This window comes from Trachypithecus francoisi, unplaced genomic scaffold, assembly GCF_009764315.1.
Source record: "Trachypithecus francoisi isolate TF-2019V2 unplaced genomic scaffold, Tfra_2.0 Lachesis_group16, whole genome shotgun sequence".
In the NCBI taxonomy this organism is placed as follows: domain Eukaryota; kingdom Metazoa; phylum Chordata; class Mammalia; order Primates; family Cercopithecidae; genus Trachypithecus; species Trachypithecus francoisi.
The window spans coordinates 84,934,971-85,223,328 of NW_022681461.1; the positions used below are offsets into that span (position 1 = coordinate 84,934,971).

At 39.0% G+C, this 288,358-nt stretch overlaps 1 protein-coding gene across 1 annotated transcript; it reads right to left on the minus strand.

Annotated features, from left to right (window-relative positions):
- Positions 1-26,906: 26,906 nt before the first annotated feature.
- PLPPR1 (phospholipid phosphatase related 1) lies at positions 26,907-181,388 on the minus strand. Its single transcript, XM_033237957.1, has 7 exons — positions 181,279-181,388; positions 81,591-81,779; positions 59,653-59,785; positions 42,315-42,565; positions 38,790-38,966; positions 33,930-34,061; positions 26,907-28,007 (listed from the first exon to the last, which is right to left on the minus strand). The coding sequence occupies exons 1-7, from the start codon at positions 181,339-181,341 to the stop codon at positions 27,975-27,977; spliced, it is 978 nt and encodes a 325-aa protein (XP_033093848.1). The 5' UTR covers positions 181,342-181,388; the 3' UTR covers positions 26,907-27,974.
- Positions 181,389-288,358: the final 106,970 nt, after the last annotated feature.

Below are 288,358 nucleotides of genomic sequence, written 5' to 3' on the forward strand. Positions count from 1 at the left end.
AGAAGCTGTAGAAATAGCTTCCATCTTCTTAGAGATTACCTAAGTGGTTGTGATCAAAATGTTGGTATTATTGAAATACAGATGGTAAAGGCCATTCTGATGAAATCTCAGAAGGAAATGAAGGACATGTTATTGGCAACTGAAGATGAGATGATCTCTGTTACAAAGGGGCAAATAACATGGCCAAATTATGTTCATGTTCTAGAAGAAATCTCTAAGCAAAATGTTGAGGATTTTGACTACTTATAATAAAATGTGGAAGCAGAACTTAAAGATTTGGAAAATTCTCAGCCTGGTCGTACAGTATAGAATGGAAAGGTGTATTCAAGAGAGAACACCAAAGGTGTGGCTAAGTAACCATTTGATAAGGAGATTAGTACGGTGAGGCAGAAATCAGGTGCTATTTATCACGATAATGAAAGAATGACCCCAAAGGCCTTTCAGTGTTTATTTGTGCTGTCCTTCCTAACATAGGCACAGAGTGCCAAGGCTGGGGGCAGCATATCTATATCAAAAGAGGAAGCTTGGGCACCTGTAGGACCTTGGCGCCAGGTGGCCTCAGATCTCCACTTCCTACATTCTGATGCAATGCTCCTCAGCTGCCCCAGGTATGGTTCAAGCAGGGCCATGTGCAGTTTTGGCCACTCTCTGGAAGGCAATATAGTAAATCTTGGTGGTGTCTGTGCAGTACTATCTCTACCAAAGTGCAGACTGCATAACTTGTGAGGGCATGCCTGCCTCCACTTAGATTTCAAAGGATGCCCCAGAAAGCCTCAGAGCCCAGAGAACTGTCACAGGAGCAGGAACACCACAGAGCCCCCAGTATGGCAATGCCCAGTGAAACCGTGGGAGCAGAGCCACCCCCAAGACCCCAGACTGCCAGAGCCACCAGTGTGCAATTCCAGCCTGGGAGAGCCATAGGCATGTGACTCCAATATGTGAGAAATGCTGTATGGGTTGTGCCTAGCAAAGCCATGGAGACAGGACTACCCCCCACCCTCCAAGGGTTTAGAAGGTAAAACGTCAAGTCGAAGATTATTCTTGAGCCTTAATATTTGCCCTGTTGGGTTTTGGAGTTAGTCAGGATTTATTATCTTTTTCTTCTTTCCTACTTCTCCCTTTTGGAAAGGAAATGTCTGCCCTGTACCTACCTCACCATAGTATTTTCAAAGCATGTAACTTGTTTGATTTCAGAGGCTCACAGCTGAAGGAGAATTTGCCTCAGGATGAGTCACACCTTTGAGTCTCAGTCATATTTGATTTAAATGAGACTGTGGACTTCAGACTTTTGAATTGGTGATGGAACAAGTTAAGGCCTGGGGAGCTATTGGGATGGAATGAATACATTCTGCATGTGAGAAGAACATACGTTTTGGACGGCCAGAAGCAGAACTCTGTGGTCTGAATATTGGTGTATCCCCCAGATTTATATGTTGAAACCTAACCCCCAAAGTAATGGTATTAAGAAGTGGAACCTTTTGGGAAGTGATTAAATCACAGAGGCTCTACTCTCGTGAATGGGATCAGCTTTAAAAAGGTTGAAGGGAGCTGTTTTGCTCCTTCTGCCATGTGAGGATGCAGCAACAAGGTGCCATCTGTGGAGAAGACAGCACGCCCTCATCAGACACTAAACTGGCCAGTGCCTTGATCTTGAATTTCTCAGCATTCAGAATTGTGAGAAATTTCTATTACTTACAAATTACTGACTCTGTGTTATTTCCTTATAAATAAAGTGTCCAAGACAGTTATGTGATCCCAGATCACCCATGGCCATAATGTTTTCAGGTGAGACTTCCTGGTGTTCAACTCTCAGCTGCCTTCCAAGCCCATCACTATGAGAATATGGAAACTCCCAAAAAACTTTGACAGAACAGGAGAGCAAAAAGAGACTTGTGTATGCTATATTTGAATCTCCATTTGTCTAACACACAATGTCCCATTTTACTGTGTTTTCCAGAACTCCAAACAGGAAACAGAACAAAAGTTTCCTCTGGGATTTTCGGTTTTTCATAATCCACTCCCACCTTTGGTCAAGGCCTCGACCTTTCTAGGCAGGGTTGCCTTCCTCCCGAGCACAGTAAGCCCCAGGGCTTTGCCTTAATGTAATAAAACTTCAGAGGAACAATAAAATGATTACTGAGAATTGTAAATGCATTGAGAGATATTATTAAATATTATTCTTGCCTTAAAAGTAACAGGTCAGGGAGTACCCAGATATGGCAAAAATTATAAAGATGCTACTACAGTGAATTCTTATAATTTTATATTGCCTTTATATGCATGTATACTCAAATGTATCCATTTTGAGTATAAGTTGGACCTACTTATCCCACAAGCAGGACTTAGTCACCCTTAACAACAATTTCTAGTTCTCTGCCTCTTCCAACTTCCTCAGTGTGGCTGATCAGGATATCTGCTTATACAACTGCCTTCTTGTGACTGCCTCCCTAGGGGACAGTTAGATACAACTTACTTCACTTGCCCACTGACCCCCACACCTCATACGAACTGTGCAGATATGCTCAGCAACCACCTCTCAGTTGCCTGTGACCTCTTGGAACTATTGCCTGCTTATTCTAAACCCATCAATTCAAACTTCCCTTGGGAAACCTGCTTGGGTAACACCCTGAACCCCAATAAAGGTGTTGGCCCAAAGGTCCCTCTCTCTCTCTTGCTCCCCACATGCTGGTTGAGTGCATATCCTGGACGGCTCTCCCCTTCCCGTTGGCGCTCTTTCCCTCTCTTCTATAATCTGTGAGTAATATGCTCTTCTGTTATTTCATGTGTTTTGCTGAGTTGCTCTTCTGTGTCTCACCTGACCAACACACCAAAACCTACCTTCTTTCTCCATCAGGGCTCTCCTAGAGAGGGGCTGTCTTGGTAGGAATAAACTGGACACAGGTCAGACAAGAGCCCCAAAGGCGTCTTCCAGTATAAACAAGTTTTCTGTGAGAGGAACACCCTGTCATGGGTTGGACACCCAGGCATTAGGCTGTCTGCTGGGATAAAGAAGTGTCCCATGAAAGACACACTATAAACATTCATGACCAAATCCCTAGAGCCCTGCAGGGCAGGGGAAGAGTTTTTACCTATGCTCCTGAGAGAGACCTCAAGACCAAATTAGAGGAAAATACAATAGCTACCTAATGAGTAACTTTTTTTTTTTTTTTTTTTTTTTTGAGACGGAGTCTTGCTCTGTCGCCCAGGCTGGAGTGCAGTGGCCGGATCTCAGCTCACTGCAAGCTCCTCCTCCCGGGTTCACGCCATTCTCCTGCCTCAGCCTCCCGGAGTAGCTGGGACTACAGGCGCCCGCTACCTCGCCCGGCTAGCTTTTGTATTTTTTAGTAGAGACGGGGTTTCACCGTGTTAGCCAGGATGGTCTCGATCTCCTGACCTCGTGATCCGCCCGTCTCGGCCTCCCAAAGTGCTGGGATTACAGGCTTGAGCCACCACGCCCGGCATGAGTAACTTTTTTGAAGACTGTTTAGAGCCAGTCTTCTCATTATATAGATAAATAATACAACCTAGAATTTTTTTTTTTTTTTTTTTTTTTTGCAATTAATTTAATGGCAGGACTGGGATTAGAATTCAGGGACTTATCCCTATATTTTCTCCATTCCATTATATTGAGATTTTCTCCCATAGGCTGTTAAACTCTATTCTCTGGAAATTTGAAATAAATTTTGGTCATACGCTATCACTGTTTTTATCTCAGGACAGCTAGAAACACTTCAATTTCTATGTTTACCTTTCTTATGGAGAACATTTTTTAGGGTCTAATAATGACTAGGAACATTCTTGGGTCTCTCACAAAAAGAGTCATAGTTTCCATTGATTGTGTTGTAGATTTGTGGGAACTTCATGGAATCCCTAAGTATACCTGGTGACTTTAAACCATTAGAATAGTCTTCATTGTGGCCGGGCGCGGTGGCTCACGCCTGTAATCCCAGCACTTTGAGGGGCCGAGGCAGTCAGATCACGAGGTCAGGAGATGGAGACCATCCTGGCTAACACGGTGAAACCCCGTCTCTATTAAACATACAAAAAATTAGCCGGGTGTGGTGGCGGGCACCTGTAGTCCCAGCTACTTGGGAGGCTGAGGCAGGAGAATGGTGTGAACCAGGGAGGTGGAGCTTGCAGTGAGCCGAGATTGTGCCACTGCACTCCAGCCTGGGCAACAGAGCAAGACTCCGTCTCAATAAAAAAAAAAAAAAGAATAGTATTCATTGCAAAATCATTTATTTCATTTTTGCTACCATTTCCCCTCTCCTTGTCCATGATTTCAGATGTTCCTAAATCAGATGTTCCTAAATTTTAACCTTTTTGTCAGTAATTCTAGATTTTTAAAAAACATACTTTTAAAGATTATAATGGGCACAATAATATACTTCCAAGATTGCAATCTACAAAGTAAAATTTCCATGATAAAAGGTGTTACATGACACATGGTATAAATTAATTTGATACTAAAATTTATATTAAGAAAAAGAAGACCTTTTTGCTAAGCATGGTAGATAGGAGTAGTTCAGTGTGGTATGTTATAACAAGGGTCCTGAAATAATTCCTGGGATTCAAGAATGAAAAATAATATTCTAGGATAACTGTAAGATTAATTTTAGTTATGAAAAATCATTGATAAGTGTTATTGAAGACCAATATACACTGTAACCAAAGGAGGGTAAAACACAGAGCTTACTTATGCCTTAGCCAGAAATCATTTTTTCCTTCACTGTACCATTGAAATCTCTCATTTAAAGTAGTATTTTCATACTGACATATTTAAAACTAGCCAGTTATTTCCCCCATGAGCATGCTATTCATAACATTTCTCAGGTTTATCAATAAGCCATTGGCAAATGAGGTAAGATAGGGACAATGTTTTATTATTTCATTCTAATTAAAATTGTTGGCTCTAAACCCCCTAGTCATGGCTACCGCATCCAAGTAAATTAAGAAGATAATGCATTAGTGGATACAGGCTTGAGTTAAAAATAAATGTCATTTCAAAAACTTTCCCCATTCCACAGATTTGGGCACTAGTCTCGAAGCACATTCCAAAGAGAAAATTCATAAATTTCCCAGTCTGCATTAACCCCTTCCCAACTCAATCTCTAAAATCCCTCAAGTAATAATCATTGGGTTTGGAGGCCAGAATCCAGCAGTAATCATCATCTCAGGTGGTTCATTGCTCTGAAATACAGATTTTTATCAGATGCATCAACCTAACTAAGAGATTGTTGGGTGACTATTTTGGAGGCAACATGCACAACTGGGCTACCAGAGTAGTAAGGGTCCAGCTAATATGAATTTATAGAGATGGTTTCTTGACTTTCAAAACACTTTTCTCTGGGATTTAGTGCATGGGAGTAGGGGGAGGTGAGCTGGGGGCGATATTTCTACCTGGACTGAGAGATGAAGTGCCAACGATGACAAAAGCAACAGACTCCTAAAGAGAATAAGAGTTTTGTTTCTCGATTAGTAACTTTAATCTGCATTGGTGATCTTCCGTTCTTTTATTCCTTGTTTTTTTGCCTCCTCTTTTTGGTGCCCTATCAGATTTTCACTTCTCTTTCTTCTAATAAGCCACTGTCTCCCAGTGATACAGACCTGATTCCTTTCACTGTGGTCAGGGACCTACAGACTCCATAACATTGCTTTCATGTTCAGCCTCCAATAAGGCTGTCTCCATATTGCTAAAGGCTCCCTCCCCAACCACTCCAAGGTGAATCCTGCGGGAGGCAGCAAGATTAATGCTGCTTGTTCTCCACTGCTTTGTATCCTCTGTTTCCTGGATACCCTGCACTGTGGGGAGTCCTGGCTTCCAGTGCAAAAGAGTGGGGAAGCTGGGAAAATATATTCAACTGCATCTTGAAGCATCTCCCACTTTCAGAAGTAGACTATAAACAGTCAAGTTGGCTTCTATTCTTTCTTATTCATTGTCTCTCAGAAATTTCTCTCAATTTTTTTCTTTCATGCATATCATTTATTCTTTCATATATTCATCAAATATTTATTAAGCAGCCACTTGCTTAGTAAATATGTGTCAGGCCCTATTCTAAGAACCGACGAACATAGTGTTGAACAAGGTGTAATTTCTGCCCTTGAGGAATTTACAATCTGGAATAATGCTATCCAATAGAATATTCTCTAATGGCAGAAATGTTCCGTATCTACATTGTTCAATATAGTAGCCACTAGTTACACGTGGCTATTGAGGAATTAAATTGTGGTTAGTGTGGCTGAGGAACTAGATTTCTGTTTTATTTATTTTTAATTAATTACATTTAATTAGCTATATATGGCTAGTGACTACTGTATTTGTATAGAGCAGAAAATGGATAGTCAGATAAAGAAGCAGACTTTCACAATATCGTATGTTAAGTTTGTAATGAGATAGTTGTTTAGACTAGTAAATAGATCAGGGTTAAATGCTTTGATTGAATCAGATTATGAAGGGTGCCAAACACAAAGGATCATCCAAGTCTAACACTTACAGATTCAGTTGGTAAAGAAATAATGAACTAATTTTAGATTCAGCCAGATTATTACTTATATATATATAGTGAAGACAAGAGAAGCTAATGATGTGAGTCCTTATCTCACACACCAAAAGGATGGCACTGAAACAGAAGGGTCAGATGGCTTCAACAAGAGTTGTGATATACCCTATTGCTGGCCAGTCAATTCCAGACTGCAGCTAAATGGCTATAGAGCTGCAGTTCTGCCCTATGGAAGTGTAGGGGTTAAGTTGGAAAGTCTCATGTTCCTCTGGAACCTGGGAGATATATCAGAAAACCGCCTCATGGCAGCATCCCACAAGATAAAGGCAGATGAGAAAATAACCTCGTGAAACCTTCTCTGAAGATTTCCTCCCTTGCCATGTTAGGAGGATCACAGGGCATTCCACCCAGATTTAGGTCACATGGCAATCCAAGCATTGCCTGTGCATCCCATGTAGACACATGTAGAGTCTCTAAGGCTCCATGGTAGAGCCACTCCCTTGGAAATGGTCTTAAGTGCTATGCCAAAGGATTTAGATTCTACCCTTAAATGAATCTGGGAGTCACTGGAAGTTTAAAGTAGAAGAGTAATTTGGCTTTTGAGTTTTGCAGAGATCAGTCTAACAATATTGTAGAGACTAGAAAAAAAAAACTGTAAAAAGGGAGAAAGATTTGGGAAAAGGACAAGGTTTGTGGGAATGAAGAAGAGTGTAAAGTTAAAATCATTTATGAACACATGGAATGTGAAGGGCTCTATATACAGTAATAGTGACGAATAAATCAAACAGAATTCTGCCTTCAAGAAAATTATAAGGCTCAATATATTAAGTGCTTTGACAGGCATGCTGGAGGGCCCAGAGGAAGGAGAGACCTCTTCAGATGGGTGTCCCTTATATAGTAGGTAGTTTATTGATGATTGTGACAATGCAGTGTTGGACAGGAGAAGCCTTAAGGATCTTATAAATTAACACTCTGGAACCTATGAGGAGCTAGCTCTGAGAAGCAATAAGCCTTATCAACTAACAAGGGTATGAATCCATGTATATGGATTAGTTGTGATCCAAATGAGAATAAGGTAATACAAATGTAACAGAATAAAAGTAGGAAAAAGTCATATAGATTAAGCATGGGGAGAGGTGGCAAGAAGAAGGTTTTGAAGGCTTTGCATTTTGAGGCTAGTGTCAACTTGTTCTTTTTTTTTTTTTTTTGAGACAGCATCTTGCTCTGTCGCCCAGGCTAGAGTATAGTGGCATGATCTTGGTTCACTGCAACCTCCACCTCCTGGGTTTAAGTGATTCTTCTGCCTCAGCCTCCTGAGTAGCTGGGACTACAGGCACATGCCACCACAGCTAATTTTTGTATTTTTAGAAGAGATGAGGTTTCACCATATTGGGCAGGCTGCTCTCGAACTCCTGACCTTGTGATCCACCTGCCTCAGCCTTCTCAAAGTGCTGGGATTACAGGCATGAGCCACCATGCCCAGCTCAACTTGTTCTTTATCACCGAACATATTAACAAATGGGTTCTTGCTTTCCACTTCTCATCCCCTCATTTTGGCATTTCCACTTTACTTTGTCATCCTTCTTCTACCTAAAGGAGACAAGTTGATATCCATTGCCTTAAAAAAAGGTAGCACATCAGAAAGGGGGGAAAAATCTTTTGATTTCTGAGTTACAAAAAAACCTACTGGCTGATATGCACTCCAGAAGTCATAAATGAGTATGTTTTGTTTGGTTCACATCCGTTTTGTTGCACACTGAATACCTTTAGACTGGGCTAAAGACTGGGTTGTCTTTAGTTCTTTACAGTTCTATATCTCATTTATTGCTGGCCCTTATCTATAAATTCATATTACCTGCTTGGTCCCCAGGGGTATCTGAATTTGGAGCCTCTGGCACACATTGTACAGCAGGTTCAGAAGAATGCACAATAATGTATAAGCTTCCCGAGTCTTTCAGCATTATAGAAGTCACAGAAAACTTACTTGGATTCCAACTAATTTCTATTTTGAGTCTTTGTTCCTCCAGGTGGCAGAGATGTAATCTTAGAACAAAGACTTAAAATAGAATTTACTTGGAATCTAGAAAAATAGAAAAAAATACATTTTGTGCACACATGAGTTTGTGGGCTATAATTCTACTATTTCACTATCTATCCTGCCAAAGTATGCACCAGGGTGTATACTTAACTAAAAGGTTCAGAGTCAGGAAAAAGAAAGATGAAATTAAAAATAAAAAGTATTAGGAAAGAAAAAAAGGAGGGGTAGGTTAAGAGAAGAGTGAGTTTTCATATTTCTACTCTCATTTGGGGAAAATAGTTAAAGTTTAGATATTGGGTCACCTGATATGAGTTAAGATTCTTGCTTCATCATTGACTACACAGGCAAACTTGGCTAAACCATTTAACTCCCTGAGCTCTATTTCCTAATTTGTAATGTAAGGATGGTAAGATGTTTTTATTCCTACAGCGTTGTTGTTCCCACAGGGAATAATGACCTTGAAAGAACCTTGAAAAATGAAAAAGCTTTACCATGGGAATTAATATTATCCAGAATTAATACTTGCCCAGTCTCAAGTATGTCTTTATCAGTAACGTGAGAACAGACTAATACAGTCTTGTATGTCTCATGGCTGTTTAATATGCACGCTCGGAGTCCTAAAGACAGTCACTGTCCGGACATACAATTCTACAAGTGATTCAAGGACACAAATATGATGGAATCATTGTGTTTTGTACAGACTGAAAATCAGGTGTCTACAAACAAATACCCCAGCTTTAAGGAGAATTGACAGTAGTGGGCTGAGAATAAAAAAGTACCCACACTCATGGGAAAAGACTGATTTTTTCTGTAGCTAAACTAATAAATCCTACAACTGATCTCCTTAGTTTACAGTGTGCTGATGCTATCAGTTCACCAGAAATGAATCTATACATGAAAATGTATAATATGTCTTTTCAGTTTATGATAACAAAATCATTTTTCCAGGTTAAATATATTTGTGCTGGTAAAGGTTAAGTGGGATTATATTGAAATATATCTTTTTGGGACTAGGGGCCTCAAAATCTGGAGATTTCTGTACCTCATCATTAGTAGCCTTCACTAATACAGAGTAGCAGAGACAACAGAGAGAGGTGGTGAGTGATGTGGGATACCAGGCCTTCATATAACAGGGTGAGACTGATTCTATCACACAGTCTAGGGGCACAGCTAACCTGGTTTTAGAAAGCAGTTTGATGCTGGGATTTTCTCTGTTGGTGGACTCTCAGATATGACCAAAAGGGTCAAATAGCTGCGAAAATACAAGGTGAGCAAAATTAATTACACACACACACACACACACACACACACACACACACTAGCATAACAGTTTTAAAACTTTATGGGAAATACTGGTTCTCTAATAATTTGATACAATTTGTTGTTTTTATTTCCATTATGATGTGTCCTGGGGACACAGCCAAACCTCAACTTGAATTGTATTTCCCAGAATTCCCAGAGTCAAAGAATTTATGAGACATACTTCCCATGAATGTGTGCCCGGTCCTTTGATTTTTGTCTGACCTCCTTCCAGTTGATTCAAGATGACTGTGAATCTAGTGGACCCAGGAGAGCCCCCTCTCCCCATTGCGTTCTTGCCTTATCCTCCTTATGCTCCCACCCGCACTCCAGCCTCTGTTCACCCCATCATCACTCAGCCTTTGCTCAGAGTTTGCTTCTGGTCTTAATGAGGTGTTGCCTGAAGAATTTCTGGATCTCCCCTCAAGGCGTGCTCCTGGGCTGCTGTATGAGCAGCAGGGTCTCCTCCCCAGAGCAAGGGCCTGGAAATGCCCAGGTTCCAGGACGCAAAGCACAGGGGAGCATAGGGCGATTCTAGGAGGTGGCCTTCCCCGGGGTACACCAGCATCCTCCCGCTGCTTCTGCCATGGCTCTGCAGCTGGTCCACGGCCTGCTCAGCGCACGCTTTGCTGTACAGGCATTCGTCACTCTCTCCGATGATGAAAAGAATCCATCCCCTAGCCTTTTCAACAGGAAGCACATTCTACGGATGGAGCTCATCTCGGGGGTCTCCCTTACAGGGGCGGAAGCGCACAGCTTCAGAGACGTGGACCTGCAGGCGCTCCTGAGCTGAGCTGAGCTGAGCTGATGGGTGTCACAATCAGATCCTCGTATCTGAGTGGAACTTCAAAGCTGGTGCTGGGCCCGTTAATGCAGACGGTAGCCACCACCTGCTTCAGGTAGCAGGCCACAGCCAAGCCAATCTCGGCACCTTTGCACACGGAGATCACTCCAATTCCTGGCCTTTGGAACTGAAGCACAAAACAAAAGAAATCTATTACAGGTCATAAGCTGAGAAAGAGATGTCCCGGGCATGCCAATAAACAAGTATGATGGAAGAATCAAAGAAGGTCGAGTCTTGGCACTCAGATGTACCAGCTCCTGGGACTGAGAATGTTACCCACTTACCCTCACTAACCTTTATTGTCTTGTAGGGATGATACTATTACTGACCTTGCGAGGTTGTTATGAGGATAAAGTGAACCAATAGAAATAAACACTCTTCATCAATGATAAAGTTTTGTAAAGGCAAAAAGAGTCTAACACACCAGCGATGCTTGGCATTACAAGAATAGAGCCAGGTAAGCTTTCTGAAGAATAAAATTCTTGTCTCTAGTCAGAAAAAAAAAAAAAAGGCATTTTTCAGGTTCTCTCAAATATTATGTAAGTGGAATTCACATTTAAATAGCATTTTACAGCTACAAAGATTTTGCCCATATATTACCTCCATATTCAAGGGCTACTCCTGAAAGCAATGAGAGTATAAAGACAAAAGGCTTGGATTCAATAAATAATTGACTTGTAGTAACAATAGGAAATTAGTCCTATTAATAGGAAAATATGAGTCCTACTAATAGGAAAAGGTAGTAGCTCATAGAGGAGGATCATTAATTCTCTGGTAGAGTGAGGGAGCTGAGGGGACATGAAAGGTCTGAAAGATGAGGGGGGAAAGGAAAGGCACTCTGGACAGACAACGACAAGTACATGAAGACCTAGTTTGCTTATTTTGCTCACAATTGTACCCCCAGCACTTCCTGTCATCAGAATCATCTGATTTTTATTTTAATTTGAGCTTCCTGAAACTCAATTTTTCCAGTGTCTGTTCCCATAGGTATGAGTGGGCCCAAGAACCTGATACTGTAAAATGTCCCCCAAGGAAATTGAGAAACATCTGTATGATTAATGAATGAGGGAGTGAAGGAAGATGGCTGTAACTGGAAGTAGGAAACTGATAAGTATGCTAAAACACTCTAAAGGAGGATGAAGAAGGTGTGATGTATTGAGAAAGACAGGAGTAGAACCTAAAACACTTTGTGATTGGTTGAAGACTTGGGGAGAGAGGGAAGAAAATAGATGGGCAAAGATAACAAAGTGGATTTTTTCAGAGTTTATGCTAACTGCTATACACACATTATCTCAGTTGGTCCTTCTAATAGCCAAACTGGATTCAAGAAACTTAGAAGATTTGCTTAAGGCCACAACATTATCAAGGGGCAGAGGTGGAAATTGAAGCTTATCCCCTGAATCTAAATCTAAATTGAATATTTGCAGTTGACTTTTCTTCCTCAGACTAATTTCACAAATAGTTAAATCTGAAATGGAAAAAAAATTGAAAACTTTTTTTTTTTTATTATACTTTAAGTTCTAGGGTACATGTGCATAACGTTATATCATGTATAACTCCCCATGCAATCCCTCCCTCCTCCCCCCTCCCCCTGATAGGCCCCAGTGTGTGATGTTCCCCTTCCCGAGTCAAGTGATCTCATTGTTCAGTTCCCACCTATGAGTGAGAACATGCGGTGTTTGGTTTTCTCTTCTTGTGATAGTTTGCTAAGAATGATGGTTTCCAGCTGCATCCATGTCCCTACAAAGGACGCAAACTCATCCTTTTTGATGGCTGCATAGTATTCCATGGTGTATATGTGCCACATTTTCTTAATCCAGTCTGTCACAGATGGACATTTGGGTTGATTCCAAGTCTTTGCTATTGTGAATAGTGCTGCAATAAACATACGTGTGCATGTGTCTTTGTAGTAGAGTAATTTATAATCCTTTGGGTATATACCCAGTAGTGGGATGGCTGGGTCATATGGTACATCTAGTTCTAGATCCTTGAGGAATCGCCATACTGTTTTCCATAATGGTTGAACTAGTTTACAATCCCACCAACAGTGTAAAAGTGTTCCTATTTCTCCACATCCTCTCCAACATCTATTGTTTCCTGACTTCTTAATGATTGCCATTCTAACTGGTGTGAGATGGTATCTCATTGTGGTTTTGATTTGCATTTCTCTGATGGCGAGTGATGACGAGCATTTTTTCATGTGTCTGTTGGCTGTATGGATGTCTTCTTTTGAGAAATGTCTGTTCATATCCTTTCCCCACTTTTTGATGGGGTTGTTTGTTTTTTGTGTGTTTTTTGGATACAAAATTAATGTGCAAAAATCCCAAGCATTCTTATACACCAGTAACAGACAAGCAGAGAGCCAAATCAGGAATCAACTTCCATTCACAATTGCTTCAAAGAGAATAAAATACCTAGGAATCCAGCTTACAAGACATGTAAAGGACCTCTTCAAGGAGAACTACAAACCACTGCTCAGTGAAATCAAAGAGGACACAAACAAATGGAAGAACATACCATGCTCATGGATAGGAAGAATCAATATCGTGAAAATGGCCATACTGCCCAAGGTTATTTATAGATTCAATGCCATCCCCATCAAGCTACCAATGACTTTCTTCACAGAATTGGAAAAAACTGCTTTAAAGTTCATATGGAACCAAAAAAGAGCCCGCATTGCCAAGACAATCCTAGGTCAAAAGGACAAAGCTGGAGGCGTCACGCTACCTGACTTCAAACTATACTACAAGGCTACAGTAACCAAAACAGCATGGTACTGGTACCACAACAGAGAAATAGACCAATGGAACAGAACAGAGTCCTCAGAAATAATACCACACATCTACAGCCATCTGATCTTTGACAACCTGACAAAAACAAGAAATGGGGAAAGGATTCCCTATTTAATAAATGGTGCTGGGAAAATTGGCTAGCCATAAGTAGAAAGCTGAAACTGGATCCTTTCTTACCCCTTATACGAAAATTAATTCAAGATGGATTAGAGACTTAAATCTTAGACCTAATACCATAAAAACCCTAGAAGAAAATCTAGGTAGTACCATTCAGGACTAGGCATGGGCAAGGACTTCATGTCTAAAACACCAAAAGCAACGGCAGCAAAAGCCAAAATTGACAAATGGGATCTCATTAAACTAAAGAGCTTCTGCACAGCAAAAGAAACTACCATCAGAGTGAACAGGCAACCTACAGAATGGGAGAAAATTTTTGCAACCTACTCATCTGACAAAGGGCTAATATCCAGAATCTACAAAGAACTCAAACAAATTTACAAGAAAACATTTTAATTGGGATGTAATTCTTGTTAGGCAATCTTTTAAAAAGACCCATATAAGCTTAGAAAAATTACACATGTTTTCTCAACGCTAAAGATGAAGATGTTGATAATGCCGCAATAGGAAACATATCCTATCTCTCCTTGAGAAGAGTCAAGGCTCTCCAGGGTTGGGGTGGAAGAGAATAAAACATTTGAGGAAGTCAAAGATAATTTAATGGTTTGGAACAAGGACATTATCAGATTGTATCTGTCACTTACTGCCTATGTCGTTTTGACACATTACTTTAAATATGCTTTCTCATCTGGGAGGTTGTTGTTGATAGTACTTCATAAGGCTATTGTGAATGTTACATGAGACTGCATATAAAATGTTTAGCATAGAGTCTAACAAATAGTCACTCAACAAATGTAAGCCAGTATTGTTTTACCATTATTAAGTTGATCCATAAGAAATGGCTGATATTTGAACATTTTGATCTGCAAAACAATAAGTTAAACTTAGTAGAATACCAACCCTGATACTTGATATTGTGATATCTATTTCTGGGTTTCTTTTTTTTTTTTTTTTTCTGGAGACAGAGTCTCGCTTTGTCACCCAGACTGGGGTGCAGTGGCCTGATCTCAGCTCACTGTAACCTCTGCCTCCCAGGTTCAAGCATTTCTCCTGCCTCAGCCTCCTGAGTAGCTGGGACTACTGGTGTCTGCCACCACGCCTGGCTAATTTTTGTATTTTTAGTAGAGATGGGGTTTCACCATATTGGCCAGGCTGGTCTCGAACTCCTGACCTTGTGATCCGCCCACCTCAGCCTCCCAAAGTGCTGGGATTACAGGCGTGAGCCACTGAGCCTGGCCTCTCTTCTTAATCATTAGCACAAATATCAGTACTTTGGAACTCCTCAAGAGAATAGATCCTAGTTCAACTAATATTTACCTCTTAGAAGAAGCTAGGTTAATGTTACTATTCCAGTCCTTCTCAATCATTAATGTGCATGAGAATCACCTGAGGATCTTGTTAATATGCAGTTTGCTGTTTCAGGGATGGAAAATGAGATGCTGCATTTCTAAAGGCTTCCAGGTGATGCTGTGGCCACTGGTCCAGAACTACGTTTGCAATAGTAGAAGGACACACTTGATGAAGAGTGCTAAAATGACCCTTCCTTTTCACATTCCTTTCTCTAGCCTGGCTCTCGGTATTGGACACTTACTCTATGCTTCACTCTGCCCCAGCTCTGAAACTAACTAAAAAGCTAATTCAGCTAGTCAGACAATGCAGTCAAGTCAGTTTTGCCGATACTCCGACCTGATCTTGTACCTTTGTCCTGATCTTAGTTTCAGGACTCTTCAGTGGACTCTTCAGTGTGACTTACTACACAGCATTATGTCCCTGCAGAGATAATCACTGAAGTTTGAAAACATGTCAAATCAGAGAATTCATGATTTGAGATGAGTGGCAGTAAAGCATTGAAGAGAACCTTATGAATAAGTTACAAACACTTCAAATGAAAGACATCTTGGTTTTTTTCCACTAAAAAATAATCATATTATGTCTACCATCTATTTATTGTCTTCTATGTGCCAATAAGCACAAAACTAATCACAAATCAATTCAACAATCTTACAAGGCAGCTATTACCATCCCCATTTAACTGTCAGCTGTGCTGACAAGTTGGTAAAACAGAGCAGACATTGGTGATTTTGTTTTTTTGTAGTTGTTCAAGGTAAAATGCAAAGTATTTTAAATACCTTGGGATGAGCTAGTAGCAAGTTGGCAGCTTCCTCAAAATATTTTTATTTTTTATTTTTTTGGAGACAGAGTCTCACTCTGTCACCCAGGCTGGAGTTCAGTGGCCGGATCTCGGCTCACTGCAAGCTCTACCTCCCGAGTTTACGCCATTCTCCTGCCTCAGCCTCCCGAGTGGCTGGTAATACAGGCGCCTGCCACCTCGCCCGGCTAGTTCTTCTGTTTTGTATTTTTTTAGTAGAGACGGGGTTTCACCGTGTTAGCCAGGATGGTCTCGATCTCCTGATCTCGTGATCTGCCCGCCTTGGCCTCCCAAAGTGCTGGGTTTACAGGCATGAGCCACCGCGTCCAGCCCAATGGACTCATTTTTTCTTAGGTTCTACTCCTGTCTTTCTCAATACATCACACCTTCTTCATCCTCCTTTAGAGTGTTTTAGCCTACTAATCAGTTTCCTACTTCCAGTTACAGCCATCTTCCTTCACTCCCTCATTCATTAATCACACAGATGTTTCTCAATTTCCTTGGGGGACGTTTTACAGTATCAGGTTCTTGGGCCCACTCATACCTATGGGAACAGACACTGGAAAAATTGAGTTTCAGGAAGCTCAAATTAAAATAAAAATCAGATGATTCTGATGACAGGAAGTGCTGGGGGTACAATTGTGAGCAAAATAAGCAAACTAGGTCTTCATGTACTTGTCGTTGTCTGTCCAGAGTGCCTTTCCTTTCCCCCCTCATCTTTCAGACCTTTCATGTCCCCTCAGCTCCCTCACTCTACCAGAGAATTAATGATCCTCCTCTATGAGCTACTACCTTTTCCTATTAGTAGGACTCATATTTTCCTATTAATAGGACTAATTCCTATTGTTACTACAAGTCAATTATTTATTGAATCCAAGCCTTTTGTCTTTATACTCTCATTGCTTTCAGGAGTAGCCCTTGAATATGGAGGTAATATATGGGCAAAATCTTTGTAGCTATAAATGCTATTTAAATGTGAATTCCACTTACATAATATTTGAGAGAACCTGAAAAATGCCTTTTTTTTTTTTTTTTTCTGACTAGAGACAAGAATTTTATTCTTCAGAAAGCTTACCTGGCTCTATTCTTGTAATGCCAAGCATCGCTGGTGTGTTAGACTCTTTTTGCCTTTACAAAACTTTATCATTGATGAAGAGTGTTTATTTCCATTGTTTCACTTTATCCTCATAACAACCTCGCAAGGTCAGTAATAGTATCATCCCTACAAGACAATAAAGGTTAGTGAGGGTAAGTGGGTAACATTCTCAGTCCCAGGAGCTGGTACATCTGAGTGCCAAGACTCGACCTTCTTTGATTCTTTCCATCATACTTGTTTATTGGCATGCCCGGGACATCTCTTTCTCAGCTTATGACCTGTAATAGATTTCCTTTTGTTTTGTGCTTCAGTTCCAAAGGCCAGGAATTGGAGTGATCTCCGTGTGCAAAGGTGCCGAGATTGGCTTGGCTGTGGCCTGCTACCTGAAGCAGGTGGTGGCTACCGTCTGCATTAACGGGCCCAGCACCAGCTTTGAAGTTCCACTCAGATACGAGGATCTGATTGTGACACCCATCAGCTCAGCTCAGCTCAGCTCAGGAGCGCCTGCAGGTCCACGTCTCTGAAGCTGTGCGCTTCCGCCCCTGTAAGGGAGACCCCCGAGATGAGCTCCATCCGTAGAATGTGCTTCCTGTTGAAAAGGCTAGGGGATGGATTCTTTTCATCATCGGAGAGAGTGACGAATGCCTGTACAGCAAAGCGTGCGCTGAGCAGGCCGTGGACCAGCTGCAGAGCCATGGCAGAAGCAGCGGGAGGATGCTGGTGTACCCCGGGGAAGGCCACCTCCTAGAATCGCCCTATGCTCCCCTGTGCTTTGCGTCCTGGAACCTGGGCATTTCCAGGCCCTTGCTCTGGGGAGGAGACCCTGCTGCTCATGCAGCAGCCCAGGAGCACGCCTTGGGGGGAGATCCAGAAATTCTTCAGGCAACACCTCATTAAGACCAGAAGCAAACTCTGAGCAAAGGCTGAGTGATGATGGGGTGAACAGAGGCTGGAGTGCGGGTGGGAGCATAAGGAGGATAAGGCAAGAACGCAATGGGGAGAGGGGGCTCTCCTGGGTCCACTAGATTCACAGTCATCTTGAATCAACTGGAAGGAGGTCAGACAAAAATCAAAGGACCGGGCACACATTCATGGGAAGTATGTCTCATAAATTGTTACGTTTCAAATTTTTGCAAATTGAATCCTAGTTTATATGAACTAAGGCACATTATTATTTCAAAATGGTGATACCCTTGCAAATTGTTTTATTGTTTGTTTTTGTTGCTGAGACAGAGTCACGTTCATTCACCCAGGCTGGAGTGCAGTGGCAGGATCACGGCTTATTGTAGCCACCAACTCCCAGGCTCAAGCTATCTTTCCACCTCAGCCTCCTGAGTCACTGGGACTGCAGGTGTGTATCACCAAGCTAATTTTTTTTTTTTGGGTGGGGGGAGAGATAGGATCCAGTTAGGCTGGCCTCAAGTCATCTTCTTGCCTCTGCCTCCCGAAGTTCTGAGATTAAAGGCGTAAGCCACTACACCTGGCCCCTTGCAAACTGAATAATCTTTTATACCCCAGTCAGCACTACCTTGGGCCCAGGCATTGCCAATCTAGATAAATTCCCCAGAACTTCCAAGTTACTGACAGAAATATTTGCTGTTTAAACGATTTTGAATTGTGTTTCTGACACTTGATATGAAAAGTTCTAAAATCACCATTAGGTATGATGCTTGCTATAGATTTCCAGTAGAGTCTTAATTTTTTTAGAATAGTGATGCTTCTCTTTATTCCTAAAATGTATATTTGCCATTGTAATAAAATTGAATTTTATCAAATGCCTTTGTGACATTTATTAAAATTAAATGAGTTAATATTTTTAAAGCTCTTAGAACAGTGGCTGGCACACAGCAATTACTATTCTAGAGTTTACCATTATTATTTTCATAAAGATTTCCTTCTCCAGTCTGTGAGGTGAATTACATTCATTTATTAATGGACTCATTTTTCTTTTCTTTTCTTTTTTTTTTTTTTGAGTTGGAATCTAGGTCTGTTGCCCAGGCTGGAATGCAGTGGCACGATCTCGGCTCACTGAAAGCTCCGCCTCCTGGGTTCATGCCATTCTCCTGCCTCAACCTCCCGAGTAGCTGGGACTACAGGCGCCCACCACCATGCCCGGCTCATTTTGTTTGTTTGTTTGTTTTTTGTGTTTTTAGTAGAGACAGGGTTTCATCGTGTTAGCCAGGATGGTCTCGATCTCCTGATCTCGTGATCTGCCCGCCTTGGCCTCCCAAAGTGCTGGGTTTACAGGCATGAGCCACCGCGTCCAGCCCAATGGACTCATTTTTTCTTATGTGTCTAATTTTAATAGATGAATTTCTTATATTGATTAATGTGGATTTTAAAATTTGTTTTAGGGCCAATCTGGTCATTTATATTTTCTCAGACTTTCATCCATGTTTTCTAGAGCACATTTTTCTCTTTACAATTTTTGACATGGCCCCTGTTGTTTATATGCATGTTTTATTTTTCTTCTCAGCCTGATTTGCCAAATATTTCTCTTTTATTTATCTTTTCCAGGGACAGGTTTTGGTTTATTTATTGGTCAAATTGTTTTTTTACTGATTCATTGATCTCTGATTTTTAGAATTAAGTTATTTTCTGCTGCCACCTTTGTATTTTTTTCTGGCTTTGTGATATGCAGTGCTCTCATTTCATGAATTTCTAAAAAAGTTCTGATTTACTTTTTGTTCTGTTTAAACCCAAGAGTAATTGTGCAAAAGCACAATGTACTATCCTGTAAATAACTTGCCATTACTAGGAGGAATGTGACTTTGCAATGAAGGAATCAAATTATCACCATCTGAACTCACCACTTAAATTTAGCATCTGTAAAAGGGGTCAGTGATATATGCTTCATGATGGGATGTAAGGTGGAGGACCCAGCACTGCTTAGAACTACTAAAGACAGTTTCAGGAGTAGTGAAACTAATCAAGCCTTTAATAATTAATTAATAATTACTATGGTATTTGGAGAACAAGGTAAATGGCCCTACAAGTTAACAAATCCAGATTATGGGTCATTGTATGGGACAACTGCCTTGTTTCTTCAACAAGTTAATTGTGTGAAAAAAAGAAAGGCTAGAGTGGGCTGGGGCAATTCACTTCAGAACTAAAGGAGACTTGAGACATATCAACAAAATGAGATGTGTGGTCCTGGTTTGAATAAAGTAACTGTAACTGTAAAAAGACATTTTGGGGATAATTTGAGAAATTTGAATATGGACTGGATATTAAATGATACTAAGGAATTGTTATTATCTTGTTAGGTGTAATAATACTATTGTGGTTATGTAAAAAGTCACTAGAGATGTGTGCTGACATATTTAGCATAATAGAGTCATGATATCTGGTAATTTAAAGTAGTATGGTAATATGGCAAAATGTGAATAATTATTAAGTTTAGATGATGGGTGTAGTCGAGTTTGTTATATTATCTCTATTTTTATGTGTGCCTGCAATTTTTTGTAATAAAAAGTTAAAAGAGATATAATCAAGATATTTACCTTTCTGTCCCAAAAGACAAGAATATTAGTATGTACTACCTCTTTTTCTCCATGGCATTCCCCATTAATTTCAGATTTTTTAAAACAATTAATAATAACTATGCTTTAATAATTTACTTGCTCTTTCTTTTTATATACACAGCAATAACCTTGGCATCCTTGCTCTTTCTCACAATTCATTTTTAAGAAATTCTTGGCTTTACTTTTATTTTGCCGTTTGTTCAAAGTATAAACTCACATAATTCCCTAAAAGATTCATATTCATTTGAATCTCAGTACATCTGAAAATGACTATATTTTGCTCTGACATGTTAATGATAATTTTTATAGATGAAGATTTTGATGTTAACAATTATTTTCCTTCAGCACTTTGGGGTTTTTTTTGTTTGGTCACAATTTTTGCCAATGAGAAGTCTGATTCTTGTTACTTCATGGGATTGTTTTCTCTCTCTCGAAGCTTTTTACAATTTTCTCTTTGTTCTGAAATTTCATCAAGATATGACTAAGGGTAGGTTTATTAGTCCTGTTTAAATTTATCTTGACTGGCACTATATGGCCTATTTAAAACTCAAAACTTGTTTCTCTGTTACAGTTTGAATGTATGGCGCCCCTCCCAATTTCAGGTGTTGAAACTTAATGTAACGTAATGTAATGTAATACACATTAAGTTTCAACACCTGAAATTGGGAGGGGCGACATACAACGTAATCGTATTAACAGCTGAGTCCTTTAAGAAGTGATTAGGCCATGAGCCTTCCTCCCTTGTGGCGGAGATTAGAGTTCTTATAAAAGGAGGCTTCATGGGGCTTTTGGGCTTTTTGCTTTCTGCCACATAAGGACATGGTGTTCCTTCCGTTGAGGACTCAGAAACAAGGCCCCCATCTTGGAACCAGAGCAGCCCTCACCAGACAACTGAACCTGCTGGCACCTTGATTTTGGACTCTCATCTTCTAGAACTGTGAGAAATACTTTTCTCTGTTTTATCAAACACCCAGTCGCATGTATTCTGTTATAGCGGCACGAATGGACTAAAACAATCTGTCTTCAGCTTTAGGACATTTTCTTCTGTTAATTATTTGACCACTTCACCTTTTCCATTTTTTCTGCTCCTTCCTTGGAACTTCTATTAAGAGGATTTTGGAGCTTCTGGATTCATTCTCCATGAATATTAAAATTTTCTCTTACTTTTCTACTTTCTCCTCCTGCATTCTTGGAGAATTTTACAATTTAACTGTTCAACCCACTAACTTGTTCTTAAGTTGTGTTTAATCTATTTGGCTAGTCTCTTGGGTTTTATTTTGATGATCATTTTTGATTTTCATGTTCTATAATTGGATTTGATTCTTAAAATCTGTTCTTGTTTTATAGATGTGCCATCCTATCTTATTCCTCCTTTTACCCATGGCTTTCATGAATACATCCAGGTTCTATTTGGGGTATTGTCATTATACTTCAAATCAAAATGAACTGGAGTCCCCTCGTTGGGATCAGCACCACCCAGGTCTTACTTTTCAGGGATCTGATTTCAGCAAAATAAAATGTGTTTTTTTCAGCTTTCTTCTTTGCAAGGCTCTACTGGGATCTTGGCTTCCGGGTCTGCCTTGTAAGCTTGACTTAATTTTACCAAATGTACAGAAATTAGTTTGAAGTTTGTCACGCTTAACTTAAATCCCTCAAATGATGAATTAATTCCACAGGTGGTGACTGGTTAGTCAGTTATCCCTAGTTATGGACCTCATTGGGCCCAGGCCCTGAACCAGGGAAACCTTCACCAGACAACGGGCAGCTGTGGTGGAGCTGCACCTGCTCGTCCACACACTTAAACCTCATTGATGCTGAAGGACAAAAATTGCCGAGATGAGAAAACACCTGACTACACAATCCCTACAAAGACAGAAAGAAACTTTTGGCTGACAAGAGGGGTAATAAAAAGGGGGCATATTTTGTATAGAAATACATAAAAGAAGTCTGTGTACTTCAGTAAGTCTGGATTTATACAATCCTGAAATACTAAAGAACATCACCTGACGTTGAAAAAAACTTTTGTCCTTATAGGACAATTCAATAGAGAAATTACTTTGTATAACAACATTAAACATCATCCCAAAGGAAGAGTTGTTCTCTGTTCCAAAGAACTTGAAGTAAATTGATAGATGGACGTTCCATCAAGGTTAGTAGGGAGATATAAGCACATCTTTCTTTGAAAGAGAATGCTTTTGAGGAAAGGAGCTTTACCCTCACCCTCCCCTCCACTGATCACATGGGTTTACTTGGCTTCATAGGAAAGCCACAAAATGTAACTTTTTGTTGATGCTGACACACAGGATACCAAAATGATAAGCCAGGATGAGGACAGGCACCAGTTTGGGGAGGTGCAACAGTTAATTTTCCTGGCAGAGTCATTTCTAGTGTTAGAAGTGTATGTGGTGTTACCTGGGTTTCCATGAGAAGTAAAACTATTAAGAGTCAATGGGCTAGAGAGTAAATCCAAATTCAATTTATTTTCCTTTCCAGCTTTTCATCTATCACTGGTCTTCAGTGAGTTGGGGGAATGAGATTTGGGAAAGTGTTCTCTAGGAAGAAAGTGTTTGTTGAAAGCTATGATCCCACCACACACAATTAGGTCTCAAACTCTGTTGAGTCTGCCTCCTAGATATTTTTCATACCAATCCATGTTCTCTTTATCATTACTGCCACTACCCTACATCGATCATAATCATGTTTAGTCCAACACAATACCCTCTTAATTGATCATGTCACTTCTCTTGATTGCCTCCAACCCATTCTACACACAGATGTAGCCCCGAGGGACCCTTTAAAAATACAAATCTATGCCATTCTCCTGTTTACTGAGGGCCTCTTATAATTTTAGGATAAATTCAAAGTCCATAACAAGTCCTCCAAGATCTCTGATCTTCAGTATCATTAATGTCTCTTTCCCATTCACTCACCAGCTGGCTTCAGTTCTTCACATGTATAAAGCTCTTTCCTGCCCCAGGGCTTTTGTATGTGCTGTTACCTTGGTCTGATATGCCTTTCCTTAGGGCTTCTGTCTGATTACCTCCTTATTTTAAATAGCCCAACATATATGTCACTTCTGTAGAGAAGCCGTACCTGACAACCCTATCTTCCCTATCTAAATAAGGAGTCCCTTAAAAACATTTATATATTAATTATTTTGTGTTGGTTCTCCTTTTCTCCCACTCTAAGCTTTGTAAGGGCAAGAAATAGATCTGCTTATTTTGTCGTGTATCTCCAGTTCTTCACATGATCTTAGCACATAATAGATGCTCATTAAGTACTTATTGAATAAGTGAACGCATCTATCAATCCTGGAACAATCTGGATCAAGAATGAGGATGTGAGCAAGGGATTTGGTATTTATTTTAAAATCCCTATAGTAGTATGGGGGATGATAGTAAATGACATGCTAGTTCTAGTACATGTCTTGAATTCAACAGAGCATGTTGTGGGAAGCCAGGGACCCCAAATGGAGGGACCGGCTGGAGCCACGACAGAGGGATATAAATTGTGACGATTTCATGGACATTCATCAGTTCCCAAATAATACTTTTATAATTTCTTATGCCTGTAATCTCTTAATCCTGTTATCTTTGTAAGCTGAGAATATATGTCACCTCAGGACCACTGTGATAATTGTGTTAACTGTACAAATTGATTGTAAAACATGTGTGAATAATATGAAATCAGTGCACCTTGAAAAAGAACAGAATAACAGTAATTTTCAGGGAACAAGGGAAGACAACCATAAGGTCTGACTGCCTGGGGGGTCGAGTAAAAAGAGCCGCATTTTTCTTCTTGCAGAGAGTCTATAAATGGACGTGCAAGTAGAGATATCGCTAAATTCTTTTCCTAGCAAGGAATATTAATACTAATACCCTGGGAAAAGGATGCATTCCTGAGGGGAGGTCTATAAATGGCTGCTCTGTGAATGTCTGTCTTATGCAATTGAGATAAGAACTGAGATACTTCCTGGTCGCCTGCAGTACTCTCAGGCTTACTAGGGTGGGGAAAAACTCCGCCCTGGTAAATCTGTGGTCAGACCAGTTCTCTGCTCTCAAACCCTGTTTTCTGTTATTTAAGTTGTTTATCAAGACAATACGTGCATCTTATCAGTAGTTCTGCTTTTGCCCTTTGTCCTGTTCCCTCAGAAGCATGTGATCTTTGTTAGACCCTTATTAGTAGTTCTGCTTTTTGCCCTTTGAAGCATGTGATCTTTATACCTACTCCCTGTTCTTACACCTCTCCTTTTGAAACCCTTAATAAAAACTTGCTGGTTTTGAGGCTTGGGTGGGCATCATGGTCCTACTGTTATGTGATGTCACCCCTGGCAGCCCAGCTGTAAAATTGCTCTTTTTATACTGTCTCTTTATTTCTCAGCCACCCAACACTTATGGAAAATAGAACCTATGTTGAAATAGGGGGCGGGTTCTCCTGATAAAAGCAGGAATGTATAATGACCATAATGTAACCTACTCCTTAAAATAGACTTGAGCAATCTGGTATTTGATGTGTTTACCTCTAAGCCACTGAACACATTTGAGAGGTTCTGGCAGTTGCATGTAATAGGGAGTCTAATCAGTTTTTTGAAACAAAAATGCCACTCGTGGTTCTTTCACTCTACATCATCCCAGTGATCCCTACTCTCTTGCATCTTGAGGATAGAATTTTGCTGCTTGCATTCTCTGATTCAGTACAGAATACATATTCTCTCTTAAAGGGCTATATATTCAGCTACATATAGCCCATCTGTCTATCACAGCCTAACAGGGAGAGCTTTAGAGCTTACCAAAAGGGGCACCCACATGTTTAGCTGGTAAGTGCAGTTTCCTCACCATTGTTAGTCCTGCATCTAAATGCATTCATCTTTCAGCTAACTTCAGGCGCCACTAAAATCCTCTTTATTTCCAAATAAGTCATAGTCTCCCTTCAGCCAAAGTAGGAGGAAGTCTATTCATGTATTACAGAAATTTTAAGTGATTTTTCTCTGTGTCAGGTGATGTTCTTGGCACAGAATAATGAAAAAAAAAAAGACATCATAGATAAACACAAGGGCTAACAACCTCATGAGGTTGCTTATGTTAATGCACCTGGCTAGCCTCTTGGTTTCACTCTCTTCCCCTACTTCCCTCTTCCAATGAGTCATGCACCTGTGAGCTTTCCTTAGAGAGAAGTTTACTGCCTAATTCATTCTCTGAGGCAACAGTCACCACTTGTCCTATTTGGACAGAGGGCTTTTTCCTTGGCAGAAGACCCACAGGGAAAAGTCTCTAGCCTGAGGAATTTCAAATGACAGACTTGACAGATCAGTCTGAGGCCTGTGAAGTGTCTTGGGGCTAAATAGGAGGCAACACTAAAGTTGCCATGCTGCAGTGGTAAGGAATCAGACTCAGGGATTCCAGGGGTAGGAATCCAGAGATACCCCAGAGTGTACCAGGGTGCTGTCTTGTCATGGCTCAGTCATGCACCAACATCTCCCGGGTCCAAGGCCAGGACAATGGAGTCTGTGGCCAAAGCTCCTAGAATACTACAGCTAGGTCCCTTTAAAATCAGAACTAGAACGAAGAGTGGAAGGATAACATGACTCACTCTACCAACTTACGTTCTTAGAAATGCTATCAGATAGCCAGATACATTGTGACAAGAAATGGGTAATGTAAAAGCAATTTAGACTGCCAGCATTTTTTTTAGCATGTCTTATGATGAACAATAAAATAAAATGAATCCCTCATTGTTTCTTTTTTAAAAATCCTAAAATATGTTTAGAAAAAGAAAAATCATTCTGAAATTGTGTGACATTACATGTACGTAGCTTATACAGGATTGGAGAGCTCAGAGCTTACAAATTATTCCTTCTCACTGTTTCCTTTTCTTCCAGTAGTATCCCTTAAACCAGATAAGTAGGTATATTACACTGAAAACCCATGAAAAGATGTGGATTTGGTTCAAAGGCATATCTTGATGTAGTGGAAAGAATGAAACTTGGAGTCGGACAGACCTGGGTTTTAATATTACTACTGACATATATAGTACTCCTTTGGATTTGTCACAGCCGCACTGGGCTCAGTGTTTTGGGAACAGAGAGATTATGTTTGTGAAAGTTCTTTGGTTCCTTGCCCCTCTCCCAACTGTAGTCAAATATCACCCAGAAGATGTGTGTGACATTGTATGTGCGTCGGTAAGCTTAGGCCAGAAGGAGATTGGGATTATGAAAAATTTTAGCAGAGGTAACTTTTGTTCTTAAAAACTACTGTCTAACTTTTTATTGACAACTCAGAAGTATCTATGGGTAGGCTGAAGGTAGAGGGAGCATGCTAGGGATCCAGAATATTTCTGAGTATCTTAATAATTTAGAGCATTTTATTTGCCTAAACGCTCACATATTCTCACACACACCTGTGAAATTATCCCTCAGTCATGCCCCTATTAGAATTTATTTCAGCAGACGTGGAACTGAACAGTGTAAACACTTGAGTTCACTTCATCATGACTCTTCAAATACCTTTGTCCTGTGGATAAGGCTTAAGACAAAAGACAGGAGCCAGAATACATTTTGTGATAACTTTTTCTTCTCTTTAGAAAAAAAAATATGTACAAAAAAAGCTAAGAAGAGCCAATATGGAAGTGTCAAGAAAACATTCTGATAGGTACAGACAAAAGAGCTCCTTCAATCAAAGGAGTTACAGATTAGTTATCACCATGCTAGAAAAATGAGATGCAGTTAAAATTCTAGAATAATTAAAAGCCACAAAGTGAAACTGTTGTTCTGGGGCCCTATGGTGTAGGTTCTCTGAATCCTTTTCTGTAAAATAATACTGTGCAAACTGTAAAATATTCATTTTCATATAAAGTCCATATAATATGATATAGAAAACTGTTGAGTTGACAGGGGAGGCTGATGTTGGCTGCTTTTTTGGAGAAAAGGTGGCAGTGACACCTGCCTGCCAAAAGACATTCCAGAAGAATCTTGAGTTCTTTAGTAGAGGCCATTATCTAAGAAAGAATCATATAACCCCAATACCCTCCAAATTCAGAATTCTCTGATAATTGTGTAACTTGGTGATTTTGTTAATATATTACTTTAAACTTTGAATGGAACAATTTGTTAAGAGATCAGAGTGCAACATTCTTTTTGAAGACAATCTTATTCCTGCAATTGACTTTGAGATTTATTATTAACCAACATTGTCCTTCCTGTAGCTCAAAAGTTTGCCTTTTATTAAAATTCAAAAATTCTGGAGGAGGCAGCAACTGTGGTAATAAAAGTTTAAAATGAGTTGTTATATTTCTGTGTTTATAAAACTGAAAAGAAAATTTGTGTACAAATATCACAAAACAACGTCAACCATTGAATAAATGTGGTTCTTCAATGCACGCTTGAACAAGAAAATTTTGTTGGTTTTAAAATTCTGGCATAAATATATTAAAGCTGACCAAGAAAAAAAAAAAAAGGGCAAGCTACATCACTTCCTCATACAAAAAATGTACAAAACATTAGCTTCTAACTAGATAAACATGATATTTGTCATCACAGTTTGACATTGAGCAACTGTGTGTTTTGAAGTATAGAATTGGAAGGTGATTTTTAAAAACAGCTTGTGACACATCAGTCATCTCAGGTAACTTCGGTCATGGACGCGGAGTGATTCTGTGGAGAAAACACAAGCAGATAAAATCTGAGATAGGGTTGCCTGACACGTGCACACTCACTTGTCCCTACATATTCCCTTGTTTTGTCTCCTCAAGGGTGCACAGGCTGTTCTCTCTTGTAATATGCTGCTCCAAGGCCACTCAATGTCCCTTACCTCTTTTTTTTTTTTTTTTTTGAGATGGAGTTTCACAATTTTTGCCCAAGCCAGAGTGCTATGGCGTGATCTCGGCTCACTGCAACCTCTGCCTCCTGGGTTCAAGTGATTCTGTTGCCTCAGTCTCCCGAGTAGCTGAGATTACAGGCGCCCGCCACCATGCCTGGCTAATTTTTGTATTTTTAGTAGAGATGGGGTTTCACCATGTTGGACAGGCTGGTCTTGAACTCCTGACCTTCGGTGATCCACCCGCCTCGGCCTCCCAAAGTGCTGGGATTACAGGCGTGAGCCACCATGCCTGACCCCTGATTTCTGTTGTTAGGACACTGGGGGTTTACATTATATTCTTTAGAGCTCAGATACACATGTTTAGAAACTGAGTATTTTGTATTTTTCAAGGTAGTTTTGTCTGAAATCTTGGTGAAAACTGAGGTTTTGGTGCATTTCTTTCCTAAGGCAAAAATAACTTTACCTTTTATTCTTTTACTTCTACAATATGCTTTCTATTTGAATTTTTTTGGGTCAACACTTTGATCATTTATATGATTCCATGTAAGAGTAAATGGTGAAAAGCCATTCAAATCCTGAGATAACTAGGTAGGTGACTTGAGGCAGATTTATTTAACTCTCCCTCCAAGTCTTTTCTTTTTTTTTTTTCTATTGATAATACGAAGTCTATAATATCACCAGTTCTGAATCAAGGGACCATCAGAATTCTCTAGGAGTACCTCCTTCATTTTTTTTGTTTTAAAACTCCACACCTGCTGAATCAGAATATCCTGGGGTGAGGGTCCACGTATCTGCAGTCAGTACAGATAGAATTCTTTTTTTGTGTCTAAAACATATATAAAAAATATATATAATATATAAATTTAATACATAATATAGTGATAACATATAATTATGCATTAAAAAATTAAGTTAAAATTAAATATAGAATTATATGTTAATAAATAATATATATTAACAATATAAATTTAATAAATTTGTAAATATAAAATATATATTAAATATGTATAAGTATCTTTTAACTATATATGTATACATATATAAGTATACATACATAGATGAAGAAAGTAAGGCACCAGGTTTAACTAATATGCCCCAAATTAAATGATACGTATGTATATATACATACACACATACTTACATATGTATATATCTTAGTGTATATATGTATCTATATTTAATATATAGTTTATATATATTTTTTTTTCCCCATGTGGAAGACATCGGGAGACTCTATACCACATCCAGAGTGAGTTAACACAGTTGCTTCATTTCTAATTTACTTTTTGTTACTAGAAAATGTTGACAAGAATGCAACTGAACAACACTCAGCTGATTGCTCATGTACATTGTGAGCAGGGGGGTGTAGAACATGGATAATTAAGAATTGGTTCCAGGCCGGGCGCGGTGGCTCAAGCCTGTAATCCCAGCACTTTGGGAGGCCGAGACGGGCGGATCACGAGGTCAGGAGATCGAGACCATCCTGGCTAACACGGTGAAACCCCGTCTCTACTAAAAATACAAAAACTAGCCAGGCGAGGTGGCGGGCGCCTGTAGTCCCAGCTACTCGGGAGGCTGAGGCAGGAGAATGGCGTAAACCCGGGAGGCGGAGCTTGCAGTGAGCTGAGATCTGGCCACTGCACTCCAGCCTGGGCGGCAGAGCGAGACTCTGTCTCAAAAAAAAAAAAAAAAAAAAAAAAAAAAAAAAAAAACTCCGTCTCAAAAAAAAAAAAAAAAAAGAATTGGTTCCTTTGGGATCCCAACAACTTCGTAGAATCATAAAATAATGCTTTGAAAAACTTGACTAGTTTTGAATTGTTTACTTTTTGGTTTCTCTACGGTATTTGGGAAAGATTTTAGGAAATGCACCATCTCAATCAACTATACTAAGGGGAATCATGGAAGGCAGATATTCGAATCTGAGGTAATGTTTTAGAGAGGACCAGAGCACTGTGGCTCTGAGGGCTACATGTGGCAAAGGGGAAAGAATGTCTTGGGAGAAAGGGAAACAAAGGTGACTGGTGCCCTCCCCATTCAGTCTTCTCCTTAGGGGATTTTGAATAGTGGGATGGATGTCATGTGTATGAATGTGTGCTCTGAAGAGAGGTTCTAATCTCTGATCTTAAAAGATCCACATGCTGCGAAGATGATTCTGTTCCAAAAATTACAAAGATGCTATTTCTAACAGAAACCATGGCTGTTGGAGTTGCAAGGGAAGTTCTTGCCCACAGGGGATATTAATTTTGGAAAAACTGTAGCTCAGGTTCAATATACCAGCCCCCTGTAGCATGTTTTCATATTCAATGCTAGCAGTTGTGGATTTCAAAAAAGAATTTTCATTGAATGAAATCTCAGGCTGTGTGGTGTAGGAGAAGTAGCAGGGCCTTTAGAATTGGATGGGTCTTAGTTTAATTTTAACTGGGTGACCTTGGGCGTATTACTTAAACCTAGTCCCTTACTTTCATCTGTAAAATAGGATATAACAAAACCAATGCAGTATCATGAATATTAAATGAGACGACTCTCAATAAATGCTAGTTCTCTTTTCTTGACCAACAAATAAAGGGTCTATCTAACTATCCATGTGGAAACATTTAATACTAAAAGCAGATGCTTGGTGATTTGAATTTTTCACAATTGGTATGGATAGCATAATGTGAGAGGCAATACTTCTCTTTAGCTTTCTGTGGCTTCATTCTGGCTAGCCTGCAGAAGTCCTTCTCATCGTTTCTCATGAATCTCTACTTTCCGTGGATGTTCAAATAGTGATTATGGTCAAATTTGAGGTTCTTGGTTTTGGCTAAAGTGTCTAGTTTAGGTTTTGGGACAAGTTTGTATTCATTCATCAACATTTATTTCACATCTAGTGGATGCCAGGATATACAGTGAATAAGACATGGTTTATAGGGTCCTGATCCTCAAAACGTCCCAAGTCTTTGAAGGAAGCAGACATGAAGGAACACTTGGCTTTAATTATGAGTGACAGTCACAGGAGAGGGGCCTGGAGGGTCCTTTGGCCCGAGCCTGGTATTCAGGCAAGGCCTCAAATTGTATCCATATGAAGTGACATCCGTAATCACAAAGATCTATTGACAGGTTTGAGAGAAGTTCAACTACTACCTGTAAACAATGAATTCATATCTATTTTGAGAATCTTTTATCTATCTTTTGAATAGCATTTTTTGAAACCCTGTTTAGCACTTCATTTTTCAATTTAAGTAGAATCCTCCAAAACAGAGTCTGGACACCTCTAGACCTGATCAACCATCAATGGCCCTGAGAATTAAGAGAGAAAGAAGGCTGGGGAAGGCATTAGACAGAGATCATGCTTGAGCAGTGCTGGGCGGAATGATGAGGTGTGCAAAAGGGGTGTTCTTATATCCCCCAGGATATTTGGGGGATAGCATTTACAAGGACACAGAGACTGGTATGTCTATGGAACTCAGCAAATATTTTGTTTCTTTTTAAAATTCACTTGTTTTCATTTTACCCCCAAAATAGAGACCCTCTCTGACTTCACTAAACACAGGATTGTAATTAGGGAAGAAAAATTAGATTCTATTTCACTATTTCGTTACAAGGTGTAGCTATTTAGCTAATTTGATATTTAACCTGTAGCAACAGGCTGTTTATAAACCAGAAATAGTTTTGTTAACATTTTATTTCTAGACCAAGTTAAAATGTTAGCCTTAATACAAATTAAGGGAAAACAAACAAAACAACAATACTTGGTACTATATTAATGGAGAACCTTAAATATTTTTCCCAAAATGGAGATACGGAGGTAGCTTTCTTTTTCCAACTCCCCCCGCCCAACCTCGTTCATTAATAATATTAGATTTAATTAAAGGTAAAAAGGCGTAGGGTATTGAGACCAGCCTGGCCAACATGGTGAAAAACTGTCTCTACTAATAATACAAAAAAATAGCTGGGCTTGGTGGCACATGCCTGTAGTCCCATCTACTTGGGAGGCTGAGGCGAGAGAATCGCTTGAACCCCTGAGGCAGAGGCTGCAGTGAGCCGAGATCATGCCACTGCACTCCAGCCTGGGTGACAGAGTGAGACTCCGTCCCCGGGGGGGGGAGCGGAAAAAGAACATAGGGGTAGTTTGTCTTAGAGAGATGTGATAGTTAATAATCTTTAAATAGTGAAAATATTATTTTATATTGCACTGATATGAAGTACATAATAATTCCAAAGGGAACAAAAGGGAAGTGATTTGCTTTTCTCTTACATCTTCTATAAAAATGCCTGAGTAGGAAAATGCCAAATACAAACAAGATTTCAAAACAGACTATTACAAAAAATGAACACTTTAGCTGGGCTCAGCTACCTGAAAAAGATGACATGCTAATGAAACCACATTATTAGTTGTCCCCTATCTGCTTAAAGAACTCCTGCTCATCCAGCTTTCTCACTTGCTACCTATACGGCCTTGGGCAAGTACCTAATATCACTGTCTTCAGTGTTTTTTTTTGTTGTTGTTGAGACATGGTCTCACTCTGTCACCCAGGCTAGAGTGCAGTGGCACGATCACAGCATGCTGTAGTCTTAATCTCCCAGGCTCAAACACTCCTCCCACCTCAGCCTCTGGAGTAGCTGGGACTACAGGCATGCGCTACCATGTCAGGCTAATTTTTGTATTTTTTTTAGTAGAGACGGAGTTTTGCCATGTTGCCCAGTCTGGTCTCAAACTCCTGGGCTCAAGCAATCCACCTGCCTTGACCTCGCAATGTGCTGGGATTACAAGCATGAGCCACCACGCTCAGCCTGTCTTCCTGATTCTTATCTTTACCTGTGAAATAGGAATTACAGTATCTATTCAATAGGGTGGTTGTTCAAGTAATAATGTATTTGTAAAGCACCTAGCAATTGTGCCGGCAAAATTAAGTGCTTCATATCATCTGTCCAGGCTCCTTTCAGTTGGCAAGTCCTGGCCTTCCCTGTCTTCTCAGACAGTAGATTTTTTCCCCTTCATTTGTAGTCAGAGAGCACTTTGTGCACCTCTGATTCAGCATGTCATATTACGACTACCTATTTAGAGCCACCTTTCCTGATCATCTGTGATTTATTTATTCATTTATTTATTTAGCAGGTATGGGGACTTGTTACATTGACCAGGTTGGTCTCCAACTCTTGGCTTCAAGCAATCCTCCCACCTTGGCATCTAAAAGTACTGAGATTATAGGTGTGAGCCACCATGGCTGCCCCTCATTTGTGAGTTATTTGAGGGCAGGGACTGTATTCAATTATTTTTTTGTATCCCTGGCATGATGCAAGGTTCTGTTGTAGAGTAATAGATCAGGAGGTGCTGTTGCATTGAATTTTTGTCACAAAAACAGGTCCAAAGGGACATTTAGTAGCCTTCTAAAATGTGCCTCCAGCTTACATCACTCCCTGTACAGAAGCTTTTTCTTTCCAAATACTGTCCTAGTTATTAAGTCAAATTGGTTTTTCCATATTAGTCCAAATTTCATAAATGTGATATTATGTTGTCAGTCAAAGTATCCTGAAACAGCTAAGGTTTAAGTTAGACATTACTAAGAGCTCTCTGAAGATTCATGATTGCCAACCCCCAGAATAAATATAGGAATAACTGAGGGGAAAAAGTGAAGACTGTCTTTTGTGAGCGCCTTTACAATAAATGAATCAGATTCTCATTGATGCTGGGTAAATTAGTGGTATTCATGGATTGATACTGACCTCCCAAAGTGTTCAGCCTGTGGGTTTGGTTTGCTAAAACTGCTTTACCATACCTGTGCACTTAAGGTTTCCAGAGGGCTTTCTATCCTTGGGAAAGCCATTAGGGGTACTCCACGGGGATCCTCAGGCTTGGGTTTGGAAGGAGATCCTTGCGTTCCTTTAAAGTTATGAACCACACACATTCCCTGCAGGATGAGGGGGAAAAAGGAATGGGGTCAGACTGCAGCCATCAATGCCTGGCATCCGTGAGGGTGGCAAGCCTTTCCCCTTGAGCATCATCACCAGAGTGACCTTTTTCCTTTGAGAGAGGGGAAAGGGACTATGGGAAGTACTGTGGAAGCATCTGTTTAATCACCAGATGACCAGTAACAATCGCTCCCCACCCCATTGGACCTGTTTTCTCACCTGTAAAATAAGAATAGTAATACCCACTTCACAGATTTGTAATTATTAAAGACACAGTGAATGCAAATCACCTCATAATACGAGCTAAAATTTATTGAGGGCCACTATGCGTCTGGCACGATGCTCAGGATTTTATCCAATTTCACTTAACCCACCCAACAATTTCATAAGGGAGATACTATTATCTCCAGTCTAGATAGGGGGACACAGGGAAGTTAGATAACTTGCCCAAGGTCACACAGAGATTGAAACTCCAGAGCCCCTAAATCATACCCCTATACTATTTTGCCCCTTAAAAAGTGCCAAACGCATAGCAAGTATTCAGTCCATGTTAGCTGGTCTTTAACTCTTACCTTAGATCGTCATCCTCAAATTATGACTATTTGCTTGAGATTAGATAACTCCTGAGTTTTCTTTCATTGCTTCCATTTAAAAACTTTCCCTGTAAGTCACTGTCCACTTTTCTGTTTCCTGCTGAGGTCTTTTCATAACTGACTGTTTCTACCATCTTCCCTGCTTTTTTTTTTTTTGACCCCCCCCCCCAAAAAAAACCCTCCTTTTCCCTGCCTCTTTCCATACTTGCTTTGCTTCTTCATCCAGCATCTTCGAATCTTTCCTACTACTCTTCAAACCCTGTAGCACATTGGCATGCATCCTCTCTACCTGGCTCATCTCCATCTCACGCTTACACTCGGCTTTTTTTATTTTTTCTTTTTTGAGATGGCGTCTCGCTCTGTCGCCCAAGCTGGAGTGCAGTGGTGCGATCTCGGCTCACTGCAAGCTGCGCCTCCAGGGTTCACGCCATTCTCCTGCCTCAGCCTCCCGAGTAGCTGGGACTACAGGTGCCCGCTACCATACACGGCTAACTTCTTGTATTTTTAGTAGAGACAGGGTTTCACCGCGTTAGCCAGGATGGTCTCAATCTCCTGACCTCGTGATCCACCCACCTTGGCCTCCCAAAGTGCTGGGATTACAGGCGTGAGCCACGGCGCTGGCCCCTGCACTGTGCTTTAACTCAGCTCATCAGAAAATGGGAGGAGGGGAACGTGTAGAAACTTTCCCTGGGAGAAACTTTCCATGGGAGTGGGGGCACCCAGGTCCCTCTGCTGGTTATTGGTTGGGTGGCTATTGGGCAAGTTACTTATCTTTGAGCCTCATTTTCCTCATCTATAAAATGAGGATAGGAATATTGTTAGAGTTGCCCTGGGGGCACTTGATTAGATGTCTATAAAGCAGACAGCATGTAGTACTTGTTCAGCTACTAACTTCCTTTCCCTTCCTCCCACATTCCACCTCATGGGAAACACAAACATAAAGCACTATTGAACATTTACAGTAAGATATCCTGCCATTCTCAGTGTTTGCTCTTCTCTCTTTTTCTGTCTCCTCTCCAAGTCTTTGCTGTGGAATGACTCCAGGCTCCTCCAGGACATCCTTCCCCTCCCATTTCCCAGCTTTGTGTATGTCCGTGAGGTGTGTTCACATGCATGTGCCGACAGGGTGGTCTCCCTCATGCCAGAGCAATTCAACCACAGATCTGGGTCTTACATAAAGGCCATTTGTGGGAAAACAAATTTTGACATCAATTGGGAAGTCCCTTGAAAGCACTAGCAGACCAAGTAGTTGAGAAACAGGGCTACATGTTATGGAGAGAAAACAAGTTTAATGTTGAAGCAGAATTTGTGTATGGGGCTTCAGCAAACCCCAATATCATCCCACAAAGACCCTACAAATTGTTTGGGACAGTCAGAATGGCTCCTCTTCTCTAACTGGGCATGGCTGGCTTCAGAACTGATGGACAGCAACATTGATTGTCTTGTCTTGAGCCAAAGTCTTTATTTATACACCATTGATCTCCCTTTGAAACCCTTCTCTTCCCTTCAAGTCATCTGTTTTCTTTCCATGTGAAAAAAAAAATTCCTCAGGAACGGTAGTAGGGGGTAGGGGGAAGAGGAGTTGGTTAATCAGTACAAAAATATAGTCAGATGGAAAAAATGATATCTGCTCACTGTAACAGTAGAGTGACAATAATTAACAATAACTTACTGTATATTTCAAAATAAATGGAAGAATAGATTTGGAATGTTCCTAACACAAAGTAACAGTATTTGAGGTGATAGATATCCCAGTTACCCAGATTTGATCATTATACATTGTATGCTTATATCAAAACATCACACATACTCCCGAAAAGTGTGTAACTTCTATGTATCCATAAAATATTGTTTTTAAAAGGCATTCCTCAGGAAAGTTCCTAATGAGATATCAACATTTCATGATTACTTCAGCACTACTTTTCCTGCAACTTCATCCAGAGTATTTGCATTTTAGTTTTTCATCTTTCACTATAGAAAGAATGCCTGGATCCATTCAAAATACTGGCACGTTCTTGTTGTATTTCACCTCACCTTATTGCATGTTGCAGATATTGTTTTTTAAAAATTGAAGCTTTTTGACAACACTGTGTCCAGCAAGTCTATTGGCACCAGTTTTTCAATAGCATGTGCTCACTTTGTGTCTGTGTCAACACTTTTTTAAAGATATAAAGTGCTTTTAAATTAAGGTAAATACATTTTTTTTTTAAAGACATAATGCTATTGCACACCTAATAGACTACAGAAAAATGTAAATATTTTATATGCACTGGAAAACCAAAAAATTTTGTGCCTATCTTTATTGTGATATTCATTGTTGCTGTGGTCTGGAACCAAACCCGCAATATCTCCGAGATATGCCTGTCATTTTGAATTAGAAAGAAGCTTCCCAATCAGTGTTCTGAATATGAGCATTGTCTGTATTTTAGCAGATTTTTTTTTTTTTTTTTTTTTTTTTTTTTTGAGACGGAGTCTCGCTCTGTCACCCAGGCTGGAGTGCAGTGGCCAGATCTCAGCTCACTGTAAGCTCCGCCTCCCGGGTTTACGCCATTCTCCTGCCTCAGCCTCCCGAGTAGCTGGGATTACAGGCGCCGCCACCTCGCCCGGCTAGTTTTTTGTATTTTTAGTAGAGACGGGGTTTCACCGTGTTAGCCAGGATGGTCTCGATCTCCTGACCTCGTGATCCGCCCGTCTCGGCCTCCCAAAGTGCGGGGATTACAGGCTTGAGCCACCGCGCCGGGCCGTAGCAGATTTTTTACAAGTCGGAAAGAGCGGCTGGGAGAGGCATGTGTGTATTTTGCATACTGGGAAGGGAAGGAAGAGGGGCTAGGAAAAGGAAGTGTTAAGTCATATGACTGAAGTTGATCTATGTGTGATGCTAATCCTAATGGATCTTGGACCAGAGAAGGCAGAATAGGAGGAGGGAGATCCTTCAAGACTGTGATGGCTTCTTTCTCCTTGGGGAGACTTCCTGAACATTGTTAGGGAATGCATTTCACGCACAATATGGGAGTCTCCAGGTCTGATGATTCATCGTAAATTTTTTCTGGGCCTGTTTTAAGTCCTTGAAGATAATAAAAATCTGCATCTCTGAGGTGTGACCATGCTGTGAATACTACACAGCAATAAAAAGGAACTATTGATACATTCTACAACATAGATGAATCTCAAAATAATTATGCTAGGTGAAAGATACCAGAAAAAAGACATTATGATTCAATTAATATGAAATTGTAGAAAAGGCAAACTAATATAGAATGACAGAAGATCACCAGTTGCCTGGGAATAAGGGAAAAGGAAGGGTGGGAGAGAAAGTTGTATGCCAAAATTGATCAAATTGTACACTTGATGTGTCATTTATTGTATACCTATTATACTTCAATAAAACTGTGAAAGCCAAGACAAAAAGAAGACAAATTAACCTCTTTTTATCAAATCCAACTGAATTTAAGAGATTTCCTAGGTGAGCAGGTGGCCAGACCTCCATCTCTTTGGGGGAACCAAAACATCAGAGATACAAGAAAAATGTATTAACCAAAATTCTTCTCCAGGAAGATAGGTGGTTGAGAAGGAAATAAGATTCCCAAGAGGCATGTTCCAACAGAGTCCCACGAAAAAGGGTGGGTGTGATAATCTGCAGGATTTTTAAAATTTCTGAGTAGGAGATGCAACTTTGGAGCTAGAGCTGAGTTTCTTGGGATGCTGGAGAAGAGGCTGCTTGCTTCTACCAGTGCTCTTCATTCTCTATTCTTCCCTCAAGCAACACTTAGCTTTTGCCCCCAATATGCTGAGAACAAATTCTTAAAGAAGATTGGTTTGAAGGTATGCCAATTTATCATTAGTCTGCTTGGCTCCAGTCCCAAGCCCAGTGTTGAAAGAGGTAGAGCCAGCTGTCCTTCTAGGGGCAATTCTCTCCCTACCACCCAGAAGGAATATGGCCAGTCCTGTTTCTGAAAGAAAAGGGTGTTTTGAAATCATTTTTGTAGCAAAATCATGCATAATACTTGGAGAATAATTGTAATTCACAAGGTTGGGACAAAAGGAACACAGATGGTGAAGTCTGGGAAACCTGACTCAGTTTTTCAGAGAGCAGAAGAGGAGGGGAAAAGGTAAAAAGAGGGGAAGTCAACCTACCAGAAACAGGGCCACTGCAGTGCCCAGGATGAAGCCAGCAATCACGTCCGAGCAGTGGTTCCGATACTCAGAGACTCGGTTGAGGCCTGTCAGGAAAGCTGTGCAGAGAGTTCCGAGGCACAGCACTGGCTTGGCCAGTCGACTGCTCTTCGTCTTGATTGTGCTTGTAATATACATCTGGAATAGGACAGAGGCCAGAGAGTGACCAAGCAGCCTCCTTGTACTGTGCGTACACATGCAAGCAAGCAGGTACATACACCAGCACACACAAGCAGGGGCTCGTGTCAAAGCAACCACGCTAACTAGTATTCCTTGAACAACTCCACTAAGCTATTTAGTAAAATATTTAGGTAGGAAATCAGTGCAGCAAGAACAATGAACAGATGTATATTAATCAGTCTTTTGTAACCTAGTGGACATGTGAACAGAAGTTATTAGTGGCACAAAGAACGCATTAATGATTAGATTCAGAACATACAGATTTTATGTGACAAATTTAAATATCATTTGGGGTATAAGAAATCCATATGAGAGTCTGAGATACCAAATAAACCTTCTATGGGAATGAAGCTTTTGGTGGAGAAGACCGGGTAGGTGAGTGACTGTAAGTGACGGTACATTTTATTTTTTATGTCCCCAAAAGTTCCTAGTTGCTTCGTCATACCTTCAGGCAATTAATACCAAAGTGTTGACTGATGAGTTAGTTGATAGGCTGAATTAGAACCTCCCAACAACTGCATCACATAAATAGATCTCAGCTGTGCTAGTAAATTGACTCCTACATTCCTTAGGACAGCTGTGATCAGCTTTATTCATTTATTCCAGTTTCTTAAAATATTAAACTTTTCTGTGTGTCCCACAAGATTCAGGTCGAGAAGACCTGAACTGAGTAAAGATATAGGCAGCTGTTACTAGTTTGTTGTGAGGAGCTGGGTAAGACCCTGACGTTTTATAGACTCAGGTAGCAAATGTGTCCCTGGTGGTCTAGAGTTAGGAAGCCTTTTTCAAATAAGTAAACACTTTTAGCTAACCTTTGGTAGTGGTTACAAAACACCACTAGAGGGCACCATTGGTCTATCATTTCTTAACAAACGTGTTATGTGAGCTTAGCAATTCTAAAAAATAAGATGCTGATACTTAGAGTCTATATAGTATGTTTATATGGCCTAAGCACATATAAGTTAAAATAGATGCATTTTACAGTATTACAATATAAATTCTTAATATCCTAGAATGATGCCTCAACACTGGTAAGAATACGAGAAGATAGGAATCTCTTCTATGTAACAGATTCCCTATAAAACTGGTTACATCAAAGTTACATAAATTACAGCCTATTATACTATTTTCAGACTCTGTGGTAAATGTTACTTAAAATCTATACTGTATATATTTAGTTGTTTATGCTATTATGTTTTCCAATTATACCTGTCATAAATCTTTCCTATAAGATTACAAACTATTAAAAGCAGGAGTCTATGGTTAGTTGATGTTCTTCATGGTATTAACTAGTACTTAGGAAATCCTTGTTGAGTAATTTCTGAAAGCACTTGTCATGTAATAGAGGCTCAGAAGATTTATGCAACTGGAATCTCATATCAGGGTTTATCTGACTATAGCCTGTGAGGCATGATTTGAATTGGATAACATCTGAATCCTTGAGAACATGCTATAGCAGCATTTATTCTGTGTGAGCTGATGATATTTACTTCTTTCGTGCCCAAAGAACTTCATGTCTCATTTGTTGAGACGGTAGTTTATTGTAAGTAACAGAATAATTTATAATGGCACTATAAAAATTAATTTCACACAGCAATGACTTGAGCCTAATAAAAAATACAGGAAAAGGCACAAGAATACATTGTTTAGGTTCTAGATAATTAGGACAAATCAACATTCTGAAAATTAGAAAATATGTTGAATACCTCAGAGGGCTTTGTTTAAAAAAAAATACCTGCATTGAGGTTTTTTGGCTTTGTTTTGTTTTTGGTAAAGCAAAGACATTTAACCAAGCTATAATCTGTTTTGTAAATTGAGGCTTCTGTGTTATTTGCATCTATGTTTCTTTAATATGGGGACAGCTGAGGTCATTTTTGTCACATATTCATTAAAGAGTAGAGCCAAAAAAAATAAGTAGAAAGACTTATATTTGGTAGTTGGTGGTTGACAAACCCTATCGATGTGATCCCGTAAATGGGACACAAAGGTACTATCTGCTCCTGGTTGTTTTAAATAAATAGACCAGACCCGTAGTCACAAAGAATGACTGTGTATTAATGATTAGATTCAGAACATGCAGTTTTTATGTGACAAATTAAAGAATCATTTGGGGTATAAGAAACTCATATGAGTTTTTGCCTTTTCTCCACCCTAGGGGTGATGGCACAGACCTGTTCGCTTCCCCCAGAGGCAGAACCTGCCTTCTGCAATTACACTCTGTGACAGGGAGGGTAGCATCTCCCTGGGGGGTGGGTTGAAGGCACACTCAGAAAGTTTGAAAAGAATGGACAGTTTGAAAGGAGTCTTCCCTCTGTCTTTTCCCTTCCCCCACTTTCCACTGAGAATCACCAGACTAGTCATATTCTGAATATAGAATAAGTTGAAGTAAGGAAAGGGGGTGTTTTTGGCCAACAGTTGCTCTGCCACTGGTAAATGCACCTGATGTCCACCAGCAATATCATATCAGCCTGTGGAGCCTTTGAGCTGATCCTTGCATGTCTATATTCTTGGTCCTAAGAATGCATAAGCCAGACAAGAGTGAAATGAGGTTATTTCCAAAATGAATGCAGTTAAAAAGTTAGAAAATAAGAGAGACACCATTGTTCTTTCAGATGTGGGACATACTTTGGTTTTTCTGTTACTAAAACAAAAAGAAAAAAAAAGAGAAAGTTATACCCCAGTGGGGCAGTCAATGGCTGTGCGATCTGGGAGACAATGAGAAACATACTTTGGGGTGTTGAGGTTCTTCTAGGATCATCCCTGTCTCCTAGCAAAGTCATGGAGAAGAGTGTCAGAGCAAAGGAAAGCTGTGTATTTATCCTGGGTCTGTATATTGTTGGGGCAGCCATTCATATGAGACCCATGCTTGCAAATTTCTAGGCAAGTGTGAGAAGGTGTGCTGTTCTAAAACCAACCAAAACGTTGACAAAGAGTACTGTCGTGGGAGGTAAGAAAATCTCAGACACAGTACCAGGAGTCTGGGTCTCTGCTCTGGTTGTATGATCTTAGCTATATTATGGGCCCCAGCTTTCACATCTGTAAATGGGAGGATGTAATTAGGTGATTATCAAAACATTCCAGAACTAATATCCTCTGGCAGATCAGGAGATTGAAAGTGGGGTAGAAGTGTGTGTGTGTGTGTTGGGGGGGAGGGCGGGCTAGTATATCAATGGCATAATATAGAGAAATATGCCACATGTAACTTTAAGAGTCACTATAGGTGACAATGAAAGAATGTAGACAGGACAGGGAGACACACATCCTATCAAAAACTGGACTTAGGAGAGACAAGACTTGCACACTCACCGTGGCATATAAGGCGGAGTAAATGCTCAGAGCAGCATGTTTGGAGGGAAAGGATCTCCGAGCCTTTTCTATCACTTCCAGGTCCCCAGTACAAATGTTCCCATTGTTTATAAACTGGTGGTGCGCTTGGCAGTCTGTACTGGTGTAGTTCGGCTTGCACACAGTCAGGAAGTATGGCGTTAAGTGCCCAGTGACCACTTGTCCGGCGTTTACAAAAATATCAGTAGCAAAAAGTCCAAATGCAAACACCCCTATAAGAAGATTAAAATCATTAGGAATGGTAACATATTCCATCGATGGCATTTTTCTCCTAAGAGAAAACAGCGGTGAGAGTCCATGATGACCTATCAAAATGATTCTAAGTACTCCGCGGATTATCTTTCCAGGAGTGGTACCTGCTTCCCAAATCACCATTTCTTCCAAATTGATGCAGACATTCTACGGTTAGCATTTTATGGTTTTGTATCAGTAGTTTAGAAAAAGCACAGTCTAACGAAAAGAATTTGAATTTTGGAGTCATATAGACCCGGGTTCCGGTCTCATCACTGGTGACTGGTTCACAGTATAAGTAATTTATCTTCTTTGAACCTTGGTTACCTTAGCTGCAAAATGGAGAAGGGGGGTAGTTTAGGGAAAATGGAATAATATATGTGCAAAATACCCGCTATGGTGTCTATGTAATTAATCAACATCAGTTCTCTCTCATTCTATAAAGAATACGTTCTCCCTGATTCTACCTGGAAATGCAAATCATCTTGGGAGCAGTGACAACATCATGGCAGGTGACAGTAAAGGAGGATCTTATGGAATTGTCTTTTAAAAAATTATTCTAGAAACTTTGAATTGGAGTTTCATTTGATGTTGGAAACAGAAAATCAGAATAAAGGAAAAGTGTTATAAAAAAAATATTGTTGGCCGGGCGCGGTGGCTCAAGCCTGTAATCCCAGCACTTTGGGAGGCCGAGGCGGGCGGATCACCAGGTCAGGAGATCGAGACCATCCTGGCTAACACGGTGAAACCCCGTCTCTACTAAAATTACAAGAAAATTAGCTGGGCGTGGTGGCGGGCGCCTGTAGTCCCAGCTACTCGGGAGGCTGAGGTAGGAGAATGGCGTGAACCCGGGGAGCGCAGCTTGCAGTGAGCGAGATCGCGCCACTGCACTCCAGCCTGGGGCACAGAGCGAGACTCCGTCTCAAAAAAAAAAAAAAAAGTTGTTGACCATTAGTTTCCTATCACTGCTACAACAAATTACCACAAACTGAGGGGCTTACAGCACAAATGTATCCCCGTCAGACTTCTGTATTCTGGAATTCAGAAGCCTACAACAGGTTCCACTAAGCTTAACTCAAAGCATTGGCAGGGCTGTGTTCCTTCTGAGTGCTCAGGGTATAATCCACACCTTTCCTTTTCCGTATGTTCTAGAAGTTGCCTTTATTCCTTATCTTATGGCCTCTTTCCAGGACTTCACATCATTCCAACTTCTGCCTTCACTGTCATATCTCCTCTGACTCTGACTCTCCTGCCTGTCTCTTATAAGGACCCTTGCGATTATATCTGGATAATCCAGGATAGTCTCCCTATCACAACTTTAACCACACCTGCATTCCTTTTTGCCATGTAAGGTAACAGTTTCCAGGGACATGACCATCTTTGGGTGGGGAAGGGTGCATTCTGATTTTGCTGTTGGTCTGAAAACCCTGTGAGTAGGCTATACTTCTTGGATTTTATCTGTTCTTTGGTAAATTCCATAAGATTTTCAAGCCCCAACAAGCTTGAACATACAGAGGTTTCCTTCTAGAAAGCTTTGTGAATTATTTCAAGGGCTGTATATTACATCTATGCACTGAGAAAGGCTGTGTAGAGCTATAAGCGGGTTGAAGAGATGAAGATGTCTTATATGCAATTGAAGGTAGAAGTTGACAAGTGTGAGAGGCAGCATTAACCTTTCTAAATGTCAAGGGTCTGCGATAGTTTCAACTAAATGTCTACCCAATTTTGACTCCCATATTCAATGTTCTGAATCTGCAAATTGTGCTGACTTCACCCAAAAATTAATCCATTATAGCAGAAGCAAAGACTAGTTTGGCTGAAACCTTCATCTGCTTTTCATTTTTATCTGTATTGATTGCTATAATCTTTCTTTTTGTGGCTTTGCCAGTATGTGCTTTATCATAATGAGAACTAGCTCTTTTAATAGCTTCTGCTGGCTCATACTCATTGGGTCTGACCTCTGAGAGCAGGCATTCATTGATCATCGAAGGCAGTTTTCACCCCCAGGTGCTGGAAGTCTACATGGGTGGAGATTTTCTACATCTTCAAGCAAGATTCTCAAAGACCAGGTTTCTGGGTCTTTCAAGGGGCAATAAGTCTGTCCAGACATAACTTTTCCAGGAAACTAGGGTAATTTATGATCTGAAAAAGGAAAAGTGGCAGGATCTCCCTTTGGCATTTTGTCAGAAGTGTTTCCAATTAGGGTGGGTTTTATTCTTTCTGTGGCAGAGGATTTCTAGGTTCCTTGGGTCAGTGTCAGCTCTGTGGTCACAGTGATTGTATGATGGCCAGCTCTCCACGCCACTGTCCTGTATGCCAAGGCTGAAAGTGGCTTTCTCTTCTTCTCTTTGCCTTCTGTGGATTGTGTCTGTTTCTTCTGCTGGCTTCAGGAGCATCTGCTGTCCAAACACTTGATTCTGGTGCATTTGATCCAGCTTTAGAAGGTACCGCATCAGCCTGGGAAGCCTATCTGCCCCGTGCAGGCCACAGCAACAAAGCATGGTGGAACCTGCACTGGTGACTCACAGACCATGTCAGATCATACAGGGCTTTTCTAAAGGAACTCAGGCCATCTTTCTGTTACTTAACCCTGAGCTCCTTGTGTGTATTTTTACAAGCCTCAGAAGCTAAAAACAGCTACTCTTGCCCTTAGAGTCAGATGAAACACCACTTAGTCTCCAGTATTGCAAGGCATGATTTGAAGATGTTTTAAAAATGTCTCTGTATCTTGGTTTGGCGTCTAAAATTCTTCAGGTGAGATCATATTTTTTAATAGATAATTTTCATTTCCATAACCCAGCAACCCCTCGTTTGGTTCTATTTATCTTAAGGCTCTGCTCCATCTGTGATATCTCTTCCTTCAGAGAAGCCGATTATATTTTTGAATGGATTTTCCAATTTACAACAGACACAAAAGTCCAAAAGTAAAGCACTTTTGATTTGCCAGAGCTATGTGCTTGTTGTGATTGCTGTGGCTGTGTTCAGAATTCTGAATATACTTGGTTTGGAAGATCAAGAGCTATAACCCGGAGGGCAAGCCAGTCTTATGGAGTTTCTGAAATCAGCTGCAGAGTAGGGGAGGAAGCAGCTGTGGGCGTCACAGGAGGAGCTGGAGTCCTGCCTGGTCTGATTACAGGAGTAAAGAGGTACTTTCAGGCTCCCTGCCTCAGGCTGGTGTCAAGCCTTAGGGTCTGGGAAATGTAAATCTCCAGAAGGGTTTTTTGGAAATGTGGACAAAGGGCATTGTATTCCTGCTGGAGTGTAGATTGGGAACCCTACAAACCTCTTAAGAGAACTTTCACATCCAGCTTGGCACCACAGCACAGGGTAACTGCATTAGCGATGGCCAAGGAAGGGTCAAATTAGTTAAGAGGCTTGGAAGAAAGACAAAAAACTTGGGGTCTGCTGCTGATGGCCATGATCAGGTCCCAGTAACATGGATTGTCTAAGAAAACCTGAGCTCCTTGTGGCCTAAAAGAATATAACGGATGCACACTGGGCTAAACAAAGGATGAAGAAAGAGAATGATGAAAGTGTTAAAGTCTCTCACTTTTTTTCTCAGGGTTTTACCTGGACCCCATCTGATCTCATATAGGATGTCTTTGGACAAGTTAGGATCTTTGATCCCTAGTGGTTTAGGACATGGAGTGAAATTCTGTGACCCTATTCCTGCTGTGGACTCAGCGCAGGACTCCAGCCCTTGACTCCAGCAAGAATGTAGTAAAAACAGTGACAGAACCAGGAAACATGCATGATGGGGATCGTCAAAACCACCAATAATTGGCCTACTGACAAACAATAATAGGGCTCATTCCAGGATCCCTTCAGAACTGGGAAAAGTACAGAACCAGACTGCTCCATGCTGTCCACACAGCAGACCTTCATTAGGAAGTCTAGATGCATGGAACAGAGTAACAATTAGCAGGGGTTGGTGGGGTGAGCAAAGGAAGGACCATGTTCCTTTTAAGCCCCGGAAGTCTGGGACCTTGGGTAGATCCTCAAAACTGAAGGCCAAATGTTGTATACTAAATGATAAATGTGTAATTCTCCAGTCAAAAAGGCACTTTGCTGACAGCCTCTGATGGATCATCTCTCAATTGTCCACTAAAATCATACATGACGACAGTGAAAAAAGATGGAAACTTTGCCAACAACTGACGCCAAACTGAAGGGAGGATGAGTGAAAGGAGTCCACTGTCGATAACCTTCATATGGAGTATGTTTAATATCTCTCTCGTCACACACACACACACACACACACACACACACACAGAGTTACCTCATGGAAAACTCAAGCTTCTCTTCAGAAGACAGTGACTACAGAGACTGCAGGAGAAAACCTGGGGAAAGGTTTTCTATCTCTCGTACTATCGGGCCCCTGACTCTGAGATCCAGGATTTAGATTCCCCAGAAAACAAGGCTTCTGTCTCCCCACTGGATGAGTTCGCTCTGAATTTGCCTAAGACTCTCCTCTCTTATCTATTTTTTTCTAACTGTATTTAGAGAGACACTCCTGGACAAGAACTCGGCAGGAGGCGGCAGGGGCACAGGCACTGGCATTTCGCATTCTGAGAGGACCAGATTCACGTCTTCTGGAGAGCATGGCTGCTGCTGGCTACAGCAGCTTTGTGCTCTATAGAGCACCAATGAGCCACACGGTGAGGACAGCAGATACTAGTTCCTTGGAGCTGAGGAGCTCTAGTAGGAAGCCTGCTAACTAGGGATTTGACTTCGGTCTGCGTACATCTGCTTTCAGGAAGAAGCTCTGAAAAGTTGGCCATCACACTTCTGTCGATGAACAGAGCGTGCATAGGTCTAGCCCCATTTAAGAGTAAATAGGGAGAAATAATCATAGATCACATGGGACCTTGGAAAAATCTCCTGTTTTGTACTAGTATGGTACCATTATTCTCTTCTTTCATATTTGTTTCAGTAGGAACTTTATACTTGCATAGATTATTCAATAATTTCCATCTGTCACATTAGAATTGTTGAATATGCAGGCTTTATTACATACAGCCAGGAACACATTTGTTTTTGCTCATCATTGTATTCCCAGCACCTAGCATCAAACTTGGCACATAGTAAACATTTAACAGATAATTGCGGGATCAATGAATGAACTGCTGAAGGAACTTTAGAAAGTAACAGAAGAAGATAAAAGAGCATAGAAATTTGTCCATATTTTCTAATTCATGTTGGTGCCTTACATCCCTGATTTCAGAGAACACAGTTGACAGCAAACCATTTAGCATGTAAGTTATAGGGATCATATCTCCTTTTTATAAATTTCACAAAGTCGGGCATAGTGCTAGACAACTAGAACATAAGTGATCATTAAAAACTGGGACTTCATAAGTGTCTCATGAATTGGAAAACTGTAAATCCTAATTCACAAATGAAAGCATTCTCTATTCTAATGCAGTGAGAATAAAAAAAAAACCTTAGAGTATGGAGATCTATGTCATACACAACAAATACTTTTTATTGGGGATGTTTGTGAAGCACAGGAAACTGAAGTCATGATGAACTTGGGAAGTGTACTGATGGGTAGTTTTATTGAGATATGCATATCTTAGAAATGTCCCTATTTCTGATTCTGAGAAATTACAATGGTTGTCAGTTTCAGCATTAACACGTGGGCACATAAAAACTCCTCTATATTTTCATGTGGGGAAACTAACACATGGAACTTTAAAAAAGAATAGTGAAAAAGACACAAAAACAATTTATCTGGATTAAGTTGCCAACAATACTCTACACCTATGTTGAAAAGCTACTCTGTGGGCAGTTGCTTAGTCTGAATTGCAGCTTGTGCCACCTCTCCCTACTTTCCTTAACATTCATTGTCAATCTCTTATCAAAAATTGTTGGCCAGGCACGGTGGCTCATGCCTGTAATCCCAGCACTTTGGGAGGCCGAGGCAGGTGAGTCACCTGAGCTCAGGAGTTCAAGACCAGCCTGACCAATAGGGTGAAACCCAGTCTCTACTAAAAATACTAAATTAGCCGGGTGTGGTGACACATGCCTGTAATCCCAGCTACTCAGGGGGCTGAGACAGGAGAATCGCTTGAAGCTGGGAGGCAGAGGTTGCAGTGAGCTGAGATAGTGCCACTGCACTCCAGCCTGGGCAAAAAGAGTAAAACTCTTTCTCAAACAACACCACCACCAAAAAACAAAAACAAAACCTGTGGTCACAGTGGCTTGTCCCTGTAATCCCAGCACTTTGGGAGGCAGAGGTGGGTAGATCACTTAAGGCCAGGAGTTCGAGACCAGCCTGGCCAACATGGTGAAACCCCATTTTTACTAAAAATACAAAAATGAGCCAGTGGTGCTAGGCACCTGTAATCCCAGCTACTCAGGAGGCTGAAGCAGGAGAATCAATTGAACTTTGGAGGTGGAGGTTGCAGTGAGCCAAGATTGTGCAACTGCACTCCAGCCTGGGCAATGGAGCGAGACTGTCTCAAAAGCCAAAAACAAAAAAACAAAAAACTGTTAAAAGAGGTCTGTTCTTTTGTTTCTCTATGGTAAAATGATGTCATGAAAGATAGTGAAAGTAGTAGCATGTTGTGTGATGTTGAGGATATTTGAACATTTTCTCTTTTTCAAAATCTAACCAGCTTTGTGCATCTCTTTGTGGTAGCTTTTTTACCATGATGTCCACAAAATGAGAAAACATGGCCTCCCATCAGCTTCTAGCCTCTGTTTTGGTAGAAAAAAATGATGAAAAATCTTATCCCACACAGACAAGTACAAGCAAATGGCAGGGGTCTACCAGTGCCATTTCGACACTGTAAGAGGAATACCTAGGGAATTCTTACACTGTTTCCCCAACCACATTCTGATGCAACCACCAGCTCTTAGTCTAGATCCCATCTTTCATCAAAACACCATTGGAAATGGAACACAAGATTAAAGAAACACATACAGTTCACTTTTGCTTTTTCTTTTCCACATCAGGATCCCCAGTAGAAAATCTTAATCTAGTTCCATTTTGCCAAGGTACCCCAATTCAACTATTGAAGACTATTCCTTCAGGAAACCACAGTTTCTTTCGGAAAAGGAAAAGTGGTAAAATGCTTTCTCATTAACATGCTTTATTCAAACTGGAAGTTTCCTGTAAAGATAATTTATCTGAGGTTACCATGTTCACCCCATTTCCTTATAAAGGTGTACTGACCTGATGAGATCTTTAACTATGACTGCCATGGATACCAGGTAAAAATAATAACAATAATAGCTAATATGCTGTGCTTAGTACATACAAGGTATTGTTCTAAGTGCTTTGCAATATTAGATCACCTAATGCTCACCACGTCTTTGAGGTAGATGCTATCATCTTTACATTTTACAGATGAGGAAATTGAGATACAGAGAAGTCAATTAACTTGACCAAGCTCACACAGCTAGTAAGTAGAGGAGCTTGGGTTAGAAACCAAACAGTAAGGCTCCAGAGTCTATACTCTTAATCATAATTCTCTCAGCTTATTTATACATGTATTAACATACATATGGATAAGCATCCAACCATGAAGATATTTTAGCTTATGCTTGGGAGCACACACACAGCATTGAGAAGAGGCAAGGACTTCATAGCATGTCTCTTGTGAAATGTATTGCACTTGCCACAACAGAGTAAGAGTTCTTCAATTTTGTAGTCAATTCTCCAAAAAGAAGATGATTGAATATGTATGATATGTCATTTGAATAAGGCACTTTTCTCATCACTTTAGCAACGAATCTGACTTTTTTTCTAGCATGACACAAACACAGTTGGTGCAAATTGATCCATATGCCTTATATATTGTGCTTCAAAAATAAGTTTGACAAAATCAAATACATCAGTTCCTTGGATGGTAAATTTCAGGTGTTTACAGGGCAATGCTGAGGTCTTTCTCTCCTATAGATACCGCACAAACACCAAAGGCTGACAACAGCCTGCTTGTCTTGATTGGATGGTTGAAATCACAAGAATAGATTTTATTTAAGTCAATTAATCTGAACCTAGTTACTTTATCTGTTAAAATGAACCATAAGTAGCCCTTATATCACAGGGTGATTATTGAAATCATAAACAGTTGTAAAAACACTTTGTAAATTGTGAGCCCCTTATTGATATTGCTGTTATGACTGAGAGAAGCAGATGTAACTAAGGGAAGGGGTTATAAATTGATTATAAAATTATTTTTTAAATGCAGGAAAGAGATAAGAAACCTACAGTTGTGACAATCTGAAACAAACATTTGACTCAGTTATTCATCCTTTGCATTAATAAAGCACCTTTTACAATGCAATAAGCTGGTGGTTTAAAAAAAAAAACCCTGTATTTGTCATTGTAATTACTCATGATAAGTGAAGATGAAGGATAATTACTTAATAAAGATGATGAGTAATCAACTAGAAAGCCCACTAAATATTTCTATAAACAAAAAGAACGAACAAATACATTTTTACTTCTTCAAAGCATAAAATTACTCGACTTCTTAACAGGATTTTATCTCAAGAATGTCCTCTTTACTCCTTTGACAGGACAATTCCCCAGTGCTTTATCTCACAAATATAAGCCTTCTCTCCCGCCACCTAGTCTCTAAATATCTTCTTGGTCCCTCTAGGCAGTATAATTCCAAATGCTGCTTAACTGAGAGGAAAACAAAAGTTTGCCAGAGGCCATGGTAACTTTCAAGTGGAATGGAACATGTGGATGCAAGTAAGTCTAGAAAATATGCCCTGGATACAAACTAAATGTGGAGGAAAAAATGTAGCTACCAAGAGATATTGAAATACAGGAATATCGAGGCCTGGATTTTTAGAGGGCTTCAAATTTGGCTTTTGTGATTCCATGTTTATGTTTCTAAAGCTGAAGCTGATGATCTGAATCTACTTCCATTCCTACCACAAGATCAGCATCAAACCCCCCATGGGCAGCTGCCAGCCCTGTGTGTGATTTACAGACACTGAGATCTGGTGCTGTTGCCCTCCGCTTGATGCATTTCCTAAACACTTTGATTATGTCCTAATGTAATAACTTAAATTGTTTCTGCTCACACCTATAATATCAATACCCTGGAAGGCTGAGGTTGGAGGATCCCTTAAGCCCAGGAGTTTGACACAACCTCAGCAACATAGGGAGACCCTGTCTCTACAAATAATAATTTAAAATTAGCTGGGCAAGGCAGTGTGTGCCTGTGCTCCCGTCGACTCGGGAGGCTGAGGTGGGAGGATTGCTTAAGTCTGGGAGGTCAAGGCTGCAATGAGTTGTGATCATGCTACTGCACACTAGACTGGGTGACAGAGTAAGACCCTGTCTCAGAAAATAAAAATAAGTAAGTTGCTTCCAAACTACACACTACTTTAAAAAAATTATTATAGAAAGCTTTGAAACTACTCTTTACTAACTGTTGAGTCATCAGTTAGTGCCTAATTTTATTATATGAATATTTTTGTTATGCAAGATATTATACAACTTCTTAAAAGTTTTTGAAATATACTTAAAAAGCTTTATAAAAGTAGTTGTCAGCTGAGGGTGACCCCACACCAGGGAACTTTTGTAATGTTTGGAGACATTTTTGATTGATTCCCACTAGTGGAGGAGTGAGTGCTATTGGCATTTGGTGAATAGGGGCCAGAGGTACTACTAAACATCATATTAATACAATGCACACAAGTCAGTATTCTACTTCTACACAAAGAATTATCTGGCAGAGAATGTCAATAGTGCAGAGGGTAAGAAACACTGTTTTACAGCAATTGAGTTCACTGTAGTGTCATGAATTTGCATTGTCTAACCTGCAAAGTGCTAGAGAAAGCAGTTTTCTGCTCAGTCCTTTACTGGAGTCCAGCCTCTAAACACTAACGCTAAGGAGGACCCTCAAAAAAGAATCACTAGAGTCTCATATGACTCAATAACTTTCCTCTTGATGATTAGGGTAATCTATGGAGTTCTAGGGTAGGAGTTTTGTTCAGATCTGTAATATTCTGGCTCACCAAGGATGACATTCAAAGGGGAATAGATTCAGTCCCTGCACTGAGCAGAGGAAGCAAAAGCAACCTCATCACAATTTCTTGAGACCCAAGCAAAGGTTGCTCCCTGGCTACACCTTCTAGGCCAGTCATGGTACCAGCTTCAGCATCCTTCTTCCCCTGCGTCCTTGAATCCCACTCACAAGCCCAATCCTGATCCCCAGTAGGAAGTAGCAAACATCTTAGTCTCTAAGTCTAGTGGCTTTGCTGCTTATGTGGTCCAGAAACAGGAGTTCCATTTTTTTCCCTTAACATTCTTCCTGGCTCTTTCCTCTTGACCTGTGTACCCGAGCTTCAACTATGGTTCCTGTTGCTGAGTTCTAGAAATTATCTCCATCTACTTATAGGCCCATGTCCTGCCTTGCTCTTGACATTTTTCTTTTATGGTCTAGCTCATGGCTCAGAAAGGAAGTTGGGTGCCTGGGCACTGTCACTTATCTTGAGACTACCTGGGCAGCTTGAACTTCCTTGTTCAGCACATGGAGCTGGCCTGGTTCCCTGGGCATCTGGTTCCCTGGGATCATCTCTGTCTTGATTGGTCTGTCCTGCTATGGATTCACTGCCAACTCAACAATTCTCATGGTATGACAGCCTCCCCTTTCCATTTAAAGTTACATATCTGCCACCACAAACTCCCTATTTCCTTTCCCTAGTTATTTTTCTCTGTACTACTTATCTTCTAACACTATAATTTATTTTGTTTAGTGTCTGGCTTTTTCTATCAGACTATAAACTGAATGAGGGCACATTTGCATTTGGTTCACTCATATATTCTCAACATCTTAATCTGTACCTAACATCTCATAGGTGCTCAATGAGTATTTCATTGAAGGTTGAAAGAACATGACCAGCGCTCCCAGCTGTATTTTAACTATAAATACTGAATGCAAACAGAAAGAGACTAATCAAATCAAATAAAGTCTTTTTTCTGATACAGTACATTTAAATGACTTTCAAAATCGAGGACTTTCTAGTTCTCAAAAAGGCTGACATTAAGCTTGTCCCAGGGTATCAATTCTTACAACCATAAAACGCCATGACCTTTGAAACTGCATTTAAAATATTCATGCTTTCACTTAGACTACACTTGATTTATGGAAATTAATTAGCATTACATGAATTAGCTGTTTACCATGGCACTTTTTAGTCTGTCCAGTGCTACCTAATCCTCAGACCTGACCTGAATGGCAGAAGACTTGGTTGGTATTTAATTTTTATTAGAAGTAATAATGGATCAACTGTGTGACCCCAAATGAAAAGACTATAATGAATAGCTCTGGATGACAAGCTATTTTAGGTGCGAATAGTCAAATGTTGGCATATTTAGATCAGTTTTTTAATTAACTCAAAGCAGCTATTCAGGAAGGGAAAGTTAATTTAGTTTTCCTTCTATATGGTAAACAAACCAAAAACCCTCTTCAAATTCTAATGCTGCCTATTCATTACTTTTCAATATTAAACATTTACTATTTAATAATTGATATTTACAAAAATATTTACACAAGTATATTTGTGAACAGAATTGAACTGAACTTCATTTTTTTTTTTGGAAAATGTAACTTCCTTATTTAGTCATTGCCACTGAAAAAGAAATGTGGACGTTTAACTCTCTCGAGAACATAAATCTGTATTGCTGTTACTATGCAATGTAATGTAGTAGCAAAGGAAATGGTATAAAGTAAAAGAAATGAAGAGGGAAAAAATGAGACAGAGGAGTCTTCATACATGTTACTAATTTGATTACATTTGTTTTTATAAAGTATAGGTAAAATCTGTTAGCTCAGCCAGTTCCTGTCCTCCCTTGCCACATTATATAAATATAACTTGAGAAATTATACAATGGTTTAGAAGGAAGTGGATAGAGAAATTTAGCTATCATGTTTTATGCTTAAAAACTGGGAGGACAGGCAGCCTTCTTAAAATGAGAACCTTGGGGAAAAAATTTATTGTTGGATTTGTGAATCAAAGGAATTTAATACTCTCTGTCAAAGTCAACACCATTAGCATTTGCTAAAGGAGGAGGTGGTTGAATTTGAATGTTTTCTCTTTGACTTCACTATTCTTGCCATTGTCTCATTTAAAACTTAATTTGGATCTGTGAGGTGAAGCAGAAACCTAACCTTCAAATCCATGCCACACAGAGACAAAGATTTAGAGAAGCAAGTTGACATTTTTGCTCTTCTATCCACACTGCAGACTATGTTAGAGAACTTGGCCATCCTTCTGGATGGCCTTTATTTTGACCTCACTCTTTAAAAAAATTATCTTTAGTTCTTTTTCTGATTTCTAAAAGTACACATATTCATGATAAAAAATTAAAATTACAGAACATTAGAAAGCCAAAAATCATTTGCCCAATTTGTTCATTATCCTACAATTCAGAAGTGACAACAGCTAATTTTTAGTGTATTTCCCTTCAGTCTCTTTGCTATGGATAACACACACACAAATACACATATACACTTACATAATGTTGTATTCTTTTTATTTAAAAACAATTATGGATTCATAGTGTTTTGACTTCACATATCATGAATATTCTACATGAAAAATTCTTAATACCATTTTCTGAGGTTGCAACTTAAAATGGCAGCATTATTTCTTTTCAAAAATTAGAGATATCTAACTTATGAAATAATTTTAGTCCACAAAAATTAATCTACATTTCCGATTGTTTCATTAGGGTTAAAAGACCATTATTTGTAAGGTTATTGAAATACACTGTCAAATTGCAATGCAGAAAGGGTTAAATATCAATTTACTTTTACCAGAATTGTATTAGAATCCCAAGTTTTTTCATCTTTTACAGCATAAAGCCTTGTTTTCTTAAAAATTAATTCATTGGCCTTTTTTTGCAATGTGAAGTTGATATTTTTTGGAAAATACTATTTGTAGTGGATTGTGGAATAATTACATAAACTGCAAGAGAAAAGTCATGCCATTTCAGGTTCGTTAGAATGGTTAGCTGAAACCGTTGTCATTTTCCAATGTCAATTGCGTAGTATGTATTTTGGTAGCTTTGGGGCTAGAAAAAAGACTAAGCTCTTCAAAATAAGTTTTTCTAGTATATTTTGATTACTCCCTTATTTTACTCTAATTTTTTCCAAAGAAAACATTTTCATTTAAACAGTCTTTATTCTAAGTAGTACCCTTTCTTGTGAAAAAAATTCACATATACTCAGAGGAAGTTACCCTTCTCAAGATAAACAGACCCATTCCTTCACCCTTCCTACATGAAAAGTCAGAACAGACTTCTCTTTCTCTTAGAAATTACCTTATTTATGCACTTTAATTTCCTAGGACTAAGCTGAAAGTGGTAATAAAGTTAATTAAACAGAAAGCAAATGAATACTTAAGAATCAGCATTTATGAAACTAGTTCTAGGCAAATCTGTGATTTAGCAAAGTTTATATTTGCTTTTCATTCACCCTAATAAAGACATACCCAAGGCTGGGCAATTTACAAAGGAAAGAGGTTTAATGAAGAACTTACAGTTCATGTGGCTGGGGAAGCCTCGCAATCATGACAGAAGGCAAGGAGGAGCAAGTCACATCTTACATAGATGGCAGTGGGCAAAGAGAGAAAATGAGGAAGACGCAAAAGCAGAAACCCCTGATAAAACCATCAGATGTTTTGACACTTATTCACTACCATGAGAACAGTATGGGGGAAACCACCCCCATGATTCAAGTTATCTCCTACCAGATCCCTCTCACAACATGTGGGAATTATGGGAGTACAATTCAAGATGAGATTTGGGTGAGGACACAAAACCAAACCATATCACCTCTCAAAAATCATTTTTTGGCAACGTAGGTGCCAGGTACTTTGAAGTATGCTGTTGATACGGAGTGCAAAAGATACAACTTCTGCTTTCCAAGGGATCACAAATTAATAGGGTAACAGATTTAAGTAACTATAGTAATATGAGAAATGCCTATAACAGATATAGGTGCAAGGCTCAGTGGAGGCCTAGAAGACAAGGCAACTAGTTGATGGGATTGGTAAACAGGTAATGTCTAAACAGCACTCTGAAGATGAGTAGGGTTTGGCCAGCTTCTAAAGTGAAAGGGTGGCAATAGAATATTCTAGGCTAAAGGAGCAGCACATGTACAGGTGCCGAGGCAAGGCATCACACTTTCCTTTGGAGGGCATGTGAAGCTGTTTAGCATGATGGGAGAGGGTCTCACGAGGGAGTGGCTCTGGATGAGGCTGGAGACATGCGAGGACCTCAGATTGTGAAAGGTGATGAGGCTGGAGACATGTGAGGACCTCAGATTGTGAAGGGCTCTGTAGGCTATGTTAAGAACACTAGAAATCTATTGAAAGGCTTTAAGCAGAGAATTAACTTTCTCATACTTTTGCTTCAAAAAGGTCAATAGCTACAAAATGGTTAACAGATGGTAGCTTTGTGGGGCTGGGGTGAATGCAATGATATTGCAAAACAAGATTTAGGGAGACAAGAACTTTTAATCACCTAAACCAGTGGTTCTCAAACTTTCTATGCATCAGAATCACCTGGATGACTTGTGAAAACACAAATAATCAGACTTAATCCCCACATTTTCTGATTTAGCAGGTATAGAATGAGGCCTAAGAATTTCTAACAAGTTCCCAGATGGCGTAAGGTGTCTCTCAGGTTTTTTACTTGAGTAACTGGGTGGATCCTAGAGTCATAAAAAACAAAAGAGGGAAAGCATGAAGCAAGTGCTTTTTTTTTTTTCTAAACCCAGCAATCCCCCTAAACTTTCAACGCTGTTTCCTCTAATTCTCCAAAGTTTAAATGTTACCTTTTGGCTATCTCTCTGCTCTAGCATCTTTAGAAGCAGAATCTCATGATGCTGAACTCTAACTCACCTTATTTCAATGTCTCTGGCTTATCCTTCCAAGGTCCAGATCTCTATTAGCTTATAACAGATCCAAATGGATTGATGTGTCATTGATTATAAGTGGGAACTTGATGCTCCTCCAGGGTGACAAATTTCTACTTTAACAGTGGTCTTCCTGAACCATGCCTCACTACAACGTGGTGTCTCAAGTGGGAGTTTTAGATACCACAACAGACAATCTAGAGGACTGGTTCCTGGATGGTAGGGATCTTCTGGCTTCCCTCAATGAACAGAGACTTGTGCTACCATTGCATAGAGGTCTATATAAATGACAAGTGCCAATCAAAATTTCTATTCCTTGGATCCTGCTCCAGGTGTGTGGGTCACAAAAGGTGTAATTTATCTTTGCCAAGGGAAATAGCAGTGACTTTTAAAGATATTCCAATTTAATTGTAACAAATCTGTTTTAAATAACTTGCTATAATTACATGTATAGGAAGCAGGTTGGACAGTGGTCATAAAATCTTCCCTGAATCAAATTATGTACGTGTGTGTGCATGCGTTACTCCTTGGGAAAAGTTACTTTACCCCATTTCCTGTCAAGATTCTTCATATGTACAACTAGGACTATAAAATACGTTACAGGGGCTGGGCATGGTGGCTCATGTCTGTAATCCCAACACTTTGGGAGCCTGAGGCAGGTGGATCACCTGAAGTCAGGAGTTCAAGACCAGCCTGACCAAGATGGTGAAACCCCTCTCTACTAAAAATACAAAAATTATCCACCATTAGGAACAGGCACCTGTAATCCCATCTACTCAGGAGGCCGAGACAGGAGAATCGCTTGAATCTGGCAGACGGAGGTTGCAGTGAGCCGAGATCGCGCCACTGCACTTCAGCCGGGGGAGACAGCAAGACTCTGTCTAAAAAATAAAATAAAATACCGTACAGGGTTTTGGGTAGATTAAATGAAATAATGTATGTAAAATGTCTAGTTCAGTGTTCTGTATAATAAATATTCTCTCCTCATTTCCCTTTGATCTCTTATCTTGCCCCTCTGGGAAGTGATCAAACTCTGGACATCTTTGGAACAAACCATTGTTTGGAATGAGTGAACTAGACAGTAGTGGCATCACATTGACCAGGGTATACCCGTAAGCCAATTGCAAACTTCCATTGTCTGCAAAAATTTTATTCTGCAAATAACATCAAATGCCTGAGACTATCTTAATGCTAAGGGTTACTTCTTTTAAATCAGATTTTCTTAGGTTTCCCACTGCACTATTTCTTTCATTTCCACTCCAACCAGACAAGTTATTACATATTTGATTTTGATGTGGTATTTGCTTATTACTTGAAGAAATTCAATCCTTTCCTACAACAGGAAAAAAAAAAAAAAGATTAAGGATTACCAAAAGGCTTGTTGAGAGCATGACCCTCACTTTCTCAGTTGTCAGTTCTCTTGTTCTAAATGGTATCATGGCTCCCTTAAACATCTGGTCAGTAGGCATTTGTAGGATCTCATTAGAATACTGTAATAGTTATCATTTATAGAGTACTTAATGTGTAGGAACTTTGTAAGATCTCCATTCCTACCTGTACCCATACACATTTATTCCCATATCTGTAATTATTAATCACTAGTACCTCACTTTTCATAAAATTCCTAGAAGGAGGGATGTAGAATATGCCTTCATTATTCTCTATCATGAACACTAATAAAAGCATTTGTTTTCCAACTTTGAAAAGGCATTATTTTCAAGAACCCGATGGTTGACATTTCACACTCTTTGTTAAATTCCCTGCATAACAAAATTACTGGATGGGAAATCTCTGTCAGGAAATTTGATTATTTCTAAATTTATTTTACTGGTGTCCCCTGATGCTCCCTCACCCCAACCCCTTGCCTGACTCTGCCAAAAGGTGTATAGCAGTATCCAGTCAATATTAAAACATACGTCCAGGGGAAACTCAGGTAACTACTGTGTGGGGGGAAAATCAGTTGAAATCATTCATAAGACAATTTAAGAAGTACCACTTCAAGGGTCAAAAATTTGATGTTGGCAGTAGGATCAGGCTCAATTTCTGCACTTCTTAGAAAATTCCCAAAACAGCCTTGCTTTTAATGTTGATACTTCCATAGCTTATTTTATCTAGTGACTGCCTTTAGTAATTTTACTTTTATGTGAGAGCTTAGTTCAGCACCATCTTGTACTCACCTGTGAATCTTATGATCCTTCGAAGTAAGGGGTTCAGGTAACAGCATTCTCCGGTCAGAATTGTTTTCTCCTGAGCAATCAGGGATTCTCTTGTTGATTTTATGAAATACATGGATATCTCACCAATAAAAATCTAGGGAAGGAATGTTTAAGAAATGTCAAGTTGGAGATCTGTTTGATAAGACAGGCCCAAGACTTTAAAAACAAAACAAAACTGTTGAGGACCCACAATCCTTTTAAAAGGTGTTGGGGAGAGATGTTGAATTAGACAGTAATTTGCATTTAACACTTCAAAAGAATTAGAGAAAGTGATAATTGATCATTTCAGGTAGAGTTTCAGCCTATTATATTAAATTCTAAGGTCACATGGAAACAAATTGAAATAAATTGTAGGCCGGGCGCGGTGGCTCAAGCCTGTAATCCCAGCACTTTGGGAGGCCGAGACGGGTGGATCACGAGGTCAGGAGATCGAGACTATCCTGGCTAACACGGTGAAACCCCGTCTCTACTAAAAAATAAAAAAAACTAGCCGGGCGTGTTGGCGGGCGCCTGTAGTCCCAGCTACTCGGGAGGCTGAGGCAGGAGAATGGCCGGAAACTGGGAGGCGGAGCTTGCAGTAAGCTGAAGTGAGCTGAGATCCGGCCACTGCACTCCAGCCCAGGCGGCAGAGCGAGACTCCATCTCAAAAAAAAAAAAAAAGAGAGATAAATTGTAATAGAATTTATGACAAGGTTCATGCTGGGATTGAATTCTTTTATATTTCTGTGTGAGTTGCAATGATGAGGAATGATTCAGACTGCCGATGTGCCCAAGGAGGCATTATATACACACATTACAAGAGGTTACAGTAAGACCTCACCTTATACCAGTAGGTTTTTGAAGACTGGAACTTTAAGTGAAATGCCATACTTTATGCTGTAAGAATTTAACTCTTGTTTATATCAATTAGTCTATGGTAAAATTAGTTTTGTTATATAGCACATTGTTTTGCTTAAACGTGCAGTTTCCAAAAACCTATCCACAATATTAAGTGAGGACTTTACTTAACTGCATTACTTTATTATGTGCCATTATGATTATTTACATTCTGAATTCTTATTTGATCATATTTGCCTCAGATATATTTCTCCTACCCTGAACTGGTTGACTCTCCCTTCTTTATTATAGGCATCTCTCTCTTGTTAAAACTAATAAATATATGTATTACCCTTTAAATCATAACACCCTTATGTAGATTGGAAGCTCCCTAATAGCAGGGACTATATCTTAATAATTCTTTAGTATCCTTATAGCACCCAGCACAGTGTATTCCCCTTTAAAACAAGGAATTGTCAGGAGACAAGTTTTCACGAATAACGACACTGCCGTAACTGAAGATTGAGACTCATCAAAGAAGAGTAAAACGTTAATTACCATCATCTATTAAATACCGGGTGTTAGGCACTTCAGCATAGTATTTTCATGCTCACAAGATCCCTCCTGTAGGCCTAATTATCCTTGCTTTACTGTTGAGGAGTGAAAGTTCAGCATGTTTAGGTAATTTGCCCTCCAAAGCATATGGATGGTGCATGGGGGCACAGGAATTAGTTTACACGTCAATTGGATTCCAAAGTCCACACTTCCCACTATTCATATGCCATTTTGATTTTTCCTCATCCCAATTTTAACATTTCCCCAGAAGAATGTGACCTCATAGATGATCTTCTTTGCTGTACATAGACCCGTGATTTTAGAGAAAATTATTAATGTTTTAATTCCTATACCTTATATTTCTCCTATCATGCTGGAATATCTGTTTAGATGGTGGATAAAGATGATGACATAATGAAAGGCACATGGGTAACAGCAATTAAACATAAAATTTCAAAACTGGAATCATTTATAAAGTTGTTCTTCTCCCTTTATGGGTTTCAGGAACTCACACACACACAGTCAGATAGCATCAGAAGCATCTCTAGAATGTGGCCTATAGTTCTATTTCCACTACACTGTTCTACCTCAAACTTTCACAGCATATGTCTTTAGCATTTAAAACATGCTGAATTTAACCTGTTTTGTTTTCTCTGTTTTCAATATGAAGTAAATTTAAGAAATATTTAGAAATATTTTTATTAAGTCATTACCATGGACAAGTGTAGTGGTTAAGAGGGAGAACTCTGAAGTCAGGGTTTCTTGGCTTCAAAGCTGGGGTTTGTGATTTATTAGTTCTGATGACCTTGGACTAATTAACCTTTCTATGCCTCAGTTATCTGTATAAACATGATAACAGTGTCTGTCTATAGATTTAATAAATATACACACTCATATATGCATATGCATGAACTGGTTAGAATATCACCATAATATGTACTATATTATATAAGAGGGTGAAGTTGTTATGAAATCAATTACAACTGCATTAACATTGTCATCATTATTACTACTATTATTACAAAGCACTTTGTAATATCACTGAGGAGGCAGATTCCAAGATGATAAAAGACTTATAACCTCCATGAGTATATAATCTACTGAGGAACACATACAAAGATCTTATAAAATCAGTTTAGGTCTTATACATGTTACAAGGACAAAGTGCTAAGAAGCCAAGGCTCCTGGGTAGAAGGGGATTTCTCTCCTCCAGGAAAGTCAGTTTTCATCCCTAATGCCAAATGGATCCCATGGCTAGGAGACTCTGCTGCTTGTTAGATATGTAAAAGATGCCTTTTGTATTTACAGGAGGGCCTTTTGCTTCCTCTGCCAAGAGTACTTGATCCAGACATCTATTACGGTTCTTACCCCATGACATGGAAAATCTCAGTCCATCCTAAAGACACTGAGTTCCTCCAGTTGAGGGCCACTAACATTTGTAATTTTGCTCCTACCCCTGCCTGGAATCTGAAATGTGATTGGTTCCTTCTCTTTCTAATTTTAATTTTAATTTTATTTAAAAGGAAAGAAAGTAGACTGAACATTTTCTGTGGCTTAAAAGATTCTTGCTCTTATAAGCAACAAGGCCCTTGGCATCTCTGTAGATCAGCAAGGCTTTTGGAGTTCTCCTTAATTCATGACCAACTTCCCTTGAATTGTCCTAAATCTGGATGATGTTACCTTGAAATGGACAGTGCTGGTTCAAATTGACATTAGAGAGAAAATGGGGAAGGGAGAAAAAAACAGAAAAACCACTGAAAAATAGAAAAGTCATTCAATGTACAGGCTAAGATGATTATAATAGTCGTAAGCTACTTTAATTATTTTGATAGAATGCTGTTTTAAAAACTTTAGTAATATTTAGTCTTAGCCATACATTTATTATGACTACATCTTGGCCAGATGTTTTTTAACTAAACAAAATGGTCCTTAGATTTTAGATCTGAAGATCTTACTTTACAGCTCTGTCACACTCTAAAAGTAACAAGACTTCCTTGGGGTTCAGTTCAGCATCAGCCTCAGCAGAAATAGAGCAGATGTGTGGAATTAACACATGGTACCATGGTGTTATTGGTTGAATCAGAGAAATCCGCAAGGAAGGGCCAGTGAGGTACAAGACAGAAGCAAGGCATATGTGGGTTGCAGGTGGGATAGTGGCGTGGCACTGGCACAGAGGGAGCCAAGCAAGTAAGAACTGGGGTGGAAAGTAGGCAGGAAAAATAGAATTCGGAGTCAAACAGGCAAACAATGACCCAGCATGGATCACCTTGGCAGGAGATGCCTGTGCCTATGGTTGTGCAGAGTTAGAAATATTCTGTGCTTAATATCCCTAGGAATTAACAATGAATTGATGCTTTACTATATAAAAGTATTTGAATAGTTTCTGGAACTCAGCCCTCTCTCTTTTCGCATAAGACCTATCTCTGCCAAAATAAAGTGCCAAGGGGCTTTGTTTGTCCCTAATATATATATGATGGCACTACACTACTGTTTTTCATCTCAGTGAACAGCTGGGGATAAATTCACACATGATTGGGTAAATGAAGTAGTATTTCCTTGAGGGAAATTTCCCTGCTCTTGCAGACTAGATTAGGTATTTTAATTATACATGAATCTCTTACCTTATGTTTCTTGTTTCTAGCTCTTATCACAAATAATTACATAATATTGTTTTTCTTAGTTATGGGATGTCCCGCTTGTCTTATTCTTGGTTGCATCCTGAGCCCAGACCAGTGTAAAGTTACACAGTAGTTGGTCAGCGTTGAATGAAAATAAGCATATAAAGTTAAAGAAGGTCCTTGAGAATATAGGTTTAATGAAGCAGACTTAAAAGAAGAAACAGTGATTTCCATTACTTTTCAGACCTAATGAAAATGTGACCACCTTAGTGGGGAAGACTTTGTCAGGCTCTGTAGGAAAATTAAGAGGCTGTCCTGTCACTGCCATAGTGCACTATACAGATCTCTAGCCCGACATCTACCCAATGAATGGGATTATTGTTTGTATGTCCCTCTCCATTTGTCTGTGATGTCTTCAAGGGCAGAACTTTTGTCCTTCCTTGTACAATGCCTAGAACAGAACCTGGTATACAGTAGGGGCAATATCTGTTTTTGTTGTTTTCTACAGCCTAATCTTGGAAGTGAAATATTTGTTGGAATAAATATGACATTGAATCCTTAAAGGATTTACTTTTTGATAGAACACTCCAACTTTAATTGCCCTGAAGATGAACACTTGAGGAAGACTGCACTATGTGCCAGAAATCCCAGAATTCTGGCTGTATTGCTTAAGAATAAATAACAATCAGAGAATAAACTGTCCCTTTTATACTAAATTTACTTATTTATTCATGTAGTTCTCAACAATTTGGGGGAGGGGAACACCTACTCTGTGCCTGGCTTTGTACCAGCACTGGAGACACAGAAGTGGACACATACCTAGTAGGGAAATACAAACAAATCATAATGTGATATGACATAAGATGTATATACATATAGGTTTCTGTCCCCAGTTCCTGAAACAGAGCTCTTAAGGCCTTTGTAATTCCCTATGTGATTGATTGGATCATCTTTTGTTCTAATGAGACAACTTGGTGAGCTCTGGGTACCCTAAGGGTAGGGGTTGGTTGCCAGGGGAACCAACCATGTGCTTAGAGGGTTGGAACTTTCAGCCCCACTCTCAATTCTGGGGAGAAAAAAGGGGGCTGAAGGCTGAGTCAATAACCAGTAGCCAGTGATTTAATCAATTGTGTTTACAAAATGAGGCCTCCATTAAAACGCCAAATGGACTGGGTTCAGGGAAGTTCTGCATTAATGAACATAGGGAGGTACCCACAGGGTGGTGAGTCCTGAGAGAGGATAGATGCTTTGTGCCCCTTCTCACATACCTTGCTCTATCCATCTCTTCCATCTGGCTGTTCATCTGTGTCCTTTGTAATATCCTTTATAATAAATGGGTAAAATATTAGCAAAGGGTTTCCCTGAGTTCTGTGAGTTGTTTTGCAAATTAATGGAACCAGTGGAGGGGGTTGTGGGAACCTCAGTTTATAGTTGGTTGGTCAGAAGTATAGGTGACAGATTATTACTTGCAAGTGGTGTTAGAAATAGAGGCAGTCTTGTAAGATCAAGCCCTCAATCTATAGCATCCAACACCAATCCTGGGTAGACAGTGTCAGAATAGAGATGAATTAAAGGGCGCCAGTTGGAGAACTGGTTTGCATTTGAGAGAAATATATCCACATCTGGGTTAGAAATGTTGTGTTGACTGTGTAAAAGAGTAGGAAAGACTTTTTTCCCCCCTTTGGAAATGTCATGAAATCACACATGATTACAAAATAAACCAAGGAGGTGGGAGAGTGACAAACACATGAGATAATAAGAAAAAAGAAGCATTGCTTGTCTCAGTGATTTCCGAAGCCCACTTCCTACTCTACAGAAAATACAAATTCTAGAAATTCTCCATTCAGTGAGGCTTTTCAATACTTACACAAGGGGATAAAAAAACAAGATAGTGACAAAATTTACACACAACCTATCTTCATTAAAACATACGAGTGTGTACACACATAGATCTAAACAAAAGCACACCAAAGTATAACAGGCTAAAGAGAACTTATGCAACAGAGCTGGGACTCAAATTCATAAGTAAAATGTCCTAATACTCTCATGTCAAAAGTGATAAGTGGTATAAGGATTATTACTGTCAGCCAACAACAATCAAAGAGCAAATGAGATATGGAGCATAAAAGAAAAATCAGAGCAAGGGTATATACTAATCTGTCTAGTTATTGGCATAAGGCCTGGATTATATTAAGTGATAATGTTTGTATAAGAAATACAGGAAGTGAAGAAGTGGGTCATTTTATAATTAAAATGTAATGAGATATTCCTGGCTTTCAGCTAAAAATGTGATGAACATAAAATATGCTTATGAAACAATCCAGCTCTCATGCAAATGAGTAGGCTTCAGAGATGTTCATTTTCCTGTATTTTGCTGACACATAGGATGGTCCATTCACTATGTCCCATAATCTCATATAGAGCCCAATTCTGCTTGAAGAGAGAGAAAGAAGCCAGGAAGGTAAGGGGTCTTTCTTCTTTATGCCAAGCCTTTAGCCCACATTGGATGTTGTTTTGCTCACTACGGCAGACTTGTGATTCTGGTTTTGGCAATGGCGGGGGTCCTCCATCTGTACCTTTGCCACCTCACTTTGCCTCAATCTATTACTCTGCTGAGAGAGCATCTGGGTCATGTGGGACTCTCCATATGTTCAGACCTGGTTGCCTTGCCTAATTTTGGTCTTTCTGATTGTTGGATAACAAACACCATAACACCCATGGCAAATGAGTGTATTCTCCAGTGAGCAATGGTCAAGGCCAAACAAGATCTGGCAGTGAATGAACTGCAAATGGATACCATTGGTCCATTTCTCATCCCCCAACTTACCCCAGCTATAATCCCAACTGACACATGACCTTCAGATGATAGTGACTATACTTTAAGTAATTAAGATAACTGTTCTATGTTGATAAAGTTATCTTTTGAATATGAAAACCAAAATGTAAACCAAATAACCCTGAAACACAGTGCATCATTTTGGCATGTTATCTTTTAGGTTGTGTTCCTTCATAAATTTTATTTTTTAAAACTCAACAGATAAAATTGTAGGTATTTATTGAGTACAACTTGATGCATTAAAGGGTATGTACACTGTGATGTTAATAAATCTAGCTAATTAACATATGCATTATCTTACATAGTGCAAACACTTAATATTCACTCAGCATTTCTCAATAATATATTTTATTAATTATAGGTACAGTATTGTGTAATAGATCTCTTGAACTTATTCCTCTCATGAGATCAACTTTTGTAGATTCCACATATAAGTGAGATCATGCAGTATTTGTCTGTCTGTGCTTGGATTATTTCACTTAATGTCCTCCAGTTTTATCCATCTTGTCACAAATGACAGAATTTCCTTTTTAATGGCATATATATCACATCTTTTTAAATCCAGACACTGAGGCAGATTCCATATCTTGGCTATTGGGAATAATGCTGCAATAATATGGCAGTGCAGATATCTCTTTGATATACTTATTTCATTTCCTTTGTGTATAAACCCAGTAGTGGTATATAGACTGTTACTAGATCATATGGCAATTCTATTTTTAATTTTTTGAGGAACCTCCATATGGATTCCTATAATGGCTGTACTAATTTACATTTCCACCAGCAATATGCAAGGGTTACCTTTTCTCCATATTCTCACCAATACTTATCTTTCATCTTTTGATAATAGCCATTCTAACAGGTATAAGATTATATCTCAATGTGGTTTTAATTTGCATGTCCCCGATGATTAGTGATATTGAGCATTTTTTTCATATGTTTGTTGGACATTTGTCTTTTAATTTTTGTCTATTTAGGCCTTTTCTTCATTTTTAAATTGGGTTGTCTTGCTATTGAGTTGTTTGATTTCCTTATATTTTAGATATTAACCCTTATTAGACATATGGTTTACAAATACATTTTCCCATTCTGTAGGTTGTCTCTTCACTTTGTTGCTTGTTTTCTTCACTGTGCAGAAGCATTTTAGTTTGATGTAATCCCATTTGTCTATTTTTGCTTTTGTTGCCTGTGCTTTTGGGTTCATATCCAGAAAATCATTGCCCAGACATATGTCATGAAGCTTTTCTTCTATGTAAGACCTCATTGTTTTAGGTATTACAATTAAGTATTTAATCCATTTTGAGTTGATTTTTGTGTATGTTGTGAGATAAAGGTTTAATTTTACTCTTCTGCATATGGATAGCCAGTTTTCCTAACACAATTTTTTAATGGACCTTTTCCCCTTGTGTGTGCTTGACACCTTTGTTGAAAATCAGTTGGCTATAAACTGTGGATTTGTTTCTGGGTTATCTTCTATTCCATTGGTCTTTCTTTATATGCCAGTACCATGTTATTTTGGTTACTAATAGCTTTGTAGTATATTTTGAAGTCAGGTAGTGTGATGTCTCCAGATTTGTTCTTTTTGCTCAGGATTGCTTTGGCTATTCTAGGTCTTTTTTGATTGATGAATTTTAGGATTGTTTTTTCTATCCTGTGAAAAATATCATTGATAGTTGGGTGTGGCTCATGGCTGTGATCCTAGCACTTTGGAAGGCTGAGATGGGAGAATTGCTTGAGGCCAGGAGTTCAAGACTAGCCTGGTCAACATAGTGAGATCCCATCACTATAAAAAAATATGTCATTGATATTTTGGTAGCAATTGAGTTGAATCTATAGATTGCTTCAGGTAGTAGTAAATATTTTAACAGTATTCTTCCAATCCATGAACATAGGATATCTTTACATTCTTTTGCATCCTCTTCAATTTCCCTTATCAGTATTTTATAGTTTTCATTGTAGATACTTTTCATCTCTTTGGTTAAGTTTATTCCTATTTTTGTAGCTATTATAAATAGGATTATTATTTAATTTTTTTCAGATAGCTTGCAGTTAATATATAGAAATGCTACTGATTTTTGTATTTTGTTTTTTATCCCGCACATTTACTGAACTAGTTTATTCTAACAGTTTTTCAGTAGAGTCTTCAGGGTTTTCTATATATAAGATATCATATGCAACCAAGGACAATTTAATGTTTTTGCTTCCAATTTGAATGTCTTGTCTTTCTTTCTCTTGCCAAATTGCTGTGGCTAGGACTTTTAGTACTATGTTGAATAGAAGTGGTGAGAGTTATCCTTGTCTTACTCCTCATCTTACAGAAAAACCTTTCAACTTGTCTTCATTGAATATGAATTTAGCTGTGGGTTTACCACATATGGCCTTTATTGTATTGAGTTACATTTCTTTATACCTAATTTGTTGAGGGTTTTTTAAATCATAAAAGGATAGTGAATTTTGTAAAATCTTTTTTTGCATTTATTGAAATACTCATATAGGTTTTGTTCCTCATCTTTTAAAGTGATGTACTACATTTATTGATTTGTGTATGTTGAACCATCCTTGCCCCCCTGGGATGAATCCCACATGATCATGGTAAGTGGTCTTTTAAAATGTCTGTTAAGTTTGATTTGTTAGGTTTTTTGAGGATCTTTGTATCTATGTTCATCAGGAATGTTGACCAGTATTGTTGTTGTGTCCTTCTCTGGCTTTGGTATTAGGGTAATGCTGACCTTATAAAATGAATTTGGAAGTAGTCCCTCCCTTCCAATATTTCTGGGAGAGAGCTGGAAAAGGTTTTATATCAGTTTTACTTTAAATGTTTTGTAGAATTCAGCAGCAAAGCTGTCGGCTCCTGGGCTTTTCTTTGCTGGGAGACTGTATATTATTGATTCAATCTCCTAACTTGTTATTAGTTTGGAATTTCTATTTCTTCATGATTTAATCTTGGGGGTGTGTATGCATCCAGAAACTTTTCTGTTTCTTCTAGGTTATCCAATTTGTTGGTGTATCATTGCTCATAATAGTCTAATATTATCCTTTGTATTTCTGCAGTATCAGTTGTAATGTTTCCTTTCTCATCTCTAATTTTGAGTCTTCTCTTTTTTCTTAGCCTAAAGTTTTGTAAATTTAGTCTATCTTTTCAAAAAAGCAACTCTTCATTTTGTTCTTCTCTATTGTTTTTCTAGTCTCTATTTCTTCTTATTTTATTAATTTCTGGGTTCTCTATTCTGTTCCATTGGTTTATGTGTCTGTTTTCATGGCAGCACCATGTTGTATTGGTTACTATAGCTCTGTAGTATAATTTTAAGTCAGGTAATATGGTTCCTCCAGTTTTGTTATTTTTGCTCAAGATAGCTTTGGCTATTCGGGGTCTTTTGTGATGTCATATAAATGTCAGAATTATTTCTTTTCTATTTTTTTGAAGAACATCATTGGTATTTTTATAGGAATTGCACTGAATCTGTGGATCACTTTGGGTAGTGTGGGCATTTTAACAATGTTCTTCTAACCCACAAATATGAAATATCTTTCCATTTGTGTCCTCAATTTTTTGCATCAGTGTTTTAGAGTTTCACTGTAGAGCTCTTTCACTTATTTGATTAAGTTTATTCCTAGATATTTTATTTGTAGCTATTGTAAATAGGATTATTTTCTCGATTTCTTTTTCAGATTGTTCATTGTTGGCATATAGAAATGCTACCATTTTTGGTTGGTTCATTTTGTATCTTGCAATTTTATTGAATTCATTTATCAGTTCTAATAGTTTTTTTTTTGGTGGAGTCTTTAGGTTTTTCCAAATATAAGATCATATAGTCTTCAAGGAAGGATAATTTGACTTCCTGTCCAATTTGGATGCTATTTCTTTCTTTTATCTGATTGATCTACCTAGCACTTCCAGTCCTATATTGAATAACAGTGGTGAAAGTGGGATTCCTTATCATGGTCCAGATCTTAGAGGAAAGGTTTTCAGCTTTTGCCCATTCAGTACGGTATTAGCTGTCTGTTTCATATGGCTTTTATTGTGTTGAGGTATGTTCCTTCTATACTCAATTTTATGAGGTTTTTATTATGAAAGGATGCTGAATTTTATCAAATACTTTTTTCAGCATTAATGGAAATGATCATTTTTTTCTTCATTCTGATGATATGATGTATCACATTGATTTGAATATGTTGAACAATCCTTGCATCCTTGGGATAAATCCCACTTGGCCATGATAAATGATCTTTTTAATATGTTGTTGAATTCTGTTTGCTAGTATTCTGTTGAAGATTTTTACACTCTTGTTCATTAGGGATATTGGCCTGTACTTTTCCTTTTTTTGATGTGTCTTTGTCTGGTTTTGGTATAAGGGCAATAGTGGCCTCATAGAGTAAGTTTAGAAATATTCTTTGCTCCTCTATTTTGCAGAACAGTTTGAGTAGAATTTTTTTTTTTTGAGACGGAGTCTAGCTCTGTCACCCAGGCTGGAGTGCGGTGGCCGGATCTCGGCTCACGGCAAGCTCCGCCTCCCGGGTTTATGCCATTCTCCTGCCTCAGCCTCCTGAGTTGCTGGGACTAAGGCGCCCGCCACCTCGCCTGGCTAGTTTTTTTGTATTTTTTTAGTAGAGACGGAGTTTCACCGTGTTAGCCAGGATGGTCTCAATCTCCTGACCTCGTGATCTGCCCGTCTCGGCCTCCCAAAGTGCTGGGATTACAGGCTTGAGCCACCGCGCCCGGCCCAGTAGAATTGTTATTAGTTCTTCTTTAAATGTTTGGTAAAATTCAATAGTGAAACCATCAGGTCCTGGGTTTTTCCTTTGCTGAAAAACTTTCTATTATGACTTTGATCTTATTACTTGTTATTGATCTATTCAAGTTTTGGATTTCTTCATGGTTCAATCTTGGTAAGTTTCATATGTCTAGAGTTTATCCATATTCTCTAGGTTTTGCAATTTATTGGCCTATAGCTGCTCATAGTAGTCTCTAAGCATCTTTCTAATTTCTGTGGTATCAATTGCAATGTCTTCTTTTTCATCTCTGATTTTATTTGAGTCATCTGTTTTCGTCTGGTCTGGCTAAATGTTTATCAATTATCTTTTGAAAAAAACCATTTCATTTCATCGATCTTTTGTATTGTTTTATATATTTCATTTATTTCTGCTCCAATCTTTATTATTTCTTCTCATAATTTTGGGTTTGGTTTGCCCTTGTTTTTCTAGTTCTTTCAGATGTATCATTTGATCGTTTGATGTTTTTCTACCTTTTTGCTATAGGGGTTTATTGCTATAAAATTCCCTCCTAGTACTGCTTTTGCTCGATTCCATACATTGTGGTATGTTGTGTTTCTATTTTCATTTGATTCATGATATTTCTTAACTTTCTTCTTATTCATTGATCCACTGGTCATTCAGGAGCATATTGTTTAATTTCCATGTGTTTGTATAGTTTCCAACATTTCTCTTATTATTGATTTCTAGTTTTATTCCATTGTGGTCGAGAATATACTTGATATGATTTCAATTTTTTTGAATTTAAGACTTTTTAATGTCCTAAGATATTACCTGTCCTTGAGAATAACCTATGTGCTAAGGAAGAGAATGTGTATTGTGTAGCCATTGGGTGAAATGTTTTGCAAATATCAAGTCCATTTGGTCTATAGTGCATATTGAAATCAATGTTCCTTTATTGATTTTCTGTCTGGACTATCTGTCCAATGCTGAAAGTGGGGTGGTGAAATCTCCAGTTACTTTTGCATTGAGGTCTATCTCTCTGGCTCTAACAATTTTTTGCTTTGCATATTTGCATGCTCCAGTACTGGGTACATATGTATTTACAATTGTTATATTCTCTTACTGAATTAACCCCTTTATAATTATATAATGCTAAATGTAATGTTCAATATAATGTTAAATTTCTCATTCTGTTCACTTATTGTTTTCCTCATTTACTTGCATTGTTCTTCTGTATTTTCTTGAAGTTCACTGAACTTGCTTAAAAAAGTTATTCTGAATTCCTTGTCAGCGAGTTCAAACATCTCTATTTCTTTAGAGTCAGCAGTATTTTATTTTGTCCCTTTGATGATGTCATGTTATACTGATTGTTCTTGGGGCTGTGTACTGATATATACACATTTGTAGAAGTAGGTACTTATTCCAGTCTTTGCAAATTGGCTTTGTCTGGAAAAGCTCTTTGACAGCCCATTCAGAGAGTTTGGGCAGGCCATTGAGCTTGGTTCTGAATCCCAGGGTCACTACAGGGGTGGGGTGTGCCCAAAGCCTGGGGCTGCTTAGGCCTGTCCAGATCCTATAGACACTGAAGTAAAGCCAGTGGTAGTTCAATTCAGAGATCAAATCTGCCTCACAGGATTGAAGTCTGGGACTGCATGGTCCCACCCAGCACTGGGACTCAGTTTGTGGGTACTACTCTGGAGTCAGGCTGTGGGTGCCTGCTAGCCTGCCTGATGCTGGATTTTACTGTGGTGGGCCCAGGGTTGGGGTCCAAGGCAAAGTCCTGTTCTCACACTCTTCTCTTTACCCCAAGTGGATGGTGTCTCTCTCAGTGTTGTGATGGTTGGGGGAGGGGTGGTGCAGGTAATATAAAACTCTCCTTTCTACCATTTTCAATGCAACTTTTATTATTGTTGTGCTTCAACCAGTTACTCTGATCTCTCACCTGGTTTCCTTAGCTCTTGTGAAGGCATTAATATTTTAGTGCATGAATAGTTGTTCAAGTTGATATTTCAGTTGGAGGGGGTATGATTACTGGATAGTACTATTCCATCATCTCGCTCCATCCCTCTTCTTCACAAATATTTTTAAAAACATGTGGTATGCAATAAATAACTGATATAAATACAAAAAGTTTAGAGGAAGTTTTTAGACTTCAGAATATAAACAGTCTGTGGAAAAAACTAGTCATTGAAAGATACATTATAATTTTATATTGTAAGGAAATTTCACTGCATGTTATATGTAGTTGCAATTTAAAAGGGCATTTAGAATTCCCGGAATACATATTTTGAGGTCATACATATGCTAGTTGTAGCTCTAGTACTGGGCAATATCGACGTTTTTGCTGTTTCCTGAATGCGGGCTTTGGAGTTGAAATCTCAGCTCTTTCATTTATTGATGTGTGACTTTGGGTAAGTAATGGAAATTTTTTGAGGTTCAGTTTTTGTTTTTCTAATGATTTGAATATGAACATAGTGACTATATTACATAGTTGTTGAGATAATTAAAAAGTGAATGTAAAAGCAATATATACATATCCTGTTTTCTGTTTATACTTGCTCATCTACCCAGGCAAGAATGTGTGTTGAAACAAGAGAAAGAAATCATTGTGCCTAGTCCTGGAGTAAGGAAATACAGTGTAACTCTAGCTCGGCTCTGCCCTAACCAGGCGTTTAATTTTGGACTAGTTGCTTGACCTGTTTGGGTGTCAGTTTCTCATCTGTAAAATGAAGAAGTTTTACTACAGGATCCCTAAGGCGCTTTTTTTACTTCCAACATCTTTGCCATTATGATAGGAGCTAAAAAGAGAGGGCTTGTTAAGGGAAACTGAATTCACATAACTGGGTTTCAATCTCAGTTCAGTCAGTTAAGCTCTCCAAGGCAAGCATGATTTCTTGAACTGCTTCTTCCTTCAGCCATAATTTCCTTCTACAATCCCATGGGCCTTTACCCTCACACCAAGTTACCTTCCCTGAAAGCAAAGTAGACACAGCCCACCCCAGAGTCATCACATTTCCTGATATCTCTGTCACTTTGGGTTCTTAAATGACAGCAGAGGCTGGTGATCAAATTTTGACCACACCCTGGATATTCTAACATTCTGAGGAAGAGGAGAGAGTTCTTTACATACTCCCCAATATTAATCTCTAAGTAGTTTCAGGGCTCTCAGTCTTACGGATTTTTAGAGACTTCTAATATTCTCCCTGAGAGGCTTCAATAGTAATAAGCATCTCCAAAGAAGGCAGAAATTGTTTTTGTTTTAAATTTTGTTTAAAAGTCATCCAGGAGATTTTCAACCTATAGACCCTGCTGCTAGTCCTAACTGCCAATGTCTCCATGCTCTGCTTTAATCTTTCCTGATGAGTGCTGTCACATTGATAACCCCAGATCTGCAGAGAGCTTCCTGTCCCCTTTCTTGCTGAGCTTAGGCTAGTTCAAGAGCTCTTGACTTCTGCTTTATTACACATTGATGCAATTCAGCTCTAGACACTTCCTATGCATTTCAAAGCTCAAGGCTTAAATGGAACTGAGGCTGTTTGGATGATTCTGAAAATAGTTCAGTAAATGGGATAATAAGTGTTCTTGTAAACTGAAGCATCTCTACTGGTCTTACTCTAGAGGCCACATCCACCCATTCAGAAGGTGTCTTTAGTTGACACTTGATATAAAATACAGCACCAAGGTTGTATCATATATTTCCAAAGCACGGTGTTCTCTTGTATCTTTTTTTTTCTGAACAGTGAATACAAGAAAAATGGGAATTTAAAATGAGTTAGCTAAAATACTGCTTTCAGTAAAAAGTAAAATGCATTGAAAATCACATATTTTTAGGCAAACAATATTCTTTCCAAGGAACAAATTGTCAAGTTGCTTAACATAATCATCTAGTCGTCAATTATTAGGAGGGGTATATTGAAGATGGAAAGCATATCTCTTGGTGGAATGATGTCAGGGGAAAAACAATCTCTAAAGGAGATTTGGAGCAGTCATCTGCATATGGAGAGAAAGTGGATTTAAGTTTTTAAAAAATCCACAATAATTAATGGGCATATCTAGAAATCTTTTCTAGAAAAATGTAAATTATAAACACTGAATATATTAGCAACAAAGAAAATGTAGTCATGGAGAAATTTTGTTTTTTTTTTTTTCAAAAAAGGAAGTCATGTGATAAGGTACAAAAGGGAAAAAGATGTGAATTATAAAATGTTATAAAGAGTTTCAACAGATGAGGTTGTTCAGAGCCTGGAAAAGGCAGATTATGAGGAAGTACAAGACCCTACAATGTCTCCTTTGCTTCGGCAGCTGCACCCCTCGTCAGCCAGCCAACAGGCTTGCATTATTGAGAGCCCACTTTGTGATCTGCACTGTGCTCTGGGTTTTTACATTTGCTGGAAGAGCTTACAGCCCAGAAACCCCCAAATGAAGATTCACAATTTCCTCCAAATTGTGCCTTTCTATCAAGTTGTGTTTGTCTCTTCCTTTCCTAGGAAATTCTAGATGAGTCTTGTAATGCATGCGTGCACACTTGCATACAAAATGTGAGCTATTTCAATCCTCGGGCTGGAAGTCAAATGTTCTGCTGCTTCAATACTAAATACTCCCCTGTCACTTCGTTGTGAGGCCAAGAAAAAAGGTTTAATAGCCATTTTTTTCATGCCTTGTGCTGCTGGGGCTGAGATAAAATGAGGGTAAATCAGATTCTCTGCTGAGTAAATCCTCTTATCCAAACAGGCTCTCTTCCTTTGACTCTGAGTGTATGAGTTTATTCAGAAGGCCCGAGGCAGTAGTTAGCTAGGGTTTCCAGGTGGTCAGAACATACCCTGCAGATTTCTTTCAAGCATAGGTTGTCACTTTGGGCTAAACGGGGACACAGTCAATCCCCCATGCTCTAACCTTTCCTGAAGATCTGGGACAGCAGTGGCCTTGGCCTTTTGCAGTTAATCCCATGTGGCCGTGTCTCAATATGATGCTGATCTTTTCTGACAGCAAAGCACAAAAGGAGAAATAGGAAATGACAGGTTGAAAATACAGCAGAGTCTTTCCCCTCAAGCATTTCTTGTGCACCCCTGCAGTGGTGAATGGGGGTCATTAATGCCCATCTGCAGACACGCAGCACTGTAGGGTGCTAGGTTCTTCCATGGTTAATGTGCTTGAGGGTGCACAGAAAACCAAGGACAGACAAGTCCACATTGAGCTACATTTTTGAGATTTGATATTAGTGTCTCACAGATCATCTGAGAGGAGTTACGACTTCATTATACTCCATAGAGAACAGGAAATGGTTTTAAGAAGGAATAAACAACTGTGCAGTTCTGTGAAATACTTAATCCAGCACAGAGGTGCAAAATCAAACTCCAGAAAGAAACTTGGGAACTTGGAAGGCTCCAAATGTTAGCTTCCGATCAGAATGTTCCTTTTGCAGTTTTCATGGAATCCGGGAACTGGTAGGTTCTTAGAGATCATTTAGCCTAACCCTTTCTTTTAGGTATAGATGAGGAAACTGAACCCACAGAGGGAACATGATTTATCAGAGGTCACATAGTTACTGGGGGCAGAGCTGTGAAATGAGACCTGCCTCTCTAGTCTTATCAAACCTGGGAAAAGATGACTACATTGTGAGGAGAGTAGAGGATGCATACTCAGAAGCAGGGGTGTGTGCTGAGGTATGCACTTGGGAGCTGCAAGAGGTCATATCTCACCAAGATGGGACAGGAGAAGTGAATGCAGCTCCTTGTTCCCAGGAAACTGTTCCCACGAAACTTCCCTATCTTGCTGATGTTCATGTATTTTTAGGTCTTGAGGGAAAATCAAGCACCATTAGCAGGGTAGGAAGGCCATGCTGCTTTTTGCCATTGACCTGTGAGCTGCAATCAGCCCTGGTTCCTAGCAATGCCACTCATTTGCGAGGAAAATAAGTGGAACCAAATGAGTGGCTGTCTAATCATGTACAGAACTAGGTGGAACCTTCAGCAAATCATCTAACCAACTTGAGTCTCAACAGTCTCAACTCAAAATGAAAGAAATTGGACGACACACTTTCTCTATGTTTTTTGGCAGTTCTGAGGATAAATTAGGTCATCCCTGCACAATATAAGTATATTAAAAGATGTTATTCTTGTGCACATCACTGATGGAATATATTTTGGGGTTTGTCAGTATTATCAGTCGTATTTGTCACCCAGAGAAGCAAAGGAATGAAAAACCGAATCAGGGTTTCCTAACTGAGAACTAGAGTAGAAGTGTAGGTGCTTAATGCTGTGTCCACAGACCATGTCACCTTGACTTCCATGGGAGCAGTTGTTCTACATTTCAATAAATGAATTAATGGAAGAGATAATATCAAAAGCTGTAGCCTGGAGAAGAGCTTCTGCTGAAAATCTTAACATGAAAGAAGATCTATCACTTGATAGGTGAAGAGAAAATTCTTTGGTCATGTGCGTTTTTATTAGAATTGCCATTTTCAAGGCTTATTAAAGGTTGGTCATTTTGTAATTATTGCCAAAATAAGTGGACTATAAAATTTGTTTTAGAGGTATGTCTTTGGTTTAAAAATATGCATTCATGTAGAATTTGGAAAGAAATATATAAAAGTATAAATGAAGAAAAACTAACATTACCATTCAGAAATAATAGTTGAAAATGTTTAGTTTCTATTCCTTTTATAATTATAAATTTGGGATTATACTTGCATTATTTACAATGTATCTTTTTAGGATCTATTAAATATTCAGACCCACAGACTACATTTGGTGCTGGTCCACTTGGAAGAAACCACAACTTGCCAGCAGGGTAGCATTACCTATTTATCTTTAGTACATGTCCTTGCAGTGGTCCAGCAGGGCAATACAGCTCAGGTGCATGGAGGCTACATACATTTCAGAGGATGCAGGAGTTATCCTGGCTGAAAAGCCGCATGCCCTATAGGAGTCAATATATGATGTAACAACTCCATAGGCACAGTTTCCAGGGTCCCACAATAGATACGCCAAGTTACCAGAGTCACTGTTATTGGAAGTCATAGCAGAAGCAGTCTCTCAGGTTATGACAATTTTCTGAGAATAGATGCAATTCACCAAGAAGGGCTCAATTCTACCTAGTGATATAATTGATACATATTATCTTTTTCTAGGGAAACAGAGGCAGAAAATTATGAGGTCAGATTATCTTATGGAAGAGAAAAAGATCTTACCCACAATACTGTATATAATTTTTTGGCCTTAAAAATCCTAATACTAAATTACAGACATGTTCCATCACTACTTAAGGTGTTTCAAAAACATGGCTGGCACATAATGTATTAAACCAATCTTCTGGGATTGCGTATTTAGCTAGTTCCAAGTTTCTCATTATTAAAACTGTTACTGACATGAACATCCCTATATACAAATCTTTGTATTTTTATAAATCTAGAAAATGTAATCAATGACTGGGTCTGGTCTGAAGTTTATTATGCTCTTAATACATCTTTAACAACCTACTCTTCAGAAAGAAAATATTAGTTTATGCTTTGACTAGTATTACAGGAAAGTCTCTACATTCATCAACATAGACTAAGTTCCTTGAAAACATTTGCCAATTTTATATGAGAAAAATGCTGTATCCTTTAAAAAATGATCCTACTGATGAGTTTGGAAATATTTAGCTGCACATAGTCTATTGATTGCTGGTTGTTAGTTGTCTCTTCTTGTCCTCTCTCATTTTGATTTTGGGAAGCTCATCTTTTTTAGTATTAAGGGTATTTACATTTGAGTCTCCTATGTGGCAAACTTTTTTGCAGTCTTTACTTCTGATAGAAATTTTTATTCTTTTTTTATTATTATTTTATTATTATTATACTTTAAGTTCTAGGGTACATGTGCATAACATGCAGGTGTGTTACATATGTACACTTGTGCCATGTTGCTGTGCTGCACCCATATTTTTATTCTGATGTAGGCAAATCTACCAGTTTGTTTCTATATGCTTGCATCAATACTGCTAAGTGAGATTATTTTTACTATTTGGGTTGCTTTTGTGGGTATTTATGTGGACTCACTTTCCAAGTTCTTGACATCCATTATTTTTCTTGTTTGTAATATGCATGGAAAAGTTTTTCATTTATGAAGAGGCCTTGAAACATTTTATATAGTTTGAGATTTTTTTATTCCTCAAATGTTTGAGGAAAACTGTTCCACAGCTATGTGTCCTGAGTACTATTTTTCTATGTGTCCTGAGTACTATTTTTTGAGATAAATTTTAGCATGTTTAAAATTTTATTCTGTTGGCATTCATATATTCAGCTTTGCTACATGTTTTTAAAAATATTTTGATATAAGGCATTGCTATTATTGAGATATAAGCATTTATTGGCACAGAATTGTACATACAACTTAAATCTTAAGTTTATATTTTTATTTATTTTTGCTTTTAAGTATATTTTTTTTAACTGTATTTGTATTTGTATGTCTGCCTTTCTATGAATAGACTAGCCAGGCAGATGTACATTTAATTTATTAATTATATTTTCTGATTCTAACTTGCTGCTCACAATTTTTATTAATCCATTTCCTTTGTTTTTCCTACATTTTAAAAAATGTAAAACAATCTCTATAATTATAAAAAGTAAAGGAGAACCTAGGGAATGATAAATGAAATTTCCTGGGACTGGGAAGAAGAGAGGAAATATGTTAGTAAGTCAATGGATCACTCAAGGCTGCCTGTCTGAATACACAGGAAGAAACCAGGACCCAATTCTAGACTGAGTCCGTGGCCTCCAGGTAGAGCCACCATGAAACCATACCAGACAGAACCCAGTCTGGCATCCTAGTTTTACATGGGGTGTGGAGTGTGTCACATTGTGAGGTACGTGGAAAAATGTCTTCTGTGCTTTCTCTTATTCTGTAGGCTAGTAAGAGGCGTACAGACATCAGCCTTCCTCTGGGGAATGGGCATATCTCCCTTCACTGTAGAACTGCAGAGAAGAGGTCTTAATGAGGGTTCTCAGTGGAATTTCATTCCTTTCAGAAGTAGGAAGTTGGTTTGTGATTCCAAAGAGGGCAAAGAGCAGTTCCAGCCAGGATTTTGGTTTCCCAATTCCTGACCACTTCATAAATGCCAGGCACTGTGCTAAGTCATTTCTAAGCCCTACAACAACGCATGAGGTAAGCATTCAGTTGTCCTTATTTGACATGGGAGAGAACAGCGAGGTGACTTGCCCAAAGCCAGGATGTGAATCCAGGTATGCTGGGCAGCAACGCTTGTGTTTCTTAGCCCCTCTGATATATCATGTTGTGGCTCATCAATGCTGATCTTAGTCCTTACAGCAGTCTTATCATTTAAGGGAGAGCTTTGTAGAGCCTGGGATCAATGAGCCAAAAGAATTTACTATGCCCATATTATCTATCTTCAAAATTCGATATCATTTCTCATCCGAAAGGAAGCAAAACATTGACACAGAAAAACAATATTTGAACTGAGTATCTGAGCAATTGCTGTATTCCTCAGCATGCCAGTCAGTATTTTTATTACTGCCGAGTAGAGGGCAGGTAGGGGAGGAGGGAGAGTTGGGGGAGTCAGCTGTCAGAACAGAAGGAGCGGAATGGGAACTAAGATCACATCCTGACTAATCTGACCTTATGGCATATTTAGGCAGAAACACTTAATTTAAAACTCCCCCAATATCATTTTTAAAATAAAAATTAAAATGTCTAAGTGTTAAATCACTTGACCAGGTAACACAGATCTGCAAACTTTATGCTGTTAAGCAATCTCCCTAGAGGACTGTGTGGCCAACTTTTTGCTTCATGGAAGAGAAAATGAAATAAATGAAGGTAACGTTGCAACTTAATTTAATGTGATATAATGTGAACAGAGCCAGAGCCATCAAGGATGAATCATAGCAAACTTCAGGTTAAGCAATTTATCTCATCTCCGGCCTCTCTGGAAGTTCAATGAGAACAGCAGGAGATACCGGCTTGAGGGATTCTATTCTACTCTAATTCCAGTCGTTATATCACTGCCAGCACTTACATTCAGAATCTCTTTTGAATACATGCAACTCATAGCATATTTTTTCAAGAGGACAATAGCTGTTCTTAACACATTACAGTCATACCTGTTGATTTATAACATTCTCACATGCTTTTAAAAAAAACTGTCATTTTAAAATTCAGATACTGAAAAACCAAAGCCACTTATATAAGACAAGACCCATTTTAATGAGTTTTTCTGCAGAGCTCCATTCACTCCGTTTTGGCTGAAATAGGATGCCACTGATAAAGCTGCTGCTGAATGCTGAGGAAGAGAAGAAAGAGGAGGAAAAGCAGACAGGAAATATTCTTGGGTATCTGACAATAAAGAGGAAAGTCTATTTCTGTACTTACAATAGCAGTTGGGGTGGCAGCCAGCACACAATAGAGCACCAGAGGGGTGATGAAGCTTTCTTCTTCTGTCCCTGGGTAAGGCTTCATTAAGTCTCCGTCCTGACAGAAGAATCCTTGGATATGCACCTGAAAAGTGTCAGTGCATTCGAAGTAGTAGGCAAGCAGCACTGTCCCAGCCATGATGACAAGCTGAAAATACAGCATGGCCACACAGAGACATTAGCAGGGCTTCGGAGCAGCCCTTGCCCCTCAGAGCACACTCCCTCCATCACCCCAGCAGCGGCTCTCCTGATATTGGCGAGTGTGTGCGTGCCTGGCGCAGCGTGCTCTGGGAGTGTGTGCTTGCTTGTCTGCCTTGTAACATCTGTTCTATAAACCTTGCAGCAAATAATGAGCAGCTCCCATCTGAAAGGCAGATCCCAGCCAGGCTTGTAGAGAGCTTCAGCCTCTGCTGCCACCCTCTCAGAGTCTCAGAGTATGCATGGGAACCAAGGCACTATAGCCATTTAGGACAGAGGTGAAAAGTCAAAAGGCAGTGGCAAGAGAGTTGTCAAGACATAGATGTGAGAACTGTTCATGAGCAATTTCATACAATATTACAGGTAGACTCACCTTATGAAATATGAAAGGTAAGTAAATCATGAGTAAATGAAGGAATGGACAAATGAAGAAATTAGCAGGAAAGCTAAATCCTAGATGGGTTAAGGGAAATTTCGATACCCTAAGTTATTGGCAGGTATCCTACATCAGTCATAACTTTTATGTTTTTCCAAAATGGTTTCTGCCAGTAAGTCAAGGACTTTGCTGATGATCGTATCTTATTATAGAAATATACCCTTTGTAGGATTTAGACATTGAAAAAAAAGACACAGTTATCCTTTTTTGACTCAGATGTCCTAGATACTCACCGAAGTTTATAGTTTTTAGCAGGTATGTGCAATTGAGGGGATGTGGAAAGGTAACATTTTTTCCCATTCATATTTGGAAATCACCAATGCCAAGATGGTGATAAAGTCAGATAGAAAATACATCTGAGGTCACAAAATTATAGAAACTTAAGCTGGGGGAGATCTTAGAGTTCTTCCTATCTGACACCTTTATTTCATAGATGAGGAAAGTGGAACTGACCACTGCCTGATTATCCAAAAATTAAACTAAACATGTGCTTAGATTGAGCATTAACAAAACAGGGAAACTAAAATGAAGAAAATATATTTTTAAATGTTGATTTGTTTAAAGGTATCAAAGTTATGCAAAAAACATTAGAACTTGGTAGGACATCTTTAGATACCTATGGCTTAAAGTTGTTTGTATTTTGAAGTACATATAAGGCAGTGAAGGGAAATCATAATCTTTTCAGGGCTTAAGAAGCCTGAAGTTCTTATTTCAGCCCTGGAATGACTAATCCAAGGCCACACAGCTGGTTAGTGTTAAAACCAGGACTAGAAACTCACATTTCCTGATCTGTAGGAAAAAAGCAAAAGCTGAGTTGTATCAGGATCTAAAACTGCATCTTATACAAAAAGGTGGAGAGTGATGGGGGAGGCAAAGTAGCTAAACTCCAGCACAGAGAGGCATTTTTGGCATTCTCATCCATTTTCCTATCCATTGCTTTAGCCACAACATTGAAGCACAGCCTTTACCCTCTGCCCCACTGTAAACCATTCTCTGGAACCAGCACAGCCTCTACTTCTGGGATAGTAATTCTGCAACTCTTCCCTACAGTAGCAGATAGCATCATTTATCTTTAAGGGTCATTTGAATTAAGAATCTTCCCTGTCCTTCTAATTTCTCCTCTTTTGATGCCTTTCCTCTTTGGTATCTCTGTTATAATGTGTCTCAAGTACAAACTTCTGTTTTGTTTTGTTTTTGAGACAGAGTCTCGCTCTGTTGCACAGGCTGAAGTACAGTGGCACGATCTCGGCTCATTGCAACCTCCGCCTCCTGGGTTCAAGTGATTCTCCTGCCTTGGCCTCCTGAGTAGCCGGGATTACAGGTGTACACCACCACGCCTGACTAATTTTTGTATTTTTAGTAGAGATGGGGTTTCAACATGTTGTTCAGGCTGGTTTTGAACTCCTGACCTCAGGTGATCTACCCACCTCGGACTTATACAGGCATGAGCCACTGTGCCCAGCTTCAAGTACAAATTTCTAACCATCTGATCTAAAGGTGTTTACCTTTTGGCTACATCCATTGCCACCTTTCCTTTTATTCCAGTTAGGTCACAAACCATCTCTCCATTCACTAGCCCTTATACATGACTTGTTTCCGGCTGTTTATGGATTACATTCTTCTAGTATCTAGCATTTTCTGCTCCCAGAGATGTGGATCTCCAATCATAACTTTGGACTGTCCAGTAATCTCTGGACACTTCCATGTGTTTTCCCATGCGTGGAGTTGTTTATTGGGGCCACATGTAAATCACCAACCTTTATGCCAGCCTTCTCTGCTGTTTGAAGTAATTGGTTTATTTTCCTTATAGCAACAGAGAAGATTTCCTATAAGATTGAGAAAGATACTCCAAAGCTACCCCTGCTAATAGGTGCTCTTGATTGCAGCTAGTTTTTAAAATCAAAGCTATAAAGTTTGTTTATTTTATGCTTGACTGGTTAAGTGAGTTGACCTGATGGAAAGGAACCTAGCCAGTTGACTTGATGTTCTGAAGATGAAATAACACCATGCTTCTAACAGTTTTAAGGCTCTGCCTCTGGAGTTCTGTCTGTGCCCCTGTACAGGGCTGATCTGGGATTTTTGTGTGTCTCATTCATGTGGCTGGAAACAGTTTTCTCTCTCTTGGCTTCATCAGCTCTTGGGAGATATCTACTTGGGAATAGGCAAGATCTATGGGGGTTTCTGGACAAAAAAATAAAAACCAAAATGACATCTACCTTCCTCTTTTGTGGGAAGAGGATTGTATTTTATGGGTAGTTTTGTGCTACCACTTCCTTTTTCTAAAAAAGGTGAAAATGATGTAAAGGAAAGCAAAAACTTATATATAGGAAAAGAACTCAAGACAAACACAGGGAATGGAAACTCTGAAAATGGAACTATCTTAACACCAAATACACTGAAATCAATGAAGATCCAACAACAAAGCATAACGTGCCTAAATTTGAGATCTATCGAACAAATCTTGAATAGTTGCCTAGTTGATTTAATCCTGGAAGCAGCATTCAGAGAGAACTGAATAAATTAAAAGTTGATAAAAATTTGCAGGACATAAAGTAAAGAACCTTGGAGACCCAAAGGGTAGTAGTGGTAGGTGGGAGCTTCAGCAGCTTATGTGACAGAACTGACCCACCAGCATGACTTAGCTTGCCTTGGCTCTTCCCTCGAGCAGCCAGAAACTCTTCCCTGTCATTTTTCTTTTTCTTTCTTGAGACAGGGTCTCATTCTGTCTTCCACTGCTGGAGTGCAGTGACAGGATCTCGGCTCACTGCCACCTCCGCCTCCCCAGTAGCTGGGATTACAGGTTCATGCCATCACGCCCGGCTAATTTTTTGTATATTTAGTAGAGACAAGGGTTCATCATGTTGACCAGGCTGGTCTCAAACTCTTGACCTCAAGTGATCCACCCATCTCAGCCTCCCAAAGTGCTGGGATTACAGGCGTGAGCCATCGGTGCCTGGCCTTCCCTGTGATTTTCAAGCAACCCTCAAACTCCCTGGAAAGTCCCCCAATAATGCTATTTAGAGATGCACAGATGCAAAAATAGAACAACTCAGATTTTGATTTCTAGTTGATTTTCTGTTGAACATTCTCCTGAGACCATATTTTTAAAGGAAACTGATGCACATACTGCAGGAACAAACAATATGCATTGATTGTCTCCATGAGTGGAGAGATCCATCTCACTGCACTGATGATGACACACAATTAGCCATCCACATACTCCCTTCTTCCTCCCTGTCCTGAGACATGATTTATCACTGTCTATGTTTGTGTCACTGGTGCCAGCTGGCACACTTGCCATCTCTGTTGCCTTCCTCAGCTCCATTTAGGAATGCATGGAGGGAGGCCATAATGTTAGTGTCACATGAGCAGATGGTGAGGCCATGCTGGGTGCAAGTACTGGTGGAAGGGTTGAAGATGTCAGTGTGAAAGAAGCAATTATGACTGTGGGAGTATAACAAGGTGTAAGGAGCTCATGTACCAGAGACTTTCCTCAGCTGTTGCTTTCCACAAATGACAATCCAATACAATAGCAAAAAATGCATTAAGTGCTGATCATTCTATGAGGCTTCAGAAGGCAGAAGCCAGCAATATCTGAAATTCAGCTTCCTGTGATTGAAAGTACGTGTGTCTACCGAGGCCCTTTGCTGGTTAAAGAAAAGTAAAAATGTCAAGAAGAGCAATAATTGTGAAGGTCACAAAACTGAGAGAAGAGGATGAGAACCTTTTCCAACAGGCTGTTAAGTCTGGAGGAACTGTGGACCAATAATTTATATATCCTGATACAAGCTGGGGAAACAGGGAATCAGATAATGATGGTGTGACTCATGTAAGCCTGTGTGTCCAAGGCAGTAGGACAGAGGCAAGAGTTTGGAACGAGAGTATTCATGAAGCATCTTGTCTCAAGTGTAAAGGGCATATTTCAAACTGGGGAATCCTAGTGGTAGGTGACCAACTATCCAGTTTGTTGAGGGCTGATGGACTTCCTGGGGCACAGGACGTTCAGGACTAAAACTAGAATGGCCCTGAGCAATCTGGGGTGACTAAACACAATGAACCAGGCACAGACAAACCAGAGACAATGAATATTTTCCTCCCCAAAGAAGTTTCTCACTCTGGTTCGGCCATGAGCTATCAAAGCTAGCCAATCAGCAACTCCTCTTGTGAGCTGCCTACAAACTCAGTCTCACTCTAAGTGCTGTGAAGATGAGGAATTCTCAGACATGCTCTCCAACCCCAAGTAATTTGTAATCTACCTGGGGTGTGCCCACCAACACAGGGAACAACAAGTCTTCTGTAGGAGGTTGTCTGCTGATCCCAAGTGGGAGTCATACATGGCTGCAGGTGCCTGGTGAACCGGTTGGGAGAGGAGGTTGATGGAAGGAGAACAATGGAAGGGGGGATATTGCATAAGGGAGAAGAGGATGCATGTGGAGGGAGAGGGATGTGTGGTGTCTGCTTAGGGTATTGGTTTTGGTCCAGCCCCATGAATATAGATGTTCAATTCCATAGAGTGCAGGGATAAAGGAAACATTGGGCAGAAGGAGTATGACATCAGAGCTTAGGTGGAAAGAACTGGCATGGTTGTGACATGAAAGCAATGTCTTAGCCAGGACACCAGGGAATAGCACACTTTAAGGATTTGGATGTTTTTTGGTATTGGAAAAAAGCATCCCAGTCACAAATGTCAATGGTTGCACATAAGGCTGGGGTGGGAAACCCTCAAGTAGCATTGACGGAACTGGAAACCAATGTAGTAGGCTGGAGGGGAAGCACATAAATTGATAGAGCCCCTGTGAGACCTCACTGGGGAGCCTTAGAAATAAGTATGACCCCCTGAGAGGGGCTGGAGATCCTCCATATACAACAGAGGCAAGAGCTAAGGAGGTGGAGGAAGGAGAGAGAAGGAAGAGAGGGAGGAATAAAAGGAGAAGGAGGCAGAGATGGTAATGCTATACTGTGCATGTCCCAGGAACTGTTTTAAACACCTTACGTAAATTAACTCTTCATCTGCCCAACCATCGTGGTGGCAAGTATATTATTATTTCCATTTTACAGATGAGGAAACAGGCACAGACAGATTGCATGAGGTCACACGGCTCACAGGGGTAAACCTTGGATGATTACTATAAATATATCTCTCCACTCAAATTTGTGTAGCCTAGCGGAAAGTCAGGTCACAAACATAAGTCAGCAGAATATTAAGAACTAAACTATGTTACATACTTGGATACTTTATTTAAATGTTTCCAAGTGTCAGTTTTCTCATCTGTATGAAGGTTAATAACCATCTCACAAAAATGCAATGAGGTGTGTTTATATATTCCTATTTTGTTCCAGAAATCAACTTTCACCAAATAAAGTAAGCTAGCATCAGCAAGAAGTTGGAATGGAAGCAGGAAGGAAATAAATATGGTGATATAAAATAGAGGCAGGAATTACATGCTTCATTGTAAATTGTCTAACAAACAGTCAATGCAATAAGGAAATGGTGGTCAATATTTGTAAGATCAAAACCAAACCAATGGTTAAAGGATAAGCAGAATACTTCTGATATAGTGACCAGACAGGAGTTCTTCCTTTGGGTTCTCATGAACAAGGTAACAGGATAAACAGTGATTCAGTGGTGAGTATGATGGTGCTGTTCTTTTTTAAAATTTTCTTTTTTTAAAATTATACTTTAAGTTCTGGGATACATGTGCAGAATGTCCAGGTTTGTTACATAGGTATACACGTGCCATGGTGGTTTGCTGCACCCATCAACCCGTCATGTATATTAGGTATTTCTCCTAATGCGATCCCACCCCAATAGGCCCTGGTGTGTGAAGGTCCCCTCCCTGTGTCCAGATGTTCTCATTGTTCAACTCCCATTTATGAGTGAGAATATGCATCATTTGGTTTTCTGGTCTTGTGTTAGTTTGCTGACAATGATGGTTTCCTGCACCATCCATGTCCTTGCAAAGGACATGAACTCATCCTTTTTTATGGCTGCATAGTATTTCATGGTGTACTTGTGCCGCATTTTCTTTATCCAGTCTATCATTGATGGGCATTTGGGTTGGTTCCAAGTCTTTGCTATTGTGAACAGTGCTGCAGTAAACATACATGTGCATGTGTCTTTATAGTAGAATGATTTATAATCTTTTGGGCATATACCTAGTAATGGGATTGCTGGGTCAAATGGTATTTCTGGTTCTAGATCCTTGAGGAATTGCCACACTGTCTTCCACAATGGTTGGACTAATTTACATTCCCACCAACAGTGTAAAAGCATTCCTATTTCTCCACATCCTCTCTAATGTCTATTGTTTCCTGATGGTGCTGTTCTTAATATGAGACCTCATATCAACTTAATATTGGTTTCATATAAGCAAAACTCACAAAAACAGGATTCTGAAATAGAATGGAGGAGGTAGGCATTATGATTTAGTTGCAGTTGAACTTGAGAGAGACAGCATAATGAAAGGTTAAGAGTACAGGACAGACTGCCTAGGTTGGAAACCAGCTGTGCTGCCTACTAGGTGTGTAATCGAAATTTTTGTGCCTCCATTTGAAAAATTGGGTTAATAATACCATAGTACCTAATGCTTCAGATTATGAAGATTAAATGATTATGTAACAAGTTCTTAGAGCAGTATCTGACTCATAACAAAAATCATTTCCTAGAAGAGTACACAGACTGTGTATCTTTCAAGACTCCTTCCATGGTAAAGTTTTTCTCAGTTTAGTTTTTAAAAACTAATGGGAAGCAGTGAATTAGAGACTATTTTTCTAGCAAGTCTCCAGTTAGTTAAATACAGACCTATATCTTTGTATTTTTCTTTAAGTTCAGGTCTACATGTGCAGGATGTACAGGTGTTTCATAGGTACATGTGTGTCATGGGAGTTTGTTGTACAGATTCTTTCATCATGCAGGTATAAACTCTAGTATCCATTCGTTATTTTTCCTGATCCTCTGCCCTCCGGTAGGTTCCACTATGCATTGTTCCCCTCTATGTGTCCATGTGTTATCATTTATCTCCCACTTACAAGTCAGAACATGCAGTATTTCATTTTCTGTGTCTGCGTTAATTTGCTAAGGATAATGGCCTCCAGCTCCATCTGTGTTCCGGCAAAGGACGTGATCTCATTCTTTTTAATGGATGCATATTATTCCATGGTTTATATGTACCACAGTTTATCTAGTCTATCATTGTTGAGCATTTAGGTTGGTTCCATGACAGACCTATATCTTTTAATTAAGGCAATTAAACTGTGGTTAAGAATGACATCCTCTTGTGAAAACTGAGGGACTTCAAATGTACCAGTGTGTATATGAGAATTCATCCCTTCTTCTTTGACTAAAGAGGTGCCCACAGGCAATGATATGTAGATGGAATGCGATCATCCAGTCATTCAACTAATATTGCCTGTCTACTATACACAGACATCAATAATACTTAGTTAAAATAACCATGGTCTTTGGACTCATGGGGTTTTCTGTCGGGGAAGACAGATATTATAAAAGTAAGCCCAAAGAAATAATGACTCTTACTGATAGCCCATGTAATCAACTATGTAACTTTAAATATATTATCTTATATGATACTTACACTACTCTGTGAGGTATAATGAGCTACCTTAATCTTAAAAAGAGGAAACTTATCCAAGTTGACAGAGCTAGTGAATGGTAGAGTTTGGATCCGAACCTCTGGAGCCATTTAACTGTTCTTTTTACATGTAAAACCTGCAATTAACACAATGACATGATGTACAATGCCTGGCACTTGATAAGTACTCAGCTCTTTTTCTTGCTTTAAAATTTCTATTTGCTCTTCCTTTTCAGTGCTTTTTTACTTTAGGGTGATAGTAGAGGTTGACTGAGGTCTCTTCCTCCATTCAACTATCTAAAAACACTATTCCTTTAATTTTTCCTTTTCTTCAGCCTGGTCCATAAGTGGTGGTGTCCACCCAGGATCTATCTTTAACCCCTTTGTCATTTTCTTTCTACGTTCTCTTCTAGGGAGATCTCATCTCTTTTTGTAGCTTCCATTCTTATATTGATTTAGTTCTGGGTTTTCTCCTGACCACCAACTTGGTGTGTTCCATAGGTACTCCAAATGCCACAAGTCTAAACTGGAACTCAGTGTTTCTCCTCTCCCCAGGCTACAGCTTCTCTTGAGTTCCCTATCCTGGTAAATCCAACCACTATTCTCCTTCCCCCAGGTTTCTCTTCATGCCATACCTGGTCAGTTGCCAAAGTCTTACTGCAGGATCTCCTTACATTTATCCCATTTATGAAAACTGCCACTGCCACCTTCAGGCTTCCGCATTCTCTCACCTACACTATTGAAATCTTGTCCGACCTGCTTCTGCTGCCTTTGGGATCTCAACCTCTCCATGCCATCATTTACGCTGCTGCTAAAGAGTTACCATCCTAAGGCATAGCTGTGATTATATCTATATAAATCTTCAGTGATTACTTTCTATGGACTGAATTTTTGTGTTCTCCCCAAATTCATATTTCAAAGCCTAAATCCCCAATGTGATGGTATTTGGAGGTGGGATCCCAGACTCATGAATAGGATTAGTGTTCTTAGGAGACATGAGAGAGCTGATCTCTCTCTTGGCCTCAGTGAGGTTATAGTAAGAAGGCAGTATGAAACTAAAATCAATCTTGGGACCCCAAAATCACTAAGCCAAAGGGAAAAGTCAAGCTGGGAACTGCTTAGGGAAAACCTGTCTCCCATTCTATTTCTAAAAAATGAGTAAAAAGCTACATGCCTCCTGCACAAGGAATTGCCTTGAGGACAAAGGACAGACAGAATTCAGTCATCCCTCTGCTCACTGAGATAAATGCATATCCGATTGCTTCCTTTGGAAAGGCTAATCAGAAACTCAAAAGAATGCAACTGTTTGTCTGTCATCTACCTGTGACCTGGAAGCCCCTTCCATGCTTCAAGTTGTCCCGCCTTTCTGGACCGAACCAATGCATATCTTACATATATTGATTGATGTCTCATGTCTTCTAAAATGTATAAAACCAAGCTGTGTCCTGACCACCTAGGGCACATGTCATCAGGACCTCCTCAGGTATGTCTCTTTAACCTTGGATAAACTTTCTAAATTCAGACCTGTCTCAGATATTTGGGGTTCACAGCAGCTACCTGCAAATCAGCAAGAGGATCCTCACTAGGCAGTGAATCTGCTGGCTCCTTGATCTCAGCTTACCAGTTTTCAAAACAGTGAGCTTATATGGTTGTTTATGCTACCTAGTGTATTATAATTTGCTATTGCAGCCCAGATTAACACACAGTTCTTCTAGGTAAATTCAGCAATTTTCTCTGCATTGAACACATTGGCCTTTGTCCTGCCCATATTTTTTGGTAACGGATAGAAGAAGCCTGCCATTTTTATCAAGTCCAAGCCAGCAAATCCCATCAGACATGGCCCCTTAATCAGTGGAGAATACATAGGTCTACCTCTCTTCTTGGGTTGACTTCACCTTCTTACTTGGCCACTCCTTAAAGAATAAATGCAAATACTACATCCTTGTCTTCATTTAGTACTTCCTTCCTCCAGTGTCTCAGTGGTTGTTTATAGGTAGATGATATGGAGAAATGTAGAGCATATAATAATATTACTAAGTAGATTTACAACTACATCAAAGAAGGGATAAATATTGGGTATAACAAACTAATTTGGGCTACAAAATTTTCTCTTTGATCTTTTGCTGCTAGGGATTTTTTAATTCAGTGACATGGATGAATACACAGAAGAAATGTTAAATGTGTATAGTGATGCAAAACTGGCAGGCAAAGCTAATATCAGAGAAAGCAAGATTAAAAATTCAAAATGATTTTGACATTTGGGATAAACATAAAATCCTACAGCAAGGTTCTGATAGTCAATAATTGCAGGGATCAGTAGAGCAAAAGGCATAGAACTTGAGCCTGAGAGGCTCAAGAGCTCTGTCCTTTCCCAGGGCTGCCTCAGAAAAGAGAAAGGGCAGAGCTGAATACACATGATGTGCATGAGAAAGTGACAGTGGTGAGAAGATAAGCCAAGAGAATTTTGTGAATAGAAGGTCATGGAAGACTTGTGCATTTTACTTATTTATTCACTTCTTTAAGGCAGGTAAGGGAGGGGCAGGGGATAGACGCAATCCATCAAGGATCTCTATGGTCTAAAATTTTACAGTTCTGCTGTATCTTTTGTTAAACTAAGCTGATTTTGGTGCTAACTTGAGGTCTCTCTGGTGAAGCAACAGAAGCCAGCAAACTCCTGCTACACACCAACCAAGTGCCAAGCCCCTCAGAGGGATGAGAGAAATATAACACAATTGGTTATACCTTAACAGATAGATAGATGAGTGGCTGAGAAAGATGGAAGGAAGGATGGACAGACACCACAATGACATCAACAAGTAAATATTGACTCTGAGAGACAGAGAAGTGTTGTGGCAGCAGTGACATTTGAGCTGATTGTCATGGTATAATGGAAATGTATGGCCTTTGGAGTTTTAAGACCTGGATGCAGTACTAGAGGGACCATTAACTACTTGTGCTTTAGGCATTGTACAAAAATGAGTACTGAACTGACTTTGGGAAGACTGCTTTAACTTTCTGCCTAACGTGTGGCTTTTTTTTTTTTTTTTTTTTGAGACGGAGTCTCGCTCTGTGGCCCAGGCTGGAGTGCAGTGGCGCGATCTCGGCTCACTGCAAGCTCCGCCTCCCGGGTTTACGCCATTCTCCTGCCTCAGCCTCCCGAGTAGCTGGGACTACAGGTGCCCGCCAACTCGCCCGGCTAGTTTTTTTTTTTGTATTTTTTAGTAGAGACGGGGTTTCACCGTGTAGACCAGGATGGTCTCGATCTCCTGACCTCGTGATCCACCCGTCTCCGCCTCCCAAAGTGCTGGGATTACAGGCTTGAGCCACCGCGCCCGGCCACGTGTGGCTTTTTAACCTTTCCCTTGTTCTAACAATCATTTTGAGTCTTACACCTAGACAGAAAAGAAAACATTTTATAATTAATTCTGTTGTCCTGTTCATGCCACAATAATATCCACATTAAAACCTTAAAGTGTGATGTTGTAAGTGCAAAGTAAAGATAAGTTACTTAAGGATTTAAAAATAGATTAATCCACTTAATTAAAAAAAAAAAAGGATTTTAGCCCAACAAAAGAAGGTTGTCTAGTCATGGATGGGCTACAGTGGGATTAAGTTGTATGGGATTTTGTGGTATATTTGATGCTATACTTTTCATTATTTGAGGATGGGAGGCATGTAATGTGTTTTCTATCACTAGAATATTCCAGTACAGAACACTAGTTGTTGAATTATAAAGAAGAACCCAGAAGTGGATGGATATTGACTTAGATGAACACAAAAGCTCCTGAAATTGCTCGGAAGTCTTCACAGCATAATGCGATGGCTCACTCCTGTGCTCCTATACAGTTCCTGTGCATACCTGTCAGGAACTCTGCCCTTCTGGCATCAGGTGACGACTATCCCAATCCCTCCACAACCAAGCTGTGAGGCCCTAAGGGAAAGGATCCTTCAAATCTGTAGCCACATTTTAGCACAAACACATAATAAAATATTGGTTGAATAAGTGGGTGAAAGTCTGTAGTTTGTGATATGATATGAAACCATTTAGGACATATTATTACATTGGTTAAAACTAAACTATTGGTTTAATATAAAAGTGTTCTGAGTGGTGTTCTCCAATACACAAGATAGTAATAAGTGCTTTGGGAAAGAAGAGGGAGTGTGGGGACATGAGACAGAGAGATAAGTATCTGTGGCCAGGAGAATTTGTGAAATCCTGGGTTAAACTCAATTTGACAGATTTTGTTCCTGGAAGATTCTCAGGGCCTTCTGGTATTGTGGAATTCCCAGAAGTGCATTTTAGCGTACAGTCATTTAGACTCATTCGAACACAGAACTTCCCCTGCTTTCTGCCCCTGGTGTGCTAAATTATCAATATAAAGAATGTTCCTGAAACTGAATTTGGGAAATGCAGGCACAGTGTCTGTCCGAACTGGAAAGAAGAAGGGAGGGGGAGAAAGAGTATGACTGTTTATTTGTACTGGGGGTGTTAGAAGCAACCCGTTTACAGGCATCACATTTTTAAAAAGCCTTTTGTATTGCTACAATCTTTATTTCTATCAGGATAAATATAGTATCTGTTCTTGATCAGTGAACCATTGACCTCAATTGTGGTTACAAAATAGGACCATTTTGCTTGGACCATTTTGAGGAACTCAGAGACAAATGCCATCTCATAGTTCAGGCATAGGGACCCCCAAATCAGGTTCTTTGCTACACTACTCACTATTATGCACGTGTCATAGCAAGCTAAGAAAGGAGAATGAAAGAATGTAGTAAACAATAACAGCAGCAACAACGTACTTCACAATGAGCACCACCCCTGGAATTTCTGCGATTACAGAGATCCCTTTTGGATCTCTGGGTTGCTTAGGAGCAATTCTGGTGAAGCTGTCAGCAGTGGCAGTCTGCTCACCCCCTCAACCCTCAAAAAATATGACTTGGAGCTCCTGAACTCCTCACAAGATAGTTCTTCTTGTTCAACCCAGTCAGGCTCAGCATCACTATCACCATCTATATCTCTAAAAGACTTAGGAATATTTCTTCAAGGCTTGTCTGGGTGTAGTTTTATGTGATCACACCATTCTATGAACATATAAGCAAACACCTACATAATATTTTAAAAATTAAACTCGAAGAGAAAACCAAACACCGCATGTTCTCACTCATAGGTGGGAACTGAACAATGAGATCACTTGGACTCGGGAAGGGGAACATCACACACTGGGGCCTATCATGGGGAGGGGGGAGGAGGGAGGGATTGCATTGGGGAGTTATACATGATATAAATGATGACTTGATGGGTGCTAACGAGTTGATGGGTGCAGCACACCAACATGGCATAAGTATACATATGTAACAAACCTGCACGTTATGCACATGTACCCTAGAACTTAAAGTATAATAAAAAATATGAAAAAAAAAAAAGAAAACACGTTTAGAAAAATCATAGTCAGTGTATATAAGGTTGTTTTCTTATTAAATAGAAGATAATTTGAAACAATTGTCAATTCCCTACGTAACTAGATGCTCCCTTTCTCTTTAATAAAAGCATCAGATAATTCAAAAAAAAATTAAACTCGAGTTTGTATCAATTATTATGTAAAACACATATATCCGATTTTAAAGCTTATAAGCTACATGGAGAAAGTTTCAAAAGAGAAGATGCAGTTCAAACAGTTGGGTTGGAGGAGAATAATGCAAGAATTGCTGTTGCTGTTTTTAAAGGAAGCACAGGGAGGAGCAGGAGCAGAAACTAAGACGAGGAGCAGCAAATGTGTATGGCCGGAGAAATGGGTTAGCAATGGAACACTGGACTTGGCTCCACCACTGCTGTAAGGTCATCTCAAGTTCTGTTATCTTTGGACAACTTTCTCAAAGCAGACAAGATGAAATTCCCAAGACACTAGGATAGGATGCTTTGTGAAGTTATCAGGAGTCATTACTTTACCTCTCCTAGCTCGTGCATTTCAGACCTTTAATCATTCACTCAGATGCACTATTGGGGAAACTTGCTTTGCTTTGCAAAGGCACATCTAAATATTTGCAAATGTAGCAACAATAAGCACATTCTATATTGTATTGCCATGACTCAGTTGCATGTTGTTTTCTTGCCCCTAAACTGCAAGCTCCTCAGGAACTCATCTTTAAATCCCAGACAGCAAGAATGAGACCGGGTGTTTGATAAACACATTTGGACTGAGATGCATTTCTTAAATAAGACCCCTAAAGCAAAAGGTCAAAGGAAAAAAATGGAAACAATTGATTACCTCAAACTTCAAGGCATTCTGTTCAGTAAACTAACTCTTCAATAAAGTTAACAAAAGGGTTAACTCTTGCAGAGTGGGAGAAATTATTTGCAATCTTTGAAACATAGGTGTAATTAACATCATATATATAAGACAGAATCCTGTAAGTCCAGAAGGGAAAGACAGGAAATCAAATATTTACATTGGGAAAAGTTATGAATAAGCAATTTCTAGAGGGGACAATCCAATGGTGTCCTGGAGCTGTGCTGTGCCATCTTATGAGAGCCTATTATGAAATATCATGAGCTAGTTGCTAAAGGGTAGCTTGAAACTGGCCATGCTGCAGTATTTGTACCATGGAAATTGACAAACTGCTCAACAAATCAGCCTCCCTTCTATTTCGTCATCCCCTAAAGCCAGGAGTTAAACATTTACCAGCCAAATGTTAGAGAAATCCAAATGACTAACTTTCATATACATGAACTCACTAATAGAGAAATGCAAATCAAAACAATAGTGACATGCTATTTTTATGTGTAATCAAATTAGCGAAAATTTGAAAGTTAGATAATAAGTATTGATGAAAATATAGGCAAATGGAAACACCACGCACAGCCAAGAGATTTTAAGTTGGCACAGACTTTTTGGAGTACAACCTGGCACTGCCTGGAGAAAGGGAGTGTGCATATGCCCTATAACCCAGTAGTCTCACTCATTGGTATATATTCCATAGGTTTGTGCAAGGAAAGACATAAGGATGTCAATACAGTGTCTTTTTTGGTTAAAAAGTTGGAGGGAACAGGAAAATAAGTAAAATGAGGTACTGCCTATGATGGAATATAATTGTTAAAAATAATGTATTAAATTTTCATAAAGTAATAAACACATAAGTGACTCTTATTAAATGTCTAATACTTTTCTAAGCCTAAGTTCTTTGCACACATTCATTCAGTCCTTGCATTTTTACAAAGTGGATATTAGTAACTATTTTACAAGTAAGGAACATGAGGATCAGAAAGTTTAAGTTATTAGCGTAAGGTCACACAGCATGGAAGAGTCAGCATTCACCCTATATAGTATAATCTAGATCAGAGGTTCATAACCCTTCCGGTCTGTGGCCTGATAGGAACTGGGCCACTCAGCAGGAGGTGAGTGGCAGGCAGGTGAGCAAAGCTTCATCTGTATTTACAGCTGCTCCCCATTGCTCACACTACCACCTGAGCTCTGCCTCCTGTCAAATCAGCAGTGACATGAGATTCTCATAGGAGCATGAACCCTATTGTGAACTGCACATGTGAGGGATCTAGGTTGCATGTCCCTTATGAGAATCTAATGCCTGATGATCTGTCACTGTTTCCTATCACCCCCCAGATGGACTGTCTAGTTGCAGGAAAACAAGCTAAGGGCTCCCACTGATTCTACTTATGGTGAGTTGTATAATTACTTCATTTTATATTTTAATAATGAAATAAAGTACACAATAAATGTAATGTGCTTAAATCATCCTAAAACCATCCCTAGCCACTGGTCTGTAGAAAAATTGTCCTCCACAAAATTGGTTTCTGGTGCCAAAAAGGTTGGGGACCACTGGTCTTGATTTTTCACTCTTAATCATTATGTTCCACTGACTAAAAAGCTTAAAAAACAAAGCTTAAAAGCTTAAAAGCATTAACAGAAAAGAAGCAGAAGAAGACCTGTAGTCAACGATTTTTATCTAAACTAAAAACATGTACTAAAAACACTACATACTTTTCAGGATATACACATATTTAAGGGCATATAATAAATACATTAGAGTCAGGATAGGGGATGGTGAGGACAAATCATCAAATGACTGTACCACATGCTGGGCAGTATAATTAATTTAGTTTGGTAGACCCAAAGACCAAATAGAGCCAATGAATGAATATTTAGCATCCTATAGACTTAGAAGGTGTTATGTTGAATAAAAGACAGCATTTGATAATTGACTCAAAGTACTCTCTTTCTGAATTTGTGGTTGTAATAAATCTGACTTGTTGAAAAATAAACAGAATGAATAGAAAATAAGAATCATGCTGCATGCTAATACATTCTTTTTATTTTTGGAGACTGAGTCTCACTCTGTTGCCCAGGCTGGAGAGCAGTGATGCAATCTTGGCTCACTGCAGCCTCCATCACCACCTCCTGGGTTCAAGCGATTCTCATGCCTCAGCCTCCCAAGTAGCTGAAATTACAGGTGTACTCCACCACACCCGGCTCATTTTGTATTTTTGGTAGAGATGAGGTTTCACCATGTTGGCCAGATTGGTCTTGAACTCCTGACCTCAAATGATCCACCTGCCTCGGCCTTTCACAGTACTGGGATTACAGGCATGAACCACCATGCCTGGCCACTAATGCATTCCTAATCTTTTATTTAAAAAAAAAAAAAAAAAGACACCTGATTGCTGTTGACTCTTGTACAAAAGTCCACAACCATGAAATGTTGTGGAACCCTCCACTGTGATTCATTACAGGTATCAGTGTAATAATTTAGCTCTAAAAAATGAATATTTTCATGAACCTACTGTTTCATAGTTTTCAAAGGAGATCAGAGATATAATAGAGTTCTATTTAAATATTAAAATCCCACCTATCTCAAATCTTTTTAAAAGAGTTTTGGTTATAATAGGAATTATTTTCTCATCATGAGTTTTTAAATTAGGGACTTAGGTACTGAAAAATGATTTTATGACTCCACATTAGAATGAAAACATAAAACGAACACCGAATTTTCAGCATGCCATGTCAAACAAATGTTAAACATTCCAATTAAAAAAAACAAAACAACTTAGGAAACATGGGAAGAGTTTCCTGTTTGCTTTCAAACAGGTGTTTTTTTTTTTTTTTTAAATGGAGTCTCGCTCTGTCCTACAGGCTGGAGTGCAGTGGTATAATCTCCACTCACTGCAAGCTCTGCCTCCTGGGTTCACACCTTTCTCCTGCCTCACCCTCCCAAGTAGCTGGGACTACAGGCGCCCGCCAACACGCCCAGCTAATTTTTTGTATTTTTAGTAGAGGCGGGGGTTTCACCGTGTTAGCCAGGCTGGTCTCGGTCTCCTGACCTCGTGATCCGTCTGCCTCGGCCTCCCAAAGTGCTGGGATTACAGGCGTGAGCCACTGCACCCGGCCTGCTTGCAAACAGTTTTAAACAGAAGTACTTATGGTACCGTTTTAATTTCCTTGCCAGAAAGGAACATGATTCTTCTTTCTCCATAAGCATGACCAAGTTACTTGGGAATTAGGCAAATAAGATGAAAAGGAAAAACATTCTCTCAAGACAAACTGTTTGTTTTTCTAATTAAAACAGGTAAATCTCAATGTTGCAAGGAGACTCAGATGTTCTCATATTCTTTTAAAAATTACTGGGTAAGGATTTTTCTTATTTCCCTTTGAAATTACTCAATAGGTTGCCTCTAAGATAATGTCTTCCCCAAACACATTTAAGGATCCTGCATAAATGAACAGATTGGGACTTCGGTCAAACTCCTGGTGGCTGTCAGATCACAAGTGTTCAGACCTGCACCTGCTTCCCTCTGGCTGCATCTAAATGAAGCCAATTATACTAGAGAAAGCAATCAAGTGAACATCTAGTTCATCTAGCTTGACAGGTGTTTCACATTGTAGGCGTAACACTGTGCATTTATGGAAATGGTCTATACCTGTGCACTCAATGTGGCAGCCACTAGCTATAGGTGGCTCTTGAGCATTTGAAATGTGGCTAATGCAGCTGACAGATGGAATTTTTTAATTTCACTTTTAAATTTAAGTGACCATACATAGTTACTGGCTCCGTATTGAATGGCATATGATGGCATTGCATTAGCAGGGTGATACCGTGAACGAAGCATAAGTTGAAACCTTTTCTATAGAATATTCTAATATATAAATATGTAAATTGGAAAATATATCAGGATTTTTTACTCACTAAAGCTTAATCATTACTAACATTTGGTGTATATTTATTCTTCCAGACTTTTTTTTCCTCCTCAGGCATATAAACACACTCAACCATAGGTAGATTTAAAAATATATAACATTAGAATCACAGTATACATGCTGTTCTACAGCTTGCTTTTCTCTCAACAATACATTGTGACCAACCACCTTTCTATATCAGTACAGAGACATATTTACAGCTACATGAGCCAGTATGTTCTATCTCATTTCTGTCATTTCCAGCCAAGAAGTCCTGATGAACACGAGAGACCAGAGTCATCTTCAGGGTTATGATGTGGCTTGTATCAAGGGCCCTATCTCAGAATGAAGATGGAGAAGTAATAGGTGGTAACTCAAAAAAGGAGACCTTTGGATGCCATGTGGAGGAAGTTAAATTTCTTTATATACCCCAAAGCATTTTGAGCAAGGTAGTGGCATGGTCAAATCTGTCATTGAAGAGGGTGACCCTGGTGGTAAATCTATGCAAGACTGGAGCAGAAGATGGTAGGCAGAAAAATCAGATTTGGTATAAAGGTTTGTTTACACATCAGTTACTAAGTACTCAGAATACCTCTAACACTGCTGTGCTATTGCATATCCAGAGCAAGCTCACAACATTCTGCCTAGCTTACTCACACGATAAAGCAAAAGTGAAATACCCTGCTTTACAACAGTTTAAACTATTATTGTGAAAGTAAAAAATGATTCATTCACTAAACTTTTACTGAGCACCTACTATATCCAGGAGGTACAGAAAAAACTGCACAAAAATGAAGTCTTGGTTCACATGGGAGAGGCTGGAAAAGGAAAAAATTTGGGGGCTATGGGATTAAAATTAAATAAGTTTAATTTTGAACATATTTTGATATGCCTATTAGACATCCAAGTGAGATATGAAGGAGGCAGCTGAATATGAATTGAAGAAAGTTCTTGGTTAGAGACACATTTGCGGGGGTCATCAGAGTACATGATCAGGTAGTTAGTGAACCCATACAATAAAGAAGAGTCCAGGAGATGAGACTGAAAAAGGTGATGACAAGAATAGAGCTTGAGAGAAAGCAACAGTGAACCATGGACTAGGACCAGAATCTCCAAAGAATAGGGGAGGTGCTGCGGTTTCAGTGAGGATGGCTATCTCTTGCCACAGGTAAGTCCCCAAATCTGTCACCTAATAGTGTTGGCATATCATGAAGTTTGGTGTGGAATTTGGTGTAATCATGTTGATTCTACCTAACTCACAGCATTGAATGCGGCAAAGATTTCTTTCATTTTTTTTTAACAACTATGTATAACTGCACCAAAGAGGCAGGGTTAGCAGCATTGACTGATGGTATGAGTTTCCAGGTGGATTAATGTTAAGGAGGAGAGCAGGACATTAGTCTGGAAGAAGCAATGAGGAGCAAAAACAACACCTAGCCTGTCACCAAGTCCATTAGTACAAGAGGTATGGGAAATAAGAGATGGCCACTTGGGAGGGCTCTAGGGAAGGAATATAATTAAGGAGAGCCAAATTTCCAGTAGGAAAGGGAAGGTACTATTCAGACAAGATTAAGATTATAACGGATTTTGCTGATTGCGGGTGAGTTTCGGAGTTCATAGAGCAACTCATACTTTGAATAAGCATAAGAAGGTGCTCTTTGAAAAGGTGGAGGATGGAATCAGTTCGAGGTGCACAGAGCTGTGTGGGCCCAAGAGACCACAGCGTGAGAGAGGACCCAGAGTCCTTATTTTCTAAGTGTGCTTAATACAGATAGGAACAAAGGGCATGACAGAATTAGTCCCAATGTTCTTTGAGGCAGAATGGTGGGGCTGTATTGAGGAGGGAGGAAGAGCTGGCTCTTCTGTTTTGTGCTCTTCCATGTTGTGCTATACACTGGAAAAAAGCCTTTGGTACTAATGTAGAAATGCAATCACTTAAACATTTTTATTGTGTAATGTGTTTCCTAAATGGTGACAATCTAGCACTAGGCAGCACGGATTTAATTCTTACTGCAAAAAATATCGGTGAACCCCTACTATTGTACTGGATGTGAACGACAATGTAGAGAAAGGAAAGCAGTCATCTCCAGAAAACATAAGCCCTCAAATACAGCTGTGCCCATTGTCCAGAAAGTGAAGAGAAGAGATGTGCCAGTTGCAAAACCTTTTCTTGCTCTCTGGGATTTTAGGAGTTGCATCTTCTCTATCTCCAGAGCAAAGACCAGCTGTCTACTTCTAGTATTCCTACGTTGGGTATTTGTAGTTGAGAAAAACCTGTACCATTTTATAACACTCACCTAACTAAATGATCAGACAATGACACACACATTAGACCATCTTCATTGTTCAAAATGTGGAGGATCTAAGCCCTTTTCCACACCCAACCAGGCTTCCATTTCCTCTCTGTGTTTAATGAAGTGAGAAAATGTGAGGAAAAAAATAGTAGAGAGTCAACAGAACTAGAAATGACAAAAAACATGCTGTATGTGCCACCTCGTCCATCCATGATTATGACAGATGTGCTAATAATTTTTGGGACTCTTTCCTGTTGATCTTTCCTACATGGCACAGTCATTACCAATCGTTTATAATTGGGCCACCCTTGATAACACAAGTGGTACCACCTTTTTAGATAGTAGGTTCTAAAATGGGATAGAATATCATGGGGTTTTAAATACATGCTTGAATGATTTCTAAGCTCACTTAAAGTACCCACAAGGTCCTGAGATGAGAAAACTCTGGTTTCAAAAATCTTCTCCAGAAGAGAGGCACACAAGAGGCAATCTAGCATGAAGTACTGCTAGACATTTGCTCACCGATGGTTTAATTTTGTAGGAAGCCAAATGGCTTCAGTGAGGATGGCTATCTTTTGCCACAGATAAATCCCCAAATCTATCACCTAATAGTGTTGGCATTTCATGAAGTATGGCGTGGAATTTGGTATAATCATGGTGGTTCTACCTAACTCACAGCATTGAATGCAGGAAAGATTTGTTTAGGTTTTTAACCTCTAATCTTAGATTAAGTTGTTCCCAGATGTATTTTGTTAGGAGGATGTTATTATACTCCCCTAACAATCTTAGGACCACTTTGAGTTTTGGCCTCAGAAAGGCTTTCTTCACCTTTTTATATTTAGAAGGAATGCCTAACGTATTTGGTCAACCACTTACGCTCAGAGCTTGGAGTAATTTAAAGTTTCACTTGGAGAAGCAGACACGGAGCAGATACAGCATTTTTGTTGTTCTCTCTAAATTGAAATAGATAAGAACAGGCATTAAGCTGCTTAGAGATTTGAATTAGGGAAAAAATTATCCTAATACACATGACAGGGGAAAGGATCTCAGAGTTCATAATCTCCTGATTCGTATGAAAAACTGTCACTCTGTGGATGTCCATGCTTGACTGGAGGTTCTGAAAAGTAACCTAAGCCTCCTTTTCTCACTTTTATCCTCTCCGATTGATTTCTGGTTCTTTTGAAAATGATTGTTCCTCTTTAAAACTTTCTGAACATAGCACAATGCATAATCTGTATCATTTGGCACTCTAACTACTCTGCTATTATACTAGGATTCTTATGCCTGAGCATGCCTTTTCGCTATTTGCAGTTGAAATTTATGCAATGAAATGTGAAAGTACTTTGTAAGATACATTTAGAGTATTTGACTTAGGCCAAGCACGCTGAGCTAAAAAGGTTCAGGAAGTTATATTCTTAGATAGTTAATATTGTTCATGACAGGGTACCTTTTCATTTTTGACTGCCTGCTTTTTGACCTCTTGCAATGGCCACCAGAGGGTAGGGAATTCAGTGTGTGAAAGATCATTTCAATGGTGTCTTCACATTTTTGACATCTTTGATGTCAGAACTGCTATAACTAGGGTGAGTAGTCAGGGAGCTGGTCTGAGCTTCATCACCTGACACCTTATACCTCACCCTCTACTGTCTCCAGAAGTAGAACCTTAAAACTATTAGTATTGCTATATGAGCTCACACAGTCTTAGGCCACCCTTTTCCTGAACACCCTTTTCTTTATTTTTCTGTGAAGGAGAATAAGAACTCTATTCCCTGAGAATCAGAAAAAAAAAAAACAAACTTAGCTGGATATACTTAAGAGGTGGTTATACTCACTCAGCATGTTCAGAGACTGAGGAACCTTAGGAAACAGAACATCAATAATCAGGCTGCTTTAATTCCTACAAATATTTCAAGGAGTACCCTGGACCTGAAAGACACATCCCTCTACCTGGGAGCCAGTGAAAAATCAGTGCTTCAGACTAAGAGATCCCCAGTGATTGCAAACAGCACAGCTCATGTGTTTCCAGAGTCTGGTACGTGGTAACGGCTCTGTGTGCTTGTTTAGTAAATGTGTGAAAGGCAAGATTCAGACATGAGCAGCTGGATGGGTGCCCATACCCAGACTACTGCACACCCACATTCCCTCAAGTGCCTAAAGACAGCTGCCAACCAGATATGCTCTGTAGATTGACATGTGGTAACTGTCAACCCCATTAGAAATTGAAAACACTTTTCCTCATAAATCTCTCTGTAGGCCCCCTTCCTTTTTCTACTGTGGCTGTGCAAATTCTCCTCTAAGATGCTAAGTGGTTGATGTAAGTATCCACTGTGGTCATCTAGAAGCCTCAGGAAGGCTGTTGGAGTTGCCTTTGTGTTGCTGTTTCTGTTTTTTTTTCTCTCTCATTGAAAAATCTTCTGTAGAGACCACGTTTCTGAATCCAGTTGTCTTAAAGCTTGGATCCAAATGACACGTTGTTGGGCCTCCCTCCTTCCAGGAGCTGCTGCTCATGGCTTCAGGAAGGAGTCTTGTCATTGCTGCAGAAGCTGCTTTGGACACCTCTTAGTGTGGCTTTTATGGTAAATTAATGCATTAGAGACCTCAGTTCTTCTATGAGACCTCCCATATGCACATGCCATTTTCCTTGTAGTTTCTCTCACTAAACAGAAAAGAGTGACTTATTTCAGCCAGTAGAGATGTGTGCTGATGTGATGACAAGCAGAGGCATTTGACAGTTCATAACTGCTCTTGCACCTCTGTCAGGAGAATACGACTGGGTTAGCTAGCTGGAAGGATGTGGAGAGCTGAGTTATGCAGGTGACAGCAAAGTAACTCCCAGATGTATGCATCACAGACAATAGCTGGTTAACTCTGAGACCTAGGAGTGTGCTCAGACAAGACCAGGAAAACGGCGCAGTATAATCTAGACAACCAACCTAGAAACTCATAAGCTAAATAAATGCCTACTGCTGTATGTCACCTGAGTTTTGGAGTGCTTTGTTACACAGTGTTATTACGGCAGTGGACACCAGATATAGCTACTTTCTTTTGCTGTTGACGGATAGTATAAATCTGTGATTAAGGCACCAGACTCTAGAAGCAATTAGATTGGTTTACATCTTGCCTCTGCCACTCACTAACTGTAGAGAATCACTTAAATTCTCTATACCTCAGTTCCTTCATCTGTAAAATGGAAACAATAGTATCTACCAATAAGCTAATTATCTGAAGAGCTCACAACTCTCTCTGGCATATAGTATGCACTATACATGTGCTATTATCATTTGCTAGTACGTTGATTAGCATTGGTGAAAAGTCAGCCAAGTGGTTTGAGCCCATGTGTTCCAGAGTCTGCCCCGTCCTCTTAATTAGGGAATGTTAATAGGGTTTTTCTAAGGAGTTTTGTTTTTTATTTCGTGTGCTACTACTGCTTTCTTAGGGTGGGCAAGAAGTTTGTTAAGTTGGCCTCAGGGTCTTCTCTCTTCCTATGAGTCAATCTGTGTCATATCTGGAGTTATTGAGACTTTTGTCATTTAAATGTCATTTTCCCTAGATTTCAGTGCTTATACAAATATATATATATACACAATTTATATACAATTATATATATGCAATTTGTATATATATAATTGTGTATATATACTCATATAGATACACAATTTATATACAATTATATATATGCAATTTGTATATAATTGTGTATATATACTCATATATATATACTCATATATACACAATTATATACAATTATATATAAAATTGAATATATATATATTTAATTTTGAAAGATATATGTGAGATTATGGTCAGGTAGCCCTTTGACCCAGAGTTAAAACAATATAGTTTCAAATAACCAAATACAACCTTATTTGTCTTTCCTTATTTGGATTTTCCACGTATTTAGAATAACCTGGCAGAGTAATATCTTTGTCCCTTTACCGTATTTGACACTACTTGGGGAAGTTCCCTGACTTACAGACCATGTTAGTTCTTTGGCTCATGGGACTAAAGATTCTCGGAGCTGGAAAGCACTTTAGAGATTACTCAGTCTTTTCAGTTACAGATGAGGGAACCAAAGATCAGACAAGTAACTTTTTTGTGGTTTTCTTGTGGTTCCAGAGAAAGTTAGCAAAAGAACCTGGGTAAGAATACAGAGCTCTCCCAAGACCAGTGGATTCTTACTCTTCTAGTGTTTAATACTTGATATGCACTAGAAAAAATATATAGTGTAAGTTGGACACATAATAAAATACCTATATCACCAAATTTTTGAAGTAGGACATCATCAATGACATAGACTTCTTGTATATACAGCTCTAATCTTAGCCTACTGTATCTTGTTGCAACCCTAACCTGATACGATCCCTAAAGAGGTCACCATTTCATTGCACATTGTATGTTTACCTAAATTACATATTTAAATAAAAATGGCATATCAGTCTTGATTTTCCACTGTACATTATATTCCAATATTTATCCACATTCTTGCATGTAGCTGAAGTTCATTTATTTTCATTGTTTAAATTGACCTTTTTTTTTTTTTGCTCTAAGGTAAAAGTGCTATGAATTATCTTGATCATGTCTAATGAGATGTGTATAAAGTTTATTTAGGGCAAGTGATTACAAGTGGAGTTTCTGGAACAGAGGTTAATATACATGCTCAACTTTGTAAGATAATATCAAATTGTGTTTAAAGTGGTTTTTCTTTTCCATGCTCAGCAGCAGGGTTTTAGAATTCTTAACTACTCACAGGATCAATTCTGGGTGTAGTCTTTCAACTAGTAAATATAGTACTAGTAGGTATATTGTATTCTTAACTTGCACTTCTCCAATGACTAATAAGGTTGGCCATCTTCTCATATATGTATTTACCCTTTGTGTTTCCTCTTTAATAAAATGCCTATTTTTGTGTTTTTTGCATTCTATTTTTTTTAGTTGACTTGTAGTTATTAATAAATTCTGGACTCTAATCTTCTATCAGATACATATGTAACACATTTTCCCAGGTATTTATTGGCTTAACTTTTTATTTTATGGCATATTTTAATGAATAAAAATTCTAGGTTTTAACATTGTCTTCAGTATGATTTTCACTACATCGAAGATGTATTTTATTGTATGTCAACCTAGAAAAACAATTATCTCCAAATTATAACCTACTATCTTAGTCAACACTCTATCTGAAATGAGAGAATGATTTTTTTAAATCATACAGATAAAAAATGGAACCCCCTAACACTTTGTTCTAAAAGAATTTGCTCAGATATTGGGTGATGATGATGAGACAGCATAGATGTAACTTAACAGAAATACCACAAATAAATTATTCATTCTCAGCTGTCAACTAATTTAGCTTTCTTGTAACCCTATTAATTATTTTTTGTCCTTCTGAATCTTGAATCTCTTCATCTTCACTACTTCTGAACATATCTCAACATTTAAAACAAAACAAAAAATAAAGACATGCTTTGATTTTTTTTCTTTTAAGTTTTTACTGCCTTTACTCAATCTGTTTACATTCCTACACTGCAATGGTGCATGGGGGTTAACTTCATTGACTTCCTCCACTCTTCTCAAATCATCTCATTAAAGTCATCAATAACCTCCTAATTGAAAAATTCATTAGGCACTTTTCAGTCCTAACATTATTTGATGTCTCTGCAGCATTTGACACTCCTGTTCACTCCATTTTTTCTTGAATATATCTCTGCCTTTGCCTCCCTTTTTTGTGGTTATTTTCCTAGCTCTCAGAATTCCATCTCAAGGCCGGGCGCGGTGGCTTAAGCCTGTAATGCCAGCACTTTGGGAGGCCAAGACAGGCGGATCACGAGGTCAGGAGATCGAGACCACCCTGGCTAACACGGTGAAACCCCGTCTCTACTAAAAAATACAAAAAAAAACTAACTGGGCAAGGTGGCGGGCACCTGTAGTCCCAGCTACTAGGGAGGCTGAGGCAGGAGAATGGCTTAAACCCGGGAGGTGGAGCTTGCAGTGAGCTGAGATCCAGCCACTGCACTCCAGCCTGAGGGACAGAGCAAGATTCCGTCTCCAAAAAAAAGAATTCCATCTCAGGTCTCTTTCATCAATTCACCTCCTGTGCACACCTCAAATGGTGATGTTTTCCAGGGTTCTACCATCAACTCTGTATTCTTTCCCTACTGTGCTGGAAGGAATGTCATATACTGCCAGGGTTTCAGCTATCTCTTGTATGTTGAAATATTCATTTATCATGTAAACCCCTTTCCTAAGTTCTTAGACCTTACTTTCTACTGAGCTTCTCCAGTGGCTTCTACTACCACCTATACTTTGATGATTCACAGATCTACAGTGCCAGCCCAAAACACTCTCTTGAGCTCTAGACCCTTTTTTCTTAATCCACACTTAACATCTCCTACTAGAAGTTTCTTAGGCATCTTATATTCAAGATTTTTCGAGTCTGAACCATAACATCCCCTCCCTCCACCTCCTGAAGCCTCCTCTTACAGTACTTCCTTCTCTGAAAATTAGACAACTGTCTATACAGTTATTCAAGACAGAAAATGGAGAGTCATTCATGAGTCCTCCTTTCTTTTCTCCATTCCATATTGAGCCAGACTGTAAATCTGATCAATTTATTCTCCTTACTATGACTCAAAACTGTTCCTCTTCCTATCTGCTGCTCTTTAATTCAGGCCCTCATCACTTCTTTCCAGCACAAAGCTCTTAGCTAGATTCCCAACTTTGGGTCTTGCTCTGGTCCAGAAGAGTCTATTTGCTGTACTTCCACTAACATTTTTTTTCTAAAATGTTCATTGATGTCCTTTTTCTGGAGGATAAAAATCTCAACTCCCTATTATGAAATTTAAGATTCTGGGTCCTCTCTACCTTTCCAACCTCATCTCACAGCTGTCACCTCCAAGTATCCAATTGATGAATCATACATTTCTACTTCAGATAAGGTTACCTACATGTGTCTCACTTTGTTATACCTCCGTGCCTATTCATATGCTTTTCCTTCTGTTACAATTATTCTTTCTTTCATTTCTTTGCCTAATGAATTTCTTTGAGGCATAATAAGTATTCACAGGCACTGCGAAGTCTCTATTTTTTCTAGGAAGCATTAGAAATTTTCTCCTCTGTGTTCACTTAGAGCCTTATTTTCCTGTTATAGTACATGACAGAGAACAATAATTACTTGTTTGCATGACAATCTTCACCATTAAACTGTGAACTCCTCAAGGAAAGTTGCCAAGTTCCAGTTATCATTGTAGCCTCAGTACTTGTAGTTCCCAGTACACAGTCAGCACTTAATTAATGTTTGTGGAAAAGATTAACTCAATGTGCATGAATATTGTGGCATCACTTCCACAAAAGTTTCTGTCTCCCATGACTCCATTAGCAGTTCTAGAACATACAGGCAGTGATAGTTCTGCTTTTCTGTAGGGTGATCAGTCTACATTTAGAATACTTGGTGTAATGCTGCTCTTAGATTAAGGCACATATAAACTGAAAAACATTAAGAAGAGAGCAATCAGGAACCCAACATCATGTCAAAGGAGCAATGGTTGGAGAAATGGAAATTATTTTGGTGAGGCATCACAGATAAAAAAGAATTTTAACAACATCTATTGTAACAGAATTGAGAGTAAGCACTCTTTTTCTAATAAAACACAAAGATGGAAGATCAAAGTTGACAACAAATTCTTTGCTGCTTCTCCCACTGAGAGATTGAAACTAATTCTCCTCTCCTTGAAGGTGGTTTGCTTGACCAATAGCATGGGATTAAAAGGGTATGGCAAGATTTCCAAGACTATATCAGAGAAAAAAAAAAGAATTCCAGCTTCTCCTTGGTATCTTGGAATGTCTCTTTTTGAAGTGTCCACACTCCAAACTCACTCACTCATTTTCATATTGTGAGAAGTCCAAGGCTCATGAAGAGGACACATGTTGGTGCTGTGCCAGCAAACGCCTAGCTAACAGGCAGCTTCAACTGCCAATGACTTGTGAACCATTTTGGATTCCCAGTTTAGTAGATAATTTAGATAACTGCAGCCACATGAAAAGTGTAAGCCAGACCCAATCAGCCAGATTCTTTCTGAATTCCTGATACACAAACTTCTGTGCAAAATAAAATGTATTTTAAAAAATAAATTACTACATTTGGGGCTTTTAACTACTAAAATGAGGTGGTTTGTTACCTAGAAACAGACAGCTAAAGCAACCACTACAAATGTTGATTGATTGATTTGGTAACCATAAACCGTTGTGACAAAAATTGACTTGTACCACTCACATCTTTCTTCAGGAAAGGTTTTGCTGGCCAGTTATAAGGAATATGATTATCTGGCACCCTCCAGCTGTTAGCTCCTTCAGGATCTACCTCATATCTGAGCTGTGAGCTTGCTCTTTTCAGATAAGGCCCCAGCCAATGACTGAGTAGCCACTGCCATAAGGCAATGGTAGCCAATGCCACATTCTTAAGTGTCCCCAGTCAATGGCGAACCAAAATGGGGTGTGAAGGTCTATCTCAAGCTTGTCCAGCCAGCAGCCCGTAGGCTGCATTCGGTTCGGGATGGCTTTGAATGTGGCCCAACACAAATTCATGGATTTTCTTAAAACGTGAGATTTTGTTGTGATTTTTTTCAAAGGTCATCTGCTACTGGTAGTGTTAGTATATTTCATGTGTGGCCCAAGACAATTCTTCTTCTCCCAATATGGCTCAGGGAAGCCAAAAGACTGGACACCCCTTGTCTAGCCATTTCTGTACAACTGAGAACTCCTTGAATGATCAATCTTTGCTCTAGAACACCTCTCTTAGCCTGGTGGAGACTTCATCTGTCTGCATCATGAGTGATGTCTCCACTTGCCCAGTACTGCTGCCTCTCTCTTCACATGTATATTCCCCAATAAACCTTTCATGCACCTATTTCATCTCAATATCTGCTTTGGAAAGAACACAAGACATACAACAATCTTGCATTATTTTAAGAACATTATAATAGCAAAGAGCAACTTTGAAGACATGGTAGCAAAACAAGCCCATGAACACTTGTGTGGCTATTGGTCCCAGTTATTAATGGCTTCAGGTCATTGCTTGTTTTACTGTGTTGAAGCAGATTATGGCAATGCCTTCATTACTGGCTACCTATACACTTAGCAAATAGAACTGCAAATAAAAGGAGGGAATGAGACTTACACAGAAAGCACCAGGATCTTGATTCTGCATCTGCCTGAAGTGGCAGGACACTCAGTAGAATGATAAGCATTTAACAAAGATCCAGTTGGCCTTGTAAGACATTGGCTGATTTTCCTAAACTTTAATCCAACTTCAGTAATTCCCCAACTTTATTGGAAATCCTCATCAGACACTGCTTGCTTAAAAATATGTGGGCTAAGAAGGCAGGTCTGATAACAATTTCAAGGCATTTATGAAGGAACCTTGAGACTGAATCTTTTGAAGAACATTCAAGTCACATTTTCATAGAAGTTGAAATTGTCTCTTTTTTACTAAGTTCAAAGACAGTAATTTTTTCATGTCATCCTCAGAATAATTGATTTTTTTTTTGTGAGCAACATGGCTGTTTATTTCACCTGGGTACAGGCAGGCTGAGTCCCAAAAAAGAATCAGCAAACGGAGATGAGGGTGGGGCCGTTTTATAGAATTTGGGTAGGTAAAGGAAAATTACAGTCAAAGGGGGTTTGTTCTCTGGCGGGCAGCAGTGGGGGGTCACAAGGTGCTCAGTGGGGGAGCTTTTTGAGACAAGATGAGCCAGGAAAAGGAATTTCACAAGATAATATCATCGCTTAAGGCAAGGACCGGCCATTTTCACTTCTTTTGTGATGGAATGTCATCAGTTAAAGCCAGGCAGCGTATTTGCACTTCTTTTGTCATTCATCAGTTACTTCAGGCCATCTGGGCATATATGTGCAAGTCACAGGGGATGTGATGGCTTGGGCTCAGAGGCCTGACATTCCTGCCCGATTTAAAATTGGTGAGATGTTCCTTGGGCTGGTTGGTCTGAGGACTAGAGATCGTAGGTGGATCTTTCTCACAGAGCAAAGAGCAGGAGGACAGGGGATTGATCTCCCAAGGGAGGTCCCCTGATTCGAGTCACTGCACCAAAATGTCAAGCGCGTGCGTGTGAAGAGACCACCAAACAGGCTTTGTGTGAGCAGCATGGCTGTTTATTTCACCTAGGTACAGGCGGGCTGAGTCCGAAAAGAGAGTCAGCCTAACTGATATTGTTAAGATGACTGTGCTACCCAAAGCAATCCACAGATGTCATGAAATCCCAAATCAAAATGCCAATGATATTCTTCAGAGAAAGAGAAAAAAAAATTCTAAAATTTGTATGGAACCACAAAAGACCCCGAATAGCCAAGGCAGTACTTAGCGACAATAACAAAGCTGGAGACATCACACTACCTGACTTCAAAATATACTGCAAAGGGGGGCGGAGCAAGATGGCCAAATAGGAACAGCTCCAGTCTCCAGCTCCCAGCGCCAGCGACACAGAAGACGGGTGATTTCTGCATTTTCAACTGAGGTACCGGGTTCATCTCACTAGGGAATGCCAGACAATTGGTGCTGGTCAGCTGCTGCAGCCCGACCAGTGAGAGCTGAAGCAGGGCGAGGCATCTCCTCACCTGGGAAGCACAAGGGGGAAGGGAATCCCTTTTCCAAGCCAGGGGAACTGAGACACACAACACCTGGAAAATCGGGTAACTCCCACCCCAATACTGCGCTTTACCAAGGGTCTTAGCAAATGGCACACCAGGAGATTATATCCCACACCTGGCCGGGAGGGTCCCACGCCCACGGACCCTCCCTCATTGCTAGCACAGCAGTCTGTGATCTAACAGCAAGTCAGCAACGAGGCTGGGGGAGGGGCGCCCACCATTGCTGAGGCTTAAGTAGGTAAACAAAGCCACTGGGAAGCTCCAACTGGGTGGAGCTCACAGCAGCTCAAGGAAACCTGCCTGTCTCTGTAGACTCCACCTCTGGGGACAGGGCATAGCTAAACAAACAAACAAAAAAAGCCGCAGAAACCTCTGCAGACGCCAACAACCCTGTCTGACAGCTTTGAAGAGAGCAGTGGATCTCCCAACATAGAGGTTGAGATATGAGAACGGACAGACTGCCTGCTCAAGTGGGTCCCTGACCCCTGAGTAGCCTAACTGGGAGACATCCCCCACTAGGGGCAGTCTGACACCCCACATCTCATATGGTGGGATACACCCCTGAGACGAAGCTTCCAAAGCAAGAATCAGACAGGTACACGCGCTGTTCAGCAATATTCTATCTTCTGCAGCCTCTGCTGCTGATACACAGGCAAACAGGGTCTGGAGTGGACCTCAAGCAATCTCCAACAGACCTACAGCTGAGGGTCCTGACTGTTAGAAGGAAAACTAACAAACAGGAAGGACACCCATACCAAAACCCCATCAGTACGTCACCATTATCAAAGACCAAAGGCAGATAAAACCACAAAGAAGGGGAAAAAGCAGGGCAGAAAAGCTGGAAATTCAAAAAATAAGAGCACATCTCCCTCTGCAAAGGAACGCAGCACACTGCCAGCAATGGATCAAAGCTGGACAGAGAATAACTTTGACGAGTTGAGAGAAGAAGGCTTCAGTCCATCAAACTTCTCAGAGCTAAAGGAAGAATTACGTACCCAGCGCAAAGAAACTAAAAATCTTGGAAAAAGAATGGAAGAATGGATAACTAGAATAATCAATGCAGAGAAGGCCATAAACGAACTGACAGAGATAAAAACCATGACACGAGAAATACATTACAAATGCACAAGCTTCAGTAACCAACTGGATCAACTGGAAGAGAGAGTATCAGGGATTGAGGATCAAATGAATGAAATAACGCGAGAAGAGAAGTCTAAAGAAAAAAGAGGAAAAAGAAATGAACAAAGCCTTCCAGAAGTATGGGATTATGTGAAAAGACCAAATCTACGTCTGATTGGGGTGCCTGAAAGTGAGGGGAAAAATGGAACCAAGTTGGAAAACACTCTTCAGGATATCATCCAGGAGAACTTCCCCAACCTAGTAAGGCAGGCCAACATTCAAATTCAGGAAATACAGAGAACACCACAAAGATACTCCTCGAGAAGAGCAACTCCAAGATACATAATTGTCAGATTCACCAAAGTTGAAGGAAAAACTGTTAAGGGCAGCCAGAGAGAAAGGTCAGGTTACTCACAAAGTGAAGCCCATCAGACTAAAGCAGATCTCTCGGCAGAAACTCTACAAGCCAGAAGAGAGTGGGGGCCAATATTCAACATTCTTAAAGAAAAGAATTTTTAACCCAGAATTTCATATCCAGCCAAACTAAGCTTCATAAGTGAAGGAGAAATAAAATTCTTTATAGATAAGCAAATGCTTAGACATTTTGTCACCACCAGGCCTGCCTTACAAGAGACCCTGAAGGAAGCACTAAACATGGAAAGGAACAACTGGTACCAGCCATTGCAAAAACATGCCAAAATGTAAAGACCATCGATGCTAGGAAGAAACTGCATCAACTAACAAGCAAAATAACCAGTTAATATCATAATGACAGAATCAAGTTCACACATAACAATATTAACCTTAAATGTAAATGGACTAAATGCTCCAATTAAAAGACACAGACTGGCAAACTGGATAAAGAGTCAAGACCCATCAGTCTGTTGTATTCAGGAGACCCATCTCACATGCAGGGACACACACAGGCTCAAAATAAAGGGATGGAGGAAGACCTACCAAAAAAATGGAGAACAAAGAAAAGCAAGGGTTGCAATCCTAGTCTCTGATGAAACAGACTTTAAACCATCAAAGATCAAAAGAGACAAGGCCATTACATAATGGTAAAGGGATCAATTCAACAGGAAGAGCTAACTCTCCTAAATATATATGCACCCAATATAGGAGCACCCAGATTCATAAAGCAAGTCCTTAGAGACTTAGACTCCCATACAATAATAATGGGAGACTTCAACATTCCACTGTCAACATTAGACAGATCAATGAGACAGAAAGTTAACAAGGATATCCAGGAATTGAACTCAACTCTGCACCAAGCAGATCTAATAGACATCTACAGAACTCTCCACCCCAAATCAACAGATTATACATTCTTCTCAGCACCACATTGCACTTATTCCAAAATTGACCACATAATTGGAAGTAAAGCACTCCTCAGCAAATGTCAAAGGACAGAAATTATAACAAACTGTCTCTCAGACCACAGTGCAATCAAACTAGAACTCAGGACTAAGAAACTCAATGAATACCGCTCAACTACATGGAAACTGAATAACCTGCTCCTGAATGACTACTGGGTACATAACGAAATGAAGGCAGAAATAAAGATGTTCTTTGAAACCAATGAGAACACAGATACAACATACCAGAATCTCTGGGACACATTTAAAGCTGTGTGTAGAGGGAAATTTATAGCACTAAATGCCCACAAGAGAAAGCTGGAAAGATCTAAAATTGACATTCTAACATCACAATTAAAAGAACCAGAGAAGCAAGAGCAAACACATTCAAAAACTAGCAGAAGGCAAGAAATAACTAAGATCAGAGCAGAACTGAAGGAGATACAGACACAAAAAATCCTCCAAGAAATCAATGAATCCAGGAGTTGGTTTTTGAAAAGATCAACAAAATTGATAGACCGCTAGCACGACTAATGAAGAAAAGAGAGAAGAATCAAATAGACACAATAAAAAATGATAAAGGGGATATCACCACCAACCCCACAGAAATACAAACTACCATCAGGGAATACTATAAACGCCTCTACGCAAATAAACTAGAAAATCTAGAAGAAATGGATAATTTCCTGGACACTTACACTCTCCCAAGACTAAACCAGGAAGAATTTGAATCCCTGAATAAACCAATAGCAGGCTCTGAAATTGAGGCAATAATTAATAGCCTACAATAAAAAAAGTCCAGGACCAGATGGATTCACAGCTGAATTCTACCAGAGGTACAAGGAGGAAGTGGTACCATTCCTTCTGAAACTATTCTAATCAATAGAAAAAGAGGGAATCCTCCCTAACTCATTTTATGAGGCCAACATCATCCTGATACCAAAGCCTGGCAGAGACACAACAAAAAAAGAGAATTTTAGACCAATATCCCTGATGAACATCGATGCAAAAATCCTCAATAAAATACTGGCAAACTGAATCCAGCAGCACATCAAAAAGCTTATCCACCATGATCAAGTGGGCTTCATCCCTGGGATGCAAGGCTGGTTCAACATACGCAAATTAATAAATGTAATCCAGCATATAAACAGAACCAAAGACAAAAACCACATGATTATCTCAATAGATGTAGAAAAGACCTTTGACAAAATTCAGCAGCCCTTCATGCTAAAAACTCTCAATAAATTTGGTATTGATGGAACATATCTCAAAATAATAAGAGCTATTTATGACAAACCCACAGCCAATATCATACTGAAGGGGCAAAATCTGGAAGCATTCCCTCTGAAAACTGGCACAAGACAGGGATGCCCTCTCTTACCACTCCTATTCAACATAGTGTTGGAAGTTCTGGCTAGGGCAGTCAGGCAAGAGAAATAAATAAAGGGTATTCAGTTAGGAAAAGAAGAAGTCAAATTGTCCCTGTTTGCAGATGACATGATTGTATATTTAGAAAACCCCATCGTCTCAGCCCAAAATCTCCTTAAGCTGGTAAGAAACTTCAGCAAAGTCTCAGGATACAAAATTAATGTGCAAAAATCACAAGCATTCTTATACACCAGTAACAGACAAACAGAGAGCCAAATCATGAATGAACTTCCATTCACAATTGCTTCAAAGAGAATCAAATACCTAGGAATCCAACTTACAAGGGATGTAAAGGACCTCTTCAAGGAGAGCTACAAACCACTGCTCAGTGAAATAAAAGAGGACACAAACAAATGGAAGAACATACCACGCTCATGGATAGAAAGAATCAATATCGTGAAAACGGCCATACTACCCAAGGTAATTTATAGATTCAATGCCATCCCCATCAAGGTATCAATGAGTTTCTTCACAGAATTGGAAAAAACTGCTTTAAAGTTCATATGTAACCAAAAAAGAGCCTGCATTGCCAAGACAATCCTAAGTCAAAAGAACAAAGCTGGAGGCATCATGCTACCTGACTTCAAACTCTACTACAAGGCTACAGTAACCAAAACAGCATGGTACTGGTACCAAAACAGAGATATAGACCAATGGAACAGAACAGAGTCCTCAGAAATAATACCACACATCTACAGCCATCTGATCTTTCACAAACCTGAGAAAAACAAGAAATAGGGAAAGGATTCCCTATTTAATAAATGGTGCTGGGAAAATTGGCTAGCCATAAGTAGAAAGCTGAAACTGGATCCCTTCCTTACTCCTTATATGAAAATTAATTCAAGATGGATTAGAGACTTAAATGTTAGACCTAAAACCATAAAAACCCTAGAAGAAAACCTAGGTAATACCATTCAGGACATAGGTATGGGCAAGGACTTCATGTCTAAAACACCAAAAGCAATGGCAATGAAAGCCAAGATTGACAAATGGAATCTAAGTAAACTAAAAAGCTCCTGCACAGCAAAGGAAACTACCATCAGAGTGAACAGGCAACCTACAGAATGGGAGAAAATTTTTGCAATCTACTCATCTGACAAAGGGCTAATATCCAGAACCTACAAAGAACTCAAACACATTTATGAGAAAAAACCAAACTCCTCCAACAAAAAGTGGGCAAGGGATATGAACAGACATTTCTCAAAAGAAGACATGCATACAGCCAACAGACACATGAAAATATGCTCATCATCACTGGCCATCAGAGAAATGCAAATCAAAACCACAATGAGATACCATCTCACACCAGTTAGAATGGCAATCATTAAAAAGTCAGGAAACAACAGGTGCTGGAGAGGATGCGGAGAAATAGGAACACTTTTACACTGTTGGTGGGATTGTAAACTAGTTCAACCATTATGGAAAACAGTATGGCGATTCCTCAAGGATCTAGAGCTAGAAGTACCATATGACCCAGCCATCCCATTACTGGGTATATACCCAAAGGATTATAAATCATGCTGCTATAAAGACACACGCACACGTATGTTCATTGCAGCAGTATTCACAATAGCAAAGACTTGGAATCAACCCAAATGTCCATGAGTGACAGACTGGATTAAAAAAATGTGGCACATATACACCACGGAATACTATGCAGCCATAAAAAAGGATGAGTTTGTGTCCTTTGTAGGGACATGGATGCAGCTGGAAACCATTCTCAGCAAACTATCACAAGAACAGAAAACCAAACACTGCATGTTCTCACTCATAGGTGGGAATTGAACAATGAGATCACCTGGACTCGGGAAGGGGAACATCACACACCGGGGCCTACTGGGGGGAGGGGGGAGGGATGGCATTGGGAGTTATACCTGATGTAAAGGACCAGTTGATGGGTGCTGACGAGTTGATGGGTACAGTACACCAACATGGCACAAGTATACATATGTAACAAACCTGCACATTATGCACATGTATCCTGGAACTTAAAGTATAATAAATAAATAAATGAATAAATAAAAATAAATAAAAGGAACACATTTAAAATAAAAAAAAAAAAGAAATAATAGCAGTAACCGGCTCTTACGGTCACCACGAGGTTTAAATGCCATAATTAATATAAAATCATTATTGTTACACCAGATGATAAGCTTTAAATATTAACTGCTAGTTATCGTTACAATCAAATAAGTGTAAAATGTTAGAATAATGTAAAGAGGAATTAGAAAGTGTCCTTTAATAATATAAAAGGATATACATATTCTATTGTAAATAAGATAATAAAAATTGCTACGGGTTATATTGTGTCCCTTTCAAAGTGTTGTGTTCCCTCCAAATTTATATGTTGAAGCCCTAACCCTCAGAACCTCAGAATGTGACTGCATGTGGACAGACAGACTTTAAAGAGGTGAGTCAGGCTAAGTGAGGTTGTTAGAGTGGGCACTAATCCTATCCGATTGATGCCCTTATAAGAAGAGGAAATTTGTACACACAAACAGCCACCAGGGATGTGCATGTACAAAGAAAAGACCATGTGAGGACACAGAGAGATGACAGCTATCTGCAAGCCAAAAAGAGAGGCCTCAGTAGAAACCCAATGTGCCAACACGTTGATCTTGGACATTCAACCTCCAGAACTGTGAGAAATTTACTCTCTATTGTTTAAAAGCTCTCCAGTCTGTGACACTTTATGGCAGCCCTAGAAAATCAAAACAAAAATAAAAGTATATTATATAATAAAAGCTATAGTAAGCGAAACAGCATGGTATTGGTATAAAAACAGACATACAGACCAATGAAATGGAATAGAGAACCCATAAATACATCCTCATATTCAGTGCAACTGATTTTCAACAAAGGTGCTGAGACTATACATTGGGAAAAGGATACCCTTTTCAATAAGTGATGCAGAAAAAAACTGGATCTCCATAGGCAGAATAATAAAACTATACCCCTATCTCTAATCATTTACAAAAATCAACTTAAAACGAATTAGACTTAAATGTAAGACCTGAAGCTATAAAACTACTAGAAGATAACTTAGGAGAAATGTTTTAGGACATTGGTCTAGGCAAAAATTTTATGGGTAATTCTTCAAAAGCACAGGCAGCAACAAAAAAATAGACAAATATTCTGGATATCCTCTTGTTAGATAAATAGCTTGCAAATATTTTCTCCCATTCTAACAAGCGGATATCCAGAATATACAAGGAGCTCAAACAACTCAACAATAAAAATCTGATTAAAAATGGACAAATAATCCAAATAGACATTTCTCAAAAGCCATACCAGTGGCCAAGAGGTACATGAAAACAATGTTCAACATCACGAATTACCATGGAAATGCAAATCATAACCACAATGATTTATTTTCTCATTCCAGTTAGAATACCGATTATGAAAAAATAACTGCTAGCAAGAATGCAAGGAAAAAGGAACTGTTACTGTTTTTTTAGGAATCAAATCTTATTTTTTCAACTTATTTTAGATTTAGCGGGTACATGTGTAGGTTTGTTAACCTGGGTATATTGCATGATTCTGAGATTTGGGTATGAATTATCCCATTACTGGGCAGAGTATCCAACAGTTTTTCTACCCTTACCTCTCTCTCTTGCTCACCTCTAGTCCTCCAAAAAGGGAACTCATACACTGCTGGTAGGAATGTAAATTAGTACAGCCATTATAGAAAACAGTATGGAGGTTTCTGAAAAAAACTAAAAATAAAACTACCATACAATCCAGCAGTCCCACTACTGGGTATTCATCCAAAGGAAAGGAAGTATATGGAAGAGATACCTACACCCCCAAGTTTATTGCAGCTCTAATAACAATACCAAAGATATAGAATTGCCTAAATGTCCACCAACAAATAAATGCATAAAGAAAATATGGTATATAGGTACACACACACACACGCAATGAAATTCAGCTATTTATTCAGCATGAGTAAGCCTTGAGGACATTAAGTCAGGCACAGAAAAATAAACACTGCATGTGTAGGAGCTAAAAAAATAAAGTGAGCTCATAGAAGGGGGAAATAGAACTGTGATTGTTAGAAGCTGGAAGGATAGGAAGGAAACGAGGATAAAGAGGTTGGTTAATGAACAGAAAGTTACAGCTAGATGGCAGGAATGAGTTCTGGTGTTCTTTAGGGTAAGTATGGTTAACAATAATTTTTAATTTTATTTTTATGTATTTAGGGAGTACAAGTGCAGTTTTGTGACATGAAAATATTGCACAGAGGCGAAGTCTGGGCTTTTAGCCTGCCCATCATCTGAATAGCGTACATTGTACCCAACAGGTAATTTTTCAACCCTCACCCTCCTCCCACTCTTCCTCCTTTTAGTGTCTCCAGTGTCTATTATTCCACTCTCTATGTCCATGTGAACCCATTGTTTAGCTCCCATTTGCAAGTGAGAACATGTAGTATTAGACTTTCTGTTTGTGAGTTATTTCACTTAGGATAATGGCCTCCAATTCCATCGAAGTATGTTGCTAAAAGACATGATTTCATTCTTTTTTATAGATGAGTAGTAGTATTCCATTGTGTGCATATATACACATATATACACACACACACAATTCCATCATATATATATATCTCTACATATATATACACACACACAATTCCATCATATATATATATATCTCTCTACATAGGCTATATATATATACACACACACACACACACACGACATTTTCTTTATTCAATCATCAATTGATGAACACTTAAGTTGATTCCATGACTGTGCTATTATGAATAGTACTGTGATAAATATAACAGCATAGCAGTGCAGGTATCTTTTTTATATAATGATTTATTTTCCTTAGGGTAGACACCCAGTAGTGAGATTGCTGGATCATTTGGTGGTTCTATTTTTAGTTCTATTGAGAAATCTCCATAGTGTTTTCCATAGAGGCTGTACTAATTTACATTCCCACCAACAGTGTATAAGTGTTCTCTTTTCTCCACATCCTAGCTATCATCTATTGTTTTTTGACTTTTTAATAATAGCCATTCTGACTGGTGTAAGATGGTATCTTGTTGTGGTTTTAATTTGTATTTCTCTGATGATTAGTGATGTCGAGCATTTTTCACGTTTAAAGACACAGTTGTATGTTGTCTTTTGAAAAATACCTGTTCCTGTCCTTTACTCACATTTTAATGAGTTTGTTTTTCTTGAGTTTCTCGTAGATTCTGGATATTAGCCCTGTGTCAGGTATATAGTTTGCAAATATTTTCTTCCATCCTATAGGTTGTTTACTGATTATTTATTTTGCGGTGCAGAACACTTTTAGTTTAAATCCTATTTGTCTATTTTTGGTTTTGTTGCATTTGCTTTTGAGGGTTAACAATAATATATATTTCAAAAAAACTAGAGGAGAGCATTTTGAATGTTCACACACAAAAAATGTTCAAGGTATTAGATTTGCTAATTATCCTGATTTGATCATTACACATTGTATACATGTATCAAAATATCATTGTATCCCATAAATATGTACAATTATTACATGTTAACTAAAAAAGCAAAAAATATGCTCATTTTTTCAAGTGTGTTACAGTAACTATGAAGAAAAAGTGTATATATATGTGTGTGTGTATGTGTTTGCGTTTAGAGAGAGAGGGTAACAATTAGTCTGCGATTTAAAAATAGGAATTATATATTCTAATGGCATTCTGTCCTTTGGTCTCACATTTATAGAAATATTTGCCTTTTCTCTGACAGTTATTTTCCTAGGGAAGAGAAGAATGCCAGGAGAAGGATGTGATTCCTCTGTTCAAATATTAGAAGAATTATGAGAAATTATATTTGTTATAGCAAAAGTTGTTATAAGAGCCAGAGGGTAAAAATTGGTCTGATATGTATTTGGAAGTTAGACAGAAAAAATTTGCATAAACATTTTTTGGAATTGTTTCAAGATAGATGCAATAGTTTGCTTTGATAGGTAGTGTGTTTTCTATTGCTAGGGAAAACCAAGCACAACCCTGGCAATTACCTGATGGAGAGAATATTAGAAGGCATTCAAGTACATCTAGAACAGCAGGCTTTAAAGTCTTTCTACCAGAAATTCTACAAATACTGAAGAAACAGTAAGACAAATATGAAGGTATTGTGAGGAACTCTCCCACTCTAAATATAAATATAATGTAACAGGAATTACATTACCATAATCAAGTGTTAGTTCTGGTTTCCATTTGGTCAGGTATAAAGCTCTACTGATATCTTTAAAAAAATTTTTTATAAAGCCAGCCAAGCATGAAATAATCTCATAGCTGCTTTAGCAAAGACTAATTCAGGAAATTACACTAATGAGAGGCTAATAAGACACACTAAGATGAGCCTAGAAGCACACATCTTTTTCAGAGGAAGCTGGTGAATACTGTGCCTGTAAGTGAGAGGTTTATGTTCTCATTTTTTAAGGAAAGGTTTTCAGAAATGTATCAGCAGGGGGCATTGGTGTTCTATCAGCAGGAGAGCTAGACCCAGAGAAGTGCTCTCCGTAATTGAGCACTTAGAAATAATCAACAAGTCAAAGCAGATAAGAAACTATTTTTTTCTTAGAAAAAATTCACATAGAAATGTCATCTGTTCTAAATGAAACTTTAGAAAATGAAAGTACAGCATGTACATATTTGGTTTTTCCAAGATAAATGAAAGATGCTAGAGGTTTTAAAACAAATTTTTAAAAGAGAGACTAATATCGAAGCAGCTGCAGATTCAGCACTTCCAATCCCAGGAATTGAGAAGAAAGCTGAATTTGCATCATGGTGAACTAGCATCACTAATGCTTACAGCTCCCATCTAACTGTCATGAGAGTGAAATTAAACAGTTCTCCCTGTGTTTGAAACTTACTCAGTACAACAAATACTGGTCTGTTCTTCCCTCTCCCCTTCTACCCATATAGGCAAAGTCAAACAATCATGAAAGGAATGGGGGAGAAAAAAGTAAAATATGCAAATGTGGAATGCAGAGATGAGCTAAAGAGCTGCATTTATTTACCTTAGACACATAAGACTCACAATTTTTCATGGATAGAAAGATTGTTAAACACCGTTGAAAATAAATGCAATTCTTTCCACATCTGCCATGATATAAATGCTAGATGTCAGGTATAATTATGTACGAATTATCATACTTTATAGAAAAACTTGATATCCCAGTTTTTTTTTTATCTCTGTACTCAGAATATGTTAGTTTTACAACTTAGTAATTAGAATCCTGAGACTTAATGAAATTCGCGATCTTAAGAAACAGCAAAAAGTAAGGACAAATTTAAACACAGATACACACATCTATAAATTTCTCCGATTCAAGTCTATTTGGAGAATAAGAAGGCAGACTAATTCTCACCTACTTTTAAGGTTCATTCAGACTTCACCTTCATTTATTTAACACAAATCAATGAAGTCACTTCTAAGTAATTGGCAGACAAAGGCTAGGTATTCTGGTCTAGAATTTGTCTTGGCCTATGGGGCCATATTCTGAACTCCTGGAACAGGAATTTATAGTTGAGATCTCTCTCTCTCTCTCTCTCTCTAATGCCTGAGATATATATCTCAACTTAAGCCCTAGAACTTTTGTTTGGTTTTTTAAAAAAATACATTTGGAGGCCAGGCGCGGTGGCTCAAGCCTGTAATCCCAGCACTTTGGGAAGCCGAGAAGGGCGGATCACGAGGTCAGGAGATCGAGATCATCCTGGCTAACACGGTGAAAACCCCGTCTCTACTAAAAAAAAAATACAAAAAACTAGCCGGGCGAGGTGGCGGGAGCCTGTAGTCCCGGCTACTCGGGAGGCTGAGGCGGGAGAATGGCGTAAACTCGGAAGGCGGAGCTTGCAGTGAGCTGAGATCCGGCCACTGCACTCCAGCCTGGGCGACAGAGCAAGACTCTGTCTCAAAAAAAAAAAAAAAAAAAAAAATACACTTGGAGATTGGAGAAAAGGCAAAACTCCAAGTCAGTAAAAGGGAGGGCTAAATGGCTCTGCATTTTTAATAAATTATAAATTTGTAAATTGGGAGAGAGAAAAGGTGGGAAGCCATTGAGATAGTTCTCTGGAGGTGAAGTAGCCATTAAAACTCTCCACGTAATGAGAAAGCTTTTTAGAGGTAAACTCACCCTTTTCTCCTTATACTTTCTACAAACAACTGCCTTGTGAGTGGGTATGTGTATGTTACAAACAGTGGCGGGGAGAAAACCAGCACCTTAGCTCCATGTTGATGACGTGTGGAAAAGGATGAGAACGTGAATGACAGAGAAGTACAGAGGAGTCACACAAACTAAGCCAAATATGCAGAATCAGGAGCATGAAGGTAGAGTTGATCATGTAAATGTAAATCCTTCTTTCATTCCTTGTCTCTCACCACCTTCTCCCTACCCCAAGAATTCACAGAAATCCTGGGTAGTACTCTGGATCTCTGCAAGTACAGAATGGAGGACTGAGTCAGTATCGTAATGATATTAAGGGGTCAAGTAGCCTTAGCTGACTTTGGAATTACACGGGGGCAAAGTTCAAAAATGATTTTCAAGCTATGTTTAAAGGGTAATCTTGTCTTCCTTATACCCTCTAATGCAAAGGTATTCTGGCCACTTTCTGAATAACTGAGGTCCTGAGATTCTGGTCTCCACTTCTGTCTTAGATAATTTTGTGCAGCTGTATCACAATACTTGAGACTTACAATGGACAGTCCTGGAGGGTGAGAAGTCCAATATCAAGGAGGTGGCATCTGGTAAGGACCTTCTGGCTAAAACATTACATGGCAGAAGGTGAGAGAAAGAGCAATAGCAAGAGAGGGCCAAATTTGTCTTTATATAATGGCATCAATCCCACCCATGAAGGTAGAGCCTTCATGGCCTAATCATCTCAGAAGTCCTACATCTTAATACTCTTACAATGGCAATTAAATTTCAACATGAATTTTGAAAGGGACAAACATTAAAACCATGACAACTCCTATCCCCGTTGGGTCATTCTGGCAGGGCCCAAGGCACAGGGTACCATCTCTACCACCATCAACCCTTCTGATGAGCTCATTTTCATTTTAAGTTTGTGATTCAAACTTTTTCTTTTTGTAAACATTACTCATTTTCCCCAGTTACAAAATAATTTTTTAATCATTACACTTTCAGAAGTAAATGAAGAATGGCCCTAAAATCACACACCTACATCTAGTTTGGCATGTCTATGTTTAGAGAAGCTTGTTATGGTAGTAAACAGAATTAAATGCAGCCATCTGTTGGTAAATGAAATATATGTTGAGTAGCAGTTACATTTCAGTTCAGAAAAAGATTCTGGGCTTAATCTAAATGTGCCTTGAAAGCTAACTCAAGTCTATTTGGAAAGGTTAGTCATATGTAGGAGACATATATTCCAACACAGGTTTGGAATCTGAAGTGCACAGATGCTGACCTGAATGGGGAGGTTTCAGTGATTGGATCAGGTAAGAAAGTTGTTCAGTGTAGGATCGACACATATTTATTTCAGCTGGAGTCAGATAAGCCAAAAGAAAGTTAATAAGATAAAGTCTTTAGGTACCTATGAACAACTGGACATTTTCTTTAAAAGACCCTCATAAAGTTGAGTGCCTTTATACCCATTTTACTGACTGAGAAAACTGAGGTTCACAGAGAAAAATATAACTTGCTCAAGACCTCATAGCTAGGGCAAGGTAGTGATGGGGTTGAAATGCTGGTATAATTCTTTTTTTTTTTTTTTGAGATGGAGTCTCGCTCTGTTGCCCAGGCTGGAGTGCAGTGGCACAATCTCAGCTCACTGCAAGCTCCGCCTCCCGAGTTTACCCCATTCTCCTGCCTCAGCCTCCCGAGTAGCTGGGACTACAGGCGCCAACCACCACGCCCGGCTAATTTTTGTATTTTTTTTTTAGTAGAGACGGGGTTTCACCGCGTTACCCAGGATGGTCTCGATCTCCTAACCTCGTGATCCGCCTGCCTCGGCCTCCCAAAGCGCTGGGATTACAGGCGTGAGCCACCGCGCCCGCCAAAATGCTGGTATAATTCTAATCTCTCCATGAAAACACAGATGTAGCTCAGCAGGCAGGCAACTAGGGATGTGATTATAGGCCCAGTGCTGTTGTGATATGTGAATCAGTGCTGAGAAGTACAAAGAGCAGATTTGTAATCAGAAGGTCCAGGCTCTGCTACTCATTAGACCTTTGACCTTGGGCAAATTGCTTGTTACTCTTTTAGCCCCAAGTTCTTCATGATTTTTTTTTAAGAAAAAAGGAAAAAAAAAAAAAAAAGAGGAGGAGGATACAATTATCTACTTAATCTGAAAAAAGCTCCCCAAACAGAACAATTTAGGAGCAGTAAAATGTAGCCTTTTTATGTCATGATGCCCAGTTGCCCAGTGACACTAGCACCACAGTGAGAACAGACACTCCAAGGCCAAGGCCACTGGTCTACTTGACCCAGTTTTTGCAGAACCAGGAGAGCAGATATCTGAGATATATCCCAGAATTTCTCAGTGAGGCTCAGAGACCTGTAAATAATGCTTTTGGATAATCAGTTGTTTACTTTCGAAGACATTAAAAAAATAAAACAGCACCAGAAAAATTGTCCTCCCACAAATCAGTTCAACTTCCTGTCACTAACTGTATTCAAATATTTTGTTCATTCACTCGTGGCTGCACTTAGGCCTTTTTCCACGGCAATATGCTTCTGCAAGCATGAAAGTGCTGAAATGTGTATTTGTATGTGATTTAAAAATTTATCTTTGAAAGTAGTGCTTTGAAAATTACATTTAACTAGGTCACATAATTTGAGGATCAAGAATAGGAAGTTTGGCCGGGCGCGGTGGCTCAAGCCTGTAATCCCAGCACTTTGGGAGGCCGAGGCGGGCGGATCACGAGGTCAGGAGATTGAGACCATCCTGGCTAACATGGTGAAACCCCGTCTCTACTAAAAAAATACAAAAAACTAGCCGGGTGAGGTGGCGGGCGCCTGTAGTCCCAGCTACTGGGAGGCTGAGGCAGGAGAATGGCGTAAACCCGGGAGGCGGAGCTTGCAGTGAGCTGAGATCCGGCCACTGCACTCCAGCCTGGGTGACAGAGTGAGACTCCGTCTCAAAAAAAAAAAAAAAAAAAAGAATAGGAAGTTTGAAGTGTAAGATAGAAAAAGTAAAAATACATAAGGAAGATAATGAGGGAAATTCAGAATATTTGGTCAATATGGATTAGTATAAACTCGGTTTTCTCTCTGATGCTGCATACAGCAACAGGAAGAAAAATAGACTAAAGCAAGTGAATCAACAATGAGCAAAGTTCACTAAAATAAAATAGAGTATACTTTGATATTTCTCTAATATATGGGTTTTATTATTGTGGTGATACAAATGAATGTTTCTCGAGGGTGAGAATTCCCTGGGTAGTAAACTCAAGACATTTTGACTTTTGTAGTAACATTTTCGAAGCCATTAAACAAATTTGAGAGAAAAGGTCATCAGATTTGCTTTGCAATTGAAAAGAGCCTTGGTTAGCCCCAAACAATCAATAGCATAATCAGGTAAGACATTTTAAAAAACAATGTGGAATCTTCCTCCATTTTCCAAAGTACCTGAGAATATTAAACTCTTGCAATAGGAGAATTTGTGCTAAATCTCTGCTTGGTGTATATGGCTTAAGCTGCTTGGGGGTAGAAAGAAACCAAAACTAAGAAAAATATCTCATTTATAGCCAGGAGACTCCAGACTACAGATGGTTCCCACTGCTCTCTTACAAGTTTTTTGTTTGCTTTAATTGGGGTACCATTTTCTGTTTCTTTATTCCCTTCCCACAACAGTCATGACAGTGAAAGGACTGGGCATAGTACAGGGGTTTTAGGAAGGGATATAGTGAAAGTTTTCCTGAAGAAAAACTTTGGCCTTGGAGTTGAACAGTTCAAACCCCTGTTCTGCTGCTAATTGGCTGTGTAAGCTTGGAAGATTCACTTAACCTCACCAAGTCGTCATTAATAGGGAAAGTAATGCCTAATACAACAGAGGACAAATATCAGTGCATGAGGAATAACAACCTCCTGCCAAGGAAAAGTCTGGTCAGACAGCTATATCTCTTCCTTTTTATTCAATAGATTCAGAATTAAACACTACAAGGCAGAGAGTAGAGCAGAATTTACTGAAGGAAAAAAAAAAAACAAAAAACCCCTGCAAATTCAGAGTAGAGAATGACTAGTAAAAAAAAAAAAAAAAAAAAAAAAAAGAAAAACTTTAGTAATGTCTAAAAGTCTGATGTTTTAATTCTGTTTTATTTTGAAACTAGCCTTTGTGTTTTGGTGGTGTTGATAAAATAGCACCCACTTTAGCCTATGATGGATTTTGAATCAGTTGAGAGAGAGGTGTGAGAGAGATCAAAATAGTCCCTCATTACTTCTAAAGGCTGGGTTACTTAGGTGGACCTCTTAATACTGAACCACAAAATTAGGTAGATGTGCCTACTCTGTCATACATAGTGTTAGAAAACTAGTCCTTCTCCACACAGAAGGAACAGACTAGAACACATATTTCCTGTGGTAGCTGGTCCCAAGGGGAAGGAGAAAGGAAGATGCTGAGCTATGCATGTCTAGTTCTTCTTCCAAACTTGGCAATCATGTACTTTATTCCATCCCAGGGGAGGAACAACTGAAGGTGTGGACAGAGGCCAGGGTTTATGCTCTTACGGGTGTCTTTCCATATGAAAGGAAATACCAGAAATCAAAAATGTGCTTCCGTGAGGATCGGTCATCTCAGTTCATCCTTGTTCAGTGGAATGAATTGGATTTACAATAATTTATTATAAGTAATAGAACTCTGCATCAATATCCTTAATGTTTAAACAATACATTTCAGCATCCTGATGAATACATCCTGGTTTTTTTCTGGAATGGTTTGAAATGAGATGTGATATGTCTGGATTTTTGTTTTCTTTATTAAACCTTTTAACGCATTTAATTTCCAGAGATGACTGGATTGGTTCCAGGAGAGGGAGGGGAGAAGCTTGTATACATCTGTAATGATCTCTGACAGTGTAACATGGAGCACTGATTTTTACAGCAGTAGTCAAAATTACAGTAATTAAGAGAAAATACCCACATCTTTATAAACAGAGTGTTAACTGACTCAAAAAGAACTTAATGAGAACTTACAAGAGGAAGTGCACTTTTGCCACTGAGTATTAAACATTAATTAAAGTCAGAAGGCAATAGTCAAATTGCCTCTCCACTTCAGTCACTTGGCAAGGCACAGAAATTGGAGAAGCTTTAGAATCTGCTGACTTTGCTGGCTCTGACCCTCCGAATGGTTTCTGTAAATTTATGGTCAGTTTTGCTGCTGAATTTTACTTGCTATTAAAGACCTAGTTAAGATCTTTTTGTAGAAACTCAAAGATGAAAGTTTTCAAATGCACACAGCATTTTAGAATTGGGCACCTTATTTTAAAAGAATATTTTAAATGTCCTTTTTATTATAAAGATAGGTTAAGAAAAGCCATCTGTGAAATACAGCATGAAATAAAATATGCCTAGAAAGTATTAGAAGGAAATATATCAAATTATTAGAAATGTATTCCTGTGAATGATTAAGCACTTGATGAGTTTTTCTTTTCTGCATTTTATATGTATTTGTTTTATAAATGGAAAAAAATAAAGTGTTAATTTCTAAAAGTTTGTATATTCTCATGGAATAGGTAATCAGTGCCCCAAAATTGGCTACAGGGTACACATGATAACCAGCTTTTGTTCTATTTCTGAGATCTTGGGAATGCTGCAAATTTGATAAGATGCAAAATAATAAACACAGCTAATCCTTGAATACCACACTGCACTGTTGTTCTTTGTACTGAATGACGGCAGATACACTTTGTCATTTCAATATACAGTTACACTTGTGAATTAATGTGTCGTTGTGGCTCTGATCCAACATCAAACCCTTGATCCGACAACAAACAAGACAAACTTCTAGAAGCAGACCTAACAACTTTTTTATTCTGAGTTTAGAAATGACCAATTTGAACAAGGCAGGTTGTACGAATGGTCAGATCAATCTCCTTGGGGGCTCCAGTTCATGAAACACTTTATATTAACTCCTAGGTAAATAAGACAGTGACTTGAGGTGGGTGGGTGGTGGGGGGGAATCTTTCCTCGTCTTATTCATTCGACTCACTTATTTTGTATTTTTCTCCCGTGGGTTTCTATTAACTTCCTATTGGTCTTCTCTAGTCAATCTCTCCCAAAAATTCGGCTGCTACTTTATCCAGTTGCCTTCGACTTCTGCACAAAATTCACTATTTAACTATTTTAGATTATGACTCCCCTTTCCTGTCTAGCATTTATGGTGTACTCAATTGGTTCTGCTTTTAAATAATTTCATTTCCCTAATACGTCACATCCCCAGTAGTTCCACTGGAATTTACTATCAATTTCAACCTCTGTCCAGTTTTTCTTCTTTTGTTTAAATTTGTTAAGCAAACTTATTTACCTTTTCTGCTTCTTTACATTTTACCCTCTATACTTAATTCCCTGTCTGTTTTATATACTTATTCTTTGACAGTGTCTTTAAAAATTCTGTACACTGCACTTTTAAGTGTGATATATTCTGACCAACTCTCTAATTGGTGAGGCAAGTATCATATCCACTAACAGGTGAAGGAATAAAAGAAACTAGCATCCAAATAAAGGATGTGGACCTCACTCTTTGCTTTCAAAATCAAGTGTTTGTTCTACTGCATCCCTAGTGTGTACAATGAGCATGTGAACCAGAGCTTTGGTCAGTGGAGGGAGTTTATATTAGGCCTGGAAGGAGACACCTGCATGGGCATGTGGGTAAGGGGAGTTTGCAACACTATTTTTCTCACCATTTAGGTTGGTTTTACCTGCTCTCCCTAAACAGCTAGGAACTTCTTGATGGAATGTGTGCATGTGTGTGTGCTCCTGACAGCAATAACAAAGTGTCTCAAACATCCTAGGCAGTCATCTTGAGTTTGTCAGATTGATCTGAGTTAAAAGGAAAGCCGGCTGGGCGCAGTGGTTCGTGTCTGTAATCCCAGCACTTTGGGAGGCCGAGGTGGGTGGATCTCCTGAGGCCAGGAGTTTTAGACCAGCCTGGCCAACATGGTGAAACCCCATCTCTGTTAAAAATATAAACAATTAGCCCGGTGTGGTGGCACATAATCCCAGCTACTTGGGAGGCTGAGGCAGGAGAATCGCTTGAACCCAGGAAGTGGAGGTTGCAGTGAGCTGAGATCATACTTTTTGCAATCTATTCATCTAATATCCAGAGTCTACCAGGTATTTAAACGGCTTTACAAGAAAAAACCCTATTAAAACGTGGGCAAAGGCATGAACAGACACTTTTCAAAAGAAGACATTCATGCAGCCAATAAACATATGAAAAAAACCTTAACATCACTGATCATTAGATAAATGCAAATCAAAACCGCAATGAGATACTATCTCATGTCAGTCAGAATGGCAATTATTAAAAAGTCCAGAAACAACAGATGCTGGCAAGGTTGCAGAGAAAAAGGAACACTTTTACATTTTTTTATTTTTTAAAGTCCATGTATAAGGCATTGAAGCCACCATCACATTGGGACACAGGAAATGTATTCCAAGTCGTGATTATTGGGGCACCCCAATGGGATCCTAGTACATCAAAGAGGCCCTCAAGGTGCTGATCTATACTGGTTAACTCTGCAGCCCTTTGTATGCAGCCCACATAGTCCCTTCAAGTTCCCATCTCTGCTGCTTTTGTGTCACAATTAAGGCACAGGCACCTTTGCTGGGGCTTGGAGCTGCAGGGTCCAAGGTTCAGCCTCCTTTGGTGCCCCCATGTGGTCATCACCTTTGAGGTTCCACTACCTCACAGAAGATCGGCCATCCAAGAGGACATATGTCTCCATTAATAGAAAGACCTATTTCAGCTTCCAGTTTCAGTTTAAGGATCCTTTCCTTACTCCTTATACGAAAATTAATGCAAGATGGATTAGAGACTTAAATGTTAGACCTAAAACCATAAAAACCCTAGAAGAAAACCTAGGTAATACCATTCAGGACATAGGCATGGGCAAGGACTTCATGTCTAAAACACCAAAAGCAATGGCAACAAAAGCCATAATTGACAAATGAGATCTAATTAAACTAAAGAGCTTCTGCACAGCAAAAGAGACTATCATCAGAGTGAACAGGCAACCTACAGAATGGGAGAAAATTTTTGCAATCTACTCATCTGACAAAGGGCTAATATCCAGAACCTACAAAGAACTCAAACAAATTTATGAGAAAAAAACAAACAACCCCATCAAAAAGTGGGCAAAGGATATGAATAGACATTTCTCAAAAGAAGGCATGCATACAGCCAACAGGCACATGAAAAAATGCTCATCATCACTGGCCATCAGAGAAATGCAAATCAAAACCACAATGAGATACCATCTCACACCAGTTAGAATGGCAATCATTAAAAAGTCAGGAAACAACAAGTGCTGGAGAGGATGTGGGTAAATAGGAACACTTTTACACTGTTGGTGGGATTGTAAACTGGTTCAACCATTGTGGAAAACAGTATGGCGATTCCTCAAGGATCTAGAACTAGAAATACCATATGACCCAGCCATCCCATTACTGGGTATATACCCAAAGGACTGTAAATCATGCTGCTATAAAGACACATGTACACGTATGTTTATTGCGGCACTATTCACAATAGCAAAGACTTGGAATCAACCCAAATGTCCATCAGTGGCAGACTGGATTAAGAAAATGTGGCACACATACACTATGCAGCCATAAAAAAGGATGAGTTCGTGTCCTTTGTAGGGACATGGATGTAGCTGGAAACCATCATTCTCAGCAAACTATCACAAGAGCAGAAAATCAAACACCGCATGTTCTCACTCATAGATGGGAATTGAACAATGAGATCACTTGGATTCTGGACGGGGAACATCACACACCGGGGCCTATTACGGGGAGGGGGCAGGGAGGAGGGATGGCATTGGGAGTTATACCTGATGTAAATGACCAGTTGATGGGTGCTGACAAGTTGATGGGTGCAGCACACCAACATGGCACAAGTATACATGTGTAACAAACCTGCACGTTGTGCACATGTACCCTAGAACTTAAAGTATAATTAAAAAAAAAAAAAAAACCTAACCATTTTGTTCCTCTTTTTTAGTTTTAGGGAATATGCTCTTTCTTTCTCCCTTCTGGCCTTCAAGACCATGCCTCTTCTCTTCCTGCCCCTTCAGGTATACGAGTGTAACAACTTTAAAAAATATAAGTTTCAATAATACACAAGAGCTGTGGTATAAATGTTCGTGTTTTCTTCAAATTTATATGTTGAAATCCCAGCCTCCAAGCGATGGTATTAGGAGATGGGGTCTTTGGGAGGTGATTAGGTCTTAAGGTTGAAGCCCTCATAAATGGGATTAGTTCCTTTATAAGAGAGACCCAGCAAGCGTTCTCACTCCTTTCTGCCACATAAGATCACAGGGAGAAGACAGTCATCCATGAACTAGGAAGAGGGCCCTCACCAGACACCAACTCTATCGATGCCTTGATCTTGGACTTCCCAGCTTCCAGAACTATGAGAAATAAATTTCTTTTGTTTATGAGCCACCCAGCGTGTGGTGGTTTGTTATAGCAGCACAAACAGCCTATGACAACAAGAACAATCAGTAACTTTCAATAGCTCCAGCTGTTTTCCCTGGCATATATCTCTGTAATGACTAAGGCACACTCAGGCCCTGGCTACTTGCTTGGTATTGAAATGGAATGGGATGAGTGAGGGAATAAACACAGATACATGTATGTGCACAAATTAATATCTCAAAATCTTTTTCTGCCTCCTTGTAATAAGCAAAGGGATTCCCAGGAAAATTACCTTTGAGAAAAGCTGCCATGACACTTGTTCATAGTGCAAGCAGCTAAACCATCATGTTAGAGGGTAAGCTCAGGAAATGAGATTGAAAAGTGATGAAAATAAGCCATGGGCTCTTTGGTTCTGTAGAAAGACCATTAAATTGGGAGTCACGAGACCTGAGGTCAGACCTCAGTTTTCTCACTTACTGTATGATCTGGGAAAAATGATTTTAATCTCTCTGGGCCTCAGTTTCCCCAGATGCCAAATAAGGGGTATTGATGGGTTGATCCTAAACATCCTTCAAGCCTCAATATAGACAACTGGTTTGGTAAAACAGGAGAGGATCTATCATTTTTGCAAAGCATCTTAATGATCATCAGATCACTGTCTCTAGTATCTGACACATTTAAATTATATTTCTTGATTAGATAGGTTGTGGTGGGGGGGAGGGGCGATAATGCTAACTCCAAGAGTGAACACAGTGTGTAAGCATGGGTGTGTGACATTTCAAAACCATCGCACTCTGACTGCTTTGGGTCCTTCTTTGTTCATTTGGAGTTATTTTCACTGCATGCTCCCGCTTTGTGTTCAACTGCACATGAAGTTTTTGCAATTGGGATGAGAAATTCTGGGAAACAGGAGTTTGTGGGTGATCCTCGTATGGCAGTGGTCCAGCTCTTGCTTTGGGTGAGCTGTGTGGAATTGGAATGAGCCAGTCAGCCCTGCACAGAGAGGTGAGGCATGGCCCTCGTTAAAACCATCTGCGGTGCCTGCTATTTTAGGGAAGCCACAGTGTGAGCAGTGGCAATATTTCACTCCACAAATGGGCCATAAGAAACATTAAAGATGTCATGTATTCTAAAGAAATTGACTTAATGATTCTACTCACTTAAGGAGGAATTGCTGGCAAAGTTCATTCCTTACATGAGTCCAAATGACAGATTCCTGCACAAACACAAATTCATGCTAACATGCATGAATTAATAAACATGCTAACATGGTAAGTCCTCAGTAAGATCTTGAAAACTGTGACTTTCAGCAAAATGATGTACAACAAGCCAGTTTTACCATAGGCTAATTGATATAAACTGGAGTTAAGTTCCTATGGCACATTTCTGGTCATAAAAGTATCACCAAACTTCCAAAGACAGGTATCAAAACACTTTTAATATTAAGCATTGCAATAAATGTGAACTATAAATACATTTAATAAACATTAAAAAAAGATAATTATATACTAAGGGTTGAGGGTTGATATTATTTATCCCAGCAACTCAGGGTACAAGGCAAGAACCAGCCCTGAACAGGATGCCATCCCATGGGAGGGACACTCACACCACACCCACTCTCTCAGGCTGGGACCACATAAGCACACCAGTTCACCTAATGTACATAGCTTTGGGATGTGCAAGGAAGGCAGAGTACCCAGAGAAAACCCACAGACATGGAGAAAGCATGCAAACTTCAGCCAGACTGTGGCACTGACCAGGAATCATTTTTTTTCCTCATCACACTGTAATGAAGCAATGTTATTGAAGATCTGCTGCACAGGCTTTTTGCACCCTCAGATTTCCTCCATTGTGTCTATAAACCCCAACCCTAGTCCTGAGGGCACTCAGAGCTCATAGTGTGTTTTCTTTCCCAAGTGAAACTGTCACCATGATGCCCATTTTATAAGGAAGGAATAAAACACTTTGTCAAAGACTCAATGACAGCAGCCTGAGCATCATTAACTTTGAGTTCAGTGAAAAGAAGGGAAACAAATTCAAAGTCATCAAAATGGAAGCTTTTAATTATGTTCCCCATCATGAACTGAAATGAATGTTCAAAATTGGATAGTGGATCATATCTTTTGGATAGGACCCTGGAATCTCCCCTATTTTCTGGCAGAACACTTTAAATCATTGTTAGCCTGTAACCATCAACAAAAGCAAAGACCTTCACTCAAATTTGTAGAGAACGTCCACTTTTGCAGAATTTTTCCATTTCAGCTTCTTACATTGTCAATTGCCAGAGACTAAGGCACAGTGGAATATTCTTATCTATTCCTCACAATAGCTCCCCTAGGGAGGCTTGAGGGCTTGTTATTCCATCTCTGTAATACGGGGGAGATTTAGAGCCAGATATCAAGCCATATGTTATAACACATCATTAATTGAAACAGGAGAAGAACTTGGGCCAAGGTTTCATATTATTACATAATGTTGACACATTTTAAAGACACTAAAAACAGCGTGTTTTCTACAATGATGAAGTACTGGCTTGGTGATACACACACATAATGTGTATATATATTTGTATTGCTTTGTTCTCATGCAGCTATGAAGAAATACTTGAGACTGGGTAATTTATAAAGAAAAGAGGTTTAATTGACTCACAGTTCTGCATGGTTGGGGAGGCCTCAGGAAACTTACAATCATGGCGGAAGGCACCTCTTCACAGGGTGGTAGGAGAGAGAATGAGTGCCAGCTGGGGAAATGCCAGATGCTTATAAAACTATCAGATCTTGTGAGAGTCACTCACCACCATGAGAACAACATGGGGGAAACTGCCCCCATGATTCAGTTACCTCCACCTGGTCTCTCCCTTGATACATGGGGCTTATGGGGATTACAATTCAAGATGAGATTTGGGTGGGGACACAAAGTCTAACAATATCAATATTCATACATCATTCTCTTTAAATTGATACAACTAAAGTGACTGGATGTTTGATTTTACACTACAATTGCCATTTCATCACTTCCCAGGGGAACTCAAGTTATCTCAAAATATAGCATAATTTCCACAATTCATGTCTTTTTTTTTTTGAAACAGGGTCTCACTTTGTCACCCAGGCTGGAGTGCAGTGATGCCATCATAGCTCACTGCAAGCTCAAGCTCTTGGGCACATGCAATTCTCTCACCTCACCCTCCCAAGTAGCTGGCACTACAGACTCATCCCACGGTGCCCAGGTAAAAATTTTTCTTTATTATTATTTTTTTTGTAGAGTTGGGTCTCACTTTGTTGCCCAGGTTAGTCTCAAACAATCTTCCCGCCTCAGTCTCCCACAGCACAGGGATTACCTGTGTGAGTCACTGCACCCGGCCCCAGTCCATTTCTTAAATGCATTTCTTCACACCCTTAGGTGGTAGGTTGGGAGAGAAGTAGTCTGTAGCCTCTTTTGGCTGTCACTAGTTGGGATAGACAACCCAAACACTTAAAGTTCTGGTGCTTTACTTAGAATGTATCATTATAAGTCCTGCTGGCTGTGTGTGAATTAATGAAGGATCTAATATCATGGGGGTGGGGGTTGGTTTTATGATGAATAGTCTCACACAAATCCTTGAAATTCTATTTTTTGAATGTCGTGACCGACACTATTGTACACCAACAAACTATTGTTCCCATGCAAACTCTGGAGAGACTTGCTACCAACAGCTGGTGTCCTCCACAGCAGTTGACTTCCATATTGTTTTAAGACCTGTCATTCTCGGATAGCTTAGACATTTCAGAGGCAGATATGTACTTCCTTCTAGGACTATGGCTTTTAAACCTTTGTTAGTGTAAAATGTTCTTCACAGACATAATCTTACGTAGAACTCCAATATTAGAAACATGCTGAAGTAGAGGTATCCCAGGAGAAGCGGTGAAGAAAAAACACACAGGCTTCCTCCCGGTCCCACCTCATACCATCTTTAAGGCTCTCTCTTAGAAGGCTAGACCTCTGCAGAACCCAATTTGAGGACTCCTGCTCTAGACTATCTGTAGAACAAGCCACATCACATACAATTGCCCATATTCTCTGAGACATGTGATGGAAAAATGGTAGACCACAGAATCTACCTTTTAGCAAAAACCATGCTGGTGTATATAGGCACATCATCTAACAGGAGTTCCCCTAGGACACACCAACCTGAGGGGAGAGCTGAGTTACCTTACGATGGGACTGTCATACATACTGCTGGCTTCCCCAGTTTCTCAGGTGCTACTTCAATTCCCAAGTTGCTGCAGGACTGCCCCCAGCTGCTGCTAATTTCTCTGAGGACTTGGTGTCACTGCCTAAAGAAGTCATGCATTGCACTCCTGGTGAAGAAATTGCTTCACCATTGCTATAGATGCTGTTGTTGTTATATGTTGATGCTGATTTTCTACATGGTCTCTTTGCTACTAGAACAGGTAAGGATCCTCCCATTACACAAGGATTTTCTCTTTCCTATTTTCTTTCCTTCTTCCATTCATTTAATCCTTGGGAAAAGAGAAAAGGCTTTGTGTTCTGTCTTACTCAAGTAGTGTTGAGCGTATTTCTTGATAAGTAACAGATTCTTAGCAAATGTATATTCTCTGTAAATATATATTCTTCTAAAATGTCCACTTTTGGAGACAAAAGCACAGGCTTCAGAGCGAAACAGCCATCAGTTTGAACCTGTGTACTGCTTCCTGCAGGTGGTATGATTTGGGGTGAGTTACTTCACCTCTCTGAGCTTCAATTTCCTCATTTTTAAAGCAGGGTGGCAATACCTACCTCAGGGTGGTTGTAGAAAGAAATAATATGGTGTATGTGACTGGTATGGCATGCAGTAAGTGCATGCAGTAAGTGCTCAAAAAAGGTAAGTTCCTTTCTTTTCCTACTTGCAGGGGGTCAGTCTGGCTCTGCCCTTCAGTGAGTCCCTGTGAGCCAGAGGTTCCAGCCATTCCATAGGAGCCAGCTGGGGAAACCTCTCCAAAGAGCAGGGTGGAACCCTTGGATCTGGGTCTACCATACTGTTCTTTACTGACTAACAGGCTCTCCCTGGACACTTACCCCAAGGAGTTTCCAGCAATGTCAAGCAAAGAAAACAGGCCTTTGATAAGAATGATACAATGGACTTTGGAGACTTGAGGGGAAGAGTGGGAGAAGGGCAAGGGATAAAAGACAACAAATACGGTTGAGCGTATACTGCTCAGGTGATGGGTGCACCAGGATCTCACAAATCACCACTAAAGAACTTACTTATGTAAACTAATACCACCTGTACCCCAATAACTTATGAAAAAAGAAAAAGAAAAAACAGGCCTACAGTAAAGTTGCAAAATAGAACAGGGAGAGGAGTAGTGTTAACAAAAACTATCAACTGTAGGAGGCATGTTAACATTGTTAACAAAATTGGTGTAGAAGCATGTTATCTGTCCTCAACTCAGCATCCATTTCTTCATCTTCTGGGATTATACTTCTAATGTCCTTTGAAAAACCAGTTCTCCTCACTTTTGGCTGTATCATTAGAGGGGGATTAACCCTATCCATTGCTCCAGGATAGAGCCTTGATTGGCTAAAGCCAACAACATGTTCAACCTTCTAGCTGCAACCGTTGGTTCAGAGATGGGCATATGACTCAATGAGAACCAGTGAAATATTTTTCTAGAGCTTAAGAGAAAAAAGAGTTAACTTTCTGTGGAGCTACCACGAAAGTGTGTCTTCTTTTTGGATGGGGTAATATGAAGCTGTATGACATTAACTACTACCACAAGGGGAAAGTCTAGAGCTGCTAGGTCAAGGGGTGAAACATGAAGATAAAGGGAGTTAAGAAATTAAATTAGGGGGCGGAGCAAGATGGCCGAATAGGAACAGCTCCAGTCTCCAACTCCCAGCGCGAGTAACACAGAAGACCGGTGATTTCTGCATTTTCAACTGAGGTACTGGGGTCATCTCTCTAGGGAGTGCCGGACAATCGGTGCTGGTCAGCTGCTGCAGCCTGACCAGCGTGAGCTGAAGCAGGGCGAGGCATCGCCTCACCTGGAAGCGCAAGGGGGAAGGAAATCCGTTTTCCTAGCCAGGGGAACTGAGACACATAACACCTGGAAAATCGCGTAACTCCCACCCCAATACTGCGCTTTAAGGAAACAGGCACACCAGGAGAATATATCCCACACCTGGCCGGGAGGGTCCCACGCCCACGGAGCCTTCCTCACTGCTAACACAGCAGTCTGCGGCGATCTATCCGCAAGGTAGCAGCGAGGCTGGGGGAGGGGCGCCCGCCATTGCTGAGGCTTAAGTAGGTAAACAAAGCCGCTGGGAAGCTCGAACTGGGTGGAGCTCACAGCAGCTCAAGGAAACCTGCCTGTCTCTGTAGACTCCACCTCTGGGGACAGCCCACAGCTGAGGTCCAATAGGGAAAGCAGCGGGGGCGGTGCAGAGGCGAACGACTCTGTCTGACAGCTTTGGGGAGAGCCGTGGATCTCCAACGCGGAGGTTGAGATCCGAGAACGGACAGACTGCCTGCTCAGGTGGGTCCCTGACCCCTGAGTAGCCTAGCTGGGAGACATCCCCCACTAGGGGCAGTCTGACACCCCACACCTCACAGGGTGGAGTCATCCCTGAGAGGAAACTTCCAAAGGAAGAATCAGACAGGTACACTCGCTGCTCAGCAATATTCTATCTTTGGCAACCTCTGCTGCTGATACCCAGGCAAACAGGGTCTGGAGTGGACCTCAAGCAATCTCCAACAGACCAACAGACAGTCCTTCTGACTGTCAGACGGAAAACGATCAAACAGGAAGGACACCTATACCAAAACCCCATCAGTACGTCACCATCATCAAAGACCAGAGACAGATAAAACCACAAAGATGGGGAAAAAGCAGGGCAGAAAAGCTGGAAATTCAAAAAATAAGAGCGCATCTCCCCCTGCAAAGGAGCGCAGCCCATCGCCAGCAACGGATCGAAGCTGGTCAGAGAATGACTTTGACGAGATGAGAGAAGAAGGCTTCAGTCCATCAAACTTCTCAGAGCTAAAGGAGGAATTACGTACCCAGCGCAAAGAAACTAAAAATCTTGAAAAAAAAGTGGAAGAATTGACAGCTAGACTAATTAATGCAGAGAAGATCATAAACGAAATGACAGAGATGAAAACCATGACACGAGAAATACGTGACAAATGCACAAGCTTCAGTAACCGACTCGATCAACTGGAAGAAAGAGTATCAGCGATTGAGGATCAAATGAATGAAATGAAGCGAGAAGAGAAAACCAAAAGAAAAAAGAAGAAAAAGAAATGAACAAAGCCTGCAAGAAGTATGGGATTATGTAAAAAGACCAAATCTACGTCTGATTGGGGTGCCTGAAAGTGAGGGGGAAAATGGAACCAAGTTGGAAAACACTCTTCAGGATATCATCCAGGAGAACTTCCCCAACCTAGTAGGGCAGGCCAACATTCAAATTCAGGAAATACAGAGAACGCCACAAAGATACTCCTCCAGAAGAGCAACTCCAAGACACATAATTGCCAGATTCACCAAAGTTGAAATGAAGGAAAAAATCTTAAGGGCAGCCAGAGAGAAAGGTCGGGTTACCCACAAAGGGAAGCCCATCAGACTAACAGCAGATCTCTCGGCAGAAACTCTACAAGCCAGAAGAGAGTGGGGGCCAATATTCAACGTTCTTAAAGAAAAGAATTTTCAACCCAGAATTTCATATCCAGCCAAACTAAGTTTCATCAGTGAAGGAGAAATAAAATCCTTTACAGATAAGCAAATGCTTAGAGATTTTGTCACCACCAGGCCTGCCTTACAAGAGACCCTGAAGGAAGCCCTAAACATGGAAAGGAACAACCGGTACCAGCCATTGCAAAAACATGCCAAAATGTAAAGACCATCGAGGCTAGGAAGAAACTGCATCAACTAATGAGCAAAATAACCAGTTAATATCATAATGACAGGATCAAGTTCACACATGACAATATTAACCTTAAATGTAAATGGACTAAATGCTCCAATTAAAAGACACAGACTGGCAAACTGGATAAAGAGTCAAGACCCATCAGTCTGCTGTATTCAGGAGACCCATCTCACATGCAAGACATACATAGGCTCAAAATAAAGGGATGGAGAAAGATCTACCAAGCAAATGGAGAACAAAAAAAAGCAGGGGTTGCAATCCTAGTCTCTGATAAAACAGACTTTAAACCATCAAAGATCAAAAGAGACAAAGAAGGCCATTACATAATGGTAAAGGGATCAATTCAACAGGAAGAGCTAACTCTCCTAAATATATATGCACCCAATACAGGAGCACCCAGATTCATAAAGCAAGTCCTTAGAGACCTACAAAGAGACTTAGACTCCCATACAATAATAATGGGAGATTTCAACACTCCACTGTCAACATTAGACAGATCAACGAGACAGAAAGTTAACAAGGATATCCAGGAATTGAACTCATCTCTGCACCAAGCGGACCTAATAGACATCTATAGAACTCTCCACCCCAAATCAACAGAATATACATTCTTCTCAGCACCACATCGCACTTATTCCAAAATTGACCACATAATTGGAAGTAAAGCACTCCTCAGCAAATGTACAAGAACAGAAATTATAACAAACTGTCTCTCAGACCACAGTGCAATCAAACTAGAACTCAGGACTAAGAAACTCAATCAAAACCGCTCAACTACATGGAAACTGAATAACCTGCTCCTGAATGACTACTGGGTACATAACGAAATGAAAGCAGAAATAAAGATGTTCTTTGAAACCAATGAGAACAAAGATACAACATACCAGAATCTCTGGGACACATTTAAAGCAGTGTGTAGAGGGAAATTTATAGCACTAAATGCCCACAAGAGAAAGCAGGAAAGATCTAAAATTGACACTTTAACATCACAATTAAAAGAACTAGAGAGGCAAGAGCAAACACATTCAAAAGCTAGCAGAAGGCAAGAAATAACTAAGATCAGAGCAGAACTGAAGGAGCTAGAGTCACAAAAAACCCTCCAAAAAATCAATGAATCCAGGAGTTGGTTTTTTGAAAAGATCAACAAAATTGACAGACCGCTAGCAAGACTAATAAAGAAGAAAAGAGAGAGGAATCAAATAGTCGCAATAAAAAATGATAAAGGGGATATCACCACCGACCCCACAGAAATACAAACAACCATCAGAGAATACTATAAATGCCTCTATGCAAATCGACTAGAAAATCTAGAAGAAATGGATAATTTCCTGGACACTTACACTCTCCAAGACTGAACCAGGAAGAAGTTGAATCCCTGAATAGACCAATAACAGGCTCTGAAATTGAGGCAACAATTAATAGCCTACCCACGAAAAAAAGTCCAGGACCAGATGGATTCACAGCTGAATTCTACCAGAGGTACAAGGAGGAGCTGGTACCATTCCTTCTGAAACTATTCCAATCAATAGAAAAAGAGGGAATCCTCCCTAACTCTTTTTATGAGGCCAACATCATCCTGATACCAAAGCCTGGCAGAGACACAACAAAAAAAGAGAATTTTAGACCAATATCCCTGATGAACATCGATGCAAAAATTCTCAATAAAATACTGGCAAACCGGATTCAGCAGCACATCAAAAAGCTTATCCACCATGATCAAGTGGGCTTCATCCCTGGGATGCAAGGCTGGTTCAACATTCGCAAATCAATAAACGTAATCCAGCATATAAACAGAACCAAAGACAAGAACCACATGATTATCTCAATAGATGCAGAAAAGGCTTTTGACAAAATTCAACAGCCCTTTATGCTAAAAACGCTCAATAAATTCGGTATTGATGGAACGTACCTCAAAATAATAAGAGCTACTTACGACAAACCCACAGCTAATATCATACTGAATGGGCAAAAACTGGAAAAATTCCCTTTGAAAACTGGCACAAGACAGGGATGCCCTCTCTCACCACTCCTATTCAACATAGTGTTGGAAGTTCTGGCTAGGGCAATCAGGCAAGAGAAAGAAATCAAGGGTATCCAGTTAGGAAAAGAAGAAGTCAAATTGTCCCTGTTTGCAGATGACATGATTGTATATTTAGAAAAACCCATCGTCTCAGCCCAAAATCTCCTTAAGCTGATAAGCAACTTCAGCAAAGTCTCAGGATACAAAATTAATGTGCAAAAATCACAAGCATTCTTATACACCAGTAACAGACAAGCAGAGAGCCAAGTCAGGAATGAACTTCCATTCACAATTGCTTCAAAGAGAATAAAATACCTAGGAATCCAGCTTACAAGGGATGTAAAGGACCTCTTCAAGGAGAACTACAAACCACTGCTCAGTGAAATCAAAGAGGACACAAACAAATGGAAGAACATACCATGCTCATGGATAGGAAGAATCAATATCGTGAAAATGGCCATACTGCCCAAGGTATTTATAGATTCAATGCCATCCCCATCAAGCTACCAATGAGTTTCTTCACAGAATTGGAAAAAACTGCTTTAAAGTTCATATGGAACCAAAAAAGAGCCCGCATTGCCAAGACAATCCTAGGTCAAAAGGACAAAGCTGGAGGCGTCACGCTACCTGACTTCAAACTATACTACAAGGCTACAGTAACCAAAACAGCATGGTACTGGTACCACAACAGAGAAATAGACCAGTGGAACAGAACAGAGTCCTCAGAAATAATACCACACATCTACAGCCATCTGATCTTTGACAAACATGACAAAAACAAGAAATGGGGAAGGATTCCCTATTTAATAAATGGTGCTGGGAAAATTGGCTAGCCACAAGTAGAAAGCTGAAACTGGATCCTTTCCTTACCCCTTATACGAAAATTAATTCAAGATGGATTAGAGACTTAAATGTTAGACCTAATACCATAAAAACCCTAGAAGAAAATCTAGGTAGTACCATTCAGGACATAGGCATGGGCAAGGACTTCATGTCTAAAACACCAAAAGCAACGGCAGCAAAAGCCAAAATTGACAAATGGGATCTCATTAAACTAAAGAGCTTTTGCACAGCAAAAGAAACTACCATCAGAGTGAACAGGCAACCTACAGAATGGGAGAAAATTTTTGCAACCTACTCATCTGACAAAGGGCTAATATCCAGAATCTACAAAGAACTCAAACAAATATACAAGAAAAAAACAAACAACCCCATCAAAAAGTGGGGAAAGGATATGAACAGACATTTCTCAAAAGAAGACATCCATACAGCCAACAGACACATGAAAAAATGCTCGTCATCACTCGCCATCAGAGAAATGCAAATCAAAACCACAATGAGATACCATCTCACACCAGTTAGAATGGCAATCATTAAGAAGTCAGGAAACAATAGATGTTGGAGAGGATGTGGAGAAATAGGAACACTTTTACACTGTTGGTGGGATTGTAAACTAGTTCAACCATTATGGAAAACAGTATGGCGATTCCTCAAGGATCTAGAACTAGATGTACCATATGACCCAGCTATCCCACTACTGGGTATATACCAAAGGATTATAAATTACTCTACTACAAAGACACATGCACACGTATGTTTATTGCGGCACTATTCACAATAGCAAAGACTTGGAATCAACCCAAATGTCCATCTGTGACAGACTGGATTAAGAAAATGTGGCACATATACACCATGGAATACTATGCAGCCATAAAAAGGATGAGTTTGCGTCCTTTGTAGGGACATGGATGCAGCTGGAAACCATCATTCTTAGCAAACTATCACAAGAAGAGAAAACCAAACACCGCATGTTCTCACTCATAGGTGGGAACTGAACAATGAGATCACTTGGACTCGGGAAGGGGAACATCACACACTGGGGCCTATCATGGGGAGGGGGGAGGAGGGAGGGATTGCATTGGGGAGTTATACATGATATAAACGTTATGCACATGTACCCTAGAACTTAAAGTATAATAAGAAATAAAAAAATAAAAAATAAATAAAAAAAAAATAAAAAAAGAAATTAAATTAGGTGGGAGGAGTGTGAGAGGATAAAGTCCATATTTAATGTCTTTGTACTGCTGGATCAAGGCTTATCTGAAGGCTGTATCCATCTGGACTATTAGATTATGTAAAGCAATCAGTTTGAAATCAGTTCTCCTGATATTGCTGCTTATTAACTGTGTAACACTTGGCAGGGCCTCAATTTCCTCATCTGAAAGAAAGGGTTTAATAACACCCTTTTATAGTCAAGGTGATGAATAATGAGTTAATATATGTAAACCACCGTGATCAATTACATGACATTTTTAACATAAAAGTGGTCGGAAGGTCATATAGAAGTATCAGCTAAAAGAGTGGTTCTCAATTGAAGCAATTTTGCCCCTCAGTGGACATTTGGCAATGTCTGGAGACATTTGGGGTTGTTATGACTCAAGGCATTTAGTGGGCAGGGGCCAAGGATGCTGTTCTACATCCTATGATGCACAATATAACCTTCCATAACAAAGAATTATCCAGCCCCAAATACCACTAACGCCAAACAAACCCCAATCTAGAGAACACATCTGCTGATGTCAGTGAAGTGCTCCAGTTGAGGCTTCCATTATTTCTGCAGAATACTATGGGGAAATGAATAAAGGACACTGGCACAATGAGCAAGTACATAAGATGGCAACTAACACCAAGGGACAAAACAAAGAGATTCCCTGGCTCTCTGCCAAGGCTATCAGCGTTCTACCTGTGAATTTCAGAGTAAATGAAGGTTCTAAGAGCACTGCTGAGGTAATGTATAGATTATGGAGCTCTAGAAAGTGTGAGCTTGATTACTCAATTAGAACTGATCGCAGGATAGCAAGAAGAGGATAAATACTGTCCAAGTGGGTATGGAGCAAGACACAATCTCAGAACGGCATGTTCCCTGTATCTTTAGGTATTATGAGGTACAGCACAGTCAGAATGTTGAGAACTTGATATCACGAGTAGAATATCTTAATATCATTAACAATCTACTGACTTCCTGTATGTAATATATCGTTTTGTACTCAAAATATACACATACATCTCTGTGCTGAGAGAATTTGCAAATTCTGGCATGGCAAGGAAATAGAACACTGCCTAGTTCAGTCTAACACTGCCTATTCCCAGATATAGCAGAGAGCAACAAGGTGAGATGGTCCTATAAATCATAATCTGGCCCTTTGTAACAAGGATAACTATCATGAAGTTGCAGAAGACTTCCAAATTTCAGCATTAAATGCTTCTTTTCTCATGCACCAGGTGGCTGGAGTGAATTCAGTGTTATGTACCCACCTCCTAGACCTGGGGCAGAATTGCTTAAAATAACCCAACTGCGAACCTCCACAGACCATCTATCTACGTGGTGTCTGGGAGCCCCATCCACCTACAGTGAGAGGTGAGGACAACGGCAAGAGCAAGCTTTAACAGCAAAGCTTCTGTAACATTAATGCTGATGCTGTGTGACTTCTCTTCCCCTTTCACAGTAGGGGAGAAGCCAGATGGAGGAGCGTGTTCATGACATGACCAGTTTAATAACTATCCTTTCCTCTGTTCCTCTGCTGACTTAGTCAATTTCCCTAATGGACATATAGATATGTGTGAGTGTGCATGTGTATATGTATCTGGTGGCAGCTTTAATTATCACTGCTCATTACCTTTTTCCCTGTGCTCATTTTAATTGTCTCTGTGACTTTCCTTAGCAACTTATTTGAAAGCATTTCAGTAATTCTTTTCTCATTTCTATTCGTGAAATCTTTACAATAGTCTTTTTATTATCCATGTTTTAATAGTTTTAGTTTGCTACCTGCTGAGATTGCTGTAGTCTTAATCATTACATTTTAAAAGACAGCTGTGAGAAATTTCTTTAACTGCACAAATAACATGTTAACAGCTGAACTAAAAATGAAATAAACTTTTAATTTTCCATGTTTTGCTAATAAAAATAGTAATAATAATAATAATAATAGCTAACATTTGAAAGCTCACAATGGGCAAAGCACTGCCCTATGCCCTAAATATTTTTTCATTTAAGTGTCACATCCTTATGAGATAGGGAGTATAATGTTATCTACATCTATTTTGTAGAAAAAGAAACTGAGTCATAGAGAGGTCAAGTACCTTGCTCAAGGTCATGCCAAGTGGTGCTCTGTCAAACAAGGAGGGGCCACACGTCCAGCTCAGAACTAGACTGATGTCAGAGTTGGAACTCAAAGACTGTATTCTGATTCTTTCCTCTCCGGTTTCTTCCTGTATTTATCATTATGTACACAATAGTTTTTACACTTTTGCAAATACAGCATTGACAGAATTTATTGTCTATTCTTTCCACTTAACAGAATACTAAAAACACTTTCCAAGTTGCTAACTCATATTCCCAATGCCATATTGATAATATATTCTTGATATACTATCATGAATAGTGTATTCTTCCTTAAAACTGATAGATCGTACTTGAATTGAGCATACTTGTGTTATATGATATTTATGTGGTTTTTGGTTTTTCATCTTTTTAAAAAATCTAGTCATGTATATAGCATTTTCTAATTTTATTTCTTGAGATAAATTCCTAGGAGTGAAGTTACTGAGTCAAAGGGAAGTGTCTTTTTTTATAATTCTTCAAAGGTGTTCTTCAAATGTTTTCCAAAATTATGCGTGGAGTGAGCATTTCTTGAGATACTAGGTTTACCATGATTTTATTAATAAAGAAATTTATCATTAGTTTAAGTTTGTATTATTTCAATAGTAATTTTCTGTTAATAGGCAATTGTTTAAGAATTATCGAGGTTGGACAATTCATTAATATATGGTTATTTTTAATTTCTATAAACAGTCTATATCATATAGACAAAGAATCAACAAACTATGGCTCATGGGCCAAACCTGGTCTATTGTCTGTTTTTATAGTTTTATTGGACTACTTACTCATTCATTTATGTATTACATATGGCTGCTTTTGCATACTACAACCACAGAGTTGAATAGTTTCAACAGAGATTGCATGGCCCACAGGTAGAAGTGACTGTGTAATTTACAGGGTCCAGTAAAAATTGAGAATGTGGAGCCCCTTGTTAAACAATTATTGAGAATGTTAAGACAGTGACAACAGAAGTTTCAACCAAGTGCAGGTAACAAGTCCATGAAACTGTCCCTGCCCACAAGGCCTAAAACATTTATAATTTGGCCCTTTACCAAAAAAGTTTGCTAACCCTTGGTATATATATTTAATCCCAAATCTGTTATAATAGGTTCAAATATCTTCTTTTTCTATAATTTCCCTTTTTAATTACGACATTCATGTCAAAACACTGATTTTTTTTAAGTAGGACAGTGATTTTTTTTTTAATGTGATAGAATCTTTAGATAATTTCTTTCAATGATTACTACCTCAAAGATCAGACAGTTGAATTTGTTCTCTTCTGGTTATTTTGAATGATATTACTTCATATATTTAATTCTATTCATAACATTAATTTTAATGTATAGTGTTAAATATGGGTTATATGCTAATCTATTTTAAAATTGAGAATCATAATTCCAATTGTAAATATTTTCCTTATTCATTGCTTAGTAATGCCTACCTTACCATAATGAATTTCTTATATATAACTCATCAATTTTTGAGCTTTTCAATATATTTCATTAATTTCTGATTCTATTTTTTGTTATTTAGCTCAGTGGTTCTCAACCAAGGGTAAATTTGCTCCCAAGGGCACATTTTTGGTCATCAAAACTGAAGGAGGAGGTGCTACAGGCATCTGATGAACAGAGTAGAGGCCACTGATGCTACTGAACATGTTACAATGCACAGGACAGCATCCACAATAAAAAATTATCTGGCCCCAAATATCAATGGTGCTGATGTAGACAAATCCTACTTTAGCTTTGTATTTTATTTACTGATGTAAGTACCTTAAATGCCATTAAGGGCAGATTCTCTTACTAATTTCTGTTTCTTTTCAAAATATTTATTTGCTTTTGTAAAATTCATTTTGTAAATGAATTTTAAAACAGCTCTGTCAAATGGGATCACATTAAAAAGCTCCTGAGTAGCAAATGAATCAATCAGCAAAATGAAGAGACAACACTCAGAATGGGAGAAAATATTTACAAAGTACTCATCTGACAAAGTACAAATAACCAGTCTATCTAAGGAGTTCAAACCACTCAATAGGAAAACAAATAAAAAATCCAATCAAAATGGGCAAAAGATCTGAATAGACGTTTCTCAAAAGAAGACATACAAATGGCCAACAGTTATATTTTAAAAGTATTCAACATCAATAATCATCAAAGAAATGCAAATTAAAACCCCAATAAGGTATCATCTCATACCAGTTAAAGTGGCTTTTATCCAAAAAACAGGCAAAATGAATACTGGCAAGGATATGAAGACAGGCAGTAACAAATACCGGCAAGGATGTAGAGAAAAGGGATCCTTCATACACTGTTGGTGGGAACGGAAATTAGTACAACCACTACAGAGAACAGTATGGAGGTTCCTCAAAAAACTAAAATTGGACCCATCATATGATCCTGTAATCCCGCTGCTGATATATATCCAAAAGGAAGGAAATCAGTGTATCAAAGAGATAACTACCTACCATGTTTACTGCATCACTATTCACAATAGCCAAGATTTGGAAACAACCTAGGTGTCCATCAGCAGATGAATGGATAAAGGGAATGTGGTATATATACACAATGGTATATTATTCAGTAATAACAAAATAAAATCCTGTGATTTTCAACAACATGGATGGAACTGGAAGACATTATGTGAAGTGAAATAAGCCAGGCACAGAGAGACAAATATCACATGTTCTTACTCATATGTGAGAGGTACAAAATAAAAAATGAACTCATAGAGATAGAGAGTACAATGATGGTTACCAGAGGCTGGGAAGGGAAGCAGAGAGGAGAAGATAAAGTGAGGATAATTAAATGAGTACAGGACTACAGATAGATAGAATGAATAAGGCCAGCTGGGCACGGTGGCTTACACCTGTAATCCCAGCACTTTGGGAGGCCAAGGCGGGGGGATCGCGAGGTCAGGAGTTAGAGACCAGACTGATCAACATGGTGAAAACCCATCTCTACTAAAAACAAAAAGAATGGCTGAGCATGGTGGTGCATGCCGTGTAGTCTCAGCTACTCAGGAGGCTGAGGCAGGAGAATCCCTTGAACCTGGGAGGTGGAGGTTGCAGTGAGCCGAGATGGTGCCACTGCACTCCAGCCTGGGCAACAGAGCAAAAGTATGTCTCCAAAAAACAAACAAAAGGCCGGGCGCGGTGGCTCAAGCCTGTAATCCCAGCACTTTGGGAGGCCGAGGCGGGCGGATCACGAGGTCAGGAGATCGAGACCCTCCTGGCTAACACGGTGAAACCCCGTCTCTACTAAAAAAATACAAAAAACTAGCCGGGTGCAGTGGCGGGCGCCTGTAGTCCCAGCTACTCGGAGGCTGAGGCGGGAGAATGGCGGGAACCCGGGAGGCGGAGCTTGCAGTGAGCCGAGATCGCGCCACTGCACTCCAGCCTGGGCGACACAGCGAGACTCCGTCTCAAAAAAAAAAAAAACAAAAAAAACAAAAAAAACAAAAAACAAAAAAAGACCTAATATTAGGTAGCACACTGTTGCTGCCTGACTACGTTGCTAGGTAAAGCTTTCTGAACCCTCCTGGTTCCAAGCACTGGACAATTCAAAAATCATTATTTCTTTGTTCAGATAAACTCTGCTAAATTTAATTTGTCTAAAGTTTTTCTGTTAACATTTCAAATAACTTTACTATTACAAACATATAATTTGAGGAGAGTTTATCTGGTCACTTTAGCTTTTCTTTTTTTTTTATTTGATGGAGTCTCGCTCTGTCGCCCAGGCTGGAGTGCAGTGGCGTGATCTCGGCTGACTACAACCTCTGCCTCCCAGGTTCAAGTGATTCTCCTGCCTCAGCCTCCTGAGTAGCTGGAATTACAAGTGCCTGCCACCATGTCCGGCTAATTTTTATATTTTTAGTAGAGATGAGGTTTCACCACATTGGCCAGGTGGTCTCGAACTCCTGACCTCAAGTGATCTGCCTGCCTCGGCCTCCCCAAGTGCTGGGATTACAGGCGTGATCCACTGCGCCCGGCCCCTCCTTTAGCTTTTCAACCTATAAAGTAACATAGTTTGTAGATTTGTTCCAATGTTTATTTATGTTTAGTTTTGAGAGCATAGAGTTGGGCTTCCAAACCAATTTATTGAATAATGCTGATAGAATTAAAAGTGTGAATTATTTCTCAACTGAGCAAAACATTCTTTAGAATATTTGTCATTTAAATTAAAAATAACAGCTTTGAATGACTTTCTGCATGAAAATTTAAGCTTCAGATTTTTGGCTTAAAATAGTTACTACTGGCCTTTTGATTTTATTACACAGTACATTCGTGTGTGTGTGTGCATGTGTACATATCTACACATCTATCACACATATAATAAACCTCTAAAAATTAATGTGACATGACAAAGTGCTGGATATGTGCTAGCTAGTTAGAATATGTCGGCAGTGCCATGCTGTACTTAAGCTTATTGAAGTACAAGGATAAAAGGTACCTCTGTAGCAGGTCAAATTGTAATTTCCCCCAGCATTCCTGCAGAATAATGTGATTTATTCTTGAATGGACTTGAACAAAAATATTTCTAACCTAATCCTTAGTCCTTCCGTCCTTCAGTGATAGCAATTCCTAAGCCCCCTTTTTTATTACCAGGATCTGTCTTGTCACCTCATCCATCTCTTTATACAGATTTTTCTGGAGGCCTTACAGAGCAGTCAAGAGTGACTGAATTGCACATTCTCTTCAGAGGTCAGAGGTCAGAACTGTAGCCAAAGACTTCTCTGTAAACGGACCCACGTTCCTGGTTCTTTCTACGAATATAAGGAGTCATAGAAGTTTGCATTAAGAGATACAATACTGATGAAATAAATTATTTAATTCAATTATAACCTTTATTTCTTTCAGTATTTAACCTTATGGGAATCATATTAAGACAATGATACATTTGCATTTGAGGTATTTATGATTAAACTAAGTTTCCCTCTGCTTTTTCACAGTGTATTTTCCTTGGTAAGTACTGAACATCAGCTTTAGAATCTGATTGGCAATATGGAGGAATGGAAGGATCATAAAAATGAATTGCAACCCAAATGGTATAAGGTAGAAATTGATAAAGAGTATCCTATAAACAAAATGCTGAGATATATTCTAAAGACTCAAGTGGTCATAGGTTTTCCCATGATTGCTCCAGATAATGGACATGAAAGCACACAGTAATCACGTTTGAACCATACCTTTTAATTTATAAAGTTGACAATGAAAAGTGACAGAAAGGTAATATATTCATAAATTTTATATGCTTCTGCACTTTTACTATTTTAATAACCTTAGAATTTCCACATAATATAAAATTTAAACAGATTCCTTATTTTGAATTTAATATAGTGCTTTTAAAAGTATTTGTAAGGATTTTATCTCTTTCTCGTTGCTTAAACTATTTTATACATTTTTGGGTATTCAAATAAGCTCTTGATTTAGTAACTAACATGGATCAAATGTTTAAAGGTTTGAAGAGGTATAAAAATGGCTAAACTATTATAAAAATTCTGACAAACTGTAGAAGAATGGTAAGTTTGCATTAAAGGAATGATCAAGTAGACTATGAGATGGGAATAAAACCACTATGAATTTGAATCCTAGTTTCACCATTAGCTATAACATCTTGGGCAATTTAATTCACCTGTCTGTATTTCAGTGTCCTCATTAGTGAAAGTGAAGGCAATAATAGCATTCACTTCATAGGCTTGTTACAAGCCTATGTCATAAACAATTATGTAAACTGTTTATGACTACAATGGGCAGAGAACAGTGAAGAATGAGAATGATTGGCATAAAAGAAATAAAATACTATAGGGCAAATTGAATAGCACTTCTAGATAAAAATACTCAACAAGCTATTACTAGTGAGGAAGAGAATCACACAGGAAATGTGTTACAACTGACATCATCATCATACACTTGTACTCAATCCTCATGTTATAGATCTCTCTCAGTCCTTTCAATATAGATGTCTATCATATTCAAAGAAGACAACTTCCTATATAGTTATACAATGATCCTTGATAACTCAGAGAATATACATCTGACAATACCTGTGTATATAATCTGAAACCTATAGTTATATACTGACAACAGTGCATTTTTCTCTCAAGAGTTTGATCACTGGACTCATTATTGTACTAGGACGAATGATGTTGGAAACTACATTTACCATAAGATAAAATATGCAAATATTTTGACAATTATTATTATGATCTTCCAGAATTATGTGTTACTCTGCATATAGTTGGCATTTTGATTTACTACTATCAGATTTTAGGGAAGAGAAGGCATATCAAAAGAAAAGGAATGTAAGTTAAGAGCAAAAGATGTGGCCGGGAGTGGTGGCTCACACCTGTAATCCCAGCACTTTGGGAGGTCGAGGCAGGCAGATCACTTGAGGTCAGGAATTCGAGAACAACCTGGCCAACATGGTGAAACCCCCTCACTACTAAAAATACAAAAATTGGCCAGGTATGGTGGTGCATGTCTGTAATCCCAGCTACTAGGGAGGCTGAGGCAGGAGAATCACTTGAGCCCAGGAAGCAGAGGTTGCAGTGAGCCGAGATCGTGTCACTGTACTCCAGCCTGGGCGACAGAGCGAGACTCCATCTCAAAACAAAGAAAATAACAACCACCACCACCAAGATCTGGAAGCAACCTAGGTGCCTAAGGAAAAAAAAATCTCACAGCACAAAAAGCAAAGGATGTGGTGTTAGAATAACTTGAATTTGAGCCCTACCTTCACCATTAGCTGTATAATCTTGGCCAATTTAATTCACCTCTCTATATTGGTTTCCTAGTTTGTAAAGTGGTGGTGGTAATAATATCCATTTCATAGGCTTGTTACAAGGATTAAAACAAGTTAATCTATGTAAAATACTTAGCATGGTGCCTGATATATAGTATTAGCTGTTAGTTATTATTTATAAATGAAAGATCCATTTTTAGTTTGGATTCTAAGAAGAAAATTACTTTTCCTGTCCAAAGGACTAAAATCTTTTCATCATATAAGTCCATTAATAATAAATCTCCCAGAAGAATTGAAGTCACAGAGAGGGACAGAGTTGCTGTAAGAACAAGCCAGACCTATTGTTAAGGAAGTGGGCCTCACTAGTAAAATTCAGATTTGTTTTCCAGAATGGACACAACTGAGTAATTAGCCCATTTATAGAATATTTTCTGGCCAAAGACTGCCAGGAATATCCCTAGAGTTGAACTGAGTTTGGTTTGTTTGTTGCAGCAAGGGATGATGCACACCATGGGACTGCATGGTCTCAGATATCTCAGTCGTTCATTAGATAAGACAGGAAAGTGTTTAGTATTTTGTGATTTGGACAATGTTTTCTCTGTTTTCAGATGTGAATTCAGAGTAGTCTTGTTTTTGTCTTGATCATTGTGGTCAGAGAATGCCCTTGTTTGATGGCGATGTGTGTGAAATTGTTTGTGTTTGTAGGAGAACACCAAGGCCCGGCTGATAGTACTAGGACAGCTCCTGGATGGCAAGGGCTGCCTTTTTTTCTTATCATCTTAATGAATCTTATTTCTGACTGAGTAGGTGACCCCTTGTGAAATCCCCTATCTTTTCTGAACATTAATTTCAGCATCAACATCTTAATTCTGAAATTAACCAGGGGCAATAAAACCATAATTATAATAAGAGGATGAATATACTATTAAGTTCAATTATAATTAAAAATGGAAGGATACCCACTTCCACGGTAAAGATAAAGCAGTACATTGCATTCTTCTTCTAAATTTTAGATTTTAAATGCCTCTCCATTTTTATCAACAAAATTGATTAACATAAATGTGTCAAATCCATCATACTCCTACGATGCAAGGCCAAATTTTGAAGAAAAATTGTTTGGAGATTGAATCCTCTTATAGTCTGTCATAAAGAATGAGAAAAAGAAAAAATAGCCAAGTATTCCCCACAGAGGACTCAAGAGAGTAGGTGAGAATGGTGAGACACAGACTTGTCTTCCCAGTCTGTTCTTTAACCACTGCTTACTTCCCATACAAAGCTCCACAGAACCCAGGGAACCCCTGAGCCCCCTGGATTAAGGATTCTTAAGTTTCTTGTGTCATTGTCTCCCCATATGCCTGTCTTATACCAGATGATCTCTGCAGTGCTCTAAAGAAATAGCAGGGGCTACATTAACTTCTGCAAGGTACATGCAATTCATACCTCACTAAGCCAGAGGTACTTTTGCTATGACAGAATGCCATTGTATATTGTACTATAGCACTAACCACTATTTGTAGTGTTCGGAAAGCATGGTTGATGAACACAACTTAAAACAATTATCAGGACATAGAAAATGTATGTAACGTTTGGTTTTATAATTCTAAAAATAATCCTACATCTGAAGGAAACTTACAAGGTTATGAAAGTAATCCATATACTTCCAAGAAGTATGGCTCATTTTTCACATCTAAGACAACATTATTCCTGGGCTCATACCTGGGTTAACAGTCACTGCACAATCAAACTGTCTGCAGGAATCAATGTCAATCTTGAAGACAGAGCAAATGATTAGATCAGCGAGGCTGTGACCCAGAACATAGCTGATGTGCTATTTTTAAAACTTCTCACTAAAATATTATCCACATTTGCAGTAATTCCTTAGAGTGACTACCTCAGTAGCTGAAAAATGAACAAACCTGGAATACTCAGATTCCTTGACATTGATTTGATGTGGAAATTAAATAGTTTGGCTAGCAAGAAAACTGCAGTGTCAATTACTCAAACTATGTTGCAGGTTTTACCCTATTCATCTTCATAGTTTAAAACAAACATCAGTCCCTCATTATGATTTGGTAGATCCTATCTTTCTAATGAATGAAAATGAAAAGGGGGTTTTATAAAGGGAAGAAGCACAGATTGTTGGGCTGTGGAGGTGCTGATGGACTAAAGGGGCCAAGAAATCCAAGAAACGACCCTAAAGGGAGTGATAGGTAAGGAGCAAAGATGTTTCATTCATTCCACAATTAAGGCTGGTCCTGTCTATAACACATCTATGCTGAGTTACCCACACATATCTACCAGACAGAAAAAATTCACAGAGGAAAAAGTCCACCTCTTTGAATTCACAGACCTCATGCTTAGTTTATTCATTTCATTTCAGAGAAAGCTTTGTGGAGAAACTCATTTAGTTTCTGTAAATGGAACATAGAACACATACATTCTTAAATATTTATGCATGTTACAATCACCTGGAGGGCTTGTTAAAATAGTAGTTACTGGGCCCTACCCCACAGACTTTCTGATTCATTAGGTTTGAAGTGGGTGTTGAGAATTTGCTTTTCTAAAAATCCCCAGGTAATGATGATGCTACTGGTCCAGGACCCCACTTTCAGAAAAACAATTTTTTTAATGAATTCTTTTAGTTTATTAGTTTCTGAGCTGAGGGTAGGCCTCCTTTCTTGCCCAATATGCTCCACATGTGCTCAATAAGTGACAGTAAGTGAAGGAGAAAACCAAGGCACAGACAGACTAAATGGCATGCCCAAGTCAGATCCTTCTTTTCTCTTAGCCTGGTCAAAGGTGGGAATCACTAAAGGATGTGGAAGTGGCCAGTGTGATCTGTCTCTGCAAATGTGAAAGGCACCAAATTACAATGAATTAGAATTTTTGTGGGTCTTTTAGAAAACCACTCCAAAGGCTCCATTATAAATGTTCTATTTCCTTTTTCTGACTGCTGTGAAAAAAAACTTAGTGGAATAACCTTTCCAAATGTATTAATTTATTCTACCCCAAGGATATTATATTCAGTGATTTGGCAAAACTAATCTGAACTAATAACAGGCACATTTGCTGAGACTAAGCAAATTTTCCAGTAGAGAGCTACTTAGCCACTTGGAACAAATGAAGGTTGAAATATAAAGATTAAAGAATAGCTGTAATGTCCAAAAGAGGTAAGAATGTTTACAGAGACATCAGCACAAATTGACAAAAATGCAAAGCCAAGGATGCTAACAAAGAAAATGATCACCAGGGAGTGAAAAATTTACCAGGAAATTTTCCATCACTGACAAATGCTCAGGTTCAAGAGACATTCTCCATGTGTGTCTCCAGAGGACTTTTAATCACTGTGTGAAAACCACACCTTCTCAGAGCCTTTGGTTCTCTCCAGTGGAGTCAAATAGTGACTGTGCATTCACTTCTACACTGTCACTTTAAAAATCCTCAATCTATTCCATAGACGAGAGTTGAAATCTCACAGCCTACTGGAACCAACGTAAATGAGTAAAATTGGGAGAATATAAGGTAATAGATAGAGGTAGTAGTGAGACTTGGTTAACCAAAAAATGTATGCTCCATTTAAAGGGGGAGCTGCACCCCAGCTTCAGGATATTGTTGCTCTATGGGATGTGATCCCAGTGTTGCCAGATATTTCAATTTTGCAAGAGGCATCAGAATTTGGATTTCCTGATAAGCACTGTGTGAACCAAATGAAATATGTTTGTAGGTAGAATAGGGCCTCTAGCTTTTCATTTGAGGCCTTTCCTTAGGCTCTTGGAAGTCCTTCTCTGGTCCTGTTTACCTGGTTCTTTTATAATCTCCTTCTGGATATATATTCTGTCCCCGTGTCCACCCAAAAGCACTCTTTCTTTTTTCAAAATCTCTCAGAGGCACAGAATTCTTCTTCCCCTAATTCCTAAAGGACCACACAGGTAGATAATGGTATCAGGAATTGTCTTCAACTACTTCATATGCCGAAATACAGTCTGTTAGTGATGGGTTTGTTTTCCATGGTGAATGGGGGTGGCTCAGTATCACACAGTCTCGTAAGGGGAGCTGACTTAAGGGGAAGACACTTAAGTTCTATTTGCCCTAGCCAAGTTACTTCTTACTGCCCACCCCTGCTCACTTCATCTCAGGGCCCTGGAACAACTTTCAAAAAAAATGCATCTGGGCTCCAAGAAAAAAGAATACCCAATTGCTCAGAGCATGAAGATTGCCAATCCCCATTTGGGCTTTGATAAAACTGAACTAAGGAATAAAGGGTTTGAAGACAGCTTTCCTTAATTCTTCCAATTTAGGTACAACTAAAGTGTAGAGGGCAATAATAATTCTGCAGGTAATCTGGTCTAAAGCTTCTAGTTCCTTTTCTGTCTCATTTTCCTTCTTTTTTTTTTTTTTTAAGGGGAATTAGTGAGGGGGAAAAAAAAGTTTGAATATTTAGATTTTTCTTTAAAGGTTTATCTACTCATTCCCTGAGCCAACATTTATTATTTTAAATTTGTCAGACATGGAGCTTACAGTCTATGAAAGGTACACACATACAATAGAAAAGTAGGCAAATAAAAATTAAGATAATCATAAATTATAAATAGTACAATCTGGAAAATAATCAGGATGATGCAAATCACAGAGGAAAAATATTAATACTTATTGAATGTTTATATTCCAAACCTAGGGTGGAAAGGGGTCGGTGATGTCCGTTTTTGAAGGATTTCAGTGTCAGGGGTTATATTCAACATAAGTCCTGACTTGGCAATGGAGGGGTTGCTCTGGTGGTCCACTTTATGCCATTACAAAGGATGTCAAGCTCCTGGTGGTGCTTGAAATCTCTTTGGCCCTGGTGCAGCTTAGTCCTTGAAGCAGCTCTGAGTCCTGGAGGAATGAGTACTTTCAGGTATGGACAGTAGTTACAGGGAAATTATAATTAGCTCACATATAGGTAGACATTCAACAGATGAGCAGGAAAGACCTACCGAGGTGTGGTAGTTGGGAGCTGAATCAATTTTCATTTCCAACCCTTTTCAAGAAGAGACTCTGCTGGTAAATGAGCCAAGTTTAAATCAGTCCTGTCCTCCATCCCCAGCTCTGCCCCCTTGCTGTGGATCAAGAGAGGACTGGGCAATGTGCCCGCAATTCAAAAGCACAGAACAGAAAAGGCACCCAAACATCTAGCAGAGAGCTCAGACTCTGGGAGAAAGCTCAGGCTGCAGAGTAAAACAAAGGGAGTCTTGGGTTAATAGATCAAAAAAGCAGGCATTTTACTATGCATTTTCAGATATAGTCCTGCAGCATAATCTATACTCAAAGGTGAACTTCCAGAAAGTTAACCATCAGGTTGAGAGTATGAACCTGGAAATCACATAAGTATTTTGTGTGTGTGTGTGTGTGTCTTTCTTTCACAAGACTTGGTCCTGAACATCTTCCTGTCCTGAGTATGGATTCAAACCTTCACAGATAATTGTTGTATGTACAAAGTCCTAAGTTTAAAAATGCCTCCAGAAATCATTACAGGTCACTAGTTTTAAAATCTTTTACAATCCCATCATTTTTGAGAAATGAGCTAGTTCCCCTAAATCCTGCATTCACTAAGACTTTGACAATTCTCCCATTTGCTAGACTCTCTGGGGAAATGTGATGGTATAATTTGTGAACACACACTCTCCACCCTCATGACTGTCTTACCCTCTTCCCACCATCAGTTGACAGTCTCTCTCAGGAGATATAGAGCATATCCTTCCTCCCAGTTATAGGAAAGATTATGGTAGCTAAGCTGACTCAAAGTAAGTAAGCAGCACCTCTTTGCTTTAGTAAAACTCATGTTTGTCTGAGCCTGTGCTATTTTACGCAAACCTATAAGTACCGGACACTCACAGACCACTTACAGGAGAGTTCAAATATGATATCACTTCAGTGCCTAGCATAGGGTCCAGCACAAATAAAAGTTTCAATAAGTATGTGTTTAATAAATGTTTATTACATAAAATCTCTGATTGAACAGTTTTAAGGTCACAGGGTAGTCTATGATATGACAGAACTCTTAAGTGGTTATATTTGCCACACCTAAAGGGAATTTGTCAATGTAAACTTTATGAACGTGAAAAAAAAGGTGAACATATGAAACAAAATGTTTAAATACATATATGTCCCCAAATAACAACAATGACTTTCAGATGAATAGCTCATACCTATTATTTATTTTCCTGTACATAGCAATGCACTATTTATTTATGATTTATGTCTTCTTAGAAACATCCGATTTCTGGCATTGACAGGGCCCCTTCTAGGTAGAGATTTTTCAAAAACATTTGTCATATAAACTTCTCTAAAATAGTTTTTCTCAAAAAATAAGATCCACCTGCCAACAGCATTTAGCATCAGGTGGGCCAATTATTTAAAATTTAAATTTCTAATCAACCACTTTTCCTGAATCTGGTCTTTGAGAGGAGAATCAGGAATCTACATTTTTTAACTCTTCTAGTGATTCTCATGCATATTGAAGTTTTAAAACCACTGCTCTAATGCCTTCAGGGTAGAAGATAACCTGCCAAAAGAAATAAAAACATGCATATGAAGCCCCCTAATAGATACATAAGGATTTTGTGAGCAGTAATGACTCCATTCTTTCTTCTAATAGGGACTTAAAACTTTGAGACATGAGTACCTTAAAGGGTACAAAAATAAAATCCACACACAACTACAGAATGAGTTGGTCACCACATTTCTCCTCCCCCGCCACCCCAACACACACACATATATACAAACCTCTCCAAAGACAGAACCTAAACTTCTTTCAGGGACTCTAGTAAAATTGAGTTTTATTCACTTTAATTTGTGGTAAACTAGACTGGACTGGGGTGAGCATCTCATATACCTAAATGTTCTCAGTTCTTAAAAAGTCGCAAGTTGAATTTGACTTGAAGGTCTTTTGGGATCTCATTCATAGTAGCCCAATAAGAAAATACCTAACACCTTAGAGATACTAGAAAAGCTTAGAAATTCATTCAGTACTCCCAGAGCCCTCAAGATCCAGTTTGGAGTGGGTTGGTCTCCAGGGAAGTGCACACAGTAGCCGAGCCCTAACAGAAGAGCCCAGCTGTGACTTTGCTTTTTCAATATAGAAACAGCAGCTGCAGAATGCTCATCAATACGGCCGGCTGGAACTTAAAATCAGAGCTAATCCTACTCAGCATCTTCACCTAAACATCAGCAAAGTCTAGGCATTCAGGTGGAGAGGATCCAGGTGGGAAAGTCAAAGCCGGGGATGATTAGGTTTAGAGCTGGTCTAGAATGTGAAGTGCCTTTTCTTTGCCATCTCCAGTACAATATGATTTTCATCCTTATCTTGAAACTCCTCATTTAAGCCCTCTAGGAAATAAAGGTTGGGGCAGGTGAGCCCTACAGATCTCCAATGGGCTTGAGCTGGTTGCTACTACCCCTTTCACACGACTCTACCTCTTGAGGACAAATAACAAAAAATCTTGCATTTATATTGGGTTATCAGACCAAGCTTAGGTTAACTCAGTAAACTGCAAGGTTTCTTTTTATTTTTTAACATGAAAAGATAGGGAATCCTTTTTTTTTTTTTTTTTTTTGAGACGGAGTCTGGCTCTGTCACCCAGGCTGGAGTGCAGTGGCCGGATCTCAGCTCACTACAAGCTCCACCTCCCGGGTTTACGCCATTCTCCTGCCTCAGCCTCCCGAGTAGCTGGGACTACAGGCGCCTGCCACCTTGCCCGGCTAGTTTTTTTTGTATTTTTTAGTAGAGACGGGGTTTCACTGTGTTAGCCAGGATGGTCTCGATCTCCTGACCTCGTGATCCGCCGTCTCGGCCTCCCAAAGTGCTGGGATTACAGGCTTGAGCCACCGCGCCCGGCAGGGAATCCTTTTATACTGGTATAATTCTGAGCTTCTGAAAACTAATGGGAAATTAAGAGAAACTTGCATTAGAGGGGAAGCAATCTTAGTACATCCACACAAAGTTTCCACTGATATTTATCTTGGACCACTTAATCAGGCCAGTAACAAGAAAAACAAAGATATAACTCTCTCAAATTCCCTTCCCTATTCTGATCCTACATGAAAAACACGTTCTCATTTCTAAGTGGTAGAGAATATTTGCTTTCAGGAGAAAAGAGAAAATTTGCAAATCACATTCTGAATGCCATCAAATTTGTCTTTTTAGAGTAAAAATAACTTCTGAAGTTATCTATCTATATATTAGATCTATAGATATATAACATATCTATATAATGTGTATATAGATATATATATACACATCTATATACATGTTACAAATAGATATATGTATTTGCACATATGTATGTCCAGTTTTTTTCTCCCAATGTCTACTAGATCCACATAAATTTTATAAGTCCCATTGCCTTATTTCATAGGATCATTATGCTTGAATCTGGAAGAAACCTTAGTGTTCAATATGTACATTTTACAGATGAGCAAAATGAAGTCTAGAAGCTTCAGAGTGATTTCTTCAAGGCCACGTGGCTACAAGTTTACACAAGAATGAAGACAAAAATCCAAATTCCCTGATTCCTGACCCAGCACTGTTTCCAAAGGACTATAAACTCTTTTATCCCCCCGCCAAGGTCTCTGCTGAAATCCTACATAGCTTGGTTTAAAAAGCATAAAAAATATGCTCTAAAAGTAATGGCAAAAACAGCAATTACTTTTGCACCAATCTAATACTTTTATTGCTCCATCTGTAACATAGCCTGGGTATAGAAGACATACCAATAATGTGATAGAATAGTGTGTTAGAAGAAAAACTGCCTTGTTGCTTTTAGAGGTGGCACTGCCCCCAAATCATTCAGTAATGACAGAGTTGATACTGTTTAAAACATGTATCTGCAAGAGGTTTGTAAAAAATCGATGATTTGAGGTCTTGGGGTTATTTGACATTTCTTATAGCTCTCGGCAACTTCCATTCAATTCTGTGCAATAGAAGTTTCTTGAGCATTACTGCAGAGGCAGCTAGTGCCCTGCCCTAGTCCCTTGGTACTCACCATTTTCTTACAAGAACGAATCTGTGCCTGAGGGTTTTTTGAGATTCAGAAGTACATTGACTGTATGCAAGGTTGGCCAAAGTGCCTAAAATTCAATGCCTCTGGGAATAAACCTCAAACAACAGTGTAGCTACCATATGACAGATATTCCAGCTTTCTTGCCCCTCAGCGGGGAGAACTCTGAGGCATATTCTGGCAGCCTACTAGAGCCCCATTTCTCCACAATGAGAGGCTGCTCTTTAATGCACCCTGTATCAGCTTTATTTCTTTTCCATTTCCGTGCTCTCTACAGTACTTCCTGGGATTACCACCCAGATAAACTACTTGTATTCAAATCCTCATTTTAGGGTCGGCTTCTGGAGAAATCCAGTCTAAGACAAGCATATACTTTGTGCACATAACTGTTCAATAGCAAGCCTTGAGGGATATGAAGATGGAAATGATATTACCCCAGTCCTCAAAAGGTTGAGGCCAGGGAGGGATGACTAGACTTCCAAATATGCAACCACATAGGTAAGACAAGAGAAGACAAAATATTTTGGGAGGATAAGGGATGTATGCAATAAAAAAACATTTTTCACAAATAAAGGATTCTCACAATGAACAGTAGAATTTGCCAATAAGAACTCACCATGAAGTTCTCTATAGCATGATGTTCTCAAATAGGCTAAGCAGTCACATTATGTACATTAAACAACCAACCAAGGTCTTAATTTTCCTTGGAAGCATGTGTCAGAGAATTTGTCATTGCTTATATAATGCAAGTTTGCATGACCAATCCAAAGGGGAAAATTTCGTGCAACCTCGTGTTTTTTTAGGGGCAAGAGTGGGCTCATAAACCTCCAAATTGCTTGGACCTAATTGATTCACTATTTTGCATCTTGTGTTTGAAGAGTGTCAAAAGCATTTATTTTTTCTTTTCACTCAGTTATGTCAAAGTATGCTAATTTCTGTGGGAAGCAAACAGATTGAATAAATTCTGTGTATGTCATTAGGTTGAGAAGCCAGCCCTTTGAGCTTTCACTTGAGCTAGGGATCATGCCAAAGTCAATCACATGTTTGCAGGTCACAGACATTGACCACACAGAATCCTATAAATAACTCTTAGCCCAAGATGAGTTGCTGAATGAACGACATAATAGAGTAAGTTGAATTAAACTATGTGATAAGAAACCTGAAGGACACCCCTGAACTGGTACAAGGCTGGCTTTTTCATATTGGCTCTAGCTGGATTGTCTTGTGAGCTAATGATTATTGAGCATGTAGCCTGCCAGGTTCTAGGCACCTTAAAAACTCTATTTTATTTAACTCTGAAAACAGCCTAGTAAAGCAGGTATTATCATTATTACCTGTTTATAGTTTAGAAAACAAAGTCTGAGATAGTCAGTAACCTGCTGAAGGTCATACAGATATTTTGTCAGACCCTCAAATCCAAACTTTCCCTAAAATACTATGCTGTCTTACTCCAGAGCTGAAAATAAAGCATACTATATTTTAGCTTCAAAGTGTTTCATCTTAGGAGATGCTAAAGAAGAGTTTGAGGAAATATCAGCTAAGAGGAACTTATATTTTAACAGTATAGAGTTGAAATTATTAGGTGCTAATGGTTTCAATGTCTCCTCCAAAGTTTGGGTGTTGAAACTTAATGGCCAAAGTGATGGTATTAACAGGCGGGACTTTAAAAGATGACTAGACTCTGAGGGCTCCTCTCTCAAATAGAATTTAGGTCCTTATGAAAGAGGCTTCACGCAGCCTTCAGCTCTCTTGCCCTTTTGTCCTGTCATGGGAGGACATGGTGTTTGTCCCCTCCAGAGGATGCAGCCCTTACCAGACAAACTTGATTTTGAACTTTCCAACCCCCAGAACCATGAAAAATACTTTGCTGGCACCTTAATCTTGGACTTTCCAGCCTCCAGAACCATGAAAAATACTTTTCTGTTTTTTTATAATTTACTCGGGCTCATGTATTTTCTTACAGCAGCACAAGTGGATTGGGAAATTGAAATTGGGTCTAATAACATGTAGTTCCAGGGAAAATGAGTCTTTACTTTTTTTCTGTGATTATTTTATCTAATATCAAAAGAAAATTAATGAATTTTTAAGTTATATACATTCCATGCAATGTATACCAAATATTTATCCCCAGAAAATCTGAAGATGTTCTCAAGGAAAAGTTGCAGGGTTTAATATCAAATGATTAAAATGCATTGGTTGAGAAGGATGTGGAACACATTAAATTTCACAGAAGGATGGGGACCTACACAGGAATAATGGCATACAACATGAAAAATAAATAAAATGAAATTGTCTACACTGACTTAATTTTAATTAGGTAATAAGTACCCTGGGTCACACAGCTCTCAGATTTAATTCAAATCTCTTTAAAAATTGTTTTAACCCTCAATCTTCAAATCTTATCACCTAGTTTTGCTAGAATAAAGTTATTCTACTCTCTATGTATTCTCTGCCTTACTGGGTTTCCCAGAAAGTGAACTTTGAGACAATGATGTGGGCCTAAGCAGTTTATTTGTGAAGTGATCCCAGGAAGCATGTTGGATGGGATCACTTCCCAAAGGGATGGGATGGGAAAGGGAGGGAAGCCAATGAAGTCCATTAATGAGTGTGTTATCACTTTGGGCAACTGGCATTCTATTTTGCTGGTACCTTTTCAGAGACTGTATCAAACTCCTGTGAATTATCCCACTGAGGAATGAGGAAGCTGGATTATTTATCTACTATCAGCCCTCCTTCTTTAGTTGAGGGTTGCTCCTGGGAGTGCTATATGCCCCGTCAATTATAGTCTATTTGTTGGCCTAGCATGTTCCTACAGCTGGAGAACAGCCTCAGGCAGAGGACAGAGAATTCTATCTTTTCCAGAACTGTTTGCAAAGCCCCTGGGGATAGATCATGAGAAAATGAACATCTCCCACTCTATTGGTATACATTCCCACAATGAGGTTCTTTATTCATTTAGTTCTCAAGCTTTACTGGAATGACCTGAAAACTTATAAAATGCAAATCTCTAGTTTCATCCCATTCTGATTAAAATCAGTGGTTGGGTTCAGAATTTTAACAAGAACTCCGATCACTCCAAAGCAGGTGGTCTGTGTGCTGCAGTATGAAAAAAGTGTGCTAGTGAAACCAAAGGCTATTAATGAATCTCCATATAGGCTAACTAGTACCTCAGAGATAAAGTTCTGTATCTCAGCCATAGATGTACCTTATTTTTCTGTGTCTCATTTTTCAAATATAAGCTGTTGCTCATAAAGAAAATATAATGAGTATATGGATGAGTTAGCACTTTGCCAGTCCAATTCTGAAAAATTACTTATATGGGGAAACAAACCACTTTTATATCCAACAGATCATGCATCAGGAGAAAAAGTATCAGATATCCTCATGCTAGAGTGACCACATTTTTCTAACACATGGTCTGCTGAAGGAGTAAATTTATGGAGAAAATAGGCAGAAGAGTTCGCATTAGGACAGAGAATAAAATTATTGTACTTACATATGCTGGTTAGAAATCTTGGGAAAATATTTTCAAGCCCCTGCCACAGGGACTAGCAGATAAACCAAAGCAGTTTTGCAAAGCATCAAAGTTAGGCCAACCATTGAGATTGTGTTTTTAAGTTTCCTGCGTTATAAGAAAGGGTGACATAGTAGTTCAGAATGCAATCCCTTATATTCAGAAGTTTTTCAATAACAAAGTTCCTTTCACATTTTTATTGGTCTATTATGTATTAGGGAAAGTGGGCAGTGAGAGCATTGGGGCTATGACACTTGTTCCCCTCTGAGAAAGATCTTCTGCAGTCTGAAGGAATATGGAATCTATTGTAAACAGTGAAAATCTCAGCTCATGTCTCCTTTTCCATGATGCCAGGTTCTCGGCATGACTTCTGTGATCTCTTATCACCAGGTAAGGTCTAAACTCAAAATATTCAAGAATGCTTTTGTTTCCCAAAGCCCTTACGATAAACTGCATAATATGGCCTGCAAGGTACTGTATGATTTGGCCTCTGTCTACCTTGCCAGTCTCCTCTGTCACTACGCCCCGTCTCATCCTTTAAGCTCCAGACTTGAAACTCTTTCAGCTCTTTGAATCCTCAGTACCTTTATAAGTTTTGGTCCATGCCAAGCTATCGTTTCCTTCTGAAGCCCTTCTCCTATGAGCCTCCACCTTCACTTGAATACCACCTCACCATCTTCAGGTATTGGTCTACATGGAACTTCCTCTGGTTGGCTTTCCTGACCCCTTCAGACAGGTGACTTGAAGCTCCTATAGAATCTTTGTAGACCCTGGCTCTCCTAATCTTGAAGGCTCCACCTCTCACGTTACGTATGTGAAGATATACCACACTGCCCATTATGAAATCATTCTTGCTATAAACATTTTGAAGTTTTATAGTTCAGCTTTTGAAATTTTTGAATATGAAGCAATTTTTGAATATGAAATTTGTCATTGATTGGGACAGAATCAAGACCTGCAGGTTTGGTTGTGAACTCAGTTAATAATCAGTTGTATGATCTTAGACAAGTGACTTAACCTCTATGAATCTGTTACCTTATCTGAAATGAGGGATTTGCATAAGTGATCTAAGGCCCCATTTAGCTCTAAGAGTCTATGCTTTTATCATTAACTGTGGGGTGGGATTTTTTGTTGGTATACATTCATGGGGATGGGAGTAGGGCAGATTCTTTACTGATGTAACGTGTACCACAAAGACTGAGAATACTAGTGGGTATGCTGGCCAGAACTATGTACACAAGTATATGTAGAAAATATAGTACTAAGACTGAAAAGAGGGAAAACTATTTATTTGATATAATGAACAATTTATTAACCTAAAAGAAATTCAGATTACTCAAACATTTTTTATTTTCCTAAACAAGACTGACAAGTAAAACGTGAGTATAATTATAGTCATACTCTCTAAGGCTTGGCATTGGTGAAAACCACATAGAACGTGTTGTAAAAATAATAGCGGGTATTAGAAACTTTATTTCTATTGTGATTTGAGAAATGATATGTCTTTGGATCTTTTGTGAATATAAATAGTTTTCAAATCGCAGAAGACATAACCAGTCTCTAACTTTGTATAAAGAATTCTGTATTTCATACTACACACATCAATAACTTAATGCAGTCTTTAAATATAGTTTTTATTTTTTCTGATAAAAAGCAATACAAGTTTAATGCACAAAATGTGTTTTTAATCCCAACACCCAGAAAAAGACACTGATTTTAGTGCATACCTTTTCTTTCTAGGCATACACTCGATAGGCACATAATTCCAAAAAGGCATCACATTTTACATCTGTCTTGCCCAGTTGGAATGGAGAGGTTATCTGGTTGGAGCTTGCAATATCTGTTGCCATGACTAACACACCTGGCGTATCTGAGAAGTTAGTGAGTCTGATGGTTCACAAAAGCCATTTTTATGAATTAATCTGCATAGAGAAAGTAAAAGGAAAAAATGATAGTAGGAAAGACAAGGAAGTCTGCCTTAAATATTTGTCCCTAAGACACAGCACCCCACTGATGTTCAGGTGACAGTGAGACATCAAGTTTGGGAGCAAAGCTTCTTCCCGCCTCTGTGTGGAGAAAGTATAATACTAGCGGGTCAATATTAGCATCCCTCCTGTAGGTAACACTAGCAATGACAGGGTGAGGCAACTTTACATGGTTTCTTTGCTTGAGGAAACAGACATGCATGACCAAAGTTGATAAAAAAGGTGGCTAGTTCTTTGGGTAACAAGGCAAGAGACTGCTTCATGAACACAGATGACAATCTCAGGCTCAACTGGGCAATTGTGTAGAGCTGTTGGAATCTCCTGTGAACAGGTCTGAGCAATAGATACTGGTATTTTAGTTCTTACTGATACCATGACTGTCATCTATATTCATGTACTGGCGAAGCCTGGAGAAACTCAGATTACATACTGCTTGGAAGCCATTGCCTCCCGCATTCATTTAACTATCTAATTTGAATATTTCCGCATGAGGTTAATTCTTTAACAATATAATTTTGTATCAATGCATAGTGTTCCACTATATAGAGGGACAATAATTTTAGGACCAATCCTCTGAAGTTTAATATTGGGAATTTTATTTTTCATAATTATTAACAATTTTGTGATGTTATCTTGCAGCAAAATCTGTCATATTAATGATTATTTCAGTAAGATAGATTATTAGGAGTGTTCTTTTGGGGCCTAAGAAGAATACAAAGACTTGAAAATTTTGCTAAACATTGCCAAACTACTCTCTGAAGGTTGCCATTTTATATTTCATCCTCTTAAAAGTAGACTTCCTAGAAAGTCTGTTTTTATAGGCTCCGAGATAGATCAGAATGGCAGTTGTCTTAAATTATTATAGCACTGCATTAGCTTAAAAATTATGCTTCATGTAATTTTGGAATTAAGATTCAAGAGAAATTCTAATACCTTGGCCAGCCACATGTGTCAACGATGGTCTAGATTGGTTATTATATTCAAAGAGGGATTAATTCAGCAAGAGAAAAATGCATCACAAAGCAAAGAATGAATTTACCAGCTACCTATGCAAAATAATACACTGCATTAGGCAAGATGCTATCTTTTATAGTTCTTACAAATATATGTTCACTTCAGAGTCTGTCATTATCTTGGAATGGTTGCCTGGGCCTATGCCCCATGAGGTAAGGCAACAATGTAAAATTCTATGAAGAGCAAAGTATTGGTGTATTCATTCTACTTTATGAAGAATGCTTGGTTGAAAGTACTGTAATGCTAATTCTCAGGGAAATTTACAGGGAACATGTGATGTTACCACATGGTATACAGCATAAGGACAAGGTGGTCTGGAAAACAACATAAAGCAGGTGGCAGATTGAGGAAAGCTGGCGTAGAAGCTGGGAGATGCCAGATACTTTGGGATATATGGTTGTCACTAGGACTCTCGTCTTTGGAATGACAGGTACTCAGAGTCATAAGGAAACGTTAATGATCTTCTAGTCCAGTCACTCATGTAGTGCTAGAATCTTCTCTTCAGCCTGGTCTCTGCTTGAACTCTTTAGTGACAGGGCATGCTATCAGCACCACGTACTATATAAATTATTTAATGAATAAAAAACCCAGCAAGCACACACAAATGCCTTTATGAACTAGAATATGTCTAAGTAAAACCTTTTATTATCTGGATCATTTGGGACTTACTTTTCAGTAGGAAGAGATTAAACCATGAGGGAACTGTGGTAGTCATTTAGGCTATAAAGAATCTCGTTCCCTTCAATATATTTGTAGAATGCAATTCCCTACTCTCTTTGAAGTGGGGCATGGCCACATTTCCATTGCTTTGGCTAACAAAATGTGAGTGGAACTGACCTGTATCAATTAAATATGAAGCTATAAAAGCCTGTGTTGTGAATCACCATGTTTGTTTCCCTTTACCAAAGTGACTGTGAAAGCTTGTTGAGATGGAGATACCAACAGGATGGGTCCCTGAGTGATTGTGATGAACAAGCTCTCACACCAACATACATGGGACTGGCAGTGTGAGAAATCAGCTTGTGAAGAATGTTAAGCCACAGAGAGTTAGGCACAGTCTGTTATTATGGCAAAACTATCACATACTAATTATTAAGGTCAGTTTTAGCAGAGATTTTTTAAAATGCCAATTTAGAATATTTAGCCTGGGTCAATATATGTATTTGGTCCAATTTCCTAACATCTACAACTGTGATAGCCTACAGTCACAACCTGTGTTCAATACCTTATTTCGAAACTACATGTAATTGTGCTCAGCATTTTAACTTTTTTTTTTTTTTTTTTTTTTAGACAGAGTTTCGCTCTTGTTGCTCAGGCAGGAGTGCAGTGGCACTTGATCTCGGCTCACCGCAACCTCTGCCTCCCAGGTTCAAGTGATTCTCCTGCCTCAGCCTCCCGAGTAGCTAGGATTACAGGCACGCACCACCATGCCCGGCTAATTTTTTGTATTTTTAGTAGAAACGGGGTTTCTCCATGTTGGTCAGACTGATCTCAAACTCCCGACCTCAGGTGATCCACCCGCCTCGGCCTCCCAAAGTGCTGGGATTACAGGTGTGAGCCACCATGCCCAGTCAGTATTTTGAACTTTTTAAGGTAAAAGTAAATGCATTTTAGAAAATTGTTCAAATCTTAGAAAACTACATGCATCAAATTCAGTTTGGTGATGATCACTGGAGAGGCAGAGAAAGACAAGATCCTGTATGGAAGGGTTCATGGGAGCTTCAACTATATCAGTTATGCTTTTATTATTTTATTTTAAATCTGAACCAAATGTCAAAATGTTAAGATTTTATATAGCTGGGTTGTAAGTACTTGAGTAATTATTATGTTTTATTATATAGAATATGCTTGAAATCACTCAAAATACATTTTTAAAAGAATGTTACCCAACGGTTATAGACATCAAAGGAGTTTTCTGATTCCTATCAGCTAAACCTCCATCAAACAAAATGAGCCTGTATCAAGAGTTCCAGATAGTTGGGATTTAGCTGGATTAAAATATAAAAATATTCTTTAAGCTCTTAAAGGAGGGCAGATTGTAGAAAGTTCATATTGCAACATTTCTGTATGTCTGAACATATCAGAAAGGACTTCCTTACTCTATCTTTGTTATCCAGTGGAGAAAGTTGACTTCCTGAATGTGACTCTGAGACCAATAATTATGCCTATATATTTGTAGTAGAAGGAATATAAGAGTTGCATTTATGTTACATTTAAATCTCAACTGTAACATCCATTGGCAATGTAGCCTTAAGTAAACCAATTATCTCCTGTATACCTTTACATTTGAAATTTAAAAAGTGAAGATGAATTTCTATTGCATAGGGTCAATATTATCCTATTTTTTTTTAGTACTCCAGTTTTATACTAAAATACCATACACATGTCACATATGGAGTATTTAATGATATAACACCAATATTTGGGGCTATAAAAAATCTGAAACCTGAATAATATATCTTAAGATATGTGCAGATTTATCTATTTCATCAAAATGTTGACAAGAGCAAAGGCACTTTCATTCTGACCTTATCCCTTCTCATTCAAAATCCTTCCATGGTATGTTACAGTTATTATCATTACCATTTTATAGATTACTAGTGAGGCTGTGTATCTTGTGAGATTTGTATTCCTGCCCCAGCCCCCCACCCACCCAGAGTCAGATTGGGTCTTTATTATCTCTGAAAGGGCAGGGTGGGGAGAGAAGGATGAACCATTAAGGAAAATAGGAAAAGGGGACAGTAGAGGAATTATAGAAAGACCGGGGGTGGGATATTTCCATGCTCAACTCCCAGTCCTTCCCTTGGAATCTAACCACCTGATTTCTCTGAGAGCAGTATTTCCTTCTTTCCTGATTCCTTGCCCTCCAGTGCCAGACCTATTTTCTTAGTCCTACATTCTCTTCTCTTCTCTTCTTTGGGACAATTTATTTTAACAGGTGACTTTATCTCAAAATACTGTACTTGGAGAGCCTCAATGCTGAAGAACAGAGGAACTCTCACTCAATTGGAAGAGCTAAAGACAGGGATAAAGGATGATGGAAACCATAGTTCATTTTAGAACTTAACACTGATATTTCAATACCATGAAAAATAGATACTTGAATATTGGTATTGTCCTTGTTCCGATGTTGCAAACACTAGTCAAATGATGTTTAAGTAAGAAAATGCATGCAAAAGTACTTTATATTTGTCACTGCAATTTAAAAGACTCTCAAAAATTTTTATTACTTTGTTTGAAACCTTATTCAGTAACTACCTTAATATATATTATAAAAATATTCAAGCCCAGCAATGTCACATTTTTAGGGATTAAACTATACAGAATACCTCTCTTAGCGTCAAGGTTGTGTGTGTGTGTGTGTGTGTGTGTGTGTGTGTATTTGGTTGGTTTACTTTTCATCTTCATTGTTTTATGTTGGGTAGAAGCTGTTTTTCATTATTTTCATGTTAATATTTATTAATCACCTACCTCTTGGCAAGCACTTTCAGGTACATTGCCACATTTCTTTCCCCAAAAGTTCCCATAAGGAAGTCATTTTTATTTCCATTTCACAGATGAAGCAATTGGGGTCCAAAGAAATTCCCCAAGTTTATACTAGCAATAAATGGCAGAGCCAGGACTCAAACCCTGTGCTTTTGACATCAAATTATTTTCTCTTCTCACTCATTCTGTATAAGGATAAAATTAAGATCCAGTAGAGTTTTTAAAAAGCCTCTTTTGCTTCTTTAGAGAAAAAGCTTTCGATGTTACTTAAATGTAAAAATATAAGAGTTGCAATCTAAGTCTCAGGAACAGGGCAGTCAGCACTGCTGAATTGGGTACCTGCAAGTAAACGGCCAAAGCAAAGCCAAGAGACATTCGTTTTTCAAAACCTGAGACACACAAAACAAGGGAAACATTGAAATGGCATTCGATGTTCAAAAGTGATGATGTGGAATTCCTTAAGTTCTGGCCCCAGAGAAAGACACTCGAAATCATCAAGTTCTTGCTGAACTTCATGATATTATTTATCTGCAATCTGCAATTTATAACAATATCCTGCTAGGTTCAAGCTGAGAAAAATAAGTTGTCAAAAATAGGCAATAAAAATTGCAAGTATGAGCAACCATCAAAATGATAAAACTGTCAGACCTGTACACATCAGACAACAATTTCATTCATTCTGTCCAATTCCTGGTACTTAGTATTGTCTGCTATGGCAATTAAGCTCCACTTAGAGTTGCTATTAGCACAAATATATTTAAAAGAGACTTGGCTGAGTTGTTAATGGTTTCATAGAGAAAACGGTAAAATTGTCTTTAGAGGAATCCACCAATGTCTGGGAAGATCTGTCAAACAGGACTTCTCAGTCTTAAGCATTTTGGAAAATATGCCTGGTATTAGCTGTGAGAAGGCATGAGAGACCTCAAGAAGTTTACATTCTTGTTTTTCAGATGTTTCACTCACCAATTATAATGTGTTTTTCCTCAGAGAAATCCTTTTTACAAAGATAACCTCAAGCATGAGAAGTGTTGCTGAAATGACAGTGAAAAAAAGGAAAGAGGAAGAAAACAGGGAGAGAGAAAGAGTATCAGAAGTGGAATGGGAGAGAAGAAGGGAAGGCAGAAGGAAGGGAAAAAGGACTAAGAATGAAAATCACAGACTATCTGAATTTTTATCTCTATTTTTAATATTTTGGGTATGTTTAAGTACCTTTATTCTAACAAAAAGTAATATTATGAGTTTAAGGAGAAAAAAATGATGAGAAAATAAATGTCCTCATGTTCATTAAAGATTGTCAATTTTCTCCTTTTCCTGCATCATCTGACTCCTCTAGCTTTTGTCTGGCTCAGCATTGTTTCAGCTTGCTCTGGTAGAACCAGAGCAGTAAAGAGCTACGACCTGTCAGCCAGAAATATCATCGTGGACTATCTTCAAATTTTAGTGATTCTGTCTGATAAGTGATAGAGAAGTTTATATGCTGGCCTTTAAAATCACTATCCTATTTTTAAGGGCTTTGGCCAGGACTACAAGATATATTTCAAGATCAGTTGCAACTGGGAGATGTACAAAACAGAAATTTTTCTGAATGTCTGTCATTTAAGGATTTGGTTTCCAGAACTGCCTACCATGTCCATTACACATACTTCTTCATCCATTCTGCTTTCCTCCCACTGTGAATCCTCTGCCTTTCAACTTTTCCCTGTAGGTGCTCTCGTAATCTACAAACTTTGTTCTCTCTCCAGTGGCATCTTAACTTCTCCTTTTGGTCTGTAAGAAATTCAAGGATTACCAGGGGCAATGCTGCTCCTGACTTGGGATCCCTATATGACCTTTTATGTTGCCTGCCGTACTGTCAGGCAGCTTCTCTACCACCATTTCAGCCTGCTGGGTGAGTCCCAGGCAGGCTCCTCAGTCATCACCAACTTTGAATTATCGATGCTGGTTGGCATCTGTTCTCCTCACCAACTGCCACAAATAAAAAAACATCCCCAAGTCAAAACTCTGCTCATACAATTAAAATCACCAAGAGAATGCACATCAGCATTCCACTATGAGCAGCCTATATATGTCTCATTCCCACCCTGGATCTGTCACACACATTTCAAGCGTGGCCCAACAGTCCAGGCTCTATGAAGAACTTAGTGAGATCCAAGTTACAGAGGGGTAGTTACTATGTAAAGTATCCAAAACGGCAAAAGACATAATGTCTTGGGGAAAAATGTAGTTACTGAATAAGTGTTTGTGCAATGAATGAATGAATGAATGCATTCATGAAACAAAAATGCCATGAAAATGTTCCACTGCAAATATCTACAAACAATGGTTATCCTCTCTCCTTCCCTTTCAATTCACAGGTAAACTGAAAGTGTTCTATATAATCCACCTGCTGGTATAGGAAGACTCAAGGAAGGATCAACTTGGACTATACGTTTGAGACTTTGCAAGTTTGGTTGCTGAATATGGAAATTAAACCCAAGGGCAACAAACATTTATGAAAAATCCCTCCAAAGTGATACTCTCAACACCTAAGGTCTACATGAACCTTACAGAAGAAGTAAGCGCTGCTAAACTGGAGCTAAACCAAAACCACAAGTATAAGGAAACAGTCCAGCATGAGCTAAAGACAGCAGACACAACCAACAGGAGGATCCCAGTGCCAATAATTTCAGGTAATAGGACAATCTGAAAATATATAATTACATTTAATATAATTAAAGACAAAAGAAACAAAACCACAAGCACAGAAAATGACACTATAAAAATAATTTTAAAAACACACATAGAATTTCTGGAAATTAAATAAACAGCAACAAGATGGGCTAAGAGATGGAGTGAAAGAATGAGAAGACACACATAGATGTTGCAGAAAAAATATCTGAAGCAGCAATGGCTGAGAGTTTTACAGAGCTAGTGACAAACATGACTTAATATTCAAGACACACAATAAATCCTAGATAGTACAAATTCACACTTTGACATATTATATTGAAAGTTCAGAGCACAAAAAAGGGGGTGGGGATTTAACCCCCCAACTCATGATAAGATTGGAGGGTCAGACATGCCTCATTATACCCTCCTCCCTTTTGGAATTCAGGAAAAGCTGACCAGCATTTACCATCTACACACACTTTAAGTCTGATAAGAAACATTTATAATCTATTCTCTCTGGAGCCTGCTACCTGGAGGCTTCATCTGTATGATAAAATTTTGGTCTCCATAGCCTCTTATCAAACCAGACATTCCTTTCTATTGATAATGACTCAACCAATTGCCAATCAGAAATTTTTTTTATCTACCTATAACCTGGAAGCTCTCCCCTTCGAGCTGTTCCACTTTCTGGACTAAACCAATGTATATCTTACATGTCTTTGATTGATGTCTCGTATCTTCCTAAAATGTATGAAACCAAGCTTCACCCTGACCGCCTTGAGCACATGTTCTCAGGGTCTCCTGCAGGCTGTGTCACAGGGTGTGGTCACTCATATTTAGCTCAGAATAGATCTTTTCAGAGTTTGAATCTCTTCATCAACAGTACTAGACTCTTGCTGAAAGCATTGCTAAAGGATAAACTTCATGAGGAAATTATAGTAGGAGAGGAATAGTAAGCAAAGAAACTGATGAATACAGGTAAATTCAAAGAAGCCCAACTGAAAAAAAGGTGAAAAATTTAAGGAAAATATAAAAATGAAGGATGACATATAAGAGCTCTAAGTAGTCAAAGAACAGTCATTGCTTGTTTAAGAGAATTATGGAGCTATTGATGAACTTCAGTTTGTGTTGTCAAGTATGTATATTTAAAATATTAAAGTAATTTTAAGAAATATCTATAATTTATAACCAATAAAGGAAGGAAATGTGGGATTACAACAAATTAAGTAATCAAAATTTAGATGATGGTAGGGAGCAAGAAAAAAGTAAAAATCCACATTTATTCATAATTCAATAGTAAAACACTTGAAGTATTTTCTTTAAAGTCAGCAACAAGGCAAAGATGTTCTCCACCACTGCCTCTATCCAACATTGCAGGGGAGGTCTTAACCAAAGCAATAAGACAAGGCAAGAAAGTAAAGACATGACAATTGGAAAAGCAGAAATAAATGTGCTGCCACTTACAGATGATGTAATTGAAAAAAAAGCTACAGAATATATGACATACTCATAAAAGTAATAATAGAGGTTTTTAAAATTTCTTCAAAGAAACGGATATACAAATATCAAGGTTGCTTCTATAATGCAGCAGAAAACAACTGGCAAATGTAATTATCCCCTAGCAATTCTGCTATGTGTCATACTAAGAGAGCTCTTGCACATATGCACACAGAGACAAAAATAAGAATATTTTCTGCAAAATCATTTATGACAGTGAAAAAGCATATTAAGCAAACGCATAAACAGTCCCTCAGTAGGTATATTTGCACAACACGATAAACTGCAACAATTAAAATGAATGGACTGCCAATTTGGATAAATCTCAGAAACATAATGTTGAATGAAAAGGCAAGTTGCAAAAGAAAGGTTCAGCATAGTGTCATTTATGTAAAATTTTCCTAAAATATTATTTGTGAATACATACATATTTTGGAAAATATAAAATATGCATAGGAAAGATATAGGGAAAAGAAACCCCAAACTTCATACATACAATGACTTCTGGCTTCAGGACAATAGGATTTTGGCCATATCTGTAACATTTTATTTTCCTTGACAAAAACATTTGAAGCAAGGATGACAAAACTTTAAGATTTTGTGTTGATGGCAGGTGCAGGGATGTCAATTATTTTCTGTGATTAAATTCTTTCAAAATTAAAAAACAGTGAAAAGATATTCATTAGTCAAGTTGACATTTTTTTGCCAAGTTTTGTGATATCCTTGTTACAGTACCTGGAATAATATAGGTAAACAATAAGTGTCTGATGAATGAAATACAAGAGAATCATGAGAGCCACTTTGAATTCACCTCCTTCCCCCTCGATGTCTTGTGTCCTGTTTTCCTTCCCTTTTGCCTGCCTGTTTCTGAGAGGTCACTGATACATGCTAAACTTCCATGCAAAATAAGAACAACAATACAACAAGAAAAAGAAAAAAAACACCTTTCCTCTCCCAGATTTTTAGACTTTTATTTATGTTTGTGTCAGGGTAAGCTACAGAAGGACTAATTTATCTCCCTTGTTGCTGCTCCACCGGCCAAGCTCATCATTCACACATTAGAGAGCTGAAAATCTTCGGAGACTACCGCTTCCAGCAATAAATTAAAAGTCTCACTTTGAGGGTTGCTTCCTGCTTGATTTTTAAGAAAATATAAAATAGTATTGCTACAGGGAGGATAAAGATGATGATGGATGACTTATTCCGGAACTTCCCCCAGCCTACTTAAAAATTATTTTTCATATAACAAAAGAGAAAGCAAACACTGAAAAAGATACTATTGTTATACCTTCTAACCGTCTCACATGAGCAGCAGGAAAAATGATTTTTTCCCTTCACCACAATATCAATAAGAAGAACAGTAACCAGAACCCACAATATATATAATTATCACTATTATCTGAATGGAGTTATTTTGGCATTGTATAGCAAATTAAATGCAATGTATTAAGAATATGTGTTTTTGGTTGAATGATGAGTTCTTTGTTTCCCCGTTCAGAGATTTAGCTTAAATTGAGTCTATATGTACCTTCGTTTATATTAACATCTCTGTTCCAACCTTCTCTCCTATCTTTACCTGATTCTGCAACACGAACAGATTATCAAATATCACCAGAAAATAAATCATTGTGAAATACTTGTTCATCTAAAAGTACCAAGCAATGTCTATAAGGTGAAACTCATGATCACCAAACACCCATATATTTGATCGAAAATCAGAATGCTCAAAATTATCTGACTATATAGGCAGGTAAAGTTATTTCAAGTTGGAGAACATAAAAGTTCTTGTCTAAATGTTTCACAGGATTTGTATAAACAACACATCTACAACAAGTACATCTTTGCTAATATAAGTAGTGGTTTAACCCAACTTTGTTTTTATATGGATAATAAAGTAGATCAACACACATTTCTCCCATAGTCAGCCAAAAAGATGCCATAAAAAAGAATATGCTACAGCTCACCCCTGGGATGTAGAGACTATCCCGCAGTCACCCAGACAGGAAGTTCAAGATACTTACTTTTCAGCTCTTTACACTGTCATATTTTAGGCCTGATCTTCAGGCTAAAAAAACCGATCCACTACTAGATGCCCTATTTTCTTGATAAGGCAGATACAATAATATCTTATTTTGAGATAACCTAGAAAGCAGTTTTTTCCAAATTTCCTAAAAAATTCATGTCTTGGTCTCCTCTATAGCAAACCTAGAAAGGGAGGTAGAGTACAAAAGGAGTTCAGGAAATTTAACCAAAAAGATGCTGGAAAAACTGCTGGTACAAAGTCGGAGCAACTCAACAAAGAAATTCAGGGCAAAAGAAATCACACATTGCACAAGCTCCCAATATGCTACTAAACGAAAATGTCCAGAGGAGATAGTAAACTCTAAGATTATTTTTCTTTATTTGGGTTCCAAGGCAAAAGACCATGAACTATCATCATCTGTAAAATACCTGCATTATTGACTTCCTGAAACAGGATATTGATTTTCTAATGAACAACTTAATTAAAATGTTTCATTCTCTTTCATAGTTAACATTCATATCATTGTTGAAAATAGAAGAAATATAATAAAACACAATTTTTGTAACCCAAAAGTGAAGTTTAAAAATGTTCTTACTCTATGACTTCCTATTTAAGAAACATTTTGCATAGTTTAATTCTTTACCAACATCTGTGCTATCAAAATTGAATTACCAATCATAAAATAATTTTATAAAATAATCTAAGTTATCAGAATAAAAACTGTTACTTTTATTTCAATTTGTTCATAAAGGTTAAAAAATACACATACCTCAACAAATATAAAACACGGGATGATGGAATAACTTCGTTGAGTGTTGCTTCCTACAGCCATTTCTCACACCATATAGCAAGACTGCACCGTCTAAAACTGTCCAGACTGAAATAGAAATAGGTTGCATAGTATAAGAACCATATATTGAGAAGTCCCTTAGGTACTTACATAAAAATATCAGCTACTTTCCAGATAAGCAGGCTGTGTACAAAAGCAAAACAGTGATCTACAACACAGTCAAGTTAGACTAATAATCATTCCAGTGAAAAGCAAATAATGTATACTTGCCATGAACAGTTTCACATCCAAAATGACCAGGTCAGGAGCCCCTTGTGCACATAGCTAGTGAATAGAATTCTAATTGCCTAGTACTGCATAGTGTCTTACCCCAGTAGACTGTCCTAATGCCATGAAATACAATTTTTGGTATAAAACATTTTTTACTATACATCCTGCATGGATCTCTCTTGTTCCTAATCCTCCCGATTTGCAACCTAGAGAACTGTCTGCTTATACTCTGGTCTCTCCCTTTGAAGCTGACATTTAGTACAGAGGCACCAATCCCTAACTTCCTTCCTTGACCATTATTTGTCCTTGCTCCCTTGAATACACAGCCATGAACAACTTCGGATTAATATGCCACTGATGTGTTTTACTGGTTTCCCTGAGCCCTGTGTGTGACCCCAACATAAAACAGTAAAGGCCTAACACATTGCATTTAACTTATAAGACATTCACTTAGCTTATAAGAATGGAGTAGCTGGGCAATAGCAGATTGTCATTAAATATTTTATTAGAATATATCTTCCCTGCTTTGAACTGAAAATATAATTGCATTAGGAGATCAGTTAGTTTTGATTCTTCTTAATACAATGAAGATGTTAAACTTTAATGAAATTTCCAGTCCAGAGTTTAAAAAATCCCAGTACATTTTTTATTCTCTAGCCAAAGCAATACTGCACATTTCAGATATCTGCTCTTAAAGTCATTATTTTTCATTTGTTCTGTTTCTCTGTCATCCCTACCAACAGTCCTTGTAGATTTTGATTACAGTATGAAAGGTAACATAGGAAGTACTAGTATATTTGAATGGCCAGCTGTACTTTTTTAAAGGTCAGCATTAATGTTAATGTCTTCATTTCTGTCCTTCCTAAGTTTCCCTCTGCCCTTTTCCAGAATGAAACCTTTGAAATCCATATCCTTCCCTTTTGAGATATCGACTCCTTACTTGTCAATTAAAAGTTTCTCTGATCAAATTTAATACTATGTGCTTTATAAATCCATACCAATCACACTATGTTTTAGGCAACTTAATTTTTTTCAATTAAAATTGGATATTTTCTGTTATAAAATAATACCCATACTACATCTGTTATTTCACCATTCTATTTTAGGATTTAGGAAGAACTAATATTTTCTAAGAAAGGAATCTATATGTAGAAAACACATTGAATTGATTGGACAACCATCATTTTAAAATGGACAACCATTTTAATTTTGCCCTTAACCCAAATATCTTAGAATTTACTCAGTATTTATGATATAAATGAACTTTCCTGTTAGCATCGGCTAAATACAGTGCTGTATATCTGAAAAGAAAATTAAATATTAATCATGTTTAAGAAGGCACCAGAAAAAGCAAAGGCATCAGACACCTAGTGTTTTAGATGGCTTCTCCACGTAATTAATAAAGAATAACAATAAAGTGGAGAATATAAGACAAGCTTTAGGATACGAAATTCCCCTTTATTTTCATTATTCTGGTCCAAAATGCAACCAAACTTTTTACATGTATATGGCCACACACACACACACACACACACACAAATAAAGAGAGGGGAGTAACTATAGTGAGGTATATTTTATATATACCAATTCACTCATTTTAAGTATACAATTCAGTATTTTAAATAAATTTATCAAATTGTGCAACTTTTCCATAAAATGGTTTTAGAACTTTTTAATCACCCCTAAAAGATTTATGATGTCTATTTACTGTTAATTCCCACCATCAACTCCTTCACCGTATCCCAAAGCTAGGTAATCTACTTTCGGACTCTACAGATTTGCCTTTTCTGGATATTTTAAATGAATAGAATAATATAATACATGATCTCTTATTTCTGCATTCCTTCACTTAGCATATTTTTGAGATGCATTCATGTTGTTGCACATTCAGTAATTTTTTTCCTTTTAACTGCCGAATAATATTCCATTGTATGGCTATCGCACCTTTACCAGTTGGTAGACATTTAGATTGTTTTGAATTTTTGGTTATATCCAATATTTAGTTGTATCCAATATTATGGAAGACCATGCTAATAACATCTGTGTACAATTCTTTGTGTGGATTTATATTTTCGTTTCTCATGGATATTAGACATCTAAAAGAATTGCTGGGTCATATGTTAAATTATGTTTAATTTTTTAACATCACTACTAAAATGTTTTCCAAAGTAGTTACGCCATTTTACATTCCCACCAGCAATGTATGAGAGTCCATTTCTCCACATTGTCATTGACATTTTAATTGTTTATCTTTTTTATTATCGCCATTTTACTGGGTGTGAAATGATATTTCATTGTGGTTTTAATTTTCATTTTGCTAATAAAAATTATGTTGAGCATCTTTCCATGTGCTTATTAGCCATTTTTATATCTTCTTTTATGAAGTGTCTATTCAAATGCTTTTTATGGTTGGGTTGTTCATCTTATTTTCAAGGTGTAAAGGTTTTTTGTACATTCTATATACAAATCTTTGTCAGATACATATTTTCAGTATTTTCTTCCAGTCTTTTGCTTATACTTTTATTTTTTCCATCTTTTTTATTGATTGAGGTGAAATTCACACAACACAAAGTTAACCATCTTAAAGAATACAATTAAGGCCGGGCGCGGTGGCTCAAGCCTGTAATCCCAGCACTTTGGGAGGCTGAGATGGGTGGATCACGAGGTCAGGAGATCGAGACCATCCTGGCTAACATGGTGAAGTCCCGTCTCTACTAAAAAAATACAAAAAACTAGCCGGGTGAGGTGGCGGGCGCCTGTAGTCCCAGCTACTCGGGAGGCTGAGGCAGGAGAATGGCGTGAACCTGGGAGGTGGAGCTTGCAGTGAGCTGAGATCCGGCCACTGCACTCCAGCCTGGGCGACAGAGCCAGACTCCGTCTCGGAAAAAAAAAAAAAAGAATACAATTCAGTGACATTGAGTACCTTCACAGTATTATGCAACCACTACCAAGTTCCAAAATATTTTTTCACCCCAAATGCCCTGTTCCCATTAGCTGCCTCCCAGTTTTCTTTAAATTAATGAATGATAGTTATATATATTTATGAGGTATAATGTGGTATCTTGATGTTTACAATATAAAATGATTAAATCAGCATAATTAACAAATATATCACCTCACATGCTTATTTCTTACTACCAAAACATTTAAAATATGATTTTATAGGAATTTTGAAATATATATCATTATAATTACCACTCTGTGCAACAGATCATTAAAGCTTATGCCTCCTGTCTACCTGAAACTTTGATCAACATCTCCCCTTTTTCCATCCATCCCCCTCTTCCAGACCCTGGTAACCATCATTCTAGTCACTATTTCTATGATTTCAACTTTTTTAGATTCCACATGTAAGTGAAATCATACGGTATTTGTCTTTCTGTTCCTAGCTTATTTTATTTAGCATGATGCTCTCCAGGTTCATCCATGTTATTTCCCCCCCTTTTTAAGGCTAAATAGTATTCCATTACAATATTACATATATATGTTCACCAAATAGTATAGTAACACTATACTATATACTGCCTAGGTGTCAATTATCAATGAATGGGTAAAGAAAATTTGGTTTATGTATGTATGTGTGTATATGTGTATATATGTGTGTAAATATATACACACACTATACTATACCATATGTATACTACCTAGATGTCAATTATCAATGAATGGATAAAGAAAATCTGGTGTATTATGTATGTATGTGTGTGTATATATATATGTATGTGTATATATATATATATAGACACACACACACCCCCAATAGTAATTTGGTGTGTGTATATATGTGTGTGTATATACATATATAGACACATACACACACCATATTTTCTTTATCCATTCATTGATAATTGACACCTAGGTAATTTTAGTATCTTGGCTATTGTGAATAATGCTGCAATAAACATGAAAATGCATATATATTTTTGGCATACTGATTTTAATTCCTTTGGATATATACTCAGAAGAGGGATTACCAGATAATATGATAAATTCTATCCTTAGTTTTCTGAGGAGCCTCCATACTGTTTTCCAGAATGGATATATTAATTTACATTCCCATCCACAGTGCACAAGCATTATTTTCTCCACACCCTCATCAACACTTACTATCTTTCATCTTTTTTATAATAGCCATTCTAACAGGTATGAAGTAATACCTCATTGTGGTTTTAACTTGTATTTCCCTGATAATCAGTGATGAACATATATATATTATATATTATATATAATATACAAATTTATAAATATTTAATATATATTATCTATCAGATATATCTAATATATAGATTATATATTATATCTAATATTATCTTATCTATATAATAATCTATATTAGATTATGATATATTTTATATATTATATTATATATAATTTAATATATATTATATATATATATATGTTAGCCATTTGTATGTCCTTTTGAGAACTGTCTACAAAGATTCTTTGAGCATGTTTAGATTGGGTTATTTGTTTTATTGCTATTGAGTTGTTTGAGTTCTTCATATATTTTAAATATTAGCCCCTCATCAGATGTATGTTTGAAAGTATTTTCTCCGGATATAGGTTGTCTCTTTATTGTTTCCTTTGCTGTGCAGAGCCTTTTTGTTTGATCCCATTTGTTTATATTTTGCTTGTGCTTGTGCTTTTGGAGTCATATCTAAAAACATCTTTGTCCAGTCCAATATTGTGAAGCATTTCCCTTGTTTTCTTCTAGTAGTTTTACAGCTTTGGGTCTCAATGTTTAAGTACTCAATCCACTTTAATTTTTGTTTGTGGTGTGAAATAAGAGTCCAATTTTTTCCTTCTGTTGTATAGATTCAGTTTTCCCAACACCATTTATTGAAGAGACTATTCTTTCTCCACTAGTGCTTTCTTGGCACCTCTCCTGAAAATCAATTGACCACAAATATATGGGCTTATTTCTGGGCTGTCTATACTGCCCTATTGGTCAAAATGTCTGTTTTTAATGCCAGGACCATGTTGTTTTTGTTCACTATAGCTTACAGATTTTGAAGTTAGGTAGTGTAATGCATTCAGTTTTATTCTTTTTTATTTCTCAATTCCTTTGGCTATTTGAGATATTTTGTAGTTCCATACAAATTTTAGAATTGTTTTTATTTCTGTGAAAAATTACATTGGAATTTTGTTAGGGATTTCATTGAATCTATAAGACCTCTTTGGATAGTATGGACATTTCTTTTAATTTCTTAATTGTATTAGGGTTTTCTAGAGAGATATAATCAATCAGAATTAATGGAATATGTGTGTGTGTGTGTGTGTATACACACACACGAGAGTTTATTAAGTATTAACTCACACAATCACATGGTCCCACACTAGGCCATCTGTAGGCTGAAGAGCAAGGAGAGCCAGTCTGAATTCCAAAACTGAAGAACTTGAAGTCTGATGTTTGAGGGCAGCAAGCATCCAGCATGGGAGAAAGACATAGGCTGGGAGGCTAGGCCAGTCTAACCTTTTCAAGTTTTTCTGCCTGCTTTATATTCTCTGGCAGCTGATTAGATGGTGCCCATCCAGATTAAGGTGGGTTTGCCTTCCCCAGCCCACTGACTCAAATGTTAATATCCTTTGGCAATGCCTTCACAGACACACTCAGGATTAATACTTTGCATCCTTCAATCCAATCAAGTTGACACTCAGTATTAACCATCACAAGTCTACCCCTTGTCAACTTGAACCCATACACATCTCCTGAGATTATGAGCAATCTTCACATAAAGACAGTAATAAGGTCATAATTATGTCTAATGTAATACAACTATCCTTCATACAACCAGAAATGTACTAATCCCCAACCCAAATAAACAATACTTAAATGCTGATATGAAATAAATAAATCTTATGTCACATGATAAAGTAAATAAAACGAAGATATTTTCTTAGTACAAGTATATACGTGCACCAACATGTTTTTAACAAAAGGAGGAGGAAATACTTATGACGATTATAGTCCTCATTCCTGCAGCTGGTCAAGCGGTCATAGCTGGTATTGGTGATTACCTTCTTCTACTACCCATTCTGTATTCCCTTTGCCTTCAGCAAGCAACTCAGCAGGTTGTGTTTTTTTTTCCTTGTAGTGTGACCCAAACCTTCATTCCTGAAGGGTCTGGGCCATTTGTAGTCCTGCCTGGATTAGGCTGTTGTAGTTTCCCAATGACCTTAATCACAGGGCATGGTAATACTAAGCAACGCCCTAATGGATCTCCTAATGAATTCCATGCATACTCTTCCTTACCTAAGTTATAGAGTAGTAGACTGATTTCATCACAACAGTCCAGGTCTATTAACCTAGCCAGTACTGTAACTCCTTTCTTAGCCCATTGACTTAAAGGTAGGAGAAGCCCAAAGTTTCCAGGTGGCACTCTTAACTTTCAGTTTAATGGTATCATTGTTGTGTCTCCTGGTGACAGTGTTCCTCTCTCTGGAACTAAGACCTCTAGGCTAGCAGAACATAATGTCGTGGGAACAGGAAGCAAAAATTTTGCTAGTGGATCACTAGGGGTGATGATGAGTGATGCCACTTCCACTTCCATTGCTTGATTCCTGGACTTATGAATCCTGGCTATGGGAGAAACAGTACCATATATTGGACACTGATTCAGAGCATACACGGCCTTTTGGAGAACTCTGCCCCAGTCCTGCAAAGTATTGTCACCAAGTTGGCATGGTAATTGTGACTTCCAAAGGCCATTCTACCATTCTATCAATCTACCTGCTTCAGGATGATAGGGTACATGCTACAACCAGTGAATTCCATGAGCATGAGGCCACTGCTGCATTTCTCTAGCCGCAAAATGAGTGCCTTGGTCACAGGCAATGCTGTGTGGAATACCATGATGGTGGATAAGGCATTCCATAAGTTCACGGATGGTAGAGTCTTGCCAGAAGCATTGCGTGCCCAATAGGCAAACTCATATCTGGAGTTAGTGTCTACTCCAGTGAGGACAAACCTTTGCCCTTTCCGTGATGGAAGAGGTCAAATATAATCAACCTGCCACCCCAAGGAATGGTGCCATATCTAGGGCTCAGTGTTGGTCTCTGTTGTTGGCAAATTGGGCACTCAGCAGTGGCAGTAGCCAGGTCAACCTTGATGAGTGGAAGTTCATGTTGCTGAGCCCATGTGTAACCTCGATTCCTTTCACTATGGCCACTTTTCTCATGGGCTCATTGGGCGATGACAGGGGTGGCTGGGGAAAGAGGCTGAGTGGTGTCCACAGGTCATAAGTCATTCTATCCACTTGATCATTAAAATCCTCCTCTGCTGAGGTCACCCATTGGTAAGCACTCATATGGAATACAAATATCTTCACAGTCTTTGACCACTCAGGTCCATCCACATTAATGATGTGTTTTATATTTACATTTTACTAGTTAGCCACTTTTACTCAGACTTTCCTTGTTAAACTTTAATTTCAAAGATCATTTAATTCAGATATTGATTACCTTACTATTATTATACCAATCCAGATTTTCAAAAGCAATTTACAATGTGAAAAATACAAATCAATGTCAAAATGAAATGAAGTTAAAATTGGGAATTATGCCGGGCGCAGTGGCTCAAGCCTGTAATCCCAGCACTTTGGGAGGCCGAGACGGGCGGATCACGAGGTCAGGAGATCGAGACCATCCTGGCGAACACGGTGAAACCCCATCTCTACTAAAAAAAAAAAAAAATACAAAAAACTAGCCGGGCGAGGTGGCGGGTGCCTGTAGTCCCAGCTACTTGGGAGGCTGAGGCAGGAGAATGGCGTAAACCCAGGAGGCGGAGCTTGCAGTGAGCCGAGATCGCGCCACTGCACTCCAGCCTGGGTGACAGAGCAAGACTCCGTCTCAAAAAAAAAACAAAAAATTGGGAATTATTAGAAAAGACTAACAACTTAATAGAAATTATATAAATTATACAACCTAATAGAAAAATAGGTATAGTCAATTTAAAGAAGAAATACGGATGACTAATATGAAAATATTTACAACCTCATTAATAGGTTATAAAAACTAAAATAATGTTTTCTGTTTCACATCCATGAAATTGGAGGAAGGTAAAACGGATAGCATCAAAGGTTGGCCATATGGAGCAGCAAATGCTCTTCTACACAACTGAAAGAAGTGCTATTTGGAGCAACCATTTTGAAGAGTGATTCAGCAAAACTTAGTATGGTGGAATATTCTCATTCCTTTCACCACAACAAACAAAAATAACAAACACTCTTAGTAAAACTCTCACCATACAAAACATACATCAGTTTTGTTTCTATATACTAACAACAAACTATCTGAAAAAGAAATTACGAAAATGAGCCAATCCCCAATAGCACTGAAAAGAATACAATACTTAGGAATAAATTTAAAGAGGTAAAATATCTGCATACTGAAAACAGTACATGTTGATGAAAGACACTGAAGAAGACACCAAAAAAGAAGGGGCATCCCATGTTCATGGATTGGAATAATTCGTATTGTTAAAATGTCCAGACCACACAAAGCGATCTACAGATTTAATGCAATTCCTATCAAAATTCAAATGGCATTTTTCACAGAAAAAAAAAAACAGTCCTAAAAATCTTATGGAACCAAAAAAGAACCCAAATCACCAAAGCAATCTTGAGCAAAAGAACAAAGCTGGAGGCATCATACTTCCTGATTTCAAAATATACTACAAAGTTACAGTAATTAAAATTTACTTACTTTCTTTGCTGAGACTATTTTTTCACTTGTTTCAAAGATATTTGTAATTTTCCATTGAAGCATTTGTATGATGGCTGTTCTATGATCCTTTTCAGATAATTTTAACATCTATGTTATCCTGTCATTGGTGTCTTTTGATTGTGTTTTCATAATTAGTTTGAGATCTTTTTGATTCTTGGTATGAAGAGTGATTCTTTATCAAAACCTTAGGATATTATAAGGCTCAAAATTTTCTTTTGATCTTGTGCTTTATTGTAACTCCCCTGACACTGCTCAAGTGTGTGGAGAGGGAATGTCACTTTGTAACTGCCATGTGAAGATGAAGTCTAGGTTCTCCACTTGGCCTCCTATAATACATGATTAGAGAGAGGCCCCTTGTTATTGCTTAGCAGAGGTGGAGTTCAGCACTCCCACTAGGCCTCCACTGATACCACCCTGGTGGAGACAGAGGTACCTCATTACTGCCCCTAGGTGGCCTCCACAGATACTGCAAGAAGGTGGCATTGTTATTGGTCGTAAAATTTCTAACTTCACATTAGGTTTCCTCTGATACCACCCCAGTGAGGAGCAGGTAGGAGTGCCTCATTACTGCCTGTTGGAGTAGAAACCCTGGCTCCCCACATATTCTCTCTTAACACTATGGGAGGGAAGATACTCATTGCTCATCAAGAAATAAAGTCCTGGCTCCCCACTTGGCCTCTGTCCTGACCCCAGCAAGAGTTTCGGGAGCCTCCTTACCTCTTGGCAAGGGTGGATATCTAAGCACTCAACTCAGTCTTTTCTAGCAGAGGTGGAGGTGGGGCCTCAGTTTTTTTCTGTGGTATTTTACTAGAGTCAAGAGAGTTATTATCTAAAAGTTGTCTGGCTTGTCAGGCTACCCTTTTCCAGATCCTTTGGCTAGAAAAAGCAGGCTTTTCTTGGGTCATTATTTGTCTGCTCTTATTGGCATTTGTGGTTGCCAGCTTCTCCAATATCAGGTCTGAGATACTTGAGGCAAAAGAAAATCCTGAGAAGTCACTACTATGTTGTTCCTTGTGTTCTGAAGTCCTTAACCAGTTTGACTTTTCTCTCTTGAGTCTTTTCTTTTATACAAAGCATCCAAGCTTTCTAGTTATACTTAGTGAAAGGAATAGGGAAAAGTATGTCTTACTTTATCTTCTCAAAGCAAAAGTCATCACAACTCTTTTTGAAGAAGTACCACATACGGCAGCCACCAAGATTCTCATTTAGCCCAGCCTTGCTGTGTTCTCATGAATTTGAGTTTCTTGGTGACATAGGTTTCAAAATACCATAACAAGCCATATAATTTATTCATTCACTTATTCTTAAATCATGCCAGGTATCCCATTAGGCATGACTAGATGCAATAAACTAGTCAAATACCTTGTATTCTATGGGCTAACAGATATCAAAAAGAGACTGAAAAATACATCAACAAATATAACAATGTATTGTAGGCACTCATATAAAAAAGAAATAATGGTGGTGCCAAAGAATGATCAATTATAACCCTTGCAGTCAGAGATATGTTATCTTTTAGGCACAGTAGACAGTGCCTAGGACCCACAATACTTTTTAGCAGTCTACAAAAATGTTTTGATTTATTTTAAAATCAGAAGAAAAGTTGGCCGAGCGCGGTGGCTCAAGCCTGTAATCCCAGCACTTTGGGAGGCCGAGACGGGTGGATCACGAGGTCAGGAGATGGAGACCATCCTGGCTAACACGGTGAAACGCCGTCTCTACTAAAAAATACAAAAAACCAGCAGGGCGAGGTGGCGGGCGCCTGTAGTCCCAGCTACTTGGGAGGCTGAGGCAGGAGAATGGCGTGAACCTAGGAGGTGGAGCTTGCAGTGAGCTGAGATCCGGCCACTGCACTCCAGCCTGGGCGACAGAGCGAGACTCTGTCTCAAAAAAAAAAAAAAAAGAAGAAGAAGAAGAAGAAAAATTAACTTTTAGGTAGACAAAAATGTTTTCAGTATATAATATTAATATATTCAGTTTTATGACAATTCAATTGTAAAATACAAATTTTAATTTTTTCATGAAGAAAGGCGCCCACAAAACTGCCTAGGGCCCATGAAATAATAATGCAGCCCTAGTTGGAATAAACATAAGTAAAGGTTTGTTAGAGGAGACAGCTTGTCTAAGTTGATAAAGTGGTGTTGGTGTTCCCCTATCAGACATGGGAGAGAGAAGCATTTCAGCTAAAAGAACCACAGGATCAAAGGTTTCCAAAGATAAGAATCAGCCTAACATGTTTGTAAAACTCTAAAAACAATACCAGGTCAAATGTCTGAAGTTTAAGGACGAGTTATAGATGCTACCAAAATTTGTTTATGTACTTGAAGCTCAGTATGCACAAACTCTCATAATTAGAATACTTCAACTACAGAATTGGTTATTTCCACATCAGACAGGAACTTAAAGCAAAAAAAAAAAAAAATCAATATTGACAGACACTGATGTTTCTTGCTAATTAATTCAAATAAAGCTCTTCATTTCTAGGCAGGTAAATATATTATGAATCAGACTTCATTGGAATATGAATTTCAATAAAAGATTCAATGCTATCTCATGTGCTCCCTTGGAATTTTCTACATAATTTCTTTCTTCTTGTTTATGAGAAATATAATCATTCCCAGGTAAGTTGGGACAAATAAAAATACCCATTATAAAGTATCTGTGTCTGTGGTACAGAAAATGGATGATGAGGGAGCATGGTGACAGCAGGAGGGGAACAAACCTCTTTCATTTCTAAGCTATGCAAAGTCAGATCCATGTGATCAGTCAGAGAATGTGTAGAGAACAAAAATGCCCTTCAAAAGGGTCTCCATGACCTACTGGGCCTTTCTGCCCAGCCTTGATGTCAGTTAAATTGCTAGTGGTCAAGTCACAGACCGTGGTCATTTGTAATAGCCCAGCACTTATGATTTTAAGGAAGCTACAAATTGCTCTTTTGTATAGAGAATATGTTTAATTATCTTTTTAAAATGTCATGATGATTCCATTCAAAATTTGAATGACTTAATAGAGTTCAATAAAATAAAAATCTAAAAAACTGGGCAACAAGCCCACCAAAAATTGTACACTTTGAAGCCCAAGAATTCTGCACTTTGAGCCTACATTGACTTTTGAAGTGTTTTTTCTTTTCTTTTTCTGACAGGATCTCACTCTGTTGCCCAGGCTAGAATGCAGTGGTGCCATCATGGCTCACTTGCACTGTTGACCTCCCTGGCGCAACCAATCCTCCCACCTCAGCCTCCTGAGTAGCTGGAACTACAGCACATACCACCATGTCCAGCTAATTTTTAAAGTTTTTGTGGAAACAGGGTCTCACTATGTTGCCTAGGCTGGAACAGTGTTTCTTGACTCTGTCACTGTTGATCTTGCAGGCCAGATAATTCTTTGTTGTGAGGGGCTCTATTGAACATTGCTGGATGTTTAGTAATATTGCTGGCTTCTATCCACAAAATGCCAATAGTAGCAAATCTCCCTTTGCCACCCAAGGGTGAAAACTAAAAATTTCTACAGACTTTGCCACATAATTCTTTTCAAGGGGAGAGAGAAAAAAGGCATGGAGACTTCCCCGATGGAGAACCACTAATTTAGGAGAATTAAGAACAGAGCCCCTAGGATGAGAATTTTTGAGCTGGTGAAGAAACTTCTTTAGCTGGGTAAAAGGTCATAGTTTTAGCTAAGGGGACAACCATATTCCTGCCTAATACCTAACAGAGGGAAATCTGAAAATTATCTCGGTGCCTTGTCGTATTGAGGGAAACAAAGGGCTTCCCAAGGCCAGAAGCTATGGGTGATACTAAAACATTCTGAACTCCAGAAGAAAGCAGGGCTGTTTTATCCATTAGGTACTATAGGGCCAATTGCTAGAGCCTGTGAGCTATTTAAGAGCCTATGAAAATACATAAGAAATTATTTAAAGGCATCAAAAATATGCAAAACCAAATGAATAAATATGTAAGAATATGCATGAAAAGGCAAAACTCTAGCAGCTTCATTAACTATTAAACTTAGTCTTCACAACAATTTCATTAATATAAAAATGATTTGTAAGTAGACTACTCTTAATTTTAAAATAATCCTTTACAGAGAAACTATAAATAACTGTATATTAAATTAGTGATTCAGGAAAAGGATTTTAAAAGAATAGTTAAAATCTTCTCATTTCACTTTGCCATAAGATAAAAGTTTACTCTTAGATGTAGATTATTCTTTATGGGTTTGTTAGCCTAGGGATTCGGGTCTCAAAAAGTGAGCACTGAAAACAATCTTAACAACCTTAAAATAGCTCTGGAGGGATTTTGCTTCCAGCCAATATAAAGTGAGTGGTACTGGATTTCATGCCTGAAACAACTAAGAAATACAGACAAAAGTAAATGAGACAATGGTATTCAAGACATTGGACATGAGGTAATCAAGTGCAACGATCCATGAAAGATGGGAACAAGCAAAGGTGAGCCCCGTGATTGCCCTAGCTTACAGTCTGGAGAGTATCTAGGCAATGATACAACAAGGGAAATCCAGGCAAGTGGCCAGCGATCACCTTGAGTTGGGTAGATAGAGCTGGGAATGTGGGGAGGCCATGGCATCTCAAGTTCACAAGGCAGAGTTCCAGAAAGGAGAGTGCTGCACAGAGAGAGCACTTGGGGGTTTGCCGAGGGACCTTGAGTCTTCAGCAGACTACCAATGAGCACATGCATGGGTGGAAATTACCCAAGGCCCAGAGAGAAACTGTCTAAGAGAATTAGAGTAAGTAATCATTGGGGTTTATACGGGGCCAAGAATACTTTCTCTTCCCACCAACCAAAGTAGAAAACCTCCTAACTCACCAGATATCAGGTGTACTTAGGTTTTGATTGAATAATTGAGCATGAAAACATTTCTCATCCTGGGACCATAAAGTGACACTGAAAAGTACTCCTTGTAGCATATTTTCTGGTTTTTTCTTTTCCCCTTTGGTGTGTCTGTTACCAAATACTGAATATTCACTGAGGTATCTTTTATTTTGCAAAAGACATCTTAACATGTTATAGCCAGTCTTTGCACTACTGAGTGGTACGCTTTTTCCCTGGTGTTGGGGCTTCCTGGAAGCAAGTATGTGTGATAGCACAATCCATGGCCCAGGTCAAGTTGAAGGCATCTCTAATATGAGTTTCACAACATTTAACATGGTGAAACTTCCTAGAAGTTCCTCAAAATTAGGTTGGTTCACAATAAAATGAGATTACAGCTAGAATTAAGGGAGGGTAGTATATTTCTATATGATGCCAAATCTTAATTGGAGGTAAGGAGGTTGCAGTAGAAAAGGAAAAATTAAAAGATAAGAAAGAATGAGTCATGAGAGTTACATTTCATCATATTTCCCAGCACTCAGAACAAGCCATGATCCCAAAAGGGAGCTCATATCTGACACAAGTTAAATGGGCATTCGCTTCCTCAGTGGTACTGAGCTACCCCTCCCTATTCTGGATCATTTCTGTTCAGTGCATGATCCCCAACTAAGATCAAATTTAATTTTTAAATTAATTAGCATTTAATTTCTCAAAGCTAAAAATATATATTTTTTAAAGAACAAAGACTAAGGGATAAGAACAAATCCAATGAGATTACAGGTGAATGCAAAATAGATTTCACCAATAGATGGTGTGGGATTTAGGAATACACTGTTTGAGCTTTCAAGATAAATACTTTGTTCACTTTTACAGAGTTGCAAAGCTTGTAAAGGATGACAATGTGAAGACCCAGACACAACAGGAGGATGGTATTGGCATTGCCCTTTTCTACAGTCTCTCTGCTCCAGTTTCTCACAGCTAGATCCACAATCTAGCCCTTGAGCTACCCCGGACTAAGGCAGTGAGATACAAAGAATGGAAGACCTACAATGCAGGGAAATCTGAAATTGAGTCAAATCTTTGCAAACTACCTGGATTTAGGAACCCTATGAGGATAGCTGGGCCCCCACATTGTTCTTAAGTGACTCTTTAGACCCAGGGGTAATTCCAGGTTTCCTCAGGGCTCCCACAGTGCATTGTCCTTGTTCATAAGACTTGTCTTTCAGCTTTGTTCCTACGGCTTAAATCTGGTGCATCACAACTACCTCATTCTCTCTCCAATCCTGGATCCCCGCCTGGACCTCGAGTGAGTGACCAGGACTCAGCTGCCCTATTTACCTATATGAATCCTTTAAACTTATATGTCTGGTCCACAATTTGCCTGAATGGAAAGTCTGCAAGACAGTCATTGCTGTCTTGGGATTGGGGACCCCCGGCCTAGAACACCCTTACCCTTCTATATTTGCCTAGGAAAATGTCTGCCTGTCCTTCAGATCTGCAATTAAATGCCATTTTCTTTTCTTTTTTAAAGAGACAGGATCTTGTTCTGTCACCCAGGCTGGAGTGCAGTGATGCAATCATAGCTTACCATACTCTTGACCTTCCTGGCTCAAGTGATCCTCCTACCTCAGCCTCCCCAATAGCTAGGATTACAGGCACATGCCACCATGCCTAGCTATCCTTTTTAAAATTTTTTTTGTAAAGATGGCATCTCACTACATTGCCCAGGCTGATCTTAAATCCCTGGACTCAAGTGATCCTCCCACAGTACTGAGATTACAGGCATGGGCCACTGTGTCTGTCCTAAATGCCGTTTTCAGTGGGAAAGTTTTGTCACCTTCTCAGACTACTTCAGGTCTATTATACACTTTCACATACTTCTTACTAGTATGTGATAAGGTTTAGCTGTGTCTCCACTCAAACCTTATCTTGAATTATAGCTCCCACAATCCCATGTATCATGGGAGGGGCCTGGTGGGAGGTAATGGAATCATGGGGGTGGGGTCTTTCTCATGCTGTTCTCATGATAGTGAATAAATCTCACAAGATCTGATGATTTTATAAAGAGGAGTTCCCCTGCACAAGTTCTCTCTTACCTGCTGCCATGTAAGACATGTCTTGCTTCCTCTTTAATTTCTGCCATGATTGTGAGACCTCCCCAGCCATGTGGAACTGTGACTCCATTAAACCTCTTTCCTTTACAAATTACCCAGTCTTGGTTATGTCTTTATTAGCAATGTGAGAACAGACTAATACAGTATGTATTGTGTAATTGCTTCTTATCTTTATTTTTCTGGACTGTCAACTTTGCTCCATGAGGCCAGAACCATGTGTTTCTTGGTCAGCACGGTAACCTTAGCACTTCATACCGTGCTTGGCACATAGTAGGTACACAGTAAATGTTAATATAAACAACGTCCCTCAGCTACTCAGCTCCATCAATTGATTCTACATTGGCCCTAGATCAGTTTTTTTAAGCTCCTGATCCACTCTTAGGTCTTGGGTCAATCCTCACTAGGTCTTGAAAGAATTCAATAATATGGTCTTAATCTAAGTCTCAGGTCAATCATCTCTACCTACTGCAACTAGATAGAACTCACTCTACCTTGGACCCAAAGAATAGTGAAAAGTAAAGTATTTGGAAGTCCTAGACATAAAAATGTAAACCAGAACACATTTTCAAATGTAAAATTGAAAAGAGAGATTATTCTATTGAATTCTACCTCTGGGACTTATTATGAAAAAAATCACTTTAGATTATTTTTTAAAAAGATATATGCCTTGATAACATTTGATACCATGTAACAAAAAGCAAATTTTTTTTTTTTTTAAAAAGTCTGAGTTCATCTAAAAAAAGTAAGCCATCTCTGTTAGAGACTAGTCTTTTTAAGACAACAATAAGAACAAGAATGATGTCAACCACAAAACTCAGCAGGTGACCTGAAGCAGTTGAGAAGAAAGCAGAAAGCATGATAATGTCAAAGTAAATTCACAGGAAGGGAGTATCCTGAATTACCTTACGGTCTGCCACCAGGAGAACTGCTAAGTAGGAAAACACCATCCCCAGACTAGAAGGGCATTGCCCTAATTTTTTAAAAATTGTTCTTATTGTTTACCTCTAATTTTCCACTAGGAAAAAATAGCCGCAAAAAGTAGAAGGGCACAAAGACATTTGCTTAATTAGAAAGCAGTGAGTTAATGTTTCTGTCAACACAATCAAAGGCTTTAAGAAAATGAGTTTTTGATGCTCAGTTAAATTGAGACCTTAAAGCAGTGGAGCAAGAACTGAAGCACACAGACACACACACCCCAAAACGGATGAGACACTGGGAAAGTCCCCAGCGAAAGTTGTACTTGGTTTAAAGTCTGGGGAGAAAATAGGCCAAGAATATGTTGTCATTGCTCTCAATTTAAAAGTAATGAATATGATTTTTAAGCATACCTTCGTATTTGTATTCTCTTCTTGCTTTGGTTATAAAATTTCAAATACAAAAAAGTAACTGAAGTTTTCAACAAAATTAATCATGAAACCCCTATTACATTGCCATTATGGTTCAGGTTGTAGGACTGACTACATAAAAGGTCAAGGATTGTTTTGTTGTGGTATCTCACACTCTTTCAATAAAAAATGTCCATTAATAAGGCGTAAGATGAACTTGCACTATGTTGAACTCTATTGTAAAATGGGCCATATTTTAGAAAGCCTTTAGTGTTCCGTCATAATGCCTTTTACTAAACTATTTTGAAGACGAACATTGAGAAAAAGGTTCCACTTTATCCATTCACCCACTCATCCAATAATGTGTTAAGTACCTTCTGGGTTCAGGCCTTAACTTAGGCTTTGAGTTATGCAAATATGAGTCAAGTAGTCATTGATAGCAGGTAGCTTACAACCTAGCAAGACAGTATATGCAGATGGAAATGCAGAATCTATTTTTAAAAAATAACAGGCCGGGCGCGGTGGCTCAAGCCTGTAATCCCAGCACTTTGGGAGGCTGAGATGGGCGGATCACGAGGTCAGGAGATCGAGACCATCCTGGCTAACACGGTGAAACTCCGTCTCTACTAAAAAATACAAAAAAAAAAAAACTAGCCGGGCGAGGTGGCGGGCGCTTGTAGTCCCAGCTACTTGGGAGGCTGAGGCAGGAGAATGGCGTAAACCCAGGAGGCGGAGCTTGCAGTGAGCTGAGATCCGGCCACTGCACTCCAGCCTGGGCGACAGAGTGAGACTCCGTCTCAAAAAATAAATAAATAAATAAATAAATAACAGAGAATGAGAATTCATAGGAAGTAGAATTTTTCCATGGATGATAGTTGAGCTAGGTCTGTGAGGACACGTGAGTTATGAAGAGGCACAGGAGGAAGAGGAAGGATTTCTAGGTATAAGGAATGGAATGAGCAAAGGATGAAACAGAACATCCCATACCATATCTATGGTACGAAATTAGTGTTAGGCAAGCTTGGCCAGCACCTAAAAGACACCAAGGAAAGTAGCACTGCAGATAGTGACTGGGTTGTTGAATGCAGGTTAAGGATGTTAGAGTCCCTTTATTAACTAAGGCTAAGAGAATGCAAGAAGGATGGCAGTGGGTGTCCACTAGAGGGAGACTTATTAGGTGCCACTATCATTTAGGATGGAATTAGAATTGATATGGTTTGGCTGTGTCCCCACCCAAATCTCATCTTGAATTGTAGCTTCCATAATTCCCAAGTGTTGTGGGAGGGATCTGATGGGAGGTAATTGAATCATAGGGGCAGGTCTTTCCCATGCTGTTCTTATGATAGTGAATAAGTCTCAGGAGAGCTTATGGTTTTATAAAGGGGAGTTCCCTACACAAGCTCTCTTACCTGCCACCATGTAAGATGTGACTTTGCTCCTCCGTTACCTTTGATTTTGAGGCCTCTCCAGTCATGTGGTACTGTGAGTCAATTAAATCTCTTTCCTTTATAAATTACCCAGTCTCAGATATGTCTTTATCAGCAGTGTGAGAACAGACTAACATAAGAATGATGCAAGAGCTGGCTTCAATCTAGATTTTGTATTTTTGAGAAGAGCAAGGAGGAGAGGTAGATAGAAGCTCTTGTTTGAATCTGGGATTCTCTGAAGTGGCTTAAAAGGGACATTTGTTATGTTATTAAAGTCAGAGGGACCCAAGTGCCCTTTCAGAACTCCTGTCCTGTCATTGGTTCCTCTCCATTGCCCTTTGACGTCTGTACTAGTTCTCATCTCCAGGGCCACAGTGGTTTCTAATGACGCGAGAGATGAGGATCATTAATTAAGCAGAGAGAAAAGAAGCCAAAGATCAATTCCAGAGTGAGAAACTGCAGGAGAAGAGAGGAAATGCCCTGATAGACTAGAATTGTGAAAAAGCCGTACAGGAAAGTATTTTTGGAGGTGGTGGTTCCAGGATATTAGACAGCCCTTTATGGTCTTGCCTGCAGGGATGTATGTCACAAGCTGTTCTGAGCAGTGGGGAGGCTGTGATACTGTTGTTCTGCCAAGCAAGACTGCATTTTCCAATTTAAAGCTAAGTTGCCCAGGAGCCAAGCTGTTTGTTTTTCAGAAGGGAAGACAGGAAGAGAAAGTGTGTTTGTGTGCGTGTGTGTGTGTGTGTGTGTGTGTGTGTGAGAGAGAGAGAGAGAGAGACAGAGACATAAAGACAGAGACAGCAATCCATCCAGGAGTTGAGATACCAAATCTATCTGCATGTCTACTCTCTGGAACAGTGTGGTTTTGTTTTTTTCAATAGATCTTCTGGCACCCTCAGAAATCACTGCCAGGAAGTCCCTATGCCCTAGCGACAGGGTAATTAATTAGCTCTCTTAGACCCTGTTGGAATCTCACAGGAGACAGGAAAAAGAAGTGAGAGGAAGTCTCTTGCACCACAGGAGATTTCAGAGCAGAACTGAAACAATGTTGGGGTTGGCTGAGACAATGCTGAGGTTGGCCATGGTTTGCCTGCACTGCTACACAGTCAGGGTAGCATTGTGCACATGGTGGGGCTAAATCAACCTTAGAATTAAATGAGTGTGATCTGAAATTTTTGCTCATTAATATCCTTGACAAACATTTCTTAATGACTTACTAGTCCATGCCAGGCTTTATTCAGGCCATTGATTTATATTTTAAGGTTTACATTTAACACTATAATATTTCTGGAGTTAATTTTTATATGATATAGAGACATACTGACCATTCTTTTTAACACTGCAAACTGCTTTCCTTATCTAAACTTCCTGATCCGCCTTACTCCGTATCCTCTCTTTCATCGATGTCACTTATCATTGGACATATATAATTTCTGCTTGGTTTACTACTTGTCTTTAATTGTCCGAATGTATTACTAAGTTTCACAACTTCCTGCCTATTTTGTTCAACAGTTGTACACTAAGTGTCTTTTGGAAGAATGATATTAAACAAGTCATTACAAGTGGGATAAAAACGATATCTCCCCAGAGCCTATAATGCGGTATTCAACATAGGCTAGGGGGCCAGGAAACTGTCCCATGAAAAACTTACCTTTGGATATATAGGAATCAAGTGAGGGTGAGAAATATATTCCTGTCATAGGGGATCCTATATAGGAAGTACCTGAAGTGAAAAAAAAACAAAAAACAAAAAACAGAAAACAAAAACATGACCGTATGGTTGAAACATAAAGGGCCCAGGCAATATGGACGTGCAGTGATGCTGGAGAAGAGACAGGGCCTGGGATGCAGGAACAGGTACATGCTATAAAGTCTGGAATTAATACTAAGAATAGTAAATTATAGAAAGGTTTTAAGGAAGAAAACTGCCATGATCTGATTTGCTTTTATTAAAGATTGTTCAGTTGGCAGAGAGTGAGACAAGAATGAATATGGTAAAATGGCCAAAGACTACTGTGATCATCTAGACAAGAGATGGTGGCTTAAGAATTTGGCATTTCAGACAGGCAGGTGAGTGAATTCAAAATTATTAAAACAGCAAATAGATAAGATTTAATAATTGATTAAAGTGAGAGTCATGGGGATGTCAAAATGATTTTCCTTATTTATTTAAATCCCTCACAATAAAACATTCTTTTCTGTTTTGTCTCCAGTGGTGATGAACAGATGATGAACAGCTTTCTGCTTCCTCTATTGTTAAATCACCTGCAGCCTCCTCTTCTGTCCTTTTCATGAATCTCAATTTTTCCTCTCAAACCTTCATCTGGCCCAGAATCAGGCACAGCACGGAGCAGATTATTACTGAGAATTGCCTTTAAATATCTCTTTTAAAAATACCATGCGCAAGAAGAATGACAAAAATAATATCCTATTGTAAATTTAGTCCCCAAATAAATTGGAGTTCCTACAAGTATTTGCATCCTTTATTTTCTCTTTGCCTTTCCAACTCCTACATATCCTTCAAGGCAAAGTTCAATTTCCACCTCTGCCATGAAGCCTTCTCAGACGACTGTATTCAACTCAATCATTCATAACAGTCATGCTTTGATCCACCAATAAGCCATGCAACACTTATCATCTCAGCCATTGATTTGGTGCTTAACCACAGGCAACATTATGTCAATGACAGAGTGAGAAAATCGCCATCTCTTTAACCCTCTTAAGCCTAGTCTCTGATTTGCTTTTGGTACACACATTTTCTTTTAGTCAGACTCCAAAGTTCTTATTTAACTTCCTATAGACATACGTGTTATCTTTCACTGTGATTATAATCAACAGGGATCTCTGACTTACATAATTCTTTATGTTTGTCACAGCATCTGGCCTGGTGCTTTAAATGTTACCTAAGTGAACAACACATGGCCGATATTTATGATTGTTCCAAGGAGAACTGTGGAAGGGGTGACTAAAAGTTTGCCTTTAGTTCCAGCTCCCTATCCTCTCACCTCCAACCCCCTCCCCTCTCATATCTGCAAAAGACTCTGATTAATGCATAGTCAATCACAATATACATGTTGAAAAGAAAATGAGTGATGTCAAACAACCTGGTTCACCTGGTTCTTGTGCTAAAATTACTAAAAAAAAAAAAAAAAAAAGCCCTGAAAAATAAACACTTTTAGTTTTACTTCTACTTCATCTTTCCCCTTTAATTTTCAGGGAAAAAATTATAATGCTGTCAAAATGTAAGAATCACAGGAAGGAAGAAAACAGCAAAATTTTGGCCAGGCTCAGTGGCTTGCGACTGTAATCCTGGCACTTTGGGAGGCCGAGGGAGATAGATCACTTGAGGCCAGGAGTTCGAGACCAGACTGGCCAACAAGGCAAAACCCCATCTCTACTAAAAATACAAAAAAAAAAATTAGCTGGCCATGGTGGTGTGCACCTGTAATCCCAGCTATCCTAGAGGCTGAAGCACAAGAATCACTCAAACCTGGGAGGCAGAGGTTGCAGTGAGCCAAGATCGTGCCACTACACTCCAACCTGGGCAACAGAGCAAGACACTGTCTCAAAAAAAAAAAAAAAAAAAAAAAAAGAAGAAGAAGAAGAAGAAGAAGAAGAAGAAGAAAGCAAAATTTAAATAGCATTCATTTATTTAAAACTCATAACAATTCTATGAAATCAATCCAGTTATAAACTGCATTTTATAGATGAGAAACGTTTACAGAGAGTTTAAGCAGAGTGCCCAGGTTCACACAGCTGATAAGTATTAGAGTTGGAATTTATACCCAAGTGTCTGACCCCAAGTTTGAACACTTAGTCACTACTTCAATTTCTTCTCTGGAAGAAAAAAAAAAAGCAAAGGGCTTAATCCACATACCTGGTCATTAGCTTTCTGGCTGATGGTTAGTTTACTGTCTGATACATTGGTTCATTTTGCATAAAATAAGCATCCAGGGATGGTGACTCCCTGATACATGTCCTGAGTTTTTCATAATTTCAAACAAATATCCACAAATTCCTACCAAGGTACATTCAATGACGATATTTAGGAGACCTGCTCCTCTTTTCTATGTCACTAAAACTCCACACCTCACAGGATGGTAAAAATTATTCCAGGGATTTGATATTATTTTGTCACCCAACCTGGAATGGTTAACATAAATTAGCACCCCCCAAAAGATTCACATCTGCTGACTGACCATGCTGCTATCTATAAATAAACTTTGGATGAAGTTAACACCTGTTACAGTGCTCTCATCCATTTGTCCTTTTTTGTCTCAGTACTTTGCTGGTTGTGACCTACAGAGTAAAATCTAGATGGGTTCATTAAACAACCTGTGCTTCAGCTGGATGTCACTAGAATGCCACCAGAATGGCAGGATTTCCCCTCCAGGTCAGCACCCACCCCATCACCTGAGTACAGGTATGTAACTTTGCATCTAGACGAAAAAGCACCTGTTCAACAGACTTCAGCACTAGTGTAGGTGTAGATTTGAAACCAGATCACAACTGGAATCAAGTAACCAAGCTAGTCCCTGAAACTTGCTGCATTTCTGCATACTCCTTTGTATTATGAGGGGTAAATTTTTTGATGTGTGTACCATTTAGCACATGCGAAGTGTTCCATAAACACTTGTTGAATGAAAGTTCTTACCCTCAGCATTTGTAGTTCAGTTCTCTATTTTTGTCGTGGAGTATTCAGACACCAATTAGGAAGAAACTGCGATACTATTCTGTTCAGTAAGAAAGGGCTGCTTTTAGAGAACATTGGCAATACTTATTAAACATTCTCCTTATTCACACAGTTAAAAAGATCATTAATTACTTAGCTCTGGTTAATTCCCAGGACACCTAATTTGTTCACATCTATTTTCAGAAAAGCTTAAGATTTAAATATGAATTAATTTCGACAATTATTTTTTCTCACAGAGAAACCACAAGGCAGTCAAACAGGCAGCGGTTTGCAGGCTATACGTCAGCTGGTGGGGCTTTATGAGAAGTTCATTCTTGAGATTGGAGGAGAAATGTGGAAAATAAAGAGAATGATGAACCAATCAGCAAGAAAAACCTAAAAAACACTTGTGGGTTCTGCCTGAAGGCCTTAATTAACCACCTTCCCCACAGCACAGAACAAACTCATCTGGACAACCAGGAACATAAAAATCCAGCATGCAGAGCTCCGTGATGGGTCAATGCTAACAAAATGGTAGGTCAAATCCCTTAAGCTTTTAGAAGACCCAGAAAACAAAAATCAAAAGCAATGGTAAGGTTGAAGCTAGAATGTCCCAAACTTAATACAAAAAGTCTAATTCTCTCTAGTTTAGCCCAGCAAGCTAAGAAGCCTCAATGGCCCTAAAAAGGTGGAAGAGATAGCTGCAGCAATGTGTACATATGCTGTTGGCACAAAATTCACAAATTCTTCCCTAAGTAAATAAAGCCAGTCACAGACTGATTTGCTTTGCCTTTGAAAGTTGGTCGCTTTTGTCACTGCTTTGTGAATGAGCCAAAACTGTTTCTAACCAAAGCATTTATTTAGGGCCTTTGTACTGACATAGTCTGGGAACAATCCAGAATCTTACATTAATTCTGTGTTAGGACAAAGGCAAGACAGAAGATATTCCTGCTGCTTGTGGGGTGGGGAAGCAGCACTCTCAGGCTGTGTTTAATCATGAAGACATACCTGGCTGGCTGAAAAGTGAAAATTGCAATCTTTGGAAAGATTGTTTGCTGGATACCCAGTACCATATGATATAACATGAAATAATTGATTATGCATTTCTTCCAGTCCTTTAAAAATAATATATATATGTGTGTATATATATATGTATATATATATATGTGTGTGTATATATAAATGTATGTATATATATATATGTATGTGTATATATATATATGTATGTGTGTGTATATATATATATTTAACAGTTATGGATACTGAGGCTCAGAGAGGTTAAGTAACTTGACTAAGGTGGCTACCAGGTTCACAAGTGTCAAAGCTAGAACATAAACTATGGCCAGTGTGCTCTAAAGTCAGAGGGCTTCCTACTTTACCATGCTAACTCCTCATCCTATACAATGCTCACCTAGGAGAGCCAGGCTATCAGTAGTTTGAGAAAAAAAAATGAAATATTTACTCTAAATGAATGCTATGAATTAAATACTTAAAATAATGAAGTCCGGGGTGAAAACATATCCCATGAGTGTAGTCCAAGTACCCAACCTATGCTTAGAGTTTCAGAAAAGAACTTTTATAGTTTGAAAAAGGGAATAACTTTTTGGAGAGACAAATGGTCCTATTGTGTGGGAAAATCCCCTTATAAGACACTCTTTTGTCCTTATTTTAATAAAAAGATTATATTCTGAATGCTTCCTGTGAGGTAGGCAGAGTGAAACTCTCCAGGATTGCCTTCATGAACCCCATAATAATTTTATAAGGCAGGCACTCTTATTAATAACCCCTTTTGACAGATAAGGAAACTGAGGCCTAGAGTAGGTCCATAACTTGTCTTAAATCAGACAAGCCTTAGCGCAAGGGTACAAATCTAGTTTGTTAATGTGGTTTTCAAGGTATGTGGAGACACACAGTAAAATACAAGGAAATAAAACCTAATGAGTTCCAAATATTCTCTGGCTTAACATCAGTGAACAGTTTTGCTTATTTGCAAGTTTGTAAAGAGATACCCCGTAACCCAATCCTTCCCTCACCTTAATGTGTGCCCATATTCTTCTCGTCGTCTTTGGTTTCCTAGAGCCAGAACATCTTAGAGTAACTGAGGCAACATGATAACTACTATATATTGAGCCTATATTTGAACACCTGCAGTGAACAAAACACACTTACAGCTTGTTCCATTTGTAGTCAGCTCTAATAATCAGAAAATCATATTCGGCTGACAATGCTGAAATGACTTTTAGGAACCTCCCACTTGTATCTCTTATAGGTCAAGGACAAAAACCATGCTGATGAAACGACATTATCAAAAGCAAAGCAGTTTAATGCTATTCATTGAAGCACAAGTGATCTTGAAGGAAACAGATATTCTTTTTCAAGGACAGCTTTAATAGCTGAAGGGGTATAATGTTTTATATCCACTCAACCATCCAGCTACAGACAACTTGTCACACTAAAGTGGTTTAAGTTTTCTCTATGTTTAATATTTCAATGGCATGTTGAATGCATATAAGAGGTTAAAGTGAACAAGGAAGGGCTTTCTTTTTTCAAAATCTTATTTGCATTTAACTTGAAATTCTTTCCAGTCATATGATTTTTGCATAAATATTTATGGGATCCTGATGGCTAATTAGATTATAAGTCTTTTATCCAGGAATTTGTCTAATTTTATGCTCTCCATCAAACCTGAGCTCTGTGCTGATCTTCAGTCCACGTTAAACAAAATTGTTTTAACACCCTTTAAGGCTGCATTTTAAATTCTCCCATTTGTTACACATACTACATCATGGAATATATAGTCTTTATTTTTGGAGGAAAGTTTGAAGATCCAAATCCCCCGAAAGTTGATTTTCCATATGAAAGCTTTCATTTTGATCAAAGAATAACAAAGTGCCAAATGCCTTAAAAGCAAAGAAAGCAAAAAGCACAAATGGGCACTTTACATCATCTGCCAGGCAGACTTTACATCAATGTCTTCATGTGGTCTCCACAACAACCCTTAGAAGTGGAGATTACCATCCCATTTTACTGTGAAAGAAAGTAAGGAGGAGAAAGGCTAAGTGACCTGTTCAGTATCATGAAGCAACTACAAAAAATTGTTCTCCAACCAACTCCTCAGACACAACCCCACTTTTCTAGTTGGAGGAAGGTCAACTTGCAATTATTCAGATGGGAATAAAACCATTCTCCCATTGTTCTCATTTCTAAAGGCTCAAGCTGTCTCCAGGCATGCACTTTACAAATGTGAATGGGTTTTGAAGAGGCCTTTTCACCTACACTTAGCATTCTCACTCCACGTCTTGATCCCTTAAGATAACGCTATCACTGCCATCAAATTTTTCTTAGTACATTTTGTTCTAGCACCATCATGTCACGAAAAGCAAAATAAATCCTCTTTGTGGAAGAAACTTAAATTACAGTCTTAAGCATCCAGCTCAAAGGTCTCACTCCCTGGAAAATGACATCCAAAGGTTAAAACTATCAACACAAAGCTTGGAACACAGTAGTTGCTCATTTCAACCAGGTGGGTACCTATCAGTGCCCTCTTTCTTCATGGAAGCATTGTACACAATATCCCTTTGTGCTCATTTGTGGAAGCGATTTATCATCCTTGTATGCCTGGAATCTTTGTTCTTTTGCACTCCAGTTCTGACTCTCCACCTCTTTCTACTGGTCTCTCTTTTAGCCCTTCTCTTTTGTTCTACAAGCACTTATTTCTTCATAGAATGTTTAGAAATAAAGTAATATAAGTGCCGAGTTTAAAAGGTCAAATAAAACTACAAGGCTTCTAGTCCAAATAGAAGTCTCTCATTCCAGCTTTCAGCTCCATGTCCGCTTGAAACATTTCAATCATTTCTTTGATATTTAGTAATATTTAGTAATTAGGTTAACACATTTAAGAGTAAATAGTGTTATTCATATCATTATGCAGGATAAAAATCATTTTGACCCAAATTTCAGAGAAAAAAAAATCAGAAGCAAAACTTATATTTCCAGAGCCTAAACTACCACTCAAATCTTTCAAATCAACTCAAAATAGTATAAATGTGATGCCAATGCCTATATTTACATATCTATAGTAATAGAGACCAACTATAGAATAATGATTTGCCCTAAGGATATGAATTCTGTGATTGGGGGCTTGTTTCCCCCCTTTACTCTAATTTGTAAATACCTAGATTCATTCACTGATTTTGAATCAAATAAGACCTTCTACCTCTATTGAAACTGGAGCCAGGCATCATCAGGATATTATCAATTACATATGTAAGATGGGGGTAGGTTTTTATCCTACAGATTCTTAATTAAACATGTTTGACTCTTAAAATTGAGAGTATATGAATTTAGCGATAAATTTCAAGTGTATCTAAATTTAGCACACATAAAATTATTACATGAAAGGTTAATGGAAAGTCCATTCAATGCCATGCCTCCATTCACTCAGCTGAAGAGTCAGTCCTCCAAACTGTAGGAGAAGCAGTTGGTGCCTAGCATGTACCCCTGAGCCTTACTGCTTCAGCTGATCTGGCCCAACTCCTGGCTGTGCAGTATCTGCAACCTCTATTTACCTGGAGCTACTTTCCTGAAGCAGAGGATAATTGCTCAGTCACCTGCAATGCAGGCTAGAAGTGCCAGAGAAGTAAAACTCTAGGAAGCAACCCTCAACCAACATTTGAAGGTAGTTGGAGTAAAAATGCCTCAGCTTTCCCACCCTTTGGTTGAGAAAATTCTGAGCCATGCATTTTACACTGTTGTAGACTTTCCCATCGAGTTAAGTTCCAGTGACTCATGATGATAGCTGACTTGACAGTTTATCCTTTTTCAGCTGTCTTCCTTCCCTTTCTCATTGTCCCATTCCACTACTGATATTTCCTTTGCTTCCCAAGGAAACTATTTGTATCTGCTTTTTTGTCTCATGGCATGTTTCTGGAAAGATCCAAACTGAGATGAAAGCCAGCTTCTTCACTTGAATTCTGGTCCTATCACCTTCCGTCTCACTCTCTCCTCCATTGATCTCTTCTTCCTAGGAACCAATCTTTTCTCACTCTGTGATGAAACCCTCTCTCATCCCTTTCCAGATATCTTCCTGACTCTACCTTCCATTTTCCTTTACATTCAATCTAAATAGTGCTTTGGGTTGTAATTTTCCCATCTTTACTAATTGCAATCTGGCTTCTTTACTATTTATCTATTGAAGCTCTTTTTACTAAACAACAACAACAACAACCTTTTAAGTGCCAAACCCAACTAACACTTTTCTGCCGCCAGTTTTCTCCATTTCACTATCATTTGTAACACTGTAGAAACCATCTGTGAGCTTCTTTTTTTATTTTTTATTTAATTAGTTTTTGAGAAAGAGTTTCCCTCTGTCACCCAGGCCGGAGTGCAATGGTGCAATCTTGGCTCACTGCAACCTCCGCCTCCCAGGTTCAAGTGATTCTTGTGCCTCAGCCTCCCCAGTAGCTGGGACTACAGGCATGTAAAACCACGCCCAGCTAATTTTTTACTTTCATTTTTTAATAAAGATAGTGTTTTACCATGTTGGCCAAGCTGGTCTCAAACTCCTGGCCTCAAGGGATCCACCCACCTTAGCATCCCAAAGTGCAGGGATTACGGGCATGAGTCACCACGCCCCGCCCCTATAAGTTTCATTTACCTTAACTTCTGTGACACCACTCTCTTGATTTTCCTCTTACATTTCTGATTATTTCTTTGCAGGCTGCCTTGCTGGATTCTACTCTTCTGTAAACGATTTAAGTACTGATGTCCCCCAGGGTTTTCTTCTCAGACTTTTCTTTTCGCCATGCATGCTCATCCTGGGTAATTTCATTTATCCACATGGTTTTAACCATCACGATATGCTAATAATGCTCAAATCCATATATTCAGGATTGATGACTCTTAAATTTAGACACATATAGCCCAACTGGACATATTTACTGAATGTTTACAGGTGTCTATAGTTCATATATCCAAGACTAAACTCATAGATTTTTAGCTCAAATCTCATAGAATCTGCATCTTACTTAGTGAAACCTTGATATGCCTAATCACCCATCCTTCCTCTTAAAGATCATGACCAATCAATCACTTGGCAAGTGAATTTTACCTCCTGAATATTTCCCAAATTTGTTCTCTCCTTTCCATCTTCATTAACACAGAAAAATCAAGTGAAGAGGGGACCAAAAAGTTTAAGTTGCCTTAGGTATTTAGAATCTGTCATTTCAAATCTGTGATTGAAATAGGTCATTATAATTCCTCATTAGCTCCCTCACATGGTATAATAACCTATTTATGTTCCTTATCTCCAGGCTTTATTCCACTCATTAATCCATCCTCAATACTGCCACCAAATGATCCTTCTGTAATAAGTGAGACCATGTCAATGTCAGGCTCACCAGTATATAAAAGACAAAGTTTAAGCTTCTTTATACATCATATAGGGACCTTTATTATCTTAATCCTGCCTAATGCTTGCCATTCAGAATCACTTATATTTCTCTGTAAACACTAGGCAATAGCTCTCTTTAGTTTTTGAACTCAAGCTATTTTCTCCATCTGGAAAGCCTTCCCCTCTCATCTTCCCATTGGCATACCATTCACTCATTAAAACCTACCTCAGGTATTCCCTTTCTGTGATTCCCAAGCCCTATAAGACAGAATTAATCATTATGTCTCATATTTTTTCTTTTCTTTCTATATAACTATTTTACTGTATGTAGCATACCAAATTCTATTAGTTTGCTTCTGCAGCTATTTCTTTCTTTTTTGGGGGTGGGGGTGGGGGCGGGACACGGTTTTACTCCCATCACCCAGGCTGGAGTGCAATGGCACAAATTTGGCTCACTGCAACTTCCACCTCCCAGGCTCAAGCAATTCTCTTGCCTCAGCACCCCCAAAGAGTTGGGACCGCAGTCACACACAACTGTACCTGGTTAATTTTTGTATTTTCTGTAGAGATGGGGGTTTGCCATGTCACCCAGGCTGGTCTTGAACTCTTGAGCTCAAGTGATCCATCTGCCTTTGCCTCCCAAATTGCTGGGATTACAGGTGTGAGCCACCATGCCTAGCCTTCTGCAGCTATCTTTAACACTAGCTGGAAAACCCTTCCACCCACAACAAACTCAGAACCCATGGTCAAATGCAAGTAGTGGTATACTGTCTGCTACTTTGTAGGACTTTATGTATTTGTTAGTTAACCATTATATGTGCTGAATTCCCATCTTCCTTCTAGACTATTCATTTCATGAGGACAAGGTCAGTATCTCTTTTGTTCTCTGCTATAACCCCAGTGCTAAGTATTATGTCTACCAGAGGAAGTGTTGGATAAATACTAGTTGACTAATTGGCTAACTCCTTAAAGACAAAGCCTATATTATATTCATCTTTGCTCTTGTTTGAATGTGTCTCCAAAATCCATGTATTAGACATTTAATTCCCTGGCCTGGCACAGTGGCTCATGCCTGTAATCCCAGCACTTTGGGAGGCTGAGGCAGGCAGATCACTTGAGATCGGGAGTCCGAGACCAGCCTTACCAACATGGAGAAACCCCATCTCTATTAAAAATACAAAAATTAACTAGGTGTAGTGGTGCATGCCTATAATCCCAGCTACTTGGGAGGCTGAGGCAGGAGAATCGCTTGAATCCAGGAACCAGAGGTTGCAGTGAGCCAAGATTGCACCATTGCACTCTGGGCAACAAGAGCAAAACTCCACCACAAAAAAGAAAAGAAAAAGAAATTTAGTACCCAATGCAACAATGTTGAGAGGTAGGGCCTTTAAGAGGTGATCAGGTCATGGGGGTTCTGCCCTTGTGAATGGATTAATGCTATTGTCATGGGTGTGGGTTTCTGGTAAAAGGGTGAGTTCACTCTCCTTAATCTCTTGCATATATATGTTTTCATGCCCTTCCTCATGGGATGACACAGCAAGAAGGCTCTCACCAGATGCAAGCCTCTCAACCTTGAAATTCCCAACCTCCATAACTGCAAGAAATAAATATCTGTTCTTTATAAATTACCCACTCTCTGGTATTGTTATAACAGCACAAAATAGACTAAAACAATCTCCTTTCTCCAGTTCAGCAGGACTGGCTCAAAGAAGGCACCAATAAATATTTAAATTGAATATCAGTCACCTTACTCAAACGCCCTGGAAAACAAGCAAACAGACTGTTTCCTGACAGTTAGACAATCTCATTTTCTATGTATAATTTCACACATTTCTACTTGCTCATCATTTTTGGAAGACCATCAAATCAGGAAGTCCAATGGAGAGTTAGACAAAGAGTGGCAAACAGATTGCTTTTGTCATGCCAACTTGAATCGATTTATAGTAGTGCTTTAAGTTTTGTACTGGGAAAGATTCTGAGGCCATGTTCGACCTAAGCTTAAGAAGATGAATTAGCACTCATTTATGGACTCGGAGAGATGGAAGTGGCAGTGCAAGTGCTACATAGTTGCCATCCCTTTGTAAACCAATAGTGGGGGAGGGTGACAAGTAATACTGCCACACAGGAAGCTTCATTGGTACATACTCAAGCATTCATCCAGAATGTGAGAGAACCTGGCAATTAGCTCATTACTTAGGATGCTGCTCTGCTATTCTATATGACTCTATAATACTTCAAACCAACATGGCTTTATCTCTCATTTATGCAATAGCTGATATTTGCCTCTGCTTCAGGACACTAACATATTTTCCTTTGATAATAAGTACAAATATTTGAAGCCAAATAAATAAAAAGGCCTTTGGGTATTCCAGCAAGTAAGTTTCTTAGGATAAATTTGATTTACATAAATTATGTTCTATAGAGAATATTAATACCTTATACTTAGTTTCCTACATTTTTAAAGTTGTTTTTTTTCTGCCATTATTCCATGTGAGAAGAGTTCCAAAGAATTACACAGCCAACTCATAATGGCAACAAATTCCCATTACTTTGGTGTTATCTAGTTCATAGAGTATTTTCTATAAGCCACACATGGCTTTCTTTTCATCTGATTTGACCTTTAAAAACATGCCATCTGCACCCATCAACTCGTCAACATGGCATAAGTATACATATGTAACAAACCTGCACGTTATGCACATGTACCCTAGAACTTAAAGTATAATAAAAAAATAAAATAAAATAAAAAATAAAAACAAAACAAAAAAAAAACATGCCATCTGGACCTTTGCTTAAAGATGTAAGGGTGTTTCCATTTTATTCTGTTCTCTCAAATACCACATGTTTAAGACTATTGGGGGGGGATTCATTTAATTAGAAATGGCAATACTGCCCCAAGTATAAAGCACAGCAGACCAATCATGTAAAATGTATATATTTAAGAGTGAACATATATGCCTCAAAACTCAAGCAGGAAGCAGACTGCACCGAGAACAAGAGCCATTGCCCTTAAAGGCATGTTGAAATGTCATTTTGTTAGAGGCAATGAGATCTGAGTTCACAAACCTATCATAAAGAAGCAGGTCACATCCCAACAGATCAGCAGAGAGCTGGATCTGAAGTGGAAACAAGCCGAGTGGCTCTTCCTATGATCCAAAGCATAACCACCTAGTTGATAGAGACAGTCAGAGGAGAACAGGATGATAGAGAGACAAGGGGCAGCCATTCCCAGATCATGACACTAACCAACTATGACTTGGAAGTTTTGCTAAAAAACACACCAGATTTTTGAGTGACAAAAATTGAAATCAGGTTCCTAAGATTAAAATAAATACAAAACATAACAGATTTTGTGAGAAGGCTTTTGAGATAAGAAGACTCAGCTAAAATTGCAGAATGCTCCAATTGAACTGTTCTCTTTCATTGTATATATTTTTCAGAAGCTAGTATCCCAAATCAAGAATAACTAATAACCAGAAAGGCACCAACTTGAGACATATGCATAAAAGCTACAAAACTAAAGCAAGCAAAATTAAACAAAGCTAAATTCCCATGACAAGGAAGAAAAGAAAAATTGGATTAAGATCATTTAACAGAAAAAGAACCGTCTGATAAAAAAAAGATTCTACAAACAAATCTCAATAGACACAAAAATATTTCATATAACTGTAGAATGAGTTTAAAGGAAAGACATAATTTCAAATAGGTGATTACTATGAGATTATAGGAGATGATAAAAAGAGTGAGTTGGTAGAGTTCAAGAAAGAAATGGAAAATAAAAATAAAAGCATGATAAATTAAAGTCCCATTAAAAGCACATATATAAAATAAACACAACTGAAAAACAGTTGTGGATAAAGTGGAGAGGATTAAGGAAATGACATAAAACAAGTTAAGAAAAACAAAGATATTAACATGATTATAAAGATGATAGATATAGCAGTCAAAGGGAATCCTACATACCTATAATTGGTGTTCCTGAAAAAGAGAACAGAAAAAATGGAATACAAATGTTAAAACATTTAAAAGAAGAAAACAAGCCTGGAATAAAGATTTGAAACTGAAGATAAAAAAGACACATCCTTCCCTATGGAAAGCCTGACATAGTACTGATGATGTTGCTGAACTCCAAAGATAAGAAACATTCTATGGATGCCCGCTAATAAAGAGCAAGGATAAATAAAAATTTCTATTGGCTTCTGACTCCTTTCTAGCAACATATAGAAGATATATGACAATGCAATGAATTAGAATAGAATATAGAATATAATGAAAAACCATAGATAAAATTCTAAAGAATGAAAACGTGACCTGAGAATTTTATAACCAGCCACACTGTTCTCATTGTCTAGCCACCTCTAGTGTAAGCCAGGTATTGAGCTTATTGTAGGGAAGGTAAAGCCCACAGGTCCCAGATGGAGTATCTGGTGCACACATGGGTACCCCCTGATAACCATAAGACTGTGGGGTCTTACAGAGCTCTGGAGTTCTCATAGATAAGTCCCAGAAGTGTTTAACATGGTAATAGTTGTAAGGTTAGGGATTTTTAAAGACTGAACTCTTGAGGAATTTTCATTTGCTTATTTATTCACAAGTATCCATAGAGTCCCTATTATATTCCGGTGTCTATGCTTTACTTAATTCTAAATGTATAATATATAGAGTTTTATGGCAATTATTCCTTTTAAACATATCTCTGATAACAGCGTGTTCCCACTATCTCACATGTATGGAGAAAACGCAGGCAGAACATATCGACTGTTCATAATTCTGTGGAGCAAATTTCTGCAAGAATACATAACACTGGTACTCTTATTACCTAAATATTTCAAATACAAATTTAAAAATTCAGTTGTCTTGAAAAGAGTTAAATAAAAGATGGTGGGAGATCATTACTTCAGCCAGAAGGATGGGGAAGAGTGCGCTAATGAAAGGTTTTGGGGATATCTGGCACTGGAATTAAAGACAGATTTGGACGTGTGGGGATGAAGGGAGAATGACTTCCAAGCAGAGGGAACTGTGGGAATAAAGGTACAGAAATGGGAAAAATTCTAAATATGCCCTGGAATAGGGAATGTTGGATTGGAGAATACTAGAAGGTAAGGTGGGATGAATCTCTGTGGGACTGGGTGGAGGGCTTCAAAGGCCAAATTAAGGTGTGAGAGTTTTATTCTGAAATTGGTGCGATCAAGTGAACATAGGGCAAGACCTATATTGTGTTTTGGGTAAGAATAACCTGGCAGAAAATCTTTAAGAGGAACAATGAAGAACCCTGGCACGGGGCTATTTACAAGGCGAATGGGGCTTAACAAAAGACAGAAAGGGCTTGACCTCACATAATGGGAGTAGGGGAAGGGAGCTGGAGAGAATGTTGGAGATTCATTCCATGAGGCAACAAGAGAGCTGAAGCAACAGTTCCAACTAATGGCTGAAAATGAGATGAGAGAAAGGTGGTGGAGGATCCACATTCCAGGTCTGATTACTTGGGAGCTGCTAGCAATTTCCTTACTCTTTAGGAGCTTTTTACAGGAGTTGTATATGTAGTTTCATTGCAAGGCAAGTGACCAGGACAGGGTTTGAAGTCAGATAACCGGGGCACTTAAGTTTCCTATAAATGAGGACAGAGGCCACAGGCAATGAAATATGGGACTGAAGTAAAGAAGATTGATCACAAGGGCATTTACTGTATGAGGGTCCACGGGAGGTACATTCCAGAGGAAAGAGTATGGAAGACTCAATTCATTTACCCACCTCACAGTGATACTAAGGCAAGACACCCTAGGCAACTGAAACTCCCTTCCGTTCACTTGGAGCAGAGAGGTAGGTTGGTGCCAGCCTAACCGCCCACATGTAGGAACCTGTCCTAATATCCATCCTCAGGTAAATGGGTATCCAAATTTGACTTTAGTTATGACCATAGTTTGCAGAATGCCCTGAGCCAGGAAAAAAAAAGCCCCTTGGACTTGACCATAAGAATGAGCTTTGATGTCAGAACACTCCTGGGCTTGAATTCCATTTCTGTCACTTACTAAGTGACATTAGGCAAGTGACTTAACTTCTCTGAACCACTGAACCAGGATGTTAATATCCCACAGGGTTCCTGGGAGGATTTCACAGGATAATGGGAGTAAAGTGAATAGCAAAGAGCCTGAGATGTGTAAACAGCAAATGGTGCCTGGGGCTCTTCACCCCGCACTCCCAAAATACCTGCTGTATGAACTGCTGATTTCCTGCATAGTCGCCTCCAATTCCTGAAACTACATCTTCTCTCTTCTCCACATATGTCCCCCTCTTTCCTTCTCCTTCCCTGGAATTTATTTCTCTTTGTCCATTTCCTGGGTCTTTTTTCCTCCTAAATTTTGCTCTCCCGTCTTCTTAATTCATCAGTCTCTATGCTTTATGCTATTCTGCTCCTTCCCCACTAAGCAAATATTACTAAAAAGACAGGATGTGCCAAAAAGGCAGTTAGTATGAAAATTCATCACCATGATTCCCAGAGTAATTCAAAATATCCCCTAATACTACAAAGAAATCGGTGCCTTCGTAAGACTAAAAGTTACTATTTTTGTAAAACCCACTCAAAGACAGGAAATGGGTAATTCTCACAAGGAGCCCTTACTGTGAACAAATACGAGACATTCCTTACAAATTATAAATGTGCAGACATTGGAAATATACTAGACCACTAAGCACTAGGTAGAATTCGCTCTGAGCCACAGAGAACAACTTGTGAGTGAAGTTTACACGAGGCCATCAAACCAGCCAATAGGTAATTCCAAGCACAGGACCTCTTTTGTGCAGAAGTTACTCTCAGCCTGCACATACAGTTTGTTTAGTTTTAATGTTATCAGGTAGCTGAGCTGTGACTCCACTGTTTTAAAAATATCATAGCGACATTTTACCCAACAACACAGCCTTAATAACATCCTAGTTCTTTTTAGTTAAGTAGCATAAATCAGAAACAGAAGTTTCTTAAAATTCTTAATGCCATGTGGAATCAGAACAAGGCTTACAATTGCAAAATATCAATATCACAAAATAAAGCATCTCTGTCTTTTTTATATTCTAATGTCATGTGCTTCTGGCAGCATTTTAAACTTCTTGACCCTAGGATAATGGTCTGTGTCATCACTGAGAACTCAGGTAATGTACTGTGTCCTGGCTGGGGTGAGAGGGAGATCAGAGGCAGAGAGCATTTTGTTAACTGCTCCTTAGGCCCTTACTGGGGAATAAGGAACTCATTGCCTCTGAACTGCGTTCTTGGAACTTGTTTGTTCAGCCACTTTGTTCAGCTATGCTTTCAATCATGGTACTTTATTGGTTTCTGAATTTCCCGGGCAATCCAAGAGAAGGACAGGACATGGGACATGTGATTTTGAAACATCCTGCCTTTCTTTCTGTATAGTTAACAGAAAGTCTTCTAAATTAGGCTGGCTGGTAGTTGTTGGGGTGTTCTAGGAGACCTATGCTTTCTACTCCATGGGCCTCCATCTGGGGAGGCTTTATATCAGGTATCCTTATAAGAGATCAAGTGTATTACCCCTTCTTCATTCAAGACAGTTCTGAAGGCCCTTCTCCAACCACACTAAGAATCTAACTGCCTAACTAGTCATTTTTTCAACAAACATTTATTGAGCATCTGCTATGTGCCAGGCCCTGTGCTAGTCATTGGGGATGCGGAAGCAAACAGGCTATAGTTTCTCAAAGCAAGAGACATGAAGAATTATGCTACACTATGAGAAATACCAAGAGATATGAAGCACTGTGAGAGACAGAGGGAAGGAGCAATTAATTTTATCTGAATAGTAGAATGAGGGAAGGATTCTCAGAGGAGGTTATGTTTAGGGATTTTTTTTTTTTTTTTTTGGAGACAGGCTCTTGCTCTATCACCCAAGCAGAATGCAGTGGTGCTATCATGGCTCACTACAGCTTCAACCTCCTGGGCTCAAGGGGTCCTCCCACCTCAGCCTCCTGAGCAGCTGGGACCACAGGCACCTGCCACCAAATCTGGCTATTTTCTTATTTTTTTGGCAGAGATAGGATCTTGCCATGTTGCCCAAGCTGGTCTTAGACTTCTGGCCTCAAGCTATCCTTCTGTCTTGGCCTCCCTAAGCACTGGGATGACAGGCATAAGCCACCACACCTGGCCTGACATTTCTTTTCTTATTCTGATTCTTATTTTTTAACTGACAAATCATATATATTGCCAGTCATGGTGGCTTACACTTGTAATCCCAGCCCTTTGGGAGGCTGAAGGGGGTGGGTCACCTGAGGTCAGGAGTTCAAGACTAGCCTGGCCAACGTGGTGAAACCCCATCTCTATTAAAAGCACAAAAATTAGCTGGGCATGGTGGCGGGTGCTTGTAATCCCAGCTACTTGGGAGGATGAGGCAGGAGAATCACTTGAACCTGGGAGATGGAGGTTACAGTGAGCTGAGATCATGCCATTGCACTCTAGCCTGGATGAAAAGAGCAAAACTCCGTCTCAAAAAAAAATTGCATAGATTTTGTACAATATGTTTAAAATTTGTATACATTATGAAATGACTAAATCAAGCTAATGAACATATGAACTACCTTAAATACTTACCATTTGCTTGTGGTGAGAACACTTAAATCTACTCTCTGAGCTATTTTCAAGTATATAATACATTACTATTAACTACAGTCCCCATGATGTGCAATAGCTCTTTTGAACCGATTCTTCCCGTCTGAAATTTGGTATCCTTTGATCAACATCTCCTCAGTCCCCTCAGCCCCTGGTATCCACCATTTTACTTTCTGCTTCTATGAGTTACAGCAACATGAATGAAACTGGAGAACATTATGTTAACTGAAATAAGCCAGGCACAGAAAGACAAATACTACATGAAAGGTCTGGACTTTCTATGGTGAGAAAGGGGAATGAATATTAAGGCAAGAGAAACAGCACGAGCAGAGGCAACAGATGAGAAAGTATTTGGCATATTGAAAATGCTATGAGTAGTGTAGTTGGTTAGGACACTATTATATAAGTGAATGAGAAGGTGGGGAAATGAAATTGGAAATAGACCAGTTTATGAAGGATTCAGCAAATTGTTCTTCAGACCAGTAGTTTTCAAAGTGTGGTCTCTAGACCACGAGCATCAACTGAGAATGTGTTAGAAATGTAGATTCTCAGATCCCACCTATATTTGTCTGCTAGGGCTGCCATCACAAAATGTCACAGACTGGATGGCTTCCACAACAGAAATTAATTTTCTCATGGTTCCAGAGGATGGAGGTCCACGGTTAAAGTGTCAATAGGTTTGGTTTTTCCTGAGACCTCTCTCCTTGGGTTGAGATGGCTGCTTTCTCACTGTGTCTTCACATGGTCACCCCTTAGTCCATGTGTCTCTGTGTCCTAATCTCTTTTTACAAGGACACCCATGACTGGATTAGGGCTGACTCCAACAACCCCATTTAATTTAATTCTTTTTTTAAATTATACTTGAAGTTCTAGGGTACATGTGCACAATGTGTAGGTTACCTATGCATACATGTGCCATGTTGGTGTGCTGCACTCATTAACTCGTCATTTACATTAGGTATATCTCCTAATGCAATCCCTCCCCTACTCCATGACAGGCCCCGGTGTGTGATGTTCCCCACCCTGTGTCCAAGTGTTCATATTGTTCAATTCCCACCTATAAGTGAGAACATGTGATGTTTGGTTTTTTGTCCTTGCAATAGTTTGCTCAGAATGATGGGTTTCCAGCTTCATCCATGTCCCTACAAAGGACATGAACTCATCCTTTTTATGGCTGCATAGTATTCCATGGTGTATATGTGCCACATTTTCTTAATCCAGTCTACCATTGATGGACATTTGGGTTGGTTCCAAGTCTTTGTTATTGTGAATAGTGCCGCAATAAACATATGTGTGCATGTGTCTTTATAGCAACATGATTTATAATCCTTTGGGTATATACCCAGTAATGGGATGGCTGGGTCAAATGGTATTTCTAGTTCTAGATCCTTGAGGAATCACCACACTGTCTTCCACAATGGTTGAACTAGTTTACAGTCCCATCAACAGTGTAAAAGTGTTTCTATTTCTCCACATCCTCTCTAGCACCTGTTATTTCCCAGCTTTTTAATGAGCACCATTCTGACTGGTGTGAGATGGTATCTCATTGTGGTTTTGATTTGCATTTCTCTGATGGCCAGTGATGAGCATTTTTTCATATGTCTTTTGGCTGCATAAATGTCTTCTTTTGAGAAATGTCTGTTCATATCCTTCACCCACTTTCTGATGGGGTTGTTGGATTTTTTCTTGTAAATTTGTTTGAGTTGTTTGTAGGTTCTGGATATTAGCCCTTTGTCAGATGGGTAGATTGTAAAATTTTTCTCCCATTCTGTGGGTTGCCTGTTCACTCTGATGGTAGTTTCTTTTGCTGTACAGAAGCTCTTTAGTTCTATAGAGGCCTTGGCTTCAAAACAGAGTCACATTCTGAAAGATGAGGGGTTAGAACTTCAATATATGAACTTGAAGAAAGACACAATGCAGCCCATAGCACCACCCCAGACCTACAGAATAAGAAATTGGCAAGGACAGGAAGGATGAAGAGGCAACCCTCTGGTCTGTCTGGTAATCTCTCTAGATGATTTGATAGACTTAAGTTTGGATCAATGCTATAAGTAGAGGGCATTAGAAATTTCTAGTCGGAGCAACAATATGACACACCTGTGTTTTACAAAGAACATGCTGGCATTAATATGGGGTTATAGACAGGCAGGAACTCGAGTTCCTGGTCAAATAAGAGACGACAAGGAAATGAAGAAAGCCATTGATCCATCCACTTTGTCTATGCCTCAGCCAACCAAGTAAATGTTACAAGAAAAAAAAAATCACTCAACTTGTATCTCTAGGTGCACAATAAATTTATGAACATCTACCTCACAGAAGCTTTTAATACCCTCAGGCCATTCCACTATACCCCACTCCCTGGGGCTTACTTTTCCTACTCATACTTGACACTTGTCATGGTAGTTATCACAATCTGATCTCGGTTGCATCCTCTGCCCAATGTAATGGGAACTCCTTGAGGACAGAAGCTTTGTTTGTCCTGTTCATTACTGAATCCTTAATGCCAAGGGGAAAAAAAAGGAAGCAGCAGCAGCCAAATGAAGGAATTAAAGAAACAGTGGAAAATGAAAAAATGAGACAGTCAAGAGAATGAGTTTTAGGAGAGCCAGGGAAGGATTCTGGGACTATTCCTGACTTCCTATCCGGGTTAATGTCCTCAAGTAAAATAGGGAATGTAGAAGAACTAGTTGAAGCAGGCAAAGATATGGGGAGCACCCATTCTGGCCACATAGCAAGCTGGGACAAAGCAAAGGCTAATCACAGAGGAAGTTCCTCGTAGGAGTTCCTCTTATCCCTGATGAAAAGGCCACCCAGATAAAACCAAGTCCAAACAAAAACATGTGGGGTCAGGCCACATTTTAGTACAAGCCTAGCTCTCCTGGCTACTATAGGCCAGAAGCAGCCCAAGTTTCAAGTTCTGATGCGTCTTTAACCCATCTACTCACTTATTTATTAAGTCACTCAAAATGTATGACCAGAGAGAGGCAGAATGGTATAGTGGTTAATAGGGCAAAGTCTATAGCTAGAATGACAAAGTTGGAATCCCTGCTCTATTATTATTAACAGTAAGACTTTGGTCAAGTTACTTAAACTTTCTGTACCTCCTTTCACTTACATGTAAGAAGATAAAGTCTAATGAGGTATTCTCTTGGTGACGGAGAAAGTGGAGATCACCTAGTGAGAGAGAGGATCAGACAGATTCAGATCCAGAACACTGGTAATGGTTTGGACTAGACACTGGAAGATAAAAAGTAGACTTACTGAACAAGGAGAACCAATTAGGCCCAAAAATGAGAAACCTGCAGTGATTTGGCCAATTAGCAGGGTTATGCACTTTATTTTCTATATTGTTAGGCAACAAAGGAGCCGCAGTAGAGAAAGTCAACAATGGGTTGATCTGGATTGGGGAATCATTGGGTGGATATAGGGACTGAAATTCCAGGGAGTGTGGGAATAGAAGGTGTCAGTGATGGAGGTTCAGGTAAAGATGTGTGTTTTCATGCAGAGTTTTCCAATCTCGGTTACTCACATACTTCTTCATGTCTTTCCCATGTCCATCCTGTTGCTAGATAACTAACTTTAAATCTACTATTTTTACTTAGTCTTGTTTTAGGAACTAAGGGTTGGATTCTTTTCTAAGCCTCGCTCAATGAATGTTTTTAAATACTCATCCATATACAACCTAGACTCCTCCTGCTCATATGTTAGGAAAAATTCATCACTGTTGTTAAGAATTTGAGTTTTACTTCAGTTCAATTTCATCTAACAGGGAGTAGTAAGATTTGCCATTTGCAGTGTGGTTTTTGGCAAAGTACTTAATCTCTCTAATCCCCAATTGGTAATAATTCTACTTCATAGATCATGCCCAGAATTAAATAAGATAATTCACGTAAAATGCTTACCCCAGTGACTGGCATAATGAGGATGCTCAATAAATTATAGCTATTTTTGTTATACCAACCCTCCTAGTCATTAAGAATTTATGATGCTAATGATTAAATAACATGAAGAATAGCCAATACTTTCACAGTGTGGAATCTTTCCTTTTGCCAGAGGAGATTCCTATAGATTCTCCTGGGAGACCAATCTCTTCACAATGTATAACATGCCATGTTCTTCATAGTTGGGAATTAATGTTTATTTTCTAGTCAAGGAATTCATATTTAAAGAATATGACACTCCTACATAGGGATAAGTTATATACAAATGTCATATTTTCTTCCAAACAGAAACTTCCATATTTGGATCCTTTTGTCACAGGATTTCTGCCAGGCGTCATTATCATGAGACCTCTAAGCATAGAGTGTTGCCTTCTCGCAGACCTTGAGGTTGCTTATCTCATGGAACACACTTTCCACCTCTTTCTCACATCTGTCTTGCATCTTGCTATTGCCGGTTTATCATCCTAGTACTGTACTATCCTTCCTACTAGGCTAGACAGAGTACATACATACCAAATTGTGGGAGTTCAATAAGTCTTATTACACCTTTCACAAAAATGAGCCTCCCTACAACTCATTGGCCAAATTCCATTGTAAGTAATTGGTTATTGTCTTTTTATCCCTATTCTGCCCCCACACTATCTAAGGGTAGAACAATTTTATTGGCTTCTGTTAGGTTATTATGTGTCATTAAATAGCTGCATATTGTACCTTCTAGCAGGGGCTATTTATTCTTCTACAACAGATGAGATGATGAAGAGCTATTTAAATGGGGTAAAGTCCCTGTGGAGAGAGCCTGTATTGTAAAAACATAAGACATCCTCTCCTGTCTTTTAGCCACTTGCCAATACATGTAAAGATATAAATAACATTTTGCATACCGATTTCCACCCTAACAATTTCAAGGCTATTTCCTCCTTGCTGCCTTTTCAAATACCTACACATTTTGCTCAGTAACAACCAGAGTCTAGTGCACAGTAGAACTCTACAAACATTTGCTGAATGAATAAAACTCAAATTTGGCTTCCATACATTTCAGTAATCCACTGTCTCTACTTATTCACCTTGTTTTCTGTTTCTCTAGAACAAACAAAATCTATTCTTCAAAAGTGATTTTTATGAGAATGTTTAAAACCTTCGTCCTTTTGGTGACACAAAGAGGGGAGTACAGATGGATGTAGGTGGATAGGGAAGTAATGATACTTTTCTAGTTCCTTTTGTACTCACACTATCCCTCTCATTTGAGGAGGTTATAGATTCACAAGCTTCTTCTCATTAACTCTATCAAATGGCAATTTGTTGCAGATGCTTATTCCACTTGTTCCTGTGAGCAGTTGAGGCACAGAATAGGGAAAGGCTCTCCAGCTGTTTCAGATCATAGACACCAGCTGATTCCAGATTCGGGTCTAGATTCCAGACCCTCAGTCCTTGGCTCTGAAACCACACCCACTTCCATCTTCTAGTTCAAAATGGCCATTCTAGGGAGACTGTGGATATGTGGGAATAAGCAGTATATGAGAACTCTGTACTTTCAGCTCAATTTTGCCGTGAACCTAAAAATTTATTAACTTCTAAAACATGGTCACTGCATTGACCAATTATATATAACTCTCGGTTTACATTTCCATGCTTACCTGGAAGTAAAATGGCAACATAATGGCAACACTCCCAATTTGAGTGTAACTTGCTTCTTATTCATTCTTTCTGCAATCACTCCCTGGCATCTTATCTGACTACCTCCTCACCACACTGTCAATCCTGAAGGGGAAAAGAAACTCATCCTCAATGAGAATTTCTCTTTTCTTTCAGTCTAAATCTAAAAATCTTGATAGCTTTTTAAATGCCTCTGGAGTACACAAATATGAAAAGCTTTAGTTTGTAAGGAACTATAAGCCCAGTTCCTGAAGATCAACTAGTCATTCTTTGTCTCCTTCATGTCTTTGGTGATGACTTTTTCTCCTTTAAGCACACACCCCTCATTAGCTCTGGCAATGCACACTCTCACAGGTCTCACTGCATGGGAGACAATGCCACTGGCTTCTTTCCAAGGATGTAGAGGCACAGCCAAAGTGACTAACATTCCATATGGCGGCAAACACACTTCTGTCTTTATAATGTATTCATCCCAAGAGGCCTCATGGCAAAATAATTAATTTTGCAATTGGTAGATTTTTTTTTTCATCTACTTATTGTAAAATAATCTGTATTTCTTCACCCTTTGAAGACACTGGTGTCATTAAACATGATACTTAGACAACATGAAAAAATGATACTTAGAAAACATTAAGTAAATAGTTAAAATGAGTTCTAATGATAAAAATGAAAAGAAATTACATCCCAGTGGTAGGATAGGCACACAGAAGTGGTCACAGTTCATAAATACTCAACTTTAATCCTACCAAACCCTGGGGGAAAATCATGAAATTTGAAATAGAAATACATACATAGGTTCAAATCCTTGTTCTGCCACTTTTTAGCTTTATCATCCTGGGTAAAGTATTATCTTCTCTGAGCCTTAGTCATCCTCAGTCACTGGAGGGTGATAATGCCTGCTTCACAGGCACTTTGTGAGCATTAAAGCAGGCAACAGATGTGGCACATATCAGAGTGCCTGGTGCTAATGAGTGAAGTAACTCAACAGAGGTCACACAGCTAGTGAGAGCCAGGGCTGGGGTTCAAATTTAATAATTCTGGTAGCTAGGAGCATAAGCTTTGGGACCAATCTTGTATCTTGATTTACTTACTTGTGAAATGGAGGTTGTTATACCTATCCTGCATCTCTGTGATGGGAAATAAATAATATTTGTAAAGCATTTAGTACAGCACCCAGCATGCAGTAAACCTTCAAACTCATTAATTCTTTCAATAGACAGGCAGGCAGGCAGATAGATATAAAACACCTGTTTGTGCCAGGTACTACACTAGTCTTTGGGATACAGCAGTAAGTGAAATATAGCCTGTCTTATAAATGTTAACATTCAGAAATATGACTGTGACTTTTAATAACCCAGTGAATTATGAGGTAGATAATACTGACCTTAGTTTACAAATGGGGAAATTGAGGCACAGGAATTCATTTCTTGAAATCACCTCAGGGGCAAGAACTCTGATCTGTATTGACCCACAGCCTACTTTCCATATTATGGAAAATACTGGGATAGACAAGATGGTACAAAATGACAGAGTTGTCTTAATGACTGGATGTGTATAACTTAATTACCCACACGCATGAGGGGTCATAATGATAATTCACACACACAGCCTCATCTCTGCTCTCTCTGTGCTGTGTAGGTAGCCTGGTGCAGCAGAAAAGCTCAGGATTTTAGTCAGAGGATCTGGATTTAAATCCTGCCTCTGCCACTTATTACTTGTGAATAACTTGATAACTTGAACCTGTCTATTCATTTACACAGTGGGGATAACAGTACACTCAGGGCTATTTGGGGAATCAAATGAGGCATGGATGTTTAGGAAATTCGTAGAGCCTAATACATTATGGAAAGAAACATTATGACTATTTCAGAGTCCAGCTATTTTCTTGCATTACATTTTAGCCTCCAGTTCTTTTCTAGTGGTAACACTTACTAGAAACTGTACACTGCTCTTTAGAGGATATTCTTGAGCACTTCACCCCAGGCTGCATGTACAGTATGCAGGCTATGCCTTGCACAAGGACACCCAACTAAGGAGGCAAATGAAAGCTAAAAAGCAGCCTGCTCTCTGCTCACAAAGCTGTACACCCCAACACAGGACCACCTCCACCCAAAGGAACTGGCATCCTTTTCTAATTTGCCCAAAGCAAAGTATGGGCTATCAGTGTCCCTTATTATACTTGACATTCTCCTGCTTTAATCTTACCGTCTTCCATCAATTCCTACCCAACTATATATTCCTTGTCCCTCCAACTTCCATTCCTTGTGACCTGTGCTCTTCTTCTTCCTGACTTTCTTTCTCACCTGGCAGCGAAAACCAGCATGGTGTCTCTCCCTGCCAGTTGCTTCTCTTTCCTTTACATATTTCCAAGCCCAATGTGCTTCCTTCTCTCCAGAACTGCCCCTCAGTCTGCCAAAGAACATCACCTCTCTGATAGCCCTTCAAACTTAAGGAACAGGCTCAGTGAAGAGTACATTTTTTTCATTTTTAATCTGTATGGGTACATAGTATGTCTACATATGTACAGGGTATAAGATATTTTGAAACAAGCATACAACATGTAATAACCACATGCAGGTAAATGGGGTATCCATCACCTTAAGCATTTATCATTTTTTAAGTTACAATCACTCCAATTATACTTTTAGCCATTTGAAAATGTACAATTATATTTTAGAATGTGCAGTGATTTATAAAATAATCACTCTGTTGCACTAACAAATACTTGCTCTTATTCATTCTATGTAACAATATTTTTAGACCCATTAACCATTCCCACATCTCTCACCCCTGTCCACTGCCCCCACTCCCCTTCCCAGCTTCAGGTACCCATCACTCTACCCTAAGAAGATCACCTTGACTATAAGTCAGAAGAGCCAGATGCTGCAAGTCAGGTAACCACGTTCAAGCTCTCACCACGCTAGTATGACTCATAGTAACACAACATACTTCCACACATAAAAGTACACAAAGTTCTTAAAAGTAAACACACAGAATAAATACAATTCATAAATAAACATACGCTGACCTTACTGACCAAAAATTGAATAGGAAGGAAGGGATTTATGACTAAAGGTTCAATAGTAACAAGTAAAGGTAGAGAAATTGGAAGCTTCACTAAGGTGATAAAAGCAGCTTAAAGTCAGAGGAAAAAAGGACATTGTCATACAAATCATGTGTTAAATGGCATCAAATAGGACCAGCAAAAGAGAATCTACAAGCCTTTTGTCCCCCAATTTAAATATATCCAGTGAAACAGATCTGATTTGTTGTACATACATGTATTTACTCCCTCAACTCTTAATACTGACCGCATAAGCTATTCATATGGACATTATATGTTTCTTCCAGGTACTCTGGAGCAATTTGCAACATGCAAGCAGTATATCAGATTCTAGAGGGAAGTGGGCTGGTAATAAACTGAAAGAGAAGATGAAATAATTATTCCCCACTAATTCCTATTTACCTTCCACTAAAGGAGGGAAGAGGAGGAGGAGGTGAGGTAAGAACTCCTAAGTAATTAACACCCACTCAGAGGTGAAGGAGAAAGATTAAAGCTAATGAAGAGGAAAAAAAAAAAAAACATATCAGAGAAACTTTCCTAAATCCCTGTGATTTCAATCACAGAAGACACTATCTGCTTTTGCATTTTGTCTACAGTTTCTGACCTGCCTCCTCTTCCCAGCACAGCCATCTAAAATAAACCTCGGGTGTGTTGATGGACAGGATTGACCTGACTCTCCTGCTGCTCCTTTCTTCACTGAGAGTCTGCTGGGCAGAGGCAGGAAGGGAAAACTGAAAAATGTAAAGGTGAAAATGTACAACAATGTAGTGGCAAACAGGGATCTCCGAGGAGGTGAGTCTCCAGCTTTTATCAAGAAAGGACTCCCACAGCAATAAGATCTGCAACCTTTAAGCCGGAGGTAACTCAGAGTAGAAGGGAAACGTCTTTCTACTCTAATGACCCACATGATTCAGGAACCCAACTCGACAGAATATAAACTCCAAACCAGCAGATCTTAGGGAGCCACAGGGAGAGCAATCCTGAGATCCCCACTTAAGTGGAAGAGGATAATGTGTCATTGATCTTGAGGTAGTTGGTAAAAGTGAGAGAAAAAACACTGTAGGAAAACAAAACAAAACAAAACTGGGCCATCTAGCCTGGCAGGGATAGAAATAAGGAGACCATTAAGAGAGGAGTTTGAAATCACAGTAAACAAGTGCAAGTGATGTGATACAATGGAAAACACATTGCCTGGGAATCAGAAACTGATTCTAAGCCATTACTCAATAACCAAATGGCTTGTTTGGGGTTGAGTGTTCCCAAATGGGGATTTAGATAAGGCCTTTGTTTGAGTGGCCTATGAATTAACATTTGCTTTTTTCGTTTTAGGGAATATGGTGTGGATAGAAAAAGGGCAGCGATTAATCTACAAAATTAGAAAAAATGAGCATGGGGATAGCATCAAGCTAATTTCTCCAGTCCAGGTTCTTTGTAATCTCTAATCCCACACAGTGATGCAGTTGCAAGCTCACTAGCCAGGACTAATAGGGTGGGCCTAACACCAGCTCTGACTCCAATTAATAATGACACAGAAAAATAGTTCTTCATGCCTCTATCACCTCATCTGTAAAATGGGGAAGCTCGACTCTTTACAGGTCCTCTGTTGCCTCAAAAGCCATACCCAGCCTCACTTTCCACTATTTGTCCACAGATATCCTCTGATTCTCCCAAGGTTTTTCATCTGCTGCTCCCCTCCACAAATGCCAGGGCCCGTTCCACCGTGTCCCACCCATTTGTTCTTGCTGTTCCGCTGGTCTAGAATTGGAATCCATCTCTACCACCTTCCAAACTCTTTTAGTTATTTGCCATACACTGAACAATTGAAGTTCATCTTTCAATTTTTCCTGTTCTGGCCATGCGCAGTGGTTCATGCCTGTAATCCCAGCACTCTGGGAGGCTGAGGTGGGCAAATCACTTGAGCTCAGGAGTTTGAGACCAGCTTGGGCAATGTGGCAAAACACTGTCTCTACAAAAACATTAAAAATTTAGCCAGGCATGGTGGTGCACACCTGTAGTCCAAGCTACTTGGGAGGCTGAGGTGGGAGGATCACTTGAGCCCAGGAGGCAGAGGTTGCAGTGAGCCCAGATCACACCACTGCACTCCAGCCTGGGTGACAGAGCAAGGAATGGTCTCAAAAAATATATATATATATTTCCTGTTCTTACCACAATATATCACTTAGTACTTGGACTGTATTATCTGATGCTCTCCTCAAATTATTTTCTATGACTTAGGCTTGTCTCTTTAAATAGACAATTCCTTAAGTGTTAAACTTTCATATTTTCTATAATTCTTAAGCAGTCAGTAACAGCTTAATACAAAGATATAGTCAGTTTGGCTTGAAGGCTGGCAGAAACTATTAGCGGATGCCAACTTCATCTTTATACAGTAGAACAAAACTCCTGAACACTTCCTAGAACTCCAAACCTAAACTTGAGTTTAGTTAGGCTGTTAACAATCTGTGATTTCTTCAACTATCCTTGAATATTAGTGATTCAAATATTTGAATGCTTTCCATGAGCCAGTTCTATGTGCCAAGTGCCTTGTGTATACCACCTTACTTAATTCTCACAACTACCCAATAGATGGTATTATGGATCCAATTTTGTAAATGGAGAAAATGAAGCACAGCAAGGTTAAGCAGCTTGCCAAAAACTCAGAGTAGTAGTAAGGAGTGGAGCTGGGACTTGCATCCAGGTTGTCTAAGCCTATAACCACCATATGGCTATATGGCTTAAGTGTGTTTTTATTTTGTTCTAGTTTTCTTCACTTTCCTACAGAGATAAACTCAAGTATAGTAGGCATACAATAGTCATCCTCCTTCTAGTGTGGAAGGAGGATGTTCTTTAAGCTGAAAACGTTGAAAAACAGTGATAGAGTGTTACTTACTGTTTACTGAGTGCTCACTTGATGCCAGGCAATAGACTAAGCACCTGTGTATGTCATATCATTTAATTATGATCGCCTAAAACTAGCCATGTAAATATCATGTTTAGTAGATCCAATTATTTATTTTTACAGATAAAGTGATTGGAGCTTAAGTTAAATAATTTATCAAATGACAAAAGGTTTCAGATGGTGATGCTAGAATTCAGATTTAGTTCCATCTGATAGTGGAGGCCAAATTCAACCTGTTCACTTTCCTGCGTTCTCATGTTACTACAAATTATAATGCTTTAATAATTACAGCAAATTTTCTTTCATAATGGACATAAAATCAGTGGGAAATAATTAGACCTATATTCTTCCCAGCAGCTGAGAACTATGCTTATTAAAAGGAAAATATTATTAAAGTATAAGATCAATTTCAAACATGTGCAATATAAGAGAGACAGACCATGTGTGGTAAAGGAAATTTTGTGGATCAAAGTGGGTATTGATGGGGAAAATTCTATATATGGAAAAAGAAAGAAAAAAATTACTTTATTCCTAAGACTGTTACTCAAGCTTATCTAAGTTTCCCAATTGGAACCTGATTCCCAAGGGATTTCTATCACAGCTAAACACTAATTCAGTTGCACAGCTTTGTAGCATGATTGAATCTGGTGGCTAAATTTAGACATGAGAACACACAACCATAATCCTTGCTTAAAATTATTGAAGACAGAGACAAGTCCCAGAGACTGAGGAAAAAAGAAGAGATGAAAAAACCAGCTTAAGTACTGGAATTCGCTAGTGCATTCTTTTATTATTAAGACTTAGATTTTTAAAAAGCAGATTTGGGTTTACAGCAAAATTGGGAGGAAGGTTTAGACATTTCTCATATACCCGCTGCCCATACATATGCATAGCCTTCCCCAGTAACAATATCCCCCACCAGAGTGGTGCATTGTTGCAACTGACAAACTTACATTGACACATTATAAGCATCCAGAGTCCATAGATTACATTAGGGTTGATTCTTGACTTGTACATTCTTTGGGTTTGGATATATGGATAATGACATGTAGCCATCATTATGGTATCATACAAAGTGATTTCGCCCCCCTCAAAATTATCTGTGCTCCGCCTATTCATCTCTTCCCCAATCCCCAACTCCTGGTAACCACAGACCTCCTTATTGTCTCCATAATTTTGCTTTTCCAGAATGACATATAGTTGAAATCTTACGATATTTAGGCTCTTCAGATTGGCTTCTTTCACTTAGTAATATGCACTTTAATTTCCTTCATGTCTTTTCATGGCTTAATAGCTTATTTCTTTTTAGCACTGAATTTTACTTTGCTCTAGTTTTCTTTACCTTCTTACAGGGATAAACTCACGTACAGCAGGTATACAATAGTCATCCTCCTAGTGTGGAAGGAGGATGTTCTTTAAGCTGAAAACACTGAACAACAGTGAAATAGTGTTGTTCAATGAGAGTACACAAGGGCGCAGTGCCCCCTCAGTTTCCAAACTATCTGTATTTTGAAACCACTACAAGGTCATTAGACATTACTAGCCAAATAGTCTAAGACAAATATAGTTATGGAAAACCAAGATAATCCCAATACACCATAGCTTCTTTTCTTATGAAACTTCCTATAGTAAACATTCAAAAAACAATAACCAACACAAATACAGCACTTGCTATAAGCCAGATACTGTTCTGACCACCTTGCTTCAACTCATATCAGTGCTGGGAACAACCCTATGAGGCAGACACTATTATTATTACCGTTTCACAGATAGGAAAACCAAGAGAAAGATTAAGTAACTGGCACCAGACCACACAGCTAGTAAGTGGCAAAGCTAAAAACTGAACCCAGGTAATCTGAGTACAGAATCTATGGTTTTAACTCTTTACTAACAATTTCTTTCAAAGCAAAGTTCTTCACTACCTGTTTCTCTAGAACTTAATTCCTCTTTTGAAAAGTTAGGTTACCATACGTACCTTTCTCAGACTCTGTGGAAAGTTAGCTAAGAAAAAGAAGGTGAGTGTTGGCAAACCTTCCATATCCACATGTAGATGTTTGCGTCTGAGGGAGAGCCTTCACTGAGCTGACCAAGTAGGCTGCCCGCTCACGACGAGTCCTCCAGATTCCAGCTCCACCTGGCTCACTTTCTGCTTCTACTTCCCTAACAGAACTTCTGAGTCCTAGAAGCCCTCCTCTGCTGGCCCCTTTAAACCTGATGAGCTCAACAACAGACACAGCTGGGGTCAAGGAATTTGGAATTGCCTTAGGAATTAGAGGCTTGAGTTTTGGCACCTGTCTTCATTACTTTTAAACAAAAATACTGCTTTAGCTACCCTCCTGAGCTTAGAAGGTTTCAAATATGACAGGTATTCTCCCCTTAAAAGAAATATTAATGAGAAGATTCAGGAGTTCAGGTAATCTCATTTCTCCCTGCATTCACACATACCCATGATTCCAGAATGAGTTTACAGAATGCTGTACCAGGGCATTACAATAGGCAGTTTTTTAAAAATGCCATCAAGGTCAGGTTAAATCACATGATTATCATTATTAACCATGCAATTGGCTTTATCAAGAACAAGAAGGGAAGTAGAGGCCATTAAGCACATATTTATCTTTAAAATTATTTCTAATATTAGCATGATTATTTATTCTCACAACAAATTTGTGATGTGTGTACCGTTATCTACATTTTATACATGCATAAACTCAGGCTTATAGAAGTTTAATAACTTGTACAGGACTTCCTCTGTAAGTAGTAAGCGGCTGAGCTCATATTTAAAGCCATACCTGTCAAAACCAAAACCCAAACCCATACTTTTTCAAGTACTTCCTGACCAGTTTGTTAAATCTCTCTTTGCACCTGATACACATTCTCTTGATTATCCTATTCTCTACTGAGAACATCTGAACACACTTCTACATATGTTGCCAACTCAGCCTGGCACAAGTGATGGAGAATGGAGAAGATAAGTGCCCAGAAGTGATTTTGTATTATCTATATTTTCAGCCATAGTCTGCTCATTCTTTGTTAGTTGCTTTACTCTTAGTAGTTGGTTGGGAATCAGCAAGAGTTAAAATCAAACTAAGAAAGTTGTCAGTAAATTTGTGCCAATCTCATAAAAAATAAGTGCTTAACGATATGTAATAATACGTATCTAACAGTGATAGCTACCATCTATGAAGTGCCAGACATTTAATCTAATTTAGTTTTTAAAGCATCCCATTCTATAAAATGGGATACTTTATAGTTCCATTCTATAAAGTGGAGCTAAAGTATATAATTAGTTCCATTTTATAGAAGAGAAAACGGATGTAGGGACACTGAGTAACTTTCCTAGGGTTGTGCAGCTGATAAAGGGACAGAGCTTGGATCATGCAAGCTCTGTCTGACCTGAATGCCCCCAATCTGCTCAGTGTCAACTGCGTGATTGTCTCAAAGCAGGAGCTTCTCACCATGAAAAGAGACAGTGGAATACTAAAGGGAGATGCAGAATAGTTTCTGCGCAATTTATTTTTGCTTTTTCCCCTAGCTTCATGAGGTGTAATTGACAAATAAACTGAACATATTTAAAGTGTAAATTTGATGACATTTGACCTGTGTATATACCCATGAATCCATCACCATAATCAAGATAATGAGCATTTCCATATCGCCAAAAAGTTTCATCATTGTCCTTTATCTACTGCTCTCTGCTTTCTCATCCCCAGGCAACTACATTATCTGCTGTCAAAATACATTAGTTTGCACTTCCTAGAATTTTACATAAATGGAATACTATTAATATATATTATTTGTTGTCTAGCTTCTGCAATTAGAATGATTATTTTGAGATTCATCCATGTTATTGTATGAATTTTTTCCCCTTTTTTATTGCTATTGCTGAGCAGTACTCCATTGTGTGGATATACCAAAATTGCTTATCCATTCACCTGTAAGTGGATAGGTTTTTGGGTAGTTTGCAGTTCTGGGCTGTTACAAATAAAACTACTATGAACAATTGTTTACAAGTTTTTGTGCAGACATATGCTTTCATTTCTCTTGGATAAATATCCAGCAATGGAATGGCTGGGTCATATGGTGCATGGGTAACATTTTTTTTTTATGTTTCTCAAGTGTTATTTAAGGTGGATGTACTGTTTCACATTATCACCAGTAGTGAATGAGAGTTCCAATTGCTCCATCACTTTGCCAACATTTGATATAGGCAGTCTTAAATTTTAAACAAGGATCTCTTGGGCCCCTACAGTGTGCTCTCTAATGAACAAGAGGGCATGGGAGCACTAAAGAATTAGAGGACAAGGAACTCTACCCTACAGAGTTCAAAATCTACCTGGGGAGACAATAAAGTAATTAGAACACCTTTAGTACAGATGTATATCTATATCTATGATCTGTGAGATATAAGGAGGATTAATATTATATAATATCTATATATGATATATTAGGTATTATTAAGTGTAGTTGGTAAGGTTTAGCTTCTAGGAATAGATCAGCTTTGTACCAACTTTGAGAGAACAACAGGATTTGTATTATTAGAAAAAGGAAAAAGATGGGGTTTCAAAGCCCTCTATTGATTGAGTTAACTTGAGTCCGTGTTTTAACCTCGCTATTCCTCATAACAGAGGGTTATGTTGTGAATTACCCTCATAAGACAGAGTGTTACAAAATCATCTGCTTTCAAAGCTCTCACCAGAGAAGTTGTCAACTCTGCAGATTACATGGATTTAGGCAGAGAAATTGATAATACCTACCTATTTGAAGAGATAACTCAGATTAACTTGGGCACATCAACAGAAAAAAAGTCACCCTCCTGTCATGTTAAACCTGCACTCGGCTGAGTGCCAACCACAGTATCTATTTGCTGCTTTGAAGAAAGTTCAGGTCTACCATGCCTTTAAAACAGCAAGTGAAAACGGAGTTTGGCACTCAGTAAACTGCCTGCCATAGATTGGTTCAAATGATACAAGAGTTTGGCAAGAGTAGGTAAGATTATTATTGTATCTCAAAGAAAAAAATGATTTATATGCACTTTTAAAAATACGTACTCATCCTTTTAAAGAAACAATTTCTCTGAATTTAAACAAAAATCTATAAAGATAGGTTGGGAAGAATCATGATGCCAGTGAAGTTTTTCTTCCTTTGAATTTCTCTACAGCTGGATGTTCTGGTTTGTGTTCCAGTGTAAGCCACAGACCCCTTGGTTCTTTAATACTATGGTCCCAGTTTTTCCTTAAATATATCTCTAGACACAGAGCCCATGTTCCCCAAGAAAACTCTCAGTATCCCAAAGTTCTTAATGTTTTCTATATCCCAGATAAATTCCTGAACGACTTTTTCTAGAAATTCTGTTAACCTTCATCCTCACCTGCACCTCAGCCCAATATCCCCTACACAGCCCAATATCTGATGGATTTAATTTTCCTACTCTCTTTCTCTATTTCTCATCCCTCGTCCTCTTGAAATGATCCTCTAACTGTCTACCTGCTTTCATTCTCCTCATTTATCCCATCCCTTGTTGGGAAAAGCTGAGTATTGAGAGAAGCTGAGGCAGGGCTTGCATGTCTGACATAATGTAAAAGAGTCTTGGAACATGTCCAGGGTCCAAGTTCTAAAACCCCTTGTGGCTCCACCTGCTGAATTAAGTGAATGGCCACCTCCTCTTTCTCTCCTTAGTGGGAGAGAAAAAGAATTAGCTATAAAACTTACCACTCCTGTAGTTGCAACATTAAAACCTGGAGCAATTGGTAGTACTAAGACCCAGTGGAATCTGAGGCTTGTTTATTCAGAGAGCACATCAATCAACTGAGGCATATCCAGCACAGCCAGTGCCCTTACAAACGGCAACAACTGTCTTCCGCCACAGCAGGCAGTGCAGCCATGGACCTCTGCAGCACAATTCCTGTCTCCTTACTTCCTGGAGAGCCACCAAAAAAGGTTCCTACGGGAGTTAGAGGACCCTGGCCCTCAGGAATAGTTGGTCTATTGCTTGGAAGGTCTGGTCTAAATTTGAAGGGTGTCACTGTGCATACAGGAATAATTGGTTCTGATTATACTAGAGAAATTCAATTTGTTATTAGTTCCTCAACTCCGTGGTCTGCTTCCCTAGGAGAAAGAATTGCTCAGTTGTTGACATAAAGCAGCACAGTGAAAAGAATAGGAGGCTTTAGTAGTACTAGTCCAACAGGAAAGGCTGTATATTGGGTTAATCAAGTGTCTGACAAAAGACCTATTTGTACAGTAGACCTGCTGTTGGATGCTTACAGATTGACACACAGGCCTGGTTGGCAGTAGTTCTCAGAAAAAATAAATCACAGGCTGCTTTGCATAGGACAAGTAAAGCCATCTTGAAGCTTCAGTTTCATGGTTAACCTGCTTCTGCTAGAGAAAAACAGATTTAATGAGCACACAGGCCTGATATGGGCTGAATATGTTCACTGTGGTGTTTGTAGCCTTTATCATGGGAATGTTCAACCTCTACTCCTACTACATTGGTGTAAAACAAAATGAAGCCTTTGCAACTGAGTTTTAAGACACTGTTCTGGGCTAGATTTGAACTTTCTGAAGTGAAATCAGTGGTCATCAATTATAACCAATTATAACCACAAATTGGTTATGTTCTTTATGGAGTCTATAATGTTTCAATGGTCATTATTTTGCTAAATATGTGAATTGTCATGATCAACAATTTATTCCAGGATATTGAGGATGACACTGATGTGGAGCAGAAATTTGCAAGGGCCTAACTCTGGTTTTCCTGCTTTGGCGGGGGGAGAGCACTTCCTGTTCCCTTCAATCTGGTGCTGGGTACGGGGTTTTGTCTCTTGCTGAAGCTTAAAGGGTGGATTTCTGAGCTCTACCCAGGGTCATAAAAAGGTTTCCAGGAAAGATGTAGACATAAGTAAGTAAGTAGAGATAAGTAAGTAGAGACAAGTAGGTAAGTAGAGACAAGTAGGTAGGTAGAGACAAGTAGGTAGGTAGAGACAAGTAGGCAAGTGGAGACAAGTAGAGACAAGTAGGTAAGTAGAGACAAGTAGAGATAAGTTGAGACAAGTAGGTAAGCACAGATAAGTTGAGACAAGTAGGTAAGTAGAGATAAGTTGAGACAAGTAGGTAAGCAGAGACAAGTAGAGATAAGTTGAGACAAGTAGGTAAGCAGAGACAAGTAGAGATAAGTTGAGACAAGTAGGTAAGCAGAGACAAGTAGAGATAAGTGAGACAAGTAGGTAGGTAGAGACAAGTAGAGACAAGTAGGTAAGTAGAGACAAGTAGAGATAAGTTGAGACAAGTAGGTAAGTAGAGATAAATTGAGACAAGTAGGTAAGTAGAGACAAGTAGAGACAAGTAGGTAAGTAGAGACAAGTAGAGATAAGTTGAGACAAGTAGGTAAGTAGAGATAAGTTGAAACAAGTAGGTAAGTAGAGACAAGTAGGGATAAGTTGAGACAAGTAGGCAAGTAGTAAGTAGAGATAAGTTGAGACAAGTAGGTAAGTAGAGATAAGTTGAGACAAGTAGGTAAGTAGTAAGTATAGATAAGTTGAGATAAGTAGGTAAGTAGAGATAAGTTGAGACAAGTAGGTAAGTAGTAAGTAGAGATAAGTTGAGATAAGTAGGTAAGTAGAGATAAGTTGAGACAAGTAGGTAAGTAGAGATAAGTAGAGACAAGTAAGTAAAGTAGAGAAAAGTAGAGACAAGTAAAGTAGAGACAAGTAAGTAAAGTAGAGATAAATAGAGACAGGGACTTGCAGGAACTCACAGGAACTAACAGGTACCACAGGGACAGACAGGGATAGAGGAAGACTAGCAATATAAGGTCAGTGCCCTAAAGAGGTACAAAAGTAGAGACTAGCAAAGACTAGCAGAGATTTGCAGGGACAGACAAGAACATTCAGAATTATGGAAATTAGTTACGGCTCAAAGGGCAAATATAAAAGAAATACAGGGGAAGGAGGTAAGGATAAAAATGCTCTTTCTTTTCTCTCCAACAGGACCTTTTGGTCCTTTAACTAAACTTAATCAAAGGGCAGATGCATTGGTTTCTGTGGTCTTTGTTGATGCACAAGCATTCCATTCTTTAATTCGTCTTAATGCCTCAGGCCTTAGAAAAAAAATATGGTTACATACAAAGAGCTGGGAAAAAGAAAAGATAATTATATGGGGGAGAGGATTTGCTTGTGTCTCTCCAGGTGACGATCAGGTGCCTGCGTGGGTGCCCACCAAACATCTGAAGATCTATCATGAGCCATAGCATCTAGTGGACCCACCTGTACAGAGCGACTTGAAGGTTTGAAAAGCCTTAATTTGCTTTCCCTGTGCCTTGTTAGAAGGGGCCTGTTTCTCTAATATTATCAGTGGCCTGCTGGCTACAGCCAAAAAAGTTTTTGCTTCTGTTTCAGTAGATTTACTAATGTGGGGTGAGGGTATGCTGTGTTTTTGCGGGAGATGAACGAACAGTGTGGGTGCAACCCCCATAACATGGGGACAGATCGAGAAAACCGCACAGGAAGCTGAAAAACTGCTGGAGCGCCAGGGTTTTACCTACAGATGCTTAATGGACCAATGCTTTCTGACTGAGCTCCTCTACCCTGAATACAAGAGACCCTAATAGGCAGGAGTATCGTCACCCCTATTCAGCATGAAGAAGTTACAGAAGATGGACCTTCATCCTTCTACAACCCCTAGGATTAGGGGTCCTCTTGTAAAAGGGAAGGGGGAGATATGTGGAAAGTATTCCAACCAGAGCGACTCCAGTTTGAATAAGCGCTAAGAAGAATGAAGCTGGATCACTAACCAGCAATTAAGGGCTACACAGCCTGCAATTGCCTTGCTCAATTAAAAGAGGCCACCTTTTATGCTAGTAATAATGATAGCTAGCAATAATGATACCTTCCCTTTTACAAAAAAGAGAAGGGTGGCATGTTGGGTAAAGCTGAGTGTTTGGAGAAGCTGAGGCAGGGCTTGCATGTCTGACATAATGTAAAAGAGTCTTGGAACATGTCTGAGGTCCAGGGTCTAAAGCCCCTCGTGGCCTTTGGAACACCAAGTTCTGTGCTAAAGGGTGGAAGGCTACCCTGACACACCATAATCTAAGCCCAGAGCATAAAACCCCTCGTGGCTTGGATAGAATCCAGGGCTTGTGGCTCCTTGTTCCTTGCTCTCCCATGATTGATTGTATCTTGAGTTAAAAGAACCTGCTCTCCATTATCTCAAATAGCAGAGCAAATGCTAAACCATCACAGTTGTAAATCTGGTGCTTAATGCAACGTGCCCTTTCGACCTCCACATCCTCACCACCTGTTTCTTTGTTGGATTACCAATAAATGGCGTGGGCTCCCAGAGCTCAGGGCCTTCACAGCCTTCACAATCGTGATGGCTCCCTGGTCCCACTTCACTTCTCAAACTGTCTTTTTCTCAATCCTTTGACTCCACCAGACTGTGTCGCCCCCACGACCTGGTGTTGGGTCTGATCACCCCAACAACCCCTCTCCATGGGCTCCCCACTATCCAATGAGCACCCATCTATCACTGGACACATTACATTTATGGTAACCCACAGTTGCCTGTATAGGCCAGATCAGACTCGGGCCATCTGATTTCCAAGCTCGGATACCTAACCATAAAGATATTCTACTTCTTAGTGTCTTGAAGACCTTGGGACTAACTTATAGGTAGAGCTATTCAGTATTCCTAATTTGGGAGGACTTTCAGGTTTTTTGTGTTTGGTATCAATTTTAGAGCATAGAACACTATTTAGGATTTTGAAAATATAGAGATATATTGATAGGCTTATAGGGAGAACCATCTATAACAAAGACCTTGAGAAGCTTCAGAAACACTAATTCCTTGGTACAAGCCCAGGTGAATCCATCATACAGATGTTACATTCAGGTCTAAGGGAAGAGTGCTTTTATGAGGCCCCAAAACATTGTACTTAAGACAAGCTATTTATATTAAAAGTTACTATTCGCAATTCTGAAAACACATGTAGACAAATGCAGATCTAGCTCCTCCGGACAGAACTGAAACACAGCAATCTTGGACAGTAACCACTTGCTAACTAGGTGTTAGAAGAAAGACTGGCTAGGCGTGAATGAAGATGGAAGTAGAGTAGCATACAAAATGCATCAGCTCTAATTCAGAGTTTGCCCTGGCTCATATTTAGAATAGAGTATTTTTCATAGGGATGTGATTTATTTCACAATAAATGTAGTGGCTCGACCGATTCTGATTAGCTACAGAAATCTTTAGCCATGACTAAACATTAAAGTGAACAATAAATATGACTCTACAAATAACTTTGGGAATGTACTTTTTTGAAACTGTTTTTGTTTTGTTTTAAATTAAATATCAACCTTAAAGCTTACAGAGATTTTGATTAATCGTACTTTTTCCTAATCTATTAAGAAAAAAATTAAGCTTTATATAATTTCCACTTCTGGAAAATGAGATTCATTCAGTTCTTGTGAGATTAAAAAGCTCTTAGAACCATGCCATGCACATAGCAAGTGCAATTAACTGTTTGCTGGTAATATTATTAAAACCAACAGTTGTAAACAGTCAGTATTTGTAAAACAAAGGAAAGATAAATATGTTTTAAAATGCCTGGAAAAGGTATATATCTTTATGATGTATGACAGTGTTTCTGTAGTGAGATTAGCCTTCAGTGACAGATCAGGGAAGATTGTCAGATGAGATTCCTTGTTACAGCTCAGATGCTGCTTCTGAAAAATCCCTCTATGCACGTTCATAGCAAATGGCAATAATTAACCTGAAAAACAAATGAATACAAAGTCTCAATGTCTGTTTTCTTTTCTTTTTTTTTTTTTTTTTTTTGAGACAGAGTCTTGCTCTGTCGCCCAGGCTGGAGTGCAGTGGCCGGATCTCAGCTCACTGCAAGCTCCGCCTCCCGGGTTTAGGCCATTCTCCTGCCTCAGCCTCCCAAGTAGCTGGGACTACAGGTGCCCGCCACCACGCCTGGCTAGTTTTTTTGCATTTTTTAGTAGAGACGGTGTTTCACCGTGTTAGCCAGGATGGTCTCGATCTCCTGACCTCGTGATCCACCCGTCTCGGCCTCCCAAAGTGCTGGGATTACAGGCTTGAGCCACCGCGCCCGGCCTATGTCTGTTTTCATATAAAGAAAATAAATACCCAAAGGTTAACTATTTGGATATGCTCCAGCTTTCTAGATAGTATTAGAAAATGCTACCTCCATGTTCCTTGGGGTGGCACTGACCTTTTTATTCTTTAAACTACATATTAATGAAATCACTTAACCATATTGTCATGGCCACATTTGTAATCAGTCTTCAAATGGCTTCCCTAGTGTATATCCTATATCTAGAGAAGAGAAGATACTCAGCCAGGATAATAGCAAGGGTAAAAGTCGCTACCTTCTGGAAGAATTCATTAGTCTTATTTGACCACACTCACTATTCTTACAGCATAGCTGGTTACAAAATTTTTGCAACTCTTGTAAATCTAAGATGATCAATTATTTTTTGCCTTCTTTGAGTACCACATCCACTCCATTTGCTGACATTCAATGTGAAAACTAACTGACTATACACACACTCTGAGGTGAACATAGAATGAAGCTGAGGTAGGTTTACCCTGCAGTCATTGACAAAAAAAATGTGCTCCTTGATTATGTATTACTATTGTAAATATTTGCAACTAAAATGCATGGTAATACTCAGGAGAACAGAGCTTTGGTTAAGTATAGCCTTTATTTCTTCATGAAAGGTGGCCTGGTGTGTTGAAAAGACAGCCCTTTAGACAGATCTAGCTACAGATTTGGGTTCTGCTATGATGTGAACTTAAACAACTGACTTAAATGCTCTAAGTCTCAGTTCCTGTGGAATGAAAGGAATAACCCTTGCTTAACAGGGTTATTGCAAGCATTAAACAATGTAAAGTGCTTGGCACAATGCCTGGTACATAGGAGCTCAATGAATGCTAATTTAGTCCTCATCTGATAAAAAGAAGTTAGATATTGTTTTTAAAATGCATTGCACTATTCTGCTGGCTAAGCTTTCAGGTAACAGTAATTTGTTAGAAACCCATTTTAGAAGGCTGTAATAATTATGTGTCCCAAGTACTATAGGAGACTTTACGAAGAATCTGATATGATCATCAGAGAGAACCAGTGGTGACAAGTGGCCTTTGCCTCTACCTAAAACCCCCAGGATTATAGTTCACCTACTTGTGAATCAGCCCCGTCAATCTTTAGGCAGGTTTAACTTAGAGAATGCTCTTTAAGTTGAGTCCTTGTTTCCCTGTAACAGCCACTCACTGATGAATTCTAATTCTATCCTCTAAGCCACCAGATGACCAATGCAATGGATGTGATTGTGGTAATAAGATGAAAACATCACTAAATTCTGGATATAATAGGAAGGGCCTCATAGGGCGATATCTCTTCCAGGGTACAGAGATTCTGAAGCCAAATGGGATGAGTGGCTGAGGAACCGGTCCTCAAACCCCTTCTTTGGTAATGACCCCACACTAGCATCTGTTAAAGGAGGGGAGCATATGGTGGTGTAATCATCTCCATTGTTTAGCTGAAGAAATGGAAATATTTTAAGATAAAAGAAGGAGATGGCACTTATTATCTAATAGGCACATACCCATCCATTTATTCAACTGCACCTGTTGCTAACCAACTATGAACAGAAAGGCAAGGATAAATCATTGAAAAAGATACCTTACAAGGAAGTGAGGCTCTAGCCAATAAGGATATTTATGATGCTTCCTTAAGGTGTAATAAATGTAGATGATACAAGGATAAAGACATTGATAAGATACAATTGGCCAATGACCTTGAACAAAAATGTGGACATCCAAATGTTATCTTTCCTTGCAATAATTTGCAAAGCCTAATGCCAGTAATATCAGCAAATCTAGCCATCAAGGCTAACAATAGGAACACACAACAATGGATTCCATTGGTTGTTACATCTACAGTAAAGGTGCTAACAGGAGTTTAAAAAATTGTGAGAGATTTCTATCTCTTTCTCACATGTGGCAGATGATTATTTTTATTATTATATGTGCAAACATATTTTGGCTGGAACACTACTTTAGGTGTGAAGATGTGTGACTTAAATTAGCCACAGAAAGAACCCCAAGACCTCTTTTAGCCAGTAAGCAAAACTCAATAAAACAGAGGCTAAAAGTAGAAAGAAACACCTGCTAACTTCTAACCATGGCAGTAAACTGAGGTTAGATTGGCCACTAGCAAGGCTGTTGAGTAGCCGCTGAAAACCTGTATTTTCATCGATGTATGGCACTAGCTTCCACAGTTAAGTATAAAACCACAGATGAGACAGAAATGGGTGGTTTGGGTGGGGAGGGAAATGAAGAAGGATGGGGAGGAGATTATTATTCCAGAGCCCAGAGTCACTGCATTCTCTAAGCTAGAGAGAGGGCCAAAAGGGCAATTGAGGCTCTGTTTGAGGTCCTCTGGAAGGCATCTCATCCAGCTCTGGCCTCTGGTGATCTGCAGAAGGCAGAAGTATTATTGTTATGTTGTTAGGCTGGTCCTTACTCCACATGCTCAAAGTTTCTAGTTTCCCATTGATATTCCCTAACCTACTTGAGGGTTTTCAAGGTGCCAGCTCCTCAATTTCTCCACAGCCAGATCTTTCTCCCAAGAATCTATTGGCTCTTCTTGATTGCCAGTGGGCATTTTCCTGTCAATCCTGCACTCTCACCTCCAGATACATGTCCTGGTAGTTCCATGACCTCCAGAGGAACATTGGACCACGCTCTGCAGCCCTCTGCTGCCCTCCACTGGCCACATCTGATGGCCAGGGTTTGCTCTGAGCTCCCAGGGCAGCACGGTGTGAAATGGTTTACTCTTGAAGCATGTCCCAGGAGGCCAGTGGGCTGCCACATTGCCAAAGCAGCTTACCACCCTGGAACACGAGGATACCGTTAACACAGGGGAAAACACCACTCTGAAGGCCCTGTCCACAAATTACTTCTCAAAGAAGAGGTATCAGCCTTTCATGTACTAAACATATGTTGAGCTCTATGGGCAAGAACATGATAAGGCTGGGGAGACAAGAGATGAGAAAGAAAGAGAAAAATACTCTCAGAAAGCTCCTGGTGCTGCATGTCCAATTTGGCTGGCCCATTCCCAGCGGCTTGATTTTAGTATTGGAGAGAAGCAACTTACTACCTGATCCCCAAGCCCAAGTCCTTCAGGAGTTTCTAGAAACAAACTTCTAATGTCTCATGGATGTCATCCAAATTTGAATTTTACCTGCCTTAAAAAACAAACAAACAAACAAAAAACAAACATGGCATCAAAGTCAAAGACATAGGGTCTGCCTTCAAGAAATTTCACAGTTGGAAGGAGAAAGACAGTCATAGAAAAAAAATAGAAAAAAAAGTCAAAGAAAAAAAGAAAAACAAAAGTCATGATGTAGCAAGAGCCAAGCTATGTAGTAATGAGAAGCAAAGACAATTAATTAGGACTGTGGGGATAAGGTGAAGCATTTAAGGGTTGTCTTTGTAAAGCAGAAATCTGATCAACATTGTCTACAGGCTTTAATAGAAACCTCTTAGCATGATCTAAAGTAGGCTTCATAATATTTCCTCTACCTTGCTTAACAGCTGCTCTCATCATTCTCCAATATCTGCTGGTCCAACTGAAATTCATCTTTATCTCAAACAATGTGCAACCCCAGAACCCAGGGAGAGAGAAAGAAAGAGAAAGAGAGTTCCAGGTATCCCTTCCCAGTTCAGATATCAGTCTCAGATCTTCTGTGCTTCACTTCCTCCTCAATTTCTCGTCACCTCTTGTTCAATTTATTCAGCTCTCTCTTTTAGCCCTTTTTCTGGAAAGGCAACTTTGATCTGTAAGGTCTGAAGCCAGACACATTCTCTCTTGGATATTTATGTGCTTTCTCTTTGGCTGTCCCAGCTCAGCCCCACTAAACCTAGATATTCGGAACCCAACCAGGCAACACCTCTGTCCCATCTGTGCAGTGGAATCTGAGATCTTGAAACATTATTGCCCATAGCAGATCATAGCCTCTGTTTATCAGCTTCCTGCCCATCTCTGTCCTACGATGTTAGCCATAAATCAAAGCTATAGCAACTACACTTATCTTAGGTAATTTCTCTGAATCTTTTATCTTCTTTCACCCATTAGCTACCATCTGAATTGTTCCTTCATGCTTTTTCCTTGAAAATACTGCTAAACTTACACATTCTGTCTCTATTGACAGTGTCCAACAAAGCAGCCCTTGGACAGGGTTAACCCCAATATCCCAGAGTATCACTTAATTTGAAAAGAGGGACTCAGACAAAACTATAGTAAGTATGAGAATACTGGTAGGATCAAGGAATGTTTATTGAGTGCTCAGATGTGCCAGGCTCTGTGCTAGGTACAGGATGTCCTTTGATCGTCACTATTGCCTTTTGAAAGAGGTAGTATCTCCGTTTAAAGAGAAGGACACTAAGACTTTGGAAATTAAACTATTTGCCTAAGGTTTTCTTTCACATGTCTGATTTCAGAGCCTGTACTTTTTTTTTTTTTTTTAAGTGAAAGCAAGTTTATTAAGAAAGTGAAGGAATAAAAGAATGGCTATTTCATAGGCAGAGCAGCAGCATGGGCTGCTGGTTGCCCATTTTTATAGTTATTTCTTTATTATATGCAAAACAAGGAGTGAGTAATTCATGATTTTTCCAGGAAAAGGGTGAACAATTTCCAGAAGTGAAGCTTCCTCCCCTTTTTAGATCATATAGGATAACTTCCTGACATTGCCATGCCATTTATAAACTGTCATGGCACTGGTGGGAATGTCTTTTAGCATGCTAATACATTATAATTAGTGTATAATGAGCAGTGAGGACAACTCGAGGTCACTCTTGTCGCCATCTTGCTTTTGGTGGGTTTTGGCCAGCTTCTTCACTGCAACCTGCTTTATCAGCAAGGTCTTTATGAGTTGTATCTAGTGCTGACCTTCTGTCTCATCCTGTGACTAAGAATGCTCTAACCTCCTGGGAATGCAGCCTAGTAGGTCTCAGCCTCATTTTATCCAGCCTCTATACAAGACAGAATCACTCTGGTTTAAAGGCCTCTGACATTTTCCCCCTTTCTTTCATAAGAGAACCCTTAATCCTAAGAGTTGCAGAGGGATGAAGATCCATCTTCTGTAACTTCTTCAGGCTGAATAGGGACGATGATATGATATCCCTGCCTAACTGTGAAGGTCTTTTATATTCAGGGTAGAGAGGAGCCTAGTCAGAAGGCATCAGTATATTGAGGGCCACTCACAAATCTTGAGTTTCAACAAAAGGTGATATTTGGAGATTAATAAGTGCTCAATTTAAGAAAACATTCAATAAGCTTATCTTGCATTTCTTTTTTTTTACTTTTTTTTTTTTTTTTTTGAGATGGAGTCTCACTCTGTCCCCAGGCTAGAGTGCAGTGGTGCAATCTTGGCTCACTGCAACCTCTGCCTCCCAGCTTCAATTGAACCATGCCTCAGCCTCCCGAGTAGCTGGAACTATAGGCACGCATGACCATACCCGGCTTTTTTGTATTTTTAGTAGAGATGGGGTTTCACCATGTTGGCCAGGATGGTCTTGATCTCTTGACCTTGTGATCTGCCCACCTTGGCCTCCCAAAGTCCTGGGATTACAGGCGTGAGCCACCACGCCCAGCCCTTATCCTGCATTTCTACACAAAGAGTATGACAACAATATATCCCACAACAGTTAAGCAAAATTATCCCAAGTAAACTAAATAAGAAGGCTTTCCATGAACGGGGCAACTGACGGAACCAAGCTGATACGGGACCGCTATCTGATTCCAATATGTGGCCAAAATTAGAATATTGACTCAGACTTTTACATTACCCATCCCTTTTGTTTCTTCTGAGCAGCAGCCAGAGATCACTGGTGGTTTCACAAGAATAAGCAGAGTTAGTCTAAATTCAGAAAAAAACTTAAAAAAACAACTGATGAGACTAGAATCTAATAACAGACATACTATAGTTCCCAAAACATAATTATTCTCTCAGAGCCTGTACTCTTAACCCCATGTTTTTTCCTGGTTGCCTGCCTCTCAGAGAGTTAGTACCCTATAGCTATTTATTGGATTTTCTAGATGATACTGACATTTGGTCACAGAACCACATTTGGATTTATATTAATTCCCAGAGAATCTTCAAAGTTTTGTGCTTCTACAGAATGTTCTTCTCGAAAAACTGGAAGGTCTTGAGTAGAGTCCAAAATCTACCGTTAAGTAGTGAGAGTTGTTTGGAACTTAGCATAAAGTGGTCATCCTTAATGGAGTAAATTACTATTATTGTTGCTATTATTATCTCTTCTAGTTGAATCTGAGGGAATTCTATGAGTATAAAGAAAGCAAGAAATCCCTTTCATTAAAATGGGATACAGCTAAGTGTAGTTGAATCTGAGGTAATTCTATGAATATAAAGAAAGCAAGAAATCCCTTTCATTAAAATGGGATGCAGCTAAGTGTACATTTAAGTAATATGATAAAAGCATAATGCACACATACCATATGGTATATATGCACATTTCACTGTCAGATTTTAAGTAACGGTAGCTAAAAAGGCTATTATGGAATATGGTTTTTTATGTCTCTTACATCTATGATTTTCTTTTAAGCTCAATTCTTTGTCCTCTCTTATATTCCCTAAGGGAAGAAAAGACACATTTTTCAATCTCAAATTGCAATTTGTACTTTTTTTTTTTTTGAGATATGTACAAAGGTTTATTGGGGTTCAGTTTAGCCTGAAGTCTCCAGAGTTGGCAAAGGTATTGACAGTAACACTGCTGACACATACAAGGTGATGTGCAAATCATCCATGATTCTCCTATTCTGAAAAAGACTTTTTAATTACCTGTTGGTTTTAGGTATTAATTTCCATTTTTCTTTTTATTATTTTCTTTTTTTTTCTTTTTTATTTATTTATTTATTTTTTATTATACTTTAAGTTCTAGGGTACATGTGCATAACGTGCAGGTTTGTTACATATGTATACTTGTGCCATGTTGGTGTGCTGCACCCATCATCTCGTCAGCACCCATCAATTAATCATTTATAACAGGTATAACTCCCAATGCAATCCCTACCCCCTACCCCCTCCCCATGATAGGCCCTGGTGTGTGATGTTCCCCTTCCCGAGTCCAAGTGATCTCATTGTTCAGTTCCCACCTATGAGTGAGAACATGCGGTGTTGGGTTTCTCTTCTTGTGATGTAGTTTGCTAAGAATGATGGTTTCCAGCTGCATCCATGTCCCTAAAAGGACGCAAACTCATCCTTTTTGATGGCTGCATAGTATTCCATGGTGTATATGTGCCACATTTTCTTAATCCAGTCTGTCACAGATGGACATTTGGGTTGATTCCAAGTCTTTGCTATTGTGAATAGTGCCGCAATAAACATACGTGTGCATGTGTTTATAGCAGCATGATTTATAATCCTCTGGGTATATACCCAGTAGTGGGATGGCTGGGTCATATGGTACATCTAGTTCTAGATCCTTGAGGAATCGCCATACTGTTTTCCATAATGGTTGAACTAGTTTACAATCCCACCAACAGTGTAAAAGTGTTCCTATTTCTCCACATCCTCTCCAACACCTGTGTTTCCTGACTTCTTAATGATTGCCATTCTAACTGGTGTGAGATGGTATCTCATTGTGGTTTTGATTTGCATTTCTCTGATGGCCAGTGATGATGAGCATTTTTTCATGTGTCTGTTGGCTGTATGAATGTCTTCTTTTGAGAAATGTCTGTTCATATCCTTTGCCCACTTTTTGATGGGGTTGTTTGTTTTTTTCTTGTATATTTGTTTGAGTTCTTTGTAGGTTCTGGATATTAGCCCTTTGTCAGATGAGTAGATTGCAAAAATTTTCTCGCATTCTGTAGGTTGCCTGTTCACTCTGATGGTAGTTTCTTTTGCTGTGCAGAAGATCTTTAGTTTAATTAGATCCCATTTGTCAATTTTGGCTTTTGCTGCCGTTGCTTTTGGTGTTTTAGACATGAAGTCCTTGCCCATTCCTATGTCCTGAATGGTACTACCTAGGTTTTCTTCTAGGGTTTTTATGGTATTAGGTCTAACATTTAAGTCTCTAATCCATCTTGAATTAATCTTCATATAAGGAGTAAGGAAAGGATCCAGTTTCAGCTTTCTACTTATGGCTAGCCAATTTTCCCAGCACCATTTATTAATAGGGAATCCTTCCCCATTTCTGTTTCTCTCAGGTTTGTGAAAGATCAGATGGCTGTAGATGTGTGGTATTATTTCTGAGGACTCTGTTCTGTTCCATTGGTCTATATCTCTGTTGTGGTACCAGTACCATGCTGTTTTGGTTACTGTAGCCTTGTAGTATAGTTTGAATTTGACTTAGGATTGTCTTGGCAATGCGGGCTCTTTTTTGGTTCCATATGAACTTTAAAGCAGTTTTTTCCAATTCTGTGAAGAAACTCATTGGTAGCTTGATGGGGATGGCATTGAATCTATAAATAACCTTGGGCAGTATGGCCATTTTCACGATATTGATTCTTCCTATCCATGAGCATGGTATGTTCTTCCATTTGTTTGTGTCCTCTTTGATTTCACTGAGCAGTGGTTTGTAGTTCTCCTTGAAGAGGTCTTTCACATCTCTCGTAAGTTGGATTCCTAGGTATTTTATTCTCTTTGAAGCAATTGTGAATGGAAGTTCATTCATGATTTGGCTCTCTGTTTGTCTGTTACTGGTGTATAAGAATGCTTGTGATTTTTGCACATTAATTTTGTATCCTGAGACGTTGCTGAAGTTGCTTATCAGCTTAAGGAGATTTTGGGCTGAGACCATGGGGTTTTCTAAATATATAATCATGTCATCTGCAAACAGGGACAATTTGACTTCTTCTTTTCCTAACTGAATACCCTTGATTTCTTTCTCTTGCCTGATTGCCCTAGCCAGAACTTCCAACACTATGTTGAATAGGAGTGGTGAGAGAGGGCATCCCTGTCTTGTGCCAGTTTTCAAAGGGAATTTTTCCAGTTTTTGCCCATTCAGTATGATATTAGCTGTGGGTTTGTCATAAATAGCTCTTATTATTTTGAGGTACGTTCCATCAATACCGAGTTTATTGAGCGTTTTTAGCATGAAGGGCTGTTGAATTTTGTCAAAAGCCTTTTCTGCATCTATTGAGATAATCATGTGGTTTTTGTCTTTGGTTCTGTTTATATGCTGGATTACGTTTATTGATTTGCGAATGTTGAACCAGCCTTGCATCCCAGGGATGAAGCCCACTTGATCATGGTGGATAAGCTTTTTGATGTGCTGCTGAATCCAGTTTGCCAGTATTTTATTGAGGATTTCTGCATCGATGTTCATCAGGGATATTGGTCTAAAATTCTCTTTTTTTGTTGTGTCTCTGCCAGGCTTTGGTATCAGGATGATGTTGGCCTCATAAAATGAGTTAGGGAGGATTCCCTCTTTTTCTATTGATTGGAATAGTTTCAGAAGGAATAGTACCAGCTCTTCCTTGTACCTCTGGTAGAATTCAGCTGTGAATCCATCTGGTCCTGGACTTTTTTTGGTGGGTAGGCTATTAATTATTGCCTCAATTTCAGAGCCTGCTATTGTTCTATTCAGGGATTCAACTTCTTCCTGGTTTAATCTTGGAAGAGTGTAAGTGTCTGGGAAATTATCCATTTCTTCTAGATTTTCTAGTTGATTTGCGTAGAGGTGTTTATAGTATTCTCTGATGGTAGTTTGTATTTCTGTGGGGTCCTATTGGTCTATTCAGGGATTCAACTTCTTCCTGGTTTAGTCTTGGGAGAGTGTAAGTGTCCAGGAAATTATCCATTTCTTCTAGATTTTCTAGTTGATTTGCATAGAGGCATTTACAGTATTCTCTGATGGTTGTTTGTATTTCTGTGGGGTCGGTGGTGATATCCCTTTTATCACTTTTTATTGCGTCTATTTGATTCCTCTCTCTTTTCTTCTTTATTAGTCTTGCTAGCGGTCTGTCAATTTTGTTGATCTTTTCAAAAAACTAACTCCTGGATTCATTGATTTTTTGGAGGGTTTTTTTGTGTCTCTATCTCCTTCAGTTCTGCTCTGATCTTAGTTATTTCTTGCCTTCTGCTAGCTTTTGAATGTGTTTGTTCTTGCCTCTCTAGTTCTTTTAATTGTGATGTTACAGTGTCAATTTTAGATCTTTCTGCTTTCTCTGTGGGCATTTAGTGCTATAAATTTCCCTCTACACACTGCTTTAAATGTGTCCCAGAGATTCTGGTATGTTGTATCTTTGTTCTCATTGGTTTCAAAGAACATCTTTATTTCTGCCTTCATTTCGTTATGTACCCAGTAGTCATTCAGGAGCAGGTTGTTCAGTTTCCATGTAGTTGAGTGGTTTTGATTGAGTTTCTTAGTCCTGAGTTCTAGTTTGATTGCACTGTGGTCTGAGAGACAGTTTGTTATAATTTCTGTTCTTTTACATTTGCTGAGGAGTGTTTTACTCCAATTATGTGGTCAATTTTGGAATAACTGCGATGTGGTGCTGAGAAGAATGTATATTCTGTTGATTTGGGGTGGAGAGTTCTATAGATGTCTATTAGGTCCGCTTGGTGCAGAGATGAGTTCATTCCTGGATAGCCTTGTTAACTTTCTGTCTCGTTGATCTGTCTAATGTTGACAGTGGAGTGTTGAAGTCTCCCCTTATTATTGTATGGGAGTCTAAGTCTCTTTGTAAGTCTCTAAGGACTTGCTTTATGAATCTGGGTGCTCCTGTATTGGGTGCATATATATTTAGGAGAGTTAGCTCTTCCTGTTGAATTGATCCCTTTACCATTATGTAATGGCCTTCTTTGTCTCTTTTGATCTTTGATGGTTTAAAGTCTGTTTTATCAGAGACTAGGATTGCAACCCCTGCTTTTTTTTGTTCTCCATTTGCTTGGTAGATCTTCCTCTATCCCTTTATTTTGAGCCTATGTATGTCTCTGCATGTGAGATGGGTCTCCTGAATATAGCAGACTGATGGGTCTTGACTCTTTATCTACTTTGCCAGTCTGTGTCTTTTAATTGGAGCATTTAGTCCATTTACATTTAAGGTTAATATTGTTATGTGTGAACTTGATCCTGCCATTATGATATTAACTGGTTATTTTGCTCGTTAGTTGATGCAGTTTCTTCCTAGCCTCGATGGTCTTTACAAATGGGCAAGTTTTTGCAATAGCTGGTACCGGTTGTTCCTTTCCATGTTTAAGGCTTCCTTCAGGGTCTCTTGTAAGGCAGGCCTGGTGGTGACAAAATCTCTAAGCATTTGCTTATCTGTAAAGGATTTTATTTCTCCTTCACTGATGAAACTTAGTTTGGCTGGATATGAAATTCTGGGTTGAAAATTCTTTTCTTTAAGAATGTTGAATATTGGCCCCCACTCTCTTCTGGCTTGTAGAGTTTCTGCCATGAGATCTGCTGTTAGTCTGATGGGCTTCCCTTTGTGGGTAACCCGACCTTTCTCTCTGGCTGCCCTTAAGATTTTTTCCTTCATTTCAACTTTGGTGAATCTGGCAATTATGTGTCTTGGAGTTGCTCTTCTGGAGGAGTATCTTTGTGGCGTTCTCCGTATTTCCTGAATTTGAATGTTGGCCTGCCCTACTAGGTTGGGGAAGTTCTCCTGGATGATATCCTGAAGAGTGTTTTCCAACTTGGTTCCATTTTCCCCCTCACTTTCAGGCACCCCAATCAGACGTAGATTTGGTCTTTTTACATAATCCCATACTTCTTGCAGGCTTTGTTCATTTCTTTTTCTTCTTTTTTCTTTTGGTTTCTTTCTTCTCACTTCATTTCATTCATTTGATCCTCAATCGCTGATACTCTTTCTTCCAATTGATCGAGTCGGTTACTGAAGCTTGTGCATTTGTCACGTATTTCTCATGTCACGGTTTTCATCTCTGTCATTTCGTTTATGACCTTCTCTGCATTAATTAGTCTAGCTGTCAATTCTTCCACTCTTTTTTCAAGATTTTTAGTTTCTTTGCACTGGGTACGTAATTCCTCCTTTAGCTCTGAGAAGTTTGATGGACTGAAGCCTTCTTCTCTCATCTCATCAAAGTCATTCTCTGACCAGCTTTGATCCGTTGCTGGCGATGGGCTACGCTCCTTTGCAGGGGGAGATGCGCTCTTATTTTTTGAATTTCCAGGTTTTCTACCCTGCTTCTTCCCCATCTTTGTGGTTTTATCTGCCTCTGGTCTTTGATGATGGTGATGTACTGATGGGGTTTTGGTATAGGTGTCCTTCCTGTTTGATAGTTTTCCTTCTCACAGTCAGGACCCTCAGCTGTAGGTCTGTTGGAGATTGCTTGAGGTCCACTCCAGACCCTGTTTGCCTGGATATCAGCAGCAGAGGTTGCAGAAGATAGAATATTGCTGAACAGCGAGTATACCTATCTGATTCTTACTTTGGAAGCTTCCTCTCAGGGGTGTACTCCACCCTGTGAGGTGTGGGGTGTCAGACTGCCCCTAGTGGGGGATGTCTCCCAGTTAGGCTACTCAGGGGTCAGGGACCCACTTGAGCAGGCAGTCCGTCCCTTCTCAGATCTCAACCTCCATGTTGGGAGATCCACTGCTCTCTTCAAAGCTGTCAGACAGAGTCGTTTGCGTCTGCAGAGGTTTCTGCTGCTGCTGTTGTTGTTGTTGTTAACTGTGCCCTGTCCCCAGAGGTGGAGTCTACAGAGACAGGCAGGTTTCCTTGAGCTGCTGTGAGCTCCACCCAGTTCGAGCTTCCCAGCGGCTTTGTTTACCTACTTAAGCCTCAGCAATGGTGGGCGCCCCTCCCCCAGCCTCGCTGCTGCCTTGCGGTTAGATCGCAGACTGCTGTGCTAGCAATGAGGGAGGCTCCGTGGGCATGGGACCCTCCCGGCCAGGTGTGGGATATATTCTCCTGGTGTGCCCGTTTGCTTAAAGCACAGTATTGGGGTGGGAGTTACCCGATTTTCCAGGTGTTGTGTGTCTCAGTTCCCCTGGCTAGGAAAAGGGATTCCCTTCCCCCTTGTGCTTCCCTGGTGAGGTGATGCCTCGCCCTGCTTCAGCTCTCGCTGGTCGGGCTGCAGCAGCTGACCAGCACCCATTGTCCAGCACTCCCCAGTGAGATGACCCCAGTACCTCAGTTGAAAATGCAGAAATCACCGGTCTTCTGTGTCGCCCGCGCTTGGAGTTGGAGACTGGAGCTGTTCCTATTTGGCCATCTTGCTCCGCCCCCTCGCAATTTGTACTTTTAAAAGTAAAATTTTGAAAGTATGATAAGACTACATCTGTTGTGTTCCTCACTATAGCCCCAATGTTTGCCCACTGTAGGCACCCAATAAATACTTGCATATTGAAATCAGTCATCACTCTCACAACTGTCACGATCGCCCTCATAGGCTAAATTTATGCAGGTTGCTGATGCTTTGTGTGAATCAGCCTGGGAGCACGGATACATGTAAATGCACAGGCTGCCTCTTTTCCCATACATTCCTGAAGCTCCATTTGGAAAGAAGAAAGTCATCTTCCAGAAGTGAGTGGGGCACTTCGTTTCACTAGGGCTTTGGAGTGGAAATGGAATGAAGTGTCAAAAATGAATGTAGTTTCAGTATTGTGGAGATGGGACAGAATGTGAGAAGGCAGCACAATCAAGTGCAGTCTGGCCCCAGAGTGTGATGCTGAAGTTACCTGGAGAGTCATCTCCAGCAGCTGCATGGCTCAGACTATGCTGAGAAACATAATTAGCTACAAGAGGTAACAAAATAAAAAGGAGACTTCTCTACCACCTCTCAAAGGTACTGAGCAAGTTAATCTAAACCAAGCTATTCATAAATTGTCCTTAGCTCTCCCTTTATAGAGATACATGTCTACCAGCATCCACCTACTGTGCTTTTAAGGAGTGCAGGAAAAAGAGTAACCCCTTGCTGACCATTCAGCTCTTCACTAAATTGGGACCAGCTCTACCTAAGCACTTTGTAATTAGAGAGGCAGATATGTAATTGTTAAGAGCATCTGTCCCAGAACCAGATTAAGTTCAAATCCCTGTTCCACTGCTACTTACCCCAAGACCTACCTTAATCACACTGTTCTGTGTCCTGAGCCATTGGCCTGTACGAATCACATCAGCTGAGCTTCCTTACCTTCCTGCTTCCCAGTGGGGAGCAACGGCAGGAGACAGGAAGAAAGGAGAGTGAGGTCTGATACTCCTACCCCTCTCCCTGTGGAGTGACCTTGGGCCAGTTACATTCCTTATCTAAAGATCTCAGTCTTTTGTAGATGACCGTATCCACACAGCCATATCTACTTCCTGGATCTTCAGGTTTAAGGTTTCCTTAAATCAGACAAATGCAAGTGTGCCATCTGTCCCCTGTTGGGATCTGGCCTGATACACCGTTTACTAGTACGTGATTTTGGCGAGTTACCTAACCTCTCTGGGTCTCAGGCTGCTCATTTATGTTGGGGATGATAGTGGTACCCTGGTCACAAGGGTGTTGTGAGGATGAAATGATACATTAAAGCAGTTAGAACAGTGTTTAGTGAAATATTAACTACTGTTATTACAGAAGCTCAGTTTGAGAAGATTGCTCTTTTTTAGCCTCAGATTGGCCTCATTCATTCTCTCATTCTTGCTCTTTCTCTCTGACTTCATTTGAAAGGAAAATACCTACGCAAACACTTTTTTTAGTGTCTCATCTTACTGATCTTCAACACAATATGTGAGATACACAGCATTTTTTCCAGTTTCCTAAATGAAAACTGAACTATTAAAATAGTTTCTTGCCTAACCCAAATCCACATGGAGGTTAGGTCCAAAGCACAAATATGAAGTCAGGCCCTCTGCTGACCAAGATTTTAATTTAGACAAGTCAACTCGCTTTCATCTTGTATGACAACTCGGATGGATTGGTGGTAACTCCAATGTTGACAAGGAATCAGTGATTAATGTCTGCCATGCATACCCAGGAAAGAGTGATCATGTCAATATCCCTGTTTTTCTCTGTCTACTGGTCCATTGAACCTTCGAAGTCAATCGATCAATCAATCAAGTAAATGGTAAACAGATATTGATGAAGCATATCTTCTATTTGGATGCTTTCCTAGGTAAGGTGGAACACACAAAGATAGGTTAGATATAATCCACCCTGCTCCCTAGGAGTTTATAATCTGATCAGAAAGACAAAGCAAAAAGGATAAAACAATGAGATCAGCCTGCCTCTAACTATAAATGCAATAGAAATTGAAAAAGGAGCTGGGTGCTGTGGCTCACACCTGTAATCCTAGCACTTTGGGAGGCCAAGGCAGGCAGATCACCTGAGGTCAGGAGTTCAAGACCAGCCTAGCCAACATGGTGAAATCCCATCTCTACTAAAAATATAAAAAAATTAGCTGGGCATGGTTGTACAAGCCTGTAATCCCAGCTACTCAGGAGACTGAGACATGAGAATCACCTGAACCTGTGAAGCAGAGGTTTCAGTGAGCTGAGATCATGTCACTGCACTCCAGCCTGGGTGACAGAGTGAGACTCTGTCTCCAAAAGAAAAAAAAAATTGAATAGGGAAGAGTTTACTGTTTGTTTGATATATAGGCATTTTGCTAAACACTAGAGATGTAAAACTGAGTAGAGCTGCTTTGACAAGTGTACGAGAGAGAGAGAGAGCAATAGAGGGGAGAGAGAGATACAAAAAATACAAAATCCAAAACAAACCAGAAGACTTTAGAAAAGCATCATGGAGGGGGGCTTAGCCCAAGCTCAATGGAAGGATAGACTATCCAAAAAAGCTTTCTAGAGAGGAGATGGCTAAGCAGTGTTCAGAGAAAGAACCACCTGCTAGATACTCTTCCTTCTCCAAGACTATAGCCACATGGCCCTTGCCTCCCACCACAGTTACCTTTAGACTCTGAGACCAATAATGTCTTTAGTAAGAACTTAAAATTCTAATTCAATGTTTAGTGAACTGGGCATCAAATTTGTTTTGATAACATTTACACTAAGACCTGATGCCTTAGTTCTAGAAACCAGAAATTCTTGAAGCCGAGTCATTACCCTGTTCCCCACTTCCAGTTATAGGGTATTTGCCTTGCTTCCAATACTAAGTCACTCTTTTCATCATATAGATATTCCAGACATCTATTTTGTTTCTACCTGTACTCTCCTTTCTTTGCCTTCATTCACTCATATTTAATTAATTGATTAATTCAATATATGTTAAATAGCAGGTTCTGTGCTGGGCACTGACTATATGGTGATAAAACAAGACACACTTGGTCCCTGCATCTTATGTAACCTACAGTACAATGGGAAACATAGATATCACAAACAAGTAATTCCATATTGTAATAAGCACTACAAGAAACAAGTACAGGGCTCAATAAGACTGTGTCAGAATGTGTCAGTGGGCAGGGGTTCTACTCCTATGAAATAGGAAGTCAGGAAAGGCCTCTCTGAAGAAGGTTACATTGAAATTGAGACTTGAAGGAGAAGTAGGACTCAGTCAAAGTACAGGACAGTGGATGGGAAATGGGGGTCGGGGCTGGGGACAGGATTCCTGGCAGAGAAAACAGCATGTGGAGAGGCTCTGAGCTGGCAAAAAAAAAACCCAAAAAAACAAAAAAAACTGACATTTTGGAAAAACCATAGACAGGCGAATTTGCTGGAGTATAGTGAGCAATGGGGAGTAGAGAGAGAGAGAACACTAAAGAAGAAAGCCAGAGCTAGATTTTGTAGGACTTTGCAGGTCTTGATAAAGATTTTGGATTTTATTGTTTGTGCAATGGAAAGCCATTGCCAGACTCTGATGTCACTGTTTGCCCCCCTGATTTTTTCAATATTACATTTTTTTCAGACTCCTGCCTGCTTGTCAGGACACCTCTATTTCTCCTTGCCTCATCTACTGGAGACCACCTGAACTGTCCCCATTTTCTGCATGTCACTGCCTTTCTCTCCTTCCCTATCTGTGCCTCCTCATATCATTCCCTAAGAAGTCCCCTTCCAGGTTCCAGGCCTTCCTCTCTGTCTGCGGACCCTGCAGCTAACCTTTCCAAGTTTGCCTTCATTTATTGCTGGGCAGAAACTTCTGTACAATTCTGCAACATCACCAAAAGAATCACAGAGCTTTACGTTTCTGCAGAAATACGCAAATTCCTTTTCTAAAAGTTTTCTTGTGAAAAAAAAATGTATGTCTATCAACAATGCAGGAGTTTGGTTGGTTTTCTGTTTTTGTTGTTGTCTGGCTTTTTGCATGTGAAAAAGCTTCAGTGACCACATAGACTGTTTTTGTTTTGTTTTGTTTTGTTTTGTTTCTGTTCATTCTTAACACATTTTCCCCCAAGCATATCCAATACTGGACTACTTAAGAAGCTGTAAAAATTCCTATTAGGAATTCAAATTGTAGTGCCATGGGTACATTTGAATTTTGGTTTGTAAAGATCTTGGGATGATGAATTTTCTGGTTCATCTTATAAGAGATCTATTTCCTGCAGAAAAATTAAAAACATAACTAATAGTTATATATCCCTTACTCATATCACTTTCTTGTTGCTTCTGTAAAGAGCAAACAGTATTTACAGAGCATGAAGGCATAAATGTACAAAAACACTGACCTAATGTCTTAGTGTTTCATTTCGTTTAGTTTTGTTTCAAGTAAATCAGAACCAGTATTTAGTTTTCACACTGCAGGCTACTAAAACATCCTCCAGGGTAGGAAAAAAAAAAAAAGAAGAAGAAGAATTAAAATGCTTAAGAATTCAGCAAGATAATAAAATTCTTATCACTTCCTCTCCCAACTCCGATTACCATTCTACGACCTCCTGAACTTGAATGTCTGTGTCTAAAAAAATAACACAGCCGGCCGGGCGCGGTGGCTCAAGCCTGTAATCCCAGCACTTTGGGAGGCCGAGATGGGTGGATCACGAGGTCAGGAGATCGAGACCATCCTGGCTAACACGGTGAAACCCCGTCTCTACTAAAAAATACAAAAATCTAGCCGGGCGAAGTGGCGGGCGCCTGTAGTCCCAGCTACTCGGGAGGCTGAGGCAGGAGAATGGCGTGAACCTGGGAGGCGGAGCTTGCAGTGAGCTGAGATCCGGCCACTGCACTCCAGCTCGGGAGACAGAGCGAGACTCCGTCTCAAAAAAAAAAATAACACAGCCATGGTTGAGGTTTCAGGTATATACAATTGTGAACAAATAATTAGAAACATCTTTCAGGACTTTTCAGCTCCCAAAATGAGAAGTAAAAACTAGAAGAAAGAATCCATTTTTAAAGTTGTAAATCATGTTCACTGAAAATAAAATACCTGAGGCAGACATCTGAATGGTCAGTGTTTGCCTTATCCTGTGTGAATTGACAGGATCTTGTTTCTCCTGGGTTTATTTTGACATAAATGATAAATAAACAAACAAGCAAGTACTGCCACCTGGCATTTGACAATGTGAAGATAAAGTTTTAACACACCTGCTCAGATGTTCCACAGTTAGACAGCTGCCAGCACCACTTCCTATATCAATTTGGAGGAATGAAAAGTGCACTCTCAGCATTCCTCACTCCCACATTTCCCCCAGAGTGTGAAGCACCATACGGAAACTGTCAAGCTCAGTTCTGCACTGCTTGGGGTAACTATGGAGTCATGTGGGGGTTCTGCATGTGGAGGAAAGGAATTACTGCATGCCAGGAGGAGACAATGATTAAATGCAGGAAGAGATCACTTCTGTACTAAACCATCTGAAAGACTGCTAATGACACTGTTTGCATCTGAAGCTGTTAATCTTGGATATTTTTAGATGAGAACAGTAGCCAAACCCCTAAAATCAAAAATTGCATCCTCTCAGAATATGAACCCAATACTAAATAGGTAAGGAGAGCAATCTTATCTAAATGCTATTCATGAAAATAAACTTTTATTTCCTTCTGTACTCACTTTTAAATTCTATATGTATAGTACCTGTTGCCTGTTTATGTAAATATAAATACATATATGTATGGGCTTCATAAAACAATATAGAAATGACAGAATCTCAAAGTTGTCTTCACCACCTTGAATACTTTTGTGATACAAAAGTTTCTAAGTGACGAACTAGGTATTAAGCTAATACGCAGGTAGGATGTTAAAATAACATTGTAAAACTGCATTGTCTTTCAATATGATTCTCAGTTGACATGTATGCCTGCTGATAAAGTGTGTATGTGGGGACAGGGAAATTCCAAATGATCCTCTGAACTTCAATGTGTTTAAATAAAGCACATGTGGTTGGGAAGGGAGGAGGTGAGGCTGAAGCAACGCTGAATCGATTTAAAAATATTGGTATTTGAGAGAATAAATTTTATTCAGTTCTACTCCAAAGACTTTCTAATATTTATGTGCCTTTCTAAATGTCTCATTATCCATGGTGGGTTGGTTGGACAGGTACATTAAAACGATATGATTCAATTGGGTCAAGCAGAGAGAAATACAAGCATCCGCACTGCTGTGGGGTCAGACTCAGAAAATAATAATATACAGTTTTTACAATGGTGCTACTAGGTTTCACTACCTGGTATTTGAAATTTTCACAAAGTAACTGACAGTGCTTCATAGTTTGTCTATCTTAGCAAAGCAAATAAATCTATTTACAAAATGCCAGACTAGCACCAACAGAATATTGACAAATCATACCAAATTGCATTGATTATTTAATGTTGTTTAGGCATGCAAATATAGGTATAACAGGAAAATACTGTTCCCCAAATATTTCACCAATCTCCAAAATATTTGTATTAAAAGAATTGACTGCTAAATAGGAAAGGTCTTATGAATGCATCAGTTACATATAAATTCTATTGCATAAGCAAAGCATTATTAGCATTACTGAACTATGAGATAGAATTGGGCTACAATAATGCAGAACCAGATATTCTAGTAATATCAAGAGAAGATTGATTTACCCTTAGCAGGAATATCTTCCTAGTTTTTATTTTTTATTTTCTGAAAATGACTTGAATTGCTTATTTTCTTTTTAATAGCAATAATGCTTGTTCTTTGGAGAGTACTTAGGAAATACAGATTTAAAAATAAAAAGAAGAATATAAAAATCACCCATTATCCCACCACTAGTCATGTTTTATTATCTATAATTTTAGATATTTTAGTTACACTGTCCCTACTTTTCCAAGGGTCATCATTGAATAACATATGATTAATATTCCTTTATGACATATTTTTAATAACAAACTATAATTCCATTAACTCATCTTCTGTGGTGGATCACTTTTATTGCTCCCAATTCTTCATAATTATTAACAATGCAAAAAGAACATCTTATAAGACCATGACTTTGCACACATACCTAGTTATTCCCATAAGATTAATTCTAAAATGTCGTATTGCTGGATCAAAAGGGATACATCTTAAGGCTCTTTATAAACTATTATTAATTATAGAAGTAACACATGAACATAATTTCTCAAAAAGCAAACACCTATATTTTTTCTTCCTCCATGCCACCCTGCACTTTAGATGTAACCACTGTTAGCATCTTCTTATTCTTCCAGAAATTACAAAAATGGAAGCAGGCTAAATCTTAGCAATACACCTCAGAGAGTATTCACTATCAGGACATTATATCTCTACCTCAATCCTTTTGATGATTTTACTAGATTTAGTGGTCTGGATATATCATGGCTCATGAAAACAGTTCACTATTGATAGACAGACAGTAGGTTTCCTTCAATTTTTGCTATTACAAACAATGATATAACATTCTTTTATGTATATTTTGCAAATTTGTGTAAATGTTTCAGAATAAAAGGAATTTACTAGGTAAATGGATAGATGCCTTTTAATTTTGCTAGATATCCCCATATTGCCATCCAAATAGTTGTGTTTATTTACATTTTTATTATCCTCAGCAACACTGAGTATTATGCAACATTTTAATCCTTGTCACTCTGCAAGCTAAGAAACTGTATTATTTTTGTTATTTTCATTTGTATGTTTTAAATTATAAGTGATATTTATCACTTACTCAATCTGAAACTCAAATTCAAAAATCCAGTTGAATCATCATATGAATTCTGAAGCCTGGTGAAATTCTTATTCCTACAATTCTTCAGCAAATTTGTTAGCTAAAAACTTGTTTTGTAATTTATATTATTCACTTTACATACATATTATATTGCTTTTATAGATGATAATCTAAAACAATAATAAGAGCTGTTCTGTTTTAGTACTGTTAAAAATGACTAACTGTTTACATGTCTGGGATACTTTGCTGGGAAATTCTTGAACATAAAGTATCCCCACCTTCCCCAAAGCAGAGTCCTCAGCGCCACACAATGGCCATTTGTACATGCCAAGAATTCAAAGTAACTTTGAAAGTGTTATGTCACAAACGATCTGCCCAGTGGCAGATACTATATATGCCTAGTTGATTATGATGAATATTTATTAAAATATAAGGTCGTACTCAAATACTTCAAACTGTATTAAAAAAGAAAATAAGAATATACCCCAGAATACTAACAGTGATTATCCCGGGGTAGCAGGATTACAGGTTACTAAATTATAAGAAGATCTTGCCATGGGAATGCTAAAAAAAATCAACATTAAGTGCTTTGTGCATGAACCTACCATGTATACCTTTTTAAAAACATACTAGAAGAATTTTTGAAATGTATAGGAATAATAATTCACTCAGTGAGAACATTTTGAATACTTCCTGTATAGCTATGATTGTGCTATAAGCCAGAAGTATATGGCATAGCACTGGCTTTATAAGAGCTCACAGTCCTAGATCTACAAAACATGATGAACAATGTCAAAAGAGAGAAGATAATTAAATGTTGATTTAAATGCATCAACTATGCCCTTGGGGAAATCTAAGTTTCAGTTTTCTATTGAAATGATGGTGTTTAACTACAGTAGATCAAAGGTTCCCAAACTATTTGATCTCAGGACCCCTTCGTACCCTTCAAAAATACTGAAGATCGACTGGGCGTGGTGACTCAGACCTGTAATCCCAGTACTTCGGGAGGCCGAGGCAGGCGGATCATGAGGTCAGGAGATCAATACCATCCTGGCTACAGTGAAACCACATCTCTACTAAAAAAAAAAAGAAAAAAATTAGCCAGGAGTGGTGGCAGGCACCTATAGTCCCAGCTACTAGGAGGGGAATGACGTGAACTCGGGAGGCAGAGCTTGCATTGAGCCAAGATCACGCCACTGCACTCCAGCCTGGGCAACAGAGCAAGACTCAGTCTCAAAAAAAAAAAAAAAAATACTGAGGACCAAAAAGGGCTTTTGCTTATGTGGGTTATATCAATCTTTACTATATTGATAAATAATATTGATAAACTGAAAAAATATTAATTCAGGAATAACACTAATAAACCCATTGCATATTAACATAAAACACATTTTATAAAAAATAGCTCTTGGAGATGAAAAGAATTCTGGAACTTCCAAAGCAGACACAAGGTGTAGCTTAATTGTTTGGAGTTAATTTATGGCATGAAGTGGGATTTATCAGAAAGAAAGAAACAAAGGAAGAATAAGGATAAAAGGAACTGAATTACAATGCTATTGGCTTTTATTTTCTCTAAACAGAAATCCATTTTGCTATCTTAAGGTGACTAAATTTCTTGTATGCCTGGACAGTTCTTGTCTAAGCCTGTTGTTCTGGCATGACTACTTAGTTACTAATGGTGCCTGTCTTCACAAAGAGACAATACATTATCTTATCAAACTACTTATCCAAAACATTGCATAATCATTTCTTTATGCATCACTTATGCATGTATTTATTTCATTCAACAAACACCTATTGAGCACCTACTGGGTACCAGATTCTATGCTATCAGTCAGGAATACAAAGTAGAATAAGCCTTTGCAAGATGTTTACTATCTGACAACTCCTGGTCCATAGACAGATCAACTGATTTTTATCACGCATTACCTGATTCAAGTCTCTTTTAACAAACATGATGATGATTATTATTATTTCCAAAAACATGGAATTACAATAGTAGAAGATAAAAGTGGTTCCTACCTTCAAGGAGTTTACAAGCTTATAGTATAATGGGAAAGCAATTACAAAAAAATTCCTAGAAACATGATGAGTGAAAAAGGTAGTAACTTATAAACAGCACAGAAGAGGTGATGGCAGAATTCTTTTTTGGGAGAATAATACTGCACTTGTATTTGCAAGTCCTCTTTAAAGTGCTTCTAGCCTGGCTTCAAATGAAGAAGTTTAAACACAGGAGCTCATCTGCTTTGTAGTATAGGGTTATCTGTATTGGGTTCATGGGTTTATTATTTAAATATATTCAAGAAATACCATAGTTCTTGAGAATCAGCTTCTACAGAATGATGAAGAATGCAGAAAAAAAGATTTGCCCTCAAAGAGCCAAAAGTTTTATTCAAGGGTTTGAACAAAACCATATGATCCATTAATATCTAAAGGATCTTTACATTTATTTATTCTTTCATTCATCCTTTTATTCCATTTATTCAAGAGGATGACCATAAGAAATTTTGGAAAGCAATAATGTCTGATGCTGAATTGTCAGTGTTTCCTTTTTTTTTTTTTTCCTTTTGAATTACCTCAGATTATTCTCAGGTCCTCACAAATTGTGTCAACCACTGTCCAGAGCTGGTTCTGGAGCTGCAGCTGGACCAAAAGGTGACCCACAGCAACAAAGATTCAGGAGCATTGACAGTAAACACTCATTTTCAGGAGAGGATTGTGTTTCCTTTAGTATTAGCATACTAAATAAAAGAATGATAAATAAAAAACCAGAAAACCCAAGGACACTCATTATATTTTGATAGGAGAAATATATGATGTTATGTAAGTAATCACTGGCACATTGGCCCAGTCCAATTGCATCTACGTGTTTCTTCAGAGAGATTCTAACTTTGTTAAGTCCTCAGAAGAATTCATGACTGCTATCCCCACAAAAAAGTCAAGAACCATTGATAAAAAATGAGAGAAATGTAACTAATCGTAACACGGAGCAAATGTTAAAATAAAAGAATGCACAAAGTTCCAGCAGTAAGCTCAACAAGACACTAACAGGGATGGGTGTGCATTTCTTAAAGCTTAATTTACTTACACATACCTTTTAGTATACACAATACTGCACACTGGCTCAAAGTGTGAGTTTTGAGATCAGGCAGATCTGCATTCACATTTGATTCTGCCACTGTTTAGCTATGTCACTGTGGGTGAATTACTTTGCATTACTAACCACAGTTCTCTTAGCTATAGAACTGGGAAATAACAGTCCTAACAGTGGAACCCTAACTATGGGGATTAAATTATAAAGAACCTGGGGAAATACCTGTATATTATAAGTGCTTAACAAATATGAACTAGGCACACACACACACACACACACACGGAAAAAAGAGTAGTTTCTGATGAACTGTCTTTAAGCTTGTCCCATATATTATCAGAAAATAATTCCTTGAAATTTCTTAAATGCTAGCATATAAAAGAGTGTGTTCTAAAATACATTTCCATAATAATTATATTATTTTAGTGGTCAAAAGTAACGATGTTGCACTTTAAGCAGGTGAGTTGAGAGAAGTGTGAGGAGTTGGGGTGGAAGACTCATATAAAGGCAGACAGGTCTAATAATACCTAGAAAATGCAGTCTTAGGTTTTTTTCACAAATAAAAGTAAATAAGTAATTAGAAGGTAAAATCTAATTCTTATTCTTCTCCCAGGTCCCACCTTTAATCCACTCAGTCTCATTAGCCTGCCTTTGCAAATGGAGATGAAATAATTTTGCATTGCAAAATAATCACTGCCACCCCAAAGGTGAGATCTTCCCATCTTCTTCACTTTCCATGTGTGACATTCTTTAAATCAGACCCTTTTATCTTTCTACTTTGCTAGGTTCTAAATTTAGTTAGGGACCCATATTAACTCATTTTTTTTTTTTGTAAATTTCATGTTTCAGAATATTGTACAAAAAAAAAATGCCTAAAATGTGATTCTTGTAAAGGAAATAATGAGTCCCTCTGACGATGTGTCAGAAAAAAAATAAAGAAAATAATCAGCCACCACTTTTTTTTCCCCCAAATCTATAACTCTTTCTCGTTTTACTGCAATACACTGAGAAAAAATAATCATCATTGACTGGATCTGGGAAGCAATTTATTATTGGTCATTAGTGGAAAACTCTCTTTCAATTCTATACAGCACAGACTCCTTCACTGCCTCAAGGGGAGAGGAGGAGAGAGAAGGGCACTTTCTGTGAGCCACATTTTTTTAGTGTACTGTCATCCCTTGGTATCCAGGGGGAATTGGTTCCAGGACTTCTCAAGAATACCAAAATCCACAGATACTCAAATCCCTTACATAAAATGGTGTAGTTTTTGCATATAACATACGCATGCACATTCTCCTGTATATCCTAAATCATATCTTAATTCCTTATAATACCTAATACAATGTGAGCACTATATAAACAGCTGTCATATTATATTGTCTAGGGAATGATGCAAAGGGAAAAAAGTCTGTACCTGTTCAGTACAGATGTAACCATCCTTTTTCTCTCCATGTATTTTCCATCTGAGGTTGGCTGAATCCATGGATGGGTAACCCACAGACAGGGTGAGCTGGATGTATTTGCATTTCATGCCTTTTTTCCCCCCACCACAATTGCTTTCTCTCGACTTTGTAATATATGTCAGAAATCAGAAAACAAATCCTTCTTTCTAGTCAATATTTAGGACATGAATATTTACTGAGTGGCTCGTCACGGGATCATAGACAAAAAGGGAAACAGACACAAAGAGTGCTGGGCTAGGAGGGACATTAGAGACAATTTAATTCAACTTTCTCCATCATGATAGCATTCATAGAGTTTTGTTGTTGCTGTTGCTGGCTTGTTTGCATTTTACTAAGCACTTTACATGGCTTGTCTCTTTAAATATTCACATCCCTCCTGACCAGCACACTCCTCCCCCTGCCTCCCCCCGACAAACACACACCACATCCATCTACTATTAGACTTATTTTATAGAAAATTGAGGCTTAGAGGGATTGAGTAAATTTCCAACAGTCAAAGAACTAGTAACTGGTGCCTTTAGGCTTTGAACACAGGACTGAGCAACTCCAGAGTCTGTCCTTGTATGATAACAAGCATGTCGACGACAGCCTTTAAACCCTCATCTATAGGCAAAACAGAAGTTAGTGAGCTCTTGTTCTTATATTCAAGACTCACTTCTCACGTTTCATATTTGAAAATGGAAGCCCAAAAACTCAAATTAATGAAGCAAGACCACAAAAGTACCCAGTGGCATGGCCAGGATGGAACTCAGGAATTCCTGTTCCTGGTTGGTTCCTCTTGAACTATGCACTCTATCCTTGACATTTACATTAAATACACTTTTCCTATTTTTAAAGGGATGCACTGTTTCATGAGGTCACTTGCTGCTGCATCTTGCCTGCTTCCCTGATGGGCTCACTTCATTTCCCTTTCTCTTCTTTTGCCTACTATTCACATGTTGATGACCCCTGGGGCTCCCCATCTTTAGCCTCTTTGTTCGCCACTCATTCACTAGTCAGTACCATTCCCATGAGTTTAGTTATCACTGACATTTCATCTCCACACTTCTGTCTTTGGCCTGAACTATCCCCTGACCTCCAGACCCTAGAATGTGTATGCAACCTCCCCTTCTGAATGTTGCAGAAGTGCCTCGATTGACTGTGTCTGATACCAAATGCATCATCCCTCCCTGTGCGTCCTCCCTTCCTTCCCCATCTCATTTATTCATTCTACCTGATACTCATGACCCACCAGGACACAAGTCCACAAGTCCCATCGACTTTTACTTCTAAAATAGCTTCTTATTCTGCCTCTTTCCACTGCTTTTGCTATAATTTAAGACCTTATCATCTGGCATAAACAGATGTTGCAGTAGATTTCCTGCTACATTTCCAATCTATCTTCCACTCGGCCTCCAGAGTGATATTTCTGAACACAAACCAATCACATGACTTCCCTGCTTAAATCTGTCCATTGATGCTCTATCACTCACTGGGAGAGGGAAAAAAGCACCACCATGTTCAGGTTCAGTGTTATGGGCCACAAGGACTTCTGTGACTTGATCTTTCATGAACACTCTAGTCTTTCTCTACTCCTCATATTTTCATTATACAAATCCAAAACTACATGAGGTTCTCCGGACATATTTTATATTTTATGCTTATTGCCTTCACTGGGCCCTCTTACAGAAATACTTCCCCTACCTACCTCTTCCTGGCATCCTGAAGAATTCCTAATCAGCTTTTGAAACAGACTTCACATGTCATCTCTTCCATCCACACATCCTCCTCTGGGTGGATTCCATTCCGAATGTGGTCATTGTTTCTTGTGTGTCTCTGTTCCTTGGATACTCATTGCTGCATTTCCCACAGCATATGGTAATTCTTTGCATATGTTTGTCTTATGATACAGACAGTGAATACAGACAATGAATACTATGTATATGTAAAACACATGCATACCTTCTAGAGGTTAAATCTACTCTGATGGTACTAGCACTCACTCAGATATTCCACATACCCTCAGATTTTAAACATGCTTGTTCACATGTTTCACAGAGCTATTGAGATGTAACACAGGTTCACTTATATTCTAAACACATCATCCAAATGTTACATGTGCTTACGTAAATGGCACAATACTTGTTCAGGTGATACATATGTCCCTTAAATGTTAACATGTTCACTTAGATCTAACTTAGATGTTAATCAGCTCACTTGGATGTTACATGCAGGTGTTACACATACTTAGGACAGTGGTTCTCAAAATGCACTTTCCAGACCAGCAGGCACAGCATCACCTGGAACCTTGTTAGAAATGCAAATTCTTGAGGCTCACCCTTAATCTGCTGAATCAGAAACCCTGGGGTGAGGTCCCAGCAATCTGTGCAAGTCATGCAGCTGATTCTTGCTGCGCTCAAGTTTAAGATCCACTGACTTCGATGTTATACACCCTCATTCAGATGTTCTCCCTGCCTGTTCAGATCATGTCCTTATTCATGTGGGTGATACACATGTTCACTAAAATGTTATACATCTGCAGCTTTGATCTCCTGGGCTCAAGTAATTCCTCCCACCTTAGACTCCCTTTTAGCTGGGACTGCAGATGTGGGCCACCACATCTGGCTAATTTTTAAATTTTTTTGTAGAGATGGGGTCTCACTATGTTAAGCAGACTACTTTCAAACTCCTGGGCTCCAGCAATCCTTCCACCTCAGCCTCATAAGGTGCTGGGATTACAGGTGTGAACCACTGTGCCTGGCCAGCTTTTCTAAAAACCATATTCACTTAGATGGCAAACATCTCCAACATTACACACTGATATTCAGATAGAGCATGTGCTTCTTTAGATGTTATACCTGAGATATCGCAAATCCTCATTAGACAGCACACATGCACATGAAAATAATGCAAATGTTCACTCTGCTAATTTAAATCTCACACATGTTAAATGATTCACTTTGATCTTTGATATTTATGTGCTTATTTAGATGTTACCTACCCTTTTGCAAATGATACACATGTTCACTCAGGTCTTATGCAGGTTCATACATATGCTTCACAAACATCTTCTGATGTTATATGTGCCTATTCAGATCACTCTTGCTCATGTAGACACCCATGGATCATTGTGTCATATGTACACTCACTCAGATACTGTATCCTGTACCAGGTGTGCATTGCTAATCAATCCATGCTAGAGATGATCAAGGAGTAGCTACTGTTCTGGCCACTTCCCATTGTGATTATGGTATTCTTCTTCAGAAAGGTCTACTTGGTCCTCTTTGGCTCCCAGCCTCTTTCCTGATGCTGCTGGCATTGCACTGCTTTTTAAGAAGAATGTTCTGGCCCACCCATTGCCTAATCACTTCTTGTGATCTTCAGGGTAGCCGAAGCACACCATTGTTTACACAGAATTTACACCTGTTTGCCACACTCAAATACCCTCATCTACTTGAAGAAAATTGTTCCAGCAATTGTAAGGCTTCTGCTGGATTTGAATGTGCTTATAACCACATCTTCTGTCATTTTTGGCAACCCACAGTCATATAACTATAAGGTATTCCATGTTCATTCATTTCAGGGAAGCTTTTGATTGGTTCTACTTCATGATTTTACAATTGCTTTAACCACAATCAATAAGAAAGGCTTGGACAGCAATACTGGGTCAACATTTAAAGCAAAGAGTATTGATTGAGAACTTATTATGAATTTAGCCTCCTTTAGAAGCCCAGAAATACTTCTCTGTGTGTCCCAAGTGTTTCCTCCCCCAATTTGCAGAGAAAGACCTTGGTGTTTGGAGTCAGACTGGTGGTAATTTAAATCTCGGTTCCACCGCTTACTATGTGACTTTGAGAAAACCATTTAATGTTTCAGAAACATGGTTTCTTCATCTTTATAAAGGGGATAGTAATGTTTACCCTGCAGCTTTTATGTGAAGGTTTTATGTCTGGCATATAGTATGGGATCAAGGAAGTTTAGCTTTTAAAAAGGATTATGTTATAAGCTAAATAAAGGCAAAAATTATGCTTTCTCACATTGAAACTACCATGATACATGCAGGTAAGGTTTGGACTGACAGGCAAGCTCCATTTATGCAGGTGAACAAACCCATCACAGTCTCAGGAAAGATCCAGACCAGGAACCTCCAAGGAGTAGTAAGGACAATGCTCAAAAGTCCAGCAGTCTAACAATCAGCTACTATAATTCTACCCACAGCTATCAGAAAACTCCTCACAGAAGCATAGGAAGCAATGGGGAATGAATAGAAGTCCCAATTATCTCAGATGTTATTGAAATAAAATCTTGGAATAGGGATTCAGTCTAAAGTCCCAACCTATTGATTGAGGCACATGAGGATAGAAGAAGTGAGACTACTGAACTTGGAAACCATGGTACTAATGGACCATTCCAGGACAGACAATTTCAAGATCTGAGAAAGGGATAGATAACTATATAAACACTGACTACAGATCACTATTCAGACACCTCGCCCTGGGTCAGATTAGCTGCAAGGCCATTGACAACACAGCCTGGAGCTTGTGTTCAGCACTGAGGATTGATGCTACCAGGCACTAGGGAAGAGGATGGGGCTTCTGGGAACTTTCTGCCTAATATCAGATTGTTTCTAGAATGGAGATAGACTGAAGCCCCATGGAAGGTCACTAGTGAGCTGAAAAAGGTGGAACAAGAAAATGGGATTGTGGGTTGGTGACAGAGTGGCTGCTAAAGTAGTTTTCCCATGTTCACCACATTTAACTCACAATTTGGTGCTTATCAATCAAAAAGATCACCCGGCTGTATGCATTCATTCTTTAAATGAGGCAACCTACGTGCAGTGCTTAGAACAGTGCCTGACATAGACTAACGACCACATAAGCATTTTCTAATATGATGGTATTTATGAATTAATTCAACAACTATATAATGTATAGCTGCATGTTTTAGTTTTGGGGAATATAGGAAAATAAAACAGTCCTGAGCTCAGGGGATCAATAATCTATTAATCTAATCTGATTTTTATAAATGCAAAAATATAAAGAATGCCCAATTCTGCATGGGTTGGTGAGGTGAGTGTGTTCCAGAGAGCTTCTCTGACGTGTTTGAGTGCATTGTGCATTCCTGTGTATTCAGCAAGATGGAGAAAGCAGGATATTGCAAGAGAACACTAGCAACTACAAAGGCACAAGAGGGTAATACAATCAGGGAAATGAAAGGAGCCAAAGATACCACACAGAGAATAGAAAAAGTGCAAGCTATAGAGGAAGGTTAGAACCAGATCACAAAAGCCTTAAGTGTCTTGATAGGAGATTAGACATAAGCCTAGGGTAATAGGGAGCCACTGAAGGCCTTCAAGCAAGAGAATGGCTTGAGTTGATTTGCCTTTTAGAAACATCACTCTGGCTACCATATGAAAAATATCTGGAAAGTGGCAAGGCAGGAAGAAGGGAGCTTACTATGACATTCTGGCTGCAATTCAGATGGATGATGATGATGCCCTGGATAAGGTAGATGGGAGGTAAGAGGTAAAAATTATGGGATTTGATGATCACATGAACAAGGGTTTGGGAGAGAGAAGTGTATCCTATCATATTTTCAGAAAAACTGCAAGTTGCAAATCAAATGTTGCACTGAAGCTGGGAACAATGGTCTGCTCCGTTGGTGAAGGATCCAGGAATGTTGATGAAGATTCACAGATTCCTGGTCATCATGCATTCTGGGCCTTTACTACTTCTGGGATGATAAAGTCCCACAGCTGATCTAGTGAAAAGAGGTAGTCACAATCTCCATTTCATTTAAACAAAGAAGATGGAAGTGGCTGCTGTGCAGTAGTGATGCACTTAATGTGTCAGTTGAGTGGATGGATGAAAATTTCAAAGTTAAAGCAGAAAGACATAGGGTTGAATGCAAAATTGGTCCATGGTTGTGGCATGTTTGCTAGCTGCATCAAAACAGACAAGGAACTAATTACATGACTTCTGAGTAGGCAGAAGGCTAACATTCTGAAGTTTCAAAGCTCTATTATAGCTCCCATGACCAAAATATTCAGTTAAAAATATCAGGGCTACATATTAAGTGGGCACTCAACTGAGTGAATAAGTGAATGAATGAATTTTTCTGAAATACTACATCTAGCTTTCAAGATTCCCCAGTGATTACTTTATCGTTCATATTTTCTACATGGGCTTGGCAGCAGCCTATTAATAACTGAGAGTGTTGATTAATGGATTAGTATTAACTTGGAGGGAAGTTTTAGCATTCCCAGGTTTCTGTATTTGGCTCAATCCTGTTCAAGCTTTTAGTCTATAATTTAGATGAAAGTACTATTGTTATTCTTATCAAATTTGAAAATGACTCAAAGCTGGGGACTTCTCTCTCTCCTTCCTTCCTTCCTTGGAAAGCAGTGAGAGTGTGTCTAAGCTCAAACTGCCATAGCAAAAGACCACAGGCTCGGTAGTGGTAGCTTGAACAACATTTATTTCTCTGGAAGCTGGAAAATCCTAGATCACAGTGCTATTAGATTTGGTGTCTGGTGAGGGCCCTCTTTCTGGTTTGCAGACAGTCATTTTCTCACTGTGTCTTCACAAAGAAGAGAGGAAGAGCAAGCTCCAGTCTTTTCCTCTTCTTATAAGGACACTAATCCCATCATGGGGACCCTCGCCTCATGACCTCATCTAACCCTAATTCCCTTTCAAATACCCACCTCCTAATATTGTCACATTGAGAATCAGGGTTTCAACAGATGGATTTTGAGGGGACACAAACAATTAGTCCATAATAGGATGGAAGTCAAGGAAGGTTTCCCTGAAGAGGTGAGCCCTGAGCCAAGATCTGGAGGATAAGCATGAGCATGGGAATTCATTTCAGAGACAGGATGCAGGGGGCAATGTTCTTGCAGCACGAGGGAGTAAGGGCCCCTGGAAATGCTGAAAGGCCAGTGTTCGTGGAGCACAGAGAGGTAGGATAAGGCTCAAGAGGTAGGCAAGGCTGGACTGGGCACCCATTTTATTTAATAAGGACTTAAACTATGGTGATTCTTTCCCTTATTCACCAAATTTATGTTGAGAAATTACCATGTCAAATATCAGTTAGGTACTAAAAATATATCAAGAATGATAAACAGGAGAGATATGACTCCCTCCTGGTCCTGATGAAACTTAGAGTCAAGAAGAGCAGAGAGATAGTTAAATAAACAACAACAACAACAATAAATCACAGTGCAAAACTAATAGGTTCTGAAATAGGGACGTAGGGACATATAACAGTTTGGAGGACAGGGATTAGCAGAGGCTTCCTAAAGAAAGTGACATTTAAAATGACACCTGAAAGAGAAGTAGACTTTAGCAAGACAAAGATAGAAACACAATGTGTTCTACTTTGAAGGAACAGGTGTACAGGCCCAGAGGTGAGAGAGAGCATGTTGTGCTGGAGGAAGATGAAGTTCAGAAGCAGCTGAAATAAAGGGTGCAAGGAGCAAGTGTCAAGAGAAGCAACTGGGGATGTAAGCAATGAATACATCAAGAGGAGACCCATGCTTCACGCTGAGAAGTGCAGAGGGAAGGAGGCCTTTCGAATGCCTTGGCAAGGAGAAAGCCAAAAGCTGGGGGGCCAGTTAGGAGATTATCAGCAATTCAAGTGAGAGTTGATGAGATCCGAATTACAAGTCAAGACAAGAAAGGAAAAGGAAACTGGAACGGCTGAGATATATTTAAGAGACAAAAGCCTTTAAATGGAGTAGCTAATTAGCTAAGAAAGGTATGGTAGGCAGAATAATAACTACCCAAAGATGTCCCTGGCCGAATCCCCAGAATCTATGAATATGCTAGGCTACACATAAAAGGGGGATTAAGGTTGCAGACGGAATTAGGTTGCTAATCAGACGACCTTAAATATAGAGATTATCCTACATTATCATGGTAGGCTCAATGTGACCACAAGGAGCCTTAAGGATGGAAGAGGAAGACAAAAGAGAGAGCCAGAGGAATTGGCAGTGTGAGAAGGACTTAGGCTGACCTTGCTGGGTTTGAAGATGAAGGAAGGCAGCCATGAGCCAAGGAACACTAGGAAAAGCAAGAAAACTGATTCTCCCCCAGAGCCTCCAAAAGACATGCAGCCCTGCCAACATCTTGACTTTGGCCCAGTGACGGTGATTGTGAACTTCTGACCTCCGAGAATATAAGATACTAAATTTGTACATTTAAATCACGAATTCTGTGACAATTTGTTAGAGCAGCAATAAAAAATTAACACAGCGAGAGAGAGGAGGGATTGAGGATGATGCCAAGATTCTGTCCTGGGCAACTATATGAGATGGTGCTTCTGTAAGGAAAACACAGGAAGGGAGAAACAGGTTAAGGAGATGGGTGTTGATTCACTTCTGAACACATGAAATTTGGAATTCTGCAGTACTGATGTCAGGCACATGCATGGGTCTGAAGATAAGAAAAGAATCCTAGACTAGAGATGCAGATTTGAGATTGATTAACATATGTGGTAATTCAGGCTACCAAGCAGAGGAAGAGTGGAGGGGGAAAGAAGAAAAGGAAGGAGAGGAAAAGAAAGGGAGGGAGGGAGGATAGGAAGGGACCTAGCACACAACCATGAAGATCAGTGGAATTTAGAGGATGAGGAAAAAAGCAGAAGCACACGAAGTTGAAAAGGAGCAGCCAAGAAGAGAGGAAGAAAACCGGAAAGGCACAGCCATGCAAGGCAAACTTAGAATATGTTTCAAGAAGGAAAGTAGGGTCCCAAGAATGCATTACTATTAAAGAGCTTATAGCAGTTAAAAAACTGAGACATGAACACTGAACTCAGGAACGAGGCTACTGGCACTCTGGAAGCCAGACTGGGGTGGGTCAAGGGTGGATTGAGGAAAAGCGTAATCATCCATAAGAAACTGCACAATTTCAATAGAAATCAGACAACTGTGCATGTGTGTGCACACAGTTTTTCATCTTTAAATCATTACACATGAAATATTTTTTATTTATTAAATTTTACGCAGTGCTGAAGTTTCAGGGAAATAAGGACTCTTACACATTGATAAAGACTGTATACTTTGTGATATGTGTTGAATTATGTTCCCCCAAAAAAGATACATTGAAGTCATAACCTCCTATACCTCAGAATGTGACCTTGTTTGGAAACAGGGTCTTTGCAGATCTATCCAAGTTAAGAAGAGGTCCTAATCTAGTGGGGCTCATGTCGTTACATAAAGAGGAAATCCGAATACAGACACAGAGGATAGAAAGTATGAAGAGACATAGGGAGAATATGCTGCGTGAAGACTGGAGTCATGCTACCACAAACCAAGAAATGTCTGGGGCTCCCAGAAGCTGGAAGAAGCAAGAGATATGATCCCTCCCCTACAGGTTTCAGAGGGAGCACAGACCAGCCAACACCTTGTTTTCAGACTTCAAGCCTCCAGTCTGTGATACAATAAATTTTTGTTGTACTAATCCACCAAGTTTGTGGTATTTTGTTACTGCAGCCCTGGACAACTAATACATCTTGCAAAAATCTGCCCCAGACAGCTTAGAAATATGTATCAAATGCTTTTAAAATAGTAATTTTGACTCAATCTCAATTAATTTATACTAATTAAAAAATAAGAGACTCTTAAACAGGAAGATTCACTGCGATAAATTTATAATGATGAAAAATTAGAAAAACTTAAAATTAAAATAAGAAGTTGGCTGACTAAACCATGTACTTATAAGGTGAAATATGATATCATGTGTTAAACACTATTAAAATACCATTTTAGAAGAAAACTAATGATATGAACAAATGTTCATACTACATTTTTACATGGAAAAGCAGGTTACATTTGGTCCAATATTATTCCAACTTTGTACTTCATATGTATATCTAAATAATGACGATCATGAAAGGAAAGCATGGGTGATTTCTATCTTCATCTTCACACTTTTCTTGTTTTCTGATTTTTCTACAGTGAATATAATCATGAGAATACTAATAGTATTTTTCAAAAAATATTTAAACTAGTTACAATAACAATTTGTTTGGTTAACAACAATTAACTACTATCTATCTATCTATCTATCTATCTATCTATCTATCTATCTATCTTTCTATATTCTAACTTTATTACTGACTATGTATTCCTAGGTGAGTCCCTTAACTTTTTGAGCATCAATTTAATAATCTGTAAAATGAGAATAAGAACTTTCTCGTTTGGCTGTTGTGAGGATTGAATGATAAAACGGACTTAACACATATTAGCATAATGCTTGCCAAATACTACATAGTCAATAAAAGTTACCCACTATTATACGCCTGTCTCCTAGAATTAGCTTATCAGGAATCAGAGATCCATGACAACTCACCAGGAAAAGCAATCCCTGTGAGTTTTAAATGTTCACGATTTATAATTATTGTAAGATGTCAAAATATTTGTTTTATCAGCTGAGTACTAACATTCAGGGATCGGTAATGATGCAGCAGAGCAAATTTGAGCAGCTCTTTTGTGTTTGTGTTGTTACTTTCCATTTAAAGTTATAATTACATTATAAAGGAGATTTCTAGACATGGAATAATAAAAGGCTGAGCAGGTTAAAAGTGATTACTATAAGATAAATGACAGCTGAAATATCATTGCCAACCATTTCTCATTGTAATCCTTGCTGTAATTTCCTCAAAGCATTTTACAGGGTGAGAGCAATAAAAAATGTCTTTTTGTTCGTATGGAGATCAACAAAGGAAAATTTTATTGCTGGTTACTTAAGATGTTCTGATATAGTTATCATGAAAATCAACAGTTGCTCAATATTACAGAACCAAACTGTGTGTTTTTTTTAAAGGAAGGAAACACAACATGAGACTATTTATTTTCAACTTTTATATTATTCATCTGGCAATTCCATTTGCCTACTATACAGCCTATCTGACTTCTACAAATAGAGAGGAGATAGTAATTTCATAAGCAAATAAATATTTTTATATTACAATTATTTGCTTTAACTTTTTTCAATAATTACTTTATTTTTAATTTTATGTATTTATTTTTTTGGAATGAAGTTTCACTCTTGTTGCCAGGCTGGAGCGCAGTAGCATGATCTCGGCTCACTGCAACTCTGCCTCCCGGGTTCAAGTGATTCTCCTGCCTCAGCCTCCTAAGTAGCTGGGATTACAGGTGTCCGCCACCACGCCCGGCTAATTTTTGTGTATTTAGTAGAGACGGGGTTTCACCATGTTGACCAGGCTGGTCTTGAACTTCTGACCTCAGGTGATCCAACCGCCTCGGCCTCCCAAAGTGCTGGGATTACAAGCATGAGCCACCACGCCCAACTATTTTTAATTTTATACATTTAAGGTGTACATCATGACATTTTAATATACATACTGAAGTGATTACTACCATCAAGTAAATGAACAACCATAATTGCACATATTGGAAATTTGCTGAGAGTAGATTTTCTGTGCTCTTATTGGTCCTTGAAGTCACTTTCTATCTGGACATACCGGCAACGTTTTATCAGAAATTGCTTGACATTCCCTGCAATATCTAAATTCAACTAGTCATTTCCATGAGGATGGGGAGGGTAGAATTGGAGGATGGGGAAGGTAGAATTGAAGGCAGGGGAAATTTTGATGCTTCTTTTCATATTCCAAACTATCAGTAAGGGTCCTCTTCTAATCTGTACTTGAAAAGACCTAAAAGCATTTGTTCATGCAGTGTTGACAAAGTCTCTACCATGCAGCTTAGTGCTGGCATTTATCAGAGAGACAGAGATAAATCTAACACCTGTTATTAATGAGTCAAATTTCAGATTAAAGGAATGATCAGTGATTTCATTTGTGGAAGAAACATTTGCCTTAGAAAATAATAAGTAGACAATTCTGAATAAAATAATATCAAATAGTCACTCTTACTTCTGTAAAAGACTACGGTCAATGTTTAGCAACACTGAACGTGTTAATTTCTCCCTCTCCAATTCCCAGATAATCTACTATGTTGGACCCTAGAGACTTATTTACATAAAATGTATTGACACTTCACATCAGTGTAAATGTGGTTTCCTGTTCATTACGCCACATTTTTCTGAGAACAAAGAACAAGTAAATTCAACCCGGTCTACATTGGTTTTAGAGGGCCACTAGTGAGACCTAGAGAAACAAAGCTAGAGGGAATAAAAAGTGAAACCAACAACAAGCCAAATATTTATCCTATGTTTTACAAACGTTTCTTTGGTAGAAGTAGATACAATTTTTACATCTCTTGTTCTTTCCTTCTCATGATTTCTGTGGCTTCCTGAATAACATATATGGAGACTTTTAGCAGAAAAATGAAAATGACAATGAGAAAAGACTAGCAGAATGAAAAAACATAAAAGAAAACAGGGATATTAAAGTACATATTCAATTAAAAATTTCCTTTCTAAAATGAAGAGACTGTCAGTAAAACTGCACTTCTTAGATTTTAAAAGAATTATCTGTCATTATAGAAAACAGAAATCTAATCTCTCTCTTTTTTTTTTTTTTTTTTTTTTTTGAGATGGAGTTTCACTCACTCTGTCACCCAGGCTGGAGCACAGTGGTGCAGTCTTGGCTCACTGCAATCTCTACCTCCTGGGTCCAAGTGATACTCCTGCCTCAGCCTCCTGAGTAGCCAGGATTACAGGTGTACACCACCATGCCTAGCGAAATCTTGTATTCTTAGTAGAGATGGGGTTTCACCATATTGGCCAGGCTGGTCTCAAACTCCTGACCTCTAGTGATCCACCCTCCTTGCCCTCCCAAAGTGTTAGGATTATAGGCCTGAGTCACTGCTCCCAGACTCTCAAATACGTTTTGATTTGGGGCTGACCTGCTTCTCATGAGATAATATTTAGATTAGTCATCAAAGCCTTGGAACACTGTGGGTATAGAGTTTTCCGTGCTGCTAAGAAGTCCATGAAGGAGTATGGGAACCTGCTTATGGATTTGTGGCTATTGGCCTACTATACAGATTTTGTATATAGATTTTGACCAAGGATATGAAGGTTATGTACACACTTCTGTCCTATTCTATGACTGAAACCTCTGATACTAGAACAAATGTTGGGTGAGAGTCTCAGATTTCTATGAGCAGTGGTGTGGTTGACATAGTAATGTATAGCCCAGATCACCCTTCAGGGGAGGATTACTGAAGACAGCCTCCAGATATCAGCATCTTCACAGTCACTGCAGCTGTAGGCAGTTACCTGGCTATTGGACACACCCTTCATGGGGTACACCACATTTGGTTACTGAGCAAAATGGGTAAAAAGGTCCAATCATTGTGACCCATCATAGGACAACTCTGATGGAAAATTCCTATCCCAGAGCTCCCTGACAGATTGGCTGAGACTTTGGCAGACATATATCACAGTTTACCTTCTTCCCCTGCCTAATCTTGCTTCCTCCCACCTCTTCCATAGGTGCTGATCACCAATAAAACTCTTGTGCCCCAAATTCTAGCCTAATATCTGCTACCAAAGAGCTTAAGTAATGACATGAGTTGAGTATATGGAGATAAATGTCCTCAGGTGTTCAAGAAGCTACATTAAAGACAGTAGACAAATGAACATAGTCATCATATCAATATATTAAAATACAAAAAGCACATGATCGACTTTTCATAAAATCTAACACTCTTTCCTGATAAAAACACTCAATAAACTAGGAATAGAAGGGAACTTCCTCAACCCGATAAAAGACATCTACAAAACATTCATGGTTAACCTCATACATAATGATGACAGATTGAAAGTTTCCAACCTAAGATCAGGAACAAGGCAAAGAGACCCTTAGAGTTCAGGTCTGGACTAGGATGAAGACAGTAGAGCCACCCTGGTCCACTTCCAGTGAGGGAAGTGGAACCCCAAGAAGCCAGAGTAAGTTCTGGGGACAAGCTAAAGAAGTGAAGTCCACTTTACGGATTATCCCAGTGCCTCCAGCACCACCTCCTTCTGAAAACTAGTCCCAGCCTCCCCTCCTTTAAAGGCCCTGTCTTTGACCTACTGAGGAATAACAGAATCCATTTTCTAAAACCTTTCTGGCAAAAGTTAATGAATTATGACTTCACTTCCAAATAGGAATTGAATTTTTTCTATCGTTTTTTCCCCTCTATTTCCATAGTGTCTTTTGTCTTTTAATGTTGGCCCTAACGTTTTTTTCTAAGACTTCATGCCTCTATGTTTAGGATTATGATTATAAATGGCCCCATCTGGCCATGTGCTCTATAGATGGATCCCATCCTCTCATCCTTGACTCTCCCCTACCTTCTTCATCTTCCTCACTGACCTCACAGGAAGTCCTGTGAATTAGTCAAGTCATTTTTAGGTTCAAGGGGTAGCAATGGAAGTTAAACTAGCTTTGGCCAAACAAAAGGATCTTGGAAAGATATTCTAGAGTATCTTTTTACAACTAAATAAATAGTTGAACAACCGAATTGCAGGAAATGTATCATTGGACCTTGGAGACAACTGGGGCCAGGGATATGAATGCCATCTGGACTCTTGTTCACCCCTTCCTCTTGTGTCTGTTTCTCTCTGTGAGCCTGCTCCATTCTCATTACAGTGGCATCCTCAAAGCAGGAGATCATGGTTATCAATTGGCTCCTAAGCTTCCATAGCACAGAGGTATAGAAACTATGTTTTTATTTCAATATGAAAATTCACAAACATTCTATTGGCCAAGGAATTAAAAAATAACTAGCCCATGAATCACAAAAATAATGACCAGGCCTAATCCACCCCAGAGAGGAGTTCTGCTTATGTGGCAAGGATTTTTGTTGCCATTGCTCTTTATCTTAATTGGAACCTTTAGGTAAGACACACATTCTCTGGCCAGACTCAGGCCCTGTCACACTGTCGTATTCATCAATGTCATACAGCATGATTGTTCCTGAAAGAATTTGAGTTTGTAGCCCAAGGTAGACTAAATTTCTTAAGGATAGGCACTAGGCCAATTTTCCTTTCTCTATGCTTAGTACCTAGTCAAAGACCTACATATCATGTCCCAAAGAAATCCTTGAATCAAAAATTGAACAGAACTGTAAAAAACCAAAGAAGCCTTGCAAAGTAAACTGTCAAATAGTATATTAGAAAAGCATGACTCCCTCTATGAAGACCTGGTTTTTTACCTTTTTCTTTCCTAACAAAAGCCAGGGACTTTAATTCTCCTTTATAAACTTGGTATTATAATAGTACCAACTGCACAGAATATTGTGTAGATTAAAGATAAAGAAAATAGAGCATGTGGCTCTGGGCCTACCAGAGCAGCATTAAATTAAAGTAAATCATTGTCATCACTGTCACCGTCATCACATCAGCATCATCATTGCCACGTTGCTTTCACTCTTAGGAAACCCCCTCCATAGGCATCTGGTGATGTATAAGAGTTTTAGTTCCTTTAGTACCATTGGTAAGAATTTTCACCATGTACCTTGGTGGGCACGGCATCTTCAATCTATCCAGATCCTGGAATTTAGAAAAGAGATTGAGTCCAAGCAGGTCTCAAAAGCATAGCACAAACTGTGTTGCTCCTCCAATGGCTAGGACCACCTGAACATTTCCAACAAATTTTCCCTGATTAGACAGCCTCCCAGGAATCCCACACAGAAAGCTGAGTCAAAGTCCCCTTGTATGCAAAGCTTAGAACAGGCCTCATTATAGTGACTGTAGAGAATTCCTCTAAACCCAGCCATTCAGGCCAAACACAATTTATCTTCTTTGCTCCATAGTTATTAGATCTACAGATCGGGACACATTTAAACTGCATCCTCCTTACAGATGAGCTGTAAAGATTAATTAGGCAGTATCAGCCAAGGTGGAGGTCTCGTGAGAATTACGCATGACTGTACTCACTCTTGTTTTTATAAGGCTTGGGAATACTCTTTCCTTCTCTTAGTTATTTAAACTAAAGAATCTGATCACTTATAAGTAATCAGATGAAAGAATAAACATTTGTATTCAATGCAGCATTCCTCAATCAAGCCTTCTCCTTTAAAATAGATAAAGGAATCTACACTGAGGATGCTGCATGGTAAGCGATCACTCCTCTTAAGGGGGCACTTAATTGGATATAACTGACTTGATCTCAGGGACAACTCTGCAATATCTAAAGGTGCATCAAGCAGAGCATTGCACCTGCTTAAAATTGCAGATATTTCCTAATCCAGACAAAGAAAAGAGTGTGCTTCTTCTGGTATCAATTGTTGTGCCTTACAAAGGCAATGCCAGGCAAGTGAAGATCCAAGCTTATACTCCTAGCTCTGTGTCAATTCAGCTACTAACAAGCTTGAGCTACTCACAAGCAGATTCCCCTGATAACACATTTCAACATCACACATAGTCTGGAGATTTCTGTTATTACCTAATCTCCATTCCTTTTTCTGAGATTTAAATACATCTCTGCTCATCTTATGTTAAGCAGAAACAGAATTGGACCATGGCGATATGTAATACAGCGAAAAAGAGTAATCTAAACTTACTGTACCTATTTCTGATTTCTAATGGGGGAAGTATAGGGATAGAAATGCCATAATTCATATAATTCTCCACTTCTTCTAACCCAAATCAGAGACCAGAGGGGAGGAAATAGGTTGGAAGGCATTTCTGACTTAAAGTGGTAAATTAAATACACGCATTGGCCGGGTGCAGTGGCTTATGCCTGTAATTCCAGCACTTTGGGAGGCTGAGGCAGGTGGATCATGAGGTCAGGAGTTCGAGACCAGCCTGGCCAAGATGGTGAAACCCCGTCTCTACTAAAAATACAAAAAGTAGACGGTGTGGTGGCAGGTGTTTGAGACAGAGAATTGCTTGAACCCAGGAGGCGGAGGTTGCAGTGAGCCAAGATTGCGCCACTGCACTCCAGCCTGGGCAACAGAGCAAGACTCTGTCCCAAAAAATTAAAAATAAAAATAAAAAAATAAATCCACATATTTAGTTCTGCACCCTCCCAACCACATTAAATCCCAAGTAAGATATTTTTAAAATGCTTGAACTCACAAAGGAAAATGGGAGAGGAGACAATAATCTAAAATGTTGGGGGCTAGAGAATGGATGGATGGGTGACAACTGACTTGGTAGACTGAGAAAGCAGAATTCTTAATCAGCAGCAGGAAAAAAGCAAGAAACAATCTGTTCTACACTGCAGGGCTCCCATTAGGCTCCAGAATCAACGGCACCAGATACTTCTGAAAGGGAGAAAGATGATATGGCTAAACACAGGAAGATGCATTAGAAGAGTGTTTAGGAAGCAGTTTGCTCCTCCTAAGTCTACTACCATTGTTCTTTCTCCATCTTAGTAGAGCCTGGAGCTCTATTCTCAGGAATGGGAATAAAGGGTCTCCAAACAGTTGAGTGCAAAGCCCCATACTGAAAACAACAGAATTATAGAGCATTTACAAACCGAATGCTCAGACCTCAGCCCTTTCTCACCTCTCAGTTCCCAGAGGTTGGCAGACATGCAGGGGATTAGAAGAGACTTCTCTGGGAATTGTAACCAGCCAAAGAGAAAAATCTAAAGATACTGATATCAGAAGTATTTTTGTTGTTTGGTGGGGGTTAGTTTTTTGTTTGTTTGTTTGTTTGTTTTTGTTTTTTAGGATTCTATTTTTATTTTATTTTTTGAAACAGGGTCTGACTCTGTTGCCCAGGCTGGAATGCAGTGGCACAATCATGGCTCATAGCAGCCTCAGCCTCCCCAGGCTCAGGCAATCCTCCCACCTCAGACTCCCAAGCAGCTGGGGCTACAGGCATGTGCTACCATGCCTGGCTAATTTTTGAAGAGACAAGGTTTTTCCATGTCAGCCGGGCTGGCCTTGAACTCTTAGGGCAGCCTCCCAAAATGCTGGAATTACAGGCGTGAGCCACTGCACCCAGCCATATCAGAAGTTCTGTAAAAGAGTCCATCCAATCACCCTACAGTAAAGACCAGAGTCAACAATCTCTCCATAGTATGTAGAGATTCTAAATATGTTCACATTTCAAAAATCGAATCATCAGATAGAACAGAGAAAACAGAAGACAGGAACTGTCAGTGAAAAAAACTCAAGGAAGTTTTCTACACATGAAAGATATAAATCTCAGATTTAAAGCTCTGACTAGCCTAATGGCCCAGTGTAATGGGTAAAAATAGATCCCTATTGAGACATTGTATAAAATTTCACAGTAAAATTTCAGAATATTAGGGAGAACTAAAAGACACTAGAAACTTCCAGAGAGAGAAAACAATAGACTTTCCTATAAAGAATGGAGAGTCTGGGCTGGGCGCGGTGGCTCACGCCTATAATCCCAGCACTTTGGGAGGCCAAGGCGGGCAGATCACGAAGTCAGGAGTTCGAGACCAGCCTGACCAACATGGTGAAACCCTGCCTCTACTAAAAATACAAAAATTAGCCAGGCATGGTGGCACACGCCTATAATCCCAGCTACTCAGGAGGCTGAGGCAGGAGAACCGTGTGAACCTGGGAGGCGGAGGTTGCAGTGAGCTGAGATTGCGCCACTGAACTCCAACCTAGGTGACAGAGCTAGACTCCATCTCAAAAAAAAAAAAAAATGGCAATCATGGCAATCAATATGAAAAGATAACAGAGCAATACCTTCAAGATGTGAAGGAAATCATGATTTTTGATCTAGAAGCCCTTACATGCCCAACTATTATTATTTAGTGTTAGGATAAAAGAGAAACAATTTCAGACATGAAAATTCTAAAACAAAACACACAACAAAACCTTCCATCCTGTGTATCCTTTCTTGGGAAGATACTGAAAGATGTGCTCCAGCAAAACAAAGGAATAAATGAAGAAAGTAGAAATAATGAATTTCAGGAAACAGAGGATTTTACACAAGAAAGCAGAGAAGAGAATCTCCAGGATGACAGTGAAGGGAGATGGCAGAATAAAATGTGTGCAGCCTGCCTAGGGGTTTACCAGACCAGACTGGGCCAGGTCAGAAGTCCATGGGAATGATTTCTGTAAGAAGATAACATGAGTGGAAACTGCTGAGAGGAAATTTACTTTAAAACATGGAAAGCAGATGCTTCTAGGGAGGTGAAAGTGGTAGGGAGGATGGCATTTCCTGACCAACATATTAAAATATTTAACTCATAATGCCACCCACACATATAACTAAAATATTTTTTAAAACACTATTTTTAAATAAAACATACATGAAAGGGTAAAACCCTGAAAATCTAGCACATTGTTTAGAGGATGACATTAATTAATCTTTGCATGTACAGAAGGAGGTCAGAATCAAGCTTGTGGGAGGGGAAAGGAAGAGGGCTGAGTTTTTCTGTATGAGAAATCGATACTACTTTTTTTTTTTTTTACTGAGAACGGAACAAGAATTGAGACAGGAGGGAATGAAGATAGAGGAGAGCAAAGAGGAAACAGACTGGAGCAAGTACTAGCAGAAATGGCCAAGAGATTTAGTTTTTTATTTTTTTTTTTTTTTGAGATGGCGTCTCACTCTGTTGCCCAGGCTGGAGTGTAGAGGTACCATCTCAGCTCACTGCAACCTCTACCTTCTAGGTTCAAGTGATTCTCCTACCTTAGTCCCCCAGGTAACTGGGATTACAGGAGTGTGCCACCACGCCTGGCCAGATTTACTTTAAACTTATATGTACCTGGACCATCTCACATTATCATTCTCTAACCACAAGGCCAATCTCAACATGAAAAAAAAAAAATCAAGAAGCACACACAAATCTGATTCCAAAAAAACTGAAAATCTTAACTAGAGATTCTCAAGGAGATCAGGAAGGAAGTTGTATTCTACTTCACACAGAACGATATCCTAAAACACCTTTTTAAATATCGTTATCTGTCCCCAGGGTTTTCTACATTCCACTCTGAACAGGACCTGCTCACGTCTAGCCCTTTTTTGTTGCCACATCTCAGAACTTAGCCTCACTGACACTTCTCTGACCCTACCTGGAGCCTTTGACCATCTCCTCCTTCTCCTCCTTCTCCTCCATTCCAGACACTCTTTTCTTTCAGGTAAAGCCATTTGACTTCCTCCTGCCTCCTCCAGGTCTACTTTTCACCTATCAGCCATTAGCTCATCAAAGGTATGAAAATGAACAATCATAAACATTTACAAAGTCTGTTTCCCCCTCACATACACCTACTAATGTGGCTGCATATGTCTAGAATATATGAGGGAAAAAAAATACAAAGAAAGCTCTTTCTGCAACTGTAGTGGATAGTGGTACAGAAGCCATATCCCCTTCCCCATCCTTCAGGACTAAGGTGCTGGTTTTCAAACCTGCATCCCTTTTGGAAATTGCCCTTTCTAAGAGAGCAGCCTTGCCCAAGGTTAGGCCCCCCTGCCCGGGTCATATAGGGGGGTTCCTAGGAGCACAAAGTCATAGTTAGAGAAAGGATAGTTGGAGGAAGGAAACCTGTTTCTACCATGCCTTGCACTGTCCCGTTTTCTCAGAGAAATGTTTTACTTAAGAATAGACAGAGCCTTGATACTTATTCAAAGAGAAGTGGCAAATGTGAGTAGTGGCTAAGAAGAATTGTTCTAGAACATTGTTGGGTCATCCCTTGAAGACTCAATAAATATCCAGAGGAATTATAAACTTGTGTCTGTAGTTCTTTTGTTAT

Excerpts from the sequence above, each read along its gene's own strand:
- PLPPR1 (XM_033237957.1), bottom strand. The coding sequence starts at position 181,341 with ATGGCTGTAGGAAGCAACACTCAACGAAGTTATTCCATCATCCCGTGT. Across the intron at positions 81,780-181,278 it reads CGTGTTTTATATTTGTTGAG|CTTGTCATCATGGCTGGGAC; the intron begins GTATGTGTATTT and ends CTGTATTTTCAG. Across the intron at positions 34,062-38,789 it reads CTGCAGTGGCCCTGTTTCTG|GGAATGTGTGTGGTTCATAA; the intron begins GTAGGTTGACTT and ends CTCATCCTGCAG.